The following is a 277,737-nucleotide window of genomic DNA, read 5'->3' as shown; positions in this document are numbered from 1 at the left end:
GTCTGTATGGGGTCAAATCACTGTTAATAAATTACTTTGGCGAGCGCGGCACAGGTCACGCCGCACAGGTCGCTCCGCACAGGTCGCTCCGCACAGGTCGCTCCGCACAGGTCGCTCCGCACAGGTCATCTCTGTTGAATTGAAGCCTGCGAGGAGAAAACCATGCTTTGAGCGCGAGGAGCGTTTTCCTGGCGCACGACTTGCTCGCTAAGCTTCCACCTGCTGGGGGGTTTGCATCATATGACCAATCACAAACATGGACAAGTCTAGTACCTGTCAGCAGAGCAGCATATTTTACAAACAAAGGGCAAACTTGGCTGTAATATAAGACAAATACGATCAAGTTGCGATCAAAGTCATCCAGACTAAAAGCAAAAATCACAGACTGTGTGACTGCATTAGTTTTTCGGACAGGATTAATATAACAACAGGGAGGTGGTTCATGATTTAGCTGTAATGATATTATGAATAAAGACAGTCAGAAGCAACTTAAATGTCTGTTTCTAACGATTCGGCCGCTTTTGCAGTAAGAAAGAAACTGGTGAACAGTGTATCAGTAACACTGAACGCAGCCGAGAGACAAACTTTTAAAATGCAAATAGTCTCTTCAGACTGGACTTAGGTTACGAAGAGACCAGAGAGTTTGACTGAGGTGTAATAAATGCTGGGATGGGTGTTCAGGCTGAACAAAAGCAAAACACATGCCATGTTAAATATATCATGGCATGAAGCTGATTGGCTCATCGTGTCAGCGCCACAGTAAAGCCTCTGGGTTTACTGACCTTTGTCTGGTGCTCTGGTTTTCTACTCCATGCAGCAGCTCGTCCTTCTCCGTGTTGTCTATGGCTAGTTTACAAGCCAGGTTAGCTTTCCTCCACGCTGTCTGGTTACTGGAATCCACAGGAAGAAATAACACAAAAAACAACTGTCAGAACTTCAGTTTCTGTTATAGGTATCTTCATCTCAACTGGTCTGTGTCTGAATCTTTTTGTGTTTAAACTGATCTACACCAAATGTAATACTTTTATCTGCCTCTCACACTATTATTAGATCCAGGTATGAATGTATTGCAATTTTTTTCAAGGGTCAACACCTAGAACGTTAACTACTCCCAAAAGCACCATGAACACGAGTTCACGCAAACCTCAACATTTGCCTTCGCTGGCTCTCCGTCTCTGCCTGGATGGCCAGTTTGTCCGTCTCTCTGTCCTGCTCTCTGGCCATCTGCTCCAGATCCTGACAACGGCACACCGCATCAAAGAAAACAGTTTTGATTTAAAGCAAGAAATCTGTCAGATGCAACACAGTACACACGTGGGGATGTGAGCCCTGACCTGTATTCTCAGTCTGAGCTTGTTGAACTTCTCTTTGACCTGAGAGTTGAACTCCATGAGAGTTGACTGAGGTCCAGGGCAATCCCTGATGTCCTGCAGGTAACACACACACACACAGACATAATGACATGGTATGTATTTATGATGATATGACCATGATAGACTCTAAGCCAAGGTCTGTAAGAGCAAAGCTAACACTGAAACATAATGCTTACGACTGATTTTTTATTTTGGAAAATACAGCTCGACTTAAATCATTCTGTTCTTTAAATATAATGCATTTTACTACAAGTTTAAAATGAGTCTGGTGGTGACCCATAATCACATACAGAGAGGTATTATCAATCGTTTCATATTTATTTGCTTTTAATTTTGGTTATAAAACTCAATAATAAAGGAAAACACCACACACACCAAAAGTAATGCTCTATTATCATATTTTCTACATAAACTGAAACATTTTTGGCATTAATCCTGTAAATAAAAAGACATAACAGTAAACCTTTCTTTTGAATAATTGATTTTTTATATGTTGGTTAAGTAGACAATTAATCTACACAATACTACAGTATATGTATGCCATGTAAATATTTTCAAATAACATATGATAAATATTAATTCTGCAACTCTTTATGGATGTATCTGCAGATGTAGCTACTTTCTTGATTAATCAATTCATAGTTTAGTCTATACTTTTCTTTAAATATATTTTGTTTGTCTGACCAAAATACTCAGTCTAACGATATTATAAAAGACGACTACAAGGAAACATTGAATTTAAAAACTCCAGTACATTTTTGCTTGAGGAAATACTTTTAAATAATGTATCGCATATTTAAATATAATTCACTCGCGATTACCTAAAATAAGCGACCAATTGTTTCAGCTTTAATAGATTTAAATGTAAAAATATACATAAAATAGGGTGTGCGTCTAATGTTTGAGCGTACGTTTGGAAACACTATTGGGGTTACAAGAGTTAACTTACAAGGTAACTTTTGTAACATTCATTGCTCGGTCAAAAGGTCTGGTGTGATGCCTGATAACAGATTTTAAACCCCATTTCTCAACTAATAATAACTTATATTAATCCTCACATCGGCTAACGCTAGCTAGTTTCACGATAACGTTAGACAATAAAAATGGAGGGATCACTGATCAGTGATGGGAATAAAGTTGAACAAATATACTATCATTACACTGAAGAACCGACACTCAGTGTACCTCAATGGCTCTTTTAACTGTCTTTACCTGCTTAACTGTTAACGCTAGCTAACATTAGCTTTTGTTAGCTAACGGCTGGAGCAACTTTTAGACCTGATGACGACACTCGATACCAGCATGAGATAAAAAAAGATGAATCAACAGACAAACTACGTGTTTGCAGTTCTTACCTGAACAAGAGCCTTAATTTCTAGGTCATATTTTATAATTTCTTGTCCACAAATTCGGACGTGTACGTCCGCGGAAGACGCCATATTTGTTTTTGTACGGCAAGCTGGAGGCTCCAAATATGACGCGCTCTACTGAAGGCGAAGCAATAGTTTTGACGGTCGTCCTGTGACACTGCAAATATTAAAACCACTGTGTGATCAATGAATAACTTATTCTGTTAACATTTGATATACCCATTAACGAATAATTGATGTCAAAGATTAGAAGTCTAACTCTGAGTAACACATTCAATAACTACATTTTAGTTATAACATGGCTTCCCAAATATGTACGGTTTTATAGTAAAAATTTAAACAAATTACTTTTTTTCTAGGAAACCCTTTCCTGAAAAGTGAGACACATGCCATAAATACTTATAAGAGCACCAAATTGTACAAAATTACATTTCCCTTCTTCCGAGTATCACCTGCTAAAAAAGTTATTTTAGGAAATAATGAGCCTTTTCTAGAAGGAAAACTATATATTTCTGACCCGTAAACATCTTCAGTAGAAATGAATAGACTTGGGCCTGAAATGTCCAACAGCGTGTGTCAATAGGTATAGTGTTGCTGTATTTTGTCCCTTCCTTATACCTATATTATCTTGTTAGACATACATATGTTAAAAGTTTATATAGAGGAATGAGAGAACCTGTGATGTTTTTTGCTAATACTATGAAAATGAAATTCAAATATTTGCGCAAATCAGTGATCCTAAACCCCATATGCACATAGTTACATGAACCAATTAAACACACAAGATTAAGGATGGGGTGCTAATGGTTTTATTATTTTGATATTAAAATCAATAAACATAATCAGACTATTGTGGTTACAAGCAGAGCTGTGGTACCAACTCTCGGCTGATACAACAGAGAAAGAATGGTTTAAAAAATAAGAAAGAAAAAGAGAGCGGCACAATAACACAACAGAGATTCCGGGCAGGTGTCCGCAGGATGTCAAGCAGCCAGAGACAAAACTGTCAGAAGTTCTGAAATTGAATGAGTTGTTACAGTAGTACAAACCAAAAAAAAAATACATATTTTAGATTTCCATGCCTGTGCATAAAGCCACCCACTGTGCATCCAAGAAAAGAAAAAAACAAAACAATGTGAACCAAAACAAGTTAGATAACAAAAGTAAAAACCCAGCACAACATTTATTACACAACATAAATATAACAACTGTCAAGATATTGTATTCGAACAGGCATATATGTGAACTACAAATATAGACATTGCTAAAGAGAGGATGAAGTTAGTTTCAGCAGGATACATTTCCTGCAGGTTTTGCTTCTTAAACAAATTAAAATCACCAAGAGATCTATTATAGAGCACTTAGCAATGAAGTACAGCCTTCCTACTGAGACTGGGGAGAGGAACACACACACACACACACACACACAGGACTATCTACAGAAAGATCCCATGCTGTTGATCTAGTCAAATTGGTTACCATAGAAGACCAGAAGCATCATAACAATGGCATGTAGCTGTGGCGCTCAGAATGACCGATACCTCCCACATCCTCGACATGGACTTGTATGGATTTTACTATAAAATCATTTCACGGTCTGTCTTGATTATCAATTATCAATTGAAGGAAAAAAAATAAAAAAAATAAACGGAACATATGCTTTAGGATAAACATTTCCTGTTTGTTAAATGTCTCTCTCTCCATGCATTTTGGCAAATCGCGAAGGAGATGTAAATGACTGCAGTATTGTATGATGACGTGTGTAGATATGGAAAGAGGGTCGTTTGTATTATCACGGGTGAGTTGTTGCCGTTTGCTTCAATAAGATCAGTCTGCAGAAGAGGAAATGACTCCCCTCCCCCAATCATTCATTGCAGGGGAGGATGGGGAGTCTCTGCCCACCAGCCTTTAGTGGCCCCTGGCTAATATCAGGAGCTCCCTGACAAGACAACTGCGAACCAAAGCCCTTCTGATAAAAAATAAAAGCACCCAGAAGGGGGCGAAACATCTCTGGTGCAGTCGTAAAGTTTTCCCAGAAAACTGATCAAATGCGTACATTTTTCCCACCAAAGACAGAGAGAGCAGGCGAGCCGACTCCTAACCTGAGCTTCAAGGCTGTGGAGCACCCGAACCTCGGTCCGGGGTCATGACAAAAGAAGAGTTGTGTCAAGGAGAGGTTCTCTTTGCCGACTCGCTGAGTCTGGTTTCGGGCTCTACCGTCCCAGTCTGACCGCCTCAAACCTTCAATGACAGAACGCTTGATGGGCTTCACAGACAACTCTTAATCAAAGTCACAATGAAACCGCAGCTCTGACAGCATCTTGCTTCCTTTCACTGGCTTTAGGGCAGAGAGTATAAAGTCATAAGATACTGAAGGCAAGGAAGGTAATAACTGAAGCCACTATGTGTGGTATCTTTATGTAATGATACAAATTATTTTTCAGATGTATTGCAAGTTTCGTGGCCAAATCTGGTTAAAGTCGGTGCAGTCTGTAAATCGGGAAACAATTAGCAAATTTAAATGCTGGTCTGTTTTGGGGTTTTATCCATCTATATTAATTATCTGTTGATTTATTTTTAAATACATTTTTAAGTTGATTTACCGTATATAATTTGTAAAATCTCTGTTGTCAACCTAAATTGCAATCTGATGTTTATATTGATGCACTAATTAAACATGAATTAATGACTTTATAACCATTTATATGTCATATTATAACCATCTCCAAAGTGCAGTAACAGGACTGAAAACAAATCTAAATGATGAGGTTATATTATAATATACTATGAGTAAATATAATAACATGTATATGTAAAAGTACAAGAAAATGAATTAAGTAATTATTATGTAGTTATACAGTTAAGTAAAAAACAGAAATGGTTTCATTGAGACTTTGATCCATGTCTGTGAACCTCATGTGAAGTCTGTGACTCCTGTGACGCCTGCTTCAGTGGAAAAGCTCTTAAGTCTAGTTTCAACAAGTTGTCTCCTTACATGTTAATTTACAGGACAAAACAAATAAATATCAAAGAAATGGTATGAACACTGGGGTCGGGAAAAATGCGCAACAAAATATAATTTCCCCACCAAAAAAATTCTAACATGCAACTTTTGACAAAGTCAGAGCATAAATATCAAACCATAATATTAATAAAAAAAATTAAAAAAGGTTTAAACATACAAGAAGGACAGCGCCATATAAAGACACAACATTCATTATCTTTCTGGATCCTGATGACAAGAGTCTCCCTCTGTATCCAAACAAAAGTCCAACAGGAAGTAGCACAACCAGACACTCACATCTGTCTTTATGATCCTGCTGAGGAAGACTAGTCTACATTCATCAGCAAAGCAGCAGCAACAGAGTTATACCTCGCTATATCAGCATACAGCAGTGCAGCAGTCAGAAACACTGGACTGACTAAAGTCATCGACAGAAGGAATAATATGGCCAAAACAGCTTTTTAACACAGCCATGTTAGCACCCAGCCACTGACAGATTAGCACCACAGCTTACCTCCATGCTCATTTTTTCGCTTCATTCGCAACCCGTGACTCAGTGCCAACACTGACTTCAAGGAGGGTCTGGCACTTTATAACAGCAAAGTTAAGAAACGGAAAGGTCTGTTTTATGCTTTTTTGTTTGTTTTTCTCCAAAAAGGTCTCAAGAGGCGGCAACGCGGTGCTCCATGTCAAAACCACAGAATACAATTGAATTGACGAGGTAAAAAGCAGGCCCAAGTCTCCCTCTGCCTCAGACACAGTGGAAGTTTGCTCTTCTCTACACGGACACCGGCGGTGACAGCAGCAGCAGCCAATACAGAAAAGACAACAACGTGGCGTAGTGGGCAGAGAAAGAGTTCAAAACGGAACCGGGTTTCCCAAAACAACATCAATTTAGAGTTGCCATTGATGTTCTTCTTCAGTTATACGTTAAAAGGTAAATCCTATGCAGATACGACAATCAGCATATCTGCTGTTTAAGGCCGACTGTTTTACAAAATCTATTGATTTGGGATTAAAATGAGGTTTTCATTGAATTTGTGTACTTCAAGTTTAGGTTTTGGGAAACCCAGCCCCTTGTTTCTGTAGGGAATCCACTTCAGACTGACAGAAGGTGCAGATTTGTGTTCTCATATATTTGATTAAGGCACCTGGTTCAGCAGGCATCATATTCAAAAACCAAGTGCAAGGTGAGAAACACTCTTGGTCTTTTGACTGTCTTAGGAAAAAGGTGTGAAAAAAACAAACGGGGTGTGTGGAAATTAAATATTTGAATTTTGTCATGGACACTTAACCAAAAATGTAAGTCTTTTTGTGCTCATTCAATTGCAGCGGGTATGAAATCATTCGACTCAGAGTGCAGTAACAATGGAGCCTCTTTCCATTGATTGGTCAAATTATTTCCCGATCTGCAAAGAAATCCAGACGTGACTTGATTCTCTCAGAGCTATGCAGGAAATGGTCCTGCAGCAACTTTATTCCTGCTGCAGGTTTGTTTGTTTTTGTCACAGAGGACATTTCTGTACATTTGTAATTCACACTAGGAAAAATGTGCAGGTTAGCGAGTACACAGCCTCTAAAGAGGAGGCGTTTTGACAAGCAGGGCAGCCCACACGGGTCCGAACAAGACAGGAAACATTTCAAATGCCCCGAAAGAAACTCAAAACCAGACTCCGAGATCTGACAACATAGCCAGCAGGAGGTGAAGTCATTTTAGTATTTTGTTTTTACAAACCCAATTTATTGAGACAATAATATTTGGTAATGCTCATCTTACAGATTTGTAATTTCTTGATTCTTTTTCACTTTGTTGTTGTAGTTGCTGTTATTAAACAGTAATAATGCAGTCATGTTTCTGGCAACCTGGTGAAAGAAAGTCCAATATGCTAAAACTAGAATAGACTAGTTGTTGGTGTATAAATGAATTGTTTTTCCATTACCGAACTGCATAGCACTTTCAAAGACTCTTCTTTGAAATCATTCTAAAATTACAGAAACACTGATTAAATAAAGCATGACCAAATATTTCCTCTCTCACTGCAAACATATTAACATTAGAAGAAAATTATACTTGCTATTTAAATCAACAAAAGCAATGTCCCAATACACCAAAATATATGAAATTATTTCTGCAGTTCTGGTGAAAGTTTTGTGCCTCTCAGATGGAATAAAGATCCTCTGTGACTTTGGGCAATGGTATCAAATCAAGGAGTCTGACTTTTACAGAACAAATAAGGGTACACCTAACAATAGCGACCATACAGCTCAATAATACAGAAATCACCATTCTGCTGTTGTTCAGAGGAACAATGATCCTCCGATTGGTCCAACAGGGACAGTTCAATGCAAATGATCAGGAGGGGAAGTCTGGTCTGATGACCGTTATTGAGAATAATCATCACATGTTATCTGTGTGAGTGGATCTAATACCGATGCCATGTTAAGTATTGGATGATTTCTTGGGAAAGTAATCAGCACCATGTGACGAACCTCAGTTGGATCACGGGGGGAAATCAGAGTCAAATCCTTCGTGAGGGGAAATTGTTGCAGGTTGTGCATGTTTGAATACCGATGTGGGAGAAAGCGTTGAATTATTGTGACAAGTCTGTTGGCCTTTTTTAAGTTTGTGTAGCGAGCATTGCACTATATTGATTGACAGTGACAAGTCATAACACACACACAAAATATTTTGTACAGAGTAAAGAATGGCGACAATAATTGGAATACATAAATATATTTTCTTTTGATTATATATTTCCTCACATATGTCAGATAGAAGAAAAATATTACCCTGATTTGCTGAAGAAGAGCTTTATGGATCCACTTAGCTTTTATTGGACAAGAGGAGCACACACTATTAGCTTAGTAGTTGACTGTATAGGATTTATATCATCAGAAATAAAAGGAATAAGGAATAGTTTTACTGGCGAGGCTTTTTCACTCATTTCCATAACTGTTAAAATGCCACAGAGTCTTCTGGTCTGAATGTAAAGTTGCACAGCTTGCGCCTGTCATGTTAAATGTAAAAACCTGTGAGGATTCTATCTTGAATCAGCTTCGTGATCGTCTACAAAACACACACACACACACACACACACACACACACACACACACACACACACACTCCGCTGAGCTGGTCTACTATTGGCCAACAAGCAGCTCTTTAACCCCTGTTGACCCCCCTACCAGACCTGGGTGAAATTGTAGTTGAAAAAAAACGCTTCAAATGTAGTCCCAAAGGATACAACACAAGGAGTTCAGATTTTTGAAGCCATTTTTCACACAGATTTCACCACGTCTGCTACTTCAGTCAAGGTTGTTTTGAGCCAATGAAGCTGAATAGTTTTGTTGTTGTCGACAATATATTGGCAGAACAATGTCATGAACCTCAGGCACACCCCTTGGCAACTGACATGTCTGCCAAGTAGATATTTTTGTTTTGTGTGTAAGTGAAAAATTCAAAAAGGCAATAAGTGTCCGGATTGAGTCTCCATTTGTAACTGGCTTGCCGTACAGTACAGTGATATAGTAACCTCCCCCAAGGCGGCCCGGAACAGCATCTTTCAAACGGGCTCTTCCTGGCCGCTCTGGGCTAAACCCCCTCCTCATTAAGTCACAAGTAGAAATCAGTTTACAAATGATAACAATATAGCTCTCTGGAGAAATGTGTCTTCACTGTACATCACCCTGAAGAGGAAGCCAAAGCAGAATCGATTTTTCCATAGGAAACCTCTACTGAAGGCAAAAGAATCATGACGCCAAAGGGGTCGGCATCAGGATCAATGTAGGGGCCCTGGAATCAAAACCCCCTTCTTTTTTTTCTTTTTCTTTTTTTTTTAAGACCACAAACACACCATCCTCATGGTTTCTGACCAGGAAATACATCTATCCTGTCTGGGCTTCCCAAAGCCAAGCAATGTTCCATGCTCATACAGCACCTCTCATCATCACATGGCTACAGAAACATTTAGACCTAACCCTCGTCAGGCCGCACACCTATTCGCTGGTAGATTATAGACCTTGCTAAGTCAGGTAAGAGACCTTTCCTAGCAAGTAGCCATCAAGTACACTTGCAGCATTCACACCAGGCCTTTTAGCAGCAAATGAAAAAAAAGAAAAAAGAAATGCTTTCTTTTTGTTGTTTTTTTCTTCCTTTTTTGGACAAAGTGCTTTTGTTTTCAAACATATAAGATAAGAGTATTCTATACATGTCTAACAATTAGAAGGTACATATGAACTTATAGTCTATTTACAAAAATGAATCACTACTAAGAAAATAGCTATGGACGGTAGGAGGAGCAAGTCCTTAGGCTACAACTAGCACTAAGAAATCCAAATAAGAATCATGGATACTCGTCATTCTAGTTTCAGAAAAAAGCACCATTTCTCCCTTTTTAGACGGAACAGAAATTTGTAAAAAATATATATATGCAGCACTAGCTGTTATTCAGTCACACAATACAGAGATACCTCTGCATCAGAGTTCACTCTGTGAAGGAGTACATTCTTCACTTCAAACTAACCTGAATTCAGCCTTGTCATCACAAGAATTTTTTTGTTTGTGTTCGCCTGCTGCCAGAGAGACCTCCGTTTGAATTTTAAAATGCCTGGGAACAGCGGCATTTCCGCTGAGGAGGCAGCAGGAAAACAAGCACGCATTTCTAAAGGTTGGACATGCTGCCAATCTGTGGCCTGATTATTGTAACTCTGCATGTTTTGGTGAAGAATGTTATTTCTTTGCGGCTGTGACTGGTCAGGAAGGATGTGAGCTGAGGACCGAAGTTAATTCCAGGCAAAAAAAATATCCGAAATGAAACCTCAAAAGGCAGCAATTCCAATCCCAGGATATGCATAATTCAACCAAATTCATGGAATATGTGTAAAAATCAGGTTCACAATGCTGAATCCAGATCAATCTGAGAAACACTCAAATGGTTTTGGCTTTCACACAGCAACTGCCCTCACGTCTCCACGCTGGTGTCCTCTGGACATGCCCCAGGCCTTGCTAAGGACAGCAGGTCCTCATTCTCCTCAGACACCACTCAAACTAGTCTGTGGCTTTGTTGCATTGTGTTTCACATAAATCCAGTCCTGATTCTCTGTAAATCCCTCAGCCAGTAAATGATAGCGAAAGGGTCAGGTGCCGGTTTATAAAACAAAGTCTCAGATCGACTGGCTTCTCTTTAAGACCGTTCTCCTCTTTTCATCCTCATCCCCTTCTCTCCACTCAACAAATACTTCCAAACCAACAGGAAAGATAGCAGGCAGCTAAAGTACAAAAATATAACATGTTTTTTTTGGTTTTGTGTTTTTTTTCTCTAACTTACTCGATGTAGAAATGTGTCATGCTTAAAAACTAATCAATTGTCATGAAAAGTGGCATTTCACCATTGATAGATATATCATTAATGTTTCTATACAGTACTTTAAAACACAATTCAGTTCCTATCTTGTTGATGGACCAGACCTCATCTACATACAGAAATCAACAAAGTGACACCAGGAACTAAACGTTTTGGTTATTGTTGGTGACATTTTGACAAAACAAAAATGTAACATAGCTTATCTACTAGCGCTCTTGGTTTTTGTCCTAGCTAGCGCCATAAAAACAAGTAGTATGTGGAGGGAGGAAACCAGTTCAGGAATGAAGTGCTTGCTAAGCAACACATCTACAGATGGAGTAAATTTTCAGATTATTTAAAAAAAAAAAAAAATGACTGAATGTTCCTTTTCTGTACAGAATTGGACCCAAGCTAATTTCACAGTTCTATGAAGTTCCCTGACACTCCCACATTTCTTACATTCAATACGGCGTCAGTTAAGCTGTGCAAAACCTTACTTTAACTGGCTGGTCACCATTTCGTTGCATGTGTCTTTGGTACAAAAAACAATCAAAATATAGTGTGCAAATATTTTTTTGTAACCCTAAACGAAAATATCTGTTAACCCACCCCCGATCCCCAAAGACAGAGTACCAAAAACCAAAAGTAATCAATTGCAGAGCCCTCCTATATACACAGACTCTGTGGCATGACGCAACGAGAGCTTCCACTTATTTTTGTACATTCAGAAGACATTTAGACAACTGAAACACACACGAAAATACGCACAGTTGTCTCCCTCCTCGCATTCACCAACAATCTCCCTCAGTGTAAAGCTGTCCTCTCCTTGGCTGGACCTCGGGGAGTTCTGACCAATCACCTCTTGCTCGTTCAGTCCCTCTCATGCACTCACTCAGACTTACAGAAACACACACATACATATACAAGGCACAATGAATAGAACTCTGATCAAACACTAGTATGAACACACCTGGTCATCTCTACTGTACAAAAAGGGGAACCAGTGCCGTTTTTCACTGGGAGAAACTTTTATGTACAGTTTCCTAGAGGAGATGGATCACTGTTTGTCATCTTCATCATCACCATCATCATCTTCCTCACAGTCTGCTCCCATTCTGGCAAAATGCCCGTTTCACCTGGTCCAGTTATAACCAGCACACGGTCAAAAGCACCAAACTACATGTACTTCCTCCACCGCCTGCTGTTTGAGTTAACGTAGTCAAAATGAGGCATTAAGCTTCCTCCTGCCAGCCGCAAACATCAGCCCAGCAGGATGTCTGTCGCTTAAGTCAAATTTTGACTTTAAGCTTCTATTGCTTTTTTGTTCCGAGCTATATTTTGCTAAAAGTGAACTCCTACATTTTAACAATAGCAGACCTGATTGGCAAACTGGGGATGGCATGAACATATTCAGGCCTTCAATCCAAAATACTTCCGTGCCACCCCAAAACGCCTCGGAGCAGCTTTCTTCTCTTCTTTTTTCTTTCCCCCCCGCAGCTGTCTTGGCAACCAAAGATGTTTTCGTCAAAGTTCTTTTTCTGAGCGGGTCAATTTAACATCCTGGAGTTCATTTTTGTTGCCACGTAAGGTGAGCCTCTTCAAGGAAATTATAACTGGAACTTTTTACAACCTTTGACGGTGTCTGACGAGGGACAATTCTTCCTCTATCATTACAGCCTCAAGTAAACTGTGTGAAAGTATTCCAGTGGTTACACTCGTGTGACTGTCTCTGTAGCAGCCCTGGAAGCAGACCTCCGACAGAATCGACCCTACACAACACTATGTTAAACACATCTAATAGTCACCAGTGGATTTAGGACGTGCTATTAGCTATACACCTAACCATCCCTTGCTTAAAGAGGCGCTTTCCCCAACAGATGCTGGCGATGGGTTGGGAGACAGTGACACACTGATTCTGCGCACAGTGTGCAGAGACAGTAAGCTAAGGTGTATACAGGTGCATGGCTAAAACAAGCACACATACATACACACAGGGAGTGGTATGTGTGTTTGTGTGACAAGCAATGTGTATGTACTCTGGGTTGGAGGGGGCATGCAGCAGGGAGCATAGTTACAATGGGACAGCACGGTGGTAATATTTAGTTCAATGCTCTCAGTGGACCGCAGCGTGTCTAGATTTTGGAGGTCGGGACTCGCAGGCCGACCAGTCCGCCGGTGGGATCGCCGCATCCTGTGTTCTCCAAGATCTTGTTGACAAAATCTGAAGTCTGCCCAGAAACAGGTGATGCCACTGCAGTAAAACACATGAAGACACATTCAGAGATGTTAAACACCCTGGTTTATGTAACTTACTCGTCTCAAACAAACCCATACGAGGATTCTTCTTTTTCAGAAAGGGCTCTTTGATATTCTTGTAAGTTGCATTCATTTCCTGTATATTATCTTCTGGTTGTCTTCATAATATGACGATACGGGTCAATAGTGATTAAGTTAAATGCGGTCTTACTACTAGCTATTTTATTTCTTTTCTTTTTACCACTTTCATAAAAGTTTAATTTAACTTTTGATTATGCGTAATCTAATTCTGAATGATATCATCATATCATAGTTTAACCCATATTTCATTATCAAATGTATTTGACAGAGAGTTTTGTAATTATTACTTTTTTCTTTGTAAAACATTTAATCAACTTTAATTCAGTTTTCAACAGTCAAAGAAATGGCTTCTATTAAGTTATGCATATTTTAATATACGTTCTTTAATCTTTGAATCTTCAAATAAGAAGCTTTTAACCTCCCAGTGTTGGAATTTCATAATGATACTCGTCATTTAAATTGAATGTAATTTCAAGTACATTTAATGTGTGGAACTAGTCTTTCACAAGTTACTGCCAGTTGTGTCTGTCAGCTGTCGTCCCGCTCTTCAATTCTCACCGAGTGTCTCCTGGATGAGATGCTCCAGAGTGTCGGCCACGTTGGTCGGACGCGGAGGACAGTCCTCCACTCGGGCAACTATCTCCTCCTTGATGGCATTGATCACGAAGAGCAGCCGATCTGCAGGAGGGCACATGGTGGAGCACACAACTAAGAGCCAGACCTTAACAGCACCGACAAAACGTCAACACACTCGGGACCAGTTGGCGATAGCACCCTGTTTTGGTCATTTTCAACGATCTGAAGGTCAATTTTGAATGTGACAGAGCTTAAAAGTAGATTCAGGCAGATTTAGTGAAATACATTTGATAAAGAACTTAATCAAGGCGTAAAAACTGTGTCGTAAGCAACGTACCGTATTCTGTGCTGAGTCCCCAGAGCTTCACCTTGTTTGCTTCGTACTGGGCCTTCTTTTTCAAACGACAAGCTCTACGATAAACAACAGACGAGTGGAGTTAACCAACGCACAACAGGGCGATTGTGTGATTGTAAAAGAAGGCCCGTGCTACTCTGGTGTGTACGTACAGTACATGTGTGCATGCATGAGTTACCTGGATGCCAGCTTGTTCTTCTCCTTGCGCGACCGGGGTCGTGCGGTCAGCGGCAGTTCACTGACGGGCGTCAAGTCGCTGATCACCTTGTTCAGTTTACGGAGCTCGGTGCCGATCTGCAGCAGCTTGCGTGGATTGGGGGTCAGGTCTTCCACGTCTGTGCGGCGAGACTTCTTCAGCATATACTTCCCTTCATGACAACCAATGAGGAGGCATTAGAGATGACTCTCGCATCCATTTCAATGTTTCAGCAGGCATGAAGCACACAAGTACGTGTGCCAGCTAATGCAGTTTCCATTTTTTTTTTAATTGGTTTCGTATTGTTTACAAAGTTAATGTTATTTGTTGTATGTCAAATAATCTGTGACTGAATAATAAATGAACCATCAAACTTTTGTTTGCACCTCTATCAGCCAAAACTCCAGTTTTTTTCCTCCTCGTTAAGTGCTAAGGTAGAAGAAAGACTTTTCACTCAATGTGTTTTAGAGCAGTCAGTCACAGTTTGGGACACCTGCGGTGGATCTCTAACGCTGGGTTCACAGTGGACGTGGAAGCGCCGCGAGGCACCATAACTTTCTGCCCACGTCCCTTCAGCGCTCATGTAAAATAATTGGGCTGTTTACACAGGGCCGGCTTGCGATCTTAAGCAATAGCTTCAGTGATATATTTTCTCTCAGTGCCGCGACAGAATCAAGCAAGAAAGCGCACCGATAATCTACTTTAAACGATATAAATGATATATCTTAGACGATATAAACGATCTCATGATAAATGATACAATATGCATCCCACACTTTTAACTCTCTCTCTCCATGCTGTTCTCCCGGACTTTCTATTCCCCACCCACATTTTAAAATCCATTCACTTTATTTATTAGAACAGCCTAGTGTCACTGCCGTTTGTCAATGCGTTTTTTTATAGTATGTACTTATACCATATATTTGATAGTTGTACCTAAACAGAGAGAATGCGACGAGCAGACACACACACAAGCAGACAGACAGAGATTAGCTCTTTGTAGCTAATCAGAGGAGCAGAATTGCTTGATGACTGGCGCAGAGAAATGAGCTTTTTGTGTGAACAGCCTGACTACTGCTCACGCAACAATTGACTTCCACATGTGAACCCGGCAGGTTCCATAAGAAACCACTGCTAAATTAAAGGCATCCTCTACATATGCAAAGACTAAATTGAAACAAAACGATAAAAAATGAATACGGGCAAGAAAAATGCTTTGCAGGATTGTGCAGAGCAATTAAAAAGGTCACATGTGATCACTTAAACTACAGTATCACTGCAACATGCTGTGCACAGCTGCTGTTGTGGAAGTCCAAACCGCCACAGTCCCACTGAGAGACTCAGTACTTGCACTGCAGTCTCCACTAAAAGGCATATTAGATATGCGTTATGCAGTGATGTGCGATCGAGGTGGTGAAATGAAATGTCACAAATTGAATAATCCAAAAGTCTTTCCTTTGAAGATTCTCAAAAAGCTTTTGACGAAACATCATAAGCAAGTGTTCAAGCAAGGCTTACATCCTACAGTGCCAGCTTGTGTTATATACAGTAATATATATATATATACACACACACACACATACATACATACACACACACACACATACACACACACACACTATATGTACGTGTGTATATGCATACCATGGAGAGGCCCATTCTTCTGGTACAGGTTACTAGGCAACGTGTGTCTGTCCCACTCAGACGGCTTAAGCATACGTTCCTGTTTGGAGGGGGTGAGCTGCTCGCTGTACTCCCAGAAGTAGCGACGCTTGCCTCTCTTCCGGCTGGAGACTCCTGCTGTCAGGCCTTTTATGTCCTCCATTAGCTCCATGTCACAGCCTGGAGACAACAAGACAGAATGGGGAGGAAATCAGAGCAGAAGAAAGACAGCGAAGGAACATTAAGGGGAAACAAAGACAGAAAGGTAATAATTTAAGAAAAAACAACAAATGTCTCAAATAATGACACGCCATTGATTGGTGACACACAACCAGAAGCGTGAAGATGACGGGCAGCTACCTGGCTCTGAAAAGGCATCACTCATGTCTTCGTCCTTGTCGGCTTCGTAGTCTTCATCCTCCTCATCCTCCTCATTCTCAGACAGCTCGTGCTCGCTGCCAAAACCCTCATCGTGGTCTTCGTCATCCATCTCAAGCCCATCGCCTCCCTCCTCCTCCGCATCTTCATCGTCGTCTTCTTCTTCTTCCTCCTCCTCCTCCTCCTCCTCTTCCTCCTCCGCATCTTCCTCGTCTTCCTCCTCCTCCTCCTCCTCCTCCTCCTCCTCCAGCTGGGAGTGGGCTGTGCCGGCCAGCTTGCTGTGGGTCAAGAACAGAGAGTAGTTGTGCTCCTCCTCCTTGCTGTTCTCGACATCGACATCCGGACCGCTGCCACCGCCGCTAGCCCCTGCCACATTGTCGCTGCTGCTGACCAGCCCAGAGATGCTGCCCTCCAGGGCCTGGCACGCCTCAACCAGTTGAGGCACGGTGGCAGACCAGTCTACCGGCATCTCCCTCCTCCCTGCCTCCTCTGCCCTCCTCTCAAAGCTCGTCAGACTGGCAGAGCCACTGGCTGCAGCAACAGGAATTACCACCAACGTGGCGCTCGCTGAAGTGCAGGCCTTCTCGTCTTGTGGCTGGGAAACAGGTAGAGGTGGACCTGACTTCTCAAAGGGCTGGGAGGGCGTGTTGGGCTGAAATTTATGCACAGCACTTACACGGACTTTAGCCTTCCGCACAAAGTCAGTGCCGCGAGAAGTTGGGGCTGCCATCTTGGTTCCTCGCCCTTGGGGCTTGGTTTCAGCTTGGCCGTGGTCTTGCGTAAGACTAAGGAGGTTCTGGTTCTTGGCCATAGTCCCAGTGCTGGAGGGGACAGGTCTGGTGGCTTTTTTTGAGCTTTCAGGAATGTCTGGGAGAAAGATGCGGGAATGACGGAGAGAGGATGTGGAGCTTTGGGACGGCTGTGCAGAGTAGGGGACCGATCCCTGGCCAGGGACCAAGGCTCTCCTACTGTGACACGGCTGAGGGGCAGGCAGCGTCAGGTCAGCAGGTGGGTAGAGCGCCTCACATACAGGCAGCGAATCCTCGCTGTTGAGCTGAGCCAGCGTCGGGGTTCGACCAATCACGTCCTCGTCCTGGTAGGGACTAGAGAAGTCATCTAATCCAAGGACATCTACCTCTCTGGTGCCCCAGATGTCACAGCTGGCCAGCCGTGTGTATCTGCAGAGCACAGAGACATGAAGTAGGATCAACAGTCAAAGCTTTCATTGTATATAACCTTTAATATGTAACTATTGGCTGTGTTTCATTTAAATACATCACTAAAAAAAGATTATCATCATATTATATGGAATATATTTGGACCCTAGACTCTGGAAAACTGTTTTTGTTTTGTGTTTTTTTTAAGTGATCGATTCATGGATAAAGTTTTGAGAGATTAATTCTTAATAAAACAGTTTGTTGCCGCCCTAGATACAAACATATCTTTTGCACTATTAAGAACTGCAATGGCACCGTGTTTGGGATAAGTGCAGATTTTGAAGTTGAAACGCCTGAATGATGCATTTGTGCCTAAATCCATACCACCAGGAGCGACAAATCTGCCTGCACTTGTTATTTCACCTGCAATTTTCACTTTGCCTTTAGTATATGGTTTTGTGTGTAGTGTGGAGCCTGGACGTAGTCAAACTTGTTCCTACCAATACCACAACATACAAATAAAACCACAGTGCCTCAGACCTCACAGAGAGAACATGACTTCTACTGACCCAGAAACACGCTCCATCAGACATTGGAGCTACCAAACAGCAGCGTGGGCCTAATCTGGACAGTCGAGGTTGTAAAAGAATGACTCAGTTATTCGCCAAAAAGATACAGCACTTTCCTCTGTTCCTGCTCCAGTCAATTTTAAGCGGCTCATGTGAGCAGCTGATCCTTTCTCAGAGACAAGAATGTGCTGCCAATTAAAAACACATCTTGTGGACACTGAACGCGACCTCCTGTACCGTTACTATTCAATACCATGCTAGTTATTGCACAATAGGTAGGTAATGTTGAGCACAATTACTGGCACTGTAAGCCAGCTTTAACTTCAGAAAGTTGTCAGTAAACCATTTAAGTTCCATTAGATTCATCAGTATGTTTTTATGTATGATTTACTTGCTGTTGTTTTTAAAACTCAATCTAAAATAAGCCACAGCACATGAGTAAATGATCCAGTACCTGGTGACATCTTCCCAGTAGGAGTCCCACTGTTCGAACGCTGAGCCGCTGCAGACAGTCTCGCACTCGTCCAGGCTCATGAGCTGATCCCCACAGCTCTCCAAGTCCTTGCCTCCGTCTCCGACCCCCATGATGCTGTCCCGACAGGGGCTCTGCCGGTGGGTTATGTCTCTGTCCTGCAGAGAGGAGGAAAACATGGAGGTGAGTCAAGCAGGTGGTTAGGGTTAGAAGACGGTCTACTTCTAATTCTGTTTAGTTTACCTTTTGTTGTTACAGTTCTATTGTATTCAAAGGATTTTGTTAACTTGCACACAGACATTTAAGATCACAAGCCAAGAACTGATTACTGCAACCTGAAACTATTGTGTGGACTTAGGGGCCAAAAACGGATATTACGGTATATACTAATCAAAAAAAACAGTTAAGAGTAAAGGGGAGTTTTTTCCCCCCACCAATTTTGCAATAACTGACAGAGAGGAAGCCAAATGCCATCATGCCAAATATTGTGGCTAGAAGTGAAGAAAAGTGTTGGAGAAAATTACATTTATGTGCAAATGGTCTTGCCAACAAGACGACAGGACTGCAATTGTCTATTCTATAAATTAGATGGATAAATTGATACAGAACATGTATGCCAAATTTGATGAAATTCCCTCCAGATGTTCTTGTGATATCGCATTCACATACAGTATTGGATCAGACAGACTGATGGACGGACAACCTGAAAACATAACGTACGCCACCACAGCTGTTGATGCTGCATGGACGTATACAAAGTAATGTTGTGGCATTATCCCATCAGAGCTCACCAGATTACATTTTTATAATAATTATGCACAAATGCGATGAAGTATATTAATTTGTCATCGTCATTCTCACCTGGTATTTGTATCAATAAACGGTTTCTCAATTGATGTTAAAGGTGAATGTCTGTGGAAGCATGACGAGAATTCTAATTTGTTTTTCTGTCAGAAGCGATGAGGCAAAACACATCTAGAGGTCTGTGTTGTCAATATTAGATCCTTTAATGTCTTTACAGGAGAGCGAGAGCGAGACCATAACAACATATTTTACATAATCTAAAAGAGTTTGCAGAAACGATATCTGCCCACAGAGAAAACTAACTGGAGGGTTGAAGAAGATGACGGATCATCCGACACTCATTCACCACATTAATGTGCGACTATGGTGCAAGAAATTGAGAGCGTAGCAGCTAATCACTGTTGTTTAGTCTACAGTGGACAATAAATTGAGGTAGACACCTGTGGCTGACAACGTGAGTGGCGACAGGTGAGCTGTCTCACATTAGCCACCTGTGAGCCTGTCGAATGTCACACTGCTGATAAACAATTAGGCGCCGGCCTCTCCGTTTTCAATGCTGCTCTGGCAGCCGAGCTGACTGCATGCACGCATTTATGTACAGTTTTTCGAGTGGAATCTGAATTTACACAATTTTGACTTCTGCTGTGACTAAAACCCACTGTAAAAGGGGAGGGAGTCTGTGACATAGTTTTGTCAAACAAATGATTGTGAATATTGATACGAGTGGAATCGGGAGTCTGGGTTTCTTCTGTCAAAATGTCTGAAACTCTACTTACATTACAAAGGAATAAACAAAAACACAACATCCCTGTGCCACTTACTGTGCTGGGAATTAAAATCCTCTCTGCTGTTTGCTGGTAGCTTGTGTGCTGTGTAACCTAATATTGTTTTTTGATACGGGTGGGGATACTCGTGCCAAGCTGTGAGCGACTGTGACCACTCAAGCCGCGCTGACACGGTGCGAGGGTTTTTCCACTACACTACATGGCAAGGTAGAAAATAACTGTTTACCTTGATGACGCTTTTCTATGTTTGTTTCACAATGAATTAAAGGCTAATGCTAATTTGCAGCGCTTTTAATGTAAAGTAGCACCAGCAGTTAACAGAATGATATCTGACGAAGAGGAACGTAGAAGTGAAACTAAACTCCAAACTACAGAGATCCCAGTTAGACGTATCGTTCGCTCTGCTAAGAAGGTGATTGGCTGCAATCTGCCATCCCTCCTTGAATGTCACGCCTCCAGGATCCTGGGTGCGGGCAATACAAGTTGTAGCCAATCCCTCTCACCCTGGACACACACTGTTTGAGTCCCTTCCCTCTGGCAGGAGGCTGCGCTCCATCAGGAACCATTACGTCAGTTTCTGCAGATGGGCTCATCAACAAAGCCCGGGACCCCGACTGACCCGGACTTTTAAATCCGCAGAACAATGAAATACAAACACATCCCTGCTCAACTCTTCACTTAAATATCCACATGACACTTTAATAACAGACTTGTTTTAATAGTAGTTTGATTGTTTGTTTATCATTATTTGGTGTAAATCTGCAATTTTTTTATTCTTAAATTATGTCTTATAGTGTTGCACTGTGTTTCTAGGGGTGTCACATATTCGTTTTAAACCGTTCGGTACAAGGCTTACAAACCGAACAATAATACTGGTGTATTTGGAAAATGCAGAAGCTTAAATTGTGGTAAATATAACGTTTTCGGTGGACACCGGTCTGTCTGTCTGTTTAGTTTCCGGGTCAGCATCTGACCCCGGAAGCAAAACAACACGCACAAACTCACGCTACATTCTCCCCGCAGCGTTTAGCTGTTCCCTACTGATTCCAACAGGGCTAAGCAATCGCCACACAATCCCCATTCCATCATTCTTATTTGTAAACGAAAACAGCCCAAACTGATTCAATTATCCGGACCCTAACCCCACGCAGGACGGGATGCTTCGTAATTAACGGACAATGCATATGGTCAAAATCGATGTAATTAACACAATGACAAGAGCTAACTTACAAGAACCGTCACACATATTCACAACAAAACAATCCAGCAATGCTCACATTAAAGAGCAAGGGCCATTCAAATATTATTTACATCAGGGAACAATATATAATATCCATATCTAATTTCCATAAACGACACAATAGGCAAAATTAACACACTGCAGAAATAAAGAAAACAAAAGCAGTTTCACTTACCAAATGCTGTTCTATTTAAATACAAAGTCCGTCCTCCTCTTTGTTTACAAAGAGGTCAATAACTCGGCTGTGCAGTACATCCGTGCGTTTCAGTTCCAGCAAGAGGTCCTTTCGGTATTTCCCTATTCTTCTTAACTTTTTCAATGTGGAGCTCCGTTTCCCTGCGAACTTGTTCGTTGATCTGGAGATCCACTCGGGTCCTTCCAAACGTTTTTAAGAGCACCGTAGCTTGCAAGTGTCCCGCCGTACTTTGGTGTCGTGTAGCGGCTTTGCTCAGGCAGCTTAATGTCCTTCTTGAGAAAGGCGTTCCCAGTAACTCCGCCACTAAATCAGCTTCTCGTCCTTCCGCCATTTGATGTTAAAAAAACAAAGCGAAGTAACAAAAACTAAAAATGCCATCATTGCTTCCATATCTTTCCACTTGAACTCTGACTGCTAACAACCTCAGTTCTGCTAGCAAGCACAAGTTTCACTTTAGTCACGTGCTCGCCCACTGACCAATCACAGCACACTCTGCAGCGCGTGCACCTGGACATGAGCGGTACGTAATGCTGACGTCATTATAGGCCGCTAGCCGACGCTGACACGTCAAAGAATACGCCCAACATGTCAAACTAAAGATCTGATTGGTTGAACACTATGACAGTCAACAAAATCGTCCCCATGTACTTTAATCTGCACTGGCGGCAGAGCAGAGTCTGCAGGCATCTGGCTGTTCTTACATAGACACACACAGAGGTGAGATCTGAGAGCAACTGAGGAAGACAGTAGCTGTGCAATGAGAAAATAAGATAATGGGAAAAATATTTTTATAAATTATAATACATGTAGTGCATTTAAGAAAAATTATTAAATTATAAAATATAAATCTTTAAAAAAAATATATAAATAGCTTTGTGATTCTGTTTAGGCCAGCAGAGAAGGCCTTGCAGGCCCTGACAGCCCGCCACTGGTGTGTGTGTGTGTGTGTGTGTGTGTGTGTGTGTGTGTGTGTGTGTGTGTGTGTGTGTGTGTGTGTGTGTGTGTGTGTGTGTGTGTGTGTGCGCAACCACTCACCAGTTCGTACATGAAATCTGGGTCAGAGCTGGTGGCTAGCAGCTCAGTGCTGGTGAGGGCCTGGTCAGCGAAGGAGTAGTTCTGAAAGGCGTCAGCAAAGGGAGTATCCATAGTGACGCTGGGCTGCACACAAAATAAATAAAGACCGAAGTGAACAAACAGTAGTAGACCTCATCGTCACCAACATTAAAATCTGATATACCAAGTTCTTACAGTTCACTTTGTTTTGTGCAGGATGAAACCCGTCTACCTGTGTGGCCACCCTCAGTCGGCCCGCTTACCTGAGGCATTGCTGAGCACAGTTTAGAGCTCCAGGTTGGGGATACTCTGGAGAGATCTGAGGTTGTCCGATTAGCAGCAATTAATTACTGCTAAAAGGAGATGATCTGGTGGATGCAGCCTGCAAGGCTGGGGGGAGGGGGGGGGGGTGTGGGGGAGAAAGAGAGGGTGTCAATATTTGGGCTCAACCTGGTCGGGTTGGATCTGTTGGATCTTCAGGTCTGTGGAAAAAACAGAGTGCACAGATCAGAATTAGAGGAATTAATAGAGACTAAACCAAGAAATAAGCCACCATTTTAACTACAGCTGCCGAGTTTGTTTGTTTATTTCCCACCAAAAGGCGAGATGCATACTGACTTAGAATCAATATATCCAAACCGATTATTTATCCCGCCCTCATTTACAATGTTATTTAGATAGAGAGCCGTTTTGCCTCTTCTGAAATGTACTGTGCGAGCTAATGACATCAGAAATGAAAGTAAATGGCAGCAGCAAAACAGAGAACCAGTTTGTTTCCTTTGTGGTTTGTAGATATGGAAATACACATTTAGTCTGCCTTCTCTGAAGGTGATACGATTGTGGAGGATATAATAACCCATTTTTAATTGTTAAAGGTCTTCTGGTGACGTCAGACAAGAATTGGCAAGGTGATTTAGATGCAAAAAAGCAAGTGGAACAGGAAATGAAGACGGTGTGGCTGCAAATACAAGCTGTCGGAGCTATAGCAGGCTGACAACAGCATTTTGTTGTTGTAAATTGAGAATCAAACCTTTTCATCAAACATTTGCCATTACCACTATTTATCAACAACGTCTTTTCATTCACTGCCAGCCATGTAGCACCTCGGCCTCTCTGGTGCTTGTGTTATCTTACCGTGCAGCCGCATAAATAAGTGTATAAACGAGTAATATGTCACAGTGTTAAAGTCTGACACTGACGGTCCAAAAAGCAAATTACTCACCACCCTCCTCTTCAATGAAATCGGGAGTGGATTATGGTAGCTAGGCTGCAACAGGTCACTTTAGTACAGTGTGAATGAAACTGTAACTACCTAAGGTTTTTAAAAATACCCTTACCAACAAGTAAAGCCCTACTGAACAATAACAATAGCCAGGCTTTTGTTTGTCCCACAAAAAGCTTCTTCACACCATGGGAAACACTGTCCCAGTGCTTCTGAAAATGAAATGTTGCAGGATTCCCTATGTTTACTGATAACTGCTGGATAGGAGGCGGGGCTAAGCCTAAATCTCTAGAGCTGGACCTAAAGTCAACAAGGCACTAGGCCACGCTAGTCTATCGTAATCTTTCCTCCTCTATTCCTCTTGTCCACTTCTGCTTTCACAGACGTATGACCTAAATTCATTCTTACGTTCTGGGGCCTGTTTGATGAAGCAACATTGGTGGATAGCCAGCTATCTTTGGGCTTGACTAAGGGGCTGGCTCACTTTTAAACAGTGTTGTAGATTATCACGGGAACCAATGCTACACAGCCAACAGTCAGGGCAGGTTAAAGCTGCCAGGAGACTCCATCAGAACTGCTTGTCGGCTGGTCAAATAGTTTCGGGAACCCCCTCGCACCTTTTCAACACCGGATTAGGGGGAGCTGTGTGCAACCATTTCTGTAACTTTCCAAAACCAACAATCAGACATTCACACCCATGTCACAATGTGATTGGTCAGCTGGAGCCAGAGTTTGAACTTAGCTCTGTAGATTGTTATCCTTTTTATGGGAACACCTGAGAGCAACACTATAAATGCCTTCCAGAAGAGACCATCTGAAAACTATAAAATGCATTTCCTGCTGAAAATGCGTTGGTATGCTGAAAGCTGAAATTAATTGTCAAAAAATTGCTGAAAATGAAGAAATGGGAGACTACCCGTCTGAAAAATGTTGACGCCCGAAAGCATTTAAACTGCATTGCTGAAAACCCTTCTAGTTGAAACGTCTAACTATGGTGTCTGTAGCTGAAAGTATGAGGAAGAAGGCTTTGAAAGTTGAAGAAGTTTAACAGGATTTGAAGATTTTCTCCATAGAGATCCCATTCAAAAGAAAATTGCAAAAAGCTTAATTCAAAAAGTTTAAAGATTTCAAATATGAAAAGTCAAAGCACCCCTTTCCTGAAAGAGCTCAACATTTTTGATATTTGAACAATTTCTGTACCGTAAAAAAATTTCAGAAGTAGTGATATTTGTAGTAATAGTAGTAGAAGTATTATTAGTGGTAGAAGTATTAGTAGCATTAGAATAAGTAGTAGCAGTAGTGATATTTGTAAGGGGAGAGGAGACATAATCATAATGTTTGACACAAACAGAGGTTATTAAATGACAGGCTTCATCACAAGCATGAAATTATATTTCACGCTGTGGGGCTTTTATTTTAAAATGGGGTGTGTGTGTGTGTGGGGGGGGGGTGATCCTCTAAAGATCTCTAAGAACCTGAATGACATATATATACATATACATACATATATATATACACACACATACATACATATATACATATACACAAATACATATATATATATATATATATATATATATATACATACATAAATACATACATATATATATATATATACATACATATACACATACATATATATATATATATACATACATATACACATACATATATATATATATATACATACATATACACATACATATATATATATATATACATACATATACACATACATATATATATATATATACATACATATACACATACATATATATATATATATACATACATATACACATACATATATATATATATATATACATACATATACACATACATATATATATATATATATACATACATATACACATACATATATATATATATATATATATATATATATATATATATATATATATATATATACACACACATACATATACACACATACATATATACACACACACACACATACACACACACATATATATATATACACATATATATACATACATACACATATATATATATATACATACATACACATATACATATATATATATACACATACATACATACACACAACACACACACACACACACACACGAGAGAGAGAGCGAGAGAGACTATGAGTCTGTGTGTTTATCAACATCACTAATTGGCTGAATCAGAAACACATGTGTCCTTGCAGCCTTTTCATGGAGATAAAACAGGGAAACACCTCTCAAACAAATCATCGAAACTCCCATAACCGTAGCTCCTATTGCTCCGATATTAATAATTGAGAGGAAGAATGAGTTGAAGAACAGATCCTGTAAAGATTGTGTCTGTGGTGTAAAAAATGTGGCTTAACTGGCGATCTAGAAATGGGGTACCGTGTTCTGTGGAAGATGGTTTTGAAGCAAAATTTAACATTGGTCTCTATGGAGCAGAAAGTTGGTTTTCCTCTCAATTAACGGCTTCTGTGTCAAATGTGGAAATCTGTGGGATTCCACAGCCATTTGTCTACGACAAGGACAAGATTAGCTACTTTTACATCCAGAAATTATGCATGAAGAGTGAAGATTGTGGACACAGTGGCAAAATACAAATGTTTTTTTCACAAGAATCTCAAGCTGCTCTTCACTCTAGCGGTGACATCACGCACTCTAAGCTGCGCAATACACACCCATTATAAAGTCAGAAAAGGGCTGAAAAATCATAAAAGTTAAATTGCTGCAGTTCAAAAAGTTTAAAATATGTCGGAAAGCTGAATTATATGGCAATAGTTCAGGGGTTACTCAACATTTGAAAGTTGAAATGGTGTCTGTAGCTGAAGGTATGAGGAAGTTGAAGGATTTGAAAGTTGAAGAAGTTTAAGAGGATTTGAAAATATTCTGCATAGACATCCCATTCAAAAAACATTTGCAAAAAGCTTAATAATTAAAAAAGTTTAAGGGTTAGAAATATGAAGAGATACAGCAGACATGAGCTGAAAAAGCTGAACATTTTGATTGTTGAATGGTTTCTGTAGCTTAAAAAATGTGGAAGGAGTTAAGTAGCAAAAAGTGTACGGAAGAAATATAAAATAAAGAGGAATAAAGATTCTAAGAACAATAGTTGGAATGCTTAACAGCATTCCAACTATGAGCACCATTATCCTCATATTTAAACAGCACTGCCCCCCTTTCCATGGCGACCAGCTTTATACTTATACTTTGAATGCGGCCATTCTTAACACTTTAGCCTTCCAACATGGTTGGACAACACGTCATGAAACTAGTTCTGATCGAGCATTAACCAGGTGGCAACCTCCAGGTCTGAAAAGAGAAGGCAATGCGGAAGTGCCTTAAACGTGCATTATTTCAAATGGCCATGAGGGGGCGACTCCTCTGGATGCAAAAAGAAGTCTGGTTGTATAGAAGTCTGTGAGAAAATGACTCTCCTTCTCACTTAAACTATTAAATTTAATTTAGTAAATTATGGTTCCAATTATAGCAAACGGCCCAGAAAAACAAGATGGCGGTGGCCAAAATGCCAAACTCTGGGACTCAAAACTGCAGCCCACAAACAAACGGGTGACGTCACGGTAACAACAACCACTCGTTGATTTATAGCGTAAGAGCATACCCCGACCACAACTTTCGAGAATCAGATCCAAAAAATGTCAACAGCCCAAAAACTGATCAATAGAATCACTTCAAAAACTGAGCTATCATTGTAAATGATACAGCACTGCAGCTTAGCCTTGCTGCCAATTTGTCCCAGAGCAGCAGGCATTTCATAAGTCTGTAAAATCACTTTTAACTACCATGATAATGACGTCAAAGATAGAAGAAACATTTTTTCGTGTTCAATTTGGGTTGAAAACTTCTAACAAACAGAGAGTGCAGTAAAGGCTCTGGCAGTGCACTCCAGTTAATAAGTCAATTAATCACTATGGGAAAGCCAGACCAGGCAGGCTGCAGAAATCCTCTTTGCCATGTGGCAGACAGTCAGTCGCTGTGAAAGGACTTTATCAAAGTAGTCAGCTGTTGTGTGCGTAGATGCATAGATGTAAGTGGACCGTTCAGTTAAGTGTTACATCAGTTACTGAGTAATCTGATGACTGCTCTATCAATTAATTCATTCATCATTTAGTCTATAAAATGTAAAAATGTTTGGCAGAGCCCAAGGTGAGGTCGTTGAATGTCTTGTTTTCCCAGTCCAAAACCCAAAGATTTTCAGTTTAAAATGATACAAAACAACATCAAATATTCACAGTTATGATGGTATAATTAGATAATCACTTATGATCATCAAAATAGATGCTAGTTATTGCTCTGTTGATGGACGAATTGATTAATCAACTATATATGTATAGTTTCAACTCTGATATAAAGTAAGAAAACTGAGTGTTGTTATTAAGGGTTCTTGCTACATCCGAATCACAATATTGAAAGAATCTGTAAATATTTGTCTGCAATTCAAAGACTTGCAGGATGCTCTTCACTCATCGTGCTCTTCGTTCAATCAACAAACTGAACCAGCAAGTCCATTAGCAAAGTGCACAGCAGCTCTCTACCGACCCAGTAGCAGCTGGAAGTCTGAGAGAATAAGCTTCTGAGAAGAATAAGTAACTTGGTGTGCAGTCCAATCCCCGCCCTCATTATTTGTTCGGAAAGCACCCAACCGCCTCCCCACATTCGTTCAGAGAGCATCTGATTCGCTTTGTGTTCATCGAGCTTAACCGTAACTTAATTTTCAACAATCAAATTCCACCCTCCCCTTCATTCTCTGCTTGCTCGACGTTCTCTCGCTTTCCAGAAACACCTACTGAGTCATCTTTGGGCCCTTTGCTGCTTTTGCAAAGCAAATAACTGAAAGATCTGCATGGAGACATGACCCCCTGCAGTGAACAGCTGACACACAATCGTACACCGATCCCACTCCTCTGAGGCCAGGGGGACGACATCACTTCCACCCACAGGGTGCTGACCGGCTAAAATGAACTTCTCACCCCAGAGCTCTGTCGCCATGTGTGCTCACAGTACTTTGCATAGAGACAGGAAGTGACAAGAAAACACATCCGTACAAGGACTGTAAAAGCAACACATTTGCAAAACAACATGCAAGAACACAAGTCTATACGCACAAATATCCACGTACACCCTTCTAAGGACCAACAGTATATTTGGAAGCTCAGGCTGTTGAATATGAATGGTGATCAGTCTCAATATATGCTTCCTTCCAGGGCACCTGTGTCTGGTGTCACTTGTCGCAGAAGCAGAATGAGGAAGCGTATGGCCTGAGCACAACAGTACCTCCAGTAGCATTGATCCGGGCTCTCTGCTATCACAGAAGGAAACAGACAGCCTTTGTGTGTACAAACATGCAGAAAACAACGCTCCTCGCCTCTCCACGCAAAGCTGCACTGAATATTTTCCAGTTGCAGAATTAAATTGAATCCAACCCACTGCTTAGTAGCTGACACAGGCTGTGATGCAGAGCCGGATATTTACGACAGAGCCTAACAAGCCCCAAAAGACTCAAGCTGAATGCCTCTCTCAGGCTTTGGTCAGACTTAGTTCTGAGATGAAACCTGCCAGCATTAGATACTTTCTTTTAGCTTTTATACTTGGTATACTTGCTTTAGGGTCACAACAGTCTCAAGTGTGGGCTTAGGTCAGGGTTTAAAATTTCAGATTTTCTACCGGCCTACTTTACAAGACTTTCTTTTTTCCCTTTCTATGGCAAGTGAGAGACATATAAACAGAAGAAGACAGACATTGCTCAACAGGACAGCATTTTTGCAGCATCATGCTTACATCGGGTGTAGGGTGAGACAATTTTAGTTGAGTCTGAAACAAGGGCCGGATTTCAACCATCCAGTCAAAGTAACACAACACTACCCTCACTCTCGTAATTTGATTGACTTTTGATTATGTTACGATGCTCTGTGGCTGCTGCTTCCTTCTCAACTGCTGCAGCTCACATGTTGGATATATCAAATGTCTTCCTATACAATTTTGAAAAAGTGCTTTTGTTCTTTATAGCATCCCTTGACAACTAACTTTGACATGTGGTGTCACGATGCAGTGTCTCTACAAACGCAGTTTCCTGTATCGATGTCAGGTTCACACTTGCTGCCGTTTACGATGAGCTCAAAATGGACCCGGACAACAGCTCGGTCTTCTTTATAGCATTGGCTGGGGTTGCAGTATTTTGTGATAGTTGAAAAAAAAAAATGTTTCTCGCCACGCCAAATAAGTGGATTTATGAATTAATCAAGTGGCAGAAAGAAAGCTTAATGCAAAAGTGATAATTATGCGTTTTAGAATTAATTTGTTCAAGTAAAAATAATATATATCTTCAACAACCAGCTACCCGGTGTTTCCTCCCCTCTCTGTTGGTTCAGGTCTGGACAAAAAGAGGCGGATAGTGGTGACTCACTATCATGCAAACAGCTCACATTCTTCGCCTCACAACATTGGATGTGATCCAAGTAGGTCAATCAGCAGTGTCCTATCTAGAATGAGTTACATACTGATACCAGTTGGTCCCTGATTCCTTAACGGATAAAAAGCAGGAGACGCCCGACTATTTAAGATAAGATAAAATAAGATAATCCTATATTAGTCCCGTAGCTGGGACATTTACAGGATTACAGCAGCATATAGTATAGTGCAAACAAGAGACATAGTAAAAAAAACAAGATCAAAACAAGTATTATAAATAAGTAAAACAGTAAAAAAAAATATGAACTAAGTAGAAAAGTAAAAAAATCCACAATAACTAAAATATAACTAAAAATATTGTATATAAAATATTATATTTGCTAAATGAAAGAGAAGCTCTGAGCATCATAAAAGGCCATTCATCCAACACTCCTAAATGTGCGTGTACAATGCGGCAACACACACACAGATTATGGGATGGATCAGCCAATTGCCCTTAAGGTTTTGGACTTTTGACGTCTCAGTTATGTGGACATTTGTGATTGGACGGTGGTATAAGAAGGTAGGTGCCAGTAGGGCGGGCAAATCAATACTAATGAATATGCATCACTTGTGTATTGACTTTCAGTGGAATCATACTGTGATATATGATTACAGCATCACATTCATCTTTCATTATTTCACAAAGACAAATGTTTAAGTTGGAAGTTTAGCCTTAAACAACAGAGAAAAACAGCTCATATATATATATATCTATATATATATATATCTATATATATATATATATATATATATATATATATATATCATTAGAAAATTGTTTGTATTTTTATCATGATACTGATTCCAGTCATTTCACTCAGTCCTACTCGACAGATAAGATATTCATCTGAAAAACGTATCACAAGATGGGTTTATGGGTAGAAGTCATGGTTAGCGAGACCAGCCCACTCCGTCAACGAGATGCCCGACGAGTGCAAATTCTTTCTACAGTTCACTGAACAGCCCTTGCACCAGAGTTCTGCACTATTAACAGCAAATGAATTGCCGCTATGTGGCTATTCAGGTTAAATTCTGTTGAGCATTTAAAAAGACACAAGATAAACAAAATGTGATGAGTTGATTAATAGTGTTGTCTTACTTCCCATTGCTCATCGATTATCTAAATTTTACTACATTCTACAGCTGAGACCAATGAGAAAGAGTATGGGTTCAGTTTGAGAAACAATCATCAAGTACATGTCACAACTGACAGGTATTCTTTACTTCAGATGTCCATGTCTAATCCACAGCAGCTCTGTAACACAACTACACTACAGGAGGATTACTGTAAGCTAGTAGGTCCCAAATTGAGGGGTGCCCCCCTTTGGGGTGTCACAGAGCCATTGCAATGACCAGAGGAAAAAGCGTGGTAAACTAAAGTTGAACAGAACTTTCTCACAGCAGACACTTTGACGTGTCAAACACAGGTGTAACTACCAGTAATACCATTGTTAATTGCAGGAGCTGCATTGCAATCATTTCTGAATCTGAGCCATGGTTATGTTTTCAGCCCAACCTGAGCTTTTCCTGCTACGACAGGTCAAAATGTCTGAGGTGAACAACATCAATCAATCTGATTAATTTGGGGACGACACAGAGTTAAGTACACGTAGAGGGTAACTTCGGTATCTTCTAACTTGTATCCTATATCACCATGTTTTTGTTTAAATGTGACAACTATTTATTTTTCTAAGTTTTGAGCAAGAATGCTGCAGACACTAAGCAGTCGATGTAAACGCTCGGGGCCTCACCGTCAATGTAAGTCCACTAAAAGGCTTGTTTTTGCCACTGACAGGCTCAGATGGTTGTTTAGCTAACAACATTATGGAAAGGACTCTACAGAAAAATAAAACGCTTTTCTTTACCTTTTGCTAGATCTGGTTTATTTGTTATTGTGTTTCTGACTTGGAGAAGTCTAACATCACATCGCATCCACATTGTCAAAATGAGCTAAATATTCCAGCATTGACATTGAATATGTTGCATTGCAACAAGTTACATGACACAAGAATACTGAAGTTGTAAGTACAAGACAGGCTTTTCTGGTGATGCTCATCAAGCAACCACATCAGTCGAATCTAAATGACAAAGTCTATCTTGATCTCAAGTTCACCATCAATAAAGCAGGAGAGCCTTGTGTGTAAAAACATGTGGGCATTTAACTTTTCACGAGAACTATTTGCAAACAGGAACACACAGATCATATTCTTGGTCATGTTATTTCAATGAGATTCAACATGAACATGAATCCTCTGCTATGTATATACAAGCACATGGTCGCAACCTAATTAGGATAATAAGTTAATAACAAAAGAACAATTAAACACTAAAAAGGGACTTCTCAAAATACCCTGAATTTGATGCATGCGATGGTCATGATATAGCCTGCAAATGTTTTTATTTAACCAGCACTGTTACAAAAGCAACAGATCTAGTAAAGACACTGATGGTAAAAGCACACTTTTAATACCGTGTTACAAAAGCAACAGATCTAGTAAAGACACTGATGGTAAAAGCACACTTTTAATACGGTGTATTAACCACAATTCCAGTAGAAAAACACTTGACAAAAAAGGTTTGAAAAAGTCTTCAATAAAAACTAAAAATATAAGAAAATTTAACTCAATATTAAAAAAATGACATCTCTTTGTGATGGATTCACTTGTTTTGAGGAAGCACAGTCAGAGTGCACAAACGTCTACATCTCAACATCATCATTATCACCATCCAACAGGCGGGTATGGATGACAAATTACCTCTCGTCAACACCAACGGTTCCATAGATGTCACCAGTCTCTCCCCAGATGAGTCTCTGCACTCATCACAGATCTTCAGCAAAGCAAAACAAACCTCAACCTAAAAGGTAGAGCCAACACCCACCTAATCCTTCAACCCTATTGGTCGAGCGGAAATAACGTCCCGTCTCCAGACGTGCCTTAATGGCCGCCACGACTGTCACTCCCAGCAACTGCTGCGTACTAAACAACCCGTTTCAAGCTAGGTTGAGGCAGAAGATAAACACGTTGGAGGCCTACATGCCCGTGGCCTAGATAAGATATATGTAAAATATATTTAATGTTAAATCTACCACAAAACCTGAACACAACATAAGATTATACATCAATCCGTGGCATTTGTTAGTATTTATACTTAAGAGGAGACACGAAATCAAACGTTTATCTGCAGAAATCGGTTGATAAAACTATATACATCGTTTTGTTGAGATTATTATGGATTTCCACCTCTTTTCACAAAGAAATCGTTACTCAAGATATCTCCTCGGTGTAAACATAAGTCTGAAACGGGTCTATTATTGAACTTGCAGCACATGGAAATTTCTAGCAGTGTCGAGCCTTTTTTTTACCAGCAGCACCGTATGTGTCTCGTGTTGGGGGGGCGTGTTCCTCCAGAGAGCACGAGCTGCCTTAAAAAGTCAGCGTCGACCATTTCACTGGCGCACAAAGTCTTCTATGACCATGAACACAGTTAAATACGGTTCGATTATGTTCTTCGCCACATAGCGGTAAGTATGTTGTAAAAGCACAGCATGATTTGGACACTTTAAAAGTAGAGTAGCGTTACTAGACAATTGTTCTTAAATAAGTGCAGGTTTTAACCACCCGCACTACGACATGTAACCCCACCGACCAGTTAACGTTAATTATAACAGGAAATAATCATCAAAACTAACGGAAAATAATATTTGGGCATATATAGCTCGAACTGACATTTGACAGTGACGGACACGTCTCTCAGATCACCACGCAGCGTTAGCTACATTTCTCCACCGTAACAAGTCCTGCAGGAGCTAGATGAACTGCAATGCACAAGAAGAAACACGTTGAGCGTATTACTTTAACCAAACTGTGTTGTTTCTTTAAGCGGAACCGATGAATCCTGTTTCCCTTTCACCCGCAGCTCAGCCAGTATGGCCTCCGTCCGCGCCCCCTTCCTCGTCCCAGTTGAAGCCCGATACACAACAACAACCTTACCGTTAGCTTCACAGCTAATCCTCTGCAGCGGATGACACACACATCCTCTGCTCAGCAAAGTTACCCCGAAACAGATAAATAACGGTGCTACTCACTTTTAGTGCGCCCGTGCATACATCTCGCTTCGTTTCGGACCTCGTGTATGTTCCCCTGTTGGAAATAATAGGATCCTCTTTTCAATGGAGTCCACACGCCTCGGTCTCGGGTTTGTTTTGTTTTTCTCCTTCCTGACGGGTTGTTTGAAAGCGCGTGACTGCCCGACCACGTGGTGCGCCACTGGGCGAATAGGAGCAGCGCTAAGTGAAAACATTTCACCAGTCTCATGTAATATTGTAATAGAGAGAAATACGGAGGTTAGTCCACGTTCCAATATCTACTTTGTATTGCTAAGACCAAACACCAGTAATAAATTATCAAGAAAATACTTCTATTTCTAGAATTTCTATTAAGTTATTCAGTTAGGGTTTTCTGTAAAATATGAATTCCCACATGATGTTATGAATGCTGTTTCATAGGGATTTCCAGTATGCCATGAATATAATTCTGGTGTAGACATATACAATCATTATTGACTTAACATCATTGCATTTTAAATGCATTAAGGTACCCTGTGGAGCTTTGACAAGTAGCACGCTAGAGCAAATGTGTTTGTGTGTTGATCTCCTTTTTGTTTGTTCTCATGCACAAGGGTACACGTGCATGTGTCACCCACAAGTGGTTTCACACTTTTCCGTTGATTTACTTGCGGCAAACGAGCAAAGAAACAAAGCATCGCACCAGCAGAGAAGAAGAGCAATCACTAGCAAGTAAACACGATTGTAACAGGGTGCAGGGTTCCCCATAAAAACAAAAAAAAGTTCTGCTTTGTGAAGGTTTTGTCAGGAGGGCCTCAAGAATACACAAAGTGCATTTTGGTGAGTGACACTGAATGTAAACAGGAACTTAGTTTACAGGAAAACTCCACAGGATATCATTACGTTCATTCATTACATTCATTCTTTTGAATACGTTCACAACTATTTTTGTGAACATTTTAAACATTTATTGATTGCATTTCTCCATAACATATGGTTTTCAGCCCCCACCTGTAGAAAACAGTTTCAAGATAAGTTAAAAGCAATCAACTGCCTGGTTCCCATTAACTCACAGTCTCCATTGAGCTCAGTCCAAAATAAATGATCTATAAGCCGCTGTTCCAGGAAGCCGCCTCCCCACTTTTACTGGAAATAGAAACTATGACTCCAGCCATTACAAAGTGTTCGGGAAAAGAGGGATGATAAAAGCAGTTGGTCTGAGTTGAAGCTTTTTGAGAAAAAACATATTATTCTTTCACTTTCAGTATTACTCAGGAGAAATAAATGAGCGTCAACACAGTACTGGGTCTGAAAGCGGCCTTCTTTCAGGCCAAACAGCCACAGCAGAGCCAGGGAAGAAAATAACATCACAAGATGCAGGGGAACTCTCAGAGTAACCTATGACCTCCATCCTGCAGCTGGCAGAGAATGACTGGCTGGATCTTTCTTTACGGTGTGTCCCCCTCTTACCTGAAATTCTGTGCTGACCAGCTGGCCCCCATCTTCACGCAGATCTTCAACCGATCACTGGAGCTGTGTGAAGTCCCCTCCTGCTTCAAACGCTCCACGATCATCCCGGTCCCCAAGAAATCCTCCGTCACAGGATTAAATGACTACAGACCTGTTTGCCTACCAGGCAAACAGGTCGGTGGTTGATGTAGTCAACATGGGACTGCACTACATGCTGCAACACCTCGACTCCCCAGGGACATATGCAAGGGTTCTGTTTGTGGACGTCAGCTCAGTGTTCAACACCATCATCCCAGCAATACTCAAATCCAAACTCTCCCAGCTCACTGTGGCAGCCTCCACCTGTCAGTGGATCACAAACTTCCCGACAGACAGGACGCAGCAGATGAGGCTGGGAAAGATCACATCCAGCACCCGGACTATCAGCACTGGCGCACCCCAGGGGTGTGTGCTCTCCCCACTGCTCTTCAGCTGGTCCTCTGGTGTGGTCAGAACAACCTGGAGCTGAACAAGCTCAAAACTGTGGAGATGACAGTGGACTTCAGGAGGAGCCCCCCAACACTGGCCCCCCTCACCATACTCTGTGTCTGTGGTGGAGACCTTCAGGTGTCTGGGATCCACAATCTCAGAGGATCTGAAGTGGGCCCCCAACATCGACACCATCAGGAAAAAGGCCCAGCTCAGGAAGTTCAACCTGCCTCAGGAGCTGCTGATTCTTTTCTACTCCGCCATCATCCAGTCTGTTCTCTGCTCCTCTATCGCTGTGTGGTTTGGATCGGCCACTATTCAGGACAGGAACAGACTACAACGGACTGTCAGGTCTGCAGAGAGGATCATTGGTGCCAGCCTGCCCTCCATCCTGGACTTGTTCACCTCCAGAGTCAGGAAACGGGCAAGAAAGATCACTGCAGATCCCCTCACACCCTGGACACAAGCTGTTCAACTCCTCCCCTCTGGTAGGTGCTACAGAGCTCTGTACGCCAAAACCACCAGACACAGGAACAGCTTCTGTCCACTGGCCGTCACTCTCATGAAGAATGAATCATACATGAGTCATACTGCACTATTACCTCCATCTGCACTATCACCTCAATTCCACTGTCATTGTTGTTGTATAGGTTTATGTTTATATATACATATATATATATATATTAGGGGTGTAACGGTACGCGTATTCGTATTGAACCGTTCGGTACGAGGCTCACGTTTCGGTACGCATGACGAACCGAATACGTTTGAAAAAATAATAATAATTTTATTTTTTTAAACCTTTATTGAACCAGGTAGTCCCATTGAGATTAAAAATCTCTTTTGCAAGATGTAAGTAACAATACTACAGAACATTAAGGAGCAGTTTTTGTTTTTTATGCTTATGTGTTGCTTGGAAGACACCCCAGAAGATGGGTCACTCAGGTATAGTTCCATCATTGTTCAAAGTCAAAGAATAACTTCATGATGTTAGTTGTAATGAATAAATATATTTTAAAATCAAGTCCATTTCTCTGGCATTTATAGTTTTCGACTGTACCGAAACGTACCGAACCGTGGTTCCACTGTATCGTACCGAAACCAACCGTGAATTTTGTGAACCGTTACACCCCTAATATATATATATATATTGTGGCATCACAAGGGGACAGGTTGTGGAGGGGCGCTACATCCTCACCCAGGATCAGGGCCCACAACCCAAAATGGCCGCCGGGCTAGAGACTACAGCTCCCAGACTGCCTCATCATGCACCCAGCTGCAGGTGCTTAAGGCCCCTAATTGAGGCAGGGCTGGGAAACGGAATAAAGGGGAGAGCACCACGGCAGAGGGGGGGGGGGGGGCCTGGAGTAGGAGAGAGGACGCATACCTGGAGGAACCGAGACCAAGGACTTTGCAGGGTGGGAGTACTTTGTTGGATGAAGAACCCCCTTTCTCCTCCGGGACGCTTTAGGTTTATTCATGGACTTTTTTGTTTGAGGTGTGATTTTTGGAGTTAAAGGAACTGCCAGTGAGATGGGCCAATAAAACCTTTATTTTTGTTTATACGGTCTGATTGTGCCTGTTTGATGCTCTCTTTTGCACTGCCCCACCCTAGGGACAACCCGTGACACTACAATATATATGTATATATTACACTTTTGGATATTTATTTATATTCATATTGTACATAGTCGTCTACTTTTGTCCTTGTTTTGTTTTCTATGTTGTTTATTTGTAATCTTGTGTATGTACAATAAAGCTGATTCTGATTAAACCCACCATTGGATCTATGTATCTGTGCAGGTCAGTTAAAGCTGGCAGCAGCATGAACACAGCAGCTCTACATGCTTCCACTGCGTTGATCTAACATATCACACACACATCAAACGGCCTGCAGAGAGCTCTGCCAGGTTGAGGATGGGATGAAATATTGAGTGTGTGTGTGTGTGTGTGCGTTCTGGTGAATTGGTGAGCTTCTACTGAAATGTGACTTGTTTTTCCATTCAACAGGGTTGTTATTATTAAAACTCATTTTCGTGACTTCAATGCAGGGCACACAACATGATGTATTATGTGTTTAAAAATGACAAAGGAGCCTCTAAAAATTCACACATTTTAGTTATAATTACTCAAAATGTTACTATAGAATAGCTCAAGGTTCAAATAAATAGTGTTTGATACTAGCGTCAATCGGATTTATAAATAAAAGTTATGTTACTATAAATTGGACATGCTCAGCACATTTACCAATGATTGACTGCAGATATTGTTTTGCTCTGGTTTATGCTCTTAGATGCTTGTTTAAGAGATGCTTGTTTAGGAGATGCACTTATGACTTCTGGTGACCAGTAGTTCTCTTGAATACCGATGTTGAATACACTTATTGTGAGTCGCTGTGGATAAAAGCGTCTGCTAAATGACTCTAATGTAATGTTTAGTTTTCAAACTCAATACTCGCAGCAAGGGTTGAAAATACTTCTGAGATCTTAAAGGATTATTGAGGTGAGTTTTCCCACAATGCAACCAATTAGCATTTGTTATCCATTTTCTACCTGGTAAATGCAAATATTATCACTAGAGCACGGAAACTAATTTCAGATCTCTGTGAACAACATAAGAAACAAAACAGATGTAACAAATCAATCCAAGTTAAGCACAATTCAGTCTTCACTCAGAAGATGGAGCTGGCTTGGGTGTCATCGTGTGACCTAATTACTGTTGGTCACGTGATAACGGGCAAACCTGTTTCAAGGATTTTCTTTGGCGTCTGATGTGAATCACCTGTTTGATATTGAGCTCGCTCTATTCACTGAATGAAGACCGTGAGCTGTGGTTAAAAGCTCTGAAAGCCAGTCGGTGTGCCTTTGATTGTAGATTCTTTGTTAAATACCGTTTCTTCGTGGTGGTTTCCTCAGACTTCAATTGTCTCCTCTGGGAAAATGTGTTTTATTCAACAAAGAACATTTATCCAAATATTGTACTTCAGTACAACTTTGAGGTATTTGTACCTTTACTTGATTATTTCCATGCTACTTTATACTTCTCCACAACAAATATTGTAGTTTTTACTCGACTTTAGTCACCATTTAAGTGCAGATTTAGATTATTAATACAAAATATAAATTAGCAAATACATTTTATAGGTTAAGCTACTTTTGGTACTTTAAGTATATTTTGCTAATTATACTTTAGTACTTTTACTCCAGTAATAGTTTGAATGCAGGATTTTAACTTGTAACAGTGTTTTAACGCTGGTATTATTTAAGAGATCTGGATTCCACTGCAGCAGTTTGACTGGGGTGACCGATAACAACATACAGTCGTGGGATTTAAAGTGGCGATCCTAGAGATTTACGTCCTGGTTGATTTAGAAACTCTATACGAGTGTAAACAATGACATTTTGTTTTGAGTTTAGCAGTCCTGTTCTTAATAAATGAGCTGAATGTGCAACAATGTGTGGGTTTCTTTTTGTGTTTATACAACAGAGATAAACTGTAAAACAGCACTTTTTTCCAGGACAAGCAGTTATAATTTCTGAAAAATAAATATTGTAATATGTTCATCATTCCGCTATAGGCTCAATCACCACTGTGTTACCACTTTCAGCGATAGTGACTTAACATTTATTTATATGGAAATAGTTAAAGGAGCATAAATGACCCACGTTGCACCGAATTTAATCAAATGTTTTGAGTCTTGGGACAATTTGTTTTCGACAGTTCCCTCATTCTATTATCAGCATTGTGATTGTTGCTGCTGGGAAGCCAAGGAAGAGCAGACACAGGGCCCATTATACACAACATTATAATAAACAGACTACTGTGGAGAAGAGGATACACTTTGTTGTTGGCCTCTTCATGCTTTCCACTTCCTTGAATGTTTTACAGTCTTGATTATGAATACAGTCCACGGCATCGTCCTGGAACGGCTCTTTTTCAAACACTTCACAAGAGGTCGGCTGGAAAATACAGAATATATTTCATAGCATTTAAATCATTAGATGGTGAATCAATCTTTCTCCACTGAGAGCAGAAATCTGTCACAAACCTCAGCAGGTCCATGATGGTCCGACACAATTCATATAGGACCTTTGACATGAAAGAGTTGGTGATCTAGAGGACTTGAGATATACAGTAAGGCCACTTCTTCAATTTCAGGGCACAAAGAAATCATTTAGTGGGTAAATTAGGCAGATTTGGGATCTCATAATTGGAGCACAGTATGAAAACGTCCATCATCACAGTGACACAAAGTTGCAGCATGTCGTCCGTTTAACTGCATGGACGTGATTTATGAATCTGTAAACCAACATTTTACACGTTAGACATCCTGTTAGTGACATATCACTTTCAGAACTTTATTTATTCCCATTTTAGTAGAAGAAAATTTAACTTCCAGTAACCCAAACACCAGCAGAGTGAAATCAACAAATCAACCTTCTTCTGTGTAATTCTTACTAGACGGGGAATAAAACCTGAATGCCCACAATAAATCAGAGCGAGTTTCCAGTGTTTTTTTCATCCAATACTTTAAATTCATCAACAGTCAAAATAGTTCACTTCAGTCATTATAAACAGTTGCAATATTTTGTTTATCGGGCAGATAGAATATGTTGATACTGTACTGAGCAGAGTTACATTTGTAAAGCAATAGTCGTTAGATATGAACAGTCATAGAAATCTGCTGTTTGCCATAATGTGGACTGGCGGTCTCTCTGCTCACTCTGTCAACTTTTAATCACATCTCACGACCTCCATTAGTGGATGGAGGTAACTCAGTTCATGAGGATTCTGAGACGATGTTGAAAGTGAACCTTGATTGAGATTGTTTTGTCAATCCCTATGTGGTCAAACCATTCGTTTTACAGCATATCATAAAGGTAGTATTGCAACAAATATTTGACTCTTATGTACAAAAGCTGCAGAGTGAAAAAAAATAAATAAAAAGATTATTTAATTTGTCTTCATTTCAGATCGACCGCCATGATTTCTGACGTCAAGGTTTTCAGTTGACATCAGTTCAATTAGGTTTTCCGAGTCCAAATAATTTTTTTCAGTTTTAAATGAACAAAACAAGGCATTTCTCAGTTACTTATGAAGATAATCAACAGTCAAGATTTTCACATCACGCCATCTTTTTAGGCACTTGCCATTTCTGAGAGCGAATGTCCAACTCTGTCTTCATATGAGTTTTTCCAAGATTACAGCGCTTATTAAATGTAGTATCTCAATAAAGCTTTAGGGCTTGAGAGAAGTGTCATCATCATCACCACCACCAGCAGCAGCGCCACGGATCTGTCCTCTGCTTTCATTTGGTCCAGTGTGAAAGCTTGTTGGCTCTGTTCCGCGGAAATAATTCTTTCCACTGGATTGTGCAACAAAAGCAGCAGGAAAGGGAGACAATGAAATAGTCTGATGAAAGGGGCAAAAGAGCACAGCACCAGTGGCCACTGCCATGAGTCACTGAATAAAGATTTTATTAATTTACACAAATCCTACAGAAATATATTTATAGAGATTCAGGCCTTAAATGTATAGGCTGCAGTTGTTTTTGATTCTATGACAGAGGGCTGGTTTATGTGCCTGAAGGCAGTTAAACCACTGATCTGTCTCATATCTCACAGCTGTTACCAAGAGCGTTTTCTTGATTCAACCACGCTTGGTTTCCTTATTTCTTGGCAAAGCAAAGCTTCCTGCAGATGCATTTTTGGATGAAACCACTAACTAGCATTGGCAATCAATCCCCAACCAGTACTGACAAATGACTTCTACATCTGCAATGTCTCTGGCATAGAAAACGAAGCAATCAGCGAAATCAAACTGGTCTTTGAGAAGTAGCGCAGGACCACAGTTTTCTTTAGTGGTGTGATTAACTTAGTTTTAGACTTGACTTTGATACTTGTTTTTCTTTTGTATGCATAAGTTTCTTCAGGATAAGGCAGGGAAAGATTATGTTCAACGAATTACTCATTGATTTAGTGTTTTAAATGTATGTTGTATTACTTGGATGTGTCTCAATATACTTTGCCACTTGAGATGTCAGTCAAAATTAAAAATGGAGCACCTTAATACGGATGCTGTAGGGTTTACAGTTGACCAGGTCATAGCTCAGTCTTGATCCTGTGCATCAGATCTTTCTGGTCCACCATGTCCGTCTGTCTGTTCCAGCGGTGGTAAGCCAGCAGCGCGATGTTCTTGGCCGCTACCGAGCTCATCTCCATCGCGCTGCCGGCCAACTCGATGCCATTGAGGTAGTAGAGATTGGGGTGGAGCTCCACAGGCGACAGTCCCTGGCTGCTGCCGTAACAAGGGTAGGCCTGCCACTCCGTCACCTGCACGGAGTAGTACGACCTGAGATTGAGAGGTACAGTAAAGGAGGGAAGTTGTTACTCCGATTTTTAAAAGGATCTCGTTGTGATAGGGCTTTGTCAATATTTCGCATGGTCCCCAGAGGATGCCCGACTTTGGTGATCCCCTTACTTTGCCTCTGGTGCTACCATGAGGTCGTAATGTTTGTTTGTTCGTGAAATATCTTGACATGTATTTGGATTGCCATGACATTTTAAACACACACATTCATGGTTCCATCGGGATGAATTGTGAACCCATAACTTTTCATGTAGTACTATCATCGGGTCAAAATTTTTACTTTGTTAATGACCAAATACCTGCAAAACGAATGCCATTCCCATCAGCCTCAGCTGTACTTCGTGGTTTGCACTAATAAGCTAAAATTATACGCCAACTTCGGGAAATTACGATGGCATTATTCACAATTTTCTGGACCAAATGACGAATTGAGATTGAAGATAATTGCCAAATTATGTAATCGTGAAAATAATAGTTGCGGCCCTGGCTAATACCATGATTACGTTGCCGAGGAGGGAGTGGCTGACCTGAACAGTGTTTTGAGCTGAGCCTTGTCCAGAGGTTGTGATGAGAACACTTTATAGACTCCAGCCTCTTGTGGCTGCTTACGCCGGAAGCCAGTCGAGATGTTGACGGGACAAACACTTGCCACGCTGTTGAAAAACAGATCGAGCGTCTCGGTCGTCAAGACGCTGGCGAAGGGAAAAAGGCGAGGGTCCGGGAAACCAAAGAAAGACGTGTTGAGGTAACCGTGGACAATGGTTGCTACAGTGCTGTGATAGTTGCCGGGGAGCTCCTCAAAGGGAGGGGTGAAACCTTGGAACCGGACCCCGGACCGGACGCTGGCCTGGAGCGGCGTCGCCAACACTACGATGTCATACAGCTCCGATCCCGTCTCTGATGCTGTGGTGAAGCTCAGCTGGTACTGGGGCACCTCGTCTGTCAGGAAAACACACACAATCAAAGTCAACACTGTATGACACGATTCAGATACAAATCTATCTACATCACTCCCCTGGAATCTACTGGGAGGCACGAGAGTTTTGTAGCATTTAGAACGGAACAGCGGCCCTAGATTGGGCATTTTCACATCTTGTCCTACTTGCTACTTGCTTGGCACGCTGGAAAAGACTCAATTGATTGCGATCTGTAACCTCACCGCTAGATGCTGAAAAATATTTCCGTGCTATCACACGGGGTGTCGGTTGCTAGAAAACTTACAGGGTTCCCACGCTTGCCTTGAAAAAAATTTCCATGCTACCTCCTGATTTTCCAGGTACCATATTAAGTGATGATCTATAGGCCCCTGAAGCTTTCCGCCCCCCTCCCCTCACACACACAACCCCCTAGGACACCTGACTACTTACTTGATTTAAAAGATGTGCCAGTCAAGTCTACATTGTAAATGCTGAGAGATTATGCCTTATTGATAATATCAATGCATGAAATAATGCAACAAGCTGTAGATGAACAACAAACGTGTTTTGTAGACCCAGACAGCCAGAACCTCACTGCACCGACTGTCTCCTAAAAATGACGTTCCCCCAAAACTAAAATGCATTCTAGTTCCCAGGTTCCCAGGTACCGTGGGAACCCTGACTTAAATTATCGTGGCCGTTCTTAACTTCCATACTTGTGTCTGCCCCAGTAGTGACACGTTTTAATGATGTTTATACCCGGGTTACAGGTTTCTAATATTCTGCTCCTGTGGATTGTACCGGAGTAGATGGGCGAGATGGAGCTGACTTGTGCTTGCAGCAGGTTAGCGTTGGCCATCTTCAGCAGGCCGGAACATACCAGCTTGTTGCCTCCTTCCACCGCCCACAGGTTGTTCTGGGCACCAGCTAAAGACACAGCGCCTGTAACACACACACACACACACCATCACACATCATCACTCTCTCTCTCTCTCAACAGAGGGGGCCAAGTGCTGTAAACCAATTACCAGCTGCCCACACATTTTCCTGTTCTCTTGCTCCCATAAGCCACCCCTTCCTCTCACCTTTCTTCCCTCTCTTCTATTTTTGACTCGTACTCCTCCCTCCTGACCGACATCAGCCCTAATTTCAGCACCGCAGCCTTAATCTCCCCCATCTCTTTTCTACTCATCAACCCCCCCGTCGCTCCCTCCTCTTCTTCTACTGCTCATTTCTTCACACTCATCTGACCTACAAAGGCGGGGATGCTGACGTTCTGTCCGTAGTTGACCCTCATGACAGGCTCGACGACCTCGTCGATGAAACGCTGCGACACGCCCAGCTCCAGCAGCGAATCAGAGAGAGGCTTCTGGGTCATGTTGATGAAGCCACTCCCCCCAAGAGAGTCCAATAGTTCCTCCACCGAGCTGAAGGCATAGCCGTGGGCCTGGTACTTGTAGATCCTGTATTATACATGCAACAAATAATGAATTATCAATTACAGAAGCCAATTACTAAATCAGTGGGCCGACTGCCTCATTCCTATCTGAAAGCCTAATCTGTGCAAAACCAAAAGACAGAAACAGACACAGGCTCACAGTTGTTGATTTAGAGAGTGCAACAAAGACAAAATGATAGAGGAGATAAATCACTTCCTGAGGGAGGAAATATAGGTCAATGAACAGAGACATCTAAGCCTGGTTCATGTTTCAAACAGAAACTGAGTCAAAATAACATAATTCCACAAAAATATTCATTGTCTTGGCCATATTTGTGAGGTTGTGCACATCTGAAACAGAACTGGCTGATAGAAGACTTCTGTTCTGTTGTTGTACTTATGCAGACGTCACGTTTGGAAAGTCACACACTTGGTTGAGGTTTTGCAGCGATTACAGCAGCATGCGTAGGACATAATAAATAGCTCAGCATAGGTTTGACCCATTGACTGCCACACTGTGAGGCAGTATCGTGCATTCATTCTATTCCTAAAGTAATTGTTTCAATAGTCTATGATTCAATTGAGTGAAAATGGCGGCAAGAAAAAGGTTTAAACCTGAATGGCTTTGCTTGATCACTGGAGCAAATTAGTTTGGCATCATTTAAAGGTGAAGAATACTTTTTAGATCAGCTCTATGTTATCCTGGACTACCAGAAACAGATGGGAGGAAATATGGAGCAGACCAGGCAGATTAATCCCGTATTATTTTGAAGTGGTGCAAGTATAAACTAAAGTGCGTCACCTCCACCCACCTGCATGTCGGACATCTACAACTGAGGTATGACGCTTTGACACAGGAGCATAGATCCAGGTTTAGCGGCACCACAGCTACAGCCTGTCGAGCAAACGGGGCACTAATATTTCTGGCTCACCTCATGAATTTCTCCATAATTTCCTCCACCCACATCTGAAGACGTATGAAGCTGATGCCGTAGCGCCACCACAGGCGGAACAGGTCCAGCAGGTACCAGTCCGTCTCCTCCAGAATCATCTCCTCGCCGTTAAACACTGCAGTCTTACCCGCCACGCTGCGTCGGTACTTTAAACCTGGGCGGTGCGGACACAAGATGATGCAAAGGACAAACACAGGCACATGGAACATTTTCTAATTAAAATATAAATATGTTTCCTCTTTATACTTTACGAACTGTGATGTGACATTGATCCATTTATATTACTCTGAACCTTTCTGGAACCACTGTGACTCGTCTTCCAGTTAGAGAGCCACACGTGTAGCGCTTATTGAATTCAAACCGTTCTTGACTGATGAGCACTTTTCCTGCTCAGCTTACATCTGCTGGAGGCACAAAATGAATCTGATCAAGCTAGATACTTATGTTCATCGCTGTGACACAGGATCTCTGTATTCTGCTAAAAGCAAAACCCATTTTCTTAGCTTGTAACCCTGAACCGATGTTTGCAGGTCCCACTGGGATTCACCTTTGTTACTGAAGTCCAGCTCTCGTTTTAACTCACTTTTGACAATTTAACATGCAACCATACATCCTTTCCTATAAAGGTAACTAGAAAAGGACGGACAGTGACTAAATTAATGCTACGCAGTCACACACACTTACTGTCTTCTCTGCTTTTAAAGCTTTGGGTGTTGTGTGTGTGTGTGCGTACACAAACCTAGCTGTTTGACAAACTCCTGCATGTGGAGGTTGAGGGAGTGAATGATGGAGCCTCCAGACTCGTAGTCGTTGTGATTAACGGTTACAGTGGCAAGACGACCTCCGACCTCCCCCTTCTCAAACACGTCTACCTGGACCTCAGGGCCAAAGTGCTGCCGCAGGAAATGGGCTGTGGCACTGCCTCCTATCCCCGCCCCGACCACCGCTGGAGCACAGAGGATCAGAGGCAACGACAGAGAAGAAGAGTGAAATCAGAATGTGGCTTTGGAGTGAAATTTGGCAGAAAACGAATGACCATTAATCACACTGAATCGTTTGTATTGTTGTATGGCATCTGGGAGTTTAAAGACATGATAACATGTATGTTACTCAATATAGAATATAAACTAATCACAATTGAGCGATTAAAAAGTAGTTTTCAGCTTTTAGTGGTCAGTGTTCATATCTAGAGCTGGACAGAGGAGTGTACATGAGAAACAATGGCGTCTTTGAGGGGGCGTTGGGGTAATGCTGTAGTGGGAAGTAGGTAGAGCATTTTAGGAATTTCCATTTCAGGGTTTACCTTAAACAGCACCTTTAATATGATTCAATACAAAATCATGAGAGTCTCCGCCTTCAACCTACGGTAACTTTACTGATGCAGGCAATAGACTGTGATAGGTTACACTTATTTAACTTTTTGCTGAAACAACTAACCAATCCAAAGGACATGTATCTACTACTATTGAGATTGATTGTTCAAGTAATTTGACAAACAAAAATGCCAATCTTAAATATGAGATGGACTTCTTTCTGTTGTATATCACTGTACAAACACTTTATATCGTTGGATTTCAGACTGTTGGCTGGACAAGATAATGAAAATAATTGTTAGTCCCAATTGATGTTGCTTGTTCTAACACATTCTATTTTACTTTAAGACTTGACCAGACTTTAAATTGCAGCACAAGCAATGTTGTACCTTTGTCAAAAAAAGTAGTTGCAAAATGTACATGCACCGATACTAATGGGGCAAACAATGAGGATTTTCATACGATGCTAATGGTAAAAAAAATAGCTGTCAATCATGTAACACCGTCTATGGACAGGTATGCATTGATGAACTGTGAAACAGGAGGACTCAGATGGTGGAGAAAGGGCAAGCTCAAATCGTGGCAGCGGCAGCTAGTACAGGCACTTCCGGTTGCAAGCTCAGCTGCCACGACTTTCCGTGGCAGCTGGGCCTGCAACAGGAAGTTGTCCGTGGCAGCTGGGCCTGCAACAGGAAGTGATTGCCACTGTTTGCGACTGGTACCACTAGCATCTTGTGGCAGCTGCCACTGTTTCGGAACGGATTCCGCCGTAGTTTAGCCTTTATTTGTCGTTATTTGACATTATGTGACAATACATTAAGGTCATTGAAGGCATGATGAAGGCATGACTGTTGGTAGTTGTAATTAGTTTATTAAAAAAAGGCCGAATTATCATGGTATGGCCACTCGTTTTTGTCAACAAGCTAATTGCGGGCTAACTTCCCTTGAAACCTGTTACCCATGGCAACGATAAACACTTTCACGCTGCAGACTAAAGGAATGCAAATTATAAATATGGATGGATATGCATTGTACTGTTTAGAGTGATAGCAATCCATATAACCTATTGACTTGGATATATATATACAGTATGTGTATGTATGTATCTATATCAATATATTTTTATGTATGGATATATTAATACAATTTGTGTACAACTTTTTTTCTCTGTTTGTCCTGTCTGTCTCAACAGGACAGTAGTTTGGGGGAGGCAGTAAGAAGAACCTGATCACATGAAGCTTGATCTACATCATTCCAGCTATTGTAAACCACAGATGACCAATCACAGATATAGACCCCAAACATCTATATCCAGTTTAGATGACCTACAAATGACCCGCTACTGCCACTTCCTTTCCGTTGACCGCAATCCATATAACGTGTGGGTTGTCACAAGTTTTGGGAAAGGTGACACGGCTGTTTGGTCGATGGTTTATTTAAAAAAAAATGTATTGAACAAACAATAACAATTTGACGTATTGTCAATAATAACACAACAAAATACAGACATTTAAACGAACATACATTGACAGTGACAGATTAGTGAGTTACAATACTTGTAAAGCACATGTAGACTAACTATTTCTCCTCAAACCTCGAAAACACTTTCAAATTGTTTTCATCAATAAGGTCTGTGCAGAATTTGTTATAGTCCTTCTGTTTGTCAAAAACAAAAGTGAAAAGCTCTGCTGGAGACTCTTCACTCGGGTCATCACAGTTGTGCAGCTCCTGGAGGGCTTCCTGTTGTTCCTTTTCATCCATGGAAAGGACAGCGGGAACTTTAAACCCTCCATCAAATTGTGTCTTGAGACACCAGTCAGCTGCAGCCAGGCTGTCTCTCAGAAGAACATTTACCTGCAGTAAAGAATAAAGTGTACTCAAAGTATTTATTGTATATTGGTGTTGTAACCAACTAATACTTCAAACTTGTACAGCATTTACAGTACCTAATTAACAAATAGATGTTTTGTAACAACAAATGTTGTCTTTGTCAACATATGTGTCATTCAACATCTAAAAGTCAAATCTCTATTTAGAGAAATAAGCAACAAAGAACAAACAGTAATGCTGGATGGGTTCCATCGAGAGCCTTTCAAATTGAATGGCAGTATATAATAAGATTTACCTGTATTTATTTATGTAAATTAATGCTGACAATAAATAGTTGCAAACCAATTCTAGCCAGAGCTTAATCCATGCACATAATTAAGCACCAATCTTATTAGATATCCTGTGAGTTCACAAAAGCTGCTTAATTTAAGTAGTGAAGTGATTCTATATAGGGCGACTGTGGCTAAGGGGATAGCAGGGCCATCTTTCAATCAGAGGGTCGGCGGTTCAATCCCTGGCTCTGGTTCTGCTAGTCGCATGTCAATGTGTCCTTGAGCAAGACACTTAACCCCAAAATTGCTGTAATGACTGTAATGTAATATATTGTCTTATGATCATGCAACAGACAATACCTTCATGATGGATCTTATGTGAAAGGCTAAATGACATTCATTTATATTTACAGTTTTAGTATTTCATGCTAATCCATTTTTTTTATTGTTTATCAGGCAGCCCAAAATCTATTATTTCTTATTTTTGGATTCTACTTCATTCATCTAATCGGTTTATATTCAGCTTAATTGTTATTCCTGTACATGCATGCAATACATAATATGAAGTTCTGATGTTTGTGAATGTGCTGCATGGTTTCCGCCATCAGGTGTCGCCCTTGAGCACATGAATCCGTTAAAAGTTATTTCAGCAAAAAATAGAATTTGTCTTGTGGATTACGGTAAATCAAATATACTCTGCTTTGTTGTTTAATGCAGAAATAAAGCCACTGTAAATCAAACTACGCACCAGCATCTGTGTCTCTGACTGCAAAGATTTTAACATTTCTTACCTCTTCTGTGCTTTCTCTGTCACTTGTTGACAACTCTGGAGCACTGAAAAAAAATATATTATCTGTAAATGAACCACTGCCACATTCAGTCATTACAGTTATGTCAACTTCACATGCAAAACCACTCTTAGCCAGGATTAGCATAATGGATTTCGTGATGTTACACATATGCATGCTCACCCACAATTCAAACACAAGTCATGTGGTCTACCTTTTCTCTTTATATGTGTTCTCCAGCAGCACAGACTCTGCCTGGTATCTGCACATGTTGCTGGTCTTTTGCAACCACTGAATCACAACCTACAAAAATGTATCGATAATAATAATTATAAAGTATGTTAAATCAATTTGACAGTTTTTACCAAATGTTAATTGTCAGTCATTACATACATACATTTATATTTCATTTAAATTGATACTTACCTGTACCAGGTTACCCAGTTAAGTTAGCACATTGATACTAAGTTATTCTTCCAGTTGTAGTTTTGGTTTATATTCTCCAAATGGTGTTCTCAAATGTCTATTGACACTTGTATCTCTCGGAGGCCTATGCCATTAATAACTCACTAATCTTCTGCTGTAAACGTAATTCTTAAACTACCGGTAATTGTTAATTTGGTACACATCCTCAATAGCTCACCTCTGGCAAAATGACCTCTGTGATGAATAGCTGCTTCTCAGCTACAGTTCCAGGCACTGACAGTAGTCTTTCCAGACGTTGGATAATCTGTTCTGTCTGGGAAAACAAGTAAATAAGAAACAAATAAAACACTTTTTGTATACCATCCTGAAAGAGGAGAACAAGAAAATGTCACGGTAACATTTCTCTATCAATCTAGTCCTACCTTTTCCCCTCCTCTGCCTAAAATGCTGTGTGTACAAATAAGACAAAAACAGCACACTCTACCTTCATGTCACTGAATAAAGTGAAATGTTCACTGTGATATTTTCGCAGGGCTGCATCCAATCCTCTGTGTTTCCACAGATACATTCTGTTGGAGAGAAAATGCCCACTCTGCAGATTTCTTTCCAAGTCCTGAAATATAAGATGTATATGTAGTTGTAGATTCAGTGTTATGTATAATTAGTGAATACCATTTTTATGTGAAAAACCTTTGTACAGCTCACTGGAGAAAATGTACAATGTATGTTATTACCTTTATTTCTTCATCCTGAAGAATTTCTTCTGCTTTAACAGACTCCAAGATGTTGTCTCTGTTTAAGACAGAAGCATTGCCTGAATTTGACGAAAATCTTTACATGTTGTAGTTTTACAACATACACCTTTAATTACCATGTATCAAATTTTACATTGGTTATACTGTATATATAACTAGCTTGTTGCCAGTATATACTGTAAATCGCTAAAGGCTATGAATGTTGTTTGGGTAATCGTATATTTATTTGTCATTAACGGTCTTTTTTACGTTGTCTATTTATTTATTTGTTAATTTTACAATGTTATTATGTGTTAACTCCAGTGATCCATGAATTATGTTAAATATATGACACTTTAATATAGAACATAAAACTGAAAATTATTGGAGATACTAAGGGAAATTCTTCCCTAATTTATATCAAACACAACTAAAACAATTGTCACTTTTATATCAATCAACGAATGAATGAGATGATTCTTACACATCTTGGACAATGTTGCATCCACAAAAGAAATCCTTTGATGTCCAGTCACCTTCCACACCAGCACACTCAAAATGCAGCCAATTTTTGCAAGTTGAGCATTGAACCCATTGGTAGTTCTTTATGTGGTCATGGAAAACCCTATGAAAAAACAGAGGTGGGACAACTTCCAATATTCCACAATCATTTCATCAGGTTCGTCAATTGCAAATATTCCAAAATGTATTTTCCCTCGAATCATAAGTTACTTACATAAAACTGAACTTTTCACTGTGTTGTGTGTGAAGTGCTATATAAATAAAATAGAGTTGAGTTGCCACTCATGTTGCACATACCTGGTTGTCCCAGTTGCTCGCTGGAACAAACATGACTTTTTTTTGGGCAACAAGTACCAATTGAAGTTAGCCCGCAATTAGCTTGTTGACAAAAACGAGTGGCCATACCATGATAATTCGGCCTTTTTTTAATAAACTAATTACAACTACCAACAGTCATGCCTTCATCATGCCTTCAATGACCTTAATGTATTGTCACATAATGTCAAATAACGACAAATAAAGGCTAAACTACGGCGGAATCCGTTCCGAAACAGTGGCAGCTGCCACAAGATGCTAGTGGTACCAGTCGCAAACAGTGAAAACTGTCGCGAAAAGTAGTGGCAGGTACCACACAACGGTGTTAACTGTCGCAACAACTTGTTGCACACTGTATATATATCTATATACTGCGTATATATATCCAAGTCAACATGTTATATGGATTGCTATCACTCTAAACAGTACATTGCATATCCATCCATATTTATAATTTGCATTCCTTTAGTCTGCAGCGTGAAAGTGTTTATCGTTGCCATGGGTAACAGGTTTCAAGTGAAGTTAGCCCGCAATTAGCTTGTTGACAAAAACGAGTGGCCATACCATGATAATTCGGCCTTTTTTTAATAAACTAATTACAACTACCAACAGTCATGCCTTCATCATGCCTTCAATGACCTTAATGTATTGTCACATAATGTCAAATAACGACAAATAAAGGCTAAACTACGGAGGAATCCGTTCCGAAACAGTGGCAGCTGCCACAAGATGCTAGTGGTACCAGTCGCAAACAGTGAAAACTGTCGCGAAAAGTAGTGGCAGGTACCACACAACGGTGTTAACTGTCGCAACAACTTGTTACATACTGTATATATATCTATATACTGCGTATATATATCCAAGTCAACATGTTATATGGATTGCTATCACTCTAAACAGTACATTGCATATCCATCCATATTTATAATTTGCATTCCTTTAGTCTGCAGCGTGAAAGTGTTTATCGTTGCCATGGGTAACAGGTTTCAAGGGAAGTTAGCCCGCAATTAGCTTGTTGACAAAAACGAGTGGCCATACCATGATAATTCGGCCTTTTTTTAATAAACTAATTACAACTACCAACAGTCATGCCTTCATCATGCCTTCAATGACCTTAATGTATTGTCACATAATGTCAAATAACGACAAATAAAGGCTAAACTACGGAGGAATCCGTTCCGAAACAGTGGCAGCTGCCACAAGATGCTAGTGGTACCAGTCGCAAACAGTGAAAACTGTCGCGAAAAGTAGTGGCAGGTACCACACAACGGTGTTAACTGTCGCAACAACTTGTTACATACTGTATATATATCTATATACTGCGTATATATATCCAAGTCAACATGTTATATGGATTGCTATCACTCTAAACAGTACATTGCATATCCATCCATATTTATAATTTGCATTCCTTTAGTCTGCAGCGTGAAAGTGTTTATCGTTGCCATGGGTAACAGGTTTCAAGGGAAGTTAGCCCGCAATTAGCTTGTTGACAAAAACGAGTGGCCATACCATGATAATTCGGCCTTTTTTTAATAAACTAATTACAACTACCAACAGTCATGCCTTCAATGACCTTAATGTATTGTCATATAATGTCAAATAACGAAAAAATAAAGGCTAAACTACGGCGGAATCCGCTCCGAAATGCTGGCAGCTGCCACAAGATGCTAGTGGCAGCTGTCACATACAGTGGCAATCACTTCCTGTTGCAGGCCCAGCTGCCACGGACAACTTCCTGTTGCAGGCCCAGCTGCCACGGAAAGTCGTGGCAACTGAGCTTGCAACAGGAAGTGCCTGTACTAGCTGCCGCTGCCACGATTTGAGCCAGCTCCTACTGAGATGGTGACGGGAGAAGAATAGGTGTGTGTAAAGTTGAGAAGACTCAAAGGGAACACAATGTTGTGCCTTAAAAAACATCGTCATGTGATTTTGTCTTTATTACACGGATGCTATATTTGAATAAATAACAAAACGCATACAAAATGTTAGCCCACGTTTCCAAGCTAACGTTAAGTTACCTGCAGATGTAACGCTAGCTACAATACTAGCCCACAGGTATGCACGTGGCGTTACATTTAATAACAAAAATGAAATTTACAATTTAATAGCAACATAATAGAGGATTAGCCAACGACCACAAACGAATACATTCACTTTATTATCCTAATCAGACTAGCTTGTAACCCTCTGAATGCGGACTAACAGAGGCTAAATTCAACAGCTAACGTTAACTAACTATCATGTTTAACAGTGCTTTTCTTGCCTATTTTAGAAGGCGGAGCGCCGTCGACATGAGCGGATCCCGCCGGGTCTCCGACACCCGACCACACCGACAGCACCACGACGAGCAGCGGGAGAAGATGGCCACCCATAGCGGCTCCAGAGCCGAGACAACCGGGAAGGAGAGTAGGCGAGCGGGTGCAGCGACAGTTAACTAGCACACGAGGTCAATGCTAACGTTAGCTCCTTTATTTCTTCTTTTCTTTACACCGACTGTAACGTTATGTTCACAACAACGGATTGTACGTCAGTGGACTCTGTCGCTGTAAATGAGTGGGACTGGGTTTTAAACTGGCTCGTGATACTGCACAGAAGATGTCTTTAATGACTCTACAGCTCAATTCTCCAATGAATGGTCGTTAAAATCCACGTCCGGAAACATCACGTGATTAGAAAGAGCTTATTTCGACCAATCACAGCCGTGAACGCAAGATATCTATGTAACTACGCACTCTTGTACATTTTCCTTTGACCATTTCCAACGTGTTTGGTTTTTTTTAAACTACAAATCAAATGTCACAATTCATCTCTTAGTTGGACGGATTAGCTGTATGCTTAAAACTCTTTGTAAAAGAAAGTTCCGAAACCTCACTGGAGTGAATGAATGAGAAATTAACTCGTTGACCAATTTAAATATGATACATCATAATTATATCACCCTCAATGAATTAGGTTAGGGTTGATTTCTCCTTATATATCAGCGCTTCCTTCAGTAACATTTACACAAGAGTGTAAGTAGACTACATGTGAGGTGTTCATTTAGAAAAGAAAATCCACAGGACGACATATTGAAAAACAGTGGAAGTTGCCTTTATTTCATCCAACAGAGAAACTGCTGCGACCTCAGAGTAAACCACTGAGCAGAAACTAACATTCACACTGAGCCGCTGAAACAATGACTGGCAAAGTGGCGCAGTAAGGCTTAAGGACGCCTCAGACACATGCACACACACACACACCATACACAAACGCAGTCGCACACTCCATACACAAACGCAGTCGCATACACAAACGCAGTCGCGCACACCGACACACGCTTTCTCACACACGCACGTCGTCGTCATTTACATCAGCTATCTCACACCTCTATTGCTGCTTGGGCAGCAGCCTCATCACTATCCCTCTAATGTGGCCGGTCAGAGGTGAGGGCTCAGGTAACCTCTGCTCCCTGCTGTTGCCTTAAATGAAGGGCTATTTCAGGGCTAAGAGGTGACATAACACAGAGACCATAACCGTTCATCTCCATGGTACATCTCTAAGCAACTGGAGCCCCAGCAATAACACTGCGAGGCCAGCCGTGGGCCTGAAAGGCAGGCCTGAGGGTGAGTTTGGGGGGAGATCATGCTCTGGCCAAAAGGAGGGCAAGGAGGAGTAGGGCATCGGCCGGGAAGATGATGTATTGGTCACTTGGTAGAGCGTCGGGTGGGCTCAGAGGCAGTGGGGGGAGGAGGAGGGCCACGGCGGTCTAGATCTTCGATGTAGAACATGATGAGCTTCCTGCGCTCCTCGGGGACACACTCCAGAATGAGGTACCGCTTGTCATTCTGAAGGATCTTCTCCACATCCTTCAGGTGCTGCTCAGACTCCTGGATCAGTTTTCTCGACCTGACGGGAAGAGAGGACGTGAGACAGGGAGAAGGCACTGATGTGGTCTCTTAAATCTCTTCATTAGGTACAATTTTATATCGTAACAACAAAGTCACTGTGATTGATTGTGTCTCACTTTGACCGGTTTCATCAACAGTGTACATTGATTACCGGTACATGTGCAACAAAAAACGCTTTCTAATATTTTAACTGCTGTTATACACTTCTATTGCCTTAGTGAGTGTACACACCTGTATGTGATGAACTTTGTCTCCTTCAGCAGGGTTCTGAAATCAGCTTTGGCTGTGATGTACTTGTCTTTGATGTAATCTTCAAACTCCCGTTGTCTCTTCTGCAAACACACAGATTAACACATCAGACACAAAACTCAGATGAAATGGATGAATGGATGATTAGAGCCTAATTCAACTCACCATAAACACCTTTAAGACAGACAACAAATGTTGATCAATTCAGAACCGGTGTTTGGATTTTATGAACAAGAAGCCGGCCGATGTTGGGCTGATGAGCTCATAGTTTTGGTCTTTCTAGATTTATTTCAGTTTGTCTTCACTAACCAGGAAGAGTTCTTTGCTTCTTTATTTTTCATCATTCTACTTCCTGAATTCTTGCAATGTAACTAGAGTGCGCCTCAACCCGTCACGAGAGTCACAAAACTCAAGCATAACAACATGTCTTACTCTGTCGCTGGAGGAGAACTTAATACAGCGAGGGTCCTCCTTGATAACCTTCTTCACCTCCTTCCATGTGGTTGTCAGAGTGATCTACAACACCAACAAATAAATCCATTAATAAGCTCATAAAACGAAACAGGAATAAAGTCGATCATATTAATTGACAAAGAACAGAAATGGACATGCCATCAACTGCTGCAGAGTGTTTTGTTCCTTCTTGCCATGCTGGTTGTGTGTGTCGGTGATCATACAAGAAAAAAACAAATGGAGACAAAATTAAAAGCTTCGTACAGATGACTGGAAACTTTTACTGCTTTTTGCACCTTTTTACTTCTCACCATGCTGGTCTCATCGAGTAGCTGCCTGAAATGTTCTTTCTTCTTCTTGGCCAGTGCTTCTACGTGTTCGTTAAACAGCTTCTCCTTCTCCTCTCTCTCTAGCAGTGACGCCGACTCCCAGCGATGGTCTTTTCGAAGGTTACGACGAGTGTCTGACCATGTTGCGTCTGAAGACCGTACCTGAGGAATAAGTGGACAAAAAAACACCAGTCAGCCTTGTGCGCCCGCTGACATACTTGCATTTCTAAAATGTTCAAAAATGATTATTTCTCCGTCAATCTGATCAAATTTGGGAGAGTGAAAAATGACCAGTGATGCAAAAAAGATTAGGTTTTGATGAAAATTCAAATAATTCACTTATTTTAATGACATTATGGGGAAATAAATACGCTGCAGAGCACCTCACCATATCAGACATGAGCGCTTTGAAATGCTGGATGGCCTCCTCCCTTTTGTGCTGCTCTCTCTCTCGGTCGATCTCTTTGGTCTGCTCTGATCGAGCCTTCTGCACCTCCCGCTCCCTCTCTCGGAGGCTAACCTCGATACGAGCCTGCCGCTCCAGCTCTCGCTCCTTGTCGAGGTCCACGCTCTGCGGAGGAGGACACACGAGGTCGGCATCAGTTTTGTCATGCGATGTCAACAATGACGACCACGTACGAAAACGGAGACGTGAACTCGTTTTTACTCAACAGGAATTGATTAGCTCCATGTGAATGAAACCCGTATATGTTGTTGCATAGTCCTGAAATAATACAACCTAAGTTCACAGCTGCTGTCATGCAGATCACATGTCACTAGCACATTCATATCAAAGCCATCATCCACCATGAGGAGAACGGCTCATACCTTGGCTTGTTTCTCCATGTACTGTTTGAAAAGTTCTTCTCTGAGTGCGGAGCTCTCCACAGCCTTGTATCGTGGGTCGGTCTCTAGCCTCTCCTTCACTTTGCTCCACCGATGGCCGACCTCGATGTGCTGCTCACTTAGGAGATCATAGAAGTCTAGCTTCACCTGGGAGCAAACACAGACACACACATCAAAACATGGAAATCTGTCCAAAGGATTTACCATCTGCAGGACCTGCAAGGCCTCATCTCATGGTCAACTGACCTCTTTCACCTAAATACCACCACAGTCGTGGTCTAGAGAGATACCATGCATAGACATTATTATGTGAGCGGGTGGTACCTTCTCTCCTCTGGACTTGGAGTCCTCTTTCTCTCTCTTCCTTATAGCGGTGATGAATTCCATGAAGATGGCCTCCCGGTCCTTCATCTTCTCTATGGTCTTAAATCGCGGGTCTCGTCCGTGCTTCACTGCAAATTCACTAAACGTTGTTCTGTAAAGATTTTTGGGGGAAAAAATGATTAAAATACCAATACCATAATACATTAAATACTAATAATATATTGTGAAATTAAATATTGTGAGTAAACTCCCAAAAGGAGAAGAGGATTGTAAAATAACTGTTCCATAAAAGCATTTATCCGTTTCACTCGCACTCTGAAATAAAACAGAAACGTCAGAAAACCTACTCTCGCAGAACAATGTCATAATAAGAATAAAGTTAGAGATAAATACTGCTGCTCTCTTTTTAAACACAACAGCTGGCCTGTTTCTTTACCTTGGTGTGAACTTTGCCTCCTCCATCATCCTCCTGAACTCGTCTTTGGCCTGCATCAGCTTGTTCTTCTTCTCCTTCCTCTCCTCTTCTGCTCGTGTCTTTACATACTGATCGAACACCTGAAGAAGACATAATCACAAAACTGGCACTGAACGATGGAAATAAATGGCCAGTAGGTGGCACAAGACTGAGAATGAGTAACAGTGTGGGGGGAGAGAGAAACACATGAAAGAGAGAGAATCTGAACCTGTTTCCTCTCTTTTGGGTTGAGCAGAAGGTAGCGTGGGTCAAACACAATCTTATGAAGCTCTTTGTCCCAAGTCGAGAATGCAGATACCTACATGTAAGATAGACAATGCATTAGGAAGACAGTCCAATATCAACTTGTATATATTAAAATAAAATAAAAAATGTTGTCAATGTAGACGAAAGAAAAACCCATAAAACTTAAGATTACTATGTAAATTGTCACATATTTGCATTACCCCTCTCTCTAGCAGCATTTCTCTGAACTGGGTCATCCGGGCCTCGAGCGGCACTACAGCTCGTTCTCTGGCAGCTCGGAGCTCGGCCTCCATTGCTGCTTCCTTCTCAGAGTCCGCCTCCTTCACCTCCTCCTTCCTGAGGGTGAAACGGCAAAGGTCAAGAGAGGTGGGGGGGAGAATGAAGTAGAAAGAAAGCAAGGAAAGTACAAGAGAAGGTTTCAGGAAGATTGACGATATATTTATGAGAGCCATAAACTATTAGGTACAGCTGAGGAGCGAGAGTGAACAACATGCAGCAAAGGGCTGCGGGTCGGATTAGAACCCGGGCCGCTGTGGTCGGGACACCAGCTTAGGACATGGAGCACCCGCTCTGACAGGTGAGGTACTGGGGCGCCCCGGCACTCTAGCAATAATTAAAGGAGACACGCATGACTTACTTCCTCTTTTTAGCTTTGGTTGGTTCCTCATCCTGATTTTCTTCGGAAGCAACGGCTAATTCTGGCTCCTCTTTATTGACACCTGAACACAGACACACATATTAAATGTATCATTAACGCCAATCAAACAATTGGCTTATATTTCACGATTATCATAAGAGCTGCGCTGAATGCCTTGGTCACTGACTGTGTGTGAAGGAGCGTTTGTCCACACCTGTCTTCTTGCCGTCATCCAGGCCTCTCTTGTGCGGCGGCTCCTGGATGTGCTTGTCGACGTCCGCTCGACCAACCAGCTCCTCGGGCCGGTCCCACATGGACAGCCGTGTTGTGGGGTTGTAGAAGAACACGCGATCATCACCCGTCCACACAACACACCTGATATTTAAAAAATTAAATTAAAAAAGGCATTAGGTTGATTGAAATAAAGTAGAGTAGAGTGATGGTGGGGGCTGTGTGTGCGTACCATGGCGTGCCAGGGATTGGGTTGGTGGCTACTGGTCTTGCTTTCTGAGCTGCTTTTTCCTCCTCCGTCATCTCTTCTTCTTTAGGCTCCTTGAAGGCGAAAATCAGTTGTCATTACTATTGCATTCATACTATCAAACAATATCTTTACTATATTCTTTTATTTTGTGTGTGATTTATTTCAGAAGTGTGTCCTTCATTATAGTACATGTAGAATAGTAATGTGGTATAGATTATGAGCAGTGTAAAGCATTTCTTACACCAATGGCTGTGAAGGAGGTAATTTGTAAGTTACTAGTCTCAATCTACGACTAGTAACTAATAATGTCAAATCAATGTAGTGAAATTAAAAGTATAATATTTCCCCCTGAAATGTAGTTGGGTATAAGTATAAAGTTACATAAAATGAAAACACTCAAGTACAGCACAAGTACCTGAAACGTGTACCTAAGTACAGTACCTGAGTAGCCTAAACGTCCTTAGTTATGTTCTGCTAGAGCACAAAACTGTTCACAAGAGCACAAAGTTCTTCACAGCTCTAGCCTCTTAAACGTGCACTCAAAGTGCACCAGATTGAAGCATAACATTGTAAAATGTGCAGCAACAATGCACCTTGGAATTAAAAGATTTGAGTTGTTTTTTTGTACAATCAGGTAATTCAACCAGTCGCATACCTCTTTCACATTGTTAGTGTTTTCTGCTTTGTTTTCCTCCTCCATCTCCATCTCCATCGCCTCAGCTTCCTCCTGGGCCAGACGCTCCTTGAGCCGTTCTGCTTCTTTCTCTGAAGACAGCGTGGAGAAAAGTCAACACACAAACAGTGAGGTAACTACAAGAAGTGTAGTGTAGCTCAACAAAGGCAGCTCGTCAATCATCAATTCTGCCAGGGCATCATCTTCTGGAAGTGTAGCTGCTGCAAGTGACCCTGGTAAGTCTTAGGACAGACAATGTTGGATCGGAGGTAAAGCTTGTCTTACAAATGAGGTGTTAATGAGAAGAAAAGCAAAGTTGGTAAAGCTTTTAATAAAGGTGATACTGGAAACTAACCCAACCCAGCACCCATCACCCACCAAATCCATTTATGTTCCACTACAGGCCTTGCAGATCATCTCATCATGTTGGAGCTGGCAAAGATATTGTGTGTGTGTGTGTGCGTGTATTGGTCAGCAGTGCCTACCTTTTTCCACCAGGGCCAGTGGTTTCTCCCAGGTGGACTCCAGTGTTCGGTTGTTGTAGTAGTACATCTTCCCATCAGCTGTTTTGTACTCCGACCACTCAGGGAGATGCAACGCGCCGGCCATGGAGGCGGAAGCTGCCGAGAGAGCCAGGTGTGGGTGCATCATGGAAACTAAAGGTGGGCCCATGCCAGGAAGCATGCCTGTCATTAGACAGAGAGGGAAAAAACAGACCGGGATTGGTGGGGGCTCGTCTTTCTGTCTTTGTCAAGTGGACTATACTCTATAAAAGGCATTTGTTTGTACATTAATTTGTGAAATGTCATTTCCCAGGTGAGAAAGAGAGAATACAACTTAAAAAGGGCTGCCCCTCTAAACCATTTGCTGGGTCATCTAGAGCAAGGGTGTCAAACATACGGCCCGCGGGCCGGATGCGGCCCGCCACGTCATTTTATGTGGCCTGCGAATCCGCCAGCAAAAATAAATAAAAAATAATTTTTTTTAATTATTATTTTTTTTACAAAAAAAAAATATATATATATATATATATATATATATATATATATGTAAATAATAATATATCATTTTTGATCTTAAATGAAAACGAAAACAGCAGGGTTGTCATATTTAGTTTGATTGTAAAAATACTTTACAGACAAAACGGATTAAACTCATCAGACCAGCTGAGGTGGTGATGTCATCAAGTAAGCTGCTGTTCCAATTGTCTGTAGGGCTGCAACAACGAATCGATAAAAATCGATGAAAATCGATTATTAAAAGAGTTGGCAACGAATTTCATTATCAATTCGTTGTGTCACACGATTAATACGCCACTTAATAAGTCACGAAGAAGTTTGAGTATGAAAAAAAAAGTTGAGTTGAGCCATTCGCGCCGCCGGTGTCGCCGGGGGCTATTTGTGTTCATTCGCACTGGATGCGCCGGAGAGGGGGCGTGGCTTATCGCCCTGAAAGCCGTTCAACTGTCCGCCATTAACCATGGAAAAAATAACCTCTATTTCTGCTTAGTAGGTGTTATGTTAGGAGTAGTTACATTTACACCGTCTTACATTTACAACCGGCCCTTTGAGGGCGACCGTGATGCTAATGTGGCCCCAGAGTGAAAATGAGTTTGACACCCCTGATCTAGAGGATTCGATTATTGGACGAGTGAATAAAAAATTAATATATTATAATTTTGTGGAAGAAACGGCTCAAGTCTAAAGAACTAATTGACAACATCGGCCACATACACAAACAAACAAACAAAGCAGTGACCACACACACACAACCATGCCACAAAGGAAGACAACACACAACCACAACATGTAGCCCGTACTGCTATAATCCTACTGAATCTCTACTTGGTTAAAGCAGCCAGCTAGCATTATGGGAACCAACAAAGGTTTTAACACGTTTCCATTCACCAAGCACACGCCTCAAAATGACTGATCCTAACAATCAACAGCTCAGCCACATCTCACTATGTCTCTCATTTACCAAGAGCCAAACAACTGGACAAAGTACATTCATCATTTAGTGAGAGCTGAATACTCTGTTTGCACCAAGGAATCGTTTTTAAATCCTGCCACTGTAAGAGTGCACTATACACCGGATGGATCATGTTCACAGCATTCACCACCATGACACTGTTTGAGGGTTCCCATAGATACCATGTGACTCATAGACACCATTCACTACCATGCCTTCTACTGTAGATCTGAGATGAGAGCGGCTGGGCGTTTACCGTTGGGGCCGGCCTTTACACAGGGGGCACCTACTATCTGCATCATTGCTACACCTGCAAGAACAATGGACAAGCAAGCATCTGGGTGAACACAGCAGGACACTGGATATGAGCAGTCATGGTTTGGACTGTGCCTTATTGTTACGTCATTGTTATGACACTCATGAGCCCGTAATGTAATTAGACGTGTTGGGAATGAGCACAGTGTACATTAGGTTTACAAAATAGGATTCATTTGGGGGCTATTGCTACATTAACAATTATGATGAACAGAAAAAGAAAGAAAATTATAAAAGAGAAACAAGTCACATCTCAAGTAGTGAATGCATAATATTGGAACACCACAGATCTAAAGTCAATCAGGAAGCTCTCCGTCAGATATTTGTCAACTTAATAACAATCATCCCTAATCTAAAACGATCCCCGTCTGATTGTAAGTCGGACACTTCGTTCACAAAATACACAGGGAGAATTAACAAGAATTTACTTTCATCAAACGATGTCAAAATGAGGGACAGAGAGGGGAAAAAAACAAGGAATCAAAGACGACAAAAACACAGAGAACAGAAAAGAAAAAACATGAAAGCAAACACACAAGTACATTTACATGAATTCAAGCCACTGCACTCAAGACTTGTAGATGTTCCTATAATCCTCCTTCCTGTGATAACAGCGAGAGTTGGAGTCCACTGGCTACCTTCTGTTTTTTGTCGTAATCAATGTGTACCCACATTGCTGAGTTTGTTTTTTCACAGAGACCGTAAACTGCATATCAGTTGTCACAAAACTACGCTAAGGAGCGCATTAGCATCAGCGTAATGGAGTAATCTTAACTGCTTTACTTACTAGCAAAAACACACTTTCTCCTCGGGGTGTCGCGGTCAAATTTTTGTGGCCCTTACATAATAGATATCTGCTGATACCTAATCCGTTATTTACGTTTACATAGCAGCACCAGATCCATGTATTGACTAAATATTCATCTGGCACATTGAAATAACAGGTGTAGCCTACGAAATGTGGCCCACCATAGTGAGCTATTTAATCCAAATTCCAGAGAGCCTGGTTCAAAACTGTTAAAATTAACAACTTCAATTATTGATCTGATATGGATGAATGTGTAACAGAGACATAATCCGTGAGAGAGAAGACGTATCACTCTCAGCCTGGATCGGTCCCCTGACTCAGGACATCTCTAATTTCAACATGTCAGACTCAAAGTTCTTTCATGCAGCCTGACCAATAGATCAGCAAGATAGCTTATCGCAGTATTTTACCTGATTCCAATGTATTTAAACAGCAGTCCCTCTTATTAGCAGTGATAGCAGCAGCTAGATATTGTTTCTAGCTCTTAGTCTGTAGGTCTTACCTGGCAGAGGGATGTGCATGCCCGGCAAGGGCACCCTGAAAGGAGGCACCATAACAGGGGGGAAGGAGGGCATGTTCACAGTGGGCTGGCCCACACAGTGAGGCAGGCCTGCAGGAAGCATCGGCATGGTCTGCAGTGGCATGGTCTGCATCGGCATGGTCTGCAGCGGCATGGTCTGCAGCGGCATTGTTTGTAGCGGCATGGTCTGCAGCGGCATGGTCTGCAGCGACATGGTCTGCAGCGGCATGGTCTGCAGCGGCATGGTCTGCAGCGGCATGGTCTGCAGCGGCATGGTCTGCACCGCCGTAACCGGGGAGGGCACCGTGGACACAGTTACCACAGTGACTGGAGATACAGCAACCGTTGAGGACACTGTGGCAACAGGGGACAGGTCGGCTACAACAGTGGCTTTTGGATATAAAAACACAAATAAACAAGATTTTCATTGTTGCTGTAGTGTGTGTGTGTGTGTGTGTGTGTGTGTGTGTGTGTGTGTGTGTGTGTGTGTGTGTGTGTGTGTGTGTGTGTGTGTGTGTGTGTGTGTGTGCGCGTGTGTGTGTGTGTGTGTGGTCCATATTAGACTGTGACCGTACCTGCGATGGTCACAGAGGGGGAGGGGCTGGTGGAGTCTGGACTGGAGGCGAGTGTGCGGGACAGAGCTGTGGACGGGGCCTGAGTAAAGGAGGCTGCGGATGTTGTGCTGGCTGTAGTGTGACTGCTCGAGCTGGCAGCTGCAGTCACCCCAGCACTTGGACCCGACCCCGCTACAAGAAGAGGGTTGAGTTCAGACTGCTGGATGATCTTCACACCATCCGGTTTACTCCACGATGACTCTCTGGTCCTGGCGTTGTAGTAATATGCCTTTAGAGGGGATAATGGACAAGAAAACACTTATTAGGGAACTAAAAGTAACTAGAATATATTTATCACCCATGTATATAGTGGCAACCAATTTTGTTGATTATATTGACATTTAATTTGAAGTTATACCTTGCACATCTGCTTACTAAGGAAGATTTATTCTAAAATGACTTAGTTTAGAATGGCAGCACAATATCCAGTCCAATATTAAAGTGGCTACTTTAAGCAGTGTGCATTTCTAGTTTTCAAAAGCTGCAAAGTTGCAAATGCAATCAAGTGATTAGCACCATTAACTCAGTCGTCTATCTAAAGTCTCATATCATCAAAATATTATCAACAACAACCCCCAGTAATACCAATAATGTCTCTGTCTTAAGTGTTATATTCAAATGTACTTTTGGAAAAACTTTAAAAAAATGTAAAAACATGAATCATTAATTCATTTTCCAGACAAGTATAGGGGCCCCACAACGTGCTTACATGTGATCTCGAGCTTACCTTTCCCTCGGGCGTCTTGTTCTCTACCCAGATCTCCTCTGTAGGGTTGAGTGCAGGGGCTCCAGATGCCGGAACGGGGGGCATCCCAGGTGGAAACAGCATTCCTGGAGGAGGAGGCAGGTTCCCCATGGGAGGGGGAAGGAATGGAGGTCTCTGCAGCAAAAAGATAAAGACCCAGTATTACATTTTCAGACTTTAAAAGGAGTAGGGCTAGGAATATACATTGACCAATTAGAGTCCTCCCTGGTGGCCAGATAGACAAGCATTCGACGATTTAGCCAGCAGACGGCACTTAAAACCTCTGAAGTCAAATTAGGAGTTTCAAGTCATCAAATTGTATCATTCAAGACAGAATCACACAGTGAAACAGATTATTAATAGGTTTGAGTCATATTCCTCCTGGGTTCTGTCTTGTTCTAGGAGCTAGTACTATTGGTATTCATGCCAGAGAGCACTAAAGCGTTCTTTAATGTCAATTTCTTTGGAGACTCTGCCTGCCAAATGGCTTCACTAGACTAGCATGGGACGTATGACATTTTCATGTAACAATTACCCAGGCCAAAGTAATTGCGAATCATGATATTGACCCAATAATCAGCAAAATATGCGTACAACTCGTCAAACAGAACTAAAACATACTGGAATCATGTTTTACCTTACATTTTGTAAATTAAAAAAGTATTGCATCACAGATAGGACAGATATTTTGTTAGTGAATATTTCTTTTAGTGAACAACCGCCCGCATAAATAAAGGGTAAAAAATAGCAACATTGTGTTTTCTTATGTTCTTTCCTATCACAATCCACGATAAAATCCGATATCGTCCTATTCCTAGACGAATTTGAGTCTTTCTATTTCTCTGTATTAATGGTGTGTGTAACATCACTGCAGGCAGAGTTAACAGTCTACACTTCTACAAAGAAAAGCATGCATGTGGGCAACAATTACCTGTAGATGGGGGGGTCCAATGGGTGGAGGCATGCCTCCTGGAGGTGGAATGGGCGGCATGTTGGGGTCAAAGGGTGGACGTACAAACGGGGGTCGCGGCGGGGGTCCCCTCATCATCCCAAAAGGAGGTGGTGGCGGCCGCAGGAGTGGTGGTGGGCCTCGTAACACTGGGGTCTGGGCAGGCGCAGGTGCAGGGCCGCGGAACCGTACTGCCTGCTGCACCATTCTAGCACACAACACAATATCAAGTTACAACCAGTGTTGTAAGTGTAGCATCAACAAAAACCCTCTGATAGGAGCACTTTGATCAGTACTAAACTTGTCATGCTGCAGGTAGATATAATGCTTTAAAGTATCCAACTACAGGTACGGCTGAGCATCATAATTCATATTATGCCATGTCCAACCTTTTGCTACTTAAGGCTCATTTCTGATGGTTAGAACAGAGAACCAAGTGCACAAATGAAAAATAAACATGGTTTTGTTTTGCTATAGTTCTGCTGATGTTTGTACAGTAAATGAGCTGGAGAAACATGACGTGTGATGTTTATGGAGCATTGAGGTGTAACGGAAGTATTGTTACTGTACGTTGTGTAGCTCGGAGGTGTTTATTATTCCACATGTTCGTTATGGTGATATCCCGTTGGTCATGGTAACGTTACATGCTGAGATCATAAAAAAATCAAACACTCAAGATACTCTCGTTTACTACTAACTAGGCTGACGTTAACAGAAAGCCAGTCCATTCAAAACACTGAATGGACGGAGTTGTGTGCCCCTGCTTACTAATTAATGTAGCATAGCTTAGCTAGCTGGCTATTGTACATTAACATGTGAGCACAGAACGCACACGTAAGATAGGAGCCGTGTCCGAACACACATTGGGGCCTGGTGAAGAAGGAAGCCTGGTGAAAGAGGAAAACATCTGGCCATGTTTGATCTGGCTGCCTGTGTTTACCGCGTGCCACGAGCGGAGAGCAGAGACGAGCCGCTTGGCAACACAGGCTAGTTAGCTAGAAGCTAGTTAGCTAGCATGGCTACATGCAGAAGTAAGACCACTGTTCATCACAACCTCTCGACCAAAGCTAATTCTACCCAACTCAGTATGCAATGTGGGCTTTTGGTTAATAGTACACTGCGCTCATATTCATATAGACACATTAGCCGCTATTATCTGACCTGTTGTCGTTGAACCCGATAGCCTCGCTGTCGGTCTGCTCCGCCATTACAGGAAAATGTAACCACTCTCTTCCTGGAAACGCCCCTAAGCGGTTTCTGCTTCTCGTATTCGCTGAGCTTGGCTGTCAATCATAGCGCAGACCGAGTTCTCTGAGCTCTGATTGGATGGTGGTTTTCTCACAGTGGTTTGGCCAAGCAATCACTGGGTCTTGTTCTTCATATGTCTTTGTTTAGCCCAGACGCAGGGTGTTGTTGATATTTAATTGGACTCTTGATCACGACCACTCTCTGCATAGCCCATTCATTTCTCTCTCTGCGGTGCTGGGTATTTTGTATGCTGTGGGTATTTTGTGAGTCCATTGTTGTGAACAGTGGTGGAAAAACAACAAACGTCCTAGTAGTAATAGTCTACGATAGGGGAAAACCACTGCACTGTTTTGGGATGTCCTGTATTCAAAAAGGTACTTGCAAGAAAGTCAAATCCATAACAAAATCTGCATGCTAAAACCTTAAAAACATAGCAGAAGCAAAATATTAACATCCACTCATGAACAAAGTTGTCTGCCAAATTAATGTAATGTAATCTTTCTTGATTGGTTTACAGTGGAATTGTGTGTTAGACAAATTAATGTAACATTCAGTGTGTAAAAGTGAGAAATCTTGCTTGAAACAAAACACGTTCTACTTGCTGCTGCTTTAAAGAAATCTAAAGGAAAAAAGTGTTTTTGCATGTCTGTGGGATACTGTGGGTTGACAGTAAAAAGAAACATTTAATGCTTCATATTTGCTGTAATTTATGAGTTATCAAAATTAATTCAGTGCATGGAGTATATGGAAGGTGCATTGAAGGATATAAACCAGCTCTCACACATCGGCTAGCTGGAATACTTCACTGAAGATGCCTTACCTTGAACGGTCAATCCAAACCCCGGAGTGGAGGCCCATTTGATGACATGGGGTAAAAAATGGGTACTGATGGTAGCCCACTGTGTGTAGGGCATCATGGTGGGATATGGATACATGCTGGGGCCCTTCAACTGGGACTGAGGTGGCAGCACTGCCTGTGAGAAGGAAATGCCAGGGTCTTGTCCATGCTCCCTGCCCTGAGGATAAACACACTTTCTTCTTCTGGGGGCGGAACTCGTAATCTGGTATGATATAACAAAGCAGAGAGTCAGAGGTTCACCATCCATACCAGAACAGATTAAAACTGAATACACATCCTACTGTATATCTGCACACAGGACTTCAAGTAAACGCGCAGTAAATGTTCATTATCCTCTCATCAGTATTGTCCATACCAGGGAATTGCTGTCTATGCATGTATTTCAGTTTGTGAGCCACTTCATAGTCGGGCCTCTTCTGCTCCTGACTGAGCTTGGACCACTCACAGCCCAGCACAATACTGGTGTCTATCATGTCGGCTCCAGGGCAGATTTTGCGAAGGGTGTGTTGGCGGTGGATATGACACACAATAAAAGCATTTGGTGGCCGTTTAATGTATCCATTCTTGTCTTGGCCAGACTGCTACTGCTTCAGATCTGAAGAGGACATTTGGGGAGACTGATTTGTTCGCTCACAGTTATAGAAAACATTCAGAATTACACACAAGGTTTGTGTTACATTATTCATCACTTATTTAGACAAAGATTCCCGTAGTAATCTGTAAAACAACAAAAATGGTTTACAGCTAAAATACATATGATAGCCAAAACACCTAATGAAATGCTGATTCTTTTTTCCCCCGCCTATCATTATTAAACATTTTAGGGCACAGATCTGTGATGATTTTGGAGTTCTGTAATTAAAGCTCACATAACAAATGCTGATTGCAAGAAATTTAAGATTACCGATTCAAGGAGACCGATATCCACCAAACAAAAGAAAATATTGGAGATTACACACTAAATCTCAATAAAAACTCAGTTGTTTTTTTGACTTCATGTAATAATGATTTTATTTTAGTATCTCATGATTTGAACGTTACAATGTCACTTCACAATTGTAATTTGATTTAGTATCTCATAATTAGGACGTTTTGATTGATGTTATTCCAAACATTTCATCTTTATTTTCCTGGGTCTCTGCCTCCGTTCACATCCCAGCAGGACTACCACACACGGGCCCGATGGCATACTGTACCTTCCTCCGTGGGCGGGATGGTCAAGCTGGTAACCGGACCATCACCTCCGAGTACGGGTGTGAGGTGGACTGGATCTGGGTTCAGGGGTTCTCCAGCTGCATCCCGTGGATCAGATTCCGCTGGACGTGACCGGAGATGACCAAAACCTGCGCACACCACATGGCCTCAGTTGGAACAAGTTCTGAATTTGAAGACGGGAGATTACCACCGATATCAATCTTTTCCAACAAACTATTATTATTACAAGGCATATTATATTGCACATATCTATTATACCATACTATGCTATATCATACTATATTATGTTAATATGTTATACTATCATATACTATGTTTTGATTTTGGTATCGTAATACTGACACTGGGTCTTATTACTTAATCACAGTGTGTTATTCAGGTGTGCAGTGCTTACACTTGATGCCATTAATCACACCATGTCACTTTACCTCTTAACTGTCTTTTTGTGCTCTTGTGTAGTTCATTCTTATTTCCATTTATTACATTTCCGTCTTTGTGCTGCTACATCAACTAAATCCCCCCTCTGGAGCTCAATAAAGGCCTATCTTATCTTATTAATGTACATTTTATTTCCCCATGAAGATTGTCTGGTTTTATTTGTCAAAGACTTCCATGCACTACCAAGAACACAACTCTGGAGGTAAATACATTTTGTAAATTTATTACTTGGTTCAAAAGTTGTCAAAACTACATTTCATTAAGTTGAAAAAATACTGGAATCAACCCCGGAGCATGATGCAAAAAGCCTACGAGGAGATTTAATCTTTAATGTTATCATTTAATTTCAAATGAAGTACAGAAAATATAGAGTACAATCAAATGAAACAAGCTGTACCAAAAAAAATAAAATGAACATGGTTCCCTTCAACTAAATTATGTTATTAGTAGCTCCCGTATGAACATAACCTTACAAGTAAACTAAGAAAAATATTAAACTCATAACTATGGAATCATTCCTCAGAGTAACAAAATAAAGATTTGGTCATTTAGAGTGCAGTGCCTCAGGAAATGACAACAGGCTCTGCTTAGCTGTGTTTGCACATCAAACTGAGAGAACTATACCCATACACAAAGTCACACACACTCATTTACTCTTTTCTCACACACACTTCACTCTAGACCCCCAACACCCGTGAGATCGATCTCAACCTTAGAAATCCTTTATTAAAACTCAGCTAACGAAAGAAAATGTCCTCCAATGTGTGTAATCCATGTGAGTATTTTCTAGTCCAGTTTGTGAGGTGCACCAAGAGACCACCAAGAGAGCTGCAGGCAGAAAAATGTTTGCTGGCAAAAATAGTTTGTAATTAAAAGGTACATTGCTGTGTTGACCCACACATTGAGAGGGGAGCCACTGCCTTCAACACGGAAGAAGTATAGAGGATTGTAAAGTTCAGTCTTGTAGATGGTGACCATCGTTGACTCTCTTTTCCCAAAGCCTGTTGGCAAATACTGAAAACAACCTTATTCTGTACCTCTATCCATAAACAGTGTGTATGAAAAAGTACAATCGATAGAAGAGATCTATGTGGGTCAGAAAGCAATGCTGAGATAAAGTCACGTGTCCCACAACATCATGTCTGAAGCAACAGGAGCATCAAAAGAAACTATGAATGACTAGTATTCAACATAAAATACTGACTGAACCTTTTATCAGGCATTCATCTGACAGAGGCATCCAAAATGGAAAGTAGAGGAAAATTGTCACTTTTAACTGACTAATTATTGTAATATAAAGAGCCCAACAGTATTTTAGGGACATTTGTTCTGAGCAGTTGAAGGTTTCACTCATGTTGTCTTTTAAACATCAATAAAACTGTAGGTGTCCTACTTTACATTGACTTACTGAGAACTGCTTCGGGCCTGAAGAGGAGCGGGGAGGAAACGGATGTAATATGCAATTCATCCACTGAAATATGTCTCAAGAATAAATACCACGATGCAGCGTTATCTCAAGGCAGAGACCCATCCTGCCCTCTGCTGGAGGGCCAGAGTACAGATTCAGTATGCACCAGCAGCATTATGTTACCGTTCTCTCTGGCAATAATGTACTGGCTTACATTTTACTGTTAAGTTTGGTTGAAATGATTCATTTTATTGTAATACCTCAGGTTAAAATGCTAAATGAAGGCAGCAATGCCATTTTTATTGGAGTTAATCCTACTGATTGATTCTCTGTACATTTACAGAGAAAAAAACCTTTTGCAGTGATTCTTTGTAATGGAGGACATACTGTAGTTCATATATAAAAACAGCTAAAGAGGAGCTTTTCCCCACAGGAAAGTAATGACTCGCGGCTGTGGGTTGACACCTTCCCTGCTCTTCAGGCGTCCTCCTGCGTGACATCATTCCACACATCAAATGGGTGAAGGGCAGCAGTGGGCACTACCCCAAACCTCCAACATCATGTCGACAGACTGGCATAGTGAAGGATCACTGGCGCCAGCAGAAGCAGAGAGCGAAACATGCAAGGTTGTCTTCAAGTACAGCAGTCCTCTGGTTCACACTCTCAAAATGTCAGACATGCACACTCACACACATTTGCACTCCTTCATTTCCCAAAGCTGCCAAAGTTAGCGAAGGCATCCTGTTTGGGTGGAACCACGGCTGGGGTGATGGAGTGTGCTAGGCCCACTCCCATGCCAGCCATAATCACTGGAGTGGCCATGCCCATATTCATGCTCATGTTCATTCCCACCATGCCTTGGTTTACAGGAATTCCCCCCATCCCCATGGTCATTGAAGGGGGCATACTCGATGCCATTGATGCAGGCATGTCCATCGTCATTGCATTGCTTGCCATCATGGGATAGGCTGGTGGTCTGCTGGGTGTAACGTGGGACGGGGAGCTGAGGTTCAGTCCTCCGAAGCTCTGGGTCAACAGGCTAACCGGAGGTACTCCTGTGCAGACACATATGGAGAGGGAGGAGTTAATCCACTCTGTTTGTTCAGATAGTTACACTCACCAGTCTAAAATGTTTACGAGATATATATGTGTTTAGAAATATATAGAAAATGAATCACAGTATTGAACATAATACCTTGTTGCTGCATGATGTTGTTGAGCGTGGGCGGTGTCTTCGTGGGGTTGAGGCCTGCTGAGAGGAAGTCCAGACTGATGTTGACGGAGGGGTCAGACCAGGTTGACCCTAATGATCCTGGACCTCCAACACCAACCTTCTGCTGTTGTCCTATGGGCTGCTGAGAGGTCATGCCTCCCAAGCTCTAAAATGAATTACAAAATATTTTACACAAGGAATATAGTTTTTCCTGAAAAACATACCGTTAAGAACACAAAATTAAAAAATGAAAGCAATTAACAGCCTCAAACTGGTTTCTAACTCTTAATATTTATTGAAATTTGGAATAAAACACGTTCTTTAAGGGTGCACTGAGATAAAGCTTTGATTCGGTTTGCAACATTGCTGAATGAACCTTTCACATTGCTCTTTTGATCCGGGTCTCTTTATTGCAGATTTTCACAATAAACAAATCCATTGCATCTCATCTAACCTCCTACTTAGCCCTCCCACCCATCAGACCTGCACCACTATTAACTGGACCATTTAATACACGTTGTTAGCTTCTGAGTTATTCACAATCTTCAACATTTTTTTAGATTTTCATACAGTTTGAGACAAGCTCGTCCTCCCTGTGGAATATACCGTACCTACCTGTTGGGAGCGAGAAAGGGGCATGGTTGGCATTGATCCTGGCGTTGCACCTCCCAGAGAGAAAGTCATGCTCTGAGAGGCACTCAGTGTTGTATGTGGATTGGTTAGTTGATGGTTGACTCCGCCCATCAGGTCAAAGAGCTCGGTAGAAGGTGGGGCAGTATTAGAGGCCGGGGCTGCGGTGGACTGGACGCAGTCAAACAGGTCAGTGACGGGCTGGGAGGGACCAGAGCAAGACGAAACTGCTGTATTGGCCGAGAAAGCGCTCCAGTCCCCAAATTCTCCATTTCCATTGGGTGGTGCGGCAGCTGGCCACAAGAGAGTTGTGATGTGTTTAGTTGTGATTGTAACATTCATCTTTTGACAGGAACTGCAAACAAAAAAAATCTAAATACATTTTAAAAGTATGTATTAAATGGCTTTTTTCACGGTGGACTTTCACTCTTAACCCGTTTGGTTCACTGGCGGGTTTGCCCAGTTAGTGCAATCAGTGGAACCATCTTGGTCCAAACGGAGTCTGGTACGGTGTGTTTGTGGTGTGAAAACAAAAAGACCAAACTCAGGAGAACTAAGATGAACCAATGTATAATTTTCCCACTTCGTCCGAACCAAATGAAACGGACTACAAGAGTGAAAGCACCTTCAGATGAACACAGGAAGAGCTGAGAGAGGCAAGAACAAGTTTACCAGCGGAGGTTGGGAGGCTGGCAGAGGCTGCAGGAGAGGAGAAGTCTGCAAAGCCACCTATCAGGTCTGAACTGCCACCTGGATGGAAGGACACACACACACACACACACACACACACACACACACACACACACACACACACACACACACACACACACACACACACACACACACACACACACACACACACACACACACACACACACACACACACACACACACACACACACACACACACACACACACACACACACACACACACACACACACACACACACACGTATGTACACATGTAAGAGTGACACAACACCACCCACATTTAAAAAAGAAAAAGAAAACACCTTCTTGGCCTCCATTTCTTCCATACCTTTGTGTGTGTAAAAGTGTGTAAGTACCTGTTGCAGTGCTCTGATTGGATAAAGGGTCAATCACTAGCAGGTCAGCTAGACCGCTACTGGAAGACTGCCTGACTGATGACTAAAGACAGAAATAAAAAGACAAGGTGATTAAATGTGTACTCTTTAAAATGTATCCCACATTTGGAAAAGTGTGAGTGTGCGTACCTTCTCCTCTGGGCTCTTGTCTCCAGTGTAGTGGGCTGCAGCACCGAGGTCCAACGCCTTGCTGCTCGTTGCTCCGCTGCGTTTCCGCGTGGTGGTGGTGGTGGTTTCTGTTGCTTGTGTGATTTGGATGCTCTTTGTTGTGACGGTTTCCTCCTCATCTTTGAACTCGAGGGTTTCCTGCCTGCCGTTTCTCGACGCTCTGTCCTCCTCGTGGTCACTAGAAGAAGCAGCGTTTTGTTGCTTTTGCAGTTATTGTACATCTGTGTGTGTGTTTATGTGATGGATAACCCAAGACAGTAGAAAGTAATGTGTAGAACTGTGCAGGAGGACATGGTACGTTTACCTGATTCTGTCGGGCGAGTCGTCTCGTTCCTTCTTTCTGAACTTGTTGAGTGTGTCGTCGATGGTGCTGCCGATCTTGTCACTGATCTCTCCGAGCTTCTCGCTGAAGGGGAAAGCTCCTCTGCTCTTATCCCAGTCCTCATCCCACTTACTGCGATCCAACTCATTTGCTGGACGGAAGAACAAAGAAAAGGACAGAGGGACACAGAGAGAAAGAGAGCGAGAGCGAGAGAGAGACTTTTGAACATGAGCAGCTTCACAAATATCCACCAAATCATACTTCCGGTAGTTGATACATACAAGCTCTTAATTCCCGCTGAACAATGTTGTGTAAAAATGCCGATGTATAACAAATATAAAACACTAAAACCAACAATAACATTAGAGCTGCCGCTAAATAATTATCATTTTGATCATTTTTGATTCATTGTTTGGTCTATACAATGTCACTCCTAACACACATCAACACATTGTAGAAGTTGGACCTGGAAAATGTTTTGCATTGCGTCAACTGATCAATTTAAATAATATCCTCACACACCAACATCCAAAGTTAGGATGCTGCTCTGTGTTTCAAATACTTGGAGCCATTTTTTGGGCTCTTGTGATGCGAGCCATTTTTTTGACAAACCAATATTATAAATTCATCGTTATTACGGGAAATTCAAGTTAGATAGAAAAAGTCTCCCGCTTGCTTTACATGTGGTCCTTCCTCTAATTCATTTTAAGTCCTCTGGGTTTGGATAGGGAAAGTTATTATTAGCATTTTAATCCACATCTGACAGCTGTCAAAGGAGATGTAGTGAATTACTTACAGGTCTTAACGTTGCCTTCTCCTCCTCCACTTCCTCCACTTCCTCCTCCTTCTCCTCCACTTCCTCCTCCTCCTATACTGTCAGAGGAGACTCCAATGTATTTATCTTTGTTCTTTTTGGCTTTCTTCCTCTCCTCTCTCAGTCTGTCATCGTCCTGGATGAACTCGACCATCTCCTTCACCTTCTGACGCACATTGATGCCCTGATCCTTCCCATTCTCATCTGAACACACACACGCACACAGAAAAGTAAAACAGGATGACTACTGGTCAGACTTTTTGACATTTGTTGTAAATAGTAACTTTGCCGACATTCTGACCTTTCATCTCATGTCACCCACTGTGTAAAGGCAAGGTGTCTTTACAATGAAATGTCAGATAATTCATGACATTTGCAGAGATATTAAATATTAAATTCCTCTCGAACCATTCCCAGGTCAAAATGTATTTTTGTATGCAAGAATGACCAAAATGAAATGGAAGTTTCACCGTGCGCACTGTATTCATTCTCCCCAGAGGATGAACCCGTTCTATCTTGGACACTTTAAACCAGGGGTCTCAAACTCCCGGCCCGCCACGTCATTTTATGTGGCCCGCGCATCCGTCAGCAAAAAAAGAAGAAAAAATCTTTTTTTTAAGTTAGACTTGATAATAAAAATATCCCCATACTCGAAATTATGAGATAGAAAGTCGAAGTTATGAGATAGAAAGTCATAACTATGATAGAAAGTCAAAATGATGAGAAACACAGTCATAGAAGCAGCTCTTTGGCTGGTTACTGTACATTTGACATGGAAATGTATTGTGAGTACATTGAAGACTACTTTAAACTGTGAATGCCGAGAGTTATTGAACAATATGTTACGAGTAGTTACATTTACAACCGGCCCTTTGTGGGCGACCATGATGCTGATGTGGCCCGGAGTGAAAATGAGTTTGAGACCCCTGCTTTAAACGTAAAGAATAAGAAGAGAAAGAGCGAGCTAATTTTGATTTTGATTTTGAGACTCACCAATCAAATTGTAGTTCTCTAGAGACCGCAGGTCGTAGATGTGTTCTCTGGCACTGGTGACGACTCTTTCAGACCCGTTCCTGATCAGATAGGCCAGCAGCAGTAAAGCCTGGAAGAGAGAGACAGTATGAGACGTGATAAGAGACCATGCAGGGGATGCAACCAGAACCACTCAGTGAGCAATAATCTTTACTCAACTGCCCCCTACTCTTAAACGCATCTTAATTATGCTCTAAAAAATCCAAACAAATTCATTCTTCCTAGGCTCTTGTATAATTTAACACATTTGCATACAAGTCTTATGAGTATGTGGGCAGGATTCAAGAATCTAGTTGATATGCACTGCTCTGATCTTTGCGCTATACATATACAGGATTCATACATACATTGAATACATACATACATGTATACATTATTGTATGTAAGATAAAAAGAAAGCAAACCAGAGAATCAGTAAACCTAAAAAGTGTTGATCCAGTCACTCGTGTAAACACTGGAACCCATGTGGGTGTCTGACTGCAGGAACAAAGGCAAGGCAAGGCAAGGCAAGTTTATTTGTATAGCACATTTCAACAACAAGGTAATTCAAAGTGCTTCACATAAAACCATTAAAAGCATCAAAACATAAGGCAAAAGAAAAGGAGATTTAAAAACAATTAAGAACATTCATTAAAACATTAAAAAACAGTACAAGAAATAAAATGCAGTAGTAAAATGCAGAAATGCAGGAAATTGATTAATATATGAATTGAATGTGGTTCAATTAAAGGCAGCAGCAAACAGAAAAGTCTTCAATCTTGATTTAAATGAGCTGAGGGTCTCAGCAGACCTGCAGCTTTCTGGGACTTTGTTCCAGATATGTGGAGCAGAAAAACTGAACGCTGCTTCTCCATGTTTAGTTCTGACTCTGGGAACAGAAAGTAGACCGGTCCCAGACGACCTGAGGGGTCGGGATGGTTCGTAAGGTAGCAGCAGATCAGAGATGTATTTTGGCCCTAAACCATTCAGTGCTTTGTAAACCAACAGCAGGATTTTAAAGTCAATTCTTTGTTGGACAGGAAGCCAGTGCAAAGACATCAGAACTGGAGTGATGTGATCCACCCTCCTGGTCTTAGTGAGGACTCGAGCTGCAGCGTTCTGAATCAGCTGCAGCTTTCTGACAGACTTTTTACAGAGACCTGTAAACACACCGTTACAGTAGTCCAGTCTGCTGAAGATAAATGCGTGGACAAGTTTTTCCAAATCCTGTTGAGACATAAATCCTCTAATCCTTGATATATTCTTCAGGTGATAGTAGGCTGATTTTGTAATTGTCTTGATATGGCTGTTCAGGTTGAGGTCTGAATCCATAACTACACCTAGATTTCTGGCTTGGTTTGTGGGTTTTAACATCAGTGACTGAAGTGACAAAGACGCCCTGAGACTCAGCTTTCCTAAATCCTGATAAAACGGTACAGAACTGCGCTGCACAGTACAACACGACACATATACAACACAAGCACACACCACCTGGGAATCAACCGAATACCTTGTAGACTCGTCTCCAGTTTTTCTTGTTATCCTTCAGCATCCTGGTCCACAGCATGTTCATCACCTCTGGGAACTGCTCGTACATAAAGGTAGATCTACACACACACAAACACACAGTAAAACATATTATTCTGCTTTCGGTAATCCAAGTGACCGGAGCCTCACTTGTCTTCTGAACAGAACTATTTTTTCTTCTAAATAAAACACCGTGTGTCTAATAATAACATGGTTTACCTGCTATCTTACTGATAACCTGCATGTATTTGCGTGCACATAGTGAAATTGTGTGTGCGTGTGTTACACATACTTGGCTATTTCTCCCATTAGCTGACCGGAGGGTCCCCAGGGGTCGTCATTGGTGGCCTCTCTCACCTTGGACTCGATCTCCGAGTAGTTCATCACCACATTAGTGCTGTTGACACAAACATAAATTCCCTTCATGGTTACTCCGATAAAATATCTGTATTACCATCAATATTTCAATTATATAAAAGGTGAAACCATGTGGCTTTGTTTTATTGTCATTCTGTTCACTTATTGTGATCACAGAGCTTTTTATTGTCAGTCTTTCGGTCCGTTATCAGCTGGTTATCAGCAGATATTCTGTGCCGATTCCCTTCACACTCCACTTGTCCCATTTCCAAAATACAGACACCAAAAACACACACATGAATATATGTACACAGTAGAACACACACAAATTCAATGAGGGTGACTCTGAAATGACAAACAATCCCTCTGGCTAGCAGAGCGTCATTATCATGTCTAACTTCTACACAACAGATGTCTACCTACTGCTACACATGGCAACCCCGCACTCATGCAGCACAAACACACTAAAGCAATAACTGTGGAAAACAGGATTACCACAACGACAGCTACATTCATGCAGGTGTCATACTACACAGTGAAATCAAGTAAGACCAGGTGAATCTCAGCTCTCTGAATTATGAATGTCTTGACCACTGCACTTCAAAAGGACAGGCATGCAGACACACACACACACACACACAAGCATATTCACATGTTTAGGGCACAAAGGGTGACACAAGGGTGAACACAGCCAAAACACCCCATCAGCAAGGTCTGCCTCCTGCACTCTTTGATTTTGTGTTCTCCTGTGTGTGCGTGTTGCATATTTTGGTGGGCATGGCTTGCGCTACAGACTCCTGGCAACAAAACCCAGCCAAAGCACTGCAACGTGAAATGCATCTCTCTCTGCCACGACCGTATCTACTACTACTTCAGCCTGCCACTCCTTCTTAAACCGGCCTTTTCCAATTTCTGCTCCCCACGTCTGCCAATCTCACGTTCCCATCATCACTCTTTCATTCCGCAGCACCTTTCCTCTCCGTCTCTTTCTCCTCTGAGCTCTGCCATCCTCCCAGCAAAAGAGAATCAGAGGCACCTTCAGTACAGGAGCTGCCCCTTTGACGGTGTTATTGTCAGCAGATAAGACTGACACAGACAAGCGAGAGCACCATAATAGCGTGACTCTCAATCTGCAGGAAAAGCAAGGCCACTGCTGCCAGCTCTGTTAAGGTGGATCAATAATAGAGTGTATTCATCAGGCCCAGCCAGGCACATCCAACAGCTGATTGGTGTTTATTACTCCATCTAAAGCTCTGTTGAGCTCGCCATCTGTGCTACCTTTGCACAGTGTATTCACTCGTCTTATCTCCTTTCTTAAGTCTATTCACTCATCTTTCCTTTATGCAACGTTCGTCTGTCTAGTTACTCTTTCTTCCTTGTCACATTTGCAACATAATTGGTCCTTTAAAGAGCGGAGCCAACAGGAGACTGGAGAGAATGTAGGGTCTCAAACTGTTAGCAGACAGACACACAGGGATGTAAATGTGGCAAATAAAGACATGATATGAAATATAAATGACAGGATTTAGACAATATATATGTCAGAGTTCATCAGCATCCCTATCCCAATGAAAAGATGCTTTTGGCATGCTGTACCCTCTATCTAACAGTAGCCTGCATTTAACCCTGTTTGCACGATTGTTATCAAAATGCAAGTGCACACTAATAACCCAAAGGGAGCTGAAACCTTCAAGTAATTATGCACCTAATGTGAAAAAAACACAGTACAAGATAACGATAATTGAAAAAGACAGCAACACTGTAAGTTCATGGGATGATAGCTTGCTGGTATGTTTTGTGTTAGAAAATAAACTCCATGGCCACTTTATTACACCTATAGAATCTATGCCTTTACAAAGCTTATAATAGTCAGTTTGAGTGAAAACTTAACTACAGGAGTTAATTCAACTACACTGTGGGTTCATGAGGTTGTTGTTAGTAGTGGTGTTAAACTCGACTGTATTAGATTGAAAGGTATTTCGAATATTCTTCCCCCCTCATGTAAAACATTAGAAACACCTCGAAATATTATGCAGTGCAGTTCAACACCACTGCAAACTACAACCCCAAAAACACAGAACTAAATACATTAATATCTCTCTTGACAGTGTCCATCAAAACTGAACATTGTTATCTTTGTAAAGTTAGAACTTATGTTAGTTAATATGTGCTTATAATTTATTTACACTACGTAATTGTGTATCACGATATCTCGAAATATGATTTTGTCACGATAAGATTCCACCATTTTGAATTATATTGCCCAGCCATATGTTGCACTATAATCGATATCAGTCCAAGACTGGCCAAAGCACTAGATCATAGATCAGAAAACAAACACAAGACAAACAAACTACTTAAAGGAAGCTCGAGGGTTATTTGCTCAGGAAAAAGACTCAGATTCACAATGTTATTGCAGATTCAAGTCAAGGCTGTATTGATGAAATTGAGGTATAAAGTCAATCCCACGTGAAACTGACAGAGATTAGAGTCAGTGTTTATAAGAAGTATCTAAAAAGTCTGTTTTTATGAGTTACGGGTGCCCTTTAAATAAGTCAACATAATGACTAATGTGTATATAAAGTATATTTGTGAGATTAGTTTGAACTGAACCAACATTAACGACAAGAATATCATATTTATATTATGTTTATGTTTTTACCTTGGTCCAGTCTATTTCTGTGTACGTAAACTGAGAGCAACAACAACAACATGGTCCACTTCCTTATATGTGTACATATACTCAGCCAATACAGTTGATCCTGGTTATTGTTACTCTATGAAACATATAATGACAGCGTCCTTTGTCAAGCTACTTAAAAATGATTTTATTGTATCTACCATAGACCTAACGTTAGTCCTCCGGATAGTGACACCATCATCTTCACAAGTTGTTTACTTGGTTATTAAATAAAGGGACCAGTTACCAGAAACAGGTGTACTTATATACTATATATTGCACACTATACTTATAATAATAGATATCACAATGAAGCATGCGCAGTCTAGTGCTCAGACAAACAACACAACGTAGATTAGAAGGACACCAGCATTGCACTACAACAGTATGGTCTGTTTAGCCGACCAGCTTTGTTGTCTTAGCTGGGCTTCGTTGAGACATGTTTGGTCGCTAATTGATTGGAAATGTTCCATCCACAAACAATTATCTTGCCTCTTAGCCTTCCATCATCAGTGCTTAGCTCTCTACTCGGAAAATAATGTCAGGTGGATGCACGGTGGAGGTAGCAGGCATCACCAGGCTGACACAGGGCGTGATTCTGCAGCAGCACCAACAGAAACAGTACACAGAGCCGAGATGGGCTCCTCAATGCTAGCGGAATTAGCTAACTGCACCGCGTTCGTTGTGGCTCGTAAATAAATGAATCAACAGTGTGTGATATTGTCTTTTTCCCCGCCCCCTGTATGGACAAGTGATTAAAAACGCACGATGGTAGAAGCCACCGTAAAGCACTCGTCTCTATTTATGCCACAAGGTTGAAGGTTGGCAACTAGCCAGCTAGTCGGAGCTAACAGCTGAGGGGCTATCGCCGTGACGTCACGGCCCTGTATCCGTTGCTAATGCTGCCGAGCTAACGTTAACCGGGTTAGCATAGCAGCCACTCAGCTCCACCTGCTCCTCGGTACTCACGCTTTGTCCACCAGCTCTCGGACTTTCCACATATTCAGCATCTCCGTCCGGATACTGCGGGCTCGCCGCCTCGATGGTGCGTCGCCCCGTGTCTCTAGGCCCCCCCACAAGACAGACGAGGTGTCCGGTTATCCGACGACAAAATCCCCGTTACTCCTCTATTAGCTTCCCGTAGTAACAGCGGCCGCTGCGGTTAACGGATCGCCCCCCCAGTTGCTACGGAAACGTCTTTCTCCGTCTACGTCACGGGAGCGTCGCGATGTTCACTCACAGCAAATTGACGCACAATGAACGTGCCTTGCTCAAGGACGCTTCCGTATGGGGGATATTTGGGGCCAACGTCTTAGACTATTTTATTCAGATCTCGAGTAAAGATTAAAGATTTCATATAATTTGTATTATTTGTATTATTTATTCAAAGTAACGGTTGTTATGAATCTATTTATTTGAATGAAATGATCACACTGGAAAACATACTGAATTCTTGCATTAAATTTAATATCATTCTTGTCCTTATTAGTGAAAATATACTATTTATATTGTTAATTAGTGCACATAAATACGTTTACATCATAAGATGACAAGATGAACATGCACAGGCCTTACTGTCAAAAAAAGCAGAACAAACCTAAAACGTGCAACCCTTAATGTTATTTATTGTGTGAAAAGTAACAAGTAACATGTAAGCAGACACCTGCATCACTGAAGGTTGGCAACGATGGACAACGGAAGACGTAACAAACAACCACATCTTGCTTATTCATTCTGCCATTAAGCAGCCGACTCACCTAAACAACGTAAAGTTTGAGAGTCAAATGGCCTATATTACAGAATTCAAAGTTATGTTTCTAAAAGTTACTTGTGGAATCTTAGTTTGCTGTAAACATAAATGAATGTTATAGGAGAGTTTTCGTCTTCAGCATCTCATCAGTTAATGCTGCCAGCCTGAGTGTGTCCTTGGCTCATCCTCTGATTCAACTTGTATTATTGATATGTTGGCTCTGTTATTTAGGTCCCCAATCTGGTCTAGAATAAAGTAGAATAACGGAACAGGATAAAGACATGTGTCAGAGTGATGGTCATCTCCAGGAAAACATCACTGTCTGCATCTTTGTTTGATTGTTTCTTTCATTCTTTCTTTGTGGGAGTTGTCCTTGATCTTATTGCAGGTTTGGAGATGTTTTTCACTTTCTATTCTATTGAAACTGTAATTTAGGCATTGGTTATGACTAATGTTTTTAAATTATAGGTTCTGGGTTTGAATCTATTTAAATTGAGTATTTTTCACAAATGCAATGGCAAGAAAACTATCTTACATATTTTATTGCCTCAAAACTGTGTTCACCATATTTAAGTGTTTATTTTTCATTGAGGGTTTGTAATTTAGTTATACTGTTAAAACTGTTTTGCTTTTAAACAAAAAGTGATACGGACAAAAAACCTTTTATGTGAACACACAGTAAGGGTGTTCAAAGATGGAATAACTCATATGTCCGTCTGAGAAAGTTATCTCTCCTCCCGACGTCATATTTAAACATCTTGACGTCTTGTATTTGTCATTGGGCTGAATAAGTGTGTTTTTGTGGAAACTCCCCCACTGCATTGGCAGGTTACAAAAAATCCTCACAAACCATTTCAACATAGATTTTTGTTTTATGATGGGCACCCTCTGTCTCTGGTTTGACTCATTCTAGAGTGATAACAAGGTTGCCATGGTGGTCCTCCTGCAGCAGAGCAACAACCTCAGCACCGGGCTCAGCTCCGTGTCGGAACCCGGTGGCGCCGCGCTGGGCCGGGCGGGTCACACCGCGGCGGCCGTAGTCCTGGGACTCATCCTGGTCCTGGGCTTCCTCGGTAACTTCCTCGTGCTCATGGTGTTCTCGCGCTTCCCCGGGCTGGTGACTCCGGTGAACGTGCTGCTGATCAACATCAGCGCCAGCGACATGCTCGTCTGCATCTTCGGGACTCCCCTCAGCTTCGCGGCCAGCGTGCGCGGCAGGTGGCTGACCGGATCCTACGGGTGCCGGTGGTACGGTTTCTCAAACGCGTTTTTCGGTGAGTTATTGAGGATATTTGAAGGATAGTATAGCTCAAAATTGTACCTAAGTAAAGTACTTGAGTAAATGTACAGTTACTTTAAAATAAAGACACTTAGTAAGAAAAACATTTTTTAAATATATGACTTTTCTGGAAATATAATCTGCATATGAATTGTATATGAAATGTCAACAAGAAAAAACAGAGTTCTTATCATTCTGTAAAAATAGACATGGGTATATTACTAGATTTTATTATACCAATAATGACTAACTTGTTAGCAACATTTTAATTACAGATAACCAAATACTTTAGTTTAATCTATAACAATGCATCCAATTTTATAGGTTGATCGTGTGTTTTGGATGTCAAATTGTAATCTGCAAAGTAAATTGTAACTGCAGCAGATACATGTAGAGTATGAGTACACTTGGTCATTAATCAGGCTCAGTTTGACAGCCCTATACTGAATAATGTGTCTCTCTCTCTGTCAGGTATAGTATCTCTGGTGTCTCTCTCGCTGCTGTCCTTGGAGCGGTACTCTGCGGTGTTCGGCAGAACCCACTTGGACTCGGACCCCTCTCAGTACCGCCGGGCCAAGCTCGCAGTAGCGGCCTCCTGGCTCTACTCACTGGTCTGGACTCTGCCACCGCTGCTGGGCTGGAGCAGGTCCGTACTGCCCCAATATTAACCCATCATTTCACTCATTACTCAATCAATCATTCTCTTATTCAGGCTGATGATGCTAAAACTACGAGGAACGCCCTGGTTTAGTCACTTGAATAAAAAGTGAATCGTGAAATTAGTGCCTTATAGGAAAATAACTTGAGAGAGCCACAAGTTTTGGTCATCTGCAAATGTTCTGTCTAACTTCACAATATGACTTTACTGAGTTAATATGATGTTTGTTTTACGGGTCAAATCATAATCAGAAATGTCCCTAAACAATGAGAAAGTAAAATGTTTATTTGAAGACTCTTATCTCAAGCCTGTCTCAAACGAAACAAATTTGCTTTGACAACCGAGCACCTGGATAATATTCTAGTGCAGAGGATTTTAGACTTTGAAAAAATAGCATGTTGGGGAGGTGTCTGCCTTCCTTTCCCAAGCCCCATCTAACACATAAAAGTATTAACATGAACAAAAGAATGAAATAAAATAAGGCCATTCCATTTTTTTGTTCCAAACAGAGAGATATAATGAACATATCCTAACACAGAAATCAATAATGTCAAACAGGAAGCACATGAAACAGAGCATATGTTGTGTGTTATGGAGCAGCTACGGGCCGGAGGGTCCCGGCACCATCTGCTCCGTTCAGTGGCACCAGCGCTCGACCGCAGCTCGCTCCTACATCAGCTGTTTGTTCATCTTCTGCCTGCTGCTGCCGCTGCTGCTCATGTTCTTCTGCTACGGGAGGATCCTGCTGGCTGTGCGAGCGGTGGCAAGACAGGTGAGTGACCTTTGACCCCTCTATGATACCAGGTCCACCGGTGTTTGTGTAAGTGTTTTTTGTCCGTCCAGGTCACCAGGATCAATCGGTCGTCAGCTGAGCGGAGGGAAGGCCGTGTCCTTCTAATGGTGGTCTCAATGGTGACAGGCTACCTATTGTGCTGGATGCCATACGGTGTTGTGGCGATGCTCGCCTCCTTTGGACAGCCCGGCGTGGTGCCGCCTGCTGCCAATTTAATCCCGTCCCTGCTGGCAAAGACCAGCACCGTCCTCAACCCTGTTATTTATGTGCTGCTCAACAACCAGGTACCAACAATTCCCTGTAAATATCTGACACAAAGTCATCTGTCGTGCTCTAAATTACATTTGAATAAACTCCAAACAAAACAAAGAGGTGCAAAACATTTGTTAGGCATCACCAATTAAAAGATATGTTCACACAATAAACCTTTTTTTTACTTCATGATAAATCATAAAATTCTGTTGCACCAAAGCTGGTTTGCTAAACCATCGATAGAAAATCAATATTTCAATTTGTTTTTATAAGTTTAAATCCAATATAAATAAACACCAACACACCAGAATGTGAGTATCCCAGCGCTTTATTGCTGATTGTTTTGTGAAAAATACTTTGCATCCACCAACATTTCATTTTTTATTTGAATGAACTGTAAACACTACATTTGTTTTAATTTAAACCAATCAGCAGCAAGGGACAAATGTGTCCTTCCAGCATCATTTTCAGTCACTGAAAGCTGCTGCAGCGTCTTTCATGATGACCAAAAAAAGGTATCATTGATGTTGCTAGGCAGCTCTTATTCTGCTCACAAAGCTCCGATAGGTTGATAGTTTCTCCAAACCCTCTGGAAACAGACATCACTGGGCACAACGCCAGACCTATTTGCATTACTGAAGATGTGGGCGGAGATTCAGAGGTCTGAAACCAGGCTAGAATTAATTAATTTGCCTGGTTGGCAATCCAGCCTATATATTCCTTTCACATTGTATCCCTGCCTTAGCCGGCACATTTCACCAATAACTAACATTCTCTGTGATTACATGCCACCTCACGTAGCCGAGGAGGAAACATTTCCCACCTTCTTGCTCGGACATCTGAATGTAACTTCTGATTCTGCATCATATTCCTTTTGCTGCCTCGGCCTCCTCTGTGTGTGTCTCTCAGTTCTCCAGGCGTCTCCTGTACATGATCAGGTGCAGCTCAGAAGACCCTCCCACCAGAGTTCACCATACGCTGCCCAGCAGAAGGGATGCGTGGCATCACGCCCCCCACCCACCAACGGAAGAGCAAAACACAGTGCATGCCATGTTCACATCCAGAGACCAGCAGGTACAGCAGCCTGCTCTGTTGCAAGTGGCTCAATATACAACATAGAGGTCAACGGTCACTTCAGCTCAATGATCAATGAAAAAACACATCATATCACTTTTGTTTTTCCAATGTATTTGACCTATTTAAAATAAAATGTTAGAAAGATGCTGCAGGAATTATTTTAGTTCTAGAAATATGTGTTTGACCTGTTCTGTTGATACATTTAGCGGACCATGTAGCTCCATTTTGAATATTTGGAACTGTTTATCACAACAGTCAGATGTATGTTGACCCTCAATGCCGGAGCAAAGCTGCACTTACTTACCTCTGTCTTGTTGAACTTGTTGAACTTTGCATCAGATGGAGCTCATTTTGTGGTCTATTACAGTTTAAACTAGAATTAGATTTGAAATATTTTTATATATCACTAAGCAGCCCACTATATCTCACAACAAATGTGTGTCGTTAAAGTCAAAACAAGTTTGACTACATGGCACTTTGACATTATTTCTACTGAACCATAAAAACTGAAGTGTGACTGTTTATGTCAAAAAACGTTTTTACATCTTTGCACCCTTCGAGGGCGGTGAGGCTCAGCTGTCTGTCAAATATGCACACACAGCAGTATGAGTAAGGCGGGTAACTGCATAATTAGGGAACATAATACATAGACCACATTAGATATATAAAGAGACATTTTGACTATTTTTATTCATGATCAACAATAAACAATAAAAAAAACCTCAATGCAGAATAAAAACTTTAGATTCCTGAATGAATGGTCAACACCAAAATAATTTATTAAGAAAATAAAAATACATCTTCAAAAATATACAGTCATTATGCTTCACGAACCCTGACTGAAATCTCAGTGAGTGAAAGATTAGTCTGAAGTCACATTTGTGCTGAATCATACAACTTTACAGACCTGTAGAAATAGCTTCAGGTACGAGGGGAGAGGAAGCGTCATAGCGCAGTGTAATACTGTCGGTTCACCTTGGGAGGAAATGTTGGAGAAACCTTCTGGAGCAGGTAGTCCACACGAGATATAAAACCCAAACCACTTGATGAGTCTCTCTACCGTGTTCAGACACTAACACCACACATTAGTCTTACAAACGATCCAAAAATACACATGGGACACTTTCCTGTGAGGTGCAATTACTGCTGAACTGGAAGTCTGTCTTTAAGGTGCATCAATATCGTGGAGCACCGAAGCCGAAATTTCCTCTTTCGTTTAACTGAGGTGTGGAGTCTCTGCTGATTTCAAATTCTGTGGAAAGAAAAGACACAATGTTCTGGTATGACTGGAATTATCAAAGCTAAAAGAGAAAAGGAAGAGGAATTAAGTCAAAACTGCATCCTCCAACTGTGGTGCTTTGATAAATCTTCTAAAAGTTAAAAGGTGCAATATACGGGATTCAGAGCATTAACACAGCAGCAAACAACAATTGTCTGTGTAAAGATACAATGCAGTAATGTCTACCTGAGCAGAGAATGAAGTTGCTGTGTGATGTAACCCAAGCGATCCTTGCTTTGTTGACATGGCCTGGCCGGCCACGCGTGCTTTTAGTGCGTGATCATGCATGTGATCGTCACCTACTGGCTAGCTCACTGCGGATGTTCTGCACCGCTCTCATGCGGCGGTTTCAGCTGATAACGCTGCTCCTGACCGACGGCAGCGGCGCAGAAGCGTAGCGCCCACCTATCGGTTAACCCTCGGGCACACACTGTGTGCTCTGTCAGCACCTTTGCTGTAGTTAGCGCTGTTAGCACTGTTAGCTGCAAGCAGCCGGCTCAGCCGTGTCCTTGTTGAAAGCCGTTGAGAGGCGATCGAAATGCTTCCAATCCCGTATAATACTGTAGCACCTTTAAGGTATCTGCATGACTGGAGGCCTCTAGGGGTGAGTGGGAAATAATGTTGTTGTTTGGGGTAGGGATTAAAGCTATGGTCTACTGTTGGTTATTAAGGGGTTATGGACTACGCTGTGATTGGTCAGCATGGGCTGCTTGTGATTCCTGTGGACATTAAGAGTAAAGACAATATTGTGGAAGTTGAAGAGACGCTCAGTCTTCTTTCTTTTCAGTACCGCACATATTTGGCAATCTTGTCAATGTTAATATTAAAGTATCTTTAGGGGCAACCAGTTTCAGTTGTTCTGCACTCTGTAGTTTTATATTACATTGTAATTTCATATTTAGAGGGACTGTGGCTTGTTACGAGTGTCGTCATTTTCTGAGGGGTCAACTTGCAAAACATTTGTCACTGTAAACTCTGGGGAACATAATCCTCTGGCAACAGGAAAAAATATGTTTGTGTGCGTGGGTACATAAATCATTTAATCAATAATAACCATTAAAAAAACGATTTAGTGTATTCATTTTTAAGTCATTTATCAAGATAAAATAGCTTACATTTGTGATGAACTTTTATCACAAGTCGGATTCAACAATATATCATTTAATTTAAAACAAAAATTTAAATTCTGGGTATTTTTCTGTGAACATTTTGTAAAAAGTAAACGAAACAATGACCTGTGATTCTGTTCTTCCTCAGATCAGTTTTTTAACCTCACCTGTGAGTCGTTGAACAGAGACACCACGGTCTCCTCTCTCGTGTAGTCGGGCGGGTTGGCGTTGGGGTCGTAGCCCAGGCGAGCCAGCATGGGGGCGATTTCAGCCATGTCGCTTATCACGTCAGAGGGAATGTGACCGACCCACTTGGAGAGGGCGTCTGTGTTCACCGGCTTCATCACCTGGTCTGTGGAGCGCTCAACCCTGCACACAAACACACGTTTAGTTCATGTGCTTATATGGAGGAGAAAATGTTCTGAAACTAATTCTGTTCCTTTTAATTAGCCACTGAAGAGTCTATGAAAATGAAGACAAATCAAACATTTTAACTCAAATCTAATACACGTTATACTGCTGTATTCTATTATGTATGCATTTACTGTGCCTATGAAACGCATGTTATGAAAATCTGTTAAAAAACAATTCATTTTTGAATGATTTCTTTGTTTGATCTACTTTGACTTAGGCATTTTAAATCTTCCATTCATAAACACGTTTCCACTCTAAATAAGTAAATATGTATGCATGATTCAGAGCATGCCACATTTTATGAGAATTTACATTTCTGAGGAGGTTATAAAACATTTGTGTGACTAATATTGCACCAACCGTTGCATAACTAATCAAAATAAGGGTGCTAATTCTCTCCGAATGTGGTGAAAATACACGGCAGGTTTGGGTTTTTGCGGTTTGAAGCAGCCAAATTCCCCCCAAATCCACTGAGCTTCTGCTCTATTTGGATCACGACAAATAAGTGGAGCGACAAAAACTTAACTCTGCTGATTGAAAGCTTTACTTGACTTTGAAATGTTTGGCTGCTAAAGATGCAAACTCTGGCTGAACTCGGGCGTCCTGGTAGATCAGTGGATTCAAATATATGACGCGCGTGTTCAAATCTGCCTCTCGCTTTGTGCTGCATTTCAATTCAGTGGAGAAAAAAAAAGACATAATAGCCTTAAATATTTTAATAAAAATGAAATATATCGATATGAAATTAAGGGATTTAGTGTTTTCCAATACAAGGATATATGTGGCATAGCAGAGATGGATTTGATGCAGCGTTTAGAGACGGTGTTTTTGTTCTCAAAATTCATTTTAGAATAGCAAGCAAATTATATATGATATAAAGTCACATGAAGGTACAACATAGACAGAGAAATCCAATTCTCAAGAGACTAGGGGTGAAACATTTAGTCCATTAATCAATTAGTGAAACCAAACAAATTATCAACAATTCTGATGATCAATCAATTAATCAATCAAAAGGCTTCTCAGTCTAGTTGTCTTAGTGTACTATGACCGTTTCTAGGGTTTCAGATTGTTGGTTGGACAAAACAAGCTGTTGGTCTTGAAGAATATTTTACCATCTTCTTACATGAAGACAAATCGACACTAAAAACAATCGTTTGTTGCTGCTTTAGAAGAGATAGACAACAGTTTCCTCAAAGACAAGCAGGTGTTTTGAGTATTTAGTTGTCAATAACTGAATTAACGTTAAAGCCTGTAGTCTTAAAACACGTCCAAAACATTTTGACACTGGTCTGCAGTGTGAGCGTTGTCAACTCTGGAAATTGTTCCCGTCAAACGTCATTCTTGGAAACGTAGGAAGACACGAACTGAAGTAGAGGGAAACACATCACAAGATAACAATGCAGTTGTCCCGTGACTCCCCTTACCACAGGGAGAGTAAAAATAGATTTTCCTCTTGATCGATCGATACAGTTTTAAATTACCTGTGTCGCATCTCTTTCATCCTCATCCTGTCACATAACACAAGACGATTGGCAAGAAGATAATAAAGGCATTAAGAAAGTACTGGCCAAAATATAATTCAATGGAAGGTGTTTAATCTTAATCTTCATATTCAAAGAAATACATCACTAAAAGTAGATGTCTTGAGAACTTATAAATTATGTTATAAATTATATTATATAAAAAAGCTGAGCAGCAGCTCAGGAGCGTGTTGAGTTGACTGATAGACTGAGAGAGAAGAGTCACATGTGACCTTTTAGCCGCCGGTAAGAAATGACACCTGCACTCCTGAAATACACCTCAAAGCCAGTAAGGTGGGAATTCACAGGAGGAATAACAAAGCCGAACGAAACACACACACACACACACACATGAAGATCTGTGTACATGCAACACGTACATTGACTTCAACATAGATTTGAAAATCTGTAAAACCTCAGCACATGAAACGGAAACCATCTGCATCGTCACAAATACCACGAGAGATGACTTGGTGAGCGCACACACACACGTTTCACACCCACACACACAGACACTCACATGTTTCACACACACTTACTTGGACAGAGACACGCCACCAGCCTTTCCAATCAGCTCTTCGTGGTGCAGCACTGACGGGTCCCACTGCAGCTCCAGGAAGTGAAGCAACTTCCTCATTTCCTCCTCTGTGTGGAGGACGAGCTGCTCGTAGCGGACGGGCAGACATCTGGACTCCCCGGCGGCCTGGCACTGGCTGAACATGGTCTCCACCGCGCTGCTCCACTTGGTCAGACAGTCCCTGTAGCTGGTCAGGTCAAAGCCAGAGATGGTCACCTGTGAATGGAGGCAGAGCGGTAAGATGAAGGCAGGAGGCCAAAGTGCCGGAGAGCGAAAACACAGAATGGAAAAAAAATCCCCGATGAGAGAAAGAAACCCAGCGTACCTTGCGTGATATCATGGAGTGGACGGTTGCCCGCCCGTCTCGTAGCATGAGCACAAATTTGCCTTTCGGGAAGATGCGCGACAGATACGAGAGAGACTTCAAGGCGAACGGGTCCTTGTTGCAAAGGCGAGGTGCAGGCTCCCCGTGGCCGACTATCACCTGAAACACATCAAGTGACGATTACAACCGAGTACCACCGCTGCGACATGCAAACCATTCCTTCTCAATACTCACAATACCAAGATTATATTACACATATTGACACGCTAAATATAAATATACATGTCATTTACAATGATGGCGATGAGCACTTTTATCCTATTAAAGACAATTAGGAATATTTTACCCCAAAACAGACTCGTTATTACCCGAGACAGTGTGACGTTTCCACAAATGACCTCGTTTAAAGCTATAGGCAGTTTTACTGTAGCCTAAATAATTCATCGATTAATCAATAAAATAACCTCCAGATAAATCAACAATGAAAATACTTGTTGAACATGAAGCCTATTCTGCTTAATATCTACATTTAGATATTTGCAATAGCTTTCAATAACCCTGTGTATGCAAACACATCATTCCTAAAGCCGAAACATTCTTTCGACACACGATCATGATGCAGAGGCACCGACCCGCTCACCTCTAACAGGAACGCTCGCACGGCCGAGTCCAACACCTGGTCGGTGACGCCGGCCTCGTCCAGTCGTATCCTCTCCTTCACCGAGCGGCTCCAGGTGGCCCGCATGGCCAGGAGGCGGGGGATCACCCGGGTCTCTTCCCCGCACCGAACGGCATTGTGGGCATCCAGCATGACGCGCATCAGCGTGGTGCCGCTCCTGGGGAAGCCTCCGATGAAGATGAGGGGCGTGTCTTCGGGGAAGTGTTCGTTCAGGGATGAGCTCTGATTGGCCGAGCCCATGTTGAGCTCCATCCACCGGTACCGATGGCTTTTTGGGGGGCAATCCATCCCGCTCATGCCCAGGTAGATTAGGGAGGCAGAGCAGAGGAGCATGCAGCCCAGCAGCAGGCTCGATCTGGTGTTCCTCATGGTTTCAGATTCAGGAGGACATAAAAAGATGTTCAGGGGCACCTGAGGAGGCGGGCTGGAATCAGAAGTGAATGCAGCTTAAACACCAGCAAAGCTCAGTTGAAGACAGCCCTGTTGTCCGAGAGCAGGCTTTAGGCCTGCTGCGCTGCGCTGCCAGCCACGTCTGTTATCCATCGTTCCTACCTAAAACATGAGAAGACAAGAAACAGTTTACAAGAGCGTACTGCAGTATGGGATGAGGCCACTGACCGTTAAGCCATATCAAAGTTCACTGTGGCATGCAACGCAGACGCACTCTCGGGGAGTGTATCTGAATGCACCAATTACAGCTTCCTCGTGTTTTTATTCTCGCCGACAGTTTCTGCCACAATGAAACTCAAGGCAGTTTGTTTTCGATCATATTACTATTGACCAAGCGAGTCAACCTGCAACTTCCCCATTTCGCTTCTGCAATAGGCCTGCGAGCAGATTCAGCAACGCAAGGCAGCAGCCGATTCCTCTAATTGGCACACAACAAACTAAAAACACACATGCGTGAACATTCAATAACGAATGATTTGACTAATGTGTCTAAACACTGATTTCTTTGGATTCCTTTTAAAGCAACAGTGCAGCTTTGGAACTCAAACTCACTGCAGTTTTACTTGCTGCAGAAGCTCTGAGCAAATATGGAATACGGTCTCCCTTTCTCTGAGGGGTTTTGGTTTCTGTCTTGTTCAGATTGAACGTGCAAGGAGCCGAACATCTGGATGCCACGTGGGGGAACTCCTCTCTCTGATGGGCCGGAGTAGCTTGCCTGTAAAAATGAATTCTGATGATCACAGCAAAAAAAATGAAAATGAGGACACCACTGCCTGGCTGGGATACTGAGGTGCTGCCTTAAGCCATGCTAAGTCCAGCAGTACCCACAAGCTTTACATGTCATACTGATGCATTTCCATGCAGAGATTAAGCCACTTGGAGTTTTGCAGAGAATTAGGCCAGTGGTTTAAGGCGAGCCTTGGTGCTTTTTTTTTTTTCTCTCAACAGATTTAAAAGGGCAAGTTGACCCAGATTACAAAAAAAAAGGGTATTTTCTCAAGGCTAACAATTATGTTCTCTGTGGAAGCAGAAATCTCGGAGACAGACATCTGGAACCCGGGCAAACAAAACCAAAACGACCTGATTGGCACGACACGACTAGACTAGAGGTTTCTGCAAAGACTAGGAGAGGCTAGCCACTCTGATAAATCAGGGAATTGACCTCGAAAAGGCCAAAAGGAAAACAGTGATCTGTGATTAGGTTGAGCAGAAGAGCCAAAGCCAGTGTCCCCTCCTCTTCAGGAGGGAACATGTACAAAAGGGAAAGTGGAACGCCGAGAACATCGCTGACATTTAACCTGAACTCTGCCAACAGCCTGTGCTTCCTTAAAGCCGTTCCCTCGGATGCCCCGCAATGAATTCATGACTCAAGTAGTTTTGCACATTTATTTCTCTTTTCTTTATTCTACCCTGCAATGCCCGTTTCCTCATCAGCAGCTAAATGTGAGATGAATTAAATATATCCTTAAAAAAGGGACAAGCTCAATTCAGCTGCTTCATCATCAAGAATTACTGCCCTTTTTTTGGGGGGGGGGATATCTTTGACCAGCCTAAAGCCTCTTTCTTCCTCACATGAGGGAGCAATAACACAGACTTCCTGCTGAAGGGAAAGTCTGAGAGGGAGAGCAACTTATACATGTTCCCTTCTCTGGTTAATGCATTACAGTCACGAGCATGTCCCTTGTTGGATCTGATACCCTGAACGCCCTTCATTGGATGCTCTTCTTCATATATTGCTCTTTATATGTCATTATTGCTCTCTTAATGTTGCAGTGACAGCTCCCTCTCAGTGGGAAAAATAAATTGAATATCCTAAAAAAGGTACCATATTCAACTGCAGCTGAAAAAAATATAAATATGCGGTGATCCAGGTGCATATCGGTGGATGTATCATAAACAGGTCAATCTACCACCGCAGTGTGTGCAGGAATAGGATTACTCAACGGCTGCAGATTGAAGGCCCAGCATCCACCGAACATCTGGCCCTGACTTGATGATGCGTCTTGTCTGCACAGAATGCACCCGAGGCGGGCAGCCACCAGGTGAACGACCTGCTATCAGTCAAAACTCAGCACGAGACCAGCGGCGACCTACAGCTCACCCGCAACACGCCATGAAACGCCTGTCAGCGTGTCGTTGTGTGACTATCTCCACTTAGGCTCATTTAAGGGGTCCGTAAGTAGCCACTGCGCGTCGTAAATACACCAGAACCGTGAAAAATGGTGTTCACTCACCAGCGTCTGTAAAACTGACGAAATCCGGAGAAGAAGAAAAAAATAACAACGCACGAACCTTGATCCAAAAAAAAGGTGAAACCAGCAGCTCCTATATCCACATCCGTGTCATCGAGCGGAGGAGCTATCTGTTGAGTGTCTTCAGAAGACACAGTGTTACACAACGCTGCTCACAATGTAACTTTGCTCCCTGAGAAGTCGAGCTGTATCTACCGCTGAGAGGAGGGAGGGAGGGAGGGGGGGGGGGGGGGGTCCAGTGAGTACGAGCGCAGCCAGTCAGAGAATGCTGAGCTCTGATTGGTCCCTGAACGTTCTGACGAACACATCGGCTCGGGAGGATCCTATTGGTGGAGGTGTTAAAGGGCGATTCCGCCGCAGTGACAAACCCAGGGTTTTTTTTTCTTTTTTTCTTCTTCTTCGTCCTCGAGGCTAAAATTACTTTACTTCATCGATTCGTGTGCTCTCAGTAAAAGCCCACAGGGGGAATTTAATCACACTGTGGGATTTAGTTGAGGTTAAGCCCGCCTCATTTCATTTACCCACCTTTTCATTCGTAAACCAGATTTTGGTGACTCTTTTAGTGGGATATGGATTCTTCATGATATATCGCGTGCTCTGTGGAGAACCAAATGTGACTTATTAGGCAAGCCTGTCAAATGTCAATAAATAAAACGTAAAATAACCTCTGAAATTCATGAATAAGCAATGAGATTCATCAATATCAATTAAATATGTACACATTAATCCCCTTGTGCTAACAGGTTTTTATATTTACAATATGATATATCTATATCAAATTATAATGAAGCCTCTTAGCTTGATTTATGTTAAGTTGGCTTGGAGTGGATAAACTGCCAAGTCAACACTAAGTAGATAGCACATCCCATTGCAGCATGAATATCACACACTGATTTACAAAATGAGCTACGGACAGAGTACTATGGGGCCCGAGGGGCCAAAAATTAGGTGACAGACATGTAGTTTTTCTATGCTACAATACTAGCTGACCCCAGGTCTGCTTTATGGTAAAATACATTAATTTAGACACCCTAACAGAGACTCAGGTAATAAAGGCCAAACCACATTTAAACCTTCATCAAATTTGACTGCTGCACATTTTCAAACTGATTTGACATTAAATGAATTAGCCCATGCCAGCAGACCACACTTGGAGCTTTCAGGGCCCCTGAGGTTTGTGGGTCACTGGACATTTGCTTGCTTGAATCATTTAATTATCCATCCTTGGGAAAAGTTGACAACACTTGGATATATTTTACTGCAGTAAAATCTTATTTCATTTATAAGTTTAGGTCTGTGCGTAACGTACGCACTGATCATGTGCGTATCACGTTACCACAGCACAAAGAGGCATCCAAAAAATATATCGATATATGTATTCAATTTATGATTGAATGGAATTTGTGCAAGAGTATTTGTGTACATAAGAGTATGGGTTGGTAGGAATAGGTAAAAGATAGTTAGATCGGTAGGTGCTGAACATTGATTCTGTCATGTGGTTTCAGAGGTCGTCCCTGAAATGTGTTCACTTCCAAACTCAATCGATGGCCGGGGGTCACTCGGGGCTCCTGGATGTGCTGGTACATAGTCCAGACTTTCACTTTGTCTCTGTATCTCGCCTCAGTAAGGTGCTTAGTGAGCACAGGAAACTGATATGACACACTAACAGGAAGCTCAGAACAGATACGTACACGAGTCTAAGCAGCACATCCTTCCTGTGTTTCATAAAAACATCCCTGCACAGAAAGCATGAGATGGTTGCTGTGAACTTGCCTGCCTGCTGAACATGTCATTTCAAGAGGGGAAAAAAAAATGCAGACACATTTCCGCTGTTAAGCTTCATTTTGTTGCAGAAGGAAGACATCAGCACATTTTACAAACGGTCGCATCTCTACCCTTGTCACGAGACAACGGTCACCTCTTGGTCCATACCGTCTGCCCTCCTTTTTATTACATAGCCGCTCTAATAATACTGTCTGACCGTATGTTCGTGCTGTACCGAAGTTTAATTGCATGACCGACTTATATTACAGCTCGGGAAATCATACAGCAGCTAAAACCCATATTTCTATGCATCACGTAAAAACTGACGAACATTGAGTCAGAAACTGAAAACATATCAGGTTAATAGCAGACTGTCTCTGCAGGAACATCATCTGATTCAGACCAGTCAGATGCAAAACAACACATCTACGACTCACTGTCCAAAAACCTGTTCTTTGGATGTTTACGCGTAAAAATGCAAACCAGAAACAATCTTCTTCCACTGATTAAAGTATTCACCTTAATGTGAATCATTTAATGAGACATTTTTAAAAAGGTAATAAAGTAATCATATGGTCGCCATTGTGAATCCCTTCTGTCAGCATGTTGCTCAGTTCAAACTATGATGCAAAATGGCGGCAGGTTAAAGCACCCGGTCCAGTTCTGTCATAGTTTTAGCCTTCACTCCAGTTCTCCACCTGCGGGTGGTGTCTGGCCCATCACTGTGTCATGACTATTCGACGGCTTCATCGATCTCTGCTTCTGCTGGAGCTGCTTTCTCCTGCTCTGGGTCACCAGGTAGGACGTCTGCAACCGTGTGGATGAGCTCCTCGATCTGCTCCTCGGAGAGCCGCTCCTCACTCTCCTCCACCATCTGAACACAAACAGAAAGCGTCGGTTATTACAAATGGTGTCTTATTTGTCTTTGCCTTATTTAAAACATGCTAACATGGTGTACACATAAACTCGCCAAGCCTCAACTGTGTCCATCCCTTTATCTACAGTTGCCAAAACAATCTCCCCTCAAGCTGCATTAGCAACACATATTTTCTTCAGCAGTTTGTCAGTCGAATTTTAGATGTTCAAATTTCCAAAATGGATGAGGAGTCCTTGAAGGGGACATGTCATTTATAATTCCGGGTTAATATTTTTCTTCTAGAAAATGTTTACATGCTTTAAATGTCAACTCATTATTTCTCTCAGACTGTATATTGCTTTATTCAACATGAACTGTATTTATAACAATGTAATACTCACAAATCACAAAAACATAATTAGGCTGCTTCAAAGTACTCTGAAAAATTGGATTTTTAATATCTACAGTTCCACAACTGGAGAAGTCCATCAGCTGATGAAGAACATGTGATGTGACGGAAAGCACCAGAACAGCTACTCCACGCAGTTGGAGGTTTGAAGACAGTTTTGTCAACTGCTGATTCAAATATCAAAAAATACATTTAAACCAGAATTTATCTGCACACTGTTTAGCTCTCAAGCACTTTGCTACGCTCTTGCTATTTACGCCCAAACAGCATAACAGCATGGTTTTGTAACTCTGCGTGTCGGCAGATTCAAACGACAGGAAGAGGTCACTCAAAACTGGATATCAGTAAACAACACAGAGCCTGTTTGTTTACCAACCAGACCACCCTGAGATCTTTCTCGCTGTGGAAATATGCTTTGCGTCTGAGTGAGTCCAGATAGCTGCAGGGTCATTTCACTTCTGCATGTGTACCACCACAGTTTATTGATGTTTCTGGTGATGGACTGGATGTCTGAAAACCCCCAAATGCTTCATGGCCCGGGTGTATGGGCAGTACATCACTGCTTCTACTTTGAGTTGCTTCTCCACAAGAGCATCAGTGACACAGATTCATACATTTCCTATGTTCCACCGATGAGTGAGTCTGAGAGGGATTTCCCTTCTATAATGGGATCAATGGAGTCACGTACCGCGCAGAAATGGCTCCATTCAACTTGTGTTTTGGAATAGTGAGACACATATAGATGGTCATAAATAAAGCATGCCCTATGAAATGGATTTATTACAGTCTTTAATGACAAGGCTGGCATTATTCTATATTTCCCTTAATGTCAACAAATCCCACGAAAACAACAAAACTAACAATTTACAAGTCAGTTTCTCAATACTTCCCAACCCTGTCTGAGGCGTTCAGCCTCAAGCCTATTCATCCTACTGTGGACTGAAATGTTAAAAAACAAGTTAAAGTTTCAAGTAATAAATATTGAAGAGCTGGGTATTGTGGTTTTTAGGAAATGTTACTTAAAGAATATTATTAGACTATCGTAATGAAGGAACATCTCGACCAGCGCAAAAGTGAGGCTCACTGATGTGTTACTGATACGGACTGTACTTGTTATACTAGGATGAGTTCATTGTTAGTTTTATACTTTCTGTGGGATGTGTTGACGATAAGAATAAAAGTAGAACACCACCCTAATTATCCTTTAAGCAACTCTTAGCATATGACACACTGGCTCATTTCTACCACAATAACTGTGTGAAAGAATCATGGAAATGTACACCAGTAGGGAAAAAGAGATGAATATGAATAAGAGATAAAGAGAGGTATGGTAAGGTGTAATAACAGTAATTGGTGACAATTAAGTAAAACACTCACGAGCTGAATTTCCACTGCTGTCTGTGGCCGGTGGTTCAATAGCTGCAGTTTTTCTGCCCTGATGGAAGAAAAACATCAGTGAATATATGACGTAAAGAACAGCACATACAGTATATCTGCTTATCTTAAACATACTGTGCATCTTAGGTAATCTATAAATTCCAAATGACAACATATATGCCTTTGATGTCACTGACTTTGTGAGTTTGTGAGGCATCATGGTGGTGAGGAACTCTTTGACGATCTCTGGAGTCTGCCTGCTGCAGGGCGTCTTCGACAGGTATTTCAGTGTCTGTGTGGGAATGCAGAGGAAACTGTGGTCACGCTGTTGCAAAAGTGTAAATGTGACACAACAAGTCAGTGCAGAGAGAGAGAGAGAAAGAGGATGTGTGCTTACCTCAAACGTGATGGTGTTGAGGTTCTGCTGTTTGCTCTTCCCGCTGTCCTTCCTCTGCTCCTTCAGGTCTGTCAGGAGTTTGAACACCTGGGAAACACAGACGGACAAATCTGAATTTGCAACACTTAATTATTTTCATCTCTTGACTGGGCACTACAAAAAGATTGAATGGTAAACAATGAGACACAACACATTACCTCATAGTTACTGAGCATAGCAGCATTTGCGTTTTTCCTGAAAAGAAGAAAATAAGTCACGATTAAGCATAAGTTCATTCTTGACTGTTGCAAACTGTATATGACACCAAATAATCGAAGATGAAAGGTCAGTTTAGCTTCTAAATCTCAGTCACCTTCAGGTACTGAATGAAGACTGTGAGACCTGACTCAAAGCTCCGGAAGATGGATGATTTAGTTTAGATTATTTTGGTTAAGTAAACATGACAAAAGTATTTATGATTAGAGTAAAATTCACAGGAAGTTGTGATTTAGACAAACAGACAGGGCAAAAAGAAGAATAGGCTAATTAGAAAATGCTCTTAAAACTATTGTATTGAGTTCTTAAAAATGGTGTCAGCTTGTGGCTATTTGTCAGACAATAGTTCCTCCAAGCAGGAATTATTTCAACCATATAACTTATATGTAGAAATCCACCAACACAAAGTCTCAGTGTTGCATCAGCTGCTGCAGTGTTGTCGGGACCAGTGTGAACTAAAGTTTGAGCTGACGTATTCCCTTTCAGAGTATATCGTTATTGTCTTATTATTCTTTTACCCATACAACTATGGTTTTTTCAATTGCAATAACAGAGACCTGAAATGTGTCTAAAACCAGTTAATGTGTCACTACATCTTTCCCACAACTCGATCAATAAATGAACCGGAAATTGCAACAAAGACGTAGTGACGTTACCTTTAACCATAATAAACAAAACATAGAGCCGCCAAATAACAAACACATTGCACAATATTCAGAGTTTAAAATTAAATTCTTACACTTCCATTTCGCCAGGCACTTAGCTTCGGTCCGTAGCAAAAAGTGCCCGTGTAGAAAATGTGAAGCGGGTCAATAGTTCCGCCCTGGCTTCAGTGTTGCAGTGTATCTCCCCCTCGTGTTTGGTGCTTCTCACTGCAGAAAAGCACAAAGCCAGGACCGGGCTCTTGGAGGAGGAGAGACAGAATGGGTCTAATACCGATTACAATTAAATAATACATCTTTGGTGCACGAAACCAAATCAAGAAACCCTGTAATCCAGGATGTGACATTCATTCACAACTCACAGCACGTTGCTATGTAACAATACACTTAATATTTTACATAAAATGAAGACTCATCTTGTCCTTTTTTCTTCATGAACTCAAAATCAGATGAATTCAAGGTGACAGATTCTCAGTTAGTTGAACTCAGAATTTGACCTTTGACTTCTCATTCACACATTTATACTGTAGACGAGAGAAAGGACGCATAAAAACACAATCAAAATCCACACATGAAAGGAATCACTTTATTGAATATCGAAAAACAATCATCACTCACTTGTAAAAACAGGTTTTTTTCATTATGACAAAATTTAACCAGGTAAGAAATTTAAATTCTCACGTTCAAGAGAGACACTCTCAAGACATTGGTATCAACACACTGACAGTATGACGGAACATTATAATATTCTACAATTTATTAAAAATTTAAAATATTTCTTAAAAATTAAGATGTTTCTTAAAAACAGCCCACAGACAGAAGATAAAAAGGTATAAAGCAGATCTTTGAGGCAAACATCAATATTTGACTTTAAAAAAATCGGATAGATAATTTTCCTTCACACATAAACGCTGACACAGCACTGTGGAGATAGATCTGGCTATGCGAGACAAAAAAAACCCCAAACATTTCTGAAAAGAATCGTGACCAAGACATTTACTGAACCAGTTTACGGTCAGTAACCTACTGTGTCGTTGCCATTTCTGTGCTGCAACATCATGTTACTTGTGTGATGACATATAAACCGACATCGATACATCTGTTGTAAGATAATAACGGCCGCTAATAAGACATTACAACCAGGTTTTTCCAAATCAAACTAATGGTGGACAGTGCAGTCGCAATGAACAAGCACAATAACCAAAATTCACAAATATTATTCACGGATATATTCCCAGAAGAGATTTAGCAGTTGCAAAACTAAAATTGTACAAAATCCAGTAAAGACAAAAACAAGCATTTAGAAACACAAACACGTGACTAAAAAATGATTATGGAGAAATCATAGTTCCCTTTACACTAAAACTGACGATGGTTACCCAAAACATTGAATACAATAAGTTGTATGAGATATTTTCCCCCATCCCTGCACTACTTCAGTGCTTAACAACAAGAGTACCCTGATCATAGAGATGATATCTGAAAACAGACATGACAGTCTTTGTTGCTCACTGCTGAAGCTGCTCGCACTGAATCTTTTGTCAGCAGTTAGCTTTGTATCTGCTCAAATAGTGTCCATTGAGACAGGATCATCTCTCTGAGAGAATAATTCAGACAACGCCTTCAAACTCTCGTCATCTGAGAGATTTCTGCTCTCAACCAGTTTCTTCACATAGGCCACCATCTGTTGTTGATGTTTATAACCGCAAGCCAGGCATTCCTTCAACACATCAAACCTTCTACTTTCCACCATTTGGACAATGATGTGCTCAATAATGCTGGACAAAGGATAGCCATACTCTATCACACTACAGCTTTCACCTCTTGCATTGCGGTAGGCATATCCGCCTGAATGCATTGCAACAACATTGCAGTGATCATCAAAGACAGGCGAGCCAGATGAGCCAAAATAAAAACAAGATTCGTAATTTAGAGCCTGTCTGTTCGCTTTATCATTTTTCACATCCTCAAAGAAACGGGGTGTAATCAACTGAATGGGAGCGTTGTTTTCACTGTAATGAGGGTTGTTCGGCACAACGCCCTCTGGATTTTCAAGGCGATCCTGCTCGACAACCTGGTTGCGGTTTTCAGTTGGAACTATGAAGCATGGATCTACATATTTCACACAACCATCAGGATGCCCGATAATGCAAATTCCGCAACTTTGGGGAAGGAATTCGAAGTGTTTTAACAGACCTTCAGGTAAGTTCTGATGAGCACTGATCCTCAACAAAGCCCAGTCATGCTGGTGCCCTGACTCATCATGGCCATGTTCAAATCCAGCAACCTCTTCCACTGCTGCTCCTGAATATTCCTGGCCTAGACTTTCAAAAGAGAAATGGACTGTGACCTTCTCAGTATGCCATGTACTCCCATCATACATGTTTTCAATTACATGGCCATTTGTGAGGACAAACTTGTCAAATAGGAGGAAGCCACTTCCTTCTGGTCTGTTATTTATTCTGACTTGGCAAACAGAGTTACTGAGCTCCATCAGTGTCTTCATTGTTTTCACTTCCCTGCATGTCTGAGCGTTCTTTCCGTAGTCCACACGGTAGAGATTCTGGATACGGGAAAGCCTAGATACTGGCTGACTTTTCTTTCCCTTCAACAAATCTTTAAACTGTGAAGATAGGTAAGTCTGCATCTCTTTTGAATTAGCTATTTCACGAAACACTTGCATTTCTGGTGCTTTCTGTTCTGGTGTGTTGACATTCACTGACTCAGCTGTGGTAGACTGCTGGAGAGGAGCTCGGTTTCCTTCAGAGTCAGACCTCTGAGATTCATTTTGCGTCGTGTCAGCATCTTCCAAACTGCCAGGCTGACTGTCTGGTGGACTGGACTCATCGAGCAGTACGATCCTGAAAGTTTTATCACCATGAAAATTAACGAGATTGAACATTTCAGTCTTTATGTCAGTGATTGTGTTGCAGAGTGCACAGTTCTTTGAGAATACGATATCCAGTAAACGACCATCTCTTTTCAGAGCACACCTCAATGTTTCCCCTCTGTATGCATAAACAGTCATTTCATCAATTGGATTATTTCTTATTGCTGGGTTTCTCATAATTTTCACTACATTTGTACCTCCTCTTGTCAGTAAATGAAACATCACAAGCTCACTAGATGGCCTCTTTCTCTGGCCACGATCAGAACCACTAGGCGGTTGCTTTGGCCCATCAACAGCTTTAACATACTTGATAGTCAGCTGTTCATCTTTGATTAAACTGCATGGAAAGTGTGAACTGATAGCTTTCCCATCTCTTACAATAACAAGCTCTTTGTTTTTGTTGCTGTTTGCAATTTTTCTGAACACTGGGCTTCTCTTCAGCAAGCCCTCAACAGTTCTTGCTTTATTGCAGGTAATAGTTTTGCCATCCTTATTGTAGAACCATTTGAAAGAATGGGTTTCATGTGGCTCCTCTTCCTAGGAATGAAACACCATTAAATCTCATTTCATTTAATTACATACAATTTTTTTTTATTTTGTTATAGCAACACTCTTAAGCATCCATCTATTAGCTATACCTGTTTAGAGTCGTGAGGGACTGGAGCCGGTCCCAACTGACTTTGGGCGAGAGGCGGTGTGAACCCTGAGGTCTCCGGTTTAACACCGGGCTGACAAATAGAGACAGACAACACTTAAAACCTTGTTACATCATGTCAAAAACAAGGCTGAAATTAAATAAAAACACAAAACCATTTTACAAAAAACAAGAAGATTTGCCACAAAAGTTATAAAATGATAGAAAATAAAAATAAACAAATACAACATGACAAACCTCTGCAAGAGTCTGTAAATCAGGAGGTTGCCTGCTTTCCCCATTCTGGTCGTCTGCTTCTTCCTTGAGGTAAAATATATAAATGTTTTCAATAATAGCAAAAGCATTACAGAATACATGCTTAAAACTTCTGTCATGAAGTTTTCTTTCACATTCATGTCCTTCAATAGAGATACAGAGCTAGATGAAATTGTCAAACCTGTGTAAACCAGTATAGACTGAGGAGAATTACCTTGTTGACTTTGTCAATTTGTTCATTATTTGTAGTCTTCAAGTGTTGATCTTGGGAAGGTTCCATTCTTTCATTTTTCTGGCTGAGCTTTAACTCCCCAGAAAATAAGGTGATGTAGTAGTTTACCTTCAGGAAAAGTTCATGAAAATGATTAATTTCTAATATCGTACACATGGAATCAACATAACAGCAATAAAAACAACAAATGTGAGATGGCCGTTACTCCTTTCATGCATAGTTGTGTGTGGCATGTCATTTTTCTCTCTTGTTCCTGGAACACATATCTCTCACTGGCTCTAATGACACAAATCCAAACATCAGCAAATGTGCATCTTATTGTTGGATTTTTTTCTTCGGCGATCGCCAACCAAACGTAAGTAATATTAATTCATACATATCAAATAATCTACGTGCCAAATTTCATGAATATATATGGACGTTTATATGTCTAAATACTATAGGAAAGTGACTTTGATGAGAGGAAGCAGAAAAAACGCTCTGGCGACGCTCTTTACTCTGAGAAGTGTCTCTGTATTTTCTCCGTATTGCTAATATAAGTTAGCATACGAGTGTAGTTTGTAGCTAGCTTTACACTACTTTGTCTAGCCAATGAAACTATAGCATTGATGTGTGACATAATCTGTCGTCGAGGGGAGGGAGGCAGAAATGTTGTGGCTGAAAAAAACAGTTGTGGCCGCGGGAAAACCGATCAAAGAATCATAGCGCGAGTTAAAGGTAGGCTGCTGTTTGTTTTTGTCTTAGCTCTGAAACACAACAGCAGACATGTAAAATAAAAAGCTTTTCTTGTTTATCATAAGCCAGGCTACATCAAGTATAATAATGCACAATGATCTGATCAATTATGCAAATAATGTTGGTGTGTGTGTGTGTGTGTGTGTTTGAGAGTGAGCGAGACTGTACATTTATTGAAAGCCAGCAGTGGCTCTTATGATTAGAACTATTTATGTAGATAAGCCTCCAATATAACACAGTGCTGTTATACAGTATATAAGGTTATCCAAAATGTAATGTTTTTGACTTAAATGTCTCTCTTGTGGTTTATGTTCCTGCCTGAAAAGAACAGAGACAGAGAACAGCGACAGAGAGAAGGAAGAGAAGAGAGGCAAAGGGAGACCGCAATAAGCAGAAAAACAGTAGAAAGCAGACTCAAAGAAGCAGAAAAACAGTAGAAAGCAGACTCAAAGAAGCAGAAAAGAACAGAAAGCAGACTCAAAGAAGCAGAAAAGAACAGAAAGAAGACCGCAATAAGCAGAAAAAGAGTAGAAAAGACAGGAAGAACCTTTAAAGTAACAAAGGTAGGTAATGTGTGTCTGTGTGAGAGTTTTTTTCCTTTACAGGAGGATCAAGAAAATAAGAGATGGATATAGAAATTGTAAATCTACAATGGTTTAAGGTAAATATATGTATGTCTATGCATGTGTTAAATATGCATGAGTCTATACATGGCAATCTGGCAATTTATAAAACTATTCAATTCATTGAGACATGTACTGTGGCTTTAAAACAAATTTTGTATTTAATTTCTTACTGTAAATGTGTATTTGCAGATGCCAAACATGCGGCAAGTCAGGGAGAGGAAGACGAGGAAGTGGACCCAGGAGGCCATGACACAGGCCCTACTGGAGGTGAAAGCAGGCAGGCTTTCTCTACGGCAGGCAGCCCAGCAGTTTGGGGTCCCTAAGTCCAGCCTGAGTGACCGAGTCAGTGGAAGGGTGTCCTCTGACTGTGTCTATGGTCAGAGGACACTCCTCACCCCTGAAGATGAGGATTCCCTGGTGGAGTACTGTTTGTATTCTGCCAGTCACGGGTTTCCACTGACGAAGCCTCAGGTCCTGGCCCACGCTCTGGCCATCTATAACCTCCGCCACCGGGACGCACAAAGAACCGTGCTTGGCCAGACGTGGTGGATAAACTTCCGGGAGCGGCAACACCATCGCCTTACTGCCCGGACCCCAGACATCATTGACCGTGGGAGGGCATCCTGCGCCAAGAGGGGGCCAATTGAGGAGTATTTCGGGCTCCTCACCACCACCCTGGAGGAGCACGGGTTGAGGGAGAAACCTCGTCAGATATACAACTGCGACGAGACGGGGTTTCAGCTGGACTCTACAAGAAGGAAGGTCATCGTGCCCCGGGGGACTAAACATGCTTACAGGCAGGCCCAGGGAACCAGAGACCACATCACCGTCCTGGCCTGCCTCAACGCGGCTGGGGAGGATGTCCCCCCATTCATCATCTACAAGGGGGGATATCCAGGGGGCCCCTATAACAAGGAAGGGGTTCCCGATGCCCTCTACGGGAAGTCGCCAGCAGGGTACATTGACAGTGAGCCGTTTAGGAAGTGGTTTGTCGGGCATTTCCTGAAGTTCGCCGTGCAGGAGCGCCCGCTGCTGCTCATCATGGACGGACATCAATCCCACCTGGATCCAGAGCTGGTCCGGGCGGCACAGAGGGAGGGGTCATTCTCTTGTGCCTGCCACCACATACGTCTCACATCCTTCAACCTCTGGATATGAGTTTCTTCGGACCCTTGAAGGCAGATTTCTCTGGTGTTACAGGAGATCTGTCGGCAGTGAGCCACTCCTTCTTGGTTTCTAAGAAGGAGTTTTCAAGGGTCCTAAGAGACTCCTACCAGAGGGTGAAGGATCGGAGACTGGTGGTGGCTGGGTTCAGGAGGTGTGGCCTCTACCCTCTGGACCCAATGGCTATCGACTGGTCACGGGTCATGCCGTCCAGGCCGCGGCGTGGGGCCTCCTCACCACCTCCGCCAACCTCATCGGCATCTTCCTGGGCTGCGCCTGATGTTGCCCTCCCCTCCCAGCATCCCCTTTCTCCAGCCCCTATCCCCAATCCCCAGAACCAACCCTCACCTGCCCCTCCTCCCAATCCCTACATGACCCATCCCCTGGTAACATCAGGCCGGATAACAGCAGACCTGGCCCACCTCCTGGCCGAAATAAACTACAACCGCAACACCGGCAAGGTCAGGAGGAACATCACCAAGGCCAGGTTACTGACAGCTCAGGAGATGTCCGACGTCATCGTGGAGGCAGAGGACCGTGCTGCAAGACAGGAGGCCCAAGCTCTGGCCAGAAGAGACAGAGAGCAGCAGCGGGCCGGAGACACCGGCCCGGCAGCCACTTCCTCTACCCTGTCTGGCGGCTCTCGCCCCAGCCGCAGAAGACCAGTGTCCCTCGGGGCTACTACAGCCACCAGCTCCGGACTTTCCATCGCCGGTCCCTCATCCCGCTCTGCCCCCTCGTGCCTCCCACGGTCCCCGGCTGCCTGCCAGCAGCACATCACCACCACTGAGCCTGCCTGCTGAGGAACACCGCCACCTTCCCCCGTCTCCTGGTCAGCGCATCCCTATTTTGCATTTGAATTCACGTATAAATCAGAATTCATTAACCATTGTTACGCATAAACATTATTATAAGTATGTATTTTAGAGTTGTAATAATAAAATATGATTATTATTTCAGAGCCTTCAACATCGGCTGCGGGACGTGGCCTCTATGGGTCCCAAACTCCTTCCTCTCCCTTCCACTGTAAATCCTTTAAATAATCTAAAAAAAAAAAACCACAATATTATAACACGATGGTGACATTAGCCATGATGAAGAGTAAACAAAGCATGGTTATGCTTTTTCTGTTATTTATACAGCCTCCCAACCTGCAGAGACCCGACCTTCATCCAGCTCCTCGTCTGCTGGACCTACGACATCCACCGGTACTTCATGTTAACTTGCATTGTATGCCAACCCATGAAAATCTGATCATTGTCTTTAATTCAAAGTAATTTTTTATTTATTTTAATAGGTCACACTCCTGAAGAGATGGAGCAGACAGTTTGGGAGTGTGGCCGGTGCCAGGAACCTGACCCTCCAGAGAGCTCGGAGGGATTGGTGTCGTGGGTCCAGTGTGACAGCTGCCACACATGGTATCACACCATGTGTGTGGGCTGGGACGAGGAGCTGGATGATGAAGACGATTATTTCAAATGCCATGTGTGTCCTGATTTTTAATTAAATTTTTGATTGGTTTGTTTTTCAATAAATGTTTGCACAGAACTTTTCAATCATTTGCACAAGTTATTTGTCTTTCACTTTAACAATGTAGCTTTTTAATCATGAATACTCATGTTTTTAGTTGTAATATAACTCTTACTCTGCACTGTGTGTTATGATAATAATTGTTATATACAATATGTGTACATAATTGTTAAATTCCAGACATCAGCTGGTGTTTTGCCAGTGATTGACATGAGAAGAGTTTAACAAAACATCCAGCAGGTGGTGGTATACGCTCAAACGGAAATTAAGGAGCTTTTATTGCATCATTTGGAGTTGTTGAAGCGTGATATCTTATTGTGAAGGACAGAACTACGGTCCTGGATGTGTTGACAGCATTGATGGTCATTTTTGCGACCCTGGAACAAGCGAATATCCCCGAAAAACCAGCAGCAGCCAGTGTTTACAACGAGGATAGAAATCTGTATGGATTAGGCCACGAGCAGTGCACGGCTAATTCACCGGTGTTAGCATCGTTTTAACGACTCTGGTAAAGGCAAAGCTAACTGTAATAATTACAACAATATTTCGTTTGAAAGGTACGAAGTTTAACTTCAGTTTAACACCATTAAATCAACTGAAAACATTACACGATCATTTTTATCAACATTGTAAGTGAATTGTATTGAAACATTAGCTAAAAACTGTCCGGTTTGGGGTACAATTCCGTTACTTGTCTTCTCAATGGAGTTCAGATCGATCGGTGCTAGGCTATGCTAACATTGTAGCAGCATCGTCAACACTCACAAACGCGCCAAATGCGCAGCGCCATCGCAAATTCGCGTCACTCCAGTCTCATCTCGTCTGTGCATAGACTTTGTATGTAATATACTCGCGCGAATAATTTGCGCCGCGTTTGGTGTGAACGCACCATAAAATAATGTTTACAATATATTTAGTTTGAACTTACCAAAACCGAGTGTAATCAAACGTTCGGTTAGGAGTAGTCCCTCTTCTAAGAATCGCCACCGAATGAATCTTGAGCTGCGCTGTATTGCACATGCGCTGTGTAACCGGAGTTGTGATTGGACATTCACTGCAGAAGGTGCTAGAAAGATGCGCCAGAAGGAGGAGCCATGAGCGAACAGCCTTCCAGGAGTACATCCCAAGTCTCTGATATGTCATTTCCTCGTTTCCTCTCTCCTCGAATGGTTTCCTTGCGTCTCTCCATGCATCCCTGGTGGAAGGGTCTAAGACGCAAGGAAAGGACGCAAGTGAGGGAAAGGTTGATGCAATTAAGAGACTTGGGATGTTACCCACCGTCTCGTGAAGGGTAAACGTCAGTGGTTAGAGAGGAAGCTTTAAACGTCTTCGGTGACGTCACGTCTTTTAAAGTGACATACACAGTAAACTGCCACGCTCGCGCCTCGCGCCTAGAAAAGCTACAGCTGTTGGCATTGTGATTGTTGGCATTCAACGTTCACCACCAGCAATAAACATTTCACCGGACTAAACCGCTGCAGATATACATCGAATACAAACATGGCCAACACAGAGGTAATGTTAACGTTTAGCGTGAGGAACCCCGACCACCGGCCGGCATGTGTTGTTGTTTTAACACCCAGCTGAACGCTAAAGCAAGCTACAGCAAGCTGTCAAACTGGGTCCGCTCTTCTTCATTGTACGCCGATAATACGCGTAATAGCTAACGTTTCATACTGTATTGTGTTTTCTGCCAAATGTGTTGAATCTAACGTTACTGTAGCAGTGCAATCACATTATTGCTGTCTCCTCTGCTCACAAGGGAAGTAAACTTTGGGGAGGTCGCTTCCTGGGAGACACTGATCCTTTGATGGAGAAGTTCAACGCTTCCATCGCTTATGACCAGAGGATGTGGAGCGCTGACATCCGAGGGAGCAAGGCCTATGTGAAAGCTCTGGAGAAGGCAAAGCTGGTCACCACGGAGGAGATGAACCAGATTTTACAAGGGCTGGATCAGGTGAACTCTCTTTCTCTCTCACACACACACACACACACACACACACACACACACACACACACACACACACACATACACATACACACACACACACACAGATAGATGCACTCAAGGAAGTTCACCACATTTTAAATCCAAGCTGACTACGAGGCTGTTTGATGATGAACTTTCTGATCACTGTTCTCTCACACTTGCATGCAAGGAAATATACTGCTGCTGCATTGTGGGTATACATGCGTCATTGTCTGCCCATCAGTGTTGGATGTAGGTTTACAGATGACAGCTGAAAACGTGCAATGGAGTAGAATTCCTCTCTGTATTCTGCTGAGTCGGTGCTGAACAATACTGTCATCATGTGATGGATGTCAGCTGCCAAACAGCTTCACTAATTCTTTCACTCACACAGTCCGGTCAGGGTTCAGGCTGCCCTCTAACCTGATGTTTTGCTTTGGCTATGCAAGTAGCATTAGGCAACCAATACAATACAGAAACACTTACTATGATGTTGATCATTTGCTGTACAATCACACATAAGTGGATAATTCTGCCTAGAATTCAGTGGGTCCATACGTGTGCTGTTACTACTTAAACGTGCTGTGTTTATGTGCATCTATTTAGCCTATTTGGTGATATTCCTTTTTTTACCCTCCAGATTTCTGTAGAGTGGTCTCAAGGTGTTTTTGTGAGCAAACCTGAAGATGAGGACATTCACACTGCCAATGAGCGCAGGCTAAAGGTGAGGTAGCGCTCGTTTGTTTTTCATTAAGTGAGTAAAGTTGGATTTCATATAATAATATATGACTGGTTAGGATTACTTACATATATAGTGTTTTGTGACGAAGGACATTTCTACGTACGAGTCCTCTTACTCAATAAGGAGGCAGACATTAAATTGTTTTGCTATGTTTTTCAGTCAGATAATTACAGGATGAATCCATTTAAACTGAGGTCTTATTTTCTTATTTTAGAGGTTTATGTTTGCTGTCATTCACCCACTTGCTATTGCTCTTTTCATGGGACATGTTAAAAAGGAAAAAAAAAAAATAGAACAACACCAGCCTTATCTTTTAAGTTTCAACATCACATGGAGCATTTGGAAGAATGATCAACCAGGATCTAGTATTTTTATCCTTTCAGTTATGAGCTATAAACGTAGCAGTATAACTGTTCTACTGTTGGGTGATGAGCGAGGTTTTAGTCCTTTTCACTGATTGTTTTTTCTTGTTTCAGGAGCTGATAAGTGCACCTGCAGGGAAGCTGCACACTGGCAGGAGCAGAAACGACCAGGTTCGTCTTTATAATAATAAAACTGTAGTGACTGAATTACTTTCTGGACTTGCGGCCGCATTAGCTGTGGTACCTGATAAAGTGAGACGCTCGCTGTGTGTGTTGACCAGGTTGTGACTGACATGAGGTTGTGGCTGAGAGATGCCATCTCCACCCTGACAGACAATGCCCTCCAGCTGATGTCGACCATGGTGGAGCGGGCGGCAGCGTAAGACGGATACACACACTTGTAACGGTGCTTTTTTTTAATTTTTTTTTTTAAGTTGCCCTTTTATCCTCTCTCTGAACCTCCAGAGAAATTGACGTCCTGTTTCCTGGTTACACCCACATGCAGAGAGCTCAGCCAATCAGATGGAGCCACTGGATTCTAAGGTGACCTTAAATGAAGTGAATCCTACACGTCTGACACTTTATTTTCTATATTAGATGTATTGTTCACGTCATTCTCGTGCGTTTGTTTCCCCGCTCGCTGGTCGAACCAACCCTCAGTCATGCCGTTGCTCTAAGCAGAGACGTGGACCGACTTCTGGAGATCAAGAAAAGAGTGAATGTTTTACCTCTCGGCAGGTACGCTGTGAACACACGTTAACTATCCGACACTGAGTTTCACCCACAGAGAGGACCAGTTAATGAGAATGATTCTTGTTGTTTTCAGCGGGGCCATCGCTGGAACACCTTTTGACATCGACAGGGAGCTACTGCGGAAAGGTCAGGCCACTTGTGTAAAATACTGCAGGATTAGTACTCTCCTGTGAGAAGTTGCAGCTGTCCTTTTGTGTCTTGTTTATCAATGAAATGCATATTTAAAAAAAAAAACTGAAACGATTCCTTTCTGTAGAGTTGGAGTTTGATGGCATCAGTCTTAACAGCATGGATGCCACGGGCCAACGGGACTTTGTTGGTACGTGAACCATACGTGTGTGTCGGCGCTCTCATCCATTAAAATGAAATAGTCTTTCCTAAGTGACCTCATGTTCTGTGTGTTTCTTTAGCGGAGTTCTTGTTCTGGGCTTCCTTGTGTTTGACCCATCTCAGTAAGATGGCCGAGGACCTGATGCTGTACAGCACGAAGGAGTTCTCCTTCGTCTCGCTCTCTGACGCTTACAGGTCAGTTCCCGTTTTGTATTACGTGGTCCTAATTTACAGTTTACATTTGGAAATAATAATAAATATGTTAAAATGTCTGGGTGAATTCTAACGGTGAGTGATGTTTGTCAAACAGTGATCACTGCACTTGATGATAAATGTGTACATCTGGTCATTTTGACAAAAATACATTGTATTCAACTACTGTTTAAACCTCATGTTGCATACTGTATGGTGGCAAATGAAAATATGAAATCATTGCTGTCACTGAAGTTGTCCACCTCCACTTTCAAGCTGGCCTTGTGAAGTTCATTCTAAGTCTTAATGCTGGTGTTACTGCTGTGCTGTACTCTTCATGAAGCCCAGTCATTTATTGAGCATTTGAAACTCGTGTCGCCCTCATATTCACTCCTCTATATTTCTATACTCGTTGTGTATGTAGCACAGGCAGCAGTCTGATGCCCCAGAAGAAGAATGCTGACAGCCTGGAGCTGATCAGGAGTAAAGCAGGACGCGTCTTTGGCAACGTAACACCTCCGATACTCTTTGTTACTCTTTGTTAGATCGTCTTGTTTTTCTGTTCATTGAAGGGCCCACGTTGCCAGTTATGTTGTGTCAGCAGAGCTCACGTCCACTGCCTTTTTTGATCAGATGGTGTAAAAATACAAACAAATGATGCTGAAATGGCTCCTTTAAAAATAAAAGGTGATATTTTGGTATAATTTCTGCAAACATGTGATCATTACAATTAGTGCAAGTGAAGACCACATGTCCCATAAATGCTAAAGTTGCTTCCTGTTGCAACAATGTTGCTTATTTCTATGCTGTTCTCTTTCACTGATTAGATAAGGATTCATGTGTAAAGCTAATGTTGTATTTTTCTGCAGAATCAAAGCTGTCTTGTCAAACTGTTGACTGTCTGTATTTCAGTGTGCAGGGTTCATGATGACTCTGAAGGGCCTGCCCAGCAGCTACAACAAAGACCTGCAGGTATGAAAGTGTGTCTTTGTGAGCTTTCACTACATTGTTTCTCTGGATATTTCCTCTCTTAACTTTTTTTGTCACGCTGTCCTCGTCATCCTTCACCAGGAGGATAAGGAGGCCATGTTCGACTGCTATGATACGGTTCACGCGGTGCTGCAGGTGACAACTGGAGTCATGTCCACTCTCAAGGTCAGAGACTTCAGTGTTGATTATTCTGAAAAACTTTGTTGCGGATGCTTTCTTTTACTTTGTATAAAAACCTGACCTCTCTCTGTTTGTTTCAGATTAACCAGAGTGTGATGGAAGCCGCCCTCAGTCCGGACATGTTGGCTACTGACTTGGCCTACTACCTTGTGAGGAAGGGGGTGAGTGGTGTTTAGGTATACTCTCATCCAAATGCAAATTGTAAGAAAAGTAATTTTAACGACATTTGATTCAAAAGAAGATAAAAGACGATGTTTGTTGAATCAATGTGAATATTCTTAAAATGCTGTCAAGATTATATTAAATCAGATGGGTACTCGCCTTCATGCAGACTGTTCCACTAAGTGAGAAACAACATCTTAGCTACGTCAAGGCTTTTCTGGTCACTCTATTTAACAACAACCACAGAGAACAGGTGGATGTAAAATGCTTTATATGTGAGATAGCTATAATATTTGACATGGTGTTACGTGTATTTGTGTGTTGTAACCGTGTGTTCTTGTGTGTTGCAGGTGCCGTTCAGAGAGGCTCATGGTATTTCCGGTAAAGCTGTGTTTGCAGCTGAATCCAAAAATATCGCCCTGAATCAACTCACTGTGGGTGACCTGAGTGCTGTGAGGTGACTCTCTTCTTCTCATTCTCACACACACACAACCAGAAAGAATAACACCCATTGTTTAATGGAACAGGATTTTCTACAACAGCCACTTGGATTTTCTCACATTGGCCCTCTCTTTTATCTCAGCCCTCTGTTTGGAAGTGACGTGTCGTCGGTGTGGGACTACAGGAGCAGTGTGGAGCAGTACAGCGCCCCCGGAGGCACGGCCAAGAGTAGTGTTACTGCACAGGTAGAACACCTGAGGACCTGGCTTCAGAAGCACACCCAGTGACCTCGACCTCATCTCACTTCAGTCTTTTGAATCACGTTTAGACTGCCACAATTTAGATTATTAGCAAATGTCAGATTGAGGTCAAATGGACATATTTATGATTTATGACTTGAGAACCATGTTGCCTTTCAATTGTCTCCTCTTCTTTTTAAGTACCACAGCTATGATGTTTCAGTTGATCATGGACCGATCATAAGTGTTACAAAGGACCCGACAATAAATAAATATTACTCAAACTAGCAGTGTGTTACAGGTTGATCCATTGAAGCAACTGATTTCCACCACACAGACTCAGGATGCTGCTTAATCCCAGAGAGGCTCCTGTTAACTAATGAAAGTCATGAGAATGGTTTCAGTGATCCGTCTGCCCAAAGATATAACAGCAGGTGTGGTTTGGTTAATTTAATGGTAACCTACTTACCGGTACTATCACTGTCAGTTTAGAGTTCATGTAATAAAACTCACCTGTTGATGAGCTCCACACAAAGCATGTTGTGGTGACGTAAAGCAGATTTAGTTTAATAGGATATATATTTAGTTTTATAGGTTCTATTCAAGTTTTAGGCAAAAGTGCAAAACATTTCACGGTGTTTGTACAGAAACACTCACTCAGTGATCAGTGTCAGACAAATTCAGACAGTTCACAAATGCAATGGCAAGAAAACTATCTTACATATTTTATTGCCTCAAAACTGTGTTCACCATATTTAAGTGTTTATTTTTCATTGAGGGTTTGTAATTTAGTTATACTGTTAAAACTGTTTTGCTTTTAAACAAAAAGTGATACGGACAAAAAACCTTTTATGTGAACACACAGTGAGGGTGTTCAAAGATGGAATAACTCATATGTCCGTCTGAGAAAGTTATCTCTCCTCCCGACGTCATATTTAAACATCTTGACGTCTTGTATTTGTCATTGGGCTGAATAAGTGTGTTTTTGTGGAAACTCCCCCACTGCATTGGCAGGTTACAAAAAATCCTCACAAACCATTTCAACATAAATTTTTGTTTTATGATGGGCACCCTCTGTCTCTGGTTTGACTCATTCTAGAGTGATAACAAGGTTGCCATGGTGGTCCTCCTGCAGCAGAGCAACAACCTCAGCACCGGGCTCAGCTCCGTGTCGGAACCCGGTGGCGCCGCGCTGGGCCGGGCGGGTCACACCGCGGCGGCCGTAGTCCTGGGACTCATCCTGGTCCTGGGCTTCCTCGGTAACTTCCTCGTGCTCATGGTGTTCTCGCGCTTCCCCGGGCTGGTGACTCCGGTGAACGTGCTGCTGATCAACATCAGCGCCAGCGACATGCTCGTCTGCATCTTCGGGACTCCCCTCAGCTTCGCGGCCAGCGTGCGCGGCAGGTGGCTGACCGGATCCTACGGGTGCCGGTGGTACGGTTTCTCAAACGCGTTTTTCGGTGAGTTATTGAGGATATTTGAAGGATAGTATAGCTCAAAATTGTACCTCAGTAAAGTACTTGAGTAAATGTACAGTTACTTTAAAATAAAGACACTTAGTAAGAAAAACATTTTTTAAATATATGACTTTTCTGGAAATATAATCTGCATATGAATTGTATATGCAATGTCAACAAGAAAAAACAGAGTTCTTATCATTCTGTAAAAATAGACATGGGTATATTACTAGATTTTATTATACCAATAATGACTTGTTAGCAACATTTTAATTACAGACAACCAAATACTTTAGTTTAATCTATAACAATGCATCCAATTTTATAGGTTGATCGTGTGTTTTGGATGTCAAATTGTAATCTGCAAAGTAAATTGTAACTGCAGCAGATACATGTAGAGTATGAGTACACTTGGTCATTAATCAGGCTCAGTTTGACAGCCCTATACTGAATAATGTGTCTCTCTCTCTGTCAGGTATAGTATCTCTGGTGTCTCTCTCGCTGCTGTCCTTGGAGCGGTACTCTGCGGTGTTCGGCAGAACCCACTTGGACTCGGACCCCTCTCAGTACCGCCGGGCCAAGCTCGCAGTAGCGGCCTCCTGGCTCTACTCACTGGTCTGGACGCTGCCACTGCTGCTGGGCTGGAGCAGGTCCGTACTGCCCCAATATTAACCCATCATTTCACTCATTACTCAATCAATCATTCTCTTATTCAGGCTGATGATGCTAAAACTACGAGGAACGCCCTGGTTTAGTCACTTGAATAAAAAGTGAATCGTGAAATTAGTGCCTTATAGGAAAATAACTTGAGAGAGCCACAAGTTTTGGTCATCTGCAAATGTTCTGTCTAACTTCACAATATGACTTTACTGAGTTAATATGATATTTGTTTTACGGGTCAAATGATAATCAGAAATGTCCCTAAACAATGAGAAAGTAAAATGTTTATTTGAAGACTCTTATCTCAAGCCTGTCTCAAACGAAACAAATTTGCTTTGACAACCGAGCACCTGGATAATATTATAGTGCAGAGGATTTTAGACTTAGAAAAAATTGCATGTTGGGGAGGTGTCTGCCTTCCTTTCCCAAGCCCCATCTAACACATAAAAGTATTAACATGAACAAAAGAATGAAATAAAATAAGGCCATTCCATTTTTTTGTTCCTAACAGAGAGATATAATGAACATATCCTAACACAGAAATCAATAATGTCAAACAGGAAGCACATGAAACAGAGCATATGTTGTGTGTTATGGAGCAGCTATGGGCCGGAGGGTCCCGGCACCATCTGCTCCGTTCAGTGGCACCAGCGCTCGACCGCAGCTCGCTCCTACATCAGCTGTTTGTTCATCTTCTGCCTGCTGCTGCCGCTGCTGCTCATGTTCTTCTGCTACGGGAGGATCCTGCTGGCTGTGCGAGCGGTGGCAAGACAGGTGAGTGACCTTTGACCCCTCTATGATACCAGGTCCACCGGTGTTTGTGTAAGTGTTTTTTGTCCGTCCAGGTCACCAGGATCAATCGGTCGTCAGCTGAGCGGAGGGAAGGCCGTGTCCTTCTAATGGTGGTCTCAATGGTGACAGGCTACCTATTGTGCTGGATGCCATACGGTGTTGTGGCGATGCTCGCCTCCTTTGGACAGCCCGGCGTGGTGCCGCCTGCTGCCAATTTAATCCCGTCCCTGCTGGCAAAGACCAGCACCGTCCTCAACCCTGTTATTTATGTGCTGCTCAACAACCAGGTACCAACAATTCCCTGTAAATATCTGACACAAAGTCATCTGTCGTGCTCTAAATTACATTTGAATAAACTCCAAACAAAACAAAGAGGTGCAAAACATTTGTTAGGCATCACCAATTAAAAGATATGTTCACACAATGAACCTTTTTTTTACTTCATGATAAATCATAAAATTCTGTTGCACCAAAGCTGGTTTGCTAAACCATCTATAGAAAATCAATATTTCAATTTGTTTTTATAAGTTTAAATCCAATATAAATAAACACCAACACACCAGAATGTGAGTATCCCAGCGCTTTATTGCTGATTGTTTTGTGAAAAATACTTTGCATCCACCAACATTTAATTTTTTATTTGAATGAACTGTAAACACTACATTTGTTTTAATTCAAACCAATCAGCAGCAAGGGACAAATGTGTCCTTCCAGCATCATTTTCAGTCACTGAAAGCTGCTGCAGCGTCTTTCATGATGACCAAAAAAAGGTATCATTGATGTTGCTAGGCAGCTCTTATTCTGCTCACAAAGCTCCGATAGGTTGATAGGTTCTCCAAACCCTCTGGAAACAGACATCACTGGGCACAACGCCAGACCTATTTGCATTACTGAAGATGTGGGCGGAGATTCAGAGGTCTGAAACCAGGCTAGAATTAATTAATTTGCCTGGTTGGCCATCCAGCCTTGGTTTATATATTCCTTTCACATTGTATCCCTGCCTTAGCCGGCACATTTCACCAATAACTAACATTCTCTGTGATTACATGCCACCTCACGTAGCCGAGGAGGAAACATTTCCCACCTTCTTGCTCGGACATCTGAATGTAACTTCTGATTCTGCATCATATTCCTTTTGCTGCCTCGGCCTCCTCTGTGTGTGTGTGTGTCTGTCTCTCAGTTCTCCAGGCGTCTCCTGTACATGATCAGGTGCAGCTCAGAAGACCCTCCCACCAGAGTTCACCATACGCTGCCCAGCAGAAGGGATGCGTGGCATCACGCCCCCCACCCACCAACGGAAGAGCAAAACACAGTGCATGCCATGTTCACATCCAGAGACCAGCAGGTACAGCAGCCTGCTCTGTTGCAAGTGGCTCAATATACAACATAGAGGTCAACGGTCACTTCAGCTCAATGATCAATGAAAAAACACATCATATCACTTTTGTTTTTCCAATGTATTTGACCTATTTAAAATAAAATGTTAGAAAGATGCTGCAGGAATTATTTTAGTTCTAGAAATATGTGTTTGACCTGTTCTGTTGATACATTTAGCGGACCATGTAGCTCCATTTTGAATATTTGGAACTGTTTATCACAACAGTCAGATGTATGTTGACCCTCAATGCCGGAGCAAAGCTGCACTTACTTACCTCTGTCCATTGTTGAACTTTGCATCAGATGGAGCTCATTTTGTGGTCTATTACAGTTTAAACTAGAATTAGATTTGAAATATTTTTATATATCACTAAGCAGCCCACTATATCTCACAACAAATGTGTGTCGTTAAAGTCAAAACAAGTTTGACTACATGGCACTTTGACATTATTTCTACTGAACCATAAAAACTGAAGTGTGACTGTTTATGTCAAAAAACGTGTTTACATCTTTGCACCCTTCGAGGGCGGTGAGGCTCAGCTGTCTGTCAAATATGCACACACAGCAGTATGAGTAAGGCGGGTAACTGCATAATTAGGGAACATAATACATAGACCACATTAGATATATAAAGAGACATTTTGACTATTTTTATTCATGATCAACAATAAACAATAAAAAAACCTCAATTCAGAATAAACAACTTTAGATTCCTGAATGAATGGTCAACACCAAAATAATTTATTAAGAAAATAAAAATACATCTTGAAAAATATACAGTCATTATGCTTCACGAACCCTGACTGAAATCTCAGTGAGTGAAAGATTAGTCTGAAGTCACATTTGTGCTGAATCATACAACTTTACAGACCTGTAGAAATAGCTTCAGGTACGAGGGGAGAGGAAGCGTCATAGCGCAGTGTAATACTGTCGGTTCACCTTGGGAGGAAATGTTGGAGAAACCTTCTGGAGCAGGTAGTCCACACGAGATATAAAACCCAAACCACTTGATGAGTCTCTCTACCGTGTTCAGACACTAACACCACACATTAGTCTTACAAACGATCCAAAAATACACGTGGGACACTTTCCTGTGAGGTGCAATTACTGCTGAACTGGAAGTCTGTCTTTAAGGTGCATCAATATCGTGGAGCACCGAAGCCGAAATTTCCTCTTTCGTTTAACTGAGGTGTGGAGTCTCTGCTGATTTCAAATTCTGTGGAAAGAAAAGACACAATGTTCTGGTATGACTGGAATTATCAAAGCTAAAAGAGAAAAGGAAGCGGAATTAAGTCAAAACTGCATCCTCCAACTGTGGTGCTTTGATAAATCTTCTAAAAGTTAAAAGGTGCAATATACGGGATTCAGAGCATTAATGCAGCAGCAAACAACAATTGTCTGTGTAAAGATACAATGCAGTAATGTCTACCTGAGCAGAGAATGAACTTGCTGTGTGATGTAACCCAAGCGATCCTTGCTTTGTTGACATGGCCTGGCCGGCCACGCGTGCTTTTAGTGCGTGATCATGCATGCGATCGTCACCTACTGGCTAGCTCACTGCAGATGTTCTGCACCGCTCTCATACGGCGGTTTCAGCTGATAACGCTGCTCCTGACCGACGGCAGCTGCGCAGAAGCGTAGCGCCCACCTATCGGTTAACCCTCGGGTACACACTGTGTGCTCTGTCAGCACCTTTGCTGTAGTTAGCGCTGTTAGCACTGTTAGCTGCAAGCAGCCGGCTCAGCCGTGTCCTTGTTGAAAGCCGTTGAGAGGCGATCGAAATGCTTCCAATCCCGTATAATACTGTAGCACCTTTAAGGTATCTGCATGACTGGAGGCCTCTAGGGGTGAGTGGGAAATAATGTTGTTGTTTGGGGTAGGGATTAAAGCTATGGTCTACTGTTGGTTATTAAGGGGTTATGGACTACGCTGTGATTGGTCAGCATGGGCTGCTTGTGATTCCTGTGGACATTAAGAGTAAAGACAATATTGTGGAAGTTGAAGAGACGCTCAGTCTTCTTTCTTTTCAGTACCGCACATATTTGGCAATCTTGTCAATGTTAATATTAAAGTATCTTTAGGGGCAACCAGTTTCAGTTGTTCTGCACTCTGTAGTTTTATATTATATTGTAATTTCATATTTAGAGGGACTGTGGCTTGTTACGAGTGTCGTCATTTTCTGAGGGGTCAACTTGCAAAACATTTGTCACTGTAAACTCTGGGGAACATAATCCTCTGGCAACAGGAAAAAATATGTTTGTGTGCGTGGGTACATAAATCATTTAATCAATAATAACCATTAAAAAAACGATTTAGTGTATTCATTTTTAAGTAATTTATCAAGATAAAATAGCTTACATTTGTGATGAACTTTTATCACAAGTCGGATTCAACAATATATCATTTAATTTAAAACAAAAATTTAAATTCTGGGTATTTTTCTGTGAACATTTTGTAAAAAGTAAAAGAAACAATGACCTGTGATTCTGTTCTTCCTCAGATCAGTTTTTTAACCTCCCCTGTGAGTCGTTGAACAGAGACACCACGGTCTCCTCTCTCGTGTAGTCGGGCGGGTTGGCGTTGGGGTCGTAGCCCAGGCGAGCCAGCATGGGGGCGATTTCAGCCATGTCGCTTATCACGTCAGAGGGAATGTGACCGACCCACTTGGAGAGGGCGTCTGTGTTCACCGGCTTCATCACCTGGTCTGTGGAGCGCTCAACCCTGCACACAAACACACGTTTAGTTCATGTGCTTATATGGAGGAGAAAATGTTCTGAAACTAATTCTGTTCCTTTTAATTAGCCACTGAAGAGTCTATGAAAATGAAGACAAATCAAACATTTTAACTCAAATCTAATACACGTTATACTGCTGTATTCTATTATGTATGCATTTACTGTGCCTATGAAACGCATGTTATGAAAATCTGTTAAAAAACAATTCATTTTTGAATGATTTCTTTGTTTGATCTACTTTGACTTAGGCATTTTAAATCTTCCATACATAAACATGTTTCCACTCTAAATAAGTAAATGTGTATGCATGATTCAGAGCATGCCACATTTTATGAGAATTTACATTTCTGAGGAGGTCACTCCTAATATTGCACCAACCGTTGCATAACTAATCAAAATAAGGGTGCTAATTCTCTCCGAATGTGGTGAAAATACACGGCAGGTTTGGGTTTTTGCGGTTTGAAGCAGCCAAATTCCCCCCAAATCCACTGAGCTTCTGCTCTATTTGGATCACGACAAATAAGTGGAGCGACAAAAACTTAACTCTGCTGATTGAAAGCTTTACTTGACTTTGAAATGTTTGGCTGCTAAAGATGCAAACTCTGGCTGAACTCGGGCATCCTGGTAGATCAGTGGATTCAAATATATGACGCGCGTGTTCAAATCTGCCTCTCGCTTTGTGCTGCATTTCAATTCAGTGGAGAAAAAAAAAAAGACATAATAGCCTTAAATATTTTAATAAAAATGAAATATATCGATATGAAATTAAGGGATTTAGTGTTTTCCAATACAAGGATATATGTGGCACAGCAGAGATGGATTTGATGCAGCGTTTAGAGACGGTGTTTTTGTTCTCAAAATTCATTTTAGAATAGCAAGCAAATTATATAAGTCACATGAAGGTACAACATAGACAGAGAAATCCAATTCTCAAGAGACTAGTGGTGAAACATTTAGTCCATTAATCAATTAGTGAAACCAAACAAATTATCAACAATTCTGATGATCAATCAATTAATCAATCAATTAATCAATCAAAAGGCTTCTCAGTCTAGTTGTCTTAGTGTACTATGACCGTCTCTAGGGTTTCAGATTGTTGGTTGGACAAAACAAGCTGTTGGTCTTGAAGAATATTTTACCATCTTCTTACATGAAGACAAATCGACACTAAAAACAATCGTTTGTTGCTGCTTTAGAAGAGATAGACAACAGTTTCCTCAAAGACAAGCAGGTGTTTTGAGTATTTAGTTGTCAATAACTGAATTAACGTTAAAGCCTGTAGTCTTAAAACACGTCCAAAACATTTTGACACTGGTCTGCAGTGTGAGCGTTGTCAACTCTGGAAATTGTTCCCGTCAAACGTCATTCTTGGAAACGTAGGACGACACTAACTGAAGTAGAGGGAAACACATCACAAGATAACAATGCAGTTGTCCCGTGACTCCCCTTACCACAGGGAGAGTAAAAATAGATTTTCCTCTTGATCGATCGATACAGTTTTAAATTACCTGTGTCGCATCTCTTTCATCCTCATCCTGTCACATAACACAAGACGATTGGCAAGAAGATAATAAAGGCATTAAGAAAGTACTGGCCAAAATATAATTCAATGGAAGGTGTTTAATCTTAATCTTCATATTCAAAGAAATACATCACTAAAAGTAGATGTCTTGAGAACTTATAAATTATGTTATAAATTATATTATATAAAAAAAGCTGAGCAGCAGCTCAGGAGCGTGTTGAGTTGACTGATAGACTGAGAGAGAAGAGTCACATGTGACCTTTTAGCCGCCGGTAAGAAATGACACCTGCACTCCTGAAATACACCTCAAAGCCAGTAAGGTGGGAATTCACAGGAGGAATAACAAAGCCGAACGAAACACACACACACACACACATGAAGATCTGTGTACATGCAACACGTACATTGACTTCAACATAGATTTGAAAATCTGTAAAACCTCAGCACATGAAACGGAAACCATCTGCATCGTCACAAATACCACGAGAGATGACTTGGTGAGCGCACACACACACGTTTCACACCCACACACACAGACACTCACATGTTTCACACACACTTACTTGGACAGAGACACGCCACCAGCCTTTCCAATCAGCTCTTCGTGGTGCAGCACTGACGGGTCCCACTGCAGCTCCAGGAAGTGAAGCAACTTCCTCATTTCCTCCTCTGTGTGGAGGACGAGCTGCTCGTAGCGGACGGGCAGACATCTGGACTCCCCGGCGGCCTGGCACTGGCTGAACATGGTCTCCACCGCGCTGCTCCACTTGGTCAGACAGTCCCTGTAGCTGGTCAGGTCAAAGCCAGAGATGGTCACCTGTGAATGGAGGCAAAGCGGTAAGATGAAGGCAGGAGGCCAAAGTGCCGGAGAGCGAAAACACAGAATGGAAAATGTCTCAATGTGGCAACAATAGGAACTTTGTCTGCCCGCATCCCCGATGAGAGAAAGAAACCCAGCGTACCTTGCGTGATATCATGGAGTGGACGGTTGCCCGCCCGTCTCGTAGCATGAGCACAAATTTGCCTTTCGGGAAGATGCGCGACAGATACGAGAGAGACTTCAAGGCGAACGGGTCCTTGTTGCAAAGGCGAGGTGCAGGCTCCCCGTGGCCGACTATCACCTGAAACACATCGAGTGACGATTACAACAAGGAGTACCACCGCTGCGACATGCAAACCATTCCTTCTCAATACTCACAATACCAAGATTATATTACACATATTGACACGCTAAATATAAATATACATGTCATTTACAATGACGGCGATGAGCACTTTTATCCTATTAAAGACAATTAGGAATATTTTACCCCAAAACAGACTCGTTATTACCCGAGACAGTGTGACGTTTCCACAAATGACCTCGTTTAAAGCTATAGGCAGTTTTACTATAGCCTAAATAATTCATAGATTAATCAATAAAATAACCTCCAGATAAATCAACAATGAAAATACTTGTTGAACATGAAGCCTATTCTGCTTAATATCTACATTTAGATATTTGCAATAGCTTTCAATAACCCTGTGTATGCAAACACATCATTCCTAAAGCCGAAACATTCTTTCGACACACGATCATGATGCAGAGGCACCGACCCGCTCACCTCTAACAGGAACGCTCGCACGGCCGAGTCCAACACCTGGTCGGTGACGCCGGCCTCGTCCAGTCGTATCCTCTCCTTCACCGAGCGGCTCCAGGTGGCCCGCATGGCCAGGAGGCGGGGGATCACCCGGGTCTCTTCCCCGCACCGAACGGCATTGTGGGCATCCAGCATGACGCGCATCAGCGTGGTGCCGCTCCTGGGGAAGCCTCCGATGAAGATGAGGGGCGTGTCTTCGGGGAAGTGTTCGTTCAGGGATGAGCTCTGATTGGCCGAGCCCATGTTGAGCTCCATCCACCGGTACCGATGGCTTTTTGGGGGGCAATCCATCCCGCTCATGCCCAGGTAGATTAGGGAGGCAGAGCAGAGGAGCATGCAGCCCAGCAGCAGGCTCGATCTGGTGTTCCTCATGGTTTCAGATTCAGGAGGACATAAAAAGATGTTCAGGGGCACCTGAGGAAGCGGGCTGGAATCAGAAGTGAATGCTGCTTAAATAACAGCAAAGCTCAGTTGAAGACAGCCCTGTTGTCCGAGAGCAGGCTTTAGGCCTGCTGCGCTGCGCTGCCAGCCACGTCTGTTATCCATCGTTCCTACCTAAAACATGAGAAGACATGAAACAGTTTACAAGAGCGTACTGCAGTATGGGATGAGGCCACTGACCGTTAAGCCATATCAAAGTTCACTGTGGCATGCAACGCAGACGCACTCTCGGGGAGTGTATCTGAACGCACCAATTACAGCTTCCTCGTGTTTTTATTCTCGCCGACAGTTTCTGCCACAATGAAACTCAAGGCAGTTTGTTTTCGATCATATTACTGTTGACCAAGCGAGTCAACCTGCAACTTCCCCATTTCGCTTCTGCAATAGGCCTGCGAGCAGATTCAGCAACGCAAGGCAGCAGCCGATTCCTCTAATTGGCACACAACAAACACACACGCGTGAACATTCAATAACTAATGATTTGACTAATGTGTCTAAACACTGATTTCTTTGGATTCCTTTTAAAGCAACAGTGCAGCTTTGGAACTCAAACTCACTGCAGTTTTACTTGCTGCAGAAGCTCTGAGCAAATATGGAATACGGTCTCCCTTTCTCTGAGGGGTTTTGGTTTCTGTCTTGTTCAGATTGAACGTGCAAGGAGCCGAACATCTGGATGCCACGTGGGGGAACTCCTCTCTCTGATGGGCCGGAGTAGCTTGCCTGTAAAAATGAATTCTGATGATCACAGCAAAAAAAATGAAAATGAGGACACCACTGCCTGGCTGGGATACTGAGGTGCTGCCTTAAGCCATGCTAAGTCCAGCAGTACCCACAAGCTTTACATGTCATACTGATGCATTTCCATGCAGAGATTAAGCCACTTGGAGTTTTGCAGAGAATTAGGCCAGTGGTTTAAGATGAGCCTTGGTGCTTTTTTTTTTTCTCTCAACAGATTTAAAAGGGCAAATTTACCCAGATTACAAAAAAAAAGGGTATTTTCTCAAGGCTAACAATTATGTTCTCTGTGGAAGCAGAAATCTCGGAGACAGACATCTGGAACCCGGGCAAACAAAACCAAAACGACCTGATTGGCACGACACGACTAGACTAGAGGTTTCTGCAAAGACTAGGAGAGGCTAGCCACTCTGATAAATCAGGGAATTGACCTCGAAAAGGCCAAAAGGAAAACAGTGATCTGTGATTAGGTTGAGCAGAAGAGCCAAAGCCAGTGTCCCCTCCTCTTCAGGAGGGAACATGTACAAAAGGGAAAGTGGAACGCCGAGAACATCGCTGACATTTAACCTGAACTCTGCCAACAGCCTGTGCTTCCTTAAAGCCGTTCCCTCGGATGCCCCGCAATGAATTCATGACTCAAGTAGTTTTGCACATTTATTTCTCTTTTCTTTATTCTACCCTGCAATGCCCGTTTCCTCATCAGCAGCTAAATGTGAGCTGAATTAAATATATCCTTAAAAAAGGGACAAGCTCAATTCAGCTGCTTCATCATCAAGAATTACTGCCCTTTTTTTGGGGGGGGGGGGGGGGGGGGTATCTTTGACCAGCCTAAAGCCTCTTTCTTCCTCACATGAGGGAGCAATAACACAGACTTCCTGCTGAAGGGAAAGTCTGAGAGGGAGAGCAACTTATACATGTTCCCTTCTCTGGTTAATGCATTACAGTCACGAGCATGTCCCTTGTTGGATCTGATACCCTGAACGCCCTTCATTGGATGCTCTTCTTCATATATTGCTCTTTATATGTCATTATTGCTCTCTTAATGTTGCAGTGACAGCTCCCTCTCAGTGGCAAAAATAAATTGAATATCCTAAAAAAGGTACCATATTCAACTGCAGCTGAAAAAAAATACAAATATGCGGTGATCCAGGTGCATATCGGTGGATGCATCATAAACAGGTCAATCTACCACCGCAGTGTGTGCAGGAATAGGATTACTCAACGGCTGCAGATTGAAGGCCCAGCATCCACCGAACATCTGGCCCTGACTTGATGATGCGTCTTGTCTGCACAGAATGCACCCGAGGCGGGCAGCCACCAGGTGAACGACCTGCTATCAGTCAAAACTCAGCACGAGACCAGCGGCGACCTACAGCTCACCCGCAACACGCCATGAAACGCCTGTCAGCGTGTCGTTGTGTGACTATCTCCACTTAGGCTCATTTAAGGGGTCCGTAAGTAGCCACTGCGCGTCGTAAATACACCAGAACCGTGAAAAATGGTGTTCACTCACCAGCGTCTGTAAAACTGACGAAATCCGGAGAAGAAGAAAAAAAGAACAACGCACGAACCTTGATCCAAAAAAAAAGGTGAAACCAGCAGCTCCTATATCCACATCCGTGTCATCGAGCGGAGGATCTATCTGTTGAGTGTCTTCAGAAGACACAGTGTTACACAACGCTGCTCACAATGTAACTTTGCTCCCTGCGAAGTCGAAGGGAGGGAGGGGGGGATCCAGTGAGTACGAGCGCAGGCAGTCAGAGAATGCTGAGCTCTGATTGGTCCCTGAACGTTCTGACGAACACATCGGCTCGGGAGGATCCTATTGGTGGAGGTGTTAAAGGGCGATTCCGCAGCAGTGACAAACCCAGGTTTTTTTTTTCTTTTTTTCTTCTTCTTCGTCCTCGAGGCTAAAATTACTTTACTTCATCGATTCGTGTGCTCTCAGTAAAAGCCCACAGGGGGAATTTAATCACACTGTGGGATTTAGTTGAGGTTAAGCCCGCCTCATTTCATTTACCCACCTTTTCATTCGTAAACCAGATTTTGGTGACTCTTTTAGTGGGATATGGATTCTTCATGATATATCGCGTGCTCTGTGGAGAACCAAATGTGACTTATTAGGCAAGCCTGTCAAATGTCAATAAATAAAACGTAAAATAACCTCTGAAATTCATGAATAAGCAATGAGATTCATCAATATCAATTAAATATGTACACATTAATCCCCTTGTGCTAACAGGTTTTTATATTTACAATATGATATATCTATATCAAATTATAATGAAACCTCTTAGCTTGATTTATGTTAAGTTGGCTTGGAGTGGATACACTGCCAAGTCAACACTAAGTAGATAGCACATCCCATTGCAGCATGAATATCACACACTGATTTACAAAATGAGCTACGGACAGAGTACTATGGGGCCCGAGGGGCCAAAAATTAGGTGACAGACATGTAGTTTTTCTATGCTACAATACTAGCTGACCCCAGGTCTGCTTTATGGTAAAATACATTCATTTAGACGCCCTAACAGAGACTCAGGTAATAAAGGCCAAACCACATTTAAACCTTCATCAAATTTGACTGCTGCACATTTTCAAACTGATTTGACATTAAATGAATTAGCCCATGCCAGCAGACTACACTTGGAGCTTTCAGGGCCCCTGAGGTTTGTGGGTCCCTGGACATTTGCTTGCTTGAATCATTTGATTATCCATCCTTGGGAAAAGTTGGCAACACTTGGATATATTTTACTGCAGTAAAATCTTATTTCATTTATAAGTTTAGGTCTGTGCGTAACGTACGCACTGATCATGTGCATATCACGTTACCACAGCACAAAGAGGCATCCCAAAAATATATCGATATATGTATTCAATTTATGATTGAATGGAATTTGTGCAAGAGTATTTGTGTACATAAGAGTATGGGTTGGTAGGAATAGGTAAAAGATAGTTAGATCGGTAGGCGCTGAACATTGACTCTGTCATGTGGTTTCAGAGGTCGTCCCTGAAATGTGTTCACTTCCAAACTCAATCGATGGCCGGGGGTCACTCGGGGCTCCTGGATGTGCTGGTACATAGTCCAGACTTTCACTTTGTCTCTGTATCTCGCCTCAGTAAGGTGCTTAGTGAGCACAGGAAACTGATATGACACACTAACAGGAAGCTCAGAACAGATACGTACACGAGTCTAAGCAGCACATCCTTCCTGTGTTTCATAAAAACATCCCTGCACAGAAAGCATGAGATGGTTGCTGTGAACATGCCTGCCTGCTGAACATGTCATTTCAAGAGGGGAAAAAAAAATGCAGACACATTTCCGCTGTTAAGCTTCATTTTGTTGCAGAAGGAAGACATCAGCACATTTTACAAATGGTCGCATCTCTACCCTTGTCACGAGACAACGGTCACCTCTTGGTCCATACCGTCTGCCCTCCTTTTTATTACATAGCCGCTCTAATAATACTGTCTGACCGTATGTTCGTGCTGTACCGAAGTTTAATTGCATGACCGACTTATATTACAGCTCGGGAAATCATACAGCAGCTAAAACCCATATTTCTATGCATCACGTAAAAACTGACGAACATTGAGTCAGAAACCGAAAACATATCAGGTTAATAGCAGACTGTCTCTGCAGGAACATCATCTGATTCAGACCAGTCAGATGCAAAACAACACATCTACGACTCACTGTCCAAAAACCTGTTCTTTGGATGTTTACGCGTAAAAATGCAAACCAGAAACAATCTTCTTCCACTGATTAAAGTATTCACCTTAATGTGAATCATTTAATGAGACATTTTTAAAAAGGTAATAAAGTAATCATATGGTCGCCATTGTGAATCCCTTCTGTCAGCATGTTGCTCAGTTCAAACTATGATGCAAAATGGCGGCAGGTTAAAGCACCCGGTCCAGTTCTGTAATAGTTTTAGCCTTCACTCCAGTTCTCCACCTGCGGGTGGTGTCTGGCCCGTCACTGTGTCATGACTATTCGACGGCTTCATCGATCTCTGCTTCTGCTGGAGCTGCTTTCTCCTGCTCTGGGTCACCAGGTAGGACGTCTGCAACCGTGTGGATGAGCTCCTCGATCTGCTCCTCGGAGAGCCGCTCCTCACTCTCCTCCACCATCTGAACACAAACAGAAAGCGTCGGTTATTACAAATGGTGTCTTATTTGTCTTTGCCTTATTTAAAACATGCTAACATGGTGTACACATAAACTCGCCAAGCCTCAACTGTGTCCATCCCTTTATCTGCAGTTGCCAAAACAATCTCCCCTCAAGCTGCATTAGCAACACATATTTTCTTCAGCAGTTTGTCAGTCGAATTTTAGATGTTCAAATTTCCAAAATGGATGAGGAGTCCTTGAAGGGGACATGTCATTTATAATTCCGGGTTAATATTTTTCTTCTAGAAAATGTTTACATGCTTTAAATGTCAACTCATTATTTCTCTCAGACTGTATATTGCTTTATTCAACATGAACTGTATTTATAACAATGTAATACTCACAAATCACAAAAACATAATTAGGCTGCTTCAAAGTACTCTGAAAAATTGGATTTTTAATATCTACAGTTCCACAACTGGAGAAGTCCATCAGCTGATGAAGAACATGTGATGTGACGGAAAGCACCAGAACAGCTACTCCACGCAGTTGGAGGTTTGAAGACAGTTTTGTCAACTGCTGATTCAAATATCAAAAAATACATTTAAACCAGAATTTATCTGCACACTGTTTAGCTCTCAAGCACTTTGCTACGCTCTTGCTATTTACGCCCAAACAGCATAACAGCATGGTTTTGTAACTCTGCGTGTCGGCAGATTCAAACGACAGGAAGAGGTCACTCAAAACTGGATATCAGTAAACAACACAGAGCCTGTTTGTTTACCAACCAGACCACCCTGAGATCTTTCTCGCTGTGGAAATATGCTTTGCGTCTGAGTGAGTCCAGATAGCTGCAGGGTCATTTCACTTCTGCATGTGTACCACCACAGTTTATTGATGTTTCTGGTGATGGACTGGATGTCTGAAAACCCCCAAATGCTTCATGGCCCGGGTGTATGGGCAGTACATCACTGCTTCTACTTTGAGTTGCTTCTCCACAAGAGCATCAGTGACACAGATTCATACATTTCCTATGTTCCACCGATGAGTGAGTCTGAGAGGGATTTCCCTTCTATAATGGGATCAATGGAGTCACGTACCGCGCAGAAATGGCTCCATTCAACTTGTGTTTTGGAATAGTGAGACACATATAGATGGTCATAAATAAAGCATGCCCTATGAAATGGATTTATTACAGTCTTTAATGACAAGGCTGGCATTATTCTATATTTTCCTTAATGTCAACAAATCCCACGAAAACAACAAAACTAACAATTTACAAGTCAGTTTCTCAATACTTCCCAACCCTGTCTGAGGCGTTCAGCCTCAAGCCTATTCATCCTACTGTGGACTGAAATGTTAAAAAACAAGTTAAAGTTTCAAGTAATAAATATTGAAGAGCTGGGTATTGTGGTTTTTAGGAAATGTTACTTAAAGAATATTATTAGACTATCGTAATGAAGGAACATCTCGACCAGCGCAAAAGTGAGGCTCACTGATGTGTTACTGATACGGACTGTACTTGTTATACTAGGATGAGTTCATTGTTAGTTTTATACTTTCTGTGGGATGTGTTGACGATAAGAATAAAAGTAGAACACCACCCTAATTATCCTTTAAGCAACTCTTAGCATATGACACACTGGCTCATTTCTACCACAATAACTGTGTGAAAGAATCATGGAAATGTACACCAGTAGGGAAAAAGAGATGAATATGAATAAGAGATAAAGAGAGGTATGGTAAGGTGTAATAACAGTAATTGGTGACAATTAAGTAAAACACTCACGAGCTGAATTTCCACTGCTGTCTGTGGCCGGTGGTTCAATAGCTGCAGTTTTTCTGCCCTGATGGAAGAAAAACATCAGTGAATATATGACGTAAAGAACTGCACATACAGTATATCTGCTTATCTTAAACATACTGTGCATCTTAGGTAATCTATAAATTCCAAATGACAACATATATGCCTTTGATGTCACTGACTTTGTGAGTTTGTGAGGCATCATGGTGGTGAGGAACTCTTTGACGATCTCTGGAGTCTGCCTGCTGCAGGGCGTCTTCGACAGGTACTTCAGTGTCTGTGTGGGAATGCAGAGGAAACTGTGGTCACGCTGTTGCAAAAGTGTAAATGTGACACAACAAGTCAGTGCAGAGAGAGAGAGAGAAAGAGGATGTGTGCTTACCTCAAACGTGATGGTGTTGAGGTTCTGCTGTTTGCTCTTCCCGCTGTCCTTCCTCTGCTCCTTCAGGTCTGTCAGGAGTTTGAACACCTGGGAAACACAGACGGACAAATCTGAATTTGCAACACTTAATTATTTTCATCTCTTGACTGGGCACTACAAAAAGATTGAATGGTAAACAATGAGACACAACACATTACCTCATAGTTACTGAGCATATCAGCATTTGCGTTTTTCCTGAAAAGAAGAAAATAAGTCACGATTAAGCATAAGTTCATTCTTGACTGTTGCAAACTGTATATGACACCAAATAATCGAAGATGAAAGGTCAGTTTAGCTTCTAAATCTCACAGTCACCTTCAGGTACTGAATGAAGACTGTGAGACCTGACTCAAAGCTCCGGAAGATGGATGATTTAGTTTAGATTATTTTGGTTAAGTAAACATGACAAAAGTATTTATGATTAGAGTAAAATTCACAGGAAGTTGTGATTTAGACAAACAGACAGGGCAAAAAGAAGAATAGGCAAATTAGAAAATGCTCTTAAAACTATTGTATTGAGTTCTTAAAAATGGTGTCAGCTTGTGGCTATTTGTCAGACAATAGTTCCTCCAAGCAGGAATTATTTCAACCATATAACTTATATGTAGAAATCCACCAACACAAAGTCTCAGTGTTGCATCAGCTGCTGCAGTGTTGTCGGGACCAGTGTGAACTAAAGTTTGAGCTGACGTATTCCCTTTCAGAGTATATCGTTATTGTCTTATTATTCTTTTACCCATACAACTATGGTTTTTTCAATTGCAATCACAGAGACCTGAAATGTGTCTCAAACCAGTTAATGTGTCACTACATCTTTCCCACAACTCGATCAATAAATGAACCGGAAATTGCAACAAAGACGTAGTGACGTTACCTTTAACCATAATAAACAAAACATAGAGCCGCCAAATAACAAACACATTGCACAATATTCAGAGTTTAAAATTAAATTCTTACACTTCCATTTCGCCAGGCACTTAGCTTCGGTCCGTCGCAAAAAGTGCCCGTGTAGAAAATGTGAAGCGGGTCAATAGTTCCGCCCTGGCTTCAGTGTTGCAGTGTATCTCCCCCTCGTGTTTGGTGCTTCTCACTGCAGAAAAGCACAAAGCCAGGACCGGGCTCTTGGAGGAGGAGAGACAGAATGGGTCTAATACCGATTACAATTAAATAATACATCTTTGGTGCACGAAACCAAATCAAGAAACCCTGTAATCCAGGATGTGACATTCATTCACAACTCACAGCACGTTGCTATGTAACAATACACTTAATATTTTACATAAAATGAAGACTCATCTTGTCCTTTTTTCTTCATGAACTCAAAATCAGATGAATTCAAGGTGACAGATTCTCAGTTAGTTGAACTCAGAATTTGACCTTTGACTTCTCATTCACACATTTATACTGTAGACGAGAGAAAGGACGCATAAAAACACAATCAAAATCCACACATGAAAGGAATCACTTTATTGAATATCGAAAAACAATCATCACTCACTTGTAAAAACAGGTTTTTTTCATTATGACAAAATTTAACCAGGTAAGAAATTTAAATTCTCACGTTCAAGAGAGACATTCTCAAGACATTGGTATCAACACACTGACAGTATGACGGAACATTATAATATTCTACAATTTATTAAAAATTTAAAATATTTCTTAAAAATTAAGATTTTTCTTAAAAACAGCCCAAAGACAGAAGATAAAAAGGTATAAAGCAGATCTTTGAGGCAAACATCAATATTTGACTTTAAAAAAATCGGATAGATAATTTTCCTTCACACATAAACGCTGACACAGCACTGTGGAGATAGATCTGGCTATGCGAGACAAAAACCCCCCCAAACATTTCTGAAAAGAATCGTGACCAAGACATTTACTGAACCAGTTTACAGTCAGTAACCTACTGTGTCGTTGCCATTTCTGTGCTGCAACATCATGTTACTTGTGTGATGACATATAAACCGACATCGATACATCTGTTGTAAGATAATAACGGCCGCTAATAAGACATTACAACCAGGTTTTTCCAAATCAAACTAATGGTGGACAGTGCAGTCGCAATGAACAAGCACAATAACCAAAATTCACAAATATTATTCACGGATATATTCCCAGAAGAGATTTAGCAGTTGCAAAACTAAAATTGTACAAAATCCAGTAAAGACAAAAACAAGCATTTAGAAACACAAACACGTGACTAAAAAATGATTATGGAGAAATCATAGTTCCCTTTACACTAAAACTGACGATGGTTACCCAAAACATTGAATACAATAAGTTGTATGAGATATTTTCCCCCATCCCTGCACTACTTCAGTGCTTAACAACAAGAGTACCCTGATCATAGAGATGATATCTGAAAACAGACATGACAGTCTTTGTTGCTCACTGCTGAAGCTGCTCGCACTGAATCTTTTGTCAGCAGTTAGCTTTGTATCTGCTCAAACAGTGTCCATTGGGACAGGATCCTCTCGCTGAGAGAAGAATTCAAAGAACGCCTTCAAACTCTCGTCATCTGTGGGCACATTTCTAAATGCTGAGAGATTTCTGCTCTCAACCAGTTTCTTCACATTGGCCATCATCTGCTGTTGATGTTTATAACTGCAAGCCAGGTATTTCTTCAACACATCAAACCTTTCTCTTTCCACCATTTGGACAATGATGTGCTCAACAATGACGGACAAAGGATAGCCAAACTCTATCACACTACAGCTTTTACCTTTTGCATTGCGGTAGGCATATCCGCCTGAATGCATTGCAACAACATTGCAGTGATCATCAAAGACAGGAGAGCCAGATGAGCCAAAATAAAAACAAGATTCGTAATTTAGAGCCTGTCTGTTCGCTTTATCATTTTTCACATCCTCAAAGAAACGGGGTGTAATCAACTGAATGGGAGCATTGTTTTCACTGTAATGAGGGTTGTGCGGCACAACGCCCTCTGGATTTTCAAGGCGATGCTGCTCGACAACCTGGTTGCGGTTTTCAGTTGGAACTATGAAGCATGGATCTATCTTTTTCACACAACCACCAGGATGCCCGATAATGCAAATTCCGCAACTTTGGGGAAGGAATTCGAAGTGTTTTAACAGACCTTCAGGTAAGTTCTGATGAGCACTGATCCTCAACAAAGCCCAGTCATGCTGGTGCCCTGACACATCATGGCCATGTTCAAATCCAGCAACCTCTTCCACTGCTGCTCCTGAATCTTCCTGGCCTAGACTTTCAAAAGAGAAATGGACTGTGACATTCTCAGTACTCTCATTATAGATGTTTTTAAGGACATGGCCATTTGTGAGGACAAACTTGTCAAATAGGAGGAAGCCACTTCCTTCTGGACTGTTATTTATTCTGACTTGGCAAACAGAGTTACTGAGCTCCATCAGTGTCTTCATTGTTTTCACTTCCCTGCATGTCTGAGCGTTCTTTCCGTAGTCCACACGGTAGAGATTCTGGATACGGGAAAGCCTAGATGGCTGACTTTTCTTTCCCTTCAACAAATCTTTAAACTGTGAAGATAGGTAAGTCTGCATCTCTTTTGAATTAGCTATTTCACGAAACACTATTTCTGGTGCTTTCTGTTCTGGTGTGTTGACATTCACTGACTCAGCTGTGGTAGACTGCTGGAGAGCATCTCGGTTTCCTTCAGAGTCAGACCTCTGAGATTCATTTTGCGTCGTGTAAGCATCTTCCAAACTGCCAGGCTGACTGTCTGGTGGACTGGACTTATTGAGCAGTATGATCCTGAAAGTTTTACCATCAAGATCATCAACGAGATCGGACATTTCAGTAGTTACCTTAGTGTTTTTGTTGTAGAGTGCACAGTTCTTTGTGAATACGATATTCTGTAAACGACCATCTCTTTTCAGAGCACGCTTCACTTTTTCCCCTCTGTATGCATAAACAGTCATTTCCTCAATGTCATTTCTTATTGCTGGGTTTCCCATCATTTTCACTACATTTGTACCTCCTCTTGTCAGTAAATGAAACATCACAAGCTCACTAGATGGCCCCTTTCTCTGGCAACGATCAGAACCACTAGGTGGTTGCTTTGGCCCATCAACAGCTTTAAGATACGTGATAGTCAGCTGTTCATCTTTGATTAAACTGCATGGAAAGTGTGAACTGATAGCTTTCCCATCTCTTACAATAACAAGCTCTTTGTTTTTGTTCCTGTTTGCAATTTCTTTGAACTGTGAACTTCTCTTCAGCAAGCCCTCAACAGTTCTTGCTTTATTGCAGGTCCTAGTGATTTTGTTATTCCAGCACCATTCGATAGAATGGGTTTCATGTGGCTCCTCTTCCTAGGAATGAAACACCATTAAATCTCATTTCATTTAATTACAGAAAAAAGGTTTCATTCTGTTATAGCAACACTCTTAAAGCATCCATCCATCAGCTATACCTGTTTAAGCAGAGAGTCGTGAGGGACTGGAGCCGGTCCCAACTGACTTTGGGCGAGAGGCGGTGTGAACCCTGAGGTCTGCGGTTTAACACCGGGCTGACAAATAGAGACAGACAACACTTAAAACCTTGTTACATCATGTCAAAAACAAGGCTGAAATTAAATAAAAACACCAAACTTTATCATTTTTTATTGTGTTCTTCAAAACATTTGAAACATAAAACCATTTTACATAAAACAAGATTTGCCACAAAAGTTAGATTAAAATGATAGAAAAGAAAAATAAGCCTTTATGTATATTATCCAACACAGAAAACAAATACAACATGACAAACCTCTGCAACAGTCTGTAAATCAGGAGGTTGCCTGCTTTCCCCATTCTGGTCATCTGCTTCTTCCTTGAGGTAAAATATATAAATGTTTTCAATAATAGCAAAAGCATTACAGAATACATGCTTAAAACTTCTGTCATGAAGTTTTCTTTCACATTCATGTCCTTCAATAGAGATACAGAGCTAGATGAAATTGTCAAACCTGTGTAAACCAGTATAGACTGAGGAGAATTACCTTGATGACTTTGTCAATTTGTTCATTATTTGTAGTCTTCAAGTGTTGATCTTGGGAAGGTTCCATTCTTTCATTTTTCTGGCTGAGCTTTAACTCCCCAGAAAATAAGGTGATGTAGTAGTTTACCTTCAGGAAAAGTTCATGAAAATGATTCATTTCTAATATCGTACACATGGAATCAACATAACAGCAATAAAAACAACAAATGTGAGATGGCCGTTACTCCTTTCATGCATAGTTGTGTGTGGCATGTCATTTTTCTCTCTTGTTCCTGGAACACATATCTCTCACTGGCTCTAATGACACAAATCCAAACATCAGCAAATGTGCATCTTATTGTTGGAATGCTGATTCAGCATTGATCCGTAATGATGCCGATTTGTAGCGTAACGGTGGCCTGCCTCGGTCGGCGCTAGCTGCTCTTGGCCTGTCTCGAACGATTCCGTCGTCACACGCTTTCCGGTCATTACGCTGTCATTTTCTTCGGCGATCGTCAACCAAACGTAAGTAATATTAATTCATACATATCAAATAATCTACGTGCCAAATTTCATGAATATATATGCACGTTTATATGTCTAAATACTATAGGAAAGTGACTTTGATGAGAGGAAGCAGAAAAAACGCTCTGGCGACGCTCTTTACTCTGAGAAGTGTCTCTGTATTTTCTCCGTATTGCTAATATAAGTTAGCATACGAGTGTAGTTTGTAGCTAGCTTTACACTACTTTGTCTAGCCAATGAAACTATAGCATTGATGTGTGACATAATCTGTCGTCGAGGGGAGGGAGGCAGAAATGTTGTGTCTGAAAAAAACAGTTGTGGCCGCGGGAAAAACTATCAAAGAATCATAGTGCGAGTTAAAGGTAGGCTGCTGTTTGTTTTTGTCTTAGCTCTGAAACACAACAGCAGACATGTAAAATAAAATGCTTTTCTTGTTTATCATAAGCCAGGCTACATCAAGTATAATAATGCACAATGATCTGATCAATTATGCAAATAATGTTGGTGTGTGTGTGTGTGTTTGAGAGTGAGCGAGACTGTACATTTATTGAAAGCCAGCAGTGGCTCTTATGATTAGAACTATTTATGTAGATAAGCCTCCAATATAACACAGTGCTGTTATACAGTATATAAGGTTAACCAAAATGTAATGTTTTTGACTTAAATGTCTCTCTTGTGGTTTATGTTCCTGCCTGAAAAGAACAGAGACAGAGAACAGCGACAGAGAGAAGGAAGAGAAGAGAGGCAAAGGGAGACCGCAATAAGCAGAAAAACAGTAGAAAGCAGACTCAAAGAAGCAGAGAAACAGTAGAAAGCAGACTCAAAGAAGCAGAAAAGACCAGAAAGCAGACTCAAAGAAGCAGAAAAGAACAGAAAGCAGACTCAAAGAAGCAGAAAAGAACAGAAAGAAGACAGCAATAAGCAGAAAAAGAGTAGAAAAGACAGGAAGAACCTTTAAAGTAACAAAGGTAGGTAATGTGTGTCTGTGTGTGAGTTTTTTTCCTTTACAGGAGGATCAAGAAAATAAGAGATGGATATAGAAATTGTAAATCTACAATGGTTTAAGGTAAATATATGTATGTCTATGCATGTGTTAAATATGCATGAGTCTATACATGGCAATCTGGCAATTTATAAAACTATTCAATTCATTGAGACATGTACTGTGGCTTTAAAACAAATTTTGTATTTAATTTCTTACTGTAAATGTGTATTTGCAGATGCCAAACATGCGGCAAGTCAGGGAGAGGAAGACGAGGAAGTGGACCCAGGAGGCCATGACACAGGCCCTACTGGAGGTGAAAGCAGGCAGGCTTTCTCTACGGCAGGCAGCCCAGCAGTTTGGGGTCCCTAAGTCCAGCCTGAGTGACCGAGTCAGTGGAAGGGTGTCCTCTGACTGTGTCTATGGTCAGAGGACACTCCTCACCCCTGAAGATGAGGATTCCCTGGTGGAGTACTGTTTGTATTCTGCCAGTCACGGGTTTCCACTGACGAAGCCTCAGGTCCTGGCCCACGCTCTGGCCATCTATAACCTCCGCCACCGGGACGCACAAAGAACCGTGCTTGGCCAGACGTGGTGGATAAACTTCCGGGAGCGGCAACACCATCGCCTTACTGCCCGGACCCCAGACATCATTGACCGTGGGAGGGCATCCTGCGCCAAGAGGGGGCCAATTGAGGAGTATTTCGGGCTCCTCACCACCACCCTGGAGGAGCACGGGTTGAGGGAGAAACCTCGTCAGATATACAACTGCGACGAGACGGGGTTTCAGCTGGACTCTACAAGAAGGAAGGTCATCGTGCCCCGGGGGACTAAACATGCTTACAGGCAGGCCCAGGGAACCAGAGACCACATCACCGTCCTGGCCTGCCTCAACGCGGCTGGGGAGGATGTCCCCCCATTCATCATCTACAAGGGGGGATATCCAGGGGGCCCCTATAACAAGGAAGGGGTTCCCGATGCCCTCTACGGGAAGTCGCCAGCAGGGTACATTGACAGTGAGCCGTTTAGGAAGTGGTTTGTCGGGCATTTCCTGAAGTTCGCCGTGCAGGAGCGCCCGCTGCTGCTCATCATGGACGGACATCAATCCCACCTGGATCCAGAGCTGGTCCGGGCGGCACAGAGGGAGGGGTCATTCTCTTGTGCCTGCCACCACATACGTCTCACATCCTTCAACCTCTGGATATGACACCGCCACCTTCCCCCGTCTCCTGGTCAGCGCATCCCTATTTTGCATTTGAATTCACGTATAAATCAGAATTCATTAACTATTGTTACGCATAAACATTATTATAAGTATGTATTTTAGAGTTGTAATAATAAAATATGATTATTATTTCAGAGCCTTCAACATCGGCTGCGGGACGTGGCCTCTATGGGTCCCAAACTCCTTCCTCTCCCTTCCACTGTAAATCCTTTAAATAATCTAAAAAAAACCCACAATATTATAACACGATGGTGACATTAGCCATGATGAAGAGTAAACAAAGCATGGTTATGCTTTTTCTGTTATTTATACAGCCTCCCAACCTGCAGAGACCCGACCTTCATCCAGCTCCTCGTCTGCTGGACCTACGACATCCACCGGTACTTCATGTTAACTTGCATTGTATGCCAACCCATGAAAATCTGATCATTGTCTTTAATTCAAAGTAATTTTTTATTTATTTTAATAGGTCACACTCCTGAAGAGATGGAGCAGACAGTTTGGGAGTGCGGCCGGTGCCAGGAACCTGACCCTCCAGAGAGCTCGGAGAGATTGGTGTCGTGGGTCCAGTGTGACAGCTGCCACACATGGTATCACACCATGTGTGTGGGCTGGGACGAGGAGCTGGATGATGAAGATGATTATTTCAAATGCCATGTGTGTCCTGATTTTTAATTTAATTTTTGATTGGTTTGTTTTTCAATAAATGTTTGCACAGAACTTTTCAATCATTTGCACAAGTTATTTGTCTTTCACTTTAACAATGTAGCTTTTTAATCATGAATACTCATGTTTTTAGTTGTAATATAACTCTTACTCTGCACTGTGTGTTATGATAATAATTGTTATATACAATATGTGTACATAATTGTTAAATTCCAGACATCAGCTGGTGTTTTGCCAGTGATTGACATGAGAAGAGTTTAACAAAACATCCAGCAGGTGGTGGTATACGCTCAAACGGAAATTAAGGAGCTTTTATTGCATCATTTGGAGTTGTTGAAGCGTGATATCTTATTGTGAAGGACAGAACTACGGTCCCGGATGTGTTGACAGCATTGATGGTCATTTTTGCGACCCTGGAACAAGCGAATATCCCCGAAAAACCAGCAGCAGCCAGTGTTTACAACGAGGATAGAAGTCTGTACGGATTAGGCCACGAGCAGTGCACGGCTAATTCACCGGTGTTAGCATCGTTTTAACGACTCTGGTAAAGGCAAAGCTAACTGTAATAATTACAACAATATTTCGTTTGAAAGGTACGAAGTTTAACTTCAGTTTAACACCATTAAATCAACTGAAAACATTACACGATCATTTTTATCAACATTGTAAGTGAATTGTATTGAAACATTAGCTAAAAACTGTCCGGTTTGGGGTACAATTCCGTTACTTGTCTTCTCAATGGAGTTCAGATCGATCGGTGCTAGGCTATGCTAACATTGTAGCAGCATCGTCAACACTCACAAACGCGCAGCGCCATCGCAAATTCGCGTCACTCCAGTCTCATCTCGTCTGTGCATCGTCAACACTCACAAACGCGCCAAATGCGCAGCGCCATCGCAAATTCGCGTCACTCCAGTCTCATCTCGTCTGTGCATAGACTTTGTATGTAATATACTCGCGCGAATAATTTGCGCCGCGTTTGGTGTGAACGCACCATAAAATAATGTTTACAATATATTTAGTTTGAACTTACCAAAACCGAGTGTAATCAAACGTTCGGTTAGGAGTAGTCCCTCTTCTAAGAATCGCCACTGAATGAATCTTGAGCTGCGCTGTATTGCACATGCGCTGTGTAACCGGAGTTGTGATTGGACATTCACTGCAGAAGGTGCTAGAAAGATGCGCCAGAAGGAGGAGCCATGAGCGAACAGCCTTCCAGGAGTACATCCCAAGTCTCTGATATGTCATTTCCTCGTTTACCCACCGTCTCGTGAAGGGTAAACATCAGTGGTTAGAGATGAAGCTTTAAACGTCTTCGGTACTCTGGCCTGACCAAGACAAATCAGGCGAGGTTACAGATTATGCAGAACAAAATCATACGTTTCCTCCTTAATGCTCATCCTAGGACACACATAGGTCCTACTCAATTCAGACAGGTCAATATGCTGCCCATGAATCTTAGAGTTCAACAACTCAAACTCAACCATATGTTCAACATTGTCAATAACCAGGCCCCTGAATATTTATCAGGTTCATTTAAACTAAATTCTTCCAACCATAATACTAGGTCCAGCACCTTGTCCTTCGTCATTCCACATGTAAAGTCCTTCGGATCTACTTCTTTTGAGTTCACGGGTGCAAAGCTGTGGAACAGCCTCCCTAGTCACATCAAGGCCAGCGATTCTAAACCGGTTTTTAAAATCAGGGTTAAGCAATTTTTTTACCATGAAATGGCCCTTCAAGATAACAACCAATTTATTTATTATTAGTATCATTTTTTTTCATTTTTATTAAGTCGTCATGTTTGTCTGTGTTTTTTCCCATCTGTGGGCCACAATGGAAACAAGTGTTTTTCGCTTTTTTGTGTCACCCTGTATTTTTTAATGTATTTATTTGTATTTTTATATTTATACATGTATTTACATTGTTTTATACAAATAAATCAAATCAAAAATCAAATCAAAAGGTGACGTCACGTCTTTTAAAGTGACATACACAGTAAACTGCCACGCTCGCGCCTCGCGCCTAGAAAAGCTATAGCTGTTGGCATTGTGTTTGTTGGCATTCAACGTTCACCACCAGCAATAAACATTTCACCGGACTAAACCGCTGCAGATATACATCGAATACAAACATGGCCAACACAGAGGTAATGTTAACGTTTAGCGTGAGGAACCCCGACCACCGGCCGGCATGTGTTGTTGTTTTAACACCCAGCTGAACGCTAAAGCAAGCTACAGCAAGCTGTCAAACTGGGTCCGCTCTTCTTCATTGTACGCCGATAATACGCGTAATACTATTACGCGTATTATCGTTAGCTATTACTAATAGCTAACGTTTCATACTGTATTGTGTTTGCTGCCAAATGTGTTGAATCTAACGTTACTGTAGCAGTGCACTCACATTATTGCTGTCTCCTCTGCTCACAAGGGAAGTAAACTTTGGGGAGGTCGCTTCCTGGGAGACACTGATCCTTTGATGGAGAAGTTCAACGCTTCCATCGCTTATGACCAGAGGATGTGGAGCGCTGACATCCGAGGGAGCAAGGCCTATGTGAAAGCTCTGGAGAAGGCAAAACTGGTCACCACGGAGGAGATGAACCAGATTTTACAAGGGCTGGATCAGGTGAACTCTCTTTCTCTCTCACACACACACACACACAGTAGGTTTACACACAGTAGGTTTACAGATGACAGCTGAAAACGTGCAATGGAGTAGAATTCCTCTCTGTATTCTGCTGAGTCGGTGCTGAACAATACTGTCATCATGTGATGGATGTCAGCTGCCAAACAGCTTCAGTAATTCTTTCACTCACACAGTCCGGTCAGGGTTCAGGCTGCCCTCTAACCTGATGTTTTGCTTTGGCTATGCAAGTGGTATTAGGCAACCAATACAATACAGAAACACTTACTATGATGTTGATCATTTGCTGTACAATCACACATAAGTGGATAATTCTGCCTAGAATTCAGTGGGTCCATACGTGTGCTGTTACTACTTAAACGTGCTGTGTTTATGTGCATCTATTTAGCCTATTTGGTGATATTCCTTTTTTTACCCTCCAGATTTCTGTAGAGTGGTCTCAAGGTGTTTTTGTGAGCAAACCTGAAGATGAGGACATTCACACTGCCAATGAGCGCAGGCTAAAGGTGAGGTAGCGCTCGTTTGTTTTTCATTAAGTGAGTAAAATTGGATTTCATATAATAATATATGACTGGTTAGGATTACTTACATATATAGTGTTTTGTGACGAAGGACATTTCTACGTACGAGTCCTCTTACTCAATAAGGAGGCAGCCGTTAAATTGTTTTGCTATGTTTTTCAGTCAGATAATTACAGGATGAATCCATTTAAACTGAGGTCTTATTTTCTTATTTTAGAGGTTTATGTATGCTGTCATTCACCCACTTGCTATTGCTCTTTTCATGGGACATGTTAAAAAGGAAAAAAAAAAATAGAACAACACCAGCCTTATCTTTTAAGTTTCAACATCACATGGAGCATTTGGAAGAATGATCAACCAGGATCTAGTATTTTTATCCTTTCAGTTATGAGCTATAAACGTAGCAGTATAACTGTTATACTGTTGGGTGATGAGCGAGGTTTTAGTCATTTTCACTGATTGTTTTTTCTTGTTTCAGGAGCTGATAAGTGCACCTGCAGGGAAGCTGCACACTGGCAGGAGCAGAAACGACCAGGTTCGTCTTTATAATAATAAAACTGTAGTGACTGAATTACTTTCTGGACTTGCGGCCGCATTAGCTGTGGTACCTGATAAAGTGAGACGCTCGCTGTGTGTGTTGACCAGGTCGTGACTGACATGAGGTTGTGGCTGAGAGATGCCATCTCCACCCTGACAGACAATGCCCTCCAGCTGATGTCGACCATGGTGGAGCGGGCGGCAGCGTAAGACGGATACACACACTTGTAACGGTGCTTTTTTAAAAAAATTTTAAGTTGCCCTTTTATCCTCTCTCTGAACCTCCAGAGAAATTGACGTCCTGTTTCCTGGTTACACCCACATGCAGAGAGCTCAGCCAATCAGATGGAGCCACTGGATTCTAAGGTGACCTTAAATGAAGTGAATCCTACACGTCTGACACTTTATTTTCTATATTAGATGTATTGTTCACGTCATTCTCGTGCGTTTGTTTCCCCGCTCGCTGGTCGAACCAACCCTCAGTCATGCCGTTGCTCTAAGCAGAGACGTGGACCGACTTCTGGAGATCAAGAAAAGAGTGAATGTTTTACCTCTCGGCAGGTACGCTGTGAACACACGCTAACTATCAGTTTCACCCACAGAGAGGACCAGTTAATGAGAATGATTCTTGTTGTTTTCAGCGGGGCCATCGCTGGAACACCTTTTGCCATCGACAGGGAGCTACTGCGGAAAGGTCAGGCCACTTGTGTAAAATACTGCAGGATTAGTACTCTCCTGTGAGAAGTTGCAGCTGTCCTTTTGTGTCTTGTTTATCAATGAAATGCATATTTAAAAAAAAACTGAAACGATGTCCTGTCTGTAGAGTTGGAGTTTGATGGCATCAGTCTTAACAGCATGGATGCCACGGGCCAACGGGACTTTGTTGGTACGTGAACCATACGTGTGTGTCGCCGCTCTCATCCATTAAAATGAAATAGTCTTTCCTAAGTGACCTCATGTTCTGTGTGTTTCTTTAGCGGAGTTCTTGTTCTGGGCTTCCTTGTGTTTGATCCATCTCAGTAAGATGGCCGAGGACCTGATGCTGTACAGCACAAAGGAGTTCTCCTTCGTCTCGCTCTCTGACGCTTACAGGTCAGTTCCCGTTTTGTATTACGTGGTCCTAATTTACAGTTTACATTTGGAAATAATAATAAATATGTTAAAATGTCTGGGTGAATTCTAACGGTGAGTGATGTTTGTCAAACAGTGATCACTGCACTTGATGATAAATGTGTACATCTGGTCATTTTGACAAAAATACATTGTATTCAACTACTGTTTAAACCTCATGTTGCATACTATATGGTGGCAAATGAAAATATGAAATCATTGCTGTCACTGAAGTTGTCCACCTCCACTTTCAATCTGGCCTTGTGAAGTTCATTCTAAGTCTTAATGCTGGTGTTACTGCTGTGCTGTACTCTTCATGAAGCCCAGTCATTTATTGAGCAGTTGAAACTCGTGTCGCCCTCATATTCACTCCTCTATATTTCTATACTCGTTGTGTATGTAGCACAGGCAGCAGTCTGATGCCCCAGAAGAAGAATGCTGACAGCCTGGAGCTAATCAGGAGTAAAGCAGGACGCGTCTTTGGCAACGTAACACCTCCGACTAAAGATACTCTTTGTTAGATCGTCTTGTTTTTCTGTTCATTGAAGGGCCCACGTTGCCAGTTATGTTGTGTCAGCAGAGCTCACGTCCACTGCCTTTTTTGATCAGATGGTGTAAAAAAACAAACAAATGATGCTGAAATGGCTCCTTTAAAAATAAAAGGTGATATTTTGGTATAATTTCTGCAAACATGTGATCATTGCAATTAGTGCAAGTGAAGACCACATGTCCCATAAATGCTAAAGTTGCTTCCTGTTGCAACAATGTTTCTTATTTCTATGCTGTTCTCTTTCACTGATTAGAAAAGGATTCATGTGTAAAGCTAATGTTGTATTTTTCTGCAGAATCAAAGCTGTCTTGTCAAACTGTTGACTGTCTGTATTTCAGTGTGCAGGGTTCATGATGACTCTGAAGGGCCTGCCCAGCAGCTACAACAAAGACCTGCAGGTATGAAAGTGTGTCTTTGTGAGCTTTCACTACATTGTTTCTCTGGATATTTCCTCTCTTAACTTTTTTTGTCACGCTGTCCTCGTCATCCTTCACCAGGAGGATAAGGAGGCCATGTTCAACTGCTATGATACGGTTCACGCGGTGCTGCAGGTGACAACTGGAGTCATGTCCACTCTCAAGGTCAGAGACTTCAGTGTTGATTATTCTGAAAAACTTTGTTGTGAATGCTTTCTTTTACTTTGTATAAAAACCTGACCTCTCTCTGTTTGTTTCAGATTAACCAGAGTGTGATGGAAGCCGCCCTCAGTCCGGACATGTTGGCTACTGACTTGGCCTACTACCTTGTGAAGAAGGGGGTGAGTGGTGTTTAGGTATACTCTCATCCAAATGCAAATTGTAAGAAAAGTAATTTTAACGACATTTGATTCAAAAGAAGATAAAAGACGATGTTTGTTGAATCAATGTGAATATTCTTAAAATGCTGTCAAGATTATATTAAATCAGATGGGTACTCGCCTTCATGCAGACTGTTCCACTAAGTGAGAAACAACATCTTAGCTACGTCAAGGCTTTTCTGGTCACTCTATTTAACAACAACCACAGAGAACAGGTGGATGTAAAATGCTTTATATGTGAGATAGCTATAATATTTGACATGGTGTTACGTGTATTTGTGTGTTGTGACCGTGTGTTCTTGTGTGTTGCAGGTGCCGTTCAGAGAGGCTCATGGTATTTCCGGTAAAGCTGTGTTTGCAGCTGAATCCAAAAATATCGCCCTGAATCAACTCACTGTGGGTGACCTGAGTGCTGTGAGGTGACTCTCTTCTTCTCATTCTCACACACACACAACCAGAAAGAATAACACCCATTGTTTAATGGAACAGGATTTTCTACAACAGCCACTTGGATTTTCTCACATTGGCCCTCTCTTTTATCTCAGCCCTCTGTTTGGAAGTGACGTGTCGTCGGTGTGGGACTACAGGAGCAGTGTGGAGCAGTACAGCGCCCCCGGAGGCACGGCCAAGAGTAGTGTTACTGCACAGGTAGAACACCTGAGGACCTGGCTTCACAAGCACACCCAGTGACCTCGACCTCATCTCACTTCAGTCTTTTGAATCACGTTTAGACTGCCACAATTTAGATTATTAGCAAATGTCAGATTGAGGTCAAATGGACATATTTATGATTTATGACTTGAGAACCATGTTGCCTTTCAATTGTCTCCTCTCTTCTTTTTAAGTACCACAGCTATGATGTTTCAGTTGATCATGGACCGATCATAAGTGTTACAAAGGACCCGACAATAAATAAATATTACTCAAACTAGCAGTGTGTTACAGGTTGATCCATTGAAGCAACTGATTTCCACCACACAGACTCAGGATGCTGCTTAATCCCAGATAGGCTCCTGTTAACTAATGAAAGTCATGAGAATGGTTTCAGTGATCCGTCTGCCCAAAGATATAACAGCAGGTGTGGTTTGGTTAATTTAATGGTAACCTACTTACCGGTACTATCAGTCAGTTTAGAGTTCATGTAATACAACTCACCTGTTGATGAGCTCCACACAAAGCATGTTGTGGTGACGTAAAGCAGATTTAGTTTAATAGGATATATATTTAGTTTTATAGGTTCTATTCAAGTTTTAGGCAAAAGTGCAAAACATTTCACGGTGTTTGTACAGAAACACTCACTCAGTGATCAGTGTCAGACTAATGGCATGAAATCCACGATTGGTGCTTCAAACACCAATCAGATCATCCTTCAAGGGTTCATATCAATGTGATGGTTTGAACTGTCAATTGTTTTTCATAGTTAATCTAACATTGCTCCCCAGTGTTAATCTAATAGGTGTTTATGTATAAAGCATTGCATTCAGCACTTAGTAAGAGTCATATAAGCAGGAGTCGTTATGCTGGCTGAGAATTACAGGCATTTATGAACATTTACAACTCAATAGTTTGTTCCAAACATAAGCAAGTGTACAGTACAATTGAAATGCCTTCATCCTCTAATCTGCTACATTTAATTATCTGACAGTGAAGAGAACCATACGCATGTCAAGTAAAGAAGAAGTAGTAAATGAAACAGTCCCAGAGCTTGTAACTCAGAAAGAATAAACGTACCTGTAAACTCCTAATTCTACACTTTGATTCATCACACTTCTATCTTACTGAAAAACACATTTAAGGAAAAGCAGATTTTAGTTGAGTGTGCAAATGTAATATATTGACTCCTAATGACAACAAAAATAAGGAAACTGAAAAGGCCTAACGAGGTAAAGACTAAACACCAGAGGTGGACAGTTTACTTTCCCTTTGCACAATAATTTAGCTGTAATTCATGTGCCAATGCAGGTGACATTCTTCTCATGACTAACTTATCACACAGGTAAAAGTTGCCTTTATACATACAGTAGCGTTTGTCATTCACATCCTGTGTCTACATGTGCCGGGTCAGTGTATCAGACACGTCGTCCCGAGCACAACTGAGAAAGCACTGAGCCAAAGGAGGACCGCGCTCGTCAGAGCTGCACTCGCCTCGGACCGGTACACAACTCTGCCATCCAGAGGCTGCGTGGGCCTGAAGATGTCCGTCATGGGCTGTCCCGTCCAGAATTGACACTGCTCAACTATTGCATCCAGCTGGAGAGGAACAAGATTTCACATCTTTTAGTCAGAAGTTCCAGTATAAAGTATTATGTTTCTCCTGCGAATAGGGACAATGAAGATTACTTTTACAGGCACTGATCCTTCAGACTTCTCTACATTGACTTCTAGTTCTAGTCTCTGAAAGTCTTATTTTAAAGGGGCAATTCACCCCAAAATAAACACATCTTCCCTCTTACCTGTAATGCTATTCATCATGAATCATGACCAGTTCATGATTTCTAGAAAGAGACTTTTTGAGTTTTTCCAAATGTATTTATTTGAGAAGCACAAGCCGAGTGCCATATAGTCCCGTTATATTTGAGAGACAACTCTGCGGCCCATACCTCCAAAACGAGGCCCCTCACACCAGTAACATAAAAAGCTTTACCTGTATCTGTATTTTATATCAAAAGTCAGTTTGAAGGTTTGAGGAGATACAACCGGGAGCACTAGTTTGTCATCAGTGTGTAGCCTCCATCTGTAGCTGCTCACCTGTCGACTGCTGATGGACAGGGTCCTGTGAAACACCGTCCAGGCCACCGCCTGTTCACATCCTGGAGTGGTCATGGAGCCCACGTAGCGGTAGTAACTGTGGAGGTCCTTCGCTGGCGGGATAATGTCGCTGAGTTGAGCGTTAGGGATCACAGTGCTGTTGCCTTAACACAGAAAGACGGGTGGCGACGTGTTTGGAAGAAAAGTCGAGGTTAACTTAAATGTACAACAGACTAAAAAATGCTGTCAATAAAAGGCTCAGGGCCCTTTTACTATAAAAAATTAGTTTTGTTCTCAGTGACCAAACATACCATTGTTTTGTACTCGGCCCAAAGCAGCTATTACTGCATCCAGATGAGGATGATCATCTGGTGTTTCCTGTGAGGACGACACCATCAACATTATTAATATATATTAAGAATGCCGATGTCATCAAGAGGAATAACTATATGAAAGCATTACCTCAAACAGGAAGGCAAGCAGAGCGATGCCCGCCATGTCATGTTCTGCCTCAGCTAGATCAGACCTTATCGGGTGATCACATAGCTGATAAAGTTATCAGCAAATCTAGTGCAAAATTGAAATTCCTATATAGGCAGGCCAAACATTTAGATCTTCAAACAAAAAGGCTACTCACATCAGCTCTAATCCAGTGTAATATGGACTATGCCAGCTCTTCTTGGTACTCTGGCCTGACCAAGACAAATCAGGCGAGGTTACAGATTATGCAGAACAAAATCATACGTTTCCTCCTTAATGCTCATCCTAGGACACACATAGGTCCTACTCAATTCAGACAGGTCAATATGCTGCCCATGAATCTTAGAGTTCAACAACTCAAACTCAACCATATGTTCAACATTGTCAATAACCAGGCCCCTGAATATTTATCAGGTTAATTTAAACTAAATTCTTCCAACCACAATACTAGGTCCAGCACCTTGTCCTTCGTCATTCCACATGTAAAGTCCTTCGGATCTACTTCTTTTGAGTTCACGGGTGCAAAGCTGTGGAACAGCCTCCCTAGTCACATCAAGGCCAGCGATTCTAAACCGGTTTTTAAAATCAGGGTTAAGCAATTTTTTTACCATGAAATGGCCCTTCAAGATAACAACCAATTTATTTATTATTAGTATCATTTTTTTCATTTTTATTAAGTCGTCATGTTTGTCTGTGTTTTTTCACTTCTGTGGGCCACAATGGAAACAAGTGTTTTTCGCTTTTTTGTGTCACCCTGTATTTTTTAATGTATTTATTTGTATTTTTATATTTATACATGTATTTACATTGTTTTATACAAATAAATCAAATCAAATCAAATCAAGTGGTTAGAGAGGAAGCTTTAAACGTCTTCGGTGACGTCACGTCTTTTAAAGTGACATACACAGTAAACTGTGTATGTCACAGTTCGCGCCTACAAAAGCCTCGCGCCTAGAAAAGCTATAGCTGTTGGCATTGTGTTTGTTGGCATTCAACGTTCACCACCAGCAATAAACATTTCACCGGACTAAACCGCTGCAGATATACATCGAATACAAACATGGCCAACACAGAGGTAATGTTAACGTTTAGCGTGAGGAACCCCGACCACCGGCCGGCATGTGTTGTTGTTTTAACACCCAGCTGAACGCTAAAGCAAGCTACAGCAAGCTGTCAAACTGGGTCCGCTCTTCTTCATTGTACGCCGATAATACGCGTAATAGCTAACGTTTCATACTGTATTGTGTTTTCTGCCAAATGTGTTGAATCTAACGTTACTGTAGCAGTGCACGCACATTATTGCTGTCTCCTCTGCTCACAAGGGAAGTAAACTTTGGGGAGGTCGCTTCCTGGGAGACACTGATCCTTTGATGGAGAAGTTCAACGCTTCCATCGCTTATGACCAGAGGATGTGGAGCGCTGACATCCGAGGGAGCAAGGCCTATGTGAAAGCTCTGGAGAAGGCAAAACTGGTCACCACGGAGGAGATGAACCAGATTTTACAAGGGCTGGATCAGGTGAACTCTCTTTCTCTCTCACGCGCACACACACACACACACACTCTCACTCACTCACTCACTCACTCACTCACACACACACACACACACACACACACACACACACACACACACACACACACACACACACACACACACACACACACACAGACACAGATAGATGCACTCAAGGAAGTTCACCACATTTTAAATCCAAGCTGACTACGAGGCTGTTTGATGATGAACTTTCTGATCACTGTTCTCTCACACTTGCATGCAAGGAAATATACTGCTGCTGCATTGTGGGTATACATGCGTCATTGTCTGCCCATCAGTGTTGGATGTAGGTTTACAGATGACAGCTGAAAACGTGCAATGGAGTAGAATTCCTCTCAGTATTCTGCTGAGTCGGTGCTGAACAATACTGTCATCATGTGATGGATGTCAGCTGCCAAACAGCTTCACTAATTCTTTCACTCACACAGTCCGGTCAGGGTTCAGGCTGCCCTCTAACCTGATGTTTTGCTTTGGCTATGCAAGTAGCATTAGGCAACCAATACAATACAGAAACACTTACTATGATGTTGATCATTTGCTGTACAATCACACATAAGTGGATAATTCTGCCTAGAATTCAGTGAGTCCATACGTGTGCTGTTACTACTTAAACGTGCTGTGTTTATGTGCATCTATTTAGCCTATTTGGTGATATTCCTTTTTTTACCCTCCAGATTTCTGTAGAGTGGTCTCAAGGTGTTTTTGTGACCAAACCTGAAGATGAGGACATTCACACTGCCAATGAGCGCAGGCTAAAGGTGAGGTAGCGCTCGTTTGTTTTTCATTAAGTGAGTAAAATTGGATTTCATATAATAATATATGACTGGTTAGGATTACTTACATATATAGTGTTTTGTGACGAAGGACATTTCTACGTACGAGTCCTCTTACTCAATAAGGAGGCAGCCGTTAAATTGTTTTGCTATGTTTTTCAGTCAGATAATTACAGGATGAATCCATTTAAACTGAGGTCTTATTTTCTTATTTTAGAGGTTTATGTATGCTGTCATTCACCCACTTGCTATTGCTCTTTTCATGGGACATGTTAAAAAGGGAAAAAAAAAATAGAACAACACCAGCCTTATCTTTTAAGTTTCAACATCACATGGAGCATTTGGAAGAATGATCAACCAGGATCTAGTATTTTTATCCTTTCAGTTATGAGCTATAAACGTAGCAGTATAACTGTTATACTGTTGGGTGATGAGCGAGGTTTTAGTCCTTTTCACTGATTGTTTTTTCTTGTTTCAGGAGCTGATAAGTGCACCTGCAGGGAAGCTGCACACTGGCAGGAGCAGAAACGACCAGGTTCATCTTTATAATAATAAAACTGTAGTGACTGAATTACTTTCTGGACTTGCGGCCGCATTAGCTGTGGTACCTGATAAAGTGAGACGCTCGCTGTGTGTGTTGACCAGGTCGTGACTGACATGAGGTTGTGGCTGAGAGATGCCATCTCCACCCTGACAGACAATGCCCTCCAGCTGATGTCGACCATGGTGGAGCGGGCAGCAGCGTAAGACGGATACACACACTTGTAACGGTGCTTTTTAAAAAAAAATTTAAGTTGCCCTTTTATCCTCTCTCTGAACCTCCAGAGAAATTGACGTCCTGTTTCCTGGTTACACCCACATGCAGAGAGCTCAGCCAATCAGATGGAGCCACTGGATTCTAAGGTGACCTTAAATGAAGTGAATCCTACACGTCTGACACTTTATTTTCTATATTAGATGTATTGTTCACGTCATTCTCGTGCGTTTGTTTCCCCGCTCGCTGGTCGAACCAACCCTCAGTCATGCCGTTGCTCTAAGCAGAGACGTGGACCGACTTCTGGAGATCAAGAAAAGAGTGAATGTTTTACCTCTCGGCAGGTACGCTGTGAACACACGCTAACTATCCGACACTGAGTTTCACCCACAGAGAGGACCAGTTAATGAGAATGATTCTTGTTGTTTTCAGCGGGGCCATCGCTGGAACACCTTTTGCCATCGACAGGGAGCTACTGCGGAAAGGTCAGGCCACTTGTGTAAAATACTGCAGGATTAGTACTCTCCTGTGAGAAGTTGCAGCTGTCCTTTTGTGTCTTGTTTATCAATGAAATGCATATTTAAAAAAAAACTGAAACGATGTCCTGTCTGTAGAGTTGGAGTTTGATGGCATCAGTCTTAACAGCATGGATGCCACGGGCCAACGGGACTTTGTTGGTACGTGAACCATACGTGTGTGTCGCCGCTCTCATCCATTAAAATGAAATAGTCTTTCCTAAGTGACCTCATGTTCTGTGTGTTTCTTTAGCGGAGTTCTTGTTCTGGGCTTCCTTGTGTTTGATCCATCTCAGTAAGATGGCCGAGGACCTGATGCTGTACAGCACAAAGGAGTTCTCCTTCGTCTCGCTCTCTGACGCTTACAGGTCAGTTCCCGTTTTGTATTACGTGGTCCTAATTTACAGTTTACATTTGGAAATAATAATAAATATGTTAAAATGTCTGGGTGAATTCTAACGGTGAGTGATGTTTGTCAAACAGTGATCACTGCACTTGATGATAAATGTGTACATCTGGTCATTTTGACAAAAATACATTGTATTCAACTACTGTTTAAACCTCATGTTGCATACTATATGGTGGCAAATGAAAATATGAAATCATTGCTGTCACTGAAGTTGTCCACCTCCACTTTCAATCTGGCCTTGTGAAGTTCATTCTAAGTCTTAATGCTGGTGTTACTGCTGTGCTGTACTCTTCATGAAGCCCAGTCATTTATTGAGCAGTTGAAACTCGTGTCGCCCTCATATTCACTCCTCTATATTTCTATACTCGTTGTGTATGTAGCACAGGCAGCAGTCTGATGCCCCAGAAGAAGAATGCTGACAGCCTGGAGCTGATCAGGAGTAAAGCAGGACGCGTCTTTGGCAACGTAACACCTCCGACTAAAGATACTCTTTGTTAGATCGTCTTGTTTTTCTGTTCATTGAAGGGCCCACGTTGGCAGTTATGTTGTGTCAGCAGAGCTCACGTCCACTGCCTTTTTTGATCAGATGGTGTAAAAAAACAAACAAATGATGCTGAAATGGCTCCTTTAAAAATAAAAGGTGATATTTTGGTATAATTTCTGCAAACATGTGATCATTGCAATTAGTGCAAGTGAAGACCACATGTCCCATAAATGCTAAAGTTGCTTCCTGTTGCAACAATGTTTCTTATTTCTATGCTGTTCTCTTTCACTGATTAGAAAAGGATTCATGTGTAAAGCTAATGTTGTATTTTTCTGCAGAATCAAAGCTGTCTTGTCAAACTGTTGACTGTCTGTATTTCAGTGTGCAGGGTTCATGATGACTCTGAAGGGCCTGCCCAGCAGCTACAACAAAGACCTGCAGGTATGAAAGTGTGTCTTTGTGAGCTTTCACTACATTGTTTCTCTGGATATTTCCTCTCTTAACTTTTTTTGTCACGCTGTCCTCGTCATCCTTCACCAGGAGGATAAGGAGGCCATGTTCAACTGCTATGATACGGTTCACGCGGTGCTGCAGGTGACAACTGGAGTCATGTCCACTCTCAAGGTCAGAGACTTCAGTGTTGATTATTCTGAAAAACTTTGTTGTGAATGCTTTCTTTTACTTTGTATAAAAACCTGACCTCTCTCTGTTTGTTTCAGATTAACCAGAGTGTGATGGAAGCCGCCCTCAGTCCGGACATGTTGGCTACTGACTTGGCCTACTACCTTGTGAGGAAGGGGGTGAGTGGTGTTTAGGTATACTCTCATCCAAATGCAAATTGTAAGAAAAGTAATTTTAACGACATTTGATTCAAAAGAAGATAAAAGACGATGTTTGTTGAATCAATGTGAATATTCTTAAAATGCTGTCAAGATTATATTAAATCAGATGGGTACTCGCCTTCATGCAGACTGTTCCACTAAGTGAGAAACAACATCTTAGCTACGTCAAGGCTTTTCTGGTCACTCTATTTAACAACAACCACAGAGAACAGGTGGATGTAAAATGCTTTATATGTGAGATAGCTATAATATTTGACATGGTGTTACGTGTATTTGTGTGTTGTGACCGTGTGTTCTTGTGTGTTGCAGGTGCCGTTCAGAGAGGCTCATGGTATTTCCGGTAAAGCTGTGTTTGCAGCTGAATCCAAAAATATCGCCCTGAATCAACTCACTGTGGGTGACCTGAGTGCTGTGAGGTGACTCTCTTCTTCTCATTCTCACACACACACAACCAGAAAGAATAACACCCATTGTTTAATGGAACAGGATTTTCTACAACAGCCACTTGGATTTTCTCACATTGGCCCTCTCTTTTATCTCAGCCCTCTGTTTGGAAGTGACGTGTCGTCGGTGTGGGACTACAGGAGCAGTGTGGAGCAGTACAGCGCCCCCGGAGGCACGGCCAAGAGTAGTGTTACTGCACAGGTAGAACACCTGAGGACCTGGCTTCACAAGCACACCCAGTGACCTCGACCTCATCTCACTTCAGTCTTTTGAATCACGTTTAGACTGCCACAATTTAGATTATTAGCAAATGTCAGATTGAGGTCAAATGGACATATTTATGATTTATGACTTGAGAACCATGTTGCCTTTCAATTGTCTCCTCTCTTCTTTTTAAGTACCACAGCTATGATGTTTCAGTTGATCATGGACCGATCATAAGTGTTACAAAGGACCCGACAATAAATAAATATTACTCAAACTAGCAGTGTGTTACAGGTTGATCCATTGAAGCAACTGATTTCCACCACACAGACTCAGGATGCTGCTTAATCCCAGATAGGCTCCTGTTAACTAATGAAAGTCATGAGAATGGTTTCAGTGATCCGTCTGCCCAAAGATATAACAGCAGGTGTGGTTTGGTTAATTTAATGGTAACCTACTTACCGGTACTATCAGTCAGTTTAGAGTTCATGTAATACAACTCACCTGTTGATGAGCTCCACACAAAGCATGTTGTGGTGACGTAAAGCAGATTTAGTTTAATAGGATATATATTTAGTTTTATAGGTTCTATTCAAGTTTTAGGCAAAAGTGCAAAACATTTCACGGTGTTTGTACAGAAACACTCACTCAGTGATCAGTGTCAGACTAATGGCATGAAATCCACGATTGGTGCTTCAAACACCAATCAGATCATCCTTCAAGGGTTCATATCAATGTGATGGTTTGAACTGTCAATTGTTTTTCATAGTTAATCTAACATTGCTCCCCAGTGTTAATCTAATAGGTGTTTATGTATAAAGCATTGCATTCAGCACTTAGTAAGAGTCATATAAGCAGGAGTCGTTATGCTGGCTGAGAATTACAGGCATTTATGAACATTTACAACTCAATAGTTTGTTCCAAACATAAGCAAGTGTACAGTACAATTGAAATGCCTTCATCCTCTAATCTGCTACATTTAATTATCTGACAGTGAAGAGAACCATACGCATGTCAAGTAAAGAAGAAGTAGTAAATGAAACAGTCCCAGAGCTTGTAACTCAGAAAGAATAAACGTACCTGTAAACTCCTAATTCTACACTTTGATTCATCACACTTCTATCTTACTGAAAAACACATTTAAGGAAAAGCAGATTTTAGTTGAGTGTGCAAATGTAATATATTGACTCCTAATGACAACAAAAATAAGGAAACTGAAAAGGCCTAACGAGGTAAAGACTAAACACCAGAGGTGGACAGTTTACTTTCCCTTTGCACAATAATTTAGCTGTAATTCATGTGCCAATGCAGGTGACATTCTTCTCATGACTAACTTATCACACAGGTAAAAGTTGCCTTTATACATACAGTAGCGTTTGTCATTCACATCCTGTGTCTACATGTGCCGGGTCAGTGTATCAGACACGTCGTCCCGAGCACAACTGAGAAAGCACTGAGCCAAAGGAGGACCGCGCTCGTCAGAGCTGCACTCGCCTCGGACCGGTACACAACTCTGCCATCCAGAGGCTGCGTGGGCCTGAAGATGTCCGTCATGGGCTGTCCCGTCCAGAATTGACACTGCTCAACTATTGCATCCAGCTGGAGAGGAACAAGATTTCACATCTTTTAGTCAGAAGTTCCAGTATAAAGTATTATGTTTCTCCTGCGAATAGGGACAATGAAGATTACTTTTACAGGCACTGATCCTTCAGACTTCTCTACATTGACTTCTAGTTCTAGTCTCTGAAAGTCTTATTTTAAAGGGGCAATTCACCCCAAAATAAACACATCTTCCCTCTTACCTGTAATGCTATTCATCATGAATCATGACCAGTTCATGATTTCTAGAAAGAGACTTTTTGAGTTTTTCCAAATGTATTTATTTGAGAAGCACAAGCCGAGTGCCATATAGTCCCGTTATATTTGAGAGACAACTCTGCGGCCCATACCTCCAAAACGAGGCCCCTCACACCAGTAACATAAAAAGCTTTACCTGTATCTGTATTTTATATCAAAAGTCAGTTTGAAGGTTTGAGGAGATACAACCGGGAGCACTAGTTTGTCATCAGTGTGTAGCCTCCATCTGTAGCTGCTCACCTGTCGACTGCTGATGGACAGGGTCCTGTGAAACACCGTCCAGGCCACCGCCTGTTCACATCCTGGAGTGGTCATGGAGCCCACGTAGCGGTAGTAACTGTGGAGGTCCTTCGCTGGCGGGATAATGTCGCTGAGTTGAGCGTTAGGGATCACAGTGCTGTTGCCTTAACACAGAAAGACGGGTGGCGACGTGTTTGGAAGAAAAGTCGAGGTTAACTTAAATGTACAACAGACTAAAAAATGCTGTCAATAAAAGGCTCAGGGCCCTTTTACTATAAAAAATTAGTTTTGTTCTCAGTGACCAAACATACCATTGTTTTGTACTCGGCCCAAAGCAGCTATTACTGCATCCAGATGAGGATGATCATCTGGTGTTTCCTGTGAGGACGACACCATCAACATTATTAATATATATTAAGAATGCCGATGTCATCAAGAGGAATAACTATATGAAAGCATTACCTCAAACAGGAAGGCAAGCAGAGCGATGCCCGCCATGTCATGTTCTGCCTCAGCTAGATCAGACCTTATCGGGTGATCACATAGCTGATAAAGTTATCAGCAAATCTAGTGCAAAATTGAAATTCCTATATAGGCAGGCCAAACATTTAGATCTTCAAACAAAAAGGCTACTCACATCAGCTCTAATCCAGTGTCATATGGACTATGCCAGCTCTTCTTGGTACTCTGGCCTGACCAAGACAAATCAGGCGAGGTTACAGATTATGCAGAACAAAATCATACGTTTCCTCCTTAATGCTCATCCTAGGACACACATAGGTCCTACTCAATTCAGACAGGTCAATATGCTGCCCATGAATCTTAGAGTTCAACAACTCAAACTCAACCATATGTTCAACATTGTCAATAACCAGGCCCCTGAATATTTATCAGGTTAATTTAAACTAAATTCTTCCAACCACAATACTAGGTCCAGCACCTTGTCCTTCGTCATTCCACATGTAAAGTCCTTCGGATCTACTTCTTTTGAGTTCACGGGTGCAAAGCTGTGGAACAGCCTCCCTAGTCACATCAAGGCCAGCGATTCTAAACCGGTTTTTAAAATCAGGGTTAAGCAATTTTTTTACCATGAAATGGCCCTTCAAGATAACAACCAATTTATTTATTATTAGTATCATTTTTTTCATTTTTATTAAGTCGTCATGTTTGTCTGTGTTTTTTCACTTCTGTGGGCCACAATGGAAACAAGTGTTTTTCGCTTTTTTGTGTCACCCTGTATTTTTTAATGTATTTATTTGTATTTTTATATTTATACATGTATTTACATTGTTTTATACAAATAAATCAAATCAAATCAAATCAAGTGGTTAGAGAGGAAGCTTTAAACGTCTTCGGTGACGTCACGTCTTTTAAAGTGACATACACAGTAAACTGTGTATGTCACAGTTCGCGCCTACAAAAGCCTCGCGCCTAGAAAAGCTATAGCTGTTGGCATTGTGTTTGTTGGCATTCAACGTTCACCACCAGCAATAAACATTTCACCGGACTAAACCGCTGCAGATATACATCGAATACAAACATGGCCAACACAGAGGTAATGTTAACGTTTAGCGTGAGGAACCCCGACCACCGGCCGGCATGTGTTGTTGTTTTAACACCCAGCTGAACGCTAAAGCAAGCTACAGCAAGCTGTCAAACTGGGTCCGCTCTTCTTCATTGTACGCCGATAATACGCGTAATAGCTAACGTTTCATACTGTATTGTGTTTTCTGCCAAATGTGTTGAATCTAACGTTACTGTAGCAGTGCACGCACATTATTGCTGTCTCCTCTGCTCACAAGGGAAGTAAACTTTGGGGAGGTCGCTTCCTGGGAGACACTGATCCTTTGATGGAGAAGTTCAACGCTTCCATCGCTTATGACCAGAGGATGTGGAGCGCTGACATCCGAGGGAGCAAGGCCTATGTGAAAGCTCTGGAGAAGGCAAAACTGGTCACCACGGAGGAGATGAACCAGATTTTACAAGGGCTGGATCAGGTGAACTCTCTTTCTCTCTCATGCGCACACACACACTCTCACTCTCTCACTCACTCACTCACTCACTCACACACACACACACACACACACACACACACACACACACACACACACACACACACACACACACACACACACACACACACACACAGACACAGATAGATGCACTCAAGGAAGTTCACCACATTTTAAATCCAAGCTGACTACGAGGCTGTTTGATGATGAACTTTCTGATCACTGTTCTCTCACACTTGCATGCAAGGAAATATACTGCTGCTGCATTGTGGGTATACATGCGTCATTGTCTGCCCATCAGTGTTGGATGTAGGTTTACAGATGACAGCTGAAAACGTGCAATGGAGTAGAATTCCTCTCTGTATTCTGCTGAGTCGGTGCTGAACAATACTGTCATCATGTGATGGATGTCAGCTGCCAAACAGCTTCACTAATTCTTTCACTCACACAGTCCGGTCAGGGTTCAGGCTGCCCTCTAACCTGATGTTTTGCTTTGGCTATGCAAGTAGCATTAGGCAACCAATACAATACAGAAACACTTACTATGATGTTGATCATTTGCTGTACAATCACACATAAGTGGATAATTCTGCCTAGAATTCAGTGAGTCCATACGTGTGCTGTTACTACTTAAACGTGCTGTGTTTATGTGCATCTATTTAGCCTATTTGGTGATATTCCTTTTTTTACCCTCCAGATTTCTGTAGAGTGGTCTCAAGGTGTTTTTGTGACCAAACCTGAAGATGAGGACATTCACACTGCCAATGAGCGCAGGCTAAAGGTGAGGTAGCGCTCGTTTGTTTTTCATTAAGTGAGTAAAATTGGATTTCATATAATAATATATGACTGGTTAGGATTACTTACATATATAGTGTTTTGTGACGAAGGACATTTCTACGTACGAGTCCTCTTACTCAATAAGGAGGCAGCCGTTAAATTGTTTTGCTATGTTTTTCAGTCAGATAATTACAGGATGAATCCATTTAAACTGAGGTCTTATTTTCTTATTTTAGAGGTTTATGTATGCTGTCATTCACCCACTTGCTATTGCTCTTTTCATGGGACATGTTAAAAAGGAAAAAAAAACACCAGCCTTATCTTTTAAGTTTCAACATCACATGGAGCATTTGGAAGAATGATCAACCAGGATCTAGTATTTTTATCCTTTCAGTTATGAGCTATAAACGTAGCAGTATAACTGTTCTACTGTTGGGTGATGAGCGAGGTTTTAGTCCTTTTCACTGATTGTTTTTTTCTTGTTTCAGGACCTGATAAGTGCACCTGCAGGGAAGCTGCACACTGGCAGGAGCAGAAACGACCAGGTTCATCTTTATAATAATAAAACTGTAGTGACTGAATTACTTTCTGGACTTGCGGCCGCATTAGCTGTGGTACCTGATAAAGTGAGACGCTCGCTGTGTGTGTTGACCAGGTCGTGACTGACATGAGGTTGTGGCTGAGAGATGCCATCTCCACCCTGACAGACAATGCCCTCCAGCTGATGTCGACCATGGTGGAGCGGGCGGCAGCGTAAGACGGATACACACACTTGTAACGGTGCTTTTTTTTTTTTTTTTTTAAAGTTGCCCTTTTATCCTCTCTCTGAACCTCCAGAGAAATTGACGTCCTGTTTCCTGGTTACACCCACATGCAGAGAGCTCAGCCAATCAGATGGAGCCACTGGATTCTAAGGTGACCTTAAATGAAGTGAATCCTACACGTCTGACACTTTATTTTCTATATTAGATGTATTGTTCACGTCATTCTCGTGCGTTTGTTTCCCCGCTCGCTGGTCGAACCAACCCTCAGTCATGCCGTTGCTCTAAGCAGAGACGTGGACCGACTTCTGGAGATCAAGAAAAGAGTGAATGTTTTACCTCTCGGCAGGTACGCTGTGAACACACGCTAACTATCCGACACTGAGTTTCACCCACAGAGAGGACCAGTTAATGAGAATGATTCTTGTTGTTTTCAGCGGGGCCATCGCTGGAACACCTTTTGCCATCGACAGGGAGCTACTGCGGAAAGGTCAGGCCACTTGTGTAAAATACTGCAGGATTAGTACTCTCCTGTGAGAAGTTGCAGCTGTCCTTTTGTGTCTTGTTTATCAATGAAATGCATATTTAAAAAAAAACTGAAACGATATCCTGTCTGTAGAGTTGGAGTTTGATGGCATCAGTCTTAACAGCATGGATGCCACGGGCCAACGGGACTTTGTTGGTACGTGAACCATACGTGTGTGTCGCCGCTCTCATCCATTAAAATGAAATAGTCTTTCCTAAGTGACCTCATGTTCTGTGTGTTTCTTTAGCGGAGTTCTTGTTCTGGGCTTCCTTGTGTTTGATCCATCTCAGTAAGATGGCCGAGGACCTGATGCTGTACAGCACAAAGGAGTTCTCCTTCGTCTCGCTCTCTGACGCTTACAGGTCAGTTCCCGTTTTGTATTACGTGGTCCTAATTTACAGTTTACATTTGGAAATAATAATAAATATGTTAAAATGTCTGGGTGAATTCTAACGGTGAGTGATGTTTGTCAAACAGTGATCACTGCACTTGATGATAAATGTGTACATCTGGTCATTTTGACAAAAATACATTGTATTCAACTACTGTTTAAACCTCATGTTGCATACTATATGGTGGCAAATGAAAATATGAAATCATTGCTGTCACTGAAGTTGTCCACCTCCACTTTCAATCTGGCCTTGTGAAGTTCATTCTAAGTCTTAATGCTGGTGTTACTGCTGTGCTGTACTCTTCATGAAGCCCAGTCATTTATTGAGTATTTGAAACTCGTGTCGCCCTCATATTCACTCCTCTATATTTCTATACTCGTTGTGTATGTAGCACAGGCAGCAGTCTGATGCCCCAGAAGAAGAATGCTGACAGCCTGGAGCTGATCAGGAGTAAAGCAGGACGCGTCTTTGGCAACGTAACACCTCCGACTAAAGATACTCTTTGTTAGATCGTCTTGTTTTTCTGTTCATTGAAGGGCCCACGTTGGCAGTTATGTTGTGTCAGCAGAGCTCACGTCCACTGCCTTTTTTGATCAGATGGTGTAAAAAAACAAACAAATGATGCTGAAATGGCTCCTTTAAAAATAAAAGGTGATATTTTGGTATAATTTCTGCAAACATGTGATCATTGCAATTAGTGCAAGTGAAGACCACATGTCCCATAAATGCTAAAGTTGCTTCCTGTTGCAACAATGTTTCTTATTTCTATGCTGTTCTCTTTCACTGATTAGAAAAGGATTCATGTGTAAAGCTAATGTTGTATTTTTCTGCAGAATCAAAGCTGTCTTGTCAAACTGTTGACTGTCTGTATTTCAGTGTGCAGGGTTCATGATGACTCTGAAGGGCCTGCCCAGCAGCTACAACAAAGACCTGCAGGTATGAAAGTGTGTCTTTGTGAGCTTTCACTACATTGTTTCTCTGGATATTTCCTCTCTTAACTTTTTTTGTCACGCTGTCCTCGTCATCCTTCACCAGGAGGATAAGGAGGCCATGTTCAACTGCTATGATACGGTTCACGCGGTGCTGCAGGTGACAACTGGAGTCATGTCCACTCTCAAGGTCAGAGACTTCAGTGTTGATTATTCTGAAAAACTTTGTTGTGGATACTTTCTTTTACTTTGTATAAAAACCTGACCTCTCTCTGTTTGTTTCAGATTAACCAGAGTGTGATGGAAGCCGCCCTCAGTCCGGACATGTTGGCTACTGACTTGGCCTACTACCTTGTGAGGAAGGGGGTGAGTGGTGTTTAGGTATACTCTCATCCAAATGCAAATTGTAAGAAAAGTCATTTTAACGACATTTGATTCAAAAGAAGATAAAAGACGATGTTTGTTGAATCAATGTGAATATTCTTAAAATGCTGTCAAGATTATATTAAATCAGATGGGTACTCGCCTTCATGCAGACTGTTCCACTAAGTGAGAAACAACATCTTAGCTACGTCAAGGCTTTTCTGGTCACTCTATTTAACAACAACCACAGAGAACAGGTGGATGTAAAATGCTTTATATGTGAGATAGCTATAATATTTGACATGGTGTTACGTGTATTTGTGTGTTGTGACCGTGTGTTCTTGTGTGTTGCAGGTGCCGTTCAGAGAGGCTCATGGTATTTCCGGTAAAGCTGTGTTTGCAGCTGAATCCAAAAATATCGCCCTGAATCAACTCACTGTGGGTGACCTGAGTGCTGTGAGGTGACTCTCTTCTTCTCATTCTCACACACACACAACCAGAAAGAATAACACCCATTGTTTAATGGAACAGGATTTTCTACAACAGCCACTTGGATTTTCTCACATTGGCCCTCTCTTTTATCTCAGCCCTCTGTTTGGAAGTGACGTGTCGTCGGTGTGGGACTACAGGAGCAGTGTGGAGCAGTACAGCGCCCCCGGAGGCACGGCCAAGAGTAGTGTTACTGCACAGGTAGAACACCTGAGGACCTTGCTTCACAAGCACACCCAGTGACCTCGACCTCATCTCACTTCAGTCTTTTGAATCACGTTTAGACTGCCACAATTTAGATTATTAGCAAATGTCAGATTGAGGTCAAATGGACATATTTATGATTTATGACTTGCGAACCATGTTGCCTTTCAATTGTCTCCTCTCTTCTTTTTAAGTACCACAGCTATGATGTTTCAGTTGATCATGGACCGATCATAAGTGTTACAAAGGACCCGACAATAAATAAATATTACTCAAACTAGCAGTGTGTTACAGGTTGATCCATTGAAGCAACTGATTTCCACCACACAGACTCAGGATGCTGCTTAATCCCAGATAGGCTCCTGTTAACTAATGAAAGTCATGAGAATGGTTTCAGTGATCTGTCTGCCCAAAGATATAACAGCAGGTGTGGTTTGGTTAATTTAATGGTAACCTACTTACCGGTACTATCACTGTCAGTTTAGAGTTCATGTAATACAACTCACCTGTTGATGAGCTCCACACAAAGCATGTTGTGGTGACGTAAAGCAGATTTAGTTTAATAGGATATATATTTAGTTTTATAGGTTCTATTCAAGTTTTAGGCAAAAGTGCAAAACATTTCACGGTGTTTGTACAGAAACACTCACTCAGTGATCAGTGTCAGACTAATGACATGAAATCCACGATTGGTGCTTCAAACACCAATCAGATCATCCTTCAAGGGTTCATATCAATGTGATGGTTTGTACTGTCAATTGTTTTTCATAGTTAATCTAACATTGCTCCCCAGTGTTAATCTAATAGGTGTTTATGTATAAAGCATTGCATTCAGCACTTAGTAAGAGTCATATAAGCAGGAGTCGTTATGCTGGCTGAGAATTACAGGCATTTATGTACATTTACAACTCAATAGTTTGTTCCAAACATAAGCAAGTGTACAGTACAATTGAAATGCCTTCATCCTCTAATCTGCTACATTTAATTATCTGACAGTGAAGAGAACCATACGCATGTCAAGTAAAGAAGAAGTAGTAAATGAAACAGTCCCAGAGCTTGTAACTCAGAAAGAATAAACGTACCTGTAAACTCCTAATTCTACACTTTGATTCATCACACTTCTATCTTACTGAAAAACACATTTAAGGAAAAGCAGATTTTAGTTGAGTGTGCAAATGTAATATATTGACTCCTAATGACAACAAAAATAAGGAAACTGAAAAGGCCTAACGAGGTAAAGACTAAACACCAGAGGTGGACAGTTTACTTTCCCTTTGCACAACAACTTAGCTGTAATTCATGTGCCAATGCAGGTGACATTCTTCTCATGACTAACTTATCACACAGTTAAAAGTTGCCTTTATACATACAGTAGCGTTTGTCATTCACATCCTGTGTCTACATGTGCCGGGTCAGTGTATCAGACACGTCGTCCCGAGCACAACTGAGAAAGCACTGAGCCAAAGGAGGACCGCGCTCGTCAGAGCTGCACTCGCCTCGGACCGGTACACAACTCTGCCATCCAGAGGCTGCGTGGGCCTGAAGATGTCCGTCATGGGCTGTCCCGTCCAGAATTGACACTGCTCAACTATTGCATCCAGCTGGAGAGGAACAAGATTTCACATCTTTTAGTCAGAAGTTCCAGTATAAAGTATTATGTTTCTCCTGCGAATAGGGACAATGAAGATTACTTTTACAGGCACTGATCCTTCAGACTACATTGACTTCTAGTTCTAGTCTCTGAAAGTCTTATTTTAAAGGGGCAATTCACCCCAAAATAAACACATCTTCCCTCTTACCTGTAATGCTATTCATCATGAATCATGACCAGTTCATGATTTCTAGAAAGAGACTTTTTGAGTTTTTCCAAATGTATTTATTTGAGAAGCACAAGCCGAGTGCCATATAGTCCCGTTATATTTGAGAGACAACTCTGCGGCCCATACCTCCAAAACGAGGCCCCTCACACCAGTAACATAAAAAGCTTTACCTGTATCTGTATTTTATATCAAAAGTCAGTTTGAAGGTTTGAGGAGATACAACCGGGAGCACTAGTTTGTCATCAGTGTGTAGCCTCCATCTGTAGCTGCTCACCTGTCGACTGCTGATGGACAGGGTCCTGTGAAACACCGTCCAGGCCACCGCCTGTTCACATCCTGGAGTGGTCATGGAGCCCACGTAGCGGTAGTAACTGTGGAGGTCCTTCGCTGGCGGGATAATGTCGCTGAGTTGAACGTTAGGGATCACAGTGCTGCTGCCTTAACACAGAAAGACGGGTGGCGACGTGTTTGGAAGAAAAGTCGAGGTTAACTTAAATGTACAACAGACTAAAAAATGCATCTCAATAAAAGGCTCAGGGCCCTTTTACTATAAAAAGTTTGTTTTGTTCTCAGTGACCAAACATACCATTGTTTTGTACTCGGCCCAAAGCAGCTATTACTGCGTCCAGATGAGGATGATCATCTGGTGTTTCCTGTGAGGACGACACCATCAACATTATTAATATATATTAAGAATGCCGATGTCATCAAGAGGAATAACTATATGAAAGCATTACCTCAAACAGGAAGGCAAGCAGAGCGATGCCCGCCATGTCATGTTCTGCCTCTGCCAGAGAGCCGTACGGCTCCTTGATGTGGACGATATGCAGCTGGAAACCCAAAACACAGCCAATGAGTTGCAGTATTAGTGGTGCAGCTCACTGTGTGACACACAACTGTGTGTCACATGAACACTGGCTGATATTGAAGATAGCGATGAACGAAAAGGCTCACGTTAATCACAATAAATATGAACATGTACCACGTTGTACTGCCCCCACATGCAAACCGTGGCTCCTGTAACTCTGTTAGTCATACTTACATGATTTGAATGAATAAACAAGCAAAACATTTTCTGCAATCTGCTTATCAATATACAACTGTGACTGGTTATTGTTGTGCACCAATCACCATTTGACCCCTTTGTTGTCTAAATTTTCCAGCACACCTTTTATTTCCATCGCAGCCAATGATACTGACGTACCTCCATGGGGTACCTCTCTCCGTCAATGGTGTGCTCTGATCCTGGCCTCCCATTGCCTCCCCAGTGGAAGTGAAATTGTGCGGCTCTGTAGTGACCAGGCAGAGCTCCTCCTGTCAGTCGGACCGACTGCGGTAGAGCAAAGTGAGCTACGGGGAAGAGGATACAAATGTCAAACCTAAGAGAACATCAACAAACCAGAGGTGTTCAACATCTGGCAAAAGTCTGGAGGGGGCGAGAATAATAAAGTGGGCTCTTAAATACCCGAGTGTCCTTTGTTTTGCACTGTGACGTTGATTGTGTTGGTGTGGCCGATGAAGTTGAAGGGTGGCAGGGCGCTGTTGACGTGCACGTTGCTGGTGACGATGTTAATTGGTGATTGGCGTAATCCACCGCAGCTGGGAAACTGAGCTGCCCAGTGGATCGGGTCTAAACCATTCAAACAGCGGCAGGAACAACATTAAATTATTTGTGTTTGAAAGAAGTGGGCATCTAGGAGGAAAGGGGATCTAAAAAAACAAAACTGAGTAGCATTATGTATGGAGTTTATGTATTTTGTCCACTTGCGCGGCAGCATTTAACAAGCTGTGAACGCAACACTGATGTGTTTTCAAGTAATTAAATCGATGGGGTAAACATTGAAGCTAACAGTTGCCTTTTTACACATCCAGCAGACTTGAAGCATCCTTAATATTTATGTAGAGTTGTATATGTAAGTCTGATGAATGTAAGTCCAATATTCACTCGTCCCTGTTCATTAAAGGAGTTGGTTTCCACCAACTCCTTTTAGCTGCTAAATGCTCTTTGACGGATCACAAACGTGCGATTGATTTGTCAAGTGTGTTCGTACAATTTTTGGGGTTTGTCTCTTGAAATACTCGGGAGTCTTACCTCTGCATGTGTCGTCACAGGAGTACTGGCTCTGGTAACACCACTGAGCTGGAGACAAAGCACAGCTCTCAGGTTCAGACACAGACACACAGTACATTCATGCCCAGGACACAAACAACATGGCTCCCTCCAGTTAATAAATGAGTATTAATTCTTCTCATTGTCACGCTCCATTAGACACGGCGTTTTTGTTCTCAGTCAGCAGTCTCACTGGCTGATCTGCTAATGTGTTTGTGCTCTGCAGCTGAACTTTGAGAAGTCAAAGCGGGCGAAACATTCTCACACACACACACACACGGAGGTAATTATTAATTCTCACATTACTTATCCTGTCCTTCAGATGCCTTTTTGTGTTCATTAGTTTAACATAAATTCTCTTAATAGCACTTATATGTATATATAACAAAACATGTCAGCAGTGGTAGATTAACAGTATGTTACAGGACACACTCAGTGAAGTCCTCACCGGCTGTTCAGTGCTCAGCTCAACGCACTTTAACTGGAGGTTACACAAACACTAAAGAAAATGACTTTGACCGTGAACATTTAGGGTTAAAGAGAAGCCACAAAGACGGCTTAAAGAGAACGTACGTATCTAGCCAGCTGGAACGCTGCTGTCGTGAAAATAGGCTCAAATACACAAAATATCATTATTTATGACATGTGCTTCATTAAATTATATAAATGTAAAACTAAGTTCTGCTCTACTGTTTTGATGTTGTGCTAAAAACAAAAAAAAGAGAAAATGTAATTTTGAGAATAAGCAACACAAACACCAACGCTCTGTTTTTAGCTGCAAAACAGCAAATGCTTCCTTAAAAATGTGTTCTCAGAACAGACAGCTTGAATATGACAAACCCTCAGTGTGAATGCAGTGATGTCACCACGGTGACCTCTGAGTGTGACCTCTATGGGATTTGTGTTTGAGGAATCTCACTTTCTGAGATTCTTGGTAAAACTACTAAACTGCTGCATTACTACTGAATATCCTCCCCTCATAGATTTACTCATCTGACATTCTCCACATTGAGAATGAGAGCAGAAGATGTAAATGTGGAGACGAGCTAACGTGCATATACACTCTGTTTTGTCTGTTCATCATTGTTAGACCTCCGAACCATCCGTGGGGAAAGAGCTCTATCCATTCAGCTGAATTGTTATTGAAGTGTCTGTTCATTCAATTTGATTTTAATACTTTAAGAAGTTTCCATCGCGATTATTTCTCACAGGGAGGTTAAAAAGATTTTTTTCCACAAGTTGCATCTTGGTTCATGTACTGTACTGGCTTGTAGATTTTTCTTTGTTCTCCACTGTTAGAAGTGAAGAAGTGAAGATGTCAATAATAGAAAAGACACATTGGCTTTCCTGCATATGATGAAGACGTCAAGTGTTGCAGCTGTGACCATAAGACCTGTTGAACCAACGATCACAGTAGAAGCTAAATGGAGGGAAGCCATCACCTTTCATTGATTCCAATGATCGTGTGTAAATCAAACACAGTGAGTAGTGGATACGGAGGTACGGACAGTCGTGCAGAAGTGGCCGTGATTACTCTGACTGCACCGCTGCGTTAAACGTGTCCGTCAAACAGGTGCTGGCGGAGTCATTCAGTCTTGTGCTGGTGTCGTGTATTGTGTTGCTGATGTGAATGAGACTCCGGTGTCTGACTCAGCGGTGGGAATGAAAGGCGCTATAGAGAAGCATTTAGCTAATATAGGAACGCAGATTAACCCCGCTGAAGCTCCCACAATGCCATTCTGTGAAAGGGGACAACAGTTCTCACCAAGCGAGAACAATGCACAGGTGGAGTTTGGCTTCGCTCCACCTGGCTCATACACATGCAGCACAGAAAAGTCAAACCTGAGACAACCCACTGGAAATACAGCAGCTTTAATGTATTTCTCTTTATTCATTAAAATATGTATCAATGAACCAGCATCCTGGAGAAATTGATTTAATCAGTGGTTTCCAACTTTTTTTAGCCTTTAAAACAACAGAATGTACATTTTGAAAGAAGAAATAACACATTGTTGCTCTTGGATAGAGACGTTGAACTCATAATGGAAAGCACTTAAGATCATTGGTCTGGTGTGACCAGTAAATTGTGGTGGCTAGTGTTAGCGCCTGTTTTTAAACAAAGCGTCTTATTCAAATTAGAGCTGCAAAGATTAGTCCATTAACCAATTAGTTCATCGACAGACAGTTAAGCATTGATTAATTTTTGTTTGATGGTCTTAGATTGTAGTAAATTATATGTTTTGGACGCTTGATTTGACAAAACGAGACAATCAATAACGTCACCTTGAGCTCAAATCTTTCGTCCACAGGTATTTTTTTTTCACGGTTTTCTGATGTTTTGTACACTATGAAGCGAAGATGAAAGACAATCTGACACAAATATAAATATCTTTGTGCTGCAGAAATGTTTTTTCTGCTTTTTAATTATCTTGTGATCCCCTCAATTACTGCCTTTCATTTCATTTCTCCAGCTGTAAAAGGTTTTCGGTGTCACATTCAGTATTTCAAGTCACATTCACAACACGTAGCAGCTGTGTTCTTTCTTAATTAAATCATGCAACAGTATCTTTAGTATATCTTAAGTAGCTGCAACATAATACTCTTAATGTTGTACTGAAATGATGCTCCCAAATTAAAAGAATGGGGTGTAAACTGAACTCAAGCTGAGATTTTGTATGCAGTATTAATCATCCTACTAATATAAGTGTGTGTGTGTGTGTCCTACCTGTGCACTGAGAGAGGAGAGAAAGCAGAGTCGAGAGGTAGACAGAAAAATCCATGATCAGCTCAGAGACCAGAAAATATCCTGACAGACTAATTTCAGCTGCCTTCACATACTGACTCTGAGCTGCATTTGAGGGTGGGAGGAAGACCGTCATGAGTGAGACAAAAGGTGTGTGTGTGTGTGTGTGAAACAAAGAGAGAAGAGAGAAAAAAGTCACTCTGAGAAAGTTGTCAGGTGTCTGATCGAGGAAAGACGGACACCTGGTGGAAAAATCTGATATCGTGTTGTTACTTGTGTTATTACAAAGTCTGTTTACAGGTCTGTGTAGGACGCCTGCATATGTGAAAATAGTTGTAAGTGGTCCTTTGTGGCTCCAGAGGGAGCAAAGTAAAGTCTGATAAATGTACTTAAGTCATCACTTCAGCATCAGTTGATGATGAAGACTACAAGTTTGCAAATTAAAAAGATTTGGGGGTGTGGAGTTAGAAAAAGGTGAAGTTAACAGACTTCTGTAGCTCATTCCTCAGCTCTGCTTCATACGGACACAAAAATGTATTCACTTGAGAAAAGAAAAAGTGCCCCGTTTCTGAATCAACGAGATCATTATCTCAGTAATTATGAGAACCACATGCGACCAAAGATCTGTCAAGTGCGACTTAACATTTTCATAGATCGCACCGGGGCGTCTCACATTTATCAGGTCCGTCTCTGTGTGCATGCGCGAGAGCGCTCACATGCACACACACGCACACACGCACACACACACGCACACACACACACACACACGGGTGTATGTTCCCTATAAATGGAGTGTGGTAATGTCTTGCTTATCTGTACGATGTGATTGAAGACATGTGGAGTGAATGAGGACTCTTGATTGGTGAGATGCTCCTCTGCTCATCCTCTGCTAGTCTGATGAATGTCCACCCTGCAACAAATCATTGGGGGCAAAAAAGAAGAAGAAACAACCTGCATAGACAGAGCAATGTTTGGTTAATCTCTTTTACATTTAAATATTATCAAATCTGGTATCTCAAAAATCGAAATGAATGAATTAACCTGACATTCAAGATTAAGAATCACAAAGCTGCTGCACATGTAAAACACTGATATTATTAATTCAACTCAAGTTAAAGCATTGACGTTACTGAAGAGTTTCAGTAAATGTTTTAAAAGAAACACACAACTCTGCTAAATTAACGTTACGTGAATTCTTACCAAAAGAACTTCTCACTCTCTGTGACAGAATAATGTTACATGACTGAGCTATCTTTAAGCTAACTTCATGTAAATAACTTTATGCTAACTTTATGTAAATAACTTTAAGCTAACTTCATGTAAATAACTTTATGCTAACTTTATGTAAATAACTTTAAGCTAACTTCATGTAAATAACTTTATGCTAACTTTATGTAAATAACTTTAAGATAACTTCATGTAAATAACTTTATGCTAACTTTATGTAAATAACTTTAAGCTAACTTCATGTAAATAACTTTCTGCTAACTTTATGTAAATAACTTTAAGCTAACTTCATGTAAATAAATTCATGCTAACTTCATGTAAATAATTTTAAGCTAACTTTATGTCGCTAACTTTAAGCTAACTTTATGTTAGACAAAACGGGATATTCGGAACAAACACTCACCAGACAATTTGTTAAAATTCTCGGCAGAGCTTCGACCAGTGGCTCCTTGTAACCCATTTTGGGGCAGACTTCGTTCAGAATAACCTTCAAACTAACTTGTATGTTGAGTTAATACTTTCTGCTCTGTGTGGTTTATTTACTTTGGTTAGCTTGCTATCATTCTGCGCTCTTACTCTACTCTCCCTGTGCGAGAAGCGCTGTTGTTGTTGATCTCTCTCTCTGCAGCGCCACCACTGCCCTCTGCTGGTCAACAATAGCTAGTGTAGAAGGAGAAAATACTAAACTCACTTTTTTGTGCTGTTTTAAGTGGGTTACATTGGCATCAAAATATACTTCAAGTACCGAAAGTAAAAGCACTCATTATGCAGAGGGGTCTGTTTCCGAATAATATTGTTATTGTTACATTATTGTGATTTTATCATCATTATTGAATCATTAATGTGCTCATCATTTTAATGTTGCAGTGGGTAAAGGTGCGGCTTATTTTATTATACTGCTGAGTTTTGTATTAATACTCTGAGACTAAAAACTAAGTAACTTTGCCAAATAAATGTAGTGCAGTAAAAAGTACATTATTGACTTCCAAAATGTAGTGGAGTAGAAGTATAAAGTAGCATAACATGGAATATTTAGGTAACGTACTTATTTAACGTATTTAGGAAAGTACATTCCTTGAGTAAATGTATTTGCATTCCACCACTGAGTGAGAGATTTTGAAGTATCTCGTTACTTCAGAAAAAAAGAGCAGATTATTTTTCCTTTTCCCAGAAGCACCTTAAAAACTATCTTCTTAAATCAGAAGAACAGCAAAAATACATTATGATTACGGTAAGTAATGGAATGGCTTTATAAATGTAATAATTAATTGTGAAAAAAAGAATAATTAAAAATCAAATCACAAACTGATACATGTAGAAATATATTTATTTGAATATTAATCCAATATAGAAATACATGTATGTATATTCAACTATTAATTACAAATCGCTTAAAATTGCGATGGTTTGATAAAACCAAAAACAACGTTAGCAACTACAGTTATTTATAGACCACTAAACAAGTTACAAGGTTGTTTAAATTTGTTAACAAATTTAAATGAATTATCAGTTATTAGCTGAACCATCATTGAAATGGAACGGACACAAAGTGAACTGTAGGTTACCCCGACACAATAAAAACTGTTTCATTACGCAGAAATTGCAACTAACTTCATTTGTTTCAGCCCTTCATTGAACATTCATTAATTGTTATCAAATGCTGCAAATGTTGTTGACATCACAGTCGTAACACATCTTGTTACTTCATTTGAAATAATGCAACGCAAAATCACAGCATTATATTGTGTGATTTAAAGTGTATTTAAAGTGTTTTTTAAGTATGTAAACGTTGTCTTATGGGTTACAATTAAACATAGTAGTGCAGAAGACAAATTTAAGAGCCATACATAAATAATTACCTTCATGAAAATAAGATGCTGGCTACATTGAAACTTCTGACACAGTTATTGAAATATAAAATGAATTCAGGCATCACCCCAAACATTTCCCATATTATGTCCTGAGCAGATGATGATCTGATTCATACAGACACTAATCCTTGAAATGGTTTGAAATTTCTTTTCTTCAAACAAGACACTTGTTGTCTTTGAAGCAGCGCGATGTCTTCAAAGGAGATACTTCTGGAGGAAAACAAAGAGATATTCTTCATCATTTTATCGCCTCTCATTATCAGGAGGAATATACTTCACCGTCAAGCATCTCAAAGGTATAAGCTGTGACGTGTTTGCCCCCACTGGGTGCCTGTCCTCTTTGTATCCTGTGTTGTTTGTTAGTAGTATCATCAAAATGTACTCGAATTATCAAAAGAAAGTACCGTACTCATTATGCAGTAAAATGGTCCCTGGCAGTGTTTTACCATTATATGTAATGTTTTTGGATTACCGTAATATGACTGATGCTTTTGTGAGTATGCTGCTAAACTTAACTACTTTATATACTGATGTGTTGTTGATTAAATAGCAACGCATCATATTCTACTTAAAACAGCCTGGTTTTCAGCTTTGTTATCATACATTTTCCAGCTGATCTTCGTGGGTTTTTTAATAGTTTATTTATCTTAAGAAGTAGGAGATTTTTCTCAACACATAAAAGAACACTTCATCCTTCAGTTTATCAGAAATCATAATCACCAAATTTGGAGATTATGTGCTTTTCACTGGACAGGAAAAGTTATGAAATATTGTAATTTGAAAGGTAACTAAAGCTGTCAGTGAAGTTTAAAAAACTACAACATGTCCGTCTATAAAAGTAGAAAGTTGCATAAAATGGAAAGTACAAGTACCTTGAATGTGTAAATTCTGAAACTGAAATTAAACTTCTTGGCATCTGCAAAATATACACGCAGCCGATGACTGGCATTTCAATCTTCCCAGTTCTTTGCAACCTCAATAAAACACTCTGACAAACATCTGAAAGTTGGTGCTTGAAGAGCGATCAGTGTGTGTGTTTTTCCTTTCATCTCTGCCTCCTCATGACACTCAACGTGAACATGTTTGTACCTGTGTTCGTCTCCTCTGTGACTCACCTGCAGCACAACCGCAGCCACCACAGCCAGGACGGCTAAGAGCGCCATCCGCCCCATCCAGCCCACGTCCACGTTATTCAGGATGAAGAAGCGCGCCCAGCCCAGCTTCTTGAGCGTGTGAGGCGGGTAGCGCATGCTGTTCACACCTTCCATTTTCAGCTGCTTGATGAGACAAGCACGCAGGTGGCTCAGCTGGTCGAAGCTGAACTTCCCGTGGTAGCAGCCCATACCACTGTTTCCTGTTCAGGAAAACAGAGGGAGAAGGTTTGACTGTTTCATGGCTTTAAATCAATCAAAAACATGTTGATGTGGGATCAAATATTTGAGCTACGGGGACAGAAATCAACCCTAAAAAGGTCAAAGAGACTGATTTCCTGATACCTGTCAGACATCCGTTGGTTTTCATTAATGTCTGAAAGGTATCAGTCTAAAACGTTGTGAGTGATGCACTGATGGGCTTTGTAACCGTAAATCAAATCGGGTCGACCTGGTCTTTCCAGGTATGTTTGTGACTTATTGGCTTTATTTTTCCATAACGTCACACTAGAGAGCACCTTCATGCCCCTCTGCATGACCTACACAGGTAGGACTGAGTGAGTGAACAGCTTAGTTCCCCCAACAAGTCAAACAGCAAAAGGATAAAAACTAAGTGAACTCTTGTTTTCAGAACCATTTCTACAAAGAGTTGTCACTGTCAGTACTCACCCACTCCTCCGAAAGGCAGCGAGCTGACAGAATAGTGCACGAGACAGTCGTTGGCCAGCAGTCCTCCACTGGAGGTCTCGTCTGTCATTCTCTTTATCACCTGAAGAGAGACAAGTCATGTTCTGCTCCTGAATCTGTAACTACACCCTGTACGTGTCGACTACTCTGCTCTGCGTCTGCATGTGTCCAACGATGTCTGATGTACCTTGTCATTTGATGAGAAGACATAGATGGCCAGAGGTTTCTCTCCTTTATTGATAAACTTGATCGCTTCGCCCAGGCCGTTGACCGGCAAGATGGGAAGCAGAGGTCCAAATATCTCCTCCTGCATCACCTTCGCCTCTGGCTTCACGTCCCGCAGAACTGTGGGGGCTAAACACAACGCAGAAACACTGTTTATCAAACATTGCATGGTTTTCATAGTCTGTTCTTCATCACTTACGTCTCCGTAATTGCCTGAATGAAAACCATGAAAAGAGCTCCCTCCTGATTGATTTTCATTTGGCTGTCGGCAGGATTACCTATGTAGCAGTCTGACTCGTCGTTGTCTCCTCCTGCGGCGATGTCGCTGTCCTCCAGCATGTTCATTATTCTCTTGAAGTGGCGCTGGTTGATGATGCGTCCGTAGTCCGGACAGGTCTTTGGGTTGTCGGTGTAGAACTCCTGCCAGAGGAAACGGTGTCGTTACTACGCAAGTATTCTTGTTACATCCACGCAAAGAAGACTGATTCAACTGAAGAAGTACTGTAATGGTACATTTTGACTGAGTATATATTTCTACTCAGTGTAGATATTTCTACATAATATACGTAGTATAGTGTATATTTCTACTTAGTTTGCTCTGAACTCAGGTGAACTTCACTGTGTTAGCGTACGCGCCCAGATGTATCTTTCTTATTGTTGCACAAAAGAAGAATTCACCCTTGCCGGCGCGCAAAGTTAACTGTAACTGTGTTGTATGAGAATGTTCCAGCGCCAAGGCCGTCCCGCCGCTTGTTGTTCATTGTTGTTTCTATCAGTCTGAGACCAAAGTGTCTGTAACATCGGCCCCCACCGTTGCTCCTTCTGTATAAAGAAAGTGAGTTCACTTTACACTTGGTTCTTCCTCACTGACACTGAACCTTCTCTGCGCAGAGAATAAATACCTAAAAGACAACGTCTAGTTTTCGGTATCCTATATTTCAGCATTAAAAGACTCATGCAAAGCGGGTATGGAATTTGTTTTCCCCTAAATTTTTGATTGTTTTGTGGTTTACTTATACCGGTACTTAGACTTTTTTTAACTTTTTTTTTTACTTAAACTATTTTACAACAACATGACTTTCTGACATTGCAGGTTACAGCTGTGAATCATTTTGGAGTCTTTGACAAAGAATCTTGCGGAGAGCATTGCCTGTTTTTGAAGTTGAGGAGTGAATGAATTACTTTTCCTGAGTGTGTATTCACGTCTTCAGTACCTTTATGGACTTCTTGACCTCTTCAATGACCCGGTCCTGGACGCTGGGCTCACACAGGATGTAGTCTGGGGCGATGCAGGTCTGACCACAGTTGGTGTACTTTCCCCAGGCAACACGCCTACACAGCAGCGGAAGAGTTAACAGGAGGAGCTAAAGAACAGCGACAGTAAAACAGGGACTGGATGGAAACAAATGTTTGGTCCACGTCTCATCATCGTGCTGACCTGCAGGCTATGCTTATGTCACAGTCCTTGTCGATGTAGCAGGGGCTCTTGCCGCCCAGCTCCAGGGTGACAGGCGTCAGGTGTTTGGCAGCGGCCGCCATGATCAGTTTGCCCACCATGCAGTTACCCGTGTAGAAGATGTGATCAAACCTCTCACGCAGCAGCTCCTGTGTCTCTGACACGCCGCCGGTTACTACAGGGTAAAGCTCCTGACACACAGGGTGGAAACACACTCGGTTATCACAAAGCAGCACGCAGGCCCTCAAGCAATGTGCTGTGTGTCTTTGTCGCACTCAGTTTTAATCAAGTCTTGTGATGCGTCTTTTTGTTTTGTTTTTGTAGACCTTTTAGTGGAAATAATAGCGTTTGCTGGATATTTTTCACAATAAAAGAGCCAAGCAAAGACTTTCACTTTACCTGTTATGAGCCTTTGTATGCATGGTTGCCCAACACCAACTTTACATTCTATCCTAAAGGTGAGAATTGTTTGCCTGATTACTGTGTCAGTGCACATGGAGCCAGCAGGAAGAAAGAAAGGCTCGTAACGTGGACTATAAACACGGCCAAAAATCTGTGTTTTTGTTCAAAGAGGACATAATCCTGTTTGAGAAAGCACATTTTTCTCGAACTTATCATTGACATGATATTTAATTTGTCTGTTGTCAATTAAGTCTGCTTAAGAAACAACAATATGCTGACATGTCATGAACAATAACAGTGCCTTGGTTCACTTTCGTGTCACGTCATGCTTACTTTGTCGATGTACAGCGGCAGCAGGTCCTCCATGACCTTTGAAGTGTGAACACAGACCTCGGAGGGCTTCACCACGGCTGCATTACCTGGACAGGGAAATGACAAAAGCAGCAGATATCACCAGATTGAAACACATGGCCCACTCCTAAAAGAATAATCCCCAAAGTCTTGTTTTCTTCCACTGTACCTTCGTTTGAACCTGATATCAGTTGAGTTATTTGGCCACTAGGGGGCAGCAACAACAAGTGGAACACTGAAATCTGAAAGTTGACACAGTGAACGCACCAAGCAAACAGTGGCTTATTTACATGTGTATATCAGGCTTCCTTTTGAATGGAGGAAACATGTAATACCACTAACAACTACATAAGTAGTTGCTTCTCTTCGTCATCTCAGTTTTGAAGAAGCTGCATTTTATTTATGCAACTTCTGATGAACCTTTGGGATTTCTTTCACCGCTGTCAGCACATTTTCTCGACCTGTAACTGTATTTCTGTGTTAAAAGTTATTATATATGAGAGCCTGTATTTAAAATCTTTAAATTTGTTAAATCTGAGTCACTTTTGTCTGGTGCTGCCTTTTAGGTTTATTATCTGCATTTGTCCAATAAATAAAGAGAAAAGATACGACAGTCAGAGTGAGATCTGATAATGCTGGAGTGAAGGACAGAGTCCATGCTGTGCAAACACTTAGTGCATGGGCTGCAGCCTGAAAACACTCAGTTCATTTAAGTGCTTCAGCCATCAATGTTTTTAGTCTAAAGCCTTCATCCAAATGAAACACACATGTGCCGTCTACCTGCAGCCGCTCCCCCTAGCACGAATATGTAAAACCATCACTGGGGTCAAGGTACAAACAAAAGACTCACGCACAGGAGGACCAAGACAAAAGACTGTGAAAATACTGCAGTGTCATGCTAAACAGTCACAAGAGAACTCTCCACACGGGGGTTCGCATCACAAAGTGATGAGAGTCGAGACAAGGCACTCAAGGCAGAGTGGCCGTTGAAGAGAAATAAATTATACATTCGTTCACTTATTATCGTGGAGCTGATTAGTGATTCACTCAGGCTCCAACCTTGTCCTTGGAGAAATCACTGATAGGATCAAGGCACAAAGTTGAGACATGCGTGTTCACGCGTGAACAACACACCAACACGGACACATTATCACCTGCATGTGTGATAAATACAGACGTCGGAGGACATTTCTTACTCTGAATCGACTGCTAATCTTATGCCTTTCTCTTGGCTGCAGCGCAGAGTGGCCTCTGACCCAATAATCACAAATGGATAAGAGAGGAAAGAATGCTGAGCAGTGACTGGATTAAACAGGAACTGAAGTAGTTATGATCACAAGACCGGGACTAGAAAAATAAAAGAATAATAATGGACAACTGGATACCCACATTGCCTCCAACAATTAAAGAGAGATGTTGTGGTTTATTGGTCAAAAGACAGTTATAAGACGGCTATATAATCACCTCTTTTGTCCACCGACCAAAAGGCTAGTGAATGTTCAACTTTTACCAGCCACTCAAAATATTAACATTGTTTTTCTTGGCTGGTGAGTGAAGCAGATGTACCAGCCACTTGTAACAGCATTTAGCTGGTGGCTGGTGCTAGTGTTGAGCCCCGGGTGCCTCTAGAAACTCTACATTGTGATGACTGTGCTGTCTTGTGTCATTTTGAAATTGCTCAAGCGGTCAAAGTGGACTCATCTCTTGCATCAGTGTGTCTGAGATTAGACCGATCCCGTCTCAAAGTTCATCACAGGGGGAATCAGATAGAAATGTGAACGCTGACCTGGTTACATCACACACACACACACACACACGCACACACACACACACACACACACACACACACACACACACACACACACACACACACACACACACACACACACACACAAACACAAACACACACACACACACACATAGCGGCATGCTACAGTACCAGCTGCGATGGCTCCTATGAGCGGCTGGATGGTGACAGCCCAGGGGTAGTTCCAGGCCCCGATGATGAGCACCACTCCCAGCGGCTCCGGCTTGATGTAGACCGTGTCCGAGATGGTCATCAGGTTCTTCTCCACGGGCCGAGGGGCGGCCCACTCCTTCAGCTTCTTGATGGCCAGGCTGATCTCCCCCTCCAGACCCAGAGTCTCGTATAGCTGGGTGCCCACCTCGCTCTGGGGTTGAAGACAATAACGTTGGGCTCATTGCTGATGTTGCATTTTTTGGTATTTTTTTCACTGTATGTTTTCATCTGTCTGTGCAACCAAAAAGGTGTTACAATTGTAACCACTTTAATCCTTTCCTTTGTGGAGATCTTAATATGTTTTCTAATCTCCTTTCTACTTCATCAATATTTGCATCTTTAACTTTACAGTCATTACAGTCATTTAGCAGACGCTTTTATCCAAAGCAACTTAAAATTCAGATTCTATCACATGTATACACCGTAGGCACAACTACGGGAGACATTTGGGGTTAAGTGTCTTGCTCAAGGACACATCGACATGCGGAGCCGGGGATCGAACCGCCGACCCTCTGACCCTCTGATAACTTGTTTCACAACTGTTGTTTTTTTGGACTTTTGGATGATAATTCTGACTTTCTTAAAATATTGTATCATTTGTTTGTTCATATGATTCCGGTTGTCTAGTTCTTATTTCTACTCAATCTTAACATTGAGACTTTGAATGCCTTTCCCAGCCTTGATAAAGGTTTGTGAACATCAGAGACAAGAGTGGAACTAAGTCCAGGACTTCATTGTTATATTTCAGACCTGACGTCTAAACCCTTGTGTTGTGTAGATTAAACCATGAAAATCTGTAATGTGCACAATCTAAACACTCAGGTCTGACCCAACAGACTCTGAACTGGTGAGTTTTACTCTCAGACCCTGACTCTCAAGCTCGTTGGAGACCAGGTATATATTATTTTGGGCCGTGAGGAAGACCCTCGTACTACTCACCTTATTGAGGTCTTTCTTGACAGCATCTGAAATCACACTCTGTTTCTCAATGAATAACCGCTGCAGGTTCTTCAATTGGCGAATCCGGTGATCTAAGCATTTGGACCTGCCTGTTTCGAAGGCTTTCCTGGCACGAGCCACCGCCTGCTGCTCCCGGGACATCCTGGGGAGAAAAAGATTCCCAATTTGTTTTTGGACTATTGTGTAGTACACTGTGCATCACAACTGTCAAACAGGTTGTGAACAGGGATTTTACCAATTTTTTTGTTTCTTAAAAGATAACCCAAAAGGATTAATCGATTATCAAAATAGTTTTCTGTCAATAGATTAATGTTTGCCGCTCTAATCAGAAACAATAATGCAATAAATGTCTTTGGTACATTCAATACTGTATTTAACTTTATTGGAAATGTCGTAGAATTCAGGACTTTTACTTGTAGTGGAGTATTCTTACAAATAACTGTAATAAAGCAGACGATTTGAATACTTAATGCTTCGCCTAAAAGTAGGCTAACTTATAATACTGTATGATAAAACCACTGAAGGCTGTTCACCTCATAAACTCTGTTATTGTTCTGCAGTGACGCAGTTGAAATGTCTCCAGGTGGTAGTCACTTTGGTAAAGTTAGAAAGATATTGACAGATAGTAGGTATTTTCCGCATTGCACTTTGTAGACGGTCCCTGCGCACTCGTCTTGCAGCCAGCAGCTCATTGAGACCAATGCCGATTGTCCAGCTCGGAGGAGTCCGTAAGACGGCCCGTTTTAATTAAATTAAGGTTGTAGCTTGTCGTCTACCTCACTACGGTTATAGGGAGGTATCGTTTGTATTTTAGCAACGTTTCGTTCACGATTTATTGAACCGGGAAGTCCGAATCTGTCAATATCTTTCTAACTTTACCTAACCGTGGTAGTCTGTGCTGCTCTTTCTTTTGTTTATATACAACAGAGAGATGTGTTATAATAGGATCGTAACAGGAAACCTCCATGAGAACTACAACCAGCCCACTGGGTGAGAGTTGAAGGTGCAGTAAAGGGAAACTAACGTTTCACAGTAGTTAAAATACGCGTGACAAAGAACATTAACGAGGACATCCGGTATATTATGCTGTAGTTACTTGATAATGGACCTTTATATATTTTTAACTGAACCTGGACTATTCTGCACTTATTAAACACTGCACAGTTTTGTTTTTAATTCCTACCTGATTAATTGGAGTACGGGTGAATGTCTTGAGATCCTTCGCTCTGGATGGAGGAACACCGCGTAGGAGAGAGGCTGAATAACGACGATACAAGTAAACACAACCCTTGTTCCGTTAGGTCCCGCCCCGGTGTGGGCGTGGCCTAACTGCTGCCTGAGGCTAGCTTTTAGCTATGTTAGCGTCAAAGCTACATGACTAGCTCAACGTCTGTCACTTGGTTCACCGCTGTAGTCCAGACCATCCCGGATGTTTTGAACAGACATGTGTAGTCCCCAGAGGATGAACCCACACGTTACGTTCTCCTCTAACGCCACTGTGAGGTTGACGTTTTTACTTTTAGCCAGTTTGCAAAAATACTTAAACTTACAAAATACCTGCAACAGTAAAGTCATCACCAACAGTGTCTATGTGCGGAGTGATAGGATATGGAAGCCCATTCCTGCTCCTGTGATGGAAAAATAAAGATCCTGTAAGTCATTATAATGAGAAACTTTCTAAAAAGAATGACTTAGTATCTTGTAATTATGAAACTCTTTAATAATTATGACATTATCTCATAAAAACGTATTTTGTAATAATTATGAAATACTAAGTAATTATTTTTAGAAAGTTTCTCATTATAATGATTCACAGGATCTTTATTATTTTTAGGGCCTCCATAGAATGGGCTTCCATACTAGCATGCTCACATGCTAAACTAAGATGGTAAACCTGATTATACCTGATTAACTTAAACAAAGCCAACCTGCATGATGAGCCAAAGAGAAAGAGTCCTCCACCTTCATCACAAATAATTCTAAAAAGCCACACTCAAGCCTTCATGAACATGTTTAAGTTGTGTAGGTATTATACAGAATAATTCACTTTTTTATTAACTTTTGTCTTCATAATTATTTCATTTGATTAAACAATAAACGACCCAGGCTAAAACCACAATTTTCTAAATGGAGTTTCTGCTCTGCCCTCCTGCTGTCTGTACTTTGATCCAAAGCTGAAATCACATGGACCTGCTCGATCACAGTGCTGTAGATGCTGCTCAAAGAATATTCCAGTGTCTTGTCCTCAGCATTCCTCCTGAGCCGTGATATCTGTTTATTTTGTTACTTAATCTTGACTCCTGCTTTCCCTCCCTACCCTTCAGAGTCTGACGGTCTCTTATCCCCAGCCAAGCTGGAATCACACTCAGCTTCCATTTCTCAGATCAAGAAAAACTTTATTTACAGCGCGGGACACGAGGAGTAGCCCTCTCACCTCAGGCATGCAGCGCATGGATTTGACCCAAAAATCCCTCAGGTTGACAGGGAATGTTGACGGAGTTTCCACATCAAACAGCAGGCTGAGGAGTGGTGTTTGTGTATTGTGAAGGATGGAGCGAGGACGTAGGTGAGGGAGAGGAGGGCACAGGGTCATTCACACCTGAGTGTCACTCCTGATTTCTTAGAGAGGAGTGTGGACACAGAAGACCAGCATATCTCTGTGTGCACACCTGAGTGTGTGAGGTATACACTAAGGCATTCAGACACAGAGAGAAGCACAGTTTGTGTATTGTGAGTTGTTTTTTTTATTTTTTTTCATGGGGAGGTTAGGAATATACCATTTGGAGGCTAGAAAACTCAAAAGGAGATGACGAGTGTCACTCCATGAACCAGGAATGTGAGAGAAGTAAAGATTTCTATAAAACCAATATGTCTATTTGACCCCATACATTTTGGTAGAATGAGTTAATACTAAAGTATAACAAGTCAAAATCTAATTGAAACTCGACCAGTGAAAAATAAGCAACTGCATTATCAGCTCAAAGAAGTTCCAAACAGCTCTTTTGCTATTAATTGTCTGTTTGTTAATATGTCTGTTTGTGGTCTGTTTTTAATTATAACCAACATCATATTGTCTTTGTGGAATAATAAAGTTGTATTGAATAATTTGAGTTGAAAAATCTCAGAGCTCTACTGGAGGGATCCACAGCACTCCTCCGAAATATATTCCCTCAATTGGTGTTTTGATGATGGTGGAGGAGACACGTTGCTCCAAAATAAAGTCCTAGATTCACAGAGATGACAGTGAACACACATGTCCTGTGTTGGAAGCATCAACATTTGTTGTATTTTTCTGTCATCTTATTCGTTTTTTTTCTTCAATTTGTCACCCGTCTGTATATTTATCTTTACCATACTGTACTTTAACTTGTGTAGGCCTATCGTGTTCTTATCATATTGGGCTGCCACAAATACACGATGCACATACCAAACACTTTTGCAGTGTAAAGCTAAATAAGTGTTACACAACCTGTTACATACATATATATATATAAATATATATAAAGAGAGATAGATAGATAGATATAGATAGATAAACTGTCTAATGTTGCCATCTAGTGGCGTATTTCCACCTCTCACTCTTCTTTTGCCTTTACCAACATATACCACAATAACAATATAAGCTATTAAGTAGGCCAACTAAAATAATACGAGGTATATACAACATATTTAAATATATCACAAAAAATACATTGTCAAGCTTTACAAATTGGAAATCTGCAGACATCAAGCTTATAAATAAAACGTTTACGTCATGTTTCTGTTTGAGGGTTAGGGGACACAGAAGCTCTGGCAGCGCGTGACCCTGTTTCGACGGCCCATCAATTTGTTTTTTTGGTATCGATGTACAGTTGCCTAAATGTAAGTCATGTGACGATCAGCAGTAGTTTGAGTTATGATCGTAATGGCCCATTGTTCGTGGGAGTAGGAGTAAATGTGAACACTTCACTGTTGACGTGAAGCAATCATCAGGGTCGATGTCTCATCTTCAGACCGTTATGAACCCAAATCATCACGTGCTCATCATATGTCCTGACAAGACAAAATGTATGGCGTGTCATTCTATATGTAGTTTATTTTCTATTTTCGACACATTCAAAGCAAAAATACGCAATTCAATTGAATACATTTCCATCTTAGAGTTTAGCCTTCTGAGGCCGCCTTATGTTTGTAAATTTAAATTCAGTTTCCAATGGTCCGAACCCTGAGTCTGGCACTAGCCTGGGAACTGGCTGTGCATTGGACTGTGCGTTATCCGGTGTTTTGATGTCTCGATCGGTAGAAACACAACCGACCAGGAAGGAGAAAAAGTAGCCTGATTTGTCACCTCAACACATTATAGCACTCCGGCAGCTTCTTCAATACACTTCCAATATCCACACACAGTTCTTCTTCTTCTTCTGATGCGCACCAGGAGGCAGCAAAGGTGGAGGAGAGGATGTGCCACAGACTGAAGTGTCAGAAAAGTGTGATTGTTGCTTTACCTGTCAGGTTATTAGCCATGTCCGAATCCTTAGGTTACAAATTGCACAAACATGTTGCTCCTTCATTCTTCCATTTACCCCAAAACTAAACAGGTATGGGTAACTTTATAAATGTTTTTAGGCTACAGACGATCTCAGTGTGAGCTGACACTCCCGGATACAAGCTCTAGGCTAAATGGTCACATGAACGGGTCGTCGGGGATCAAACAGACACCTAATAGCCGAGGCAGTGTATAGGTGTGTAACACATCAAACGCACGCGTTTGTAAGGCTTGACAATATCCACTGAGACGTGCGAGAGGGTGGGGGTGCAGGGGGGTGGGTCGGTCTGTCAAGCAGAGTATAAAACCCTCTTACCTGATCACCAGTGTCGTGGAGAGACTCGGTGAAACATATCCCTCTTTTTGCTTTTGTGTTTGAACTCTGTAGAGGAGAATGGCATTTGGGCTGGATTTTACTGGCGGTCATGTTTCTGAGATAAACACGTTTTACTTGGGACATTACTGGCCCACTGCATGCCCGGACATGAACAACAACGACAATTACGCACAGGACTCCAGCAGAGGTGAGTGACTGACATTTATTTTTTTATATGGCTGAGTGAACCAATTTTAGTGGATAACAACGCATATGCTCTCTTTAATTGTGGGGCTGCAAAGATGTACAAAGTTAAGTTTAAACCATTTCCTCAAGTCGTTATGTAGCTTATCTCCAAATGTAGTTACTTGCAATGTGTTTATTTCCGATTGGGAGGTCAGAAAAGCTGATAAATAACTGTAAATATAACATGGAATGTTCTCTCCCTACAGTGCATCACGGTGCTCCCCACAGGACGCGCTCGGAAACCCAGCGCCGCCGGAAGCGCACAACTTTCAGCAAGGCTCAGCTGAGCGAGCTGGAGAGGGCCTTCTCTGTCACACAGTACCCGGACATCACAATTAAGGAGTCTCTTGCATCTATTACTGGGCTACCGGAGTCTAAAATTCAGGTATGCCACACGCTTCTCAAACTTCCAATGCGTAAATTTGGATAACGCGCCAGTGTGTCATACAATAACCACATTTCATTATTTCTTACAGGTCTGGTTTCAAAATCGACGAGCGCGCTATTTCAAGAGCAAGAAACCAACAAAAGAGGTCCAGAAGCCCTGCACAGATTACCGTCATCAGTTCTCCTACACACCATTCCCACAGTTGGTTCCTTCTTTACCGCCTACTCCCAGCCGACCGGCCCCGGCAGGATACCCTGATCCAAGTCTACCTCAGTCCACCAGGCTCTCAACGATACTGGGGAGTCAGGCCATGACCCTGCCCGCACCTACATCCCCTGTCACCGCCGACCATGCTACATGCTGCTCCCCGCATCGACCGGGTCTAGGAGTCCCCCAATACCACTATTACCAAACCCCAGAATGTACTGATTACTGCCATGATATGTTCCCACATGGTGGGCTCAGTGAATGGGATTTGACGGAGGACTTTGAGGCTTTCCTCGGAGATGCACAGGGATCCCAGCCTGTTGGTAGCCGCTGCGCTGCAGTCGGACATCCTGGATCCCTGGAGAGCGTCCAGGGTCAGCTGGACCATCAGAGCTTCTACAGTCACGAGTCCATGGACGACCTGTCTGATCTCTGCTTTCAGCAGCTGGGCGACTTCAATCTGTCAGATTTTAATATTTCTGCGGCAATGATTGATTATCTTTTGGGTTGACTGAAATCTTAGAGAAAAGTTACATCGTTTATATACACCTCATTGTAAATAGGCTTAGCTATAGTATTTATGGTGGGACTGCTCTAAATAAATTACTTTCTGATGTGAATTAAATTCATGAAATTATTCTGTTATTTACAAATTGTGGATTATCACTGAGATTTTTTTACAAATAAAACATATTTATTTTATACAAGTAGAGTGCTGTTCTTTCATGACATGTCTTGTCGGCGTGGCAATCACGTGGCGCCGTGGCTTAGATGGTTAAAGCGCCTGTCTAGTAAACAGGAGATCCTGGGTTCGAATCCCAGCGGGGCCTTTTTGTTACTGATTCAAATGACAGAGTGTTCAACCTAGTCGTCAAACAGACGACATGGAAATCTTTGCGTAAACTGCAGCTGCTTTTACACTGTGGTACTACGAGAAAAGCAACATCTTTTGACTCTGAAAACCGGAAGCCATCCCTCCGTGATTTTCAGGTGTTTATAAACTGACATACACTGTAATGTTAAACGTAGCTTTTGTAGTACACTATGGTTATGATGTTTAGTCTTTACGTGGTGAAGAAAGTAGTCGCAATGCTACTCACAGCAGTTATATGAACGGTCTATGGTTATCCATGTTACAGTCACGAGAGCGTCTTTTTTCGACACTTTACGTTCGGTGTCGGAACGTGACTCTCCGCGCTCATCCAATCAGAAGTCGTTTTCGACAGTACGAGGCAACACACTTGCAAACGTGTTACAACTCATGTTTCGAGTCACGATAATCTCATCAACAATTCGAGCATTCATGTACACTATATTAGCAGGCTAAATAGGGGAAAACAGAACATGAGACTTTAGGATATTTATGTTAGTATGTCCTCCTCACTGAATCAACATGCTAAACAGTGACTGTCTAAATGTAAAACTGAGTCTATTGTGGCTTGTATTTGGGCAGGATAAGTGCATCAGGGTTGTATGAATGCAAGCAGAACACAGTGATAAAAAAAAGTGTTATGAATGAATTACATAGGATGACAGATCTACACATAAAATGCTCTTAGTTTACATGTATTCACTTTTGTCCAGCAGAGGGTGCACCTCTTTCAAGAGAGCAACTGTGTGCTGGACAGACTGAGGACAGAATCACAGGTCACAGTGCACCAATCTGTTATTCTTGTAACAGGCTATGTTAGAATAGCTTCTATCTAGAAGACCAACTGAAGTGAGTGTGTACATGTGCAGTTTTGAGGCAGAGAATAATAACTTACACCAATGTGACCATTTGTAAAAAAACAAATAACAATCTTTTGCGAGGACACATTCTATACCATTTATTATTGAAGGGCTTTGATTTATCGGTTCAGGTAACAGGTAGGGTCAGTGTTAAGGTTGGGCATGTAGTGATAGCTAGACAGGGCATTAGGTGTGTGTGTGTGTGTCTTTTCTGTGTGTTGACTACACCATTTGGACAAGAAGATTATACTCACAGATCTGAAATCTGAAGTTTATTAAATCATGCAGAATTTGTTGCCTTTCCACCTAAATATAGAGGGGACATCAGAGAGGGTATTTATCATGAATAAAATGCAAACAACAAAAATAACAGAAGCTATTATAAGCTCATTTTGTAATTACGTTAAGACTTCTCATAAGAGGTGATTTTAAAACAGAGTGAATTTCTCCAGTCAGCCGGCCTATCTCTTCTCTGCCCTTGATGCATCAGGCGTCGCTTCACTCTTGCAGCCCAGCCAGTATTTCGCAATGGATCGTGGGTAAGGAGGGTTGGCAGAATCCACACGTTTTGTCTGCAGATCCACTCTGTAGTATTTATCTGCCATCATAAAAAGATAATAAACATACAATCCAAACAGTGTTAAAGGAGGAAGCTCAAAGATAATCTTTGTCGTTTTCACTCGAATTTTCGATTGTGTTGAAACACAGCCGAGCCCGACTATGCGATAAAAAATAACTCCATGTATTCATACCTTTCTTGAAAAAATACACATTTTGCACGGGGGTGCTTTTGGACTCCTGCGCGGGGGTCTCATCAAAGATGCCACTGAAGTCGCTGTAGTCAAGCCAATCATCATAACCCCACAAATCATCGAGCAACGTCTGGCGACTCTGCCTTCTTCGCTGTGCCCGCTTCTTGCTGGGCCTCCTCCTCCGACTGCTGCGCCTCCTCGCTGGTGGAGGAGAAGAGGGCGTGGGTTTGGGGCTGAGGTAGACTCGTCCCACCATGGCAGCATCTACAGGAGAAACGACGCCCTGCCAGTCCCTACTGGTTAAGCGAGGGCCTGTTTGGTGACTGCTGACTGAGTAAGGGTGAAAGGTGACAGATGATTAGAAAACACATGTGTAAGAACACAATGAAACACACAAAGACAGCTGAGGCCTTACAGGAGCTTCCAAACAGCTCCGTGAATAAATCCTCCCATGTCTGATCACAGAAGAGGTCCGTGTATCGTGTGAACAGCACAGAGGGGGAGGTCCTGCTCATGTGGACGCACTCCTCATGGGAAGGCTGGTGCTTGAACTCATACTGGTAATACTTGTCCCCTGAAGAAAGAAAGAAACTCATTTTGACTTGTCACAGTAGGAAACACAAAATAATAAACTTGATGCCTGAATTCCATTTAGCTGCTGGGGTTTCAGGGTCCTGCCATGGTTACATCTATTGTCCACGCCAAAATGTTTTGGGTGTCCTCATAATTACTAAGCTTTCCCCTGTACGAAATGATGAGACGAGGTACTTTCACTTTCCAGCAGAGATTTCCAGAAGTACTCAGTTCTTATACTGAAGTAAAAGTAGCAAGAGTGTAGAAATACTCTATTACAAGTACAAGTCCTGCATTTAAAGAAGCTTTTGAGTACTGAAAACATCACACAAAGTTACCTTTGAAAAAGTAGGCTTTCTCTTTGCCAAGGTGACTTGGTGCTGGTATGGCGAAAGAGGCATCCACGTCATCTGGTATGTCATCAAAGCCGACTGAAATGTCCCGCGGATAGTCCTCATCCAGAACGTCACCGTCAAACCTCCAGTACTGTTTCCCCTGAGAGAGAATAAAGACAACGCACAAAGCAGTAAGGTTTGATGCTGTCTGTTATGAATACTGAGCCAATGGTAAAATAATACATACAAATATGTTATGGTTGGCTTAGTATTTTACCTGATGAAGATTTGAGAAGTGAAACATTGTTAATGAAGTGAATAATCAACTGTGTACAGATTCTTTGGCTTTTTCTCAGTCAAATGTTTGTTTGCATGAAAATATCTCTTATTGATTTGGGTTTCCCATGTAAAGAGTACTCACAATACTCCTCCAGTTTAAGATAAAGACTCACTGTTTGCAGACTCTAGAGAGAGGTAGAAGTTTCTACCTTAAAGATGTAGGATTTTCCCTGGCAGTTGATGCGTGTGAATGCCGCGTCTACGGGTCCAGAGATCCCCCACACATCCTGGATGAGTTTTGGGTAACCGGGAAGTACGGACGTCTCATCCAACTCAAAGAAATATTCACCTGAAGGAAAAGCAGGCGTTGGATCAAAAATCCACAAAGTATCAACACTGAACATTTTTAAATACCAAATGAAATGTACAGCCTGCACAGGTTTGTGCAGTCAAGGGTGCTGATGTCCAGATTTGAGAAACATACTGTATAAGACACAACCCCTTGTGGACATGGAGGTTTACCTCTAAAAGCATATATCGAGCCGTTCTTCAGCTGCAGAAAAGCATCAAAAGGTCGACCACTGCAGGCCGCTGCGTCAGGCTCTACATATGGTGCAGGCCCTTGTGTGGTGATGGGTGTGGGAGATGTGGCCGTTACGGTTGCTGCAACTGTGTTGAAAGTTGGTGGGAGAGTTGCTCCTTGTGCTTGTCCTTGTTGCTCTGTGACGGTCGTCACTGCTTCTGTCACGTCATCTGTTTCCTCGAAGGTGTCGCCACGAGCAGCTGAGGGCAGAACAGACGAACGCTGTGTCACATGAAGGTGTGTCTGTAAAAATGTGTTCATTTACAAAAACAAGAAACTTGAATAAAAAAATGAAAACTGTTTATTTCGTGAAATGGTAATATTCTACTGCTGTACAGACTTTTTTTGGGGCAGATGGTTTCAAAGTCCCCGCAGCAGCTCCCATAGTACACACACATGGAGTCACACTGGCATTTTGTCTGCAGGTCGAAGGAGCTACAGCGACCCACACAGGACTCTGAGGAAATGCAGTTTGTTTGTTTCAAATGACATGGCATGTATTGATGTGTTCAGACTTGGACAGACAGTGGTGGAGGAAGTACTCCTTTACTTGAGTAAAAGTATATTGGTAGCAGTGCAAAATACTCCATTACAAGCATTTACTCTACAGAAAAAAGGCCCATTTGACTGACACATTATGATATACTGCACTAATTCATCAATGTGTTGGTTACTGTAGCATTTTACTGATGTAGCAGGTCGAGGTGGAGCTTGTTTTATCTACTTTATTTACAGACAACAGGTATTTGAGACTGTTGGTTCCCAACCTATGGGGTCTGACGCCTCCAGTAGGTCAAAAGTCCTAAAGGTCTGCCACGCACTTTTCTCAAATCTTTTCTTTTTATTAAAATATTGGATTATTTGAGATTTCATCTTTCATCCAAATGTGTTTAATTTAAAGTGTTTCGAGCACCAGGCTCTTCCTCAGAAGAGCCTGGTGCTCGAAATGTTACACAGTAAATAAAATCCCTCTAACGGGAGCTACCTGGTGGGGCTACCTCTCTTAATTGATAACATGCACCCATCCTATCAGACACTGCGATGTCTTTCTTATCGTTTCATATTTTAATATATTTATCTTATTTTTGTTTCTTGAAAAATTCTGATCTGAAAGGTAAATAGTATGTAGGACTACAGCTGTCAAATATATGTAGTTGAGTAAAAAGAATAAAATGCTTCCCTCTGAAATGTGATGGAGTAAAAGTATAAAGCAGCATGAAATGGAAATACATTTTGGTGATGCTACAGCACACACAGCTGCATTTAAAGACGTACAAGTAATACGATCCTGAATGAACATATACTGCAAAATACAGTATTAAAAAACACTTTAAACTTTTAATATTTCACGACGAATAAATTAAACATACAACTTCACGTTGTTTTCTTGTCTTATCTTTATTATTTAGTGTGCCGGTGTAATATTGCATTTAGCTTCAACATAGTTCAATTAGAAAAGATAAACTGGAAGACTTACCTTCTGCAGCAAAGGTGGTGTCCAGCAGGAGGACGAGGCCCAGCAGAGCCACTGCCGGCTTCATGTCTACTCACAGAAAATATGACAAAATGTGGAATCTTAATTCAGAACACAACTGTGTGCCTGTTTACATCAGTGAACACAGATGAGTTTGAGTGCCCCAATTCAGGGTGCAGCATTGTGTGCAGATGATCAATCGATGTTTTTCAGAAGCCGTTGACCCCCAGGCATCTGCCATCCTGATTGGTCAACACTCAGCTGTGACAATCATTAAACTGTGACGGTTGATCTCTGTCCTGTCTGTCCAAGAGCATCCCCCAAACATGAGCATGATCACTGTAAGGCTCAGAATATACCCATTGACTTTCCAGTTATGTGGCAAATTTAAAACTCAACTTCAGCAACTTATTCATTTACTTTATAAAAAAATAAACAAGACAGATGATTAGAATAACTGTATCATTGGTGGTATATTTAGCTTGAATGGCCCTTAATAAGGAAAATAGTTTAAATGCAAAATTACGAACCAGACTGGACACTACAGAAGTGTGTCTCATGAAGTCGATATATACGGTATATGTGACTTCTGGTCGGATGAGGGAGCGGCTAACTGAGCTCAAACATTGTGTAACCAGGGCAGTCATTTTCCTTTTTGTTGATCTGTGGTGTAAAAAACAACCCGAAAGCAAACACGATGCCTTCCTCTAAATGAAGCCCTGATAACGAAAAAGAGTTCAAACAACACAAATGTAACGTGTTTTTTAAAAAGCAGAATACCTTTTCCTTTTCATTTGACCGACATGAGATTGTGTCACAGAAGTTGTTGATCAGATTCAGCACCATGGAGAGACTAAGAGGCCGAAATCAACAATGATATTACTTCCTCATCACTCTGTTCAAGATTGAAATATCTTGATTTTTCCATAGAAACTAAAAGTCTCAGTCAAAGAGTTAAAGAGCAGAAGAGTGTTTCTATTTATTTTTTCTCCAAACTCAAACTGAAGCATTTCTGGCCCTGTAGTACCAGTCGCACCAAACGTAAAGTGAAGTGAAAACTGGATAGATTCGATTTTTGGGCAGCTGGACTTTGCTTTCTCAGTCAGTTAGTGAAACTATCGATGTTTGGTTTGCTGCTGTATCTTTATTTTAAAAGATCAGTTCAAGGAACACACGCTGAAAATCATAGAAATATCTTGAAGAGTGCTTTAATCTACAGAGTTTATTGAGTTCTTTTTTTATTCTCATGATTATTATTGTTCAGATCTATTTGTTGAGAATGTGGTGCAGTCCAGATTGTGTATATAGCTTAACCTCAGCATCTGATGCGAGTCCGCCTGCAGCAGGTCTGACAGAGAACAGCCTCCTGGAGTTTATAACGATTAAGATTTGAGTTCAAGATGAGATGCACCAACAAGAATGAAGAAAAGATTTCGGTAAATTAGTTTTTATTAATTACACTGGATTTTAAAATGCGAACCAAAACTATATTGAAATTGAAATTGACTGTCAATATTGAATATTGTATTTGAATATGGTGCAAATACATGTTGTTTAGCAAACCAGCAAAGCTGTTTTTGGTCAATTGGTCGAGCTTCATAAACAACATTAATAGTAATTTCCCACATGTTTGTTCAGTATAGTAAAAAAAAATAGCTTCAGAAATAGCTTCCTGTGATTAGAAAAGATGAGAAAAGAAACATGTTGAGAATTATGTATCAGAGAGAACCTCAGCAGAGCTCCCATTGTTTAAAACAATCACTTGTGAGGCCTACATATAACATGTATGTAAATATAATGTTGATATCTAGCAGTAGCTACCACATTTAACTGAATTATTCTCTGGTAGTCCCTACATTTATGCTTTCTGTGATACGACACATGCACTTGGTTTGATTTTATTCGGTTGACAGTGTGTTTTATGACTGAATTGAAGCTGTTCCTTGACCTTATCTCACAAATGAAGAATAAGTCATAAAACAACAAATACGACAGTGATATTGATAGTCTAAAATGGGTTGTTCGCACGTTGCTCTTTATTGGTTTACACACGAGTACTTATTTGTAGTTAGTACCTGTGCTGATATTTTAGTTATTTCTGTGATTTCGGAAAGAAACCTTCATCTCCATCTGAGACAAACAATGCTGAAAACAACTCTACTATTTTATTTCACTCTCCTTGGGTCTTTCTCATTTCCCAGTTTCCTTGATTCCTCTCCTTGCCTCCTCGTCTGTGTCTTAGTCCTGCCCTCAGGAGACGTGAGCGGAGGAGGCAAGGAGGAGACTTGAGGAGAGAGGAGTCGAGGCAACATGCATTGAACAAATGAGACACCGTCGCCTTGGAGCCGTCATTTTAAAGCATCATCAATTAAATATTAGGTATCACAGCTGTTACACAGCCTAACGCAGTATGTAATGATGTCAGAGCAGCATAACAGCATTCATGACAACTTATATATTTACTAATAATTCAAATCACAAAGTAGCAAATATATATATTACTTATGTTTTCGTATTGGATGTAGGCTACTAATTAAACTGCTATAATCTTGACATCGTGACATCGGGAGATACTGGACTCGCTGGTTTGCGAACATGTAAGCAAGAAAGTTGTTGCAAGGTGTTTTGTATTTCACTTGTTTCACAACCCAACGTAAAATGACACATTTTTATTTGAACACTCGGGTTTTACGTTAAACAAACGAGGCGTAAGTGCTATTGTGACCGTTTACAGAGCCAGGCTTGCTGTTTCCAGGGTCTGTGCTAAGCTAGACTGCCGGCTTTGTATGTATGTGCAATGACAAATGCTAATAACGTGTGACAGTAGCACATTAATGACTCATTAATGTCAGTTACACAGCGATGTATTTTGATAACATTTTAGCCACCATAAGTGAACAGTCATACCAGAGAAGTATGGCTGCAGCAGCAAAACCATTGAGTGTATTGAATGGAAAAAAAGGCTGCGTATTGATTACAAATTGAACTTAGGCCAACACATGTCAGACATGAAATCACTTCTGTCCTCTGACACTGAAAACACAGTGGCTAAGTGGCTACAGGCTGGTAGGCTTTTCCTTTCCTTCAGACCAGCTGGCCGTGTGCAACACCCGACCTTTGGCTACACCTGCCAGACTGCTTTCCTTCAGTTGATAAACCTATCGTTTGGCTATCTTTCTCCTCATGTCAATCCCCCCACCGCTCCCTACCTTTCCAATTACCTTCCTCTCTTTCCCAACAGCTCCACTTCACTCTCTGCCAAGGATTGCCATCTCTTCGGTGTTGAGTTAATGTTTAATTTGCAACTAGAGATATAAAGGGGTTTTTTTCCCATTCTTATTACGGTAGTCTCATTACCTCAGTGGTTCTCGGTGGAGCACATCTGTGATTCTTCACTTGTACTTTACTGTTGTAGGTAGATTCAGTCTTTGTTCGTCTTGATCAGCTGTCCCTTCTGAGTTGCACTGTGGATAGTTTTCCTCCTCCTGGTGGCTTCTTGTCAGTTTTGCCAGGAGAATCATGGTCAGTTGGCTGAAGTGGCTGTGGTACCACAGAAACTACATCATCATCGTTGTCACTCCGCTCGCACTACTTCCCCTGCCACTCATCATCCCTACATCGGTGAGTGTGTGTGCATGGAGGTGACTTGACGAAATGAACTGGGTGTTTTTAATCTGTGTTTGTCTTGACTGAAAGAACATTACAGGTGTTACACAGTAACACCTGTAACAGTTGTGCTGGGTTTGACTGTTGAAAAGGCTGTTTGCTGCCTATCTGCGCCCCTTTTCTTTTACTTTTGTACTTCTTGAATGCACTGAACATCATGGAAAGAAATACTTATTGTGCTTGGCTAACATTGTCCATGTTATTAACACATGGAGACGATTGCAACAGATGTGCACATGTTGTTTCACATGCACATCAAATATTTGTCCTGAAGATTTAATATCCTTTGAGTAGCCTACAACCTGTTGATTAATCTGACCATTGCCTCCTAAATAGTTATTTTATATCGGTACGCATTTTTGAGGTTGTTTTATAGTTGCAACTAGTAATCTGTCTCTACAATTTCAGGACACACTACAGTGCATGTGTCAATCGCATATTAATACATTATGGATTTAAATAATGACTTAAAACCACAAATTAAAAGGAAATCAGACACTTTACTTCCCACTTTTAGAAATGAGTGACGTCCCACAGGATTCTCTGTATGTAAAGGAAAACATAAACCATCAACCTGATAATATTGATAACATAAATCCAGCTATAATGTACAATACATGAATGCAAGCAACTTGTTCTGTAGCTTGTGCTTGTCACTTCCTAACATTCCTAAAAGGATCCCTATCAACACAGTCATCTTATGAACCCGGTGACCCATGTAACCTCATCAGCATGTCGATTTGTCGTTATTTAATGACTTACTGGACGTAGATGTGGTGAGTGTGCAGTTAATTTTAAACCAATTTTTAACCACATTGGACAACAAAGAGTGTGTGTTTGATAGTTGGGTCAAACATCTGAATCTCTACTTTGAATATCATATATTGAATATAGCATATTTTAGATGTACAATGATATAATGCTGCACTAATGACGTGATGTTTGTCATTTCCCATGAAGACAATTTGGCCTGAACACTTCTTCTTCACTGCCAATTACATCCGACCCGAGTATGTGTGTGTGTGTGTGTGTGTGTTTACAGGAAGCCAAATGTGGTTTTGCTATCATCCTCATGGCTCTGTACTGGTGTACAGAGTGTATGCCTCTGGCTGTGACTGCCCTGCTGCCAGTCGTCCTCTTCCCCATGATGGGCATCATGAAGGCTGGAGACGTACAGTACTTATTTAGACCACAGTTTTGTGCTTCATTATGCGCCAGCTTATATGTTTTTTACCAACACCTGTAGGAATACTACAGCTTCTCAATAGAAGCTTCTCTGATATTTTGGTAGGTTTCTAAGCTTTTGTTCTTCTGTCGTCCTTGACAGCACTTGGAGCAAAGTTATATAACGTGAACAAACAATCATAAAAGGGATGAGACCAACTTGAGTTAAATGCAGCTGACTTGCAGCCATCCTCACTTTTTTCCTCCTCTTACCTCTTGATCAAGTGATTGTATTAAGCTACACATCTTTGAGATTTCACCTTACTACTACCTCATATTTGTCTTTCCTTGGCTTGCGAAAGGTCAAAGGTCAGAATCAGACGGAGCAGGAAATTAGCTTCGTATTAATTGATGAAACTGAAAATGTCGATCTGACCTTTCGTCTCATGACATACTGTATAGACAGTCAAATCTGCTGATCCAGTGTTTTACTTTTATTACTCATAAAACAAATTGAATGAAACATGAACAGGTCATTGCATTAGCTCAAAGACATGCAACGTTTGTTTTGCACGTGTTTGGATTTTTGATTCTTCTGCTGATGTCAGTGTCTGTGTGATGTGTTTCAGGTCAGTATCGAGTATCTGAAAGACTCGAACATGCTGTTCATTGGTGGCCTGTTGGTGGCCATCGCAGTGGAGCACTGGAGCCTTCATAAGCGCATCGCTCTCCGAGTTCTGCTGCTGCTTGGCGTTCGTCCGGCCCTGTAAGGAAACGTGATACGGCTCACCTGTGTACACTACAGCAGACAGCGAAAAAAAAGATGTGACCGGAGGGTCAACAGTGCCGCCACGGATCTTTTTAGTCTTGACTTGCTCATGTTTTCAGATGTCAGAAATGCTCAATTGATTACACAAATCCTCCATTCAGCAGTTCCTATGATATGATGTATCTCTCGGGATGATAGATGCACATGCACAAAAATAAATCAAAGACCTCAGCTTCATCCATTTGACAAGACGCACTCAATTACAGAAACACGCTGCAAAAACAAAACAACACCACAGATCTAATCACCACCAATACTGTTCTACTCGTGATCCCTGTCCTCGTATTTACTAACCGTCACCACCCTCTCACACAGGTTAATGTTGGGCTTCATGATCGTCTCATTCTTCCTGTCCATGTGGATCAGCAACTCGGCCACCACGGCCATGATGCTGCCCATAGCCCAGGCCGTGCTGCATCAGCTGAAGGCCACAGAGGCTCGGGCGGACGAGCGAGATTTCCAGGCTGCAGCAGAGGACAACCACGCGTTTGAGCTGGAGATCACACAAACTCAAGAGGAAAAGATGGAGGCGACACAGCCAGACACCCAGGTTCAGCTGGAGGACGGAGAGTGTAAGTAACAAAGTCTGCTATAGATGACAACAACCTTTCCGATGACTTTAACTTACTGAATGCCTTGGGCTCCAGATGAACATGAGTGTAGGCCAGAGTCACTGCAGGAGTCCAAGAGAAAAGCGCTGGAGCTGAAGTACCAGCTCCTGACCAAAGGGATGAGTCTGTGTGTGTGTTACTCTGCCAGTATCGGAGGCACGGCCACGCTCACGGGCACGACCCCGAACCTCATCCTGAAGGGTCAAATCGACGAGTAAGGCATTACCAAACACGGGAGAATATTACTCCAGCTGTTTGTGCTCTCCTCTCATCTCTCCGTCTTTCTCATCTTTTGTAAAGGCTCTTCCCCGAGAATGATGATGTCATCAACTTTGCCAGCTGGTTTGGCTTCGCTTTTCCCAACGCGGTGCTCATGCTGGTGTTGACCTTTCTCTGGCTTCAGTTTGTGTTCCTGGGCTTCAAGTAAGACAACTTCAGCCGAGTACAGTCAGTATGTTTAAATGGTTACTAAACCCCAAATTAAAAAATATGGTCCCACTTCCATCATGTGGTATTTATGTCTTAATAGTTCAAGCTTTGTAGAGTACCCTGAGTAATCAACGCATCGCACACAGTGAAATTACCTCCACTGCATTGAAGGTGCAAGTGCTTTTAAAACACTTTTTTTGCAATTTATTTCTCAAAATCATTGCTCTGGGTGAGCTGACCCTTTAGAAAGCTGAATTTATACCAGAAAGTAGCAAAAACATACCTTACAGTATTCTTCAACATTTTGGCGAAAATGGTTATTTTCTTTCTTGCGGAGCGTTAAATATCAGAAAGGAAGCTACACGCAGAAGCTAGCCGAGCTTAGTAAAAATAATGCAAACAGCCAGCCTGCTCTATCTGAAGATAACAAAATCCACCGACCAGTACCTGAGGCTCACTTAGTATTCAGTGTATCTTATTTGTACCAGACTATTTCTTGAGTGGGACCAGTAACTTTTCTGTCCAAACTTGGTATACCATATAACGGCACTACTATGAAAGAAATGCTGTAAATCCATGGTTTCCTCAACCTTTAAGTTTAGTCCATGCTAATAAATCCTCAAACGTTTCTTTGATTTCCAATCTGCGGCATATTTGAACTTTGTACTTTTCTCCTCAGCATGAAGAAGTCCTTTGGCTGCGGCATAAAAAGCGACAGAGATAAGGAGGCGTACGCGGTGATGAAGCAGGAGCACAATAAGCTGGAGCGCATGCCGTTTGCTGAGTGGGCAGTGCTCATCATCTTTGTCCTGCTGGTAGCCCTGTGGTTCACCAGGGAGCCGGGCTTCATAGACGGCTGGGCAACAGTGCTCTTCAATAAGGGGGGGCCGTGAGTCTTTCTTACGCTTTTCTTTCTGATATACATCATTCTTCTGTGCCGTACACCTCCATTACGGTCTGAAAACTATTGAAAACATATCAGTGAGACACACCGTTGCACTTGGTGACATGCTCCAGAATGGACATGGGCTCTGTAGTTTATCTTTACAATTTGCTGCTGCTGCAAATATTCACAAGAACAAATCTGTGGCTGAAAATAGTCCCCAACAAAATACGTGATTTATTCCTGTTTGAGTTGTGTGTACTAAAAACTACAATACCCAGCGGATTAATCAAGTGATTAACCCTTTTGTAAAGTGTTATGTCTTTAGTATAACACAAATGGGCTTGGGGCTGAGCACCACAGACAGGCTTGGGTGGTCATACAGTTTTGAGAGCTGGACTGTTACGCAATGTTGCTTTTGGTCTTTTGATTTGTTTGACAATTACAAACATGTAGAATATTTTCAGATTTATCCTTTAAACTTCTCTCTTTCACTTCCTTTTACTCTTGAAGCCTTGATCTCTTCAATACAAATGGCATTAAGATGTCAAACTAGCACATCATTTACACATAAATGCACCTCTGTTCATAGTTCCAGGGTTTTGCAACATGACAACAGTGAAACAGAGCCGGAAAAAATAGCAGCAACACATTCAAACTATCATTTTGTCCCTTAGGTTCGTGTCCGATGGAACCATCGCTATCTTAATGTCGATGCTGTTCTTCGTCATCCCCTCCCAGATGCCCAAGCGTGGAGGCTACGGCATCAATGCCGAAGGTGAAATGTTAAATCCACGAATCCCGAATAATACAATGCCTTCATGATGTTCGTGTGACCTCATTGTAACACTGGATGAAGATAACCAAGTGGATATGTCACCGCTCTTTACAACTAATTTACTTTTTCATGTTCGCACTTCATCTGGGTCTCACAGGTGAGATAGTGAACGCTCCCTCCACTCTGCTGACCTGGCAGGTGGTCCACGAGCGAATGCCCTGGAACATCATCCTGCTGCTGGGAGGAGGCTACGCTCTGGCTGCTGGCAGTGAGGTAAACACCCAGAGAGGTATAGTACGGATTATTTGATGTGGGGTTGTGTTAGCTCATCTGAAGTCAGTGCATTATCTACAGTAAATGGCGATAAGCATGCCCCTAGTTTGGAGAATCAGCCAGGAGTACCAGCACGGAAGCAAAGCAATGTACTGCTGTCAAAAAGAAAGGCCCACCGAACAAAAAAGTATATTTAGGTGTACGCTTTATCGAGAATAATTTCCCTGCTTTCCCTCGCTGTCAGTCAGCCCTTTCCGACGGGGAACTGAAACCGTTTTATCCATCTATGATCTCTTCAAAGCCAACCAGACTTCATTGACAAAAACAGCGATTTTACTTTACAGATCATGGAAGTTGCTCATCTACCGCTGCCTCGGTCGGTTAGTTTCATTGTGTGACTTTGGTGAATCTTAACAAACCTTTCAAAACAACAAAGACACACACCAAATCAAACAAACAGCTTCGGTTCCCTAGAGGTAATCGCTGTCTGATGGCAACGTAAAACAGTGAAAATATTCTAAATTTGGCGTACACTAAAACTGATTTATAGGCTTTCTTTTAGATGCCAACCACCATGTACTGTACTGACTCTGGATACGTACCTCAAACATTCCAACTATGCCTTTAAGAATTCATGTTCCCTTTTTATTGATTTTTGATTTGTTGACTAATCCACAACTGAATGCTAATTTCTATTCATTTATCTTGTCAAACCGGTTCTGTTTTCAAATGCGAGGGATTCCTGTGCCTCTGTGTTTCGCGTAATTTCTGCTCAAAACTTTTGTGAACAGAAGTCAGGTCTGTCCAAGTTGCTGGGAGATAGCTTGGCACCTCTGCAGCAAATCCCCCCCTACGCCATCTCCTTGCTGCTCTGCATGCTGGTGGCAACGTTCACCGAGTGCTCCAGCAACACAGCCACCACCACCTTGTTCCTGCCCATCCTGGCCTCAATGGTAAGCAGGTGTCCACGTGCACACACAGGTGTTAACCCACAGCTTCTCCGTGTATTTGACTGTGCTGTGTGTTTCTGATAGGCCATAGCTATTAAGCTACACCCGCTGTACGTGATGATTCCCTGCACCATCGCTGCCTCTCTGGCCTTCATGCTGCCTGTGGCCACACCACCCAACGCCATCGCCTTTTCTTTTGGAAAACTCAAAGTCATGGACATGGTGAGATTCATACTCACAATACACAATCTATGTTACAAGAATCATTCATGTGAGGGAGGTTTAGAGGATCTACCGTCAATTTAAAAAAGATTGGAGGTTTCAAAAAATGTTTTCAGTCTTTGATTTTAGTTCACGGTGTGTAACATCTCCCTTTGAGGAGACTTAATTCATTGCTTTTTAAGACTTTTAAAGACCTGTACATACCCTGTCTTTCGACCTCTACTCATACTGTATACTGATCAGAATGTCACTCTCGGTTCCTTCAGGTGAAAACCGGCTTCGTGTTGAACATCATTGGGATTTTGACCGTTAATTTAGGCATCAACACCTGGGGATACGCCATGTTTGACTTGGGCACCATACCTCATTGGGTCAACATTACAAACAGCGGACCTTGAGTCGGGGAGGACGGAGAGAGAGACATGGAGAACAAATGACACAGAATTGTTCTTTAAACCCCTTGAAAACTTCAAACCTTAAGTGACTCTCTATAAAACAGTCCTAAGATATTCATGACTAAATAAGCAATTGTAAAGAAGGGGAGTAAGTTAAAGGTTGGCTACAGTAAATGTAAAGGAAATAAAGTTTAAAGACCATTTAGATCAAGTTTCCATTGGCAGTGGTGCACCACATGCTCTCATACAAACCTGTACGTATATAAAACGAGACCTTGGTAAAGAAATAACTGTGATAAGCTTGAAGCGATATCAGATATCAGCTCTATAAGTAGACGGACTCTCCCCTGTATGTCTTTCGTACTTCCTCGTGTCATTGCAGTGACAGAACAAAACAAAAATCGTTCATTAGTGTTCATTAGAAAAAAACTGAGGTCACTTCCTCGTACACACTTTCCTGAATCTTTTTTGATCTATTTATCACTCACAGATGCACACTGTGTGTGAGTGGTCATTTAAATGGTGATTATTCTGAGTGGTGTTGTGTTTACAAACAATGTGGAAATGAGCTGAAACTGAAATAATTGCAAGAGTTTATTTAATTTATTACTGTGGTCTTTTGTTGTTGAATACGTTGTTTTATTGTTGCACATTTTATTTTTGATCAGTATATTGGTCGCACTGTTTTATGAACAAGTATTTACTTTACCTTTCTTAACTTTTTGTGATTATTTGTTTTCCTTCAGGGGACGTTATAATCTCAATTTCTAAATACGTTGCCTAGATTAATCCGGCTGAAAGCTATTAAAGGAATAGTTTGACGTTTTGGGAACTACGCATATTTGTTTCCCTGCAGAGAGAAGACCGACGTCACTCTCACAATTGTACGGTAAATGTAAAACAGCTGGTTCTCTTAGATTAGCATAACGACTGGAAACCAGGGGAACAAGCCAGCTGAGCTTTGTCCTGTGGTAAAACAAAAAAAGCCTTTAAAACTCATTAATTGATGTTCTTTGTTTAATGGGTACAAAAACCCAAGTGTAAAAATGTTATCCACCAAAATATTTCTTGTCTGATCAAACAAACAAGATATAATGTCTTGATTGTGAGCATTTGAGGTGCTGGGAGGCTCATTTTAACCATCTTCATGGTTAACTATCCCCTCACTCCAGCTTCACACTGAAGGGACAAACATGAGAGTGGAATCAATCTTCTTATCTCGGTAAGAAAGTGTATTTCCCAAAATGTTGAACCATTCCTTGAATAAATTCCAGTTATAAGGGCCACATGTCCTCAAAGTGCATGAGATGCTCAAAAAACATCGTTAGCATCGCGGAAGTTAAAACATAGAAAGTGCACAAATCAGAAGCAGGAAGGTGTTACTCACATCAGGTAGCGTAAGTACAGATGAAAAGGCTGGTTGAAGGATAACTTTGAGATAAGAAACTGCCAACAGGACATGGTTGTAGTGGAGGTCAGTATCTACTAATGTTATTACAGGTCAAAGTAATACATGTACAATTTGAATTTAGAAGAGAGGTAACAACCCAGCAGTGTTATACTTCCACATTTATGTACCAGAGCCGTTTACGTTCTAAAAATATCATGGAAACAAAGTGTGAAATATCTTTCATTCACTCACAATATTAACAGTCAAGACACTGTGATATTTCAAAAAAGTCCGGTAAATCTTTATTTGTTTTTTTTGTTCAGTCATACCGACATTTGAATGGTCAAGAAATCGTCATCTGTTCAAAATAATTTGTACACGAGGAACAATCAGTCAAAAATAAATCTGCTCTACTTACATTTTTTGACATAACACTCATTCAAGTCAGTTTCATCAACACACCGAGTTCAATTTGAGCTCTTCTTGTCTGTATTTTTTATTATTTTTTTTTAAACTTGTGCAGACTAAAACAAAGTCCCAAAGACAATCTGAATCCATTTCCACCCTTTTCTCGTGTTGATCTGAACACACAACGGGTGCATTGATGTGAGTTCCTCTAAACTGGCTGCACTTCCTTACATACCTGACTCAGTGTTTGCAAATGCAGGTTGGATTTTACTGCAGAATCACGAAAAAACACAGCAACCAAAATCTACTTTGGAGAAATTCAAATCAAAGAGTAGATGCAGACATGCTGAAACACTTTTTGAGTCAGGTTGTGTCTCTGCACAGTCAGGGAGAACGTCAAGTGAGCGTACCACAACTCCGAGGCGTCCCAAGACACTGATTCTCTGTGTGATAGATTCCCTCAAATAACAAGAGATCAACACACTCGGGTCCTAACTTACTGGAATGTGTCTGAAAATAACCAGACAGAAATGTATGAGAGGCAGAAACTAGAGAAACAACAAATGGACTTAAGAGACATGAGATTTAGAAACAGACATTAGAACGCACACAAACCAAAAAATATATTTCAGTGTGATTTCTGCTACATTCCCTCTATCTCTTTCCTTTGTGCAACACAAATCTGAAACAAATCAACATTTAAAAATGCTAATTTTCTTGTCTTCTTCTCCTATGAAGTGTTTACAAACAGCAAAAATGTCAACTCGGATAGGCAACCCAACAAAAGTTTCAACAACTTCTTTCTGACCTAAACAAAGCAACATGAGGCTGGAAGTACAACTAGTACACACATGACAAAGTACATTTATGGGCATTTCAGATGAGCTCATCTTCACAAGTTCCCCCTTTGTTGGCTCTGTCGACATGTTGTGCTTTGAGCAAAGACGATGAACACATACGGCCTACGGGCAACACACGGCACACAACTCGAGAAATAAACAAGGAACAAAGAAAACGGGTCTGATGAACTAACAGGTTTCCAAAATCTATTTTACCTTTAGAAACCAAACGACCACGTTATTGACATTTAAGTTAATATATTCGTACCAGTCCATTAGTCATGCGTCACACTGACAGACACAGACATTCATACAAAGTACACAAACACACTCCAAAAAGCTCACTCACGGAAACTGAGACGAAGAACTGAAGTCCATAAAACACTCGCGTTTAGATGCAATATGTGTTCCTAAACCCTAACATACAGCAATGGCAACTATTACGGAGGTTTTAACTTTTTCCACTTCACACGACGTGGCTAGAGAGCGAAAAAACATCTGATATTTCCTAAAAAGTTGCTTACTTGCTGGTTTATCATGTTACAAAAACACTTTGTTACAGCGACCGCACGCCGTGCTGTGAACTGTGTTTGCAGCTTTCAGGTTTTGCCAAACTTATACATGCTAACACACACACACACACACACACACACACACACACACGCAAACATACAAACAGTTTGCAACTGACACGTCTGTGTGGCCATTTTCTGGATGGCGTTCTCTCAGCGGGAGGAAGAGATAGAGAAAGAGAGAGATAAAGAGAGAGAGACTCCTGGATTGACAGGATGTTAGTCCCACCAGTGTACTCTGATCGCCCCCCAGGTCAGTCCGTACATCCACCTGTCTCTCGTGTCCGCGTCTCGTCTCTACGTCCCGCCGTTGTACGAATAGTCCGCCTTGTTGTGCATCACCAGCTTATTGTCCACAAAGTAGAAGCTGTCAGACTGCGTCTCATACGGGTGCAGGACCATCTCTCTGACTGAGGGCAGACACAAAAACATCACTGCTGTTAGAGCACTGGTTCACAACCAAAGGGTCCAAGATACATTTGAAGGGGTCCTAAGATGAGTATCGTGATAACAAACAATGAATACACTTTTTTCATGTTTTTTTTACAGCTATGCTAGCAGCACGGCTCTATAGGGATGGCAATGCCGGTCTGTCGGTCCACCACTTTGGTCCAGACTGAAATATCTTGACAACCGTTCATTGGACTGCCATGGAATTTGGTAAAGACATTCATGATCCCCAGACGATGAATCTTACTGATCTTGGTGATCCACTGAACTGCTATTGAACGCCAAAGAAAGAACACTTATCAACAACTGTTTTGTTAATTGAGAATACATTATAAAGCATTGACTTACTGATGTCTTCAGACAGAGGTGGAAATTCGTAGATATGTTCACAGGTGTTTTTGCTGCTGGGCATGCAGAAGCCAAACTCAAAGTCAAAACTCTTGAGCAACTTCTCTCTAAAATAATGTCTCTCAATCATCCTGAAGTTTTCTATCGGCATGTCTCCGACCGTGAACTCAACGCTGCAGGGACGAAGACAGACAGACAGAAGCAGGTGAGCGGGGCAGGGAAATTACAGACAAACAAAGGAAGACACAGAGGACACATCCTTATCAGTAAAGATTCACACGTTCTCACTTACGTGGCTCCAACTTGCCGCAGTCGGAGAAAAGCGGGGGTGAACTGGTAACGGACAAATCGGCCGGCGTTTGGGTCAACATCCCCCTTCTCCCCTGCTTTGTCTAAGTTGAGGATCAGTTTGCGCGGAACAGAAACAGAATTAAAGTAAATCTTTTGAGTTACGGACATTTTCTTGACTTGTCTTTGTTTGGCTGTTACAAAACACACAGTATTAAACAACCCAGAAAAGTAGAATAAGTGCCAGGTTTACATTCCAGTTCATGTCTGCTGTCAAAAACGATGCATTTTGTTTGGTAGAATAAGCACCAATGTGTTGGTGGGAAGTGAATGGATTTGTTTACTTGATAAGAGCTTTATAACGTTGATTTACTGCAAGTATTTTCATGTTAATTGTAGGTTAAGTGAAAGAAATCCATCAGTGACTCGCCTGTGGATGGAGGTTTGGTGATTTCAAACAGCACCGTAGCGGACTCCATGTCTCTGATCCTGAACCTGGTGAAGTCAATGCTGTAAATGTTCTCGTCCGGGCTGCAAAGATAATCTAAAAAAGGCAGGGAAAAATAGAGAATTACAGATTAAACACCAATACAAAGGATGCACTTTTTTACTTTCTGATCAATACTTTTTGAGAGTGAAATGTGTTCAGAGCAGAGAGGGTGAAAAAGTCACGGTTGGATCGGTCTTTGATCAGATATTTTAAGATGTCATTGAAGAAATATTTCATTTCGGCAATGTGTTAGAGGAGCCATTTCCTCACAAATGGGACAATAGAGGCACAAACAGACACACACACACACCCCCAGTAAGAAAGAGACACAAGTTATTTTCATTCCTCTCATCCTCCCTGCCCTCACCGGGCAGTGTCACTGCGTATTAGCGTTCCCCAGCAGAGCAGACACTTCCTGCCTGATCCGATGGCACCGCAGGCCGGCATGTGTGACTTCAACATCTCTCCATCATCTCCACTGCCTCACTACGGCAATCATGAAGCTCACATGGATGAAAAATAAATGACAAATACATTTGGGATAACGTTGCTTCAGAGAGGGGAGCGCTCCAGGTCTGAGCCAGTGAATGTGTGATTACGAGTTCATAAATCTGCAGTTGTCGGCTGACCACGTGTCTGCTCAAAGACAAAGAGGAACAACAGTGGAGACATGGCCGTCTATCAGTACACGAGGGATCATTTAATCACCAATGATGGGAGCTCTGACTGTCCAATCAACCCACCAGCTGTTCTCTGTGACGCATCGACAGCTTCCCACTAAAAAAAAAGACAATGTGATGTGTCCAGATGTTAACATCAGCTCCCAACTCTGCATCTCATGATAGTTTGTTTTTCATATTTTTGATTAAGGAAGAAAGTCTTTTTCATCACTTACTCACATTGTTACCAAGCTGGAGCCTTTTTGCTTGAATGCTGTTTATTTCTACATTAATTGCCCCTGAAAGATTGTTTACAATGCTCCCTGCATGCTATTTCTCATGTTTATCTGTTCATGCCGGAGCAGAGAAACGTAACCCGAAGTCACAGCGTGTTGTCGACTCCGTTTAAAGAGTGTTGCCTCCTGACAGAGCTGATCTGATTCGTTGTGACGCTCGGATGCCTTTGCTCCTCTGTCAGTCTGAATGCTGAGGTCGGCTCTTCTGAGCGCATCAGCTGAACACGCCGCCGTACAACACCTGAAGATCCACACAGTCTCTACACACACACACACACACACACACATGAGACCGACAAACAAACAGCAGCCACATCATTCTAAATAATAGCATTCATCATCTATGGCTGCAAGGAGCTGGGCCTTGATAACAGTAGTGTGTGTACTCGTGAAGGTTATACAACACTGTAGCCTCACACAGCTAGTAGCGTCCTCGTTCTTTTGCTAACCAAGTGCTAACAGTTAACGTTCAGTCTCATAATTACAGTACAGACAAGAAGTTTGAACGAGAGAGTTTGCTGTTCGTTTGTGTGTGTGTGCTCTCGCTTCGTCTAAAAAAGTTGTTTGTAGTAAAATCACACAGTCTGTTACCTTAGGATAAACACACACACACACACCCACACACACACACACACACACACACACACACCTGAGGATAACTTGCTGCTAGGAGCTAATGAAGCCGTGATCAGACCCCTGTTCATCACCGTCAGCTCTCCTTCGGGGTGCTGTGATAGTAAACACACCGAGACAGAACCCGTCCCTGTGTGTGTGTGTGTGTGTGTTTGTCTTTATAGGACTTGTCCAACCAAAAGACAACCTTTGTGAATTCAAACTGTTCAGCGATGTGAAGTTGAATGAGGAAACACACGAAGATAAGTGTTGCAGTAACTCTGCAGCGCTGCTGGAAAACAGGAAGCTCGTCTCAACCACTTCTTCAAACTTCAACATCAGCAGTTATTTTTTTCAACAGATGTCATGTGTCCTCATCACAAGACAAATGTATCGACCTCCAAATCCAACATTTTACAGCCTTCACTTATAATTACATCTTATATGAGCACGTCATGTCGGATGGGTATCGTAAAATGTTTTCTGGTGATTTATTTTGGTTTCCAGCACAATGATATGTCTCTTTGGGACTTTTATAGTTTTTTTAACAAATGGTTTGAAGTGCGGTAATAAAAAAAGTAAAGATTTCTGACAAAGTAGCTGCTCAACGAGTGTTTGCTGCAGTGTTAAGCTGCATTATTGTTGTCGCAAACAGCAACCGACCAACCAGCACAGAAATCTTAAGGTTCATACCGTAAACAAAATATATTTATGACAAAGACAATGTTTGTTTTCTGTCATCTCTCGGTTGAGCACAGCAGACGTGGAAGTAATCAACAGTTTACTGGCTAAACTGAGTCGGTCAGGTCCACAGTTCAACACACACTGAACCACATGGCCTAGATTCAGCCAAAATAAACAGTTGTGAGCTTGTTTTAGCTGTTCACAGATAACGCTGGGACAGGAGAGATCTTAGGAACCTTCCAGCGGGAGGGTTTAAGATAAACAACATGAAATTGGGCAAAAACTGAGAATGATCGATCTTAAAATGGTGAAGTGCATTTAAAATATTTTGTGAGCATGTTAGCATGCAGACATTAGCCTTTTTAAGCACCGCTGTGCCTAAGTGCAGCCTCTCAGAGGCTTGTTGTGAATGAAACTTGATACGGAGCGGAACAAGTATCGATCGTCAAATGCTCAAAATAAAATCTCGAGAACCGGTGGCATGAATCAGGTTTAAAGGAGCAATTTGCAACAAGTTTGATAATGTTTTTTGATGAAAGATTCATTATATTGCGAACCCAAAATAGGAAAAATTGACAAAAGTTTTCTGATTCCAGATTTTGATATGTGGAAAGTTGATGGTTTAAAAAAAAAAAAAAACATGGATCATTGACATTGAATACATTTGGATATTTTGGTCGAACAACACATTGACGAAACAATTTCTAAATATGAATTATTGCAAAGTTATTGTTAGTTCCAGCCCTCATTTTGTATATAATATATCGAGCTTTTTCTTAAACATTCATTCAATTTACATTATACCTCAAAACCCACCTTTTAGGCTGGCGTTTGAGTAAAAAGTAAACCCATGTCCTAGACCTGCTCTTAAAATATGTTTTACATTTTTATTTTATTTTCTCTTATTTTTTATTTTATTTTTCTCTGTGTATATAATTGATTGACCCTAGGGTCACATTGTGTTTTTATGCTTTTAAATGTCTGCTCTGTTAAGCACTTTGTGATATTATGTCTGTGAAAAGCGCTCTATAAATAAAATTCATTCATTCATTCATTCATAAATCAGCGAAAAGCTGCAATTCCTCATATTTTGGAATCTCAGCAGTTTGCTTTGATTACCAGATGGATGGAGCAGAAAATGATTCGTGGCAACTTCACGCTATTTGAAAGTCTTTTTTGTGAGAATGTATCCGACACAAAGGGAAGTTCCCTCTCCCGTGAGACATCTGTGCGCCAAACAGCTTCAATCAACAATGTTTCTGACTCACAACTGTTGTCAAGTATAACTGAGCTGTGTGGAGTTTTGTCAGTGTATCATGCCACTTCAGGAGGGAATCAATTTCAGCCACTTGAGAATGTGCAGCAGCAGGAAATAACTGAGACAGACGAGTCACAAAACAACAGAAGGGCAGCAGTGGCTTTCTTCAGGCGGTTTCCTGCGTTGCACAAGCAAGCGTGAGCGTGTGCGTGTGTGCACATATGTCAGTTTTGTCTGTGTAATCCATCAAGTGACAGCACAACTATAAGTGAAACGGCGAAGCAGAGGAGAGGAAAGAAGAGGAGGAGAGTAGGAGGAGGAAATGTGTAGGAGAACAGAGCTGCACGCTCCAATGGCTGTAACCACGGGGAGATGCTTCATGTTGCCGTAGTGATTCAAGCGTGTGTTCACGTTGCTGTGGTGATTCACACATGCCTCCTATTGCGTCCGGCGATGACGCTGCGAGATAGAAAAGTGAGAGTTCCCAAGACCATAATACGTTTGGCGTGGGAGACAGAATCATTACGACGTTGCCGTCGCTGTGCAGCTGGACAACGATCCCACACACAGACTCACTCACGGAAATCACCAACGACAGACACTCATGTGTGCAACATACGTAAAAAAAGACATTTAAAGAAACTTGACGGTGGCTGTCAAGGAACGAGCTGAGTGAAAGGATGTTCCCGGAGCGTTTCCTCTGCTCAGTAAACTGTGATTACGTTGGCGTGGACGAGCAAGGTCTCATTCCTCATTACAGCATAAACTTCCTGTATTAGCATGAGCTTCACGAAAAGGTAATGCGAATAAGAAAAAGGATAAAATGATGACAAACATGATTTGAGGAAGTTATCTTCACTGTAGAAATAGTTGATGGAGAGACGAGCAGTAGTTGGACGGCTTATCTCACTGTCACATGTGGAAAGCTACGGGACCATCAGTACAAAATGTGATTGTGTGCTGGTGAGTTTAAATGCCTTTTAAAATAGAAGAAAATCCAACAGAGTGTTTGCATGTTATCACACTCAGTCTGCACCGTAATGGCCAATGTAACGTGCTGTGTAAGGTATTATACCGGTCTTTAAATAGTCAAATGCCCTGCTGGCCACCTATTAGCGAACTACTGGTTTGAGACCTGAGTTGGTGATAAATGTAGCTGTTCTTTTGCACATAAGAGCTCCTTAGCTGCTGTCGCTCCGTGTTTTCTCTATAAGAGGCTTGTTTGAGATTTAGAGGTGTGACGTAAAAAAGAAAAATGCATTCAGCTTTATAATTTTAACATGATGAATATGTCATTAAAATGAGCCATTTAAAGTTCAACATGGTATTCAAAATGTGTGAAGAGGCAGAAAATGCCAAGAAAATAAATATAAAATGAAGGTTTGTTTATCATAGAATGAGATGCTCTACTTGTGTATAGAGACTATTCACTGAGCCTAAACTTTACTCTGATAGTATACTTTTCTGATGTTACAACACACTGTAATATGCAATCACAGGCAGATAACAGGGTCAGTTTGTCTGATAACAAACACTTAAGTGCTGATAATAACAATACTTTTGTACTTTAACTTGGCTTTTGAGTGCAAGACATTTACTGTGTTTTGACATTGTGGTATGACTTGTATGTATAAGTATTGCTATTTATATTGAAGTAAAAGCTTAATTTACTCCTGATACAATACCATAAAACCTTTTTGATGAAGTTTATTTTAAATCCCAAGCAACCTGACTGCAGAATTAAACTGTAAACTTTCAACACTAACTCCCCAGAGTTGGAAAAGGTTTTTTTAGATATCTCTATTCTACATATTTGTTAAAACAAAAATGAATTTGTCGATTACAAACACACACGGACATGACACATGGGTGTTTAATTCTCTGCTCGGGTGAAAACTTCTGCACTGAACTAAATGTGAACTGATGCAAAGGAAGCATACATGCTGCTTTGAAGGATGCCTCCTCAGTCCCCCCCCCCATTCTCATTCTGCATCCTAGTCGGATAAAATCACCCTGTTTAAGAGGAACAAATGTAAGTCATGCATGTTTGCAGCAAATTAACTAACATCTGCATTTGAGGAGTATTTCACCGCTCCATCACACTTACTCGAACTGCACATGGTGTTTTTTAAAGCACCCACTCACTCACCGTGTGCTGAACTTAACCTCCAACAACGCTGGCAGGTCACAGGGCAGCCGAGATGCCAGCAGAGGAGGTTAACGTTCACCACAGACAGGGCTCCAGTGATGCATTGCCATGTGCTGGAATAGGGCCTAAATAGATTACATAAATAAGGGGACACGGCAATGACGTGATACGTGACTCATGCAGGAGCTGGAACATTTCAACACCTTTGTCCTTGTGCGTGTCACTCAATAACCGACAGTGAACTTACTCTCTGTGATCTTCTGCAAGCCCAGAACATCCTCCGGGGTGACCACCGTGCTGCCGAGCAGGTCCTCCTCCGTGGTCACCGGGACCCCGACGTCGGTCGAGTTGCAGCCCGTCTTCACTTTCATCGCCGCCGTTTGCTTCGGGCTGCTGCTGTCTGTGCCTCCGGTGTCTCTGGCCGGATTATTACCGGCAGGCTTCTTTACGGTTGATGGGTCCTGGCTGCTGCCTCTGCTGGTACAATAATAGCTCATTCTCCGCTCCTCCTCCCTCCTTCTCCTAACCCAGGGCTTCCACGATACAAAACAGTTGCCTCCCTCTCCCGCCTCCCTCCTTCACCGAATGATGCACAGTCGCTGTATGTTATCCGGTGCTTAATTAAAATCCGCTTGGTCTTTATGAGCCTGCAGTCTGTCATGCAAGCGGCCGCGGCTCTCGTTGGCTGTGAGCGCAATATGTGGAAAACGTGCTGATTTGAGGGTTTTTTTTTATTGCGCAGCTGCTTTCTGAGACGCTATTTCAGCGGTGTCAAGTGAAGCTATAGTCTGTGGGAAATAATCAGATGGTGTTGAAACTGAAAAAGAGGCGGCAGATGGCAGTTGCTGTCGAGGGGGGGGGGGGGGGGGGGGCGTCTCAGCGCCTGGTGCTTCTGCGCGCAATCTGTGCAGCAACCGTCAAATGCACGCAACAATCCAGATGACAAAACCGCTGATAAACGAGCCTTATATTACATGCAATGTGTGTTCCCTCTCTGTTGAGGCCCCTACGGCAGCAAGAAACTCCGTTAAATGTTCCCATTCGTCTTGAATAAGGACTTTTTTATAGTAGTTTGTGGGAAATAATGGTGAAGTCACTTTACCTTTCAAACTGCTTTTTTCCCCCCGTGCATCTTCCAGTAAGCAGCTCAATCAGGCATCTCTCAGTTCCAGAAAAACATCAGAAGGGGAAAAGTTGAGTCTTGATACACTCAACTTTTGAAAACGAATTACAAATTGGCAATGGCATAAGGCAAACAAATACAATTGGTTAATTGGTTGAGGAGGATTTAAAATGTGTTGGATAATGGATCCATCGGTGTTGCCAAAGCCAATGTAAAAGTGCCACTATCCCCTGCATTATAATAACATAAGATACAAAAGAACACACATGAAGCCAATCTTAAACAATTCGGAATTCGGAGAATTTGTGTTGCCTCCACACGGCTCTCAAGATGGAGACGGCTGAGTCAGCGCCAAGCAGCTAACGGTGCTAACAACTCTAAAGGTGCGTTCACACCGGACGCGTCGATTTTTCGCCATAAAATAACCAAAGGGTTTCCCCATACGATGATGGCGTGTGTCGGAATGGCGTTATCAGCTGTAACCGCTCAGTGCAGTCCCACGGCCACGAGCTAGACATTGGGGCACGCTCACATGCACTAAAAAGCACCTGCGCGATGTAAACAAAGCATGGAGAAGCTCGGATAACAACACACAGAGGAAGTGTGACTTTATTCTCTGCTCATAGATATTACTCATACTTTACCTTTAAAGTTCCTAGATAGAAAGATGATACAAAAAGTACAACTAGCCTGTCAAGTCAAGGAAACCTGACAAATTCAGTTCTTCGTTGATGCCAAAAGGCTCAAATAGGAGTGTATCCAACCTGTGAGCAGTGAGTTGTCACCACCAGAAGAGGGTACATTTTTTTCCTTCTCCCCAGGAATTTAGATTTGAATGCAAAACTGATACTTGATGCCAAAGGAGTGTTTATATATTGATGTATTGGTACTTTAACTCAGCTCAGGTAGAGAATCTCAGTAGGCATACGTCTTCCACCACTGACAACATGGATACGTGTGTGGGATTTGGCACCATCCAGCGGTGAGGTTGCAGAGTGCAACCAATTGAAATTGCTTCTGTTCGCCAAAACATTAGGAAAACTGTGGCGGTTGACCCGAAAACGTGAAAAGATGTGTTTGGTTAGTGTGTTCAGGGCTAATATAGAAACATGGCATCCGGCACCGTGAAGAGAACCAGCTTTGCATGTCGATTGAAACAGCTCTGAAAATGGATCACCCGTAATGTTACACACTTTAATGCTACTTTAATGCACAACAGTCCAATAACAAGGAGAAGAGACATTTAGCATGAATTGGTAATTGTTGTGGTGTGTTACGAACACAGGACACTGATACAGAGGTTGGACAAGTTACAAGAACACATGGAAAGCTTCACATACAAAGTTCGGCCTGAGCATAGCTCTACCACAGGCGATGTGATAACGATTTGATGAAATGCAAGGGATGAACTGGAGTTGATGCGCTGCAGCGTTAATGAGTAGATTGGTTGCAGCTGTGCAGTTTGCAACAGGTGAATCAGCTTGGCAGCAATCAGGGAGCCAGAGGAGTGAGTGGAGGAGCCACAGCGACACCAACACACTCAGACATGAGACACAAGAGACACTGGGAAATGGCCGACTTTTGCTATTGATAGATGTTTTCAGAGTGTGTTATTGCTGCATTTACTTCTTAAAAGCATGTGAAGTCAATTATCCACCACTGCTTGTGTTGCAATCAGCTCTCAGAAGTTGTGTTAAGTCTAAGACCTGCAGCCTGATTCACCAAATAAAGATTGATAGATTCAGCTCTAATTGCGTTTTCTCCAGCCTTTACATTTAAAGTTGATGCTGGAAACAATCACAACTGCTGTACTGTGGGAAACAAAGCGTCATACAGGCCTATTTTGGTATTTCGTCCCTAGAGAGCAGAATGGAAACAACTCTGTGAGGTATTAGTCCTATTTCTGTCTCTCTTTCACTGATTCATGTAAAGTCTCTGCATGACTCACTGGAGACCTCAGTCACACATGACTATCCATCACAGCTCTGCAGTGATGATAACAGCGCCAAACCAACTGTACCTGCGGTTAACAGCAGCCACAACAACAAAGTCCCTGTTGAGACAAAGACCGGCCTAAATATTCAGCGTATGGAGATTTCATGTCAAGGAAGAAACAAAGTCCTCTTCAGCTATACGTTAATTAATGTTTCACACGTGGCTCTGCACTGAGTGACCGGGTTTATGTGGAAATGTTGCACCCTAGAGGCAGTCTGCGTTTACTGTTGTCCTTTTCTGAGTAGCTGAGGGATAAATGAGGTCGAGTTGTCTTACTGTATCTATTTTGACAGGTACCCTCGACCCAGAGCAATTTCATTCAAGCAAGACAGGACGTGATTGTTGCCTTTGTTCATATGCAGACTACAACTTTAAAATATTAAATTCCAAAGTTAACAAAAACCCTGCTTGGAAAAAGCTAATGTAATGATAACCTTTTACAAACAGATCAAGTTTTTGCTTGTTTCTTTGTAATTAGTATTAAATATGGTTGTATGTGTGAGTGTGTGTGTGTGTGTGTGTGTGTGTGTGTGTGTGTGTGTGTGTGTGTGTGTGTGTGTGTGTGTGTGTGTGAGAGAGAGACTGTATGTGCTGCAATGTTGTCTGTTAAACATGTATAGAAGAAAGTGATGTTTTGTTATGTGGATGTCTGTGTGCACTGACAGCAGGCTATATGGTCACTGTGGGCTCTTCACATCAGGCTGCTGAGTTTGCTTGTCCCTTTGTCACGTCTGAGCTGCTGCTGCTATCATCAGCAGAAACACACACACACACACACACACACACACACACACACACACACACAAACATACAATATCCCGACTCACATTCTGATCTCAACAGATCCACTTTGATCAGGATTGTGCACACAAAAAATATTCTTATTGTGATATTATTACGTCCACATGTATCTCTCTCTCTCTCTCTCTCTCTCTGTGCTGTAGACACAATCACATAATGATATGGACACACATACACACACACACACACACACACACACACACAGACAGAGAGTCTGGGCAATGTGCTGACCTCGGTAAGCTACTCCTAAATGTTTATTGTCCAGTGTAGCTAACAGAGCCGAGGGTGTCCTCATCAGCTTCCACAAAAAAACTTCCACAAAAGTGTGATTAAAAGAAGCTTGTGTGATTGGCTTGATGGGAGGATTGCATGGTACAGATCAGCAGTCTAACAGCTTGACTTCTTTCACACATCCCAACTATACTCAACATTTCCCCTGTGTTCCCTGTGTTCAATGTATGTTTTAAATCTCCTTTACTTTTTACTACTGAATTTTATTTCTTACACTGTTTCTTTAATTGTTTTTAAATCTCCTTTTCTTTTGCCTTATGTTTTGATGCTTTTAATGGTTTTATGTGAAGCACTTTGAATTACCTTGTTGTTGAAATGTGCTGTACAAATAAACTTGCCTTGCCTTGCCTTGCTGCCACTCTTGCCAATGAGACCTTTCAGTCGGTGGCGTTGCCCCCTGCTAACCACCATTGTTGATTTATTCACTCGGGCAGGTTTGCCAAAAATAGCAACAGGTACTTTGATTCATAACTCACATTGAAACCACAAAGTGAAAACAGTACAAAAGCAGCACCATGTTGTCTGCTGCTGTCCACTGGCAGGGTGAATCAGTTTGGACTGGTTTTTGATAAAAGATTATATCTCTGAACATCAGAGATATGGACATGGATTGCTTTGTTATTGTCCATGAAAGAGTTTGATTAGATTTCCAACACGGCCACCAGCTTCCTGTTTCAAATCCTGTGTTAATGTCATTGATCCGTTTTTTCCAGCAGTCATGAAACTTGATATTCAAATTTCAGGAAATTAGATTACCTTTAATTTTTTAAAGCATTTTCAAATGAGTCAACACAGGGGGGAGACAAACAATTGATCTGAGTCTTGACGAACAACATGATGATACACTGCACATGTAACAATGAGTAGGGACACTGGAAGTCAGTCAGAGTTGTGGGTGCTGAGACAAACTTCATAAAATAAAAAAACAGATACAAAAACAGCCCCTATGTACTGAAGAATGAGTAAATAATACGAGTTCAAATATTTTAATTAAAGATTCCTGATAGTATCCAACGTGTCAAGCATGTGATTGGTTGAATCCATGTAATTATCGAGTAATTTAAAGATTTGACGATGACTACTGATTGATTAGTACAGCATACATGCTCTTATTTGGAGTTTTTGCAAAAACTGGCATGCAATTCATCCCAAGTTTGCCTGAAAAGTGGCTTTTGAAGAATTTACCTCTTTCTACGAACATTAATATAACGACAAAAGACAATACATAGTGTCGTTTTTTCATTAAATAAATTACAAGACATACAATAAGTGTAAATTATTATGAAAAAAAACTTGGACATTGAGTCAAGATCTACATACTGGTGAAGAAAACGACTCTGTTTTTTCCCCGACATATATATATTTACCACATAGCGGTATACATGCGTGCCCTCTTTGTGTTTGCATGAATCCACGTGTGTCTGCGCGTTAACCCCTCTGTGGCTCACACAACAAAACAATTGAGGCCAAAGCAAAGTGCTGACTGAGTCCAGGCGTGCCTCCCCCCCCCCCCCCCCCCGCCGGCCCCCCTCACCCATGGGTGTATAAATGCCCCCACACACATCGTCTCTGCAGACCGTTCAGTGGAACCCTGCGACACACATTTCACCAGTTTGGGTAGGTCAAACCACTTAACAATACAATACAGTTTCCCAATCTATGGACATGATGTAGTAAGGCTCTCTAACGCACTTTATCAGCTAATAATAATGGGGAGTCTTAATTGGTTGCAAGGAAGACATAGTGGCTTCAACTTTACTGCAAATAAGGGAATCATTTTTAAAACAAATCAAGGAAAAGTGGAGGCTTGATTCTGTAGTCTGTGTGAGAAACCTGGGAGTTAATTGCGCAAGACATTATACAGTGAGGTACAAGTAGCAGACAGGATGAGTAATGGTTATTTATTGTACAGGTTTGTTTTTTTAACATTGTCTTACATCGGCGGGCCTGACTATCTGTGTTTTTCCCCGCAGGTACTACTGAAAAACAAAACAAAATGGCTCAGACAAATCCCATGCCCATGGGCCCTTGGAAGGTAAGCGTTTGGTGTACACTTTTAACACTCCATTTCCCATGAGCACAGGGGTTCCAATGCATGATCAAGTTTCAATTGTTATGTATTTTTTGGGGGCTAATTGGTTCGACTCGCCTTCATTCATCCGTTTTGCGTTGTCTTCTGTGTTTTGCAGATCACCGTGTACGATCAGGAGCACTTCCAGGGCAGGCGTATGGAGTTCACCGCCAGCTGCCAGAACATCATGGAGTGTGGGTTGGAGAACATCCGCTCCCTGAAGGTCGAGTGTGGCGCGTACGTATACCCACCGAGCATTTTTTAAATTGCTAGAGCTGATTCAAAAAACAAAATGGATTCTGAAAGTGTGCTGGTTATATATTTCCTTGGATTGTGACATTATTATTTTCCCTCTCGACTTGCAGCTGGGTGGGCTTTGAGCACTCTAGCTTCTGCGGCCAGCAGTTTGTCCTGGAGAAGGGAGACTACCCTCGCTTTGAGGCCTACAGTGGCAGCAACTCCTACCGCATTGAGAGGATGATCTCCTTCAGGCCCATCTGTTGTGCTGTAGGTTTAACATACAGCACAGAGATGGCCCTTGTTTCACTTTAGGCTAAGCCTCATCTCAGGTCGTGCTAAACCTGCTGCTCTCCTTGTTTGTATAGAACCACAAAGACTCCCGCATGACCATCTTTGAGAAGGAGAACATGACGGGTCATCAGTTCGAGCTGTGCGATGACTACCCCTCTCTGCAGGCCATGGGCTGGATGAACAACGAGGTTGAATCCATGCACATTCAGAGTGGAGCGTAAGTCCATCACCACAATGTTTGCTGTGAAGCTCCACACACACACCTATACTTACATAACTATTTTAACAATGATTATTCAGATGTATGCGCTTAATGAGCATGCTCTTGTTTATTTCTGCAGCTTTGTGTGCTACCAGTACCCTGGCTACCGTGGCTACCAGTACATCATGGAGTGTGACTGTCGCGGAGGAGAGTTCAAGTGTTACCGTGAGTTTGGCTCCCACTCCCAGACTCCCCAGATTCAGTCCATCAGGAGGATCCAGCACTGAGAGGGGAACGCTTCCATCACACTTTCTTATCTCCTCCTCTCCCTCCTCCTGCACCTCATTTCCTCCTTCTCTTCCTCCTCTCCCACCAAACCTCCATCTCCCGGTCCAGCAAATCAAAGCAGGATCCCGAGCTGGACTTCAGGTGCTCACTGGTGTCAGTTGTTCACAGCACTTTTGCATTTTTTAAAGGAACATCCCAAAAGAAAGGAATGATGTAAGAAGGACAGAAAAAAAGGAATGACAGAAATGAGAGAAAAAGCTGAATCAGTGTGAAAGAGAGGCCTCATCTGCTGGAGTTGGCTGCAGAACGGTGAAAACACCTCAACGTATTTCCTCTTTTTCATCTCCACCATTGATGGCATCATCATCGTCATCATCATCGTCATTGTCTTCCACATCAACACGATCACCAGTCTTGCTGTGATACTGTGATTTCCATGACTGCCTGTGATGATGAATAAAGAGAACGAGCAAAGAAACAGAGAGATTTACAATACGAGTGACATGTACCTCAATCACATCTGTGTCTTTCTTTCTATACTGACACCTTGACACCACTGCTGAGCAGCAAAGCTCAAAGACGAATCAACCCATGAAACATGAACTTAAAGGTGAATCGCATGGACTAAAAGTCAAGGTATGAGTGAGATTGAATCTCTTTGAACCCCACTGAACTCATCATGGGGTTGTCCAAATACACAGAACTTAATTTTAATTAAGGTCTCAAAGTATGGCAATATGGTATATGGCAGGCTGAATTTTGGGGAAATAAATTGAAACAATATTGAAAAGATATCTGCAATATTCCCATTTGATTCAATGCTGCAGCCATAAAGACAATTATTTAAAAAACTTGGCATCAGATTGACCATTTCAGAAAAAAATCATAGTGGTGAAGAGCTGGAATATATTTATACAAAATATACAACATGTCAAACAATTTGCAAATAGATGATAATATCCAGTCCTGTGATAGTCTGGCGACCTGTCCTGAGTGTACCCTGACTTCGTCCAATGTCAGCTGGGATCAGCTCCAACCCTGAACAGGTCAACCGGTTAAAGATGGATGGATGGGATGGGATGATCTTATCCATCTTCAAGTTATTGAAGGAGAAAGGGGAAAACCTGACATTAAGGGTATAAATCCCCACACAAACTGCATTTGGGTAGGTTTGACCTGCACTGTGTGTACTGCATACTAAAGCACCTAAACTAAAAGTTTAAAATGAACAAACAGTTCAGTTTAAAAGTCAGAAACTATTTAGGGGAACAAACTAAGATTGACAAATAGGCTACACAAAAACTAAAATAGATTAAAATGAGTCCTGTTGTGAGCCACGTTTGTATATCATTTGGGAACTGTTTACAAGTCTCAGACTGCCTCACATCCCAACTACTGATGGATAAGACCCAGAAAAAAGCCTCTTTGCTCTGTACATAACACCTGCGCATGCGCAGTCTCACATTAGTTTATACTGACAATACTTCTGTTCTCTCACAACTGTGAAATGTGTAATAGAGTGTTTTATTTAGGTATTTCTGCTGCTCAAGTAAACGAACAGTCACCATCATGGGGCTACCTTTTGTCCAGCGATGAGTGTGTTTCAATCATTGAAGCAATGAGCCCATTAGGCCTCTGCTATCGTGTTTCACATCCTAACCCTCGGGACAATAATGAGTGGGCATCCTCGATTGATTTGGTTCTTTGAGTAGAACGCTTGCGGCCAGAAACCACCAGAGGACGCTGTTTTCTTTACACATCCGTGGGACGCTGTGTGGCTCGAATGAGAATTTGCGACAGTTGTTTCTTCTTCACGGCCGAAGATGACATGTCAACAACAAACATGGCAACCAGCAGCAACTACTGGGAAGGTAAATTATTGTTCCAGCATCTGATTTCAAACAACTGTCCGTGTGTCCATCTTTTACTGTTCTTCACCGATTTAGATTAAAAGCGTTAAATATGTTCTGAGACGTTACGGTAACCGTCTTTAAATCACCGCTGATATAAATATATATGTAGCTGATTACAAGCTAACATGTTAGCATGTTGGACGTCGAACTTAAAAAGTTAACTTTATTAGCTGTTGTCAACCATCAACAATCACACTGCGATCTTAAGTGTAGCTTCTCCTTTTAGCTGAGTTAAACTGTTCAGTTTGTTTCACTTCAGTTGACAGTTTGACTCTCTGCTACCTGTTTACATGAAAAAGTTAAGTGTGAACAGTAGAAAAACAAACTGTGAACTTTCAAGGCATTGTTTTGGTTTTACTTCTTAATCTTTAACCCCGCAGAGATGTTTGCATCTGTTGTCATTCGTTTTTGAATATTAAATCTATTAACTCATTAAAAATAAACACTGTTCACCACTGCTTTCATGTTCTAATTGGGGGACTGTCACACGAGCTGGAGCGTTAATCCTCCTGCAAGGTAAATGAGTGAAGATTCAGTCCTTTGTTTTATAGTTTATACAATAGTTTTAATAAGTTCAACACCTTTACTGAAAAGTGAGAGTGTCCCTTTGACGACAGCATTGTCGCCCCAATGCTGTAAATTCATTTCTGGGTGAAATACTCAAGCCCATGTATTGTTTGCCATCTAAAAAACACATGACATTCCTTGTTCATACACCTTATGGCCCTGCAAACCAAATAGCAACAGTGTCAACGTCAAGCCTCAGCATCAGTCTGCTGTGCGGAGTGATTTTGTTTCTGGTGCCTATAGGATGCCTTCTATCTTGTCTCTTTCATGCCTTACTCTTTTCTTTTTCTTCTTGTTCCTCACTCAGATCTGCGTAAACAGGCCCGACAGCTGGAAAATGAGCTGGACCTCAAGCTGGTCTCCTTCAGTAAGCTCTGCACCAGCTACAGCAGCAGCAGCAGCAGCCGGGACCAGCGGACGAGAGACAGCAGGTCAGCCGGCCGCTCTTCATTTAAACAACTCTTACTTTGGCTGACCTGGGATATAGAACTTAGAACCTCATTTTGACTACCAAACACATGGTTTTGTATTTAACAACGCATTGTTTTTACATTTCGACAGAATAACTGATGTTGCACAATGGTTAAGTAATGTGATGTTGACGGTTTTTAACTATTAGCAATATCATTCGTTATCATTTTCCTCTTTAATTGTGCTGTTCTAGTCTGTACACTGCACAACTGTTTTTTATATATTTTGAAGGACAAAAGAAAATGAGCTTGAACTTTAGCATCCTCTCCCTCTCATTCTTAAATCAGGTCTGATTCTGTCGGCTCATCTCACGACAACATGCTCGTGGCCATGACCACTGAGCTGGAGCAGCTGTTGGCCGGTGTAAGTCCAATATCACACACATGTGGTCACTAACAGTCATCGTTGAAGGGTGTTAGGGTCCTCTTCACAAACAGCTGTTGGGGCCTCAAGCCCAGGGGATGGAATTGATGTGATGCCGAATTTGTTCATCATAAATGTTCTGCAATAGAATTAAGAAGTGAGCAGCCAACCAAAGCTCCTGTGTTTTATGCTTATTGTAATACATTCACGTTTACTTTGAAATTCATTTGACAGTAGTCTGATTAGACGAAGTGGTTTTAAGATCTCTTACCCCCCCAAAAAATCATTGTTTTTATGACTTGTTTGCATTTTATGCTTTATGTTTATGTTTTTTTGCAGCTTACTGCAGTCAATGACAAGATGGCAGAATACACGACCACTCCGGGGGCTTCATCGCACAACGCAGCATTGATGCACACCTTACAGAGACACAGAGACATCTTACAGGTACATACAAGTACTTAAAAGTGTTCCAGCTCCACCTGTGAGTTGTCTTAAGTTATTTCTATGTTTTTAAGAAGAAACATTTGTGAAACTGTCGTACATTTTAGTCTTTTTTTGTCTTTTGTTTTTCCCATAGGACTATACTCTTGAGTTCCACAAAACCAAAAGCAACTTCTTCAGCCTGCGAGAGCGAGAGGATCTGCTCGGCTCTGTTCACAGAGACATTGAGTAAGCACCTTAATCCATCTCTTGACAATAGAATACATTGTAGAATGTTAGTAAATACAATATAATCACAGTGTTCTCCATTTAGTCTTGTGTAGGACATCTGAGTATTATAGATAGGAACTGTTGATGAAAGATTGGCTGAGCCTCTCCTAATGTCACTGGCTGGGTATTGATGTGAGGTAGTTACCCCAATACTGCTCTGTTGAAATATGAACTTTTCAATTTTATTTTCCGAACCTCAATCTTGTTTTTACATTACCATTATTACCTGTATGCTTGGGACTCTCCTGTAGACTGAATGTAAACGTTTGAATCCACTCTTATTCTCAAAGTGAGTGATAAGGATGCAGTGATATTTAGATCTGGTCAAATGTATCATCATGTGTTCAGCTCTAAATGCATATGAATTATATTGAAGCCTTTGAAAAGCTCCACCAAATATGATTCAGACAAAAAAAAGTTGATAAATATATATTTTTTATCTTTTAGTGGGGTAGTCATTGCATTCATTTTGACCGTTTCTTGACCGTCTTACTCTCGTAAGTCTCCCAACTTTATGGAAGTACAATACTAAATCCCTGGTTGGAGTACTCTCTTAAGTCTGCTTCATGTTGGCACAGTCAATCTTTCCATCCTCAGGTCCTTCCAACCCTGGGTTTTCACTACTATGTTTTAAATTTTCATCTTTCCTAACCTTCCTTTCCTTCTTTTCCTTCTTTCTCTTCCTTCCATTCCCCTCCTCCTCTGTGGATGTTTGCTATGTTATGTTTAACCAGGAGGAGGCAGAAATGTCCAGCTTGTTGCTGAATTCCCCCACCCTTTGATAATCTCCATTCCCTCCATCATCTTTCATCGGCTAATAAGAGGCACCTCCTCTTATTAGCCGATCGCCCTCTCTCTCTCTCGCTCTCTTTGTCTGTATCTCTCTATCGCTCTCTGTGTATGTATCTCTCTCTTTCTCTAGGGATCTCTTTCCTAAGTGCCTTCTACAGTAAATCAAACCGCAAGGCTTTCATTCAGCCCAAACTGAGGGAGAGTGGTTACGTCTGGCCTGACTGATACAGAGAAATGCTTCATCAGGGGAGGAGAGGGAGCGCAAGACTGTCAAACACAGAGGAAGAGAGAGAGAAACACAGAGAGGAAGAGAGAGAGACACATTGTCCTGATCTGATGTTGACTGATTACAGTCCATTTTAATTATTCTCATAGAGGTGAGAAATATGGAGGAACAGTGAAGGGGGGAGAATAATGGCTGATGAATTGATGATCAGCCCAAATAGGGAGGGGACGGTGTAAATAAGAGATGGAGCACAGAGTTGTGGGTTAAGCAGAGCTAATCACTTAAAAGCCTTAACGCAGGAAGTACATAATCAGCATCCAGGCATCCGTTAATAGGAGGGAGTGAATTACCCTTTCAGACTAAAGACCGGCGGGAAACTTGTTTTTGGTGCCGATTCCTTCTGTGCCCAATTGCAAAGCTGCTTGAAGGGTAATGTGTTGCTCTAGGTTTTCATGAAGCACCACCAAACGGAGCCAGATTTCGCCCAAACATCTGGCCAGAATGTGTTACTTGGCACATTCACATTTCCCTGAGGATGAATTGTTATAGCTTCGGTGATCCCTTAACTTTTCATCTAGCACCATTGTTCAGCCAAAATGTCAGTTTGTCTCATACTTCGTTGACCAAATACAAAACAAATGACATTCCCATCAGCCTCAGCCGTACTTTGGGGTAAATGCTAATTAGCACATGTTAGCATGCTAATCTAAGATGGTGAACATGGTAAATATACCTGCTTCACATCTGCATGCCTGAATACGGCCTCACAGACCTGCTAGCATGGCTGTAGACTCGTAGTCATGTTATATACATTTTTCTTCATTAGGGCGTCTAGTGGCCTCGTGCAAAAGACGCGCGCCCAGTCCAAATCTGGTCGGGACCGTTGTTTTTGTTGCGTGTCGTACCTCACTCACTCACCCCTCATTTCTTGTCTGGCTCTCGACTGTCTCTGTCAAATAAAGGCAAAAATCTACCCCAAAAAAGTGTTTCATTTGCTGCATCTTATTGCTATTTGTCAATCCAATTCCCCATCATTTCATGTTTCTCTCTCTTCCGTTGTTCTTACTCAGGTCCTACAAGAGCAGCGCAGGAGTGAACAACAGAAGGACTGAGCTCATCCTGAAGGAACATGAACATCTCAGAAAGTAAGAGATTTCTTATAACACATGTCACTTAGAACCACTAGTACAGAAGGCCGCGGGCTACAGCCAAAACCCCCCTTATTGAATATTTAGTGCACGAGTGAATTCAGTTCTAACCAGTGTAGCCTTTCTTCTAAAACTAGCATGTGAGAGTAGTTGAGGAAGTGAGTGAGTGGGCAGTGTGGTGTTACTGTCTGTGCTCTCGTGTTAGTGTGTGGTCATGTGTACATGCACATATGCATGTTAATCGTTTACTTGACGTGGCGTTAGTCACGTTACCTTGTGGCTTCATAATATGCTTCTCAAGCACTTTCTCATGACTGCACTCAAGTAGAGGAAGATAAACAAACAGAAAATGAAAGAGCAGAAGTCAAACAGGAGATGTGGTGAGGAAAAAGCTGTCAAACAACAATGTTCCCAATGTGTTTGGAACCGTTTAGCAATTTAGTCGTCACAACAGAAAAGAGGAAAAAGGAAGAGAACCAAATGCTTTAAAAGGGATGTCCCGATTATTTTATTTGGGCCCGGATCCGAGTCCTTTACTTGCCAATGCAGAGCCCGACTTATATTGACCTGAATGTTGATTAAATATGTATCTGATAACAGCTGGACAACTTACCAAATCGGATATTCCTTATTTTACACGAGCTATTCAGAAATGCTCACCATTGTACAGCGGTGTTAAGAAGTCAAGCGTATTCTGCAGAGAGCGCCTGACAAACGTTTGTTTTTGTTCTCTCATCGAGTTGATGAGATAAGATGCTTCGTCGTCATTGCATGTTCAACACAATTGTGACACTTTCAGAATCAACATTAATTCGCTTTGATAGCATCAAACCAAGTTAGTTATGAAAATCAGTGCATTTTGCAAACGTCGGTGTCAGATTTTAGAGTCGCTCGCTCTGCTGGGGCCATATAATTGTTCACATTCACACGCTCTAATTGTCCCTGTGTTATGTGAGAAGTGTAGAGCCCGACCTCCCTAAAGGATAACCGCTCTGCAACATGAGCAGGCTGAGATGAACAAAACACAGTAGAGAACAGTGAAGACAGGATCTGATTCAGCCAACTCTGATTGGGCCCTGTCTTTAGGTGTTTTAATGAGGAATGGACACCATTCTCTCAAAATATATTCCCATATCTGGTGTTGTGATGATGGAGTGCTGTCTAACATTTCTCCCATATGTTTACGTCTCTTTATTGCTAATGCTTTGGTTTATGATCAATACCATGGATGTATTGTGTTTATCCACTGAGATGCTGAACACCTTTATTTGACACCTTCATATGAATCAAATTAAAAGAAGTGCAGCAATTAAATCAGTTGACTTGGTCACGTACAATGCCAATCAGCGTTCAGATGTCTACAGCATCTTCATTTCCCTCCGTTAAAGTTTAAATTACGTTATGTTCCGTTACCGTTCAGACTTGCTGGGTTTCGTGGTCAGAATAACTTTCATGACCACGAAACATGAGGCCCAGATACTGATGAGATTATGAGGTCAACGAGCTTCAGGGAGAGTAGGCTGTCTGTAGCGCAGCTTGACGCAGGGCTGAGCTGTGAGTGGAGCTGGGCCTGGCTAAAGGTGGAGCTGGGCCTGGCTAAAGGTGGAGCTGGGCCTGGCTAAAGGTGGAGCTGGGCCTGGCTAAAGGTGGAGCTGGGCCTGGATAAAGGTGGAGCTGGGCCTGGCTAAAGGTGGAGCTGGGCCTGGCTAAAGGTGGAGCTGGGCCTGGATAAAGGTGGAGGTCTAAACAGACGTGAGTACAGCTTCCTGCTGTCACAGTGTTTTAAATGCATTGATAAGGCAGGGTATGATAAATGCAGCCTCTGCTCCAAGGAGATGAACTACAGCAACAAGGGCTCACATGTCCTCTCATCACACTGTTCACTGTGATGACCACAGCCAGTGGACTAACAGTCCCACAGTCCCACGTTGCTCTCAAGAACCCTGAAGTAATGAGAGGGTTAAGGTGCCTGTACCTTCATTTCAGCAGGTTGCTAATGTAGAGGTGTGTATAGATCACAGCTATTATTTTACTCTTGATAAACTACCTCAGCCAGAGTAGATTATCATTTTCATTTAAATAATTTAACTGGATTGAATGCATATTAATTGCAAATAGAAGATAGGGCACAATTCTAACAGCTTTACAGTAACAGTGGAAGTTAATATAAAGACATACAGTAACAGGGTTCAATGAAAACGAATCACTTCATTTGTACAGGCGATGGTTCTCGCTACTCTTGCTATCTTTGTTTTTATTTGACCAAAACGTTTGAAAATGAGACCTCGGTCTCAATGGATTTTGTCTAAATAAAGGTTAATAATAATAATAGAGCTGAAATAGTGATTAATAACAGAATAATACATTTGTTTTTTGCTTAAAGTAAATGTCATCACTTAATTTTCTTCTCAAAGTACACCAGAATGCTACATTTTAAAGCTCATATTTAAAATGAAATTCTCGGAGCACACCCCCCCCCCCCGACAGGGTTTTGGGCTTGTCACCTTTTTCACCTCTCATGAGTTTGCAGGTATGGCTCTTACCTCAGCTGATGTTGATACGGTTCCCTGAACCAATGGATCCTGAGTTCTTACCAACACTAACGTGGATATTACCGACATTGGACTTGGCTGCGATTCCTCCTATTGAAATACGAGCGATTGGAAACAGTTAATCGTGCTCACATCGATATGTCCTGTAATGATCTCTGACCATGATTAGCTCCCACCTGTCACAGTGTAGTCGTTCCTCCCTCCGATGCATCCGCGGTTTGTTCCTGAAACATGAATGTCGCTGATGTCACCCAGAGAGACATTGTCTCCATTTCTGTATTTCACGAGATCATTTATTGATCCAGATTATAACCTCATAGCCACACAATCTAAAATGGGGGAGAGTTTGTTCCAAAGAGTTACAGCAACACATCGTCAATCGTAAAACCACCTCATCATGGCGCCGCCAGAAAATTCATTTCTCTGGATTTATTTGAAAAGTGAGATTGAGTTCTGTGGTTTGAATGTTGTGGATATTTGATATTTTTGTCAGTAGCTTTGCGGCAGGAATAGTAATTTATTATAAGCATGTTCTCTTAGTGCCCAGAGGCACCATTTTATTTTTAAAAGTCAGAAATTCACGAGCACAATTATATGTGTGGCCTTGTGGTATTAGCGTAGCGACGGGCAGTCCTGATGCGTTTCACAGTGAACCATTAGCTCTCTGGCATAACTGACTGTTGTTCAGACTCTCAGCCGCAACTAACCAGAAGTGCTTCCCTTAAAAGGATCCGTCTGTGGCACGGACCGTCGTGCTGCTCCAGGTCCAGCCTGCAGCTCGCTCTGTTTTCAAAGCCAGCAGCACAGAAGTCTGCCAGTTGGGTTTCTGCCTCACTTGCTGTTTATTTTTGTGAAGAGTCGATGTTGTTTGGGAGAGGATCTGCTGTGGATGAACAATGTCGTTTAGATATTTTTCTGTGATCTTTGTATTTAACTACAGGTGTACATACATTTGTTTCAGCTGACCGTCACGCTCAGGCACGTAGACATCTGCAGCTCATGAAATGCATTTCCGATTGACTTTTGTATCTTTAAACTTTGAACTGTTGCGACAGTGTCCCCCGTCAAGCCAAGTAGGCCAAACCAGGTTTACAAACCAGTGATCGGACCACTTTGTGAAGTAGGAAAGTAGTTACAGCTAGAAAAAGGGTAGTAACTTAATAAAGAATAATAAAAAGGGAACACAAACAAAAGCAAGAAGCTGCCTCGCCTGTAAAGAACAGAGAGAAAAAGCTGAGGCCAGCAGTAGATGGATAGTGGGAGAGGCGGGCGGATAGATGAGGAGGAAGTATAAAGCGCAGTATTGATTTTCGCTCTCGGGATGCGCACTGCTGACCTGATATGGACTGCTCAGCTCTGGACTGAACACTTCATGTTTCTGTGCGCCACTTATCTCAGCAGCTAATGGCGGCTGATGTAAACCTCCTGCGTGTTCTGTCCACTCTGCTTATATGCACATAAAACGAATAACACAGGCGTCGGGTTACCGTCCTGAGATGCATGCTCTCTATCCGTGGTGAGAGCAGTGGTACTGTAGGGATTAACTGGCTTCTCCTTCGGTGAGGGTTTGATTCGTCCAATCACATCCTGACGTTCACAGGAAGTGCTCCTCTAATGATAATACACCCAAAGAGCTATATAGATATATATATATATATGTATATGTGTATATATATATGTGTATATATATATATGTATATATATATATATGTATATATATATGTATATAAATATATATATATCGTGTGTTTGACATTATATCACAAGGTTATTTGTTAAAATTGATGAATGTTAGATTTTAAATGATTTTAGTTGATGTAATTGTTTGTATAAGTCTATAAATTAAGGTTTCTAACATGTTATCCTTTTTCTCTCCTTTTTTAAATTCTTTTTCATGTCGACAGCTCAGATAGTCTTATTGACAACGCAATAAGGTAAGCTTTATCGCCCCGTTCACTCTCCTGTTACTCTCCCTCAGTCAAGGGTGAGAGTAAAGACACACACACACACACACACACACACATCACAAGCAAATGCAGCACATCCAGGCCTATTAAAACAGACCGGCATACCAGCCTACTTTGTGGCTCATCAGCTGAAACATTAAACTTGATGTGATGCCTCTTTTCCTCCCAACTAATCCCTCATGGTTTCTTCTTCCTCTAGCATCGCCATAGCTACCAAAGAGAACATCACATTTCAGCGTGGGATCTTGAAGTCCATCCAAACCAGGGTCACAACTTTGGCCAGTATCCTTTAATCGCCCGTCCTCCTTTTCTCTTCACCCCACCTTCTTTACGTTGTTTTGTGTCTGAAGCTGGTCTGACAGTAAGTACGACGGTAGACTTTGCAGAGTCTCTATTTATTCCTCTTCCTGGTTGTGTTTAGAGCTCGGATGATGTATTTTCTGTCTCCTGCTCACTGCAAAGGAAGGGAAGGCCGACTTGGATCTTTATTATTTTCCTTCACCACACCTCCCCTCAGATCGTTTCCCCGCCATCAACGGTCTCATCCAGAAAATCAATTTGCGCAAGAGGCGGGACTCTTTAGTTCTAGGCGGGGTGATCGGCGTCTGCACCATACTCCTGTTGCTCTACACTTTCCACTGATTCCTTTACTTCCATCAGAACAAAAGAACCGAATATATTCATTGTATCTCAATACTTGATATTCTAATTTACTCTCCTTAAAAAACAGTTCAAAGAGTGAAAAAAGGATTTTATTTTGAAAAGAAATGTATATCACATAAACAAAATGATTTGAACTGACTGGAGAGTTTATTTATTTTCTGATTTATGATAAAGTTTCCATCTTTGGTGTTGTATATTGCTGGTTATATCCTATTCTAATGTTTCACTCTTTATAAAAATCTTTGTGAAATTTGAAACTGTTGATGTCACACTTCTTTATATCGTGTCGGCGGCGCCTAATAAAATAAAGGTGATGAGCTCACTGTCAAGTTTGTCATGCTCATTCAAGTTTATTTCTGACATGCAGAACTATGGCACAGTAAACCAGTCATACAGTATAAATGTATAAACATCAACATCAGAGTGCCAAGAGCAGTGCATACAGGGAGAACAACCCCATTCATATCTTGCAGTATATTGTAAACATAATGAGATTTAGAGATCCAGGCAGTTCAGGAGAGTCCGATCAGTTTATCATGGTAGCACGCAAAGCAAGACATCACACTATGACTGCAGCAGGGCGTTGTTCAGATAAACGTACAGGAGTTTTAAACTTGATGTAAACAGTGTATGAAATCAGTATATACATCTTCCCACAGTCCGTACTTTAGATGCAAATGTAAAGAGAAACAGGGCAGGCAGTGGCGGCATTACAGACTAGAGGTGCACTGATGTCTTTTGTTTTTGTCTGACCACAAGAGGGTTTACTGATTTATCTTCACATCACGTACTTACTATATGTGTGGTTTTTTTTTTTTTAGTGATGTATCTTCTTTTTTTTTTCGTCTTCAGGAAATCCTCTGATCTAATGATGTCTTTTTTTATAATAAGCAAATGACAGTGCCGTCCAGTTGTCTGTGTGTCAGGCGGGTGTGTACCTCAGTGCATCATTAGTTTGGACTATGAGTAGTTGCGCTTTCTCCTCAGCATGTGCTGTCTTGACAATCCGACACTATGTGCAGCCTTCATTTTCCTTCCTTTCTTCCTGAGTTTGTGGGGTTATTGGAAGTGAGTGTTGCCGGGAAAAAAAGAAACAACCTGCGACTTCTTTCCTTTCTTCTTTTCTTTGGTCCATAGCAGGAAAAAAGCAATACGGTGTACACTAGAGTCTCTTCAGCTTTTTTTGCTGTTTCATCCTCAAAATGACATTCATCCACCTCTCTTCTGTGCAAATTTGAGAAGTGAAATGCCACTCCTTCCCGTCCCACAGTTCACTTTTGGGTCTCTTAGAAGCAGAAAAAAAGACACATTAAGTTACACATCTTTCCACTATTGATGAGTTTGATGTGTGTGTGTTTCTTTCATACCTATTGTAAACACTATGAAGATGATGACAGCCACACCCAGCAGCATCGCCAGACAGCTGAGCAGCATAGACAGACGCCCATACTTCCTTGCTCCTTCAATATCTCCTGTATTAAGAACAGACCTCGACTAACGGGAAAGGAAAGGGAGTGAGGTGATCAACAATTCATGATAAACGCAGCACAAGCAAAACACCTGTAGTGTTTGAAAAGCTTACAGCCGTATTTAGAATATACTCATCTCAAGCACAGACGGATTGATAATAGTCTGCATTGTGTTGTTATGAACACAATCAAAGCTTTAAAGAAATGTAACACTCACCACACTCGCGTACCACAAAGCACATATGTTGAGCGGCACGGCGGGGCAGAAACAGGACAGCACGGCGAGCCAGAGGAAACTCGGCGGTACGGACCCGGGCGGCTGCGTGGAGGGCAGCGGGCCCAGGCTGAGACGGGACAAGGATTTGGGTGGGGTCGCCAGATGCCCGATGGAGCCCGACTTTAACGGTGATCTGTGTCCGTTCAGGTCCGCATCCAGGGACCGGACGCTCCCTCTGATGTTGAGGGAGAAGGAGTCGGACGGTTTGGGGTTGCTCTGCCCCGTGGGCTCGGTGGTCGCGGCGCTCAGCAGCTTCTCCGTGTCCTGGAAGTCGCTGGGATTGGAAACTTCCCTCTCGCCGAGCGCGCTTTTCCCAAAGGCAGCATCCGTGTTGATAGCCATCACTGAAAGATAAGAAGTCTCCCAGTTGTGTTATCTGTCTGACCGAGACGCTTTCCTGTGGATGGAGATGCTGAAGAGTCGTGCTTCAGATGTTCTCCATTGGGGGTCATTAGATTAAATATTATAAATTCAGGGAGTCCAATACCTTCAAGGCAACCTATTTAATTAAGTAGTCTAACTCCATCAAAATGTCTTATTGATGAGTGAGATGTTATTGATGTCTGAGTTCCTCTCGCGTTTAGTTGGCGTTGAGCGTCCGGACGCACTCCTTGCCTTTTACCCCCCCGCCCCCCTTCTCTATTATGTAGTGAGGTATTACCGCATCCCTTACATATCCACAGCACATTCCCAGTGTCGGAGGCCTACTTATGCACCAAGCGAGGCGTGTGACAATGCAAAAACAACAATAAAACATATTTTGAAGTGAACACGCGCGATGCGTAAAAGCTTTCCATTTACGCGCGGGGGCATCAGCTGGATCAGCATGTAGGACACCGCACAGGCTGTGTGACGGAGAGAGAGAGAGAGAGAGAGAGAGAGAGAGAGAGAGAGAGAGAGAGAGAGAGAGAGAGAGAGAGAGAGAGATGTAGAGGGCGTAAGGTAAACCCCATGAACCACAAGCCTCTCAAAACACGCACGCCGACCGAGGTCCACCTGTAAAGTCTGATTCTGCTATTTTTGGTCCCAGGAATTCAAACTTTACAAGTTGCCCCAATTAAACGTTCTCGCCCCTTTAATCTTTATTTGACCACAAATAATTGGTTAACTACTTAAAACCATTTAGGCTACTTTTACTTTACGTATATATGCCTATTTCTAGTTTATACTACTTTAATTGCCACTATATTATTTGTCAGCTTTAGTTATTGCAGATTAAGATTTGACAAAACAAACATATTACCTTTTGGAATATATCAGTGGTGAAGAAAGTATTCAGATCCCCATTTTAAGCAAACGTATTTATTGGTTCTTTAAGTACAATAGATATTGACAATATAATATAATAGAATATTAATACTTATTCTACCACCTCCAATCAAAGACATTGATAATTAAATCCCATTTTACTTAAATAATTTCACCACATATTTTATGTCATGTTAATCCGAGCCCTATCTCCTAAAAATTACGTTCCCCCGAAACTAAAATGCATTCTCAATTACGTTTGACCATAAACGTATTTTCTCCCTGAAACATATTTTCTCCCTGATTACGTTTGTGTTTGACGTATTACAAATACGTTTCTAATCAACATATCTTTGCCATACTCTACTCTTTATTATTTTCCTTTGATCTGCCTTTATTTACTAACCCTAACCCTGTCCTTACACCCGAACCATAACCACGTCCCCCCGTGCGTGGATCAGCGCATTTCTGCTGGAGACGGGCGGCGTGTTGCGGTAGTATTCTGACCGCATAATAGGGAGGAGAGGCGGTGGTGGAGAGGGAAAAAAGGTTAATGTCAAAATGTTGATTTGAAACGTATTTTGTAAGACGTCAAACACAAACATAATCAGGGAGAAAATACATTTATGGTCAAACGTAATTGAGAATGCATTTTAGTTTCGGGAGAACGTCATTTTTAGGATACAGGGTTGGTTAATCCACATAATTCAGTCTGATTTTATTCAGTGACGCAAGACTACATGGCGCCCTCAGCCACGTTATAGTTTAGTTTTGCACAGATTATCATGCCATCTAGTGGTGCGTTTGGGGAAAACACCAATACCCCTGAAAGTGAATGTGAACAGTAACACTCCAGTTTCAGATTATTTCCCTGATTTGTCCATGTACTGACTCAAACTATTATCTATTCAGTTTCCTGATGTTCTTTCTTGGCAGCGCAAGCCAACAAAGCTCAATCAGGCCTATGAACAAAAAAGCTGAATGCACAGTGCACTCGAAAACTACAAGCATTTAATTTAACAAATATGACGATCAGGCTATTTTATGAATAATTGACAACACGTGATTGAAATAAACTGCTTCCTTTATGAAACCAATTCATGTTACAGCAATACAGTTACTCAATTAACCTGCTGCTGATGCCAAATAAATAAAAAAGAAGGAGCATTGCCGTGGATATTGGTCAGTTATGAAGACTATTTCACATCCAGTGAGTCTTTCCTCAGTCTGGGAAAGTTGGTAGTTTGTGAAGGAATCCATTGAAGCAGCCGGTGATGCATTAAAGCCCTGAAGAAAAATGTTCACCCTCTGGTTCCACATCTTTTATGCAACAACAATAATTCATTCAGTCCTGGCTAAATGTCAACTTGCTGACTTGACTTAATGTGAGAACAAACACCACTTTCAGAAGTTATTGCACATCTGAGGACACGTTTACATTTGAAGAACATCTCAATTTACTCTGATCTTTCTTGCTCCCCTTTAATGGGATGGCCAGAGACTTTGAAGTTAAAAGGGGATCAGTGCGACACATTCTTGCATAAATCTATTGTGTGCTTCTTTGTGTGCGCTGTTATTTTTGGACAAGAGAGCCTGTAGTGCTGGTTTGAGTTTTATTTTGTCCACAACAAAAAAAACAAAAAAAAAAGTCTGAGAAAATATTGTTCTTTACTGTAAGAAACCAAAACATCACGACAACATGGAAGCAGGTTTTTGTGAGGAAAAAGACCACAAAATAAACATTCTCTATTGCCTAAAATAAAATACACCTTACATTTGTTTAAAACAGGATTATAAACAGTGGCCGGTCTGACCGAGCGTGAGAAACACCTCCTTCCTCAGTCTTCTTCTCAGCAACCCCCCCATCCGCTTCCTCTTCTTGAGTCATCCGGGGCTGAGCTGACCAGAGCAGTTCTTCAGCTGGCAGCTTTAGCATGTGTACGGGAACATAAAGCTTGCCAGTGAAGAACTGCTGTGCGTCAGCTATTTGGGGCCAAGTGTGAGGGAGCTCTGGGAGTCAGCCAGAGAGCGTGAGAGTTCGAAACCAGACAGCCTGGAGTGACGGACGGCCGGCTTTAAAAAGCGACTCCTTCTCCTTCCTTCATCTGCTTTGGGCTCACATATTCCTGCAGAAGGAGAAGAAGAGATTGTTTTAACTTCCCCTCTAAACTTCCTGCTCCGGTAGCGTGGGTATGAGCTGGCCTGCAGCCAGGCACACAGGCTCTCTCACACACACACACACACACACACACAGTAAGTGGGTGCAGTCGAGCCACAGAGTGTGCGATCAGCTGTGAGTAAGTGGGTGAAATGAGCCGATATGCAAGAGCGAAGATGCACACAAGATCATGCCTCCGATTACCATGAGGGATACACGCATCAGCTGCTCAGCTCTGCACGTTACACAGTGCCAGCAAGATATTACTAGATATTCTCTTATTATGATGCTCAAAATCACCCCCCCCCCCCAGTAACCATGGTTACAAACGCGTGAGTGAGAGGGCGATGACGAGGAGTAGACAGCCTCGACATGAATCCTTTCAGAAGTCATGAGGACTGTTCGTTTTGAAGTCTTAATTAATAGAGTGAATGTTCTGATGTTTCCAGAGAGAAAAGCTGCAGCTACACCTGTTCTCTGCATGTTGAAGCCTGTAAGTGGTTCAAACACACTAAACTTATCTGCAACGTAACCAGTAACATTTCTCTGTCAGGTAAATGTGGAACTGCAATGTTGTCCTCTGAAGTAGAAGTACACAGTGAGTCGTATATAATTGTGTTGCAAGTGCTTTGAGGGTCTTTTCTAACTTATTTCGGGCTACAAGTTAGAATAGCGGCATTAGTCAATATTTTTAACAACTAAATATAATAAATCTATAGCTGTTAGAGGCCCTTTTAGTTGGGGGCCCCAGGAAGTTGCCCACCTTGCCTCACGGTAAAATCTGCCCCCGTTGTTTCCTCCACTGTTGATCATAGCGTTTTCTGAAACACAAATCTGCCCACACCAAGTCTGTGCTTTCCTTGCCGTCAAAGAATTTAATCTCGTGGTGATCTTGAGATATTTAGGACACGCTGCACTTCATCTGGTTGATGATGAGTAACACATGCTGTACATTCCTGCAGTAAGGAGAACCAGAATAATCTCTCAGGTATTTGAGTGTCCCACGGCCAGTGGACTGTGAACAGTGGGGGGGGGGGGCAACAGTACCTTTACACCGCTGCACGGACAAATCAGTTTGTCTCACACTTGAGTTGGACTTTGACTTCAGAATCATCCTGAGAGAACCAGAGAGTGATTTCTATTTAGACATATACCTGTTGTACACGGAAAAAACCTGATAACACTTTCCTCGTGACGTGACAAATGTCAGTGTGAGTCAGCATGCAGAGGCCTGTTCCGACTTGTGAGTCACTGACACGACATGTATCCATCGTCATATCTACTACTCCTTTCTTCTCTCCTTCTATTTCCTTCTTTTAAAGCAAGGTCTTGTTAATCTTCTACAATCACGCGTTAGTTTAGCGAGTCCTGGAACTGATAACTGATACAAAATGGCGCTGGTGATTCCAATGGAAGTTGCCGTCCCTGCAGGATTCCAGCTCTCCCCTTTCAGGAGTCTGCAGGCTCGCTGGCCGAATGTGGCGGTACCGCCTCTCTAAGCCAGCCTGCTCCCTCATGTGGTCTCCACATCACCAGTATTTGGTTGGTTTGACATGTTTGCTGCTTTACAATACTGACGCAGCCGACCTCCGCACCCCGTGCTTATCTTTCGGAAATAGTTAAAGTTTGTTTGATTGAAAGGCAACGTTCATTGGCACTTAAACTTGTCTTGTGCCACACACTTTGAGCTCACCAGTGCGTACGGCAGTAACACGGAAAGGCTGGTTTGTTTCCTCTTTTTGTGATCCACTGCACACGTGTATAATTCGTGCCTCCTCCCACGATGTCATGCAAGGGGAAGGGTTTGAATAGTTGGACAAATATTAAAACTCATTACACAAAGAGTAATACATTTACTTTTAGTGCTACTTAAAAAGTCCAGGTTCACAGTTTTAAAGAAGTCATAAAAAAAAAAAAAACACGGTACAACGGTGGTCAAAGAGGGAAACAGGATGTTTGCAGTACCGCGGTTGGCCACAAGGAAACAAGACTAGCGCGCCTTGGGGCGGCTGTACTTAGACACAGTGGTGATGTGAGCTAAAGGCTAATTTTATATTAGAAGTTATTAGAAAGACATGCATATACAGCCATATCTAGCAGAATTAAAACAGATACATCTGCACACCGTTTGAAGGGCTTTTATTTGCTGTGCAACGTGTCTTCAGACTCGGGACTACAAAATGCTAACGTCAACTTGCGAACATGCTGATGTTTAGCAGGTACGATGTTCACCATATTCGTTTAGTGTGTTTGCATGCTAATATTTGCTGAATTGCACTAACCTGAGGCTGATGGGAATGACGGTAGTTTTGTAGTTATTCGGTCATAAACCACAGTGCAGCGTTTTTGACCTGATGATGGCGCTCGATGAAAAAGTTTAAAGATCATCAGTTATTACAATTCCTCCTGAGGGGGACATGAATGTGTGAACCACACGTTGTGGCAATCCGTCCAAAAGCTGTTGAGACATTATAGGTCGACTGATTACCTTTCAGCAACCGCCCCCCCCCCCTGCCTGCCCTGCTGGTCTGAATGAATTTAGGGAGGAGGAGGTACAGTACAAGTCCTCGGGCCACACACAGGGCCACTAACAGTCATAACTGCCGACTACGGCTGCCTCCAACTGAATAAGTTATTTGTTCCATAGCGTGCCACTCCTTCCACAAACAGTGACTGTATCTTTATGTTCACAATGACGGGCAGTGATGAGCCCCTGACTATTACTGTGCTACTCTTTCCCGTATATCTTCTTCTTCCTCTTCTTCTTTTTGGGGCTTTCCTGTCTTGTCTGTTCCCTCTTTCTTTCTTTCTCTCGGTCAGAGCAGACTGTCCTGCATTCCTGACATTCCAGCTGCGTATGTTAAAAATTCCACCCGGCCGCTGTGGACTCAGAGTACATCCACATTAACAAACAGTCTCTTCCACTCCTCTTTTTCCATCCCGCTATCCTCCCCCCCCTCTCCCCTCCAACTCGTCTACAGCTGGTCTGCACCGGACGAGGCAGACGTGGCGCCATCGCCAGGTTCACCCTCACCTCCCCTCTGCCTTTTCTCTTTTTCTACCTCCCCCTCTCCTTCCCTTTCTTTCTCTGGCCTTGTCCGAGCGGGGGAGTCAGACTGAGCCCATTGACATCCAGTGTGGAAGGCCTTGAGACAGGGTTTTATACATGGGGCAGCGGTGTAAAAGGAGATAACACAACAGTCTGATACACAAAAGACTGAGCTTATCTGGGACGTGCATTCTCTGCCACAACAGGGAGGAATGGATATGATGGTTTGCACACAGGAGGGTGTGAATGAACCACGTACAATGCAAGAAGGGATTATTGACCTGATTGAGCCTTAGCTGCAAGAACAGATTCATTTATCTCGGGAGCTTGAATATTACGGAAATAGATGAATAACAAAAGACAGATGAGCTGCAAACAGGTAGAAGCAGCGCACTTCTGTTGAAGATGAAAAACAAAAAAAGACCATTATGATAGAGAGTGGGTCAAACCTCTGTCCCTGCTTCGAGCCCCCTCATATTCAGGGGAATTCTAAATAAGGCGACGAGATGAGGTAGGCCAGAATTGCAGATTTACATTCTGCTGCTGCGGCTGTGTGAAGGGAAACGTGATGATTAGACGTTTTACATATATTACTCCAGGTGCATTCCTCTGGGTGTGGCCCGGTTGGAGAGCGTTTACTGCCCCAGATTGTAGTCTGCAATATAGACTGATCATTTTAGACATGGGAATTGGGACAAAGACAGGGAAAGGGCGGTGGCTTTGGCAACACACGGATCACAGCGCAGGGAGCCTCTTCTTATGCTCTGCTGCTGGCTGTTTGCAGGACTATCTGACTTTAACCCCGAGATTAGTACAAATAAAAGGGTGTGGGCTGTTTTACTTGCTCAGAGTAACAGCTGAATGCCATTCTGAACTCACGACATCCTGGGAGATGGTAGCATGCGGTATGAGGCCCGTAAGCCTGTCCTCGGGCAGTTTGTGCCATTGTGTTTGAAAGAACTGGATTTTTTTTTTCTTCCCGGAATAAACCTTCATCACGCATACCTTTCTTGCCCCATCCTCCCATGACAAGGCACGCAATAGGAATGAAGGGTGTAACCCAAGTTGAGCAAGATGGCTACATTTCTGCAAATGTAGGCAATAAAAAGGTTGCACATGTTTGCCTGGATGCAGGACAAACGACACATGTAGGGAAGACGATTTGCTTCCCCACCGACGCCCTGTCATTGCCGTGTGATCCTCATTGACAGGGGTGGCTTATGTCACACTCCGGGTTGCAATGGCACAAATGCAGCTCGTGACACAGCCTATTGCGCATTCCTGTCAGCACACTGAACTCTGGCTGTACAATTATGTAAGACCAGCTCCACCGTACACTACAAGCAAGCTTTGCCCCTCCTGACTATTATCTCAGAGACAGATTACTTATACATTACTGCACTTTGCTTTAAAAAAAAGGTTTTACAGACGTGTAAAAGACGGTGTGTATGTAAATGCGTTGAGGGGACACGGAGGCCTACATACTTTGTTACATCACCTGCTTTAAGTTTCAACAGCATATGCTTGTCTTTATCTTTCATGTGAAGAAGGAGCTGCCAGATACTCCTGGTGTCACTGCATTTCTGAGGAACGACTCGGCCCCTAATTATCTTCCTGATTTTCACCTATCCCCTACTTCAGCACAGGCTTTTTCCTTGGCATATAATGAACTCAGCAAATTTGAAGGGGCTTTGAACACTGACACTTTCTAACACGTTTGGACGACCTGACTTCACACTTCAGACTATAATACAACATTTGACTGTTACCTGCTCAGAAATGCCTGAATGAATTATCTTAAGGCTAATGTAATAAGACATCCGTAAATCTTTTAAGCACTGAAAACATGACGTCTGTGTGCATTTCCTGGCTCTGCTCTTCCTTTGCGTTCATTTAGACACAATTCGGACTTTTTTTAAGCACATTTCAAGCATCTCTTTAGCTGCCATCAGCCTGCATGTGCAGATACTCCATGCAGCATATTCACAAAGCCTCACTGGGTCAATCATCTAAATGTTGATGAAATGTTTGCAAGAGCTGGGAGGTTGTGGTCACATTTCTAAATGTGCCCATAATCCACAGCAGGTCCTCTGTGTCAGTGGGCCTGGACGATGTGATACATGACACATAGGCAGGCCTGAAACCAGAACTCCTATAACCCCCAACTCTACATCCTCCGCAATCTGACGACGCAGATGTAGGCAGAAAGCTGCCGCTGTAACGCAGAAATCAGACCTGAAGAGGTGGATTTCACTTGAACAATGTTAAGGACTGCTTTCCCAGTTGCCGTCTCAACGCAAACTGGGTCATGAAGCCGCCACAGGCTAAATCAGACTGACAGGAAGAAGCGTTTAGCCAGCAGAAACGCACAGACAGCCTCGCAGCCAGTAAATACGCCCCACCTTGACCACCGGCCGGGTCGCTCCTGCATCTGGACGGTCCAGCGGAGTTCGGGCTGCACCGCTGCTCCGGCGGAGTCCTGGACCTTCACCAGGGTGTGTCGTGGAAAACGTGGATCTTGAGGTATTTAAGGATGTAAAAGCTTAAATCTTCTTTTGAGGCTTCGCTAGTAGGGAGTCTACTTTTCTAAGCGGCGCAGCGGCAGTAGAGAAGGCAGCGCAGGACTTCAGCCCCTTTTACACAACTCCTGCCCCATTCCCCCCCCCCCTCTCTCCCTCTCTCTCTCTCTCGCTCTCTCGCTCTCAAATTCACACACTCCCAACTCAGGCGCACACCGGCTTCCCACTCCGATCAGCTGGCAGCGTAATGACGTAGCAGCCACGAGAAGCGGGCGTCACAATCTGCACGGCTCTGACGTGCCCACGCGCCATGCGTGCACAGTGCGTGCGTGACCTGTTATCGATAATTCACGGGCTGCGCAAAGATAAAGGGAGCTCAGTGCTCAGGGTGTTTTTAAGCGACACCATACAAATGATGGCGTGGTAATATATGTATGTGTAAAACTGATTTAATAATAGCTCTATGAGGATTTATTCATTTAAAACAAGACAGTTTAAGTTAAGTCTGACCATAAAGAGTGTCTCCGTTGGAGCTCATTAAGGGAGACCATGTTCCTCCTGTAATAACTAAAGTTTGCTGACATTAGCTAATGTTAGCCACCACTAGCTACTGGTCAGACCAAGTGCGGCTGTGTAGCCACAAAACCCCTGTTAACTGAGCAATTGTATTGCTAATGAACTAAACATGTCGTTTGTAAGAGAGAGACATGACCACATGAGTCCTGTTTCATTTATCTTGAGGCCCTCTGTGGCAAAATCTTGTGTTAAGGCTTCCATTTTTTCAGTTTTGTGCCTCCATGTTTAATTAATGTATGTGTTCCTCGGGGCACCAAAGCAGATGAATCTAGCCGTGTTCAGAAACCTGGATGACGTCAGCATCCGTAGTCGACATGTGCAGCTGAAATACTCCTCTGCTTCTGATTCAGCTGTGTTGAAAGTCTCGGGTAGAATGAAAATCATGAAACGTCAACATTTAATCGATTCAGAATGACTTTTCATGACAAAGCAGCCGTTAAGTTTTCACTTTGGACCTGCAACTAATCGCACAAGCATTGAGCTGTGTTAAGACAGCACATGAGTCTGCAGACGGCCTCCGGAAGGATCAGCAGGTCAAGGTGAACGTGTTGGCACTCACGTGGCCAGTCCCGTTTGTTCTGTCTCTCTCTGGCCTGTGAACCGCAGCTTTGTCGCACTGTAGCTTTAATAAGGTTGCTGCATTTTGAGAAGCTGCTTCTTTACTGTCACGTGAGGCGCTGAGCTCACACAGCAGATCCTCATCAGACCAAACCAAACCCGCTGTCTCATTCGTCCTCTTTTATAACAACTTCATACATTTTTTTGTCACTGAATATAAGAGATATGATTTAGTAAAAACAACATCAGTCTGACTGATTTGGATGCTGTTTCTGTGAAAATGTCATTCACTTCATTTTCACCTTCATTGCCATCTGATTCAACAGTCCTTATTGAGTCATTATGAATCATTAATCATTATCATAACACCAATAGGCATTATTACGTAGGATCAGTGTTAAAAATACAAGAAAGACGATTCATCATGTGTTGTTTGGTATGCGTAGCTTATTGCCTCTAAAAATGTGCCCTTTGCTTTTTCTCACATAGCCTGCATGTGCACATATTTGGGAATCTTTTATAAATAGCTCAACAGTCAAATAGTTGGTTATGGTTTAAATGTCTGTGGAGAAATGTGTTTACTAATTTCACGTCAAATAAGCCCAAAGAATTAGCTGCGCTCTTCGTTTTTAACACACAATCACCGGCTTCACCATGTAAGATGATGTAACTGCTCTCTGAAGATCGTATGTCCTACTGCTATTCATATGGAGTGACTGGAGGTGTACCAGCAAGGTTAAACCCACAGACTAAACCCCCTCCCTTCACCCTGATTGGATTCAAATTTCTAAGGCTTTTATGTACAAGTTCCCTCCAAACAAAATCTAATTTGGCGTGTGCTGCAGAAGCTGTTGTTGAAAACGGTCTTGCAAGCAGATGAAAGTGCACTTACTGCAACTCAAGATCTGTGTGTGTGTGTGTGTGTGTGTGTGTGTGTGTGTGTGTGTGTGTGTGTGTGTGTGTGTGTGTGTGTGTGTGTGTGTGTGTAAAGATGTCTGCACCAGATGGAGGAGCGTGCGAGTCACACCGTCACACCGTCAGTGGCTGTGAAGGGGTATTGAAAACACATGAAAACTGAATTGTGGGTCAAAGGTTGTGTGAAGAGTTAGAATAGGTGTAAATGTGTTATACCTGGTGTAAATGTGTTATACCTGTACAAACATGTGACATGTGATTTTGTTCTTGTGACATCCTGTCACTTTTATAATAAGACAAACACACACGCCCGTATTATATCTGCGTCTCACTGTGAACTTTGTCATTACTGCATAAATAAATGGTACGTGTCCTCTCTGACTCAGCATCAGGACTTGTTTTGTTTTTTTCTTCCTGTAATTCTTCCTGGAAGAGCTCAGATATGCAGCGGAGGGGGGGGGGGGGGGGGGGGGGGAATGCAGAAGCAAGACAGACTTGTTTGAGACTATTCGTAGCGCTGGTGGTTGAGTGTGTTAATAGCAAGACGGAACACAGCAACCAAGTTTAGTTTCCTAATTAACAGTAAGGTTACATTGTGTGTAATACTTTATAGGTAATCAACTCACCGTGTGTGTGTTTGTTTCTGTGTGTGCATGCATGTGACTTTGTACTGAGGAACCAGTGGGGGGGGGGGGGGGGGGCTGGATTCTATGGGACAGGAATAGGATGGAAACTCCCTGGGAAATATCAGGCTGCGTGCTGTGGATGTTGTCTGAGGTGACATATGAAAACCCCATGCAGCGATTTAAAAGAACATGGTTTCACAAATAGCATTAAGTTCCTTGAACATTAGTAACACATTAGCACTCAGCTGTGTTTCAGGGAAATGTTTTATTTTGATTTTGATACAGTTATAAAGATACTAATAATAGAAAAAAGATGAAACAGTGTATCAACAGTACAATATTTAACACTTTTTAAAATGAGGGTGGTGTATTTGCCATGAAATTGACGATAAAGCTGCAATAATCAATATGTGTATGTCATGGATCACGTGACCTGTATGCAAAAAGGTTTGATTGTAGTGACAAACCCAGAATATTCTTGAGCACCCGACTTAACAGTTGTCCTATGCTCCACAGACCTTTACTTTATACTTTTATGGTGTTTTTCATGTGCAGCAGGCAACAGTAAAAACACACGGCACCTGCTCAGCACAAAACATCAGACAGACACAGTTAGTTCACTAGCAGGTGGACATAGTGGAACATTTAGCAGCTAAAGAAACACATATTTCCATCAGGACTTGTTGGACCAAATGAGAGCGAAAGGGAGAGTGCATATTGGACTTAAATTCATCAGCTGGCCAGAAGCATGACCCCAAATGAATGCTGAAGTTGATCCGTATATTTGCTGCATGTGATGGCAACTAAGTCACTTTTGCATTTGCAGCTTGTTTTTGCTGCACCCATGTGGCCTACGACCCAATTATTGCAGGTTTAAATATGATTTAAGTGAGACGATAGAACTTTACAGTAAACAGTGAACTTCATCAAACAATAGCCACCATCTATTGGTCATACCAGATCAGCTGAGGCTGCTTTGAGTGTAGTAAATAGAGCTACAGTGCATTTTCTTTCATTGCTTATGAGTTTGCATCTTCATTTGTAAAATAATATTGTGTTGTTTCTCTTTTTGTAAGTTGCTTCGTCTCATTTTGAACCTTTGCAGACCCTAACTGATTCCCTCAGAAGCAAATGTCATGATAGCAATGAAATAGAGCAGAAGCTAAATATATTATTGTAATTCTTCCTTGTGGACTGCAATCGTTTCTTCTTTGTTCTTTATTATTGTGGCTGTAGTTCAAAGGTCAGTTTTATTCTGCCCAGCTCACTCAAAGAACTCATCGATGACTGACGGACCACTGGCAAAATTCATCTAAGGCCTTAAAATAGTTCAGACCAACAGCTCTCACACTGCTCTGGTTTCATCTGATGATCATGTGTTCTTGCTTGTGTTGATATATCATTTCAGTGACGACAGGAAGCCTGCAGTGCTGTTCAGTTCGGATGGATCGAGTTTGTTTGGTGCCCACTAGAGGGCTTCAGTGTCTGTAGGGTTGCCCCAGTGATGACGTAAACATCGCTTGCTATTTATCCCGTTAGTGATGACTAACCTAGATCAAGCTCAATAACGAGACTGTAAAAATAAAAGTACAGACAAAAAACATTCACAGCAAAGAAAAAGGATGAGAATGGAGGAGAACTGACACCCATTCCTTTTAAACTTCAAATTACAATTGTATTTGTATGCACTGATTACAATCGGAGTATTGCCAAATCATTCTATCGATATTCCATGTGTGAAATGTTATCGGCTTTATAGAGCTACATTGTGGTTAAATGTATTTATGTCTACGTTTGTTCAGCTTCTGTTTGTATTTGTTCTGTACTTAGACACGTGTCAATCGTCATGTTTTGATGTATTTGCTGTGACAACGTGGCACCGTATAGGATCTCGTGGCGCAACGGTAGCGCGTCTGACTCCAGATCAGAAGGTTGCGTGTTCAAATCACGTCGGGATCAATCGTTTGCTCAATAGTGGTGTTGTGGAGGTAGTCTGAAGGCGGAATCCAGACATTACAGATCACAACATGTATGTGTTGCTGTCAGTACATGACGGTACACCATCGGCACGAAGTAGAGTTTTCGTTTGTCATAGTTTGTAAAATGGTTTCCGGTTATTTATTCAAATAATTATTATTGAACGTGTTTTTTTATTTTCTTGTATCCGTTTCCAAACATTACATCTTAAATGAATGAAGAGAGACTGTAGCTTTGTCTGCAACACGTTTGCATTCACACATCTTCACCTTTATCCTCTCTGAGAAGGTGTGTCATGTTGCCATGGAGAGGCGTCGCAACGCAGCAGTAAAGCGTGATCGTGGAAGTGCGTGACCCGGAACAAACTACTCTAAATATCAGAGGTAATTACAACATACAAAGGGATATTATACCACGGGAAATAAAGCGGCTTCACTCGGACTAAAGCTGCCAATACTCGCTGGATCAGCCCCGCTACTTGTGCGTAAACGAAGAGGTCTCTGTGTCTCCGTTACATTAGCTCGCACAGACCTGTTCACCAGCTCTGTGCGTCCAGACTACATCATGCCAGAAGACAACGACTGTAAGCTGCTGCAGCCACCCAGGAGCTCTGACAATAAAACGAAGAAGAAGAAGAAAAGAAAGAAAGTAACTGCTTCCACCACAGAAAATACAGGTAAACACAATTTGTTGTGTAAGAAGAAGTATTTAGATCCATTCATTACAAGGAGCACTACACCTACTGTATATACAAATAACACATTACAAGTAAAAGTCAAAAATACGAACGCATTTTCAGTCAATTAATATTATATTTCAAAAGTAAAATAATGAATTGTGTAGGAAAAGGGCCACAGTCAATGTTGTATTACAGCTTTAATTATTGGTAATGCATTACTGATCACTGATGTTGTATGTGGTTGAGGTGGAGCTAATTTTAACTACTTTATTCACACTTGGTAGTTTATCTGTTACAATGCATCATATTTTTTAATCGATGTTCAATTCAATAAAACCAGAAACTACAAGTTTCAAACAGATGAAGTGGAGTAAGAAACACAATGATTGCCCCTCAATCGTAATGAAGCAGAAGTCTTAAACAGCGTAAAATAGTAATACTCAACTAAAGAAGTCAGGAACATTCCACCATCGGTGTAAAGTAACAGATGATCAGTGCCTTTAAAAATAAAATAAAAATGCTGTTGAGGTATTAGCAAGAATTAACAATAAAAAAAAGCACCATTCTTCACAATCTATGATTTTACAAAACTATTAGAGCATTGAGAGTGAAACAAAGGAGTAAAGCCAAAACAACTGTAAAATCACGAGATATAATCCTCTGCGTTTGTCACTATGAGTGACCCTTTTGTTATTGCCTTTAACAGGACAGTTTAATGGTCTGTAACAGTAGAATTTAAAATGTTTTAATATTTTGTTCTTCATTTTCTTTCAACAGTTGAGAGAAAGGGATCAACATCCTCATTCATCGCCCTCACAAAAATTGAGGAATTAAAAAAATAGATTCGAGGCTTTGTTACACTAAAGAAAATGTAATTATTGTGCCACATCGTTTATTAAAACACACTGTCTAAAAGCAGGCCATGAAATATATGTTAATACACATCATTAAAAACCTCACTCACAGCAGGCATTTATATCATGTCATGCTACAGACGTAACGAGCACAGACTGAACCAAGAGTTGGAAAAACAATCATTTGAACTGACCCTAATGCGTCATCGCTTTGGCAGTTCAAACCAAGGCACTGTAATTGTACACAATGTAAACACAAGTACCGTATAAGGATCATGTGGTGCTGTAATGGATTCTCTACGGGATTGAATAGTTCAGAGAGAATAGGCTCCCAGTGTCGCTTCCCCACACTGTCCTATTACAGCTCAGTACTGTAAACCAAGCCATCAGCCTTCCAGCTCCAGAGGGAGTCATTGGTAATATAAACCCTCAGCTTTGTTTGGCAGTGAGCATGAACCTACATGTTTATGTCCCCCCCTCCCCCTACAGAGAAACCTCAGGCTGTGTCCCTGCTGCCCCCACAGAGTCCAGGTCAGCCCCGAGGCCAGCTGCCCAAGCTCAGAGCATCCGGCCAAAAGGACGGGGAGCGACTCGCTGGCAGCGGCCGGAGGAGTAAAACACACCCCATGGATTCACCAGCTCTGCTGACATCTACAACCAAAACCAGCGGCGTTGGGCCGCTCAGCGCCCAGGCCAGGGAGAGCCTGAGGTGGGAGGGAGTGCTGGAGGACCCCCAGGCCGAGGAGAAGAGGCTGGAGCTGTACAGGGCCAACAGGCGGCAGCGTTACATTGCACACAGAGACACTCTGTTAAAAGAAACCCAGGGTGCCTTGAGACAGACTGTTCCTTAATTAAGAGAGAGGAGAGAAAAAGGCTCCTGTCACTACTGCATTTGAGCACAGACTGAATTAAATAAGCAAGTGAGGGCCTTACACTGTTCATCTCAGGCTTTATTTATGGCAGTTTAAAACAGATTTAGCAACAATGTGCCACCGAGTGAAGATATTTGGGTGCCAGTAAGAGGTTGCACTGAAGAGAAATCAAGCATGTTGCCAATTCAACAGCCTTAAAAGCACTCGATAGAAATGCTCTCTCTGTCGGGGATAATAAACTCATATCCGCAGCGCCTCGACTGTCCATGGACGAGGACAGGACCTGCTCCTGGTCAATGGACCTGTTAAAACTCAATAAAGGATTAGCACAGTTTATCACCTGATTCTAAATGATGTACACTTCCACAAAAGACGCAATGTTGATCTTTAAGGACTGAAACCCAATCAGGATCACTGAACCCCCCTCACATCTGCGTGTCCACAGGTCAGTGTGGTAGAGGAGGGTTAAGTGGATGAGGGTCGCATGATACATATTTCACCCCTACAATGACTTCAAAATATAGGTTAGCAGTTTTTCTTTTTCATCAAAAATACCCAGAAAGCCATCCACCACAGTGGGTGTGGATCCTATTAAGACTTGAATGGGACTGCTGTGTTAAAATGCTGTCCTACTATCTAATAAAATATCTTCAAAAGCTCAAACTGTTCAGCACATTGGTCGAGCTGCTGTACCAGTGATCAAATGTGCAAAGTCCTAAATCCAGCCATGGTTATACCCTTCTCTCATTCTACGTATGTCTTGCCGCTCTATACTGTAATTTAAAGACACTTTAAAAGAGAAAATCTTCTGAAAGACTGTAAAATGAATCTTAGAAATACTACCGCTGCTGGAAGGTAGATGGCAGAAAAAGCATGTGTCTCCTGAGTGAATAATATTCTCCAGCGCTGATAAGTTAATGAATGCAAAAAGAGACGGTACTATTGTGCCTGAGATTTTTTAATTTTTTATGAATGAACAAATTCAAAACAAAATAGACAACAAAGTTTAAATGACAATTACATTCCTGTTATTTCTCCCTGGGCATCACTTTGCATTGATAACAAAGCTGTTCCGAACAAGAGGACTGATGTGCAGCACTGTGACTGAGAGGCAAAGAACATCCTTCACTTCAACTCCTCAGGAGAACAAAGCTTATACTTCTTCTTCCCTCAAGAACACATAATATGCTAAATGACTGATTGTAACAATGTTTTTGAGTGCAAAGTAAGACTTAAAGATGTTCCCTAACACTTTAAGCTGTTACTTAACAGTATAATGCAATACTTCAAGACAAGTGAGGAATACATGTATTATATTATGATCTAAATGATCTAAATGATGCAAAAAAAAAAAAAAAAAATCATGATTTGTGACAAGTACAAAATATAAGCCTTCAGTTCTAAAATATTCTGACCGGTACTGGCCTTGAAAAGTCTGCATCAGTTGAATCCCGGATACAGGGAACCGAGGCATGCTGTTGACAGGAAGGGAGAGCGACGCTCAAAGTAAACGTGGAGGTGTGAAGTAAAGACAGCGACAGACCAGCCCAGAGACAGAGGGGGTAAGAGGGGAAAAACGCAGCATTTCCTTTGTGAAGGTTTTGTCACACTGCATTTGTGTGCGGTTTGTCAAAGGCCTATTGTTCCCTGTTGGTGTGTTTTGTTACCGTTGCCTATTTCAGCATCTCTGCTTCAAAGAGCTGAGCACTCTCCCTCTGTTCTCATAATCCCCCCTCCGACTCACCGACCGGACCATGAAATGAAATAAACAACTCTGAAGAAATTATAGGCAAAAAAATATCAAGATTATAAAAAGAAGTCCCAAAAGCTGCATCTGTCTGAGGTATCTGTTGTTTGCATGGGGGAGTCCCCCTCACCTGAACACTGAGTGTATGACGCACAATTCACATCTAATACAACAGTGTAAATATAAACTTCACTGTAGATTGTGTGAAGTCTGTCTCTTCTGAATCACACACGGTAATCCAGGTCTTCAAACTCTCAGTGAGAGAGGTGGTGACAAAGAGACGGATGGATGGCAACATCGTACGGATGACGTGTTGAGCAGAGATTAGAGGGAAGTCTAGATTGGGACAACTGCAGCCAGCTCAGGTCATCTGATCTGTCACAGAGAGGAAAAAGAGAGAACTTTACATGGATTTACATCATTTCATGCACTGATTAGCCCCAGTTTGTTCCTCTCATGTATTGCCATTACATTTACATTTGAGTCACAGACCTAATTTCTTTGGGTAACTGGGGGCAGCAGAAACACTAGAGGTCCATAAACATTATAAGATACTTTGCTCCCATTTGTTTGTTTACTGTAATTGAAACTCTCTACATCTTTGTGATCCCAACCATCCGTCATTAGACGATGTTGTTGTCCGACGATGGAAAGAAAGAAGAACTGAATTTTTTTTGCATACTCTGCCTCTTTCTTCGTGATGACTTTTCCTGCTACGAACCTCTCAGCCACTGCAGACACTGCTGGGTCGTAGTTCAGGCTCGCTGCCGCTATGACCTCATCATTCCTACAGGTTACAATTTTGATTTAATAAAACATACACATTTTAACATACATTCATTAGGGAGTTACACGTTTTTTTTGTCAACAGCAGCTGGGTTTTTTTCAACTTACTTGATGTACAACGCCAGGAACTTCCTGTCCTCAAACGCTCCTTTCAATACAATGTCCGTGTATCCCTCCCCATAGCCTGCACTCAACCAGAATGAAAACATGAGCTACATTTAATGTAGATAAGTGGAAAAATCTGAAGTTCATCAAGGCAGGATTTAGTGTCTATAGTTTGTCCATACAGTGAGTTTGTCACTATTGCTCTATTATTAAAGGGTCCAGTTAGTGAGTTAATTGTTGACTCAAATCTGAAAATACAAACATAAATAACTTGAAATGATACTGTACATACTTTTTTATTAGTTCCAAACAATATTAAGAACAAACCATTTTCTTACATCTGCACATGTTGGGGGCTGTGGTTCTGTATGTGTGTTTGTGTGTGTGTGTGTGTGTGTGTGTGTGTGTGTATGTGTGTGTGTGTGTGTGTGTGTGTGTGTGTGTGTTTGCCCACCTGTATATCGAATGGTTTTACCCAGTAGGACTGTCCAGTAAAAAGGAACTGAGCTGAGCGCACTTGATTTATCCAGCATGTTCAGAGCCGCTATCCTCCCTTAGAAATAATTAAATCAAGTGTTTACATTCCGCTGCAAATAAAATGAAACAAACATGGTCTTTTAAATCCAAAGCCACAATCTAAGTCTGTCGTCTCAGACGTTGTGACCACATTGACATTGTTACTACGTTACCATGAGCTTGTGCCAATTGCCAGTGTCCGATGTTGACCAGCCGGTTCTTGGCCATCGCCAGGGGGAAGGTGGCCAGGTCGCCCCCACAGTACACACTGGAGATGTTGGTGCGCATGTACTGCAAGAGGGAGATACTGTCACGTCTCGCTCTGATCTAATGCCATGTTTGTCTTATTTCCAGTTTTCAGTCATTTCCTGCTTTATTTCTTTGATACCTTTGTCTTTTTCTGGACTGGCTTCCCGTGTCTGTTTGTCACTGTGAAGCTGATCATTAATGGTACACAACATACTGATGAATGTGAGGAAGTGCATGTTTGTTGACGCTACTGTTGTCTTTGAGGTCCTGGAAATGCTGTGAGAATCTGTTGTTATGGAAGCGATGAGAGGTTGTGTGTTGAGAATGAAGGCACAGACTGAGATAGATAATCAGGTGAACAGCTGGTTGTCAGCTCACCTTGTCGACTGTTACAAAGTTCTTTGAGTCCGTCAGTATTTTGCTGCCCCGCAGGAACTCAGAGTTCGGTTTGATGCCTGGTGGACGAAAGAAAGAGGACAAAAGTGGTTGAGTGTGTTTTGTAGCAATATTGTTGGTGTTGTTGAGACGTTTATTGCTTATCAAATATGTCTTTGTGCCAATTGGAAATAAAAGTACGAAAAAGTATTTTAGCGAAAGTTTGACATTTTGAGAAATACACAGAAAAAAAGACGCATCTCCATATCTGTCCAGTAAATATGATAACATGTCAGCTTAGCTCAGCACAAATACTGGAAACAGGCTGAAGTGACCCTCTCTGTCCAGAGGTATCTGCTTACCAGTACCTCAAATATAACATGAATACATTGATTGTATTGAGATGTGTAAAAATGTCTGCATTGCACTCACCAATACCAACGATCAAAACATCTGCTGGGATAACTTTTCCACTTTTAAGCACAACCTCCTTCACCTTGAGGAAGAAAGGACAATGAGACAGAGGACAGGAGGAACCGAGAGTGCTCAGATTTTCATATTTTACTGATGTTCGAGTCTGAATTTGAAGCGATAAAACAAATTGGCACAATGTGTATTTTCCCCACTTTACCTTGCCATCCACACCTTTGATCTCCGTGACGTTATCATTCATGTAGAATTTCACATTATTTTCTGACAGCATCTGTAGGGACAACATAGTTTAAACTAGAAGTAGCTGCAAATAAAATGAATGTGAGGATATAATACAGGACTGTCTCTTTCTCACCGCCAAGGTGACTTTTCCAATTTCACGACCCAGTGTGTTCTGGTACGGCAGCTCACTGCTGCCGATCACTGTGACGCTGGAGGCTTTGTCTATACAATAAGATGCAACTTCCATACCTGAAAATATAATGTGATTTGAAGGTGCAGTAGAGAATATAAAGTAGAGAACAATCAAATGAAAGCAAAGTGTACACCAAGAATAAAATACGACTAAATACATCAATAAATAATGTGGTTTGAACTCCATTACATATTACAATGAAGTGTAAAAAGAAACATAAAGCTTTATACTTTTTATCATTGCCCTAGTAAAACATGAACACACCCATTTCACTATGAAGGATAAGTAATTTACAGGAAAAGTATAAAGCTTTATATTTCTTATTACTCTCTGTTAATGATCTAACAGTAATATTTATTGTTGTAATCCGTTTTATTTTCATATTCTTGGCCCAATAACCTTTTACTGCCTTTTGTAGGTTTTGGACGTCCACAAAGCTGCTGAATAGGAAACTGTCTTTTTCTGTCTTTTTCTAGATTCTATTTTTATTTCCTACACATCACCAGTCCAGACAAATAAAAATAAAATATGTGCATATTCTGCACACTGTAAACACACTACCGACAAAAGAGGTTCCCACGAGGACAACGTTGGAGCCCAGACAGGCTGTGTGGATTTGCCGGGCGTCCTCTGGAGTCTCCAACATCCTGACGTTCTCCAACTTCATGCCGGGGACATCCAGACCCTTCGCTCTGAAGGAGAGGCCATGACTCTGTTTACAAGCAATGCAGTGCAGTGTCGTGATGCTCCAACAATGACCACTTTTCCCTTTTAAGGTGCAGTTATCACATCTGCTGTTGGTCATTGGTGCAATCAAGAGAAATGTGTCTGAGCCCCGTTTCCTGATAGCAATCAATCTTAGGAGGATTTCTTAAGAACATTTCAAGAAATACTCTTGAAGTTCTACAGAAAACATTTCCACCAAAGCAACAATAGAGAGTTGAGGAGTGCACACCGTTATGAGCCTTGATATCAGCTGTCTGTGGATCTGAAGATGCAGCAACAGCTTTATGATTCATGTTAGAAGAAGCTGCTTGGAGCCCGTCAGTCACAACAGGCTGGTAAGACATTGCAAACGTGAACTCTGTGCTTTCGTTGTTATCATTGTGTGTGTGTTTGTACCTGCAGCCTGTTGAGATGAGAAGCTGGTCATAGCTCTGAACTGAGCCGTCGTTAAATGCGACTGTCTTCATGTCTGTGTCCACTGACACGGCCTGCAATGTGTTGCACAGTTCAAATTACCAAAAGAATCGAATTTAGACTGTAGTCACCAAAAAAGTTATTGCGGAATTATGCAACAAGACTAAAGATGTGAGTAGACAGGAGATGGGGAAGGAACTCACTTCTTTCCGGAGCCACACCTCGATGTCGTGCTGATGGAAGAACTCCATCCTCCTGAGCAGAAGACTGTCGTTCTCCACATTCATTACCTGTACAATAGGTGACGGTAGTCAATAAAAAAACACACATTCATCACTAAAATGTTGGTGTTGGTATCATCTCATTCAGCCCGCAGCACCTTGCTGAGTCGTGTTTTGTCGTAAGGTAAAAGGTCGTCTCTGGTGACCGTGATGATTCTGCCGCCAAAGTTTTCCTGCCGCAGAGTCTCAGCGCAGATCAGCGACGCAGCTCCTGCGCCCACAGAGTTAACACTATCACACACACTGAGAAATTGTAACACTGACATTCATTCTATTATTCATTCATCTCTATTCATCAGTGATGTTTCCTGTCCACTCCCACGTTCAAATACATAAACATAACCATCATTTATTGTGTAATTCTTCTTGTTACAATTGTTATCCATGTATCTTACTGTTCATCTGTACACCTAGTAGTTTATAACATACTCGTACATGGATTCCTGTATTTTACATACATGTACATAACTGTGTGTTTATATAGATTCACTATAGTAATTCCCAATACTCTTCTATGCAGTTCCAATGAAGCACCTCACTATGTCAATACAAGACAATGTACAATGTATACCAGACTTGCACACACCATGTACATTATATAAACATCATTGGATATATTTAGAGTTTGAGTGTGGTATGTTTTTTTTGTTTTAGTCCAGTTTTATTAAATATTCTAGTTATTCATGCTTATGAAAAGTAATATAGTCTGCTCAGTAAATGACAAAATGCAGTTATAACAGTATGGCTGCAACAAACGTCTTCATTGACACATTTCTTTTGCAATTAACTGATTCAACTGATTACTGTATAAAATGTCAGGACATGTCTGTGACACACACACACACACACACACACACACACACACACATATATACAAAGACATTCAGAGTGCTCCCCACTCACCTCCTCCCAGCAGCAGAACAGTGTGAGTAACTCCTGCTACTGCGGCTCCCATACTCTTCACTCTTTTTTCCTGCTTGAGAGTCTGAGCCATGGAGAAAACATTAACATCATATAACCCATCAGCAGAAATAATTATTTACATACATGGTACACATGAACCCATTTATCATATGTGCTGATTTAAACACCAAACCGAGTAAATTCACAATGACGTGAGAAGTTAACTGTTTACTTACCTTTTTGTTTATAGACACATACACTTTGCGGTTTTGAATTTTGACCTTCAAAAGAGCAGAAGACAAATTAAAATGACAGTAAAATGAGAGCAAATGTCCGTCTGTGTGTCAGGTGTGTACCTTGTGGCAGGGTAAACAGTCCATGCCCGGGAACTCCTCCAGATCTCCTGTGTGGATGTTGAAGCAGGCGCCATGCCACGGGCAGCGCACTGTGTTGCCTGAAATAACCCCTGAAGACGCAAGCGAGCACACACACACACACACACACACACACACACATCATTCCCATGTGCTGGTGTTAAGAGAGGAAGCTATAATTTAGGACAAACTATTAAACTGCAGAACACATTGAAAATGCCGTATTTCTATTAACTCAAACGATTTCTATATTTCAAACTGTGAGGTGTACTAGAGCTTTACATTGAAGCTGTTTTATCTGCCTAAATGACAACTCATAGCTGCGACAGATGAAAGCATCCCATCCTCATAGATTCAGTGTCTTCTTCTTCAGAAAATGGCCAATCAAGGCACAATATTAAAATACGAAATCTCTGCAGATGAAACATAAAAACAATATGATTAAATGGAATGAAGGTGTCTCACCCCTAACCCTAACCCTGCTGCTCTGTGCTCACAAACTCACACCGTGTGCCTCTTTACCTTTACTGAGTGGAGCTCCATAGTGCGTGCACTGGTTACCAATGGCACTGTATTTGCCCTCGCTGCGTGTCAACAGCACGCTGTGATGTCCCACTTCAACCTCCATCATCCTGAGGTAACAAACACACACACACACACACACACACACACACACACACACACACACTGATACTGCACTAAATTTTCCACCCAAAATACATTTTTATTCAACTTCAACTGCTTTAAATTAGACAATTAGTCATGATGTGTAAACAGGTTGTCGTGTTACATATATCTGAGGCTGTCATAATTCTTTGATGAATGGTGCATAAATCATTTTATATATCAGTAATACATAAAGCACTGATGTATAAATAAAGACAGGTTTTAGTTTGCCAGGTTGTGAACACCTCCCCTCCTCCTTACTGTCCATCCTGCAAGTCTGACTCCAGACACACCACATCAGTCAGCTCCTCTGATGTGTCCTCTGGATCAGAGTCCGGAAGTTCCTCACGGGCTGAGCACACGCACACGCAAGAATACGCGCACACATGAGCGTGCACATATGCACACATATTTCAAAGGAATTTAAAGGGGTTAAACAAACTACATCAGCAATAATGTAGGTTTCCTACAGATCATTAAGACACTCAGATAACTCCCAATGACGAATGATGAATTCAATTCAGTGAAACATTGATAAAGTAGGCCTACCGGACTGTTTAATGTATGAATATTCATGCAGGTTACTCACGCGGTTTGGTCCCAGACATGTCAGTGATTCAGTTGTAGCACCACAAAGATATACACAAAACCTCCAGAAACATTCAAAGCTTGTCAGATGCTCCGTTGAGAGAAGTTCTTCAGCAGCCCAGGTTGTTTCATGCTCATCAGCTCAATGATGGGATAAGAGTACATTTCCACGGCTTCCGGTCCATCCCCAATCCTCATCCCTTGATCCTGGGAGACAAAGTGAAAAAGTGCACGTTTCTGGGGGGTTCGATAAGACGAGCGAAAATCAAACATAAAATTACTTTTGGGACTCCGGTGAATGAACAGTGATGTCAGTGTTCATGTTCAGCCCCGTTTTTGTTCCAGAGAAAGGCGATGATGGTCTTTTGTGTTTCACAACGGCGGTATAGAGAAAGGCTGACGAGGCAGCAGGCGACACTGAATGGACAGGCGACAAAGCACAACTTACAAAACCGGATTCAGGCCTACCATCATTCACACATCGTTTCAAGTTTCAAGATTCATCACTGCAGAGCCCAAGGATTTTAAATCAGTCACTTATTAAATGCTAGAAACTTGACAGTAGTTCAGTAGGCGAATGGGCTGTGGTGGAAGAAGTAGCCTACTCACATCTTTTTGTTACCGGCCACACTACCAAAAGGAAAAGTACTCATTCTGCAAACTGTTTACTCCATTGTCCCCTTAATATGAACACATATTGCTTTGGGCTGTAGTCTGTACTGGACACCTGTTCCCTATTGTCATCATTTTGAGATGTGTAAAGCTTATTCTATGCCCGTGAAGCAACAGTTAATGAAAAAATAAAAATACTGTGGGAGCAAATGAACAGTGTAGGGCAGAGGTCTTCAACGGGGGGTCCGCGGAGGTACTGCAGGGGGTCCGCGGAATGTTTGGTTGATTCGACAATTTTAAAAAAATTTAATTTTCTTTTTCTCTAAACATGAATGTGACCATTATTTTAATAGTTCAGTATTTTATGAAAGATAACAGGTATGTTTATGCATGGCAGTGGCACGAATAGGCCATCACTCATTTTTCGTTTCCACGTTTAAAATGAAAACATCAGTTTGAATAGCTTGTGTGCATGATTATCATGCAGTTGACAGACAATGTTGCTATTGGCATTGGTATCAGCTGACAAGGTGTGTTTATAAATGTCAGTGGCACGACCGCCCCACTCACTGTACCTTGCACATGTTTAAAATAAAAACATGAATGTATGAACCTGTGTATTATTTGAATAGCTTAGTATTGAATGGACAATAAAGAGGTATACACGGTACTAGGCTCATTTAATATAAAACACAATTTTATACAATATATAGTCGGGGGTTCCTGCTCCATCTCTCTATCAGTTTGGGGGTCCTTGGCCTGAAAAAGGTTGAAGACCCCTGCACTAAACCATTAGAAAGTGCTTCCACAGTAGGGGTTTTAGTGTATGTATTTTTTTTTTTAAGATGTGTGTTTGATTTGGGTGGCTACGAGAGAAAAACTACAAAAGACAACTCTGTGCATTGTATCATATAATCATATTCTCCATTATCACGCGATATAATTTGACACAGACAGAAAAAATAAGTTACGATACAAAGAAGAAGGATAAATACAGTGAACAACAAAACATAATCATATACTATACTACTATATATCAATACTTCACAGTAGAAGTATTGGAATCTAAAAGTGACCTCAGAAACTCTTGTCATTCATTTTAACGTGTGGTTTCTTTAGTGAGAGTGAATTGAGTTTTGCTGCATGTTTCTGCTTGTGTGTGTGTGTGTGTGTGTGCGTGTATGTGTGTGTGTGTGTGTGTGTGTGTGTGTGTGTTAACCTCTGATTCTTCTCTCAGGTGCTCTCCTGCTTCAGCTTCTCTGTGTGTTTCCAAAAAGTTATATTCAGTATCTACATTTTTAAATGAGGCATCATGCAACTAACCACATGCTTTATAATAACAGATTAAAGCAGCATACACTACATCATGATCCTCTTCTGCTGGAACAATTGGGTAAGAGTGGGCCCATCACAGCTTGTCTTAGTTTGGACCTCGTCTTCTCTGACGTGAGGCAGGTGAACCTTCTCTGTCCTGGGCTCTCTATAGCAGGGACACACCTTTAGGTGCTCTGACATGGACGGGACGTCTTGGAAGCACCAATGGTCCACGGGAGAGAACAAAGTGCTGAACTGCCAAACCTGAAGTCACAGAGAAGAGACAGGCAAGAGAGAGAGATATTCAGTCCTGTGTTTTCATTTACACTCAATATTCTCCTAAAATTGTGCTGGAATTGTAATCAATCAAATATTAAATGTTAGTGAAGGCAGTAAATGACAGTACTCTTTGTAGTGAAGCTGCATGTAGAATATTTAGCCGTTATACAACTTGAGGTCTCTACAGAGGAATTACTCAGGTTAATTATTAATGTAAAATGACTACAGCAAGTACTATCAGATATATCAAAAGTACAAGTTAGTGTAAGACACACTGGTTCTTATCTCACCGTCTGCTTCACCCTCCACTTGGCTCCTCCATGCGAGTAGGTCTTCTTCTCCCAGCGGAGGGTGACCATCCCTCTCTCCTGCAGCAGAGAGGAGCTCACCTGCCTCATCAGCTGGGACACCAGAGCCAGCTGGGACAGGGACAGACTGTCCAGGAAACTGGCCGTGTGGCACAGCACCTCGTAGGGCAGCGAGCTCAGAGAGTCCTCTGGTCCTCCTCCCCGACCTCCTCTCTTCCTCTGAGTGGTGGAGGAGTCCACTGAGCTCCTGGACGGCTGGGAAGCTTCACCCGGAGAAACAGGGCCGGTGGGATGCAGGCTAAAGCAGCCACGGTCCTCGCTGAAACAAAAGTGTAAACTGTGTTCTTCAAGGTTCATTCGATTTGTACTGCCCTGCATGACTGTCATTTATCTGCAGGGGAACTTGGTTAACAATAACAGGGAATGAATGATGACGCTAGAAGAATGTGTAGCCCCTGAAGGTAAGAGATTAAAACTACAAAAAGAAATGAAATGTATGTGAATCGGTACGACGCCATAATAATGATGAACTGTTTTATCTTACTTGTAGGAGACGGTGGCTTCATGAGTGGAGGGCTGAAACCTCGTCTGGCTGTAGGTGCATCCCAGGTAGGCCAAGGGGCATCTCTGCTCGAACCATCCACTCACACTCATCTGGATGTCACTGTGGACGTTCCTGCATGTTAGAGCGTTTATTATTAGAAAATGAAATATGATTTTGTGCGTTGCTTTGGTTCAACAAAACAATGTAGCATCAAACCAGAGCACACTATTGACCTGAAGTATTTCATTTGTAGGGTTTGTTTTTCATCTCACTACATCAGAGATGAGGTGGTTCATGCATCTGGATGAATCAGATTCGGTCAGTGAATTCCTACAAAATAGATTCAAGTAATAATGATCGAGTCTCTAATATTTAAATAATGTCCTTTTATTCACTGAAGCTACTTTCTATCTTCCAGGATAATCTGGACTGGTATGAGTACAAACAAAATTTCATTTTATATTTGAATTTTTAATCTTACTAAGGTGTAAGATCTGGCTCGCAAAAGCCCCTCTCCTCCCGGCAAATTAGTGTTCTGGCGGGAGGACATAATGATACGAGACGTATTCTCATTTCTGTCACTTTGGATTTAATCCATTAAAGAAACTATCAAAACGTGTATGAATTGTACAGTCCCCAGTTAGTGGCAGAGTAAAAACAATATAGGTTGACGCCACACATGAATATTATAAGATCGCAATGTTATTTTGACCAGCTCTCGGAGTTTCAACCGTTTGGTCAAGTTTGGCATATTCTTACCCTGCTTTTAGTTAGAAGTTGGCTTTTTTTATATGAACAATAACTGTACATTTAGAATGTGTGGACCAAGTAGTAGATGTGAAAAAGTTGATCCCTATTTGTTTGGTGCATGTGGCCATATTTTACACAAATCACCTTTTTAAAACTGTGAAGAAACTAAATATTTTTGGAATTTCTTATTTCCCATGCAGGTAATAATTCGATTTCAAAGGATAATTGGATAAAAAAAATAAATAAATAAGAAAACCCACTTATAATGTTTGCCATACTCTCTGCGCTGGAAGGTGTGTCCACAGACGAAGGTGAAGGCAGAGCTGGCCTTGTTGTGCCGACTGGTGACGCTTTCCACCTGCAGCTGTAGGTGCAGCTCCAGCGGTTTGGCAGCGGCCAGGTCAGCCAGCGATGTTTCTCTCCGGAAAGGAGCAGACAAGAAGTTGTAGGTCTGTGTGCCTTCATCTTGTAACAGAGTGTCCGTGCATACGCTCTCTGCAATGAGGTGACCTCTTTGCTCTTTCTCCAGGGAGCACAGCAGAGAGGCCTGAGAGGCACATCGAAAACATTATGTGAGAATATATTTAGTTTATCTGTGGTCATTAGGATTTATGAAGAGTTAAACATTATGCCACTGAATACCACTGAGCAAGTCATTTAATGTGTCATGTGTACACTATTTTTAAATGAATAGTAGTTTTTGTATCTCAACATCGTCACAAACGGTGGTGCACCGGCGTATCAGGCACATTTAATCTGACACAACAAGAGCTGTAGCTCACAGAATATCGGCATATTTCCTTTGACTATCTTTAAAATGTCAAAAATAGTAAAGAATATATATATATATGTATATATATATATATATATACAGTATATATCATATCACATCACAATGTCCCAGAGCCCAAAGTGACACTCAAATTACCTGGTTTTTAACCAACAGCCCAAAACCCTTACTCTACCTTACATAATGAATGTATGATAAACAATTTTAATATTCTATTGATTGACAAATTCTTCCAGCACTGAAAATGCTTTTATAGTAAAAAGAAAGTGAGATATTCAAATTAATTTTCTCTCTGGCTTGACGGAAGCTCAGGAAATTGCACTTTCCTTAAGCGCCCCAAAATGACCAAAACGAGGACATTTTAATCAAAAGAGGTGCGATGGATTTAAAAGATTATAAGGAGGATGAATCTCTCTCACCTGAACCTCATCCCACACTGGCATCTCCTCTAGCGCCACCCCGAGGTCGCTGGTATCCACAGCTCGCTTCTCCCTCTTGTAGAAATTGGGGTTGCGGATGCGGGACTGCCTGGCAGAGAAGCTGGTTGGGGTTTTAAAGGTACGCACAGTGATAATATTCATCGGCTCCAAGTGTCCGTACACAAATTCCCTTTTCAGTTTTTCAGCGAGACAAGAGGAAGCAATGCATGCACTGCTCCCCTGTTGGCAGGAGTTTGATGCTGAGGCATCCATACAGGTATCTGATGTATCTTCTTCTGTCAGAGTGGCGAGGCCGTCTCCTCTGCCTCCCTTAACTGCCTCTCCAGCTTTCCTGCAGCCACCTTTCTCCATACTGAACATGCTCTCCCAGGCGTTGTAGTTTTCCAACAGATCAGCATTCACTTCTGTGCCCCAGGCAATAGCCTCTCTCTCTTCCTGGGTCAGCTCCTGCTCACATTCAACATCAACCTCATCTTCATCCTCCTCTTCTTTTTCACCAGATGTGTGCATGTTCAAAGACTCCCGATCACTGGCATCCTTTGCAGCTGCCTTTTCTGTTGCCTCTTTCCTCTGCTTCTCCTTCCTCCTCTCGTCCCTCCTTTCTTTCTCGCCCTCATCCACACTCTGGGTCAGCTCTGGGAACAGATTTCTCATCTTCATGGAGTGAAACAGGAGGTCCTGGTATTTCAGGGCCATGGCCAAGTCCAGACATCTTCCCTGCTCTCTTTCCCTGAGCAGGTTTTTCAGCAGCTCAGTGTTTGGATAAGAATGGGCGTCGTTGGCCGGCCATCGGTTCCACTCCATGGAGCAACACACGACGCTGGCCGGACACATCTGGAGGTGAGCCGCCTGCGAGGAGCGGGGCAGGTGGAGCGGGCAGCCGTACTCGGCGTTGAGGCAGGGCACCCTCACGTTGGGGCAGAGCAGGAGGTGATCCTCCTCTTTACAATGGTGGAAGAGGGCTCCACAGTGCAGGCGGCAGGGGATGACCGCACAGCACACAGAGACCTCCACCCGAGCCCTGCAGCGCCGGCTGTAGCAGGAATCACAGTGGACGTGCTGTCGCACCCTGGAGGCTCGAGAACGCTGACTCTGATTGGGTTCAGGGAGGAAGAAAGGAAAATTATGTCACGGATAAAAAGCATAAAAACAGTCACAAAATCACCTTTAATTTGGGGCTTTTAATCTCTACTGCCCTTTAAAAACATGCCTCCTCAGAACAGGCTGAATGCTTGGCCTGTGGTGTTGCTGCTTGCAGCTTTCTTGAGTACTGCTAATTGAAACACCTTCACAAACAGCAGTGAAATACACTCTGGTTCAGGAAAAAACACCTGCGGCAGACTTTACCGTTGAGCAAGATGGGCAACGGCGAAAAAACAGATATATATTTATATTAAATATTGAAGAGTGTCAATATGCTAACTGTTAATATGCTGCTTTATTAGCTTTAAATATATTTTCAGGCCAGAAAGTAAGTAAATATTAAGTAAGTATAAGTAGATTCCCAATAAGTTGTCAGTTAAACCAAATAGCAAGTCAGGTCAAGGACACACAGGTGGCCCAGCTTAGCAGCATTATGCTACACAGAGCAATGTTTACTTGTTTATTTAAAGTGTATTAACATTGAACGTGTCACGTTTCCAAGTTTGAAGAAAGCATTCCCACATCTGCCAAGTAGATCAGATGAACGGTTTGTGAAATAGGTGACGAACAGAGATTCCTTGCTTCATAATGAAATGGGTCAGCCATTAATAAACTTGTGGCTTTGAATATTTCACGTTGGGTAAACATCTTATAGCTTCGATGGAGAGGCAAAACAGAATATACCGTAAGTGATACCGTCAACGATTGTAAAATAAGATGATTATAGCAACTTAAAGAGAAATAAAAGTGGAAAACTGAATCTTAGAGTTGCAAAATAAAACCATACCATGCTTCAGATCCTGCAGGTCCTGCAAACAAAGAAGAAACTATGAATCTCATAGTCTTGCGCGTCATCACACACAAAGTTACCAGCAGGGTCCTGTGACATTAGAGTCAATGGGAACAGAACTACAGACTTAAGCCCACCGCTCTACGAGACGAGAAAGCAGAGAAACAGACTCCGTGTACTCCGTCTTGTGCTTTAAAGACCAAGTGTCTCTGTGTGTGTGTGCGTGTGTGTGTGTGTGTGTGTGTGTGTGTGTGTGTGTGTGTGTGTGTGTGTGTGTGTCTGAGCTATGTGTGTGTTTTATAAATAGAGCCGAGCACTGACTGACAAATGTTACACAGGTGGTCAGAAACATGGTTTGGGTTACCAGCACCCTCAGAGACTTGCATCAGGAGAGAGACCTCTGATTCATATTGTGATGCTTTGCACAATTGATTTGCAGCTGCAGAAAGCAAATTTAGTGTTACTTAATATCCAAACAGTGTCCTCTAGTGGAGATTCAATAAAAAGTGTCAGTCATTCCAGAAGATAAGCTGATAGCTCTGTGCTTGATGCAGGTGCACATTCATTCGGCCCAGGAATGAATAGATAGAAGTTTAGTGGCCGTGATTGAGTCCGCTGCAGAAACTGAAGGAGGGCGGGAGGAGGGGGTGTTCTCCTGCTGAACTTGCTTGGTGTTTCTTGGCTAATTTTAACCTGGCAGTACAAACAGCACAGAGACCAAGAGCAACGTTATAGAACGAGGAGGAAGCAACACGTCCTTGGTAAGAGCTTTGACTGGATACGGTTTGATCCCGTTGTGAATGTGTTAAAATACTTCGATGATGTTATTTTCAGTTGCAGTGAAACTTCTTAGACCAGTAACACAACTGAAGTAAAGTTGCTTCAAGTGCTCGTCTGTGCTTCAGGACACACACACCTGAACAATATGTAGGCCTCTAGTTTACCTTCAGCTCCTCATTTAGCAAGAACATGGAATAAATACATTTAAATGCAGTTTTGTAAGGGTGCTTTTGGAGCCAAGCTGAAGAACAGACTTACCATTACTGTTTGTTGTGAGGCGTATGGGATCATAAGATACATGATATACGAAACAAACAACATTAATGCTGCCTAAAACTCTTGAGAATAATAATATCATTTTACTATGTCAGGCCTCTAAAAATAATTCATAGTAAACCAGAAGGAAATAATCACTCTTTCGATCTCCTTGTTTGACCTGGTCATAATAATCTGCCATGTGTGACTCGTGATGATGGATCCCAATCCAAAAAGATCGAGTAACACTATGCTGTCCACTATTTGGGGTATTTAACATTACATGGTTTAAGTGTGAATCTGTGTGTCATTTCTGTGTTTTACTTGCAGGATTACAAAAACCTTTGCTTCAGTGTCCTCTATGGTGAGTCACAGACCTTCCACATCTAATTCCTGTTGAGTTAAAGCTTTGATGCACCATGTTTATGATGCACTGTTTTCTATGTTGTAAATCTTAATCTTTTATCCGAGCTGACTCCTCTCTTTTTCTTTCTCATCCAATCAGAGTCAGCGTTCTCGAGCCTCCAGGGTGCGACAGCATGTCCACTGTGATTCCTGCTACAGCCGGCGCTGCAGGGCTCGGGTGGAGGTCTCTGTGTGCTGTGCGGTCATCCCCTGCCGCCTGCACTGTGGAGCTCTCTTCCACCATTGTAAAGAGGAGGATCACCTGCTGCTCTGCCCCAACGTGAGGGTGCCCTGCCTCAACGCAGAGTACGGCTGCCCGCTCCACCTGCCCCGCTCCTCGCAGGCGGCTCACCTCCAGATGTGTCCGGCCAGCGTCGTGTGTTGCTCCATGGAGTGGCTCCGGTGGCCGACCGATGACATGAACCCACACGGCGACTTGGCCCTGCAGGTGAACGTGCTGAAGGAAATCCAGGGGCAAGGGGAGCCTCTGGATCTCGCCATGGCCCTGGTGGATCAGTCAGATCTTTATGACCGCTTGAAACTGAAGCCCGTCTTTCCAGAGCTGATCGAAGCAGACGAGGAGGAAATAAAGGATGAGAAGAAAGAAGAGACGGCAATGGGAGGGTCCGTCAACGGTGTCACAGATGAAGGTAAAACATATCATTTAAACACACAAAATAATACAAAAGCGTTGCAATTTCTGGTCTTTCTTTCCTCATCTGTTGTCTTTACACCTCTGTTCCTCCAGAAAACGGCTTGTGTGAGAATAACGCTGTCGAAGAGACTCTAGAGAACAGAGTGGGGCAAGCCTCAGGCATCAACAAAGAGAGATACGACCTGTGTGAGATGATGTTCGGCATGGACAAAGGCGGCTGCGCTGTTGTGCAGGCAAACCAAGACAATCCCAAGCCAGGTGAGAAGGTCAAGGACAAAGATGATGCGCTCGTAGACATAGATGAGACTGGTCAGGCCCCGTGGCAGGAGGGGGTGCTGGAGGGTCTGGGGCAGGAGTTTACCTTCGGACAAATCAAGACCCGTACACCGAGGGAGGACGATTATACCTACGGCTGCCTGGAGCCTAACCCAGACCGGACCCTGCGCTCTTTCAAGGTGATCATTTCAGCTACTGTTAAATTGCTGAAATTGAACTGTTGTCATCACCCTTATAAGGGGTCAGTTTGCATCAACCGCAGTGATGACCTCCTTCTTTTCGTGCATATCCAGGGCTTTAATCTCAGCGGGCCTTAGCAGTAACATACCTGTGTATGGGGTGTAACGGTAAATAAAATTCCAGGAAATGCAACAAAAAAAACGGCAGCTAATTAGCCATTATTCTTATTGTAATAGTTGAGGCACTCAAATTGGCTACAGGCATATTGTCAATAAGAAAAAGTAAAAAACGTTTCCACAAATGTCAGTAAAGCTCAATCATAAGACTCTGATCTGTCGATAATTCCTGAACTGCAGCTTGTGCACCGACAGGGCAACCACAACAGACTTATTAAAATGCACAAGTGAAGGAACATTGCTGGGGTGCTCAAAGCACTTGGACCAAATGCTTTTAGGATTAGTTTAGTATCAGTGTTCTCTTTGACGTGGTCTAAAACTGCAGTGGGATGCTGCCTGAATGTCGTGGGGAGAAAGACTTGCCTTGTCTTGTCTTGCCTTGCCTTGTAACATGTATTTCTTCCTGTAAGATCCCTGACAGCTATCACTACAGCAAGCGGCGGGTTCATCACTATGACACAAGTCGGCCTCCGAGCGAGCCTCGCAGCGTGGACACATCCGACCTCGTATTCAAGGAAGAGGACTGCTTCAGTGATGAAGCAGCAGCCACCCTGCTGGTCTATGCTGAAAGGGAGGTCAGGGGTCACAAGGTCAGTTAGATATTTATGACCGTATATACGGAATATGCAACATGATGGTTAACAAGCTAAATTAATTAAAGTGTACCAGCAGCAACAGTTATTCTCCAATAAACAAAGAGAAATCCTGATTTAAATGTGTTTTTGTTGATACTAAAACCCGTTTCAAGTTACTGCAGTTTGATTTTTATATCGTGTGGAAGAGTAAGAAAACTTATGGTAAATGTATTGAATGGCTACATGTTGGTACAACAACCTTTAGTGAGGTACTTCATGCAAAAACAGTGGCCCTTTAGACTTAATGAGGGATTGTGATCGATTGGTTAACATGCAGATCAGTGAGTCAGATGCATCCGATGGGCTTTATGCCGACGTGGCAACACAGACGCATTCGTTCCGCACGGCTCCGTTTCAAGCGAAGGCGACCCTGGCTGAGGTGATGGTCGACAGACCTCCGAAGCTTCATCTTCAGCTGCAGTCAGAGAGGGTGAACAGCAGAAACACCAGAGCCAACTCTGCCTTCACCTTCCTCTGCGGTCACACCTTCCACCGCAGGGAGTTCCCCACACATTTCAGGTGTCTATACTGACGTGTGTTTGTGGTTTGTTCCCCGCTAACGTACCTGCTGCTGAAGGATTAAAGTAATGGATGTTTGATTTCTCATCTCCCTCCCAGGAACGTCCACAGTGACATCCAGACGAGTCTGAGTGGATGGTTCGAGCAGAGATGCCCCCTATCCTACCTGGGATGCACCTACAGCCAGAGGAGGTTTCAGCCCTCCACACACAAAGCCGTCGTCTCCTATGAGTGAGCACCTTTCACATTCATCGGTACAGATTCAAATATTTGGGTCTATTGTAGGGGTGTAACGGTTGACAAAACTCACGGTTGGGTTCGGTACGATACAGTGGAGCCACGGTTCGGTACGTTTCGGTACAGTAGAAAACTATAAATGCCAGAGAAATGTACTTGATTTTAAAATATATTTATTCATTACAACTAACATCATGAAGTTATTCTTTGACTTTGAACAATGATGGATCTATACCCGAGTGACCCATCTTCTGGGGTGTCTTCTTAGCAACACATAAGCATAAAAAACAAAAACTGCTCCTTCATGTTATGTAGTATTGTTACTTACATCTTGTATTGTTACTTACATCTTGCAAAAGAGATTTTAATCTCAATGGGACTACCTGGTTAAATAAAGGTTTTTAAAAAATAAATAAATACTTTGTTTTTTCAAACGTATTCGGTTCGTCATGCGTACCGAACCGTGAGCCTCGTACCGAACGGTTCAATACGAATACGCGCACCGTTACACCCCTAGTCTATTGGCTTGTATTTGTTTAGTGAATGAAGGGCTTTATATTTTCATCCCTACAGTCAACAGCTGAGGAGTTTCAACTTGCGTCCAACACCTGTAGCCTCAGTAGGTGACGACTCCCAGCCGTCCAGGAGCTCAGTGGACTCCTCCACCACTCAGAGGAAGAGAGGAGGTCGGGGAGGAGGACCAGAGGACTCTCTGAGCTCGCTGCCCTACGAGGTGCTGTGCCACATGGCCAGTTTCCTGGACAGTCTGTCCCTGTCCCAGCTGGCTCTGGTGTCCCAGCTGATGAGGCAGGTGAGCTCCTCTCTGCTGCAGGAGAGAGGGATGGTCACCCTCCGCTGGGAGAAGAAGACCTACTCGCATGGAGTATCCAAGTGGAATGCCAAACCTGTGAGATATGCGTACTGAATCATTCAATCCATCATTGTAATATATAATCGGGAATCCCATACTCACTGTGATCCATATTTCATTTAGTCTCTTCCTGTTTCTCTCCAGGTATGGGAGTTCAGTCACCTCTTCTCCTCAGTGGATTCGTGGCATATGGCAGACATCCCTCCCATATCGGCTCATCTAAAAGTCTGTCCTTACTACGAGTCCTCTCTGCACAGTGAGCCTGTTCCCCTCCCAAGCATGAGTGACAAGCAGCAGTGCAGCCAGGAGAGGATTAACCTCGTCAACCATTTTGCAAGAAACAGATAGCAACAATGAAAAAGATCCTTTTCATTCTACCTGCCATTTCAGAATCTATTTGTGTATTGTTGACACTGATGGCAGATTACACTGCACAAGTATAGGGATGATGTCTTATAAGTATGTCACGAAGCACTACACACAGCAAATAAAATAAACCCGAACGCATTTTTTTCTTCTTCTGTGTAATCTATACCTAATATTCAAATTATTGGATGAATGGTTTATGTATACAGCTTTAATGTATTTCCTAAAACATTTTATATGAAACAAATAATAATTTTATAAAATAGAATTAGAGCTGCAAGGATTAATCAACTTGACTGATGAAGATGGAGAACTTACCTCTTAATTTCAGAAGAACTATTTTACTCAACCTACATTTATTTGACATCGTTACAAGTTACTTTGAAAATTACAAATGAACATGCAACAAATATAATAACTATAAGTAGAATGCATAATTATTGATTGGAAGCCAATCAGTATAATAATTAGTTAAAATAAGCTGTCTTTGAGATGCTGTTAATGCTTAACATATAATAAACACTGCAATGGGCCTTTCACTTTTGATACTTTCAGTATTTTTTGCTAATACAATTAATGTGAATCCAGTACTTTAACTGTAACGGTATTTTTACTTTTTTTTTACACGTTTCAGTACTTAAGTAAAGCATCAGAATAACTCTTCGACCAATAAAACAAACTGAGAGCCTCATATGATGCATAAGCTTTTCCAAAAGATTGATGAAAAACAAATCTAAACAGACATTGCTACCCAGAGGTGGGATGAGACTTAAGCTCGCTATCATCTCAAGGAATAAAATACAAATAGTATTCCTTTCTTTGCTTGCAACAGCTGGTCGCATCACTTCCACGGAGCTCCTCCTCCTGCTGCTGCTGCTGCTGTTCGTGGCACTGATCACCCCTCATACCGGACTGCTTTGTTGTGGGCACAGCAGCCGCACTGCACGTACAGGGAAGAAGGTTATGAGGAGGTTGTTTCTCCTCAGACTGCAGCAGGACTCGTTCACACGGTCGGGAAACACGTCGGCCTGCTGCAACAGAGAAACGGCTCAGCCGAGAGCACGAGAAACGCGCAAAGCGCTGGTTTTGCACGCAGAACGTTTTTGCACGAGTCTTTTTGTTTCACTCCATCTCCGCTGCATCGAGGGGCGGAGACAGCGCGGCGATACGAGGATCCACGAGAGACGCTCTGAACAGGACACAGCTTGAGTATCACGGTAGGCCACGGTCACAGTGATGCATGCACAGTTACAGGTCGACACCGCGTGAGCCACGGTGCAGAAACTAGAACGCTTTTATGGGCTAGAAATAAAACCGAAAGAGGTTATTCAAATAGAGAGTGTTGGCATTTTAGCAATAGATTTATAAGATATCTTATAAAGCGAATGCAGAACATCTGAGAGATAGAATATCGAGCAGATGGTTTATCAGTCTAGCTTGGTAAATAGATTGTATTTACTTTCACAGACGCATAGTAAGCTCTGCTCTATGTCGGTCCTCAAAATGGACCCAAAACAGCTGTAGTGGGAGAAACCTTACCAAAAGACATCCAACCTCCTGCATCTGTGGGCAGGTTGTGTAGGGCTGCAGCCATGGATGCTGGGAAGCTGGAGCAGCAGGTGGCCAGTGTGGAGAGAGGCATAGCCTTCCTGAAGCAGGAGCACCTGACCATGCTGACGGGTCTGCAGCTGGAGATCACACACCTGAGGAGGCGCTGTCATGGTCAGTGTATACCGGCGGCCTGCTGCTCTCCATCTCTTCATGTGTCACTCAACCACTTGACTGTCCGTCTGTCAGCCTGTCTTATCTTTCTCTGTCTGTCCGCCTGTTGTGCTTCTTTGCCTCGCGGGCCGCAGAGCTCAGCTGTGAGCTGGACTCCAGGTTTCCTGACAGAAGCACAGAAGGTAAGACATTACAGTTCCTTGATGACTGAGAGGGAAATGATATGAGGGAGTTATGGAGAGGAAAGAGGAGGAGAATTCACAAGGACTTCATGATAGAAAGGGATGCAATGACCAGACACGATGCCACATTATTACAGTAAATTGAGTTTGATCTTTTGATGCATTACTGTTAACATTTTATACTCATTTGTTCATATTTGCATATCTTATTACATTTGTTAGGTATAGCGATGCACTGATACAATATGGCAGATCGGTATTGGCACGTTATAAAGCGGTTCAAGTGTCGGCCATGACATAATCATCCACATTCAATACAGTTTCCTTGTAATTAACATCATGCAATTCAGCTGGCTTTGTTAGTTAACCTAAACATTGTCAACAATGAGATCCAGGCAGCAAGGTACTCAGATTTACAGTTTGGGAAAAATAGACCACTGGTGCTGGATCGGTTCTTGGTATCGGTAGATACCCTGAGTTGAGGTATTGGAATCGGTTTTGGGAAAGAAAAAGTTGGATGGAACAATGTGCTCAGTTTTTCCTGCAGGGAAAGTCAATGTTCCAGAGAGAGAAAGACATAAACAAGTTAGAAGGTAACATTTTGTTGGAATTTAAAGCGCTGTTTCTTCCTACAACACGGCATATACAGTATATTTGGTTTTGCATATTTTTGTTCTGAAGTTGCAAGTTGTATTGATTCATCCATGTCCGTCAAGTGCTTTAGTTCAGCGTTGGTTTTATTGAGAACGTTCAAGCACTGTGATTTTAAACTTAATCGGCAACAGATGAGATATAAAACAAAAGTATGAGTGCAAATACATAAGATATAAATACATTTTTTCACCCAACATTTGTCTCCAGGGAGGGGAGGAATTATTCATCGTGATGTCTAAACTAAAATGTACTATAACAGGGAATGAGTATTCTTGTGTTGATTGTAATCGGAAGTGTTAACGTAAGCCTTTTGGAGAAACAAAGCTATTTGGGTGCTGGTGGTATGTAAGCTGTGCTTCATATATTTGGAACCCCTTAAGATTGCATGCAGCACCAGCCTGGCCCCCAAATGTACAATGGTCACTGATAGGGAAGTAAATTACAGTATATGTGTGTCTTATTTATTTAAGTGTGGGAGCACAGAAAGGCACAGTGAAAAGAAGAATGTATGAAATGTAATATAAGAGAGATTAATCAAGCAGAAATAATAAAAAAAGATATGGAGGATAGAAAAACAGACCAAATAATGACATCCTAATGTATCGAATAATCTCCTCAACATCTACAGTGTTTTCAGTATCTTGATTATCTTCAGTCCGTACTGTGTTTGTTTATGTTTCTCAGAGGAAGAAGCAGAGCTAGCAGCACGCTGTGAGGCTGCACAGCGGCTGCTAGAGGACCAGCAGTGCGTGATGGTCGCCGCGCGTGGAGAGCTGCGGGCCGGCCGGGCACGGGCATCAGCACTGGGAAGGAGCCTGAGAGAAGAAGAGCGGCACTTCCTGGAGGAGCTGAAACGTCGCAGCCACAAGATCACACTACTGAGTCGAGAGCTGCAACGCCAAAATGTCACCACGACAACCCTCTGCCACGAGCTCCACACCGCACGCTTAAAACTGTTCCAGCAACGGCAGCAGAGCACAGAGTCTGGGGCCGAGGGAGACGGGGAACCCAGAGGAAAGGAGGAAGATGAGAATGATGAAGAAGAAGACGAAGGTGAGGAGGATGAAGATTACGAAGGGGAGGGCTCAGACTGGCTCCTGTCTCCACCTCCCCCGGCCTCTCCTAGCCAACCAGAAGCGAGACACAAGAGGCGTGTCAGCGCCAGGGAGGAGAGGGTCAGAGCTTGCGTCCCCCAGGAGAGGGTGACTTCACCGCAGAGGCCACACCCTATGCCTGACCCCGCCCTCTTCCTAGTGCCGCTTAGATACCGCCTCCTCCGCTTGAACCAGCCGATCAGAACGCAGAAAGGAGAGGGGATGGAGGACGAGTGGGAGGATATAGAGGACAGCAGGGTGCACAGGAGGGTGGACATGGGAGCAGGAGAGGGAGAAACTGCTCTGTGATGAAGATAGAAAAGACAACGTTGTCTTCCAGCAGGTTTTTGGCCAAGATCAACCAACAACTGAAGCAGTTATTCTAGAAAAAAGCTTAAGACAAGATGTAACCATGTGATTGTCTGTAGATTTCAGGAAGTGAGTTAAATATTTAGAAGTTAGTTGCACAAGAGCGTGTGATCACAACAGCGTATTAACCTAATCCGTCACATTGATGGTACAACGTGTACTTTGAAAATGTGAAGATAAAAGAGCTGGTCCAAAACAAAAGACTGAATAGTGGTACAGTTTCATATGGATGCCTTTTGATTTGAACACTGTTGATCACGGCTTTTGCTGGTAATTAGTAGCCTTGCCATGAATACTGTGAACACACCGTACTGTTGACGTACGTGGCAACCTGCTTTTTCACTGCACTAGCTGCATTCCAGGTTTGAAAAGTCACTCGAGAAGGCTTAGGGACATTTTGTATGATTTGCACTTTATTAAATTCATGCAATGTGCCTCGTCATGGCAGAGAATTATTTCTAGAGTATTGTTGTCTTTTGTCTCAGTGTTTAAAAAGTTCCAGTCTGTCTGTGTCACATCACTACTTCATAAGCACTACTAGCTTTAGTGATGGCTCTGTTCTGTGAGTAAGCCATGACAATGTGAAAGTGAGCCAGCATGAACAATACCAGGACCCTGACACAGCTGAATGGAATTGAGCCTTTATTGATTTTATTATTTGCACCTTTGCTTTTCCTGCAATGACATGTGAAAATATCTGCTGTAAAGAAAGGCCTGTGTGGCTACAAAGATGTTATGACCAACTGCTCTCAAATCTATTATTTATACTCAAATTGTACAAG

The 277,737-nt window shown here is 42.0% G+C and overlaps 33 protein-coding genes and 2 long non-coding RNA genes across 52 annotated transcripts in view; 14 read left to right on the top strand and 21 right to left on the bottom strand.

The window, feature by feature from the left end:
- The window catches only part of bnip1b (BCL2 interacting protein 1b), a 4,458-nt gene extending 1,641 nt beyond the window's left edge, over window positions 1-2,817 (bottom strand). Inside the window, exons 1-4 of the mRNA XM_079283952.1 lie at window positions 2,729-2,817; window positions 1,335-1,427; window positions 1,145-1,236; window positions 783-890 (exon numbers count right to left, since the gene is read on the bottom strand). Of these exons, the coding sequence (XP_079140078.1) occupies window positions 783-890; window positions 1,145-1,236; window positions 1,335-1,427; window positions 2,729-2,812 (377 nt within the window). The 5' untranslated portion in view covers window positions 2,813-2,817. The remainder of the gene's footprint in view (window positions 1-782; window positions 891-1,144; window positions 1,237-1,334; window positions 1,428-2,728) is intronic.
- Window positions 2,818-13,028: 10,211 nt separating this feature from the next.
- Window positions 13,029-23,211, bottom strand: crebrf (creb3 regulatory factor). The gene is made up of 9 exons (XM_079284134.1): window positions 23,133-23,211; window positions 22,852-22,974; window positions 18,774-18,949; window positions 16,576-17,771; window positions 16,198-16,395; window positions 14,536-14,725; window positions 14,340-14,413; window positions 13,985-14,104; window positions 13,029-13,340 (listed from the first exon to the last, which is right to left on the bottom strand). Exons 1-9 carry the CDS (start codon window positions 23,139-23,141, stop codon window positions 13,222-13,224), a joined length of 2,205 nt encoding a protein of 734 aa, XP_079140260.1. The 5' UTR covers window positions 23,142-23,211; the 3' UTR covers window positions 13,029-13,221.
- Window positions 23,212-41,068: 17,857 nt separating this feature from the next.
- On the bottom strand, window positions 41,069-55,051 carry pcyox1l (prenylcysteine oxidase 1 like). 2 transcript variants are annotated; one of them, XM_079282831.1, is made up of 8 exons: window positions 54,700-55,051; window positions 46,973-47,179; window positions 46,213-46,387; window positions 45,094-45,305; window positions 44,644-44,784; window positions 43,453-43,864; window positions 42,621-42,907; window positions 41,069-41,921 (listed from the first exon to the last, which is right to left on the bottom strand). In XM_079282831.1, exons 1-7 carry the CDS (start codon window positions 54,806-54,808, stop codon window positions 42,658-42,660), a joined length of 1,506 nt encoding a protein of 501 aa, XP_079138957.1. In that variant the 5' UTR covers window positions 54,809-55,051; the 3' UTR covers window positions 41,069-41,921; window positions 42,621-42,657. The 2 variants fall into 2 exon arrangements, with proteins under 2 accessions (XP_079138957.1, XP_079138956.1); XM_079282830.1 differs by having other exon boundaries at window positions 41,069-42,907.
- Window positions 48,437-52,838, bottom strand: LOC306788643 (uncharacterized protein). Of its 2 annotated transcripts, none has more exons than XR_013772609.1 (8): window positions 52,416-52,838; window positions 52,081-52,221; window positions 51,597-51,654; window positions 51,285-51,475; window positions 51,080-51,175; window positions 50,651-50,739; window positions 50,440-50,482; window positions 48,437-49,400 (listed from the first exon to the last, which is right to left on the bottom strand). XR_013772609.1 is itself a non-coding variant. In XM_079284232.1 (8 exons), the coding sequence occupies exons 4-8, from the start codon at window positions 51,428-51,430 to the stop codon at window positions 49,125-49,127; spliced, it is 588 nt and encodes a 195-aa protein (XP_079140358.1). In that variant the 5' UTR covers window positions 51,431-51,475; window positions 51,597-51,654; window positions 52,081-52,221; window positions 52,416-52,838; the 3' UTR covers window positions 48,437-49,124. The 2 variants fall into 2 exon arrangements, 1 of the variants encoding a protein (XP_079140358.1); XM_079284232.1 differs by having other exon boundaries at window positions 51,347-51,475.
- Window positions 55,052-55,510: 459 nt separating the features above from the next.
- tcerg1b (transcription elongation regulator 1b (CA150)) lies at window positions 55,511-68,202 on the bottom strand (the record flags this gene model as incomplete). 3 transcript variants are annotated; one of them, XM_079283934.1, is made up of 22 exons in its annotated part: window positions 55,511-56,321; window positions 56,555-56,655; window positions 57,005-57,088; window positions 57,185-57,223; window positions 57,337-57,516; window positions 57,743-57,925; window positions 58,183-58,347; window positions 58,525-58,675; window positions 58,961-59,079; window positions 59,208-59,297; window positions 59,446-59,581; window positions 59,883-59,964; window positions 60,070-60,257; window positions 60,346-60,434; window positions 61,019-61,128; window positions 61,522-61,722; window positions 63,264-63,317; window positions 64,633-65,004; window positions 65,226-65,493; window positions 65,992-66,144; window positions 66,941-67,166; window positions 68,120-68,202. In XM_079283934.1, 22 exons carry the CDS (start codon window positions 68,164-68,166, stop codon window positions 56,120-56,122), a joined length of 3,240 nt encoding a protein of 1,079 aa, XP_079140060.1. In that variant the 3' UTR covers window positions 55,511-56,119. The 3 variants fall into 3 exon arrangements, with proteins under 3 accessions (XP_079140060.1, XP_079140061.1, XP_079140059.1); XM_079283935.1 differs by having other exon boundaries at window positions 60,097-60,257; XM_079283933.1 differs by lacking the exon at window positions 63,264-63,317 and having other exon boundaries at window positions 68,120-68,166.
- Window positions 68,203-71,078: 2,876 nt separating this feature from the next.
- LOC306788553 (clathrin interactor 1-like) lies at window positions 71,079-83,089 on the bottom strand. Its single transcript, XM_079284119.1, has 12 exons — window positions 82,924-83,089; window positions 79,210-79,314; window positions 78,901-78,997; window positions 77,373-77,481; window positions 76,362-76,583; window positions 75,548-75,716; window positions 75,205-75,421; window positions 75,037-75,118; window positions 74,642-74,719; window positions 73,955-74,262; window positions 73,322-73,505; window positions 71,079-73,181 (listed from the first exon to the last, which is right to left on the bottom strand). The coding sequence occupies exons 1-12, from the start codon at window positions 82,962-82,964 to the stop codon at window positions 72,832-72,834; spliced, it is 1,962 nt and encodes a 653-aa protein (XP_079140245.1). The 5' UTR covers window positions 82,965-83,089; the 3' UTR covers window positions 71,079-72,831.
- A 1,537-nt stretch (window positions 83,090-84,626) lies between these two features.
- Window positions 84,627-87,805, top strand: tmtops3b (teleost multiple tissue opsin 3b; the record flags this gene model as incomplete). The annotated part of the gene is made up of 5 exons (XM_079283967.1): window positions 84,627-84,978; window positions 85,455-85,629; window positions 86,242-86,413; window positions 86,485-86,718; window positions 87,596-87,805. The coding sequence occupies exons 1-5, from the start codon at window positions 84,636-84,638 to the stop codon at window positions 87,803-87,805; spliced, it is 1,134 nt and encodes a 377-aa protein (XP_079140093.1). The 5' UTR covers window positions 84,627-84,635.
- A 712-nt stretch (window positions 87,806-88,517) lies between these two features.
- Window positions 88,518-96,544, bottom strand: LOC306787857 (protein-tyrosine sulfotransferase 1-like). Of its 3 annotated transcripts, none has more exons than XM_079283158.1 (6): window positions 96,354-96,544; window positions 93,631-94,221; window positions 92,991-93,149; window positions 92,628-92,881; window positions 90,278-90,520; window positions 88,518-89,015 (listed from the first exon to the last, which is right to left on the bottom strand). In XM_079283158.1, the coding sequence occupies exons 2-5, from the start codon at window positions 94,036-94,038 to the stop codon at window positions 90,301-90,303; spliced, it is 1,041 nt and encodes a 346-aa protein (XP_079139284.1). In that variant the 5' UTR covers window positions 94,039-94,221; window positions 96,354-96,544; the 3' UTR covers window positions 88,518-89,015; window positions 90,278-90,300. The 3 variants fall into 3 exon arrangements, with proteins under 3 accessions (XP_079139284.1, XP_079139282.1, XP_079139283.1); XM_079283156.1 differs by having other exon boundaries at window positions 90,319-90,520; XM_079283157.1 differs by having other exon boundaries at window positions 90,319-90,520; window positions 96,412-96,535.
- A 1,717-nt stretch (window positions 96,545-98,261) lies between these two features.
- On the bottom strand, window positions 98,262-102,203 carry LOC306788164 (DNA-directed RNA polymerase III subunit RPC9-like). The gene is made up of 6 exons (XM_079283558.1): window positions 102,169-102,203; window positions 101,372-101,408; window positions 101,175-101,261; window positions 100,975-101,069; window positions 100,778-100,835; window positions 98,262-99,009 (listed from the first exon to the last, which is right to left on the bottom strand). Exons 1-6 carry the CDS (start codon window positions 102,174-102,176, stop codon window positions 98,869-98,871), a joined length of 426 nt encoding a protein of 141 aa, XP_079139684.1. The 5' UTR covers window positions 102,177-102,203; the 3' UTR covers window positions 98,262-98,868.
- Window positions 102,204-102,659: 456 nt separating this feature from the next.
- On the bottom strand, window positions 102,660-111,196 carry LOC306788335 (serine protease FAM111A-like). Of its 2 annotated transcripts, none has more exons than XM_079283821.1 (5): window positions 111,107-111,196; window positions 106,106-106,231; window positions 105,874-105,936; window positions 105,620-105,709; window positions 102,660-105,518 (listed from the first exon to the last, which is right to left on the bottom strand). In XM_079283821.1, the coding sequence occupies exons 2-5, from the start codon at window positions 106,169-106,171 to the stop codon at window positions 103,656-103,658; spliced, it is 2,082 nt and encodes a 693-aa protein (XP_079139947.1). In that variant the 5' UTR covers window positions 106,172-106,231; window positions 111,107-111,196; the 3' UTR covers window positions 102,660-103,655. The 2 variants fall into 2 exon arrangements, with proteins under 2 accessions (XP_079139947.1, XP_079139948.1); XM_079283822.1 differs by having other exon boundaries at window positions 102,660-104,952.
- Window positions 107,390-108,928, top strand: LOC306788022 (uncharacterized protein; the record flags this gene model as incomplete). The annotated part of the gene is made up of 3 exons (XM_079283351.1): window positions 107,390-107,519; window positions 107,674-108,613; window positions 108,729-108,928. Exons 1-3 carry the CDS (start codon window positions 107,484-107,486, stop codon window positions 108,926-108,928), a joined length of 1,176 nt encoding a protein of 391 aa, XP_079139477.1. The 5' UTR covers window positions 107,390-107,483.
- On the top strand, window positions 109,390-110,059 carry LOC306788069. Its single transcript, XR_013772574.1, has 4 exons — window positions 109,390-109,480; window positions 109,609-109,674; window positions 109,791-109,856; window positions 109,946-110,059. It is a non-coding gene; the product is annotated as an uncharacterized lncRNA (long non-coding RNA).
- Window positions 110,649-123,438, top strand: LOC306788333 (argininosuccinate lyase-like; the record flags this gene model as incomplete). Of its 4 annotated transcripts, XM_079283817.1 has the most annotated exons (22): window positions 111,409-111,693; window positions 111,941-112,135; window positions 112,788-112,871; window positions 113,366-113,422; window positions 113,533-113,630; window positions 113,717-113,794; window positions 113,912-113,989; window positions 114,078-114,130; window positions 114,261-114,323; window positions 114,415-114,529; window positions 114,951-115,035; window positions 115,439-115,498; window positions 115,598-115,681; window positions 115,777-115,857; window positions 116,209-116,315; window positions 116,442-116,544; window positions 117,638-117,998; window positions 118,471-118,645; window positions 119,258-119,429; window positions 119,501-119,734; window positions 120,628-120,792; window positions 123,325-123,438. In XM_079283817.1, the coding sequence occupies exons 1-22, from the start codon at window positions 111,679-111,681 to the stop codon at window positions 123,355-123,357; spliced, it is 2,496 nt and encodes an 831-aa protein (XP_079139943.1). In that variant the 5' UTR covers window positions 111,409-111,678. The 4 variants fall into 4 exon arrangements, with proteins under 4 accessions (XP_079139944.1, XP_079139945.1, XP_079139943.1 ...); XM_079283818.1 differs by lacking the exons at window positions 111,409-111,693; window positions 123,325-123,438 and adding an exon at window positions 110,649-110,735 and having other exon boundaries at window positions 120,628-120,837; XM_079283819.1 differs by lacking the exons at window positions 111,409-111,693; window positions 123,325-123,438 and adding an exon at window positions 110,664-110,686 and having other exon boundaries at window positions 120,628-120,837.
- Window positions 121,543-129,582, bottom strand: LOC306788336 (protein-tyrosine sulfotransferase 1-like). The gene is made up of 6 exons (XM_079283823.1): window positions 129,411-129,582; window positions 126,686-127,276; window positions 126,044-126,202; window positions 125,645-125,898; window positions 123,303-123,545; window positions 121,543-122,040 (listed from the first exon to the last, which is right to left on the bottom strand). Exons 2-5 carry the CDS (start codon window positions 127,091-127,093, stop codon window positions 123,326-123,328), a joined length of 1,041 nt encoding a protein of 346 aa, XP_079139949.1. The 5' UTR covers window positions 127,094-127,276; window positions 129,411-129,582; the 3' UTR covers window positions 121,543-122,040; window positions 123,303-123,325.
- Window positions 129,583-131,285: 1,703 nt separating this feature from the next.
- Window positions 131,286-135,229, bottom strand: LOC306788577 (DNA-directed RNA polymerase III subunit RPC9-like). The gene is made up of 6 exons (XM_079284149.1): window positions 135,196-135,229; window positions 134,397-134,433; window positions 134,200-134,286; window positions 134,000-134,094; window positions 133,803-133,860; window positions 131,286-132,034 (listed from the first exon to the last, which is right to left on the bottom strand). The coding sequence occupies exons 1-6, from the start codon at window positions 135,201-135,203 to the stop codon at window positions 131,894-131,896; spliced, it is 426 nt and encodes a 141-aa protein (XP_079140275.1). The 5' UTR covers window positions 135,204-135,229; the 3' UTR covers window positions 131,286-131,893.
- Window positions 135,230-135,690: 461 nt separating this feature from the next.
- On the bottom strand, window positions 135,691-143,691 carry LOC306788088 (serine protease FAM111A-like). 3 transcript variants are annotated; one of them, XM_079283426.1, is made up of 6 exons: window positions 143,623-143,691; window positions 141,810-141,942; window positions 139,214-139,339; window positions 138,982-139,044; window positions 138,647-138,742; window positions 135,691-138,545 (listed from the first exon to the last, which is right to left on the bottom strand). In XM_079283426.1, the coding sequence occupies exons 3-6, from the start codon at window positions 139,277-139,279 to the stop codon at window positions 136,683-136,685; spliced, it is 2,088 nt and encodes a 695-aa protein (XP_079139552.1). In that variant the 5' UTR covers window positions 139,280-139,339; window positions 141,810-141,942; window positions 143,623-143,691; the 3' UTR covers window positions 135,691-136,682. The 3 variants fall into 3 exon arrangements, with proteins under 3 accessions (XP_079139552.1, XP_079139553.1, XP_079139551.1); XM_079283427.1 differs by lacking the exon at window positions 141,810-141,942 and having other exon boundaries at window positions 143,623-143,687; XM_079283425.1 differs by lacking the exons at window positions 141,810-141,942; window positions 143,623-143,691 and adding an exon at window positions 140,918-141,135.
- On the top strand, window positions 142,736-149,667 carry LOC306788089 (argininosuccinate lyase-like). Of its 3 annotated transcripts, none has more exons than XM_079283430.1 (16): window positions 142,736-143,133; window positions 145,020-145,214; window positions 145,655-145,738; window positions 146,232-146,288; window positions 146,399-146,496; window positions 146,579-146,656; window positions 146,774-146,851; window positions 146,932-146,984; window positions 147,114-147,176; window positions 147,268-147,382; window positions 147,804-147,888; window positions 148,289-148,348; window positions 148,448-148,531; window positions 148,627-148,707; window positions 149,059-149,165; window positions 149,292-149,667. In XM_079283430.1, the coding sequence occupies exons 2-16, from the start codon at window positions 145,068-145,070 to the stop codon at window positions 149,434-149,436; spliced, it is 1,335 nt and encodes a 444-aa protein (XP_079139556.1). In that variant the 5' UTR covers window positions 142,736-143,133; window positions 145,020-145,067; the 3' UTR covers window positions 149,437-149,667. The 3 variants fall into 3 exon arrangements, with proteins under 3 accessions (XP_079139556.1, XP_079139555.1, XP_079139554.1); XM_079283429.1 differs by having other exon boundaries at window positions 142,736-143,182; XM_079283428.1 differs by lacking the exon at window positions 142,736-143,133 and adding an exon at window positions 144,599-144,738.
- A 3,246-nt stretch (window positions 149,668-152,913) lies between these two features.
- On the top strand, window positions 152,914-158,222 carry LOC306787627 (argininosuccinate lyase-like). The gene is made up of 16 exons (XM_079282823.1): window positions 152,914-153,049; window positions 153,297-153,491; window positions 154,202-154,285; window positions 154,779-154,835; window positions 154,946-155,043; window positions 155,126-155,203; window positions 155,321-155,398; window positions 155,487-155,539; window positions 155,669-155,731; window positions 155,823-155,937; window positions 156,359-156,443; window positions 156,844-156,903; window positions 157,003-157,086; window positions 157,182-157,262; window positions 157,614-157,720; window positions 157,847-158,222. Exons 1-16 carry the CDS (start codon window positions 153,035-153,037, stop codon window positions 157,989-157,991), a joined length of 1,398 nt encoding a protein of 465 aa, XP_079138949.1. The 5' UTR covers window positions 152,914-153,034; the 3' UTR covers window positions 157,992-158,222.
- A 1,140-nt stretch (window positions 158,223-159,362) lies between these two features.
- LOC306788021 (carbonic anhydrase 9-like) lies at window positions 159,363-160,900 on the bottom strand (the record flags this gene model as incomplete). Its single annotated transcript, XM_079283350.1, has 6 exons — window positions 159,363-159,551; window positions 160,050-160,213; window positions 160,361-160,427; window positions 160,512-160,575; window positions 160,687-160,741; window positions 160,837-160,900. 6 exons carry the CDS (start codon window positions 160,898-160,900, stop codon window positions 159,363-159,365), a joined length of 603 nt encoding a protein of 200 aa, XP_079139476.1.
- A 568-nt stretch (window positions 160,901-161,468) lies between these two features.
- LOC306788146 (argininosuccinate lyase-like) lies at window positions 161,469-166,768 on the top strand. Of its 2 annotated transcripts, none has more exons than XM_079283533.1 (16): window positions 161,469-161,604; window positions 161,852-162,046; window positions 162,759-162,842; window positions 163,327-163,383; window positions 163,494-163,591; window positions 163,676-163,753; window positions 163,871-163,948; window positions 164,037-164,089; window positions 164,219-164,281; window positions 164,373-164,487; window positions 164,909-164,993; window positions 165,394-165,453; window positions 165,553-165,636; window positions 165,732-165,812; window positions 166,164-166,270; window positions 166,397-166,768. In XM_079283533.1, exons 1-16 carry the CDS (start codon window positions 161,590-161,592, stop codon window positions 166,539-166,541), a joined length of 1,398 nt encoding a protein of 465 aa, XP_079139659.1. In that variant the 5' UTR covers window positions 161,469-161,589; the 3' UTR covers window positions 166,542-166,768. The 2 variants fall into 2 exon arrangements, with proteins under 2 accessions (XP_079139659.1, XP_079139660.1); XM_079283534.1 differs by having other exon boundaries at window positions 161,523-161,604; window positions 161,857-162,046.
- Window positions 166,769-167,914: 1,146 nt separating this feature from the next.
- ca4c (carbonic anhydrase IV c) lies at window positions 167,915-173,212 on the bottom strand (the record flags this gene model as incomplete). Its single annotated transcript, XM_079283190.1, has 8 exons — window positions 167,915-168,103; window positions 168,597-168,756; window positions 168,905-168,975; window positions 169,060-169,152; window positions 169,527-169,672; window positions 169,788-169,952; window positions 170,415-170,462; window positions 173,158-173,212. 8 exons carry the CDS (start codon window positions 173,210-173,212, stop codon window positions 167,915-167,917), a joined length of 927 nt encoding a protein of 308 aa, XP_079139316.1.
- Window positions 173,213-175,763: 2,551 nt separating this feature from the next.
- Window positions 175,764-184,950, bottom strand: aldh3a2b (aldehyde dehydrogenase 3 family, member A2b). 2 transcript variants are annotated; one of them, XM_079282994.1, is made up of 11 exons: window positions 184,709-184,950; window positions 183,505-183,667; window positions 182,485-182,716; window positions 180,528-180,613; window positions 179,775-179,983; window positions 179,551-179,668; window positions 178,615-178,756; window positions 178,299-178,465; window positions 178,094-178,193; window positions 177,389-177,627; window positions 175,764-176,483 (listed from the first exon to the last, which is right to left on the bottom strand). In XM_079282994.1, exons 2-11 carry the CDS (start codon window positions 183,664-183,666, stop codon window positions 176,469-176,471), a joined length of 1,470 nt encoding a protein of 489 aa, XP_079139120.1. In that variant the 5' UTR covers window position 183,667; window positions 184,709-184,950; the 3' UTR covers window positions 175,764-176,468. The 2 variants fall into 2 exon arrangements, with proteins under 2 accessions (XP_079139120.1, XP_079139121.1); XM_079282995.1 differs by having other exon boundaries at window positions 175,764-176,480.
- Window positions 184,951-188,444: 3,494 nt separating this feature from the next.
- Window positions 188,445-189,718, top strand: LOC306788501 (uncharacterized protein; the record flags this gene model as incomplete). The annotated part of the gene is made up of 3 exons (XM_079284050.1): window positions 188,445-188,574; window positions 188,819-188,997; window positions 189,089-189,718. The coding sequence occupies 3 exons, from the start codon at window positions 188,445-188,447 to the stop codon at window positions 189,716-189,718; spliced, it is 939 nt and encodes a 312-aa protein (XP_079140176.1).
- A 1,681-nt stretch (window positions 189,719-191,399) lies between these two features.
- On the bottom strand, window positions 191,400-195,001 carry vtnb (vitronectin b; the record flags this gene model as incomplete). Its single annotated transcript, XM_079283552.1, has 8 exons — window positions 191,400-191,536; window positions 191,691-192,020; window positions 192,106-192,264; window positions 192,602-192,758; window positions 193,087-193,226; window positions 193,400-193,660; window positions 193,801-193,917; window positions 194,938-195,001. The coding sequence occupies 8 exons, from the start codon at window positions 194,999-195,001 to the stop codon at window positions 191,400-191,402; spliced, it is 1,365 nt and encodes a 454-aa protein (XP_079139678.1).
- A 3,452-nt stretch (window positions 195,002-198,453) lies between these two features.
- Window positions 198,454-205,137, top strand: LOC306787717 (solute carrier family 13 member 2-like; the record flags this gene model as incomplete). Its single annotated transcript, XM_079282960.1, has 12 exons — window positions 198,454-198,555; window positions 199,643-199,771; window positions 200,394-200,530; window positions 200,909-201,165; window positions 201,241-201,418; window positions 201,505-201,627; window positions 202,313-202,522; window positions 203,194-203,294; window positions 203,452-203,567; window positions 204,359-204,520; window positions 204,602-204,739; window positions 205,006-205,137. The coding sequence occupies 12 exons, from the start codon at window positions 198,454-198,456 to the stop codon at window positions 205,135-205,137; spliced, it is 1,785 nt and encodes a 594-aa protein (XP_079139086.1).
- A 3,165-nt stretch (window positions 205,138-208,302) lies between these two features.
- On the bottom strand, window positions 208,303-216,074 carry unc119a2 (unc-119 lipid binding chaperone a2; the record flags this gene model as incomplete). Its single annotated transcript, XM_079282816.1, has 5 exons — window positions 208,303-208,753; window positions 209,142-209,314; window positions 209,434-209,533; window positions 209,860-209,973; window positions 215,825-216,074. 5 exons carry the CDS (start codon window positions 216,072-216,074, stop codon window positions 208,641-208,643), a joined length of 750 nt encoding a protein of 249 aa, XP_079138942.1. The 3' UTR covers window positions 208,303-208,640.
- Window positions 216,075-221,783: 5,709 nt separating this feature from the next.
- On the top strand, window positions 221,784-222,878 carry LOC306787803 (beta-crystallin A1-like; the record flags this gene model as incomplete). The annotated part of the gene is made up of 5 exons (XM_079283088.1): window positions 221,784-221,822; window positions 221,977-222,095; window positions 222,224-222,365; window positions 222,464-222,606; window positions 222,731-222,878. 5 exons carry the CDS (start codon window positions 221,784-221,786, stop codon window positions 222,876-222,878), a joined length of 591 nt encoding a protein of 196 aa, XP_079139214.1.
- Window positions 222,879-224,707: 1,829 nt separating this feature from the next.
- LOC306787718 (Golgi SNAP receptor complex member 1-like) lies at window positions 224,708-234,558 on the top strand (the record flags this gene model as incomplete). Its single annotated transcript, XM_079282961.1, has 9 exons — window positions 224,708-224,750; window positions 225,667-225,790; window positions 226,118-226,193; window positions 226,533-226,640; window positions 226,774-226,865; window positions 228,996-229,070; window positions 233,530-233,559; window positions 233,792-233,874; window positions 234,110-234,558. 9 exons carry the CDS (start codon window positions 224,708-224,710, stop codon window positions 234,232-234,234), a joined length of 756 nt encoding a protein of 251 aa, XP_079139087.1. The 3' UTR covers window positions 234,235-234,558.
- Window positions 234,559-234,683: 125 nt separating this feature from the next.
- LOC306788434 (trafficking regulator of GLUT4 1-like) lies at window positions 234,684-236,532 on the bottom strand. Its single transcript, XM_079283971.1, has 3 exons — window positions 235,942-236,532; window positions 235,623-235,749; window positions 234,684-235,540 (listed from the first exon to the last, which is right to left on the bottom strand). The coding sequence occupies exons 1-3, from the start codon at window positions 236,341-236,343 to the stop codon at window positions 235,527-235,529; spliced, it is 543 nt and encodes a 180-aa protein (XP_079140097.1). The 5' UTR covers window positions 236,344-236,532; the 3' UTR covers window positions 234,684-235,526.
- A 2,366-nt stretch (window positions 236,533-238,898) lies between these two features.
- Window positions 238,899-245,004, bottom strand: LOC306787737. Its single transcript, XR_013772560.1, has 2 exons — window positions 244,859-245,004; window positions 238,899-239,375 (listed from the first exon to the last, which is right to left on the bottom strand). It is a non-coding gene; the product is annotated as an uncharacterized lncRNA (long non-coding RNA).
- A 5,028-nt stretch (window positions 245,005-250,032) lies between these two features.
- Window positions 250,033-252,356, top strand: liat1 (ligand of ATE1). Its single transcript, XM_079283195.1, has 2 exons — window positions 250,033-250,303; window positions 251,650-252,356. The coding sequence occupies exons 1-2, from the start codon at window positions 250,192-250,194 to the stop codon at window positions 252,009-252,011; spliced, it is 474 nt and encodes a 157-aa protein (XP_079139321.1). The 5' UTR covers window positions 250,033-250,191; the 3' UTR covers window positions 252,012-252,356.
- A 632-nt stretch (window positions 252,357-252,988) lies between these two features.
- LOC306788134 (apoptosis-inducing factor 3-like) lies at window positions 252,989-260,952 on the bottom strand. Its single transcript, XM_079283513.1, has 20 exons — window positions 260,891-260,952; window positions 260,611-260,816; window positions 260,283-260,373; window positions 259,878-259,987; window positions 259,338-259,447; window positions 259,218-259,262; window positions 258,982-259,063; window positions 258,177-258,289; window positions 258,001-258,087; window positions 257,780-257,871; window positions 257,219-257,349; window positions 256,598-256,713; window positions 256,442-256,513; window positions 256,243-256,306; window positions 255,814-255,890; window positions 255,360-255,477; window positions 255,125-255,223; window positions 254,674-254,749; window positions 254,462-254,566; window positions 252,989-254,154 (listed from the first exon to the last, which is right to left on the bottom strand). The coding sequence occupies exons 2-20, from the start codon at window positions 260,627-260,629 to the stop codon at window positions 254,034-254,036; spliced, it is 1,728 nt and encodes a 575-aa protein (XP_079139639.1). The 5' UTR covers window positions 260,630-260,816; window positions 260,891-260,952; the 3' UTR covers window positions 252,989-254,033.
- Window positions 260,932-267,712, bottom strand: LOC306788133 (F-box only protein 40-like). 2 transcript variants are annotated; one of them, XM_079283512.1, is made up of 8 exons: window positions 267,577-267,712; window positions 265,626-266,738; window positions 264,677-264,963; window positions 263,667-263,798; window positions 263,105-263,441; window positions 262,580-262,799; window positions 262,441-262,480; window positions 260,932-261,026 (listed from the first exon to the last, which is right to left on the bottom strand). In XM_079283512.1, the coding sequence occupies exons 1-6, from the start codon at window positions 267,577-267,579 to the stop codon at window positions 262,581-262,583; spliced, it is 2,091 nt and encodes a 696-aa protein (XP_079139638.1). In that variant the 5' UTR covers window positions 267,580-267,712; the 3' UTR covers window positions 260,932-261,026; window positions 262,441-262,480; window position 262,580. The 2 variants fall into 2 exon arrangements, with proteins under 2 accessions (XP_079139638.1, XP_079139637.1); XM_079283511.1 differs by lacking the exon at window positions 260,932-261,026 and having other exon boundaries at window positions 262,042-262,799.
- Window positions 267,713-268,292: 580 nt separating this feature from the next.
- Window positions 268,293-273,041, top strand: LOC306787866 (F-box only protein 40-like). The gene is made up of 9 exons (XM_079283172.1): window positions 268,293-268,340; window positions 268,945-268,978; window positions 269,120-269,669; window positions 269,768-270,129; window positions 270,717-270,896; window positions 271,219-271,460; window positions 271,560-271,691; window positions 272,271-272,604; window positions 272,713-273,041. The coding sequence occupies exons 2-9, from the start codon at window positions 268,976-268,978 to the stop codon at window positions 272,914-272,916; spliced, it is 2,007 nt and encodes a 668-aa protein (XP_079139298.1). The 5' UTR covers window positions 268,293-268,340; window positions 268,945-268,975; the 3' UTR covers window positions 272,917-273,041.
- Window positions 273,042-273,911: 870 nt separating this feature from the next.
- Window positions 273,912-277,335, top strand: LOC306788537 (coiled-coil domain-containing 92B-like). Its single transcript, XM_079284094.1, has 4 exons — window positions 273,912-274,151; window positions 274,508-274,656; window positions 274,791-274,838; window positions 276,177-277,335. Exons 2-4 carry the CDS (start codon window positions 274,527-274,529, stop codon window positions 276,893-276,895), a joined length of 897 nt encoding a protein of 298 aa, XP_079140220.1. The 5' UTR covers window positions 273,912-274,151; window positions 274,508-274,526; the 3' UTR covers window positions 276,896-277,335.
- The last annotated feature ends 402 nt before the right edge of the window (window positions 277,336-277,737 follow it).

This window comes from Melanostigma gelatinosum, assembly GCF_949748355.1.
Source record: "Melanostigma gelatinosum genome assembly, chromosome: 14".
Classification (NCBI taxonomy): domain Eukaryota; kingdom Metazoa; phylum Chordata; class Actinopteri; order Perciformes; family Zoarcidae; genus Melanostigma; species Melanostigma gelatinosum.
This window is presented reverse-complemented; position numbering and strand designations above follow the sequence as displayed.

What these genes read in the sequence shown, in the direction of transcription:
- aldh3a2b (XM_079282994.1), bottom strand. Translation starts at nt 183,666, where the DNA reads ATGTCCCGGGAGCAGCAGGCGGTGGCTCGTGCCAGGAAAGCCTTCGAA. An exon ending in CATAGGAGCCATCGCAGCTG is followed by an intron (nt 180,614 to 182,484) that starts GTACTGTAGCAT and finishes TTCCCTGTCCAG; the next exon opens with GTAATGCAGCCGTGGTGAAG. An exon ending in TCTTCTCATCAAATGACAAG is followed by an intron (nt 178,194 to 178,298) that starts GTACATCAGACA and finishes GTCTCTCTTCAG; the next exon opens with GTGATAAAGAGAATGACAGA.
- LOC306788146 (XM_079283533.1), top strand. An exon ending in CCAATGAGCGCAGGCTAAAG is followed by an intron (nt 162,843 to 163,326) that starts GTGAGGTAGCGC and finishes TTCTTGTTTCAG; the next exon opens with GACCTGATAAGTGCACCTGC. An exon ending in CAGGGAGCTACTGCGGAAAG is followed by an intron (nt 164,090 to 164,218) that starts GTCAGGCCACTT and finishes TCCTGTCTGTAG; the next exon opens with AGTTGGAGTTTGATGGCATC.
- LOC306788537 (XM_079284094.1), top strand. Translation starts at nt 274,527, where the DNA reads ATGGATGCTGGGAAGCTGGAGCAGCAGGTGGCCAGTGTGGAGAGAGGC. An exon ending in CCTGAGGAGGCGCTGTCATG is followed by an intron (nt 274,657 to 274,790) that starts GTCAGTGTATAC and finishes CGCGGGCCGCAG; the next exon opens with AGCTCAGCTGTGAGCTGGAC. An exon ending in TCCTGACAGAAGCACAGAAG is followed by an intron (nt 274,839 to 276,176) that starts GTAAGACATTAC and finishes TATGTTTCTCAG; the next exon opens with AGGAAGAAGCAGAGCTAGCA.
- LOC306788089 (XM_079283428.1), top strand. An exon ending in CCAATGAGCGCAGGCTAAAG is followed by an intron (nt 145,739 to 146,231) that starts GTGAGGTAGCGC and finishes TTCTTGTTTCAG; the next exon opens with GAGCTGATAAGTGCACCTGC. An exon ending in CAGGACGCGTCTTTGGCAAC is followed by an intron (nt 147,889 to 148,288) that starts GTAACACCTCCG and finishes TCTGTATTTCAG; the next exon opens with TGTGCAGGGTTCATGATGAC.
- LOC306788088 (XM_079283425.1), bottom strand. Translation starts at nt 140,995, where the DNA reads ATGGCCTCCTGGGTCCACTTCCTCGTCTTCCTCTCCCTGACTTGCCGC. An exon ending in AAATTGACAAAGTCATCAAG is followed by an intron (nt 139,045 to 139,213) that starts GTAATTCTCCTC and finishes TTTTACCTCAAG; the next exon opens with GAAGAAGCAGATGACCAGAA. An exon ending in ACGACTCTCTGCTTAAACAG is followed by an intron (nt 138,546 to 138,646) that starts GTATAGCTGATG and finishes TTTCATTCCTAG; the next exon opens with GAAGAGGAGCCACATGAAAC.
- LOC306788434 (XM_079283971.1), bottom strand. Translation starts at nt 236,343, where the DNA reads ATGGCTATCAACACGGATGCTGCCTTTGGGAAAAGCGCGCTCGGCGAG. An exon ending in CTTTGTGGTACGCGAGTGTG is followed by an intron (nt 235,750 to 235,941) that starts GTGAGTGTTACA and finishes CTTTCCCGTTAG; the next exon opens with TCGAGGTCTGTTCTTAATAC.
- LOC306787866 (XM_079283172.1), top strand. An exon ending in GGACCCTGCGCTCTTTCAAG is followed by an intron (nt 270,130 to 270,716) that starts GTGATCATTTCA and finishes TCTTCCTGTAAG; the next exon opens with ATCCCTGACAGCTATCACTA. An exon ending in CCAAGTGGAATGCCAAACCT is followed by an intron (nt 272,605 to 272,712) that starts GTGAGATATGCG and finishes GTTTCTCTCCAG; the next exon opens with GTATGGGAGTTCAGTCACCT.
- LOC306788134 (XM_079283513.1), bottom strand. An exon ending in TTGGAAAAGTCACCTTGGCG is followed by an intron (nt 256,514 to 256,597) that starts GTGAGAAAGAGA and finishes TTGTCCCTACAG; the next exon opens with ATGCTGTCAGAAAATAATGT. An exon ending in TTCCTGGCGTTGTACATCAA is followed by an intron (nt 254,567 to 254,673) that starts GTAAGTTGAAAA and finishes TGTAACCTGTAG; the next exon opens with GAATGATGAGGTCATAGCGG.
- pcyox1l (XM_079282830.1), bottom strand. Translation starts at nt 54,808, where the DNA reads ATGGGTGGCCATCTTCTCCCGCTGCTCGTCGTGGTGCTGTCGGTGTGG. An exon ending in GGAGTTTGTCAAACAGCTAG is followed by an intron (nt 46,388 to 46,972) that starts GTTTGTGTACGC and finishes CGCACCGCCCAG; the next exon opens with GTTTAAAGTACCGACGCAGC. An exon ending in ATTATGGAGAAATTCATGAG is followed by an intron (nt 45,306 to 46,212) that starts GTGAGCCAGAAA and finishes TGTATAATACAG; the next exon opens with GATCTACAAGTACCAGGCCC.
- LOC306788643 (XM_079284232.1), bottom strand. Translation starts at nt 51,430, where the DNA reads ATGTATCTGTGGAAACACAGAGGATTGGATGCAGCCCTGCGAAAATAT. An exon ending in CAGAGGTCATTTTGCCAGAG is followed by an intron (nt 50,740 to 51,079) that starts GTGAGCTATTGA and finishes ACATTTTTGTAG; the next exon opens with GTTGTGATTCAGTGGTTGCA. An exon ending in AACACATATAAAGAGAAAAG is followed by an intron (nt 50,483 to 50,650) that starts GTAGACCACATG and finishes ATTTTTTTTCAG; the next exon opens with TGCTCCAGAGTTGTCAACAA.
- LOC306788336 (XM_079283823.1), bottom strand. Translation starts at nt 127,093, where the DNA reads ATGAGGAACACCAGATCGAGCCTGCTGCTGGGCTGCATGCTCCTCTGC. An exon ending in TGCGAGCGTTCCTGTTAGAG is followed by an intron (nt 126,203 to 126,685) that starts GTGAGCGGGTCG and finishes GATGTGTTTCAG; the next exon opens with GTGATAGTCGGCCACGGGGA. An exon ending in GGTGGCGTGTCTCTGTCCAA is followed by an intron (nt 123,546 to 125,644) that starts GTAAGTGTGTGT and finishes GTTTGTGTGCAG; the next exon opens with GGTTGAGCGCTCCACAGACC.
- LOC306788335 (XM_079283821.1), bottom strand. Translation starts at nt 106,171, where the DNA reads ATGGAACCTTCCCAAGATCAACACTTGAAGACTACAAATAATGAACAA. An exon ending in ATTTACAGACTCTTGCAGAG is followed by an intron (nt 105,710 to 105,873) that starts GTTTGTCATGTT and finishes TCTATTTGTCAG; the next exon opens with CCCGGTGTTAAACCGGAGAC. An exon ending in TCCCTCACGACTCTAAACAG is followed by an intron (nt 105,519 to 105,619) that starts GTATAGCTAATA and finishes TTTCATTCCTAG; the next exon opens with GAAGAGGAGCCACATGAAAC.
- LOC306788164 (XM_079283558.1), bottom strand. An exon ending in ATGCCTCACAAACTCACAAA is followed by an intron (nt 100,836 to 100,974) that starts GTCAGTGACATC and finishes TTCTTCCATCAG; the next exon opens with GGCAGAAAAACTGCAGCTAT. An exon ending in CAGCAGTGGAAATTCAGCTC is followed by an intron (nt 99,010 to 100,777) that starts GTGAGTGTTTTA and finishes GTTTGTGTTCAG; the next exon opens with ATGGTGGAGGAGAGTGAGGA.
- crebrf (XM_079284134.1), bottom strand. An exon ending in AAGAACAAGCTGGCATCCAG is followed by an intron (nt 14,414 to 14,535) that starts GTAACTCATGCA and finishes TGTTTATCGTAG; the next exon opens with AGCTTGTCGTTTGAAAAAGA. An exon ending in TCTCATCCAGGAGACACTCG is followed by an intron (nt 13,341 to 13,984) that starts GTGAGAATTGAA and finishes GTTTTACTGCAG; the next exon opens with TGGCATCACCTGTTTCTGGG.
- LOC306788133 (XM_079283512.1), bottom strand. An exon ending in CAGTGTGGGATGAGGTTCAG is followed by an intron (nt 264,964 to 265,625) that starts GTGAGAGAGATT and finishes TGTGCCTCTCAG; the next exon opens with GCCTCTCTGCTGTGCTCCCT. An exon ending in GAAGCCACCGTCTCCTACAA is followed by an intron (nt 263,442 to 263,666) that starts GTAAGATAAAAC and finishes CTTTTGTTTCAG; the next exon opens with CGAGGACCGTGGCTGCTTTA.
- LOC306788553 (XM_079284119.1), bottom strand. Translation starts at nt 82,964, where the DNA reads ATGCTGAATATGTGGAAAGTCCGAGAGCTGGTGGACAAAGC. An exon ending in ACAAGAGCCCAGAGGAGAAG is followed by an intron (nt 75,119 to 75,204) that starts GTACGCACACTC and finishes TTCTGTCTTTAG; the next exon opens with TCATCAGTCAGGCAGTCTTC. An exon ending in CAACATCATGCAGCAACAAG is followed by an intron (nt 73,182 to 73,321) that starts GTATTATGTTCA and finishes GTGTCTGCACAG; the next exon opens with GAGTACCTCCGGTTAGCCTG.
- LOC306787627 (XM_079282823.1), top strand. An exon ending in CAGGGAGCTACTGCGGAAAG is followed by an intron (nt 155,540 to 155,668) that starts GTCAGGCCACTT and finishes TCCTGTCTGTAG; the next exon opens with AGTTGGAGTTTGATGGCATC. An exon ending in ACTACCTTGTGAGGAAGGGG is followed by an intron (nt 157,263 to 157,613) that starts GTGAGTGGTGTT and finishes TGTGTGTTGCAG; the next exon opens with GTGCCGTTCAGAGAGGCTCA.
- LOC306788577 (XM_079284149.1), bottom strand. An exon ending in ATATGCTCAGTAACTATGAG is followed by an intron (nt 134,287 to 134,396) that starts GTAATGTGTTGT and finishes TGTGTTTCCCAG; the next exon opens with GTGTTCAAACTCCTGACAGA. An exon ending in TCAACACCATCACGTTTGAG is followed by an intron (nt 134,095 to 134,199) that starts GTAAGCACACAT and finishes ATTCCCACACAG; the next exon opens with ACACTGAAGTACCTGTCGAA.
- LOC306787857 (XM_079283156.1), bottom strand. Translation starts at nt 94,038, where the DNA reads ATGAGGAACACCAGATCGAGCCTGCTGCTGGGCTGCATGCTCCTCTGC. An exon ending in ACTCCATGATATCACGCAAG is followed by an intron (nt 92,882 to 92,990) that starts GTACGCTGGGTT and finishes CTCCATTCACAG; the next exon opens with GTGACCATCTCTGGCTTTGA. An exon ending in GGTGGCGTGTCTCTGTCCAA is followed by an intron (nt 90,521 to 92,627) that starts GTAAGTGTGTGT and finishes GTTTGTGTGCAG; the next exon opens with GGTTGAGCGCTCCACAGACC.
- liat1 (XM_079283195.1), top strand. Translation starts at nt 250,192, where the DNA reads ATGCCAGAAGACAACGACTGTAAGCTGCTGCAGCCACCCAGGAGCTCT. An exon ending in TTCCACCACAGAAAATACAG is followed by an intron (nt 250,304 to 251,649) that starts GTAAACACAATT and finishes CTCCCCCTACAG; the next exon opens with AGAAACCTCAGGCTGTGTCC.